Source organism: Vanellus vanellus (genome assembly GCF_965231255.1).
Source record: "Vanellus vanellus genome assembly, chromosome: 1".
Classification (NCBI taxonomy): Eukaryota; Metazoa; Chordata; class Aves; order Charadriiformes; family Charadriidae; genus Vanellus; species Vanellus vanellus.
The window spans coordinates 154,694,766-154,983,123 of record NC_138905.1 but is presented as its reverse complement, the minus strand read 5'-3'; the positions used below and the strand labels follow the sequence as shown (position 1 = coordinate 154,983,123).

At 41.3% G+C, this 288,358-nt stretch overlaps 7 protein-coding genes across 10 annotated transcripts; 5 read left to right on the top strand and 2 right to left on the bottom strand.

Annotated features, from left to right (window-relative positions):
* Positions 1-22,029: 22,029 nt before the first annotated feature.
* On the top strand, positions 22,030-82,788 carry MCF2L (MCF.2 cell line derived transforming sequence like). 2 transcript variants are annotated; one of them, XM_082498809.1, is made up of 31 exons: positions 22,030-22,734; positions 42,582-42,672; positions 53,018-53,137; positions 53,609-53,725; positions 54,237-54,386; positions 55,084-55,208; positions 56,935-57,049; positions 58,010-58,129; positions 58,951-59,142; positions 59,360-59,551; positions 60,283-60,442; positions 60,589-60,659; positions 61,699-61,775; positions 62,817-62,883; positions 66,466-66,581; positions 67,547-67,616; positions 68,796-68,888; positions 69,034-69,126; positions 70,493-70,618; positions 71,406-71,627; positions 72,169-72,261; positions 72,802-72,880; positions 73,037-73,103; positions 74,426-74,541; positions 75,182-75,268; positions 76,100-76,159; positions 76,514-76,588; positions 79,295-79,425; positions 80,052-80,164; positions 80,290-80,393; positions 80,521-82,788. In XM_082498809.1, the coding sequence occupies exons 1-31, from the start codon at positions 22,592-22,594 to the stop codon at positions 80,613-80,615; spliced, it is 3,480 nt and encodes a 1,159-aa protein (XP_082354935.1). In that variant the 5' UTR covers positions 22,030-22,591; the 3' UTR covers positions 80,616-82,788. The 2 variants fall into 2 exon arrangements, with proteins under 2 accessions (XP_082354935.1, XP_082354936.1); XM_082498810.1 differs by lacking the exons at positions 75,182-75,268; positions 76,100-76,159; positions 76,514-76,588.
* Positions 82,789-92,546: 9,758 nt separating this feature from the next.
* Positions 92,547-116,752, top strand: LOC309680414 (coagulation factor X-like; the record flags this gene model as incomplete). Its single annotated transcript, XM_082494009.1, has 16 exons — positions 92,547-92,616; positions 94,845-95,005; positions 95,577-95,601; positions 95,695-95,808; positions 96,661-96,801; positions 98,975-99,081; positions 99,595-99,715; positions 99,928-100,456; positions 103,482-103,576; positions 105,955-106,115; positions 107,759-107,783; positions 110,493-110,606; positions 111,680-111,820; positions 112,613-112,863; positions 113,643-113,760; positions 115,401-116,752. The coding sequence occupies 16 exons, from the start codon at positions 92,547-92,549 to the stop codon at positions 115,946-115,948; spliced, it is 2,721 nt and encodes a 906-aa protein (XP_082350135.1). The 3' UTR covers positions 115,949-116,752.
* Positions 116,753-133,557: 16,805 nt separating this feature from the next.
* Positions 133,558-143,854, top strand: PROZ (protein Z, vitamin K dependent plasma glycoprotein; the record flags this gene model as incomplete). Its single annotated transcript, XM_082492987.1, has 8 exons — positions 133,558-133,707; positions 135,367-135,530; positions 136,600-136,624; positions 139,627-139,740; positions 141,173-141,304; positions 142,518-142,603; positions 142,684-142,807; positions 143,343-143,854. Exons 1-8 carry the CDS (start codon positions 133,641-133,643, stop codon positions 143,852-143,854), a joined length of 1,224 nt encoding a protein of 407 aa, XP_082349113.1. The 5' UTR covers positions 133,558-133,640.
* A 543-nt stretch (positions 143,855-144,397) lies between these two features.
* PCID2 (PCI domain containing 2) lies at positions 144,398-158,213 on the bottom strand. The gene is made up of 14 exons (XM_082498705.1): positions 158,122-158,213; positions 155,599-155,688; positions 154,983-155,056; positions 154,213-154,278; positions 153,633-153,674; positions 153,079-153,133; positions 151,276-151,379; positions 150,453-150,528; positions 150,188-150,329; positions 149,025-149,125; positions 146,949-147,022; positions 146,653-146,778; positions 146,325-146,448; positions 144,398-145,320 (listed from the first exon to the last, which is right to left on the bottom strand). Exons 1-14 carry the CDS (start codon positions 158,155-158,157, stop codon positions 145,231-145,233), a joined length of 1,200 nt encoding a protein of 399 aa, XP_082354831.1. The 5' UTR covers positions 158,158-158,213; the 3' UTR covers positions 144,398-145,230.
* Positions 158,214-159,781: 1,568 nt separating this feature from the next.
* Positions 159,782-200,401, top strand: CUL4A (cullin 4A). Of its 3 annotated transcripts, XM_082478972.1 has the most exons (20): positions 159,786-159,984; positions 160,554-160,669; positions 165,210-165,314; positions 167,475-167,543; positions 169,301-169,374; positions 170,811-170,973; positions 173,442-173,531; positions 174,462-174,544; positions 178,988-179,055; positions 179,864-179,982; positions 182,579-182,771; positions 184,184-184,288; positions 186,040-186,150; positions 186,950-187,035; positions 188,054-188,161; positions 189,371-189,484; positions 190,634-190,739; positions 197,268-197,440; positions 198,289-198,441; positions 198,739-200,401. In XM_082478972.1, the coding sequence occupies exons 1-20, from the start codon at positions 159,825-159,827 to the stop codon at positions 198,832-198,834; spliced, it is 2,292 nt and encodes a 763-aa protein (XP_082335098.1). In that variant the 5' UTR covers positions 159,786-159,824; the 3' UTR covers positions 198,835-200,401. The 3 variants fall into 3 exon arrangements, with proteins under 3 accessions (XP_082335099.1, XP_082335100.1, XP_082335098.1); XM_082478973.1 differs by lacking the exon at positions 198,739-200,401 and having other exon boundaries at positions 159,782-159,984; positions 197,268-197,381; positions 198,289-198,387; XM_082478974.1 differs by lacking the exons at positions 197,268-197,440; positions 198,739-200,401 and having other exon boundaries at positions 159,782-159,984; positions 198,289-198,413.
* A 5,233-nt stretch (positions 200,402-205,634) lies between these two features.
* Positions 205,635-225,904, top strand: LAMP1 (lysosomal associated membrane protein 1; the record flags this gene model as incomplete). Its single annotated transcript, XM_082498498.1, is given in 11 exon segments — positions 205,635-205,698; positions 205,701-205,765; positions 205,767-205,818; positions 215,221-215,336; positions 216,712-216,925; positions 217,031-217,192; positions 220,913-221,130; positions 222,799-222,921; positions 223,875-223,944; positions 224,108-224,278; positions 224,893-225,904. Coding segments are annotated over 11 exon segments (1,395 nt in total). The 3' UTR covers positions 225,033-225,904.
* A 1,746-nt stretch (positions 225,905-227,650) lies between these two features.
* On the bottom strand, positions 227,651-270,099 carry GRTP1 (growth hormone regulated TBC protein 1). Its single transcript, XM_082490897.1, has 8 exons — positions 269,982-270,099; positions 267,938-268,089; positions 261,644-261,802; positions 254,300-254,424; positions 248,141-248,237; positions 230,451-230,623; positions 230,150-230,335; positions 227,651-228,173 (listed from the first exon to the last, which is right to left on the bottom strand). Exons 1-8 carry the CDS (start codon positions 270,017-270,019, stop codon positions 228,084-228,086), a joined length of 1,020 nt encoding a protein of 339 aa, XP_082347023.1. The 5' UTR covers positions 270,020-270,099; the 3' UTR covers positions 227,651-228,083.
* Between the last annotated feature and the right edge of the window lie 18,259 nt (positions 270,100-288,358).

Sequence of the window (288,358 nt, the reverse complement as noted above, 5' to 3'; positions counted from 1 at the left end):
TCAGGATTCGCTCATGCAGTGATTATGGTGATCAGAACCACTGATAAAGCTTACAAGGAGAATTTGCTGTTGCAAAGAGCTGTCCTGCTATTCCTGAATTACCGGGGGGGGAGGGGGAGTTAATTTTCAATTAACTGCATTTTATGTAAATATCGGATACATAGTTTCTCCTAATCCCTATTTGAGGTAGGGGAAAAAACAGTTTCTTTCACTGGATGTGATTTGGCATCCCCTAGTTGTTAGTATAGGAGGGTTAATCTAAAATGCATTATTTCTTAAATTCCTTCAGTCAAAGCTTTCTATAGGAATCTTGTTTCTGTTAAGATATAATGAAACAGTGGAGATATTATTTGCTGTTAATAGTGCAGCTACAGTCCATTGCAAAACTGAAAGCATGTTTTGTGGAATAGGGACAAGCAAAAATTGCTTCCTTATTCTGGTGTTTGAATTCACATTTCCAGTTCTGTTTTCTGCTTCTGGTATGCGTGACTGTTGCAGAGGAGGACCAGAGAAAGAGCACTGAGTCAATGGGCTGGTGTCTAACCTTCCAACGTTGGTGCTTTTGAAATGTCAAATTTAAATGAAACAGGTATGTGAAGGTGGATCTTCTAACTGAAGGGTGGATCTTCTTACTAATCTTTAATTAGTATTACTAATTAAATTATCAACATGTGAGTCTGAGTGCTCTGCTTCTCAGTAGTACTCCATGCTACTAGGGGTAATGCCAAAAGGCATGCTGCTTAGGAGGAATGAATGAAAGATTTAAAAAAGGTGAGGCTAGCCAGGTGGAAAGGGTGGAGGGATTAATTAGCCTGAGTAACTTCTGGTCTTTAGGTGCATCCTGTCTGTGCTGAGAGAGGGGAAGGGCAGATTTAGGAAATGGATGATTATTGTATAAGAGAGGGGGTGACTGTTTAAACTGCAGAACCAGGGAGTGGGGATTTTTTTGTCAAATCATGATGGTGCATATGCAGCCAAGTTTAAAATAAGGGGTTTTAATCTGTATTTGATTACTGAGAAATGAGTGAGCATGGCTGCTTTTGTTAGCAACTACCAAGCCTACTTCTTGTAGGTGTGTTCAGTCTGCCAGAGATCGTTCCTTCCCAGAGATCTGTTGAAAAACTTTGTATTTGAAGTGGGCAGAGGGTTTGTCCCTTTCCCCAAGACTGTTCCTTCCTTTTCCTCCTGAGTGCTATACAGGAGTGAGAGGGTTTGTGTCAGCAGAGGGGAGGGAATGAAAGCAAAGGAGAGGTCTCAGATACCCATCTTTCTATACTCAACCCTGTGAAGATTTCCAAGGAAAACAATGTCTTCTTAGGGAATTCCTTTGTCAGTCCACGTCAGGGAGCAAGGGTAGGGAGATGAGGGAAAAAGGGTGGACAAACTGAAAAGAGAGGATTGGCTTAGGATATTGGTGCAGGACTTGTCTCTGTTCTGCTTAAAGACTATGCAGGTAGTTGCCAGCAACGCTGTTTCTGTTTTTCAGCATCCAAATGGGGGTGAAAGCACCTCCTGCCTTGTAGATACATTGCAAGACTGAAAAGTTTCTGGCACGATTTGGGTGTTGTAGTAGCGGGGTGTGGAGCCAGCACTGCCTGTCTGTGGCTGTGGATCCCCAGGAGTTAGCAGGCTTTCTCCAAGGGAAAGGATCCTATGGAGGTTCTCCTAGTTTTCTTTGCAGGTGAGGGAAATACGGAAAGAGGAGGACTGGAGTCCCGGTAGAGGTCTTCTGTGTGTGCTTGTAATTGAGGGGAGTGTCCTTAAAAATCTGTCTCAGCCTTACTTGCAATGAAGGTGGACTCCCTTCAGCTGCTGGAGTCAGGCACAGCACAGAGTCACATGTCGGGGAATGAATGGTATGGGGGATGAATTGCCACCATTTGCTGCGACTCCATGTTAAAAACATGCCAAAGCTTTGTCTGAAAGGAGGAAAGCAAGGCAAGTCAGTACCATGCTTGTTTGCTTACGAGCCAGGTATGATATGATCTTCTCAGAGCTGTAGTACTGCAGCGGGAAAGGGTCTGCTACTGGGTGATACTTTTGCATCCTGCGAAACTGTTGTTGACGTGGGACCCTTCTGGAAGGTTGTGAGTGGTTCTCATGAAACAAATTACTTGCTAGATCTTTTTAGAAAGCAGAGCTGCTTCATCATGACTCTGGGATATTCCCTCTTTCCCTGTTCTTTGGAAGAGCAAGTTTTCTTTTTTTGCTTTAGTTTTGTTTTCCGGAAGATTGATGTACCGTGTAATATATGGTGGTAGACAGATTTTATTAGACTGAGATACAGCAGGTGAGTTGACATAACTAAATTTTACCCTATTCTGTATTAATTTTTAAAGTCAAAATACTGAATTTAGTACACAGTTTAGTCTGTATGTGTTTATTTGTTGTACAGCAGTGAAATCTCTGTCAGAAGTTTCTTTTTTTTCCAGGATTGTGAAGTGGGCTTGGGGACTTTTCACCAGGGAATTACCTCAGAATTACAGAAAACTTAGGTTGGAAGGAACCCCTGGAGGCTGCCTAGTCCAGCCTCTTGTTCCAAGCAAGACTAAGTTTAAAGTTAAAGCAGCTTTCTTGGAAACTTGTCTGAGTTTTGTATCTTTCCAAGGGTGGAGATCACTCAGCCTTGGTGGGCAACCTGTTCCAGTGCTTGGCTTTTCTCATGGAGAATTTTTTCCCTTGCATTCAGCTGGAATTTCCCGTGCTGCAGTGTCTGACTGTTGCCTCTCATCCCTTTGCTGTGCAAAGTTTCAGTGAAGACATTCACTCCTTTCTAATAAGTGTTACTGTCCTTTAAAAACTAAAATAAACACTCCAGGCTTCTATAGAGCACCTCAGTGGTGTTATTGAAACCTGGTACTTGCTGGGACCTAGGGCCAGGTTTTAAAAGTAAATCCCCATCTTAACACCACTGATGTGACACTTTTTTTGTTCATTTGGCTCTTTGTTTGTTTTAACCTGCCTTCAGTCTCAAAGGAGCAGATTGTGCAGTGAGGTCAAATGGACTCCAGATGAGAATACCCACTACCAGGGAAGTTCAATGTCAGAGTTTGCTCTTTAGCCTCTTCACTGCGTATGACGTATGAGAGATTCTGCCTCCCATCTATACCGTGTTACCTTGATATGAAGGGAAACTTTTATGTTTCCTCAAATGCTTTTATATATGTTGTTTCTCTCACACTTCTCCAAGTATCAAATATTCAGAACTTTTTTCATTTACATGGCTTTTGTCTTCAAAACACAGCCCTACTGCATTTCTGTTTTGTGCAGAAGACCCAAGGCCTTTAAATAACCCCAATTGGGCCACATAACCCCATGCAGTGCTACAGGCTTGGGGAGGTGTGGCTGGAAAGCTGCCTGGCAGAAAGAGACCTGGGGGTTCTAATTGACAAGCTGCTGAATATGAGCCGTCAGTGTGCCCAGGTGGCCAAGAAAGCCAACGGCATCCTGGCTTGTATTAGAAATAGCGTGGCCAGCAGAAGTAGGGAGGTGATTGTGCCCCTGTACTCAGCACTGGTGAGGCCACACCTCGAGTATTGTGTCCAGTTTTGGGCACCTCAATACAAGAGAGATATCGAGGTGCTGGAGCGAGTGCAGAGGAGGGCAACGAAGCTGCTAGCTGGGCCTAGCAGACAAATCATATGAAGAGCAGTTGAAGGAGCTGGGACTGTTTAGTTTGAGGAGGAGGAGGCTGAGGGGAGACCTCATCACTCTCTACAACTATTTGAAAGGACACTGTAGAGAGGTTGGTGCTGGTCTCTTCTCACAGGTAATTAATGACAGAACAAGAGGGAATGGCTTCAAGCTCCAACAAGGCAGGTTTAGACTGAACATTAGGAAAGAATTTTTCACAGAAAGGGTGGTCGGGCATTGGAATAGACAGCCCAGGGAGGTGGTTGAGTCACCATCCCTGGATGTGTTTTAAGAGACGTTTAGATGTGGTGTTGGGGGATATGGTGTAGGGGAGAACTTTGTAGAATAGGGTAGATAGTTGGACTCGATGGAAGAGACCCTTGGGATCAACCTAGACAATTCTATGATTCTATGAAAAATCGAAGAGCAGTCACTCAAGGTGCTTTTTAAAGACCCTGGCTTTTATAAACCTTCATTCCACAGAGCCTGCGGAATCGTAACAAAGAAAATTCAGCTCTGCTGTGCTTAGTCTCCTTTTCTGTTTTCATGCTCACTTAGGTGAGAGAAATTGTGGAGGTCATCTAATTCAGAACAAGTGATGTATCTATTCACTTCTCAGTTTGAACAAGACGTGGTTTTGTTGTTTTTGAGTTCTAAGCAAGGATTTTGCATTTTACTTGATGATTTATGGACTGTGGCTTCTCTTAATATACAGCAAGTTTTAATAGGGATCTGCTTTGTACTTGATACTCAGAAAACAAGGATTTTTTTTTTTTTTCTTGTTCTAGGAAGCTTAAGTAATTTCCCTGTATGCCCAAAAGGGCAGATTTTTAAGAGATAGCTGTCAATCTTTGGACTTAAGGGTCTAGCAAAACAACCTCTCAAAATAGAGGTAACATCCACTTAGACTGTTGTACTTACCAAAACAGAATCTAATGGGGGCTTTTGCAGATGAGACACTGAAATAAATCCAAGACATTCCATCTTCACTGATTTGTTTTGCACAGTCAGTTTCCATCAAAAATAACTCCTTGCTTACTGGGCCAGACCTTGATTAGTCAGTACAACTATGTGCCAAATTCTCAGATTGGGTAATGAACGGATGCTTCATTTGAGACCTAAAAAAAGGTGAAAATGGGGATCTGTAAAGCAAAGGAGGGAAGGTTCTGCCCAACATCTAGCACGCTGCCTATAAAATGCTGGATGTGAGCAGCAGATCTGACTGTGATGCATTAAAGGACTCCTTAGCTGCCTGTGAGAGATGCCAAACCATGTCCTGCCTCTGTATTACCTGAAGGAGTTAATATTAGCAGTGCTTTAGAGAGATACATGATGGGTTTCATCTTTTTAATGGTATTGGGCAGTAAGCTGCAGTGCTTCAAGAGCTGCTTCGTTAACAACTCTGTTGTCTGTATAATAAGGTGGGGCAGGCAGTTTGGTTATGAACTCAGCAACCTCTTCTTTGTAAGTCATCTGTAGTCGGTCCCAAGAACTGGGAAGTTTACAAACACGCGCAAGTAAACGTGTCTTAGCTGAAAATTAGTACTCAGCTTCACATCCCCTTTCAAAACATTAGTTTATAGATGTACAGTTCTATGGAAAAATGTGTTTGTGTCAGAATACCATAAAATATATAATTTGTTACAAGCGATTCTAGCCATCTTCCATATAGTTGAAATGATAAAATTTGAGAAAGACTTTTTACCAGGGCCTGCAGTGACAGGATAAGGGTCAATGGTTTTAAATTGAAAGAGGGTAGATTTAAATTCAACATGAGGAAAAATTTTTTTTACAATGAGGGTGTTGAGACACTGGAACTGGTTGCCCAGGGAAATAGTGGATGCCCCATCTCTGGAATTGTTCCAGGTCAGGTTGGATGGGGCTTTGAACAACCTGATCTAGTGAAAGAAGTACCTGCCCGTGGCAGGGGCTTGCACTAGATGATCTTTGAAGGGCCCTTCCAACCAAACCATTCCGTGACAACCTCAAAATTGTTGGCACTGCTATAATTTCTCTCCGGAATAGATGTGTCCAATAAGCAATGAGGTTTTACCACTTTGTGATTTTTATAAAAGTGATTTTAATTTTCAGATCAAAAGTAAAATCACGCATTGTTTAAAATCTTCTCTTGCTTCCAAAATATCACACAAAAATAGCATTCCACTTAGCAGAATTGCCAAGTACTCGTGCAGCTGGTCGTGTGCATGTTGACTTTTCAGTTAAAGCTTTGGGACATGCTTTGAGATCTGTATTTTCCTGCACAGGGAGGGTTGAAAGCAGGTGGTTTCAGTGGACAGAGTCTTTGGTTTGGTTGCCTGAAAAGATGTCCACTTTAGCATATGTGTTTCAGCTGTGTGATTGCATCATTTGTTTTTAAGTCATGCTGAAGATGAGTCCTATAATTTGCATGCAGTTCTTCTATTCAGAGTTGATCTTTCTATTTTCCATATTTGTAGGACTCCCCTTTTTTTCAAGGCTTTAGTAGTTAGAAAGCAAAATTCCCGTAATAGTTTTCTCAGAGCATTAAATCTTATTAAATGCAGTTGGCAAAATCTAATATTTTTTTTGTTCCATGGAGACTTGCTTGCTTAAGTACTAAGTGAGACGCATCTGGGTCACTCACCTTCTTATCACTTCAGTGGAACTAGGGGAACATTCTGCTGCTCAGGCTGTATCTAGTATTTCTCCATTAAAAGAAAAAAATCTTTGCTTTTCGCAAAATCTGCTGCTTGTAGGTAATTAAGTACATCTAATACTTTTGAAATATTTTTGTACTATACACTCAGTATGATTTGTAGTATGAAGGAGTTAATGATGCTGCATTTTTGGCAATATTTTAACCCTGTTTCAGGGGTGTGGTTCCCAGCAGCCTGAGACTATCCTGCAAGAACAGAAAAGAGTTCACCAGCAGGCTTGGCTTTCTTCAGGATGTCCTGGAAAGAGGATGAGGGGAATATTATTGTTGCAATAGTAATAGCATGCCATAAGCACTGGGTTAATTTTTCCTTTTAGGTAGTAAGTACATGTGATGGTGTTGCTGCCCTTTATTTTTAAGTCCTCATTGTGGCTAATAAAATCCATGAATCATGCCACACAGCCATATTATAGCAAAGTTCCCCTTCCTTCTCAGTTTGGGAAGGGAGTAATTATTATGACTTGAAATAGCATGAAGATCTCTTTCTCACCAAAACAAACTGGGTGCACTTAAACACTGTATGAAGCAAAAGCATGGCAAAACAGATTAGATGCTATAACTGGTAACACTTTCAGATTTCTTGCAGAAACTGCAACATCATCTTCTCCCCGCCCCCCCATCTTGTTTTAGATTTTCATTTTCTTCAAGTACAGATAAATACTAGGTCATCTAAGGTTGATCCTTAGATTGACTTCCTAATTATTACATCATTTTCTTCTAGTTACAGATTAGCTAATATTTGATCACTCTTGTAAGCCATATCCAAACTTAAAGCTGATCACTGAGAAGCTGTGGGCCTACAGAGTACGTGTGTCAAGTAGGTGTGACTGATGAAGCAGAAGAGGAAGAAGCTGTAATATTTAGCACTTGTAGCACGTAGTATCCTGTGAGTACATCTACTATGTATGGAAGAGAGAGGATTATATTTCCACTGATCGCGTTTTGAGGTGATATTATTTAAGCAAATTAAGACAAAGAATTTTGTTGCCTTTTTCAAAAGGGGAGGTGGAAGAGAACAAAAACAAATACATCCTTTGACGTGCATAATAAGTGGTCAAATCCAAAAATTTTAGGGAAGAGTTTGAAAGAACCCAAAATGTCGGTTGCTTTCAAAGTGTGCTTTTGAGCAGGTATTTCATAATTTGAGTCAAGAAAATGGGGCCTGTTACACCTCTTGTCATCTTGTGCTAGCCTAGCAGCACTGCATTTGCTGTATATCTCATTTTTTTTAAGAAAGATCAGTAATTATTCTCCCTACCTGAAACTGAACCATCATCCTTGTAGCTTTGTAGATAGTCCTGTGCCAAATCTCCAACTCTGTGATCTCAACAAAGAAACAGGTGGACATTTTTTTTTTCTTTAATTGTGATTACAGGAAACAGGAATTACCTGGGTAAAGCAGGTGATTCAGTAGGCATCTATATAATACAGAGATTTTTTCTACGTATTTCACCCATGAACAAGTTCTTGCCTCTTGTATTTAAATTCTGGAATTGCAGCCTTTAGGGATTAATTTATGTGTCTTCTAAGTGGGTGTGGTTTTCTTCAGGTATGATTAAACTAGCAGAGTTACCAAGTTACGTTTCAATGGAATAATTTAAATATTACCAAAAACTTAGGGATTATGAAAAGTGCTGCAGAAATATCATAGCCTCTGTGAAAGGTCTGAATGGCCAGGGCTTCTGATGCATGAGGCATTAAAAACACCACTCAAACAATAAGTGCCTCTGTCTGCTGTGCATGGGCTTATAATAGAGGGAACATCGCTCCGAAGGTTTTAGATTTTCTTTGGCAGTACTGCTCAACTGGATCCTTATTTAACACTGAAAATACATGGGATTCCAATCTAGCCTATTGTAGCAGTGGGCTATGTGGTCATGCTATTCTGTGCGTATTGTAGCAACAGGCTATACAGTCCTAAAAAATGTACTGATGTTAGTAAAGACACAGAAGAGGAACTTATCTAAAACATGATTTTCTGAAAAGTAAAAGTATTTCAACTTGAGTATCTCTTTTATGCACCAGGGTTCTTGAAAGGAAACTGTCTTTTCTGAGTAGGATAGGAAATGGGAGATGTAGCCTGACTGTACGCTGTTAAGCTTTTACAAGTAAAATTCTTGCATGCCTGTATCATTCAAAATATTTTTGGACACTCAGTGACATACAAAGCTGTTTGGGGCACTAGGCAGCTTTATTTCTCTTTGTGCTTGCAACTGGGATGCTGGTGGAGGTGAAGAATTCATATTTCCTGCTTATGGGGGATATTTTAGCTCACCCAAAACAAACAAATTGCGAGAGTGATGTTTTGCTGGGGTGATAATTTCGTTCCTAACTACACATTAGCAGACAGCTACCTTTTACATGAAAATTCCAGAGGCTTAATCACTTGCTTTCCCAGGCCCCTTGTTTTGATGGCAATGTAGTCAAATCAAATAGATGTGAACTATTCCTGAAGATATTTTGGACTGGTGAGGTTTTAATACTTAGTTTATGGATACTTGGATGAACACCTATCATCAGCCCAGTGTGGCTACAAAATAGTGCATGGACCTGAGGAGCTCAGTCTGCAGCTCTTGTATATGAGCACACCCAGCACAGAGCTTGCAGGCATCATCAGTATTCAGCAACAATTTTAAAAATTCAATTTTAAAGCTGGAGAGTTCCCCTGCCGTCTTGACTGGCTAATTAGTTTTACATGGCTTAGTGTGGAAGAGGGCTATCTTCACCAGCGCAGCTGCTCTGGCCCTTCCTCTTATGGGGGCTACACAAAGGAGCTGACTGTTAGTGATGGTGGTCGGGGCGCGAAGAAGAGGGAAGAATGAGGAAATGAAAGGTTTGCCTTGGGGCTGAGAGAGATGAAGGGACTGTTCTGAAAGTCATTATCTTGCATTTATAATTACCAGATGGAAGGGTGATTCACATGAAGACCCCCTTCATAAAAGGCATTCAACTCTTTGGGTGGGTAGGCTGTTCCACAGGAGAAGCAAAACAAAACTGGTTGAGAAAAAGATATTATTTCTTCAATTTAAGGTATGAATTTCATGAAGAAGCCATCAACATGTTTTCAAGAAAATCTTGCTGACTCAGAAAGAAAGAGGAGAAGGAAAAATGATTTGTAGTTTGCTTTATGGTGTGCTACTGGGATCTATGCTGAAAGGCATAATTGTGTCCATACCTGTACAAACAGGTTGGCTTTCAAGTTGGTATAAAGTAATGGCTATAGGATTTCACGCAGACCTACTTAAAGTGTGATGTGATTCCAGCTGGCTCGGTGGGAACTGAATTAAACCCATTACAAGAGGCTCATGAGTCATGTTGGGAGACTTCCTTCCATGTAATGTAGGTATGGGCCGTTCAGACTCCCCTCCACTGTTGTCTTCTGTGAAAATGGTTTTGCCTCAGCGTGTCAGGGGAACTCCTAATGATGATGAGTTTGGGTTTGATAAAAGAAAGAGAAGCCTTTTACCAATAAGTGAAAATCTTTACTTGAGTGACATTGATCGTTTTCTCAGATCCAGGTTTCTTCAGGGCTTACTGGCACCAGGTAATTCAAGCACCAGTTGTCTTTGTGCCCTTGTGCTTAAATCTGTCATCCTGCTTCATTTGAAATCCAGTCAGGGGCCTTGGGTGGGATGGGGTCAGGCCCCCCTAAGCCATCTTTCTCTGTCATAGAGACAGTACTATCAAAGTAAGATTTAAAATTGAATTAGATTATATATCCACAAGACTGTGGTTCGCATCTTTAAAGAGAACGGCTTTTTTTTAAATGAGAACCACGTATTCAACTGATTCCTTTATGTTAGCAAGGTGACAGTTCTGTCCTGTCTTACACTCGTAATTTAAACACTAGATAACGTGGTTTTTAAAGAACCTTCAGTTGTTGGCTTAGGAAAAAAAAATATCTTTTGCATTCCCAGCTATTATGTGTGCTCAGTTTTAAAAAATAATAATAAAAAAGCCGTAATGACTTTACAGAACCTTATTTTACTGTTTGTTAGCACCCACAATAGCAGGTGAATTATAAATCCCACGGGCTTTATTTTAGGCAGACTGCTCTGTAAAACTCTTTAAATGAGCTCTTCAGGAAAAACTGGATATTCTAGCATGTTTTGGTGTGAGCATCTGTTTTCAGCCATGAATTTTGGATACAGTAAACCAGCCGAACTCTTAGGTCTCTGTTTTGAAAATGCTATGTAAAGCAGTCAAGGTAGAACAGGGGAAAAGCATGGGCTGTGTAAATGTTAATACATGTAAATGGAACTAGAGTTTGAACCTATAAAAATTCCTTAGAAAACAGTGAACAGATTTTCAGTAATTCTGTATTTTAATGTGCACTTAATTAGTTTTACTAAAATGGAAATTGTTCCTAAAGACTCTAGCAGGTGGCAGGTTCTCTATTTAAACAATATTTCCAAGAAATTATTTTCCCCAAAGTCCATGAGTGGAAGAAGTGTGTGCCCTCGCAGTCTGTTTAGTGTGGATGCCTTTCATTACCTTATCCTGCTAAGAACATAGCATATTCAAGTAACGATGGACAAACTTAAAGTGAAATCAGATTCAGTCCCAGACAAACTGTGATGAACTCCCCTTTCTAGAGGGATGATAAATATAAAGGAAATGATGCAGTGCAATGAGTTTTTACGATTGCATCTTCTCTGAAAAGAGACAGGGTATTGGAGAGGGACTTCTGGCTGAATCTGTGAGCACTGACACTGGGTTCAGGGATATCCTGTCAAGCTGCAGGATGCAAACTATTCAGCAGTTCCAACAGTTGCATTTTCTCACATTGTTTTCTACTGCTATTTGTTATCTAAGCTGTTTCAAATTATTGAAAATCAGCTCAATCTTAACACATATTCTGCTTCCTGAAGAGTGTGATGAAAGCAGATCAGCAAGACGAGAAGTGGGCTATGCCTTGCTGGAGGAGAGCACAGCAGAAAGGGCTTCTGGAGTTTTTCCATCTGTGAACAGGCACAGTGTGCAGCAGCTCCTCCAGTTGCGAACACTCTGACTGTTAAAACTGAGTTTAAAACCAGGGGGAGGAAAATACTATCTTTTCAGTGAAACAGTATTTGACCACAAGGTTGTGGGCTGCCAGGTGCTGATTGCAAAAGCTGCTGTTCCTATCGGAGAGAACACTGGGGCAGTCAAATCTAGACTTGCATCTTTACCTGGCAGAAGTCAGAACCACAATGGGATTGATCACATGGATACATGAGGAAATGGTGACCATTATGTATCTGTGAAACATAAAGAGTTTCCCTGACTTAGGAGCATCTTGCCTGCTTGACTGGTATGGGTCAGGTATTTACTTACGTGTGCAGAACACGCCTATTTTATTACATGCTTATGCTGCAATAATGAAAATTATTTCTGCCTGTGACTGTAGGCAGGATGGCATATTACAAAGTGTTTACATTCTTCTCCTTTTTCCCATCTCCCACCAAAAAATTAGGCCTTGATCCCATAATAGGTTATATTCAGGTAAACGGGTCCACCTGCAGGCATTGGTTTGCCTAGAATCAGGGGTGTTTAGTTTCTTAAACACTGCTGCAGGAGGATACCTTATATTAAAAAGTAGTGACAGCAAAAATAAATCCTTTTTCCCTTGGAGGGGGGTGGGGGTCCACTCTTCTGGAACTTACTTAGCCATCGGAGATTGGACTTTGGAAAGATGTGTGTTCAGTTTGCTCTTAAAAACATGAAGATGATGACATAACTGAAGGTCTGGGTGAAATATGACTTAACAGTTAAACGTATCCACTTAAGGATTTGACAGCATGGTATGCAGAGGTCTTCTGATCAAGCAGCGGTCACCGGATGCTGAAAAATAGCTCTAATCAGCGTGTGACCTTGACAGTGGTCATGCGTCTTCCTCTGCTAGACTGCCTGAAAAAGAACAAGAGAAGTTTTGTTTCCCAGTATAAGTTGTTGCGTATCTGGAAGAAGTAACTGAAAGTGGGGTGTTTTTTTTTTTTTTGCAGATCTCAAATAATTACAGTTCTGAAAATTTTGCACACATAAGACTCAATTATAAAAGTGAGCAGCTCTCCCCTCAAGATCTCGTATTTGAAAGATCTCAGTAATAGCAAGTCCCTCCCTTGAGGGTCAGAGCTCTACTTCTGTTTGATCAGCTGGTACTTAAGGCAGATGACGCTTATCCTTACATCACTTTTGGGTTTTTGCTTACTTTTCCTGTGAATGTTCACAGTTCTGAGTGTCAGAATTGAGTCTATCTTAATGGCATTTCAACATACATTAAAAGCAAAATGTCTTTATACAATGACAGATTAAAAGAAGTGTTCAAAACCGAATAATGAAATTGCTAGGTTATCCCTTCACTGTTTTTCAATGAGGCTAGAAATGGAGGATAATTGATTTTTAGAAATTGCGAAAGAGTAAAGATTTTTGTTTCCTTGTAAAAAAAAATGAGGTCATAGTTTAATGAATGAGGCAACTATGTCATGCAGTCTTTATTGTGGTCAGCAAAACTTAGGTTTCTGCTTGACCTCTGGAAAAACGCTGTGGGAAATGCCCCTGCTCAAACACCATGGCAGAAAATTAAGGCTTGGGAAAGCAGTATTTTTGTCATTAAGCTAAAGTTGAAGAACTGAGATAAAAGATTAAGCAGTGCTTTTCACATCTGAGCTGTGAATGTGTGTGTTTAGTGTGAGGATGTCCTTTCAAGCCTGTTCTACCTACCTTATTGAACACTGTTGCCTTGGAGTATTTGAACACTAGACAACAGGCTAGAGGGATCATAAGTTTCTCATCTTTGTGTGAGTTGAGAAGGTTTTAATAAAAATTGAATTTGATATGCAAAACCCCCACTATTTAACATCATTCCTGAGGGATATTAGTTCTACAGCATTTGGTTTAGTGATCTTGTACTGACTTCTAAGTGTCAGCAAATCCACATTGCTTTACTCTTTTATCAATACGCTGTTCAAAGAAAAGTTTGCCCTTGGCAGACACCTGAAAGACATTTTCATGTATTTTTCAAAACTTGGATAGTTTTCTGGGTGTTTGTGTTCTAGGCATGATTTTTTTGATGTCTGCTGTGAAATTTTACATAAAATGACTTTGCAATGCAAATTTTTTTTTGTTTCCTCCACAGATGAAATCATGCATCAGGATATCATTCCCCTCTATGCTGCAGATATTCAGGATCAGTTAAAGAAACAATTTGCTTACCTGTCAGGTAAGACTACAGGGTTCCCTTCTACAGACGTTGCTCAGGTGTGTGGTTGGGCCTGTTACGCTTTCGTAGTTTTTGAGGTCTGATAGAGGAGAAATTAATATTTTATGAGCAAATCAAAATACAGACTACTAAGACTTGGATTATGGATTAATGAAAAGAATTTATTTAAAAAAAAAAAGTATAATGGGAATTTTATATTATAGTTCATTTTCCGGTGTCTAGGGTAATGGGATGGAATTGAGGGTAGGATAAAAGAATAAATGGGCATAAATAAATAAGGAAGTGCTGATGAGCCTGGTACAGGAGCATGTAGTCTCCTGTTGTCAGTGATAAGGGAGCTGTGGGTACTTACGTTGAGCTCCCCAGTGCTTGGAGCTGAGGTAGTGCTCAAACACTGACCTAGAGCTCTCTGAGCTAACTGAGCCCTCGCTGAGAGCTGGAGAGAACTGTGTGGATGCGTTGGTGGTTGCTGTGGTCTCGCAGTCCTCAGCCAACATGCTACACTGCTGCTGGCTCTGCTGTCAGGTTCGATATTGAAGCCCAAGCTGACACCTTGGACTTGACCAAAGTAGTGTCCAAGCGACCACCACAGTACCACATTCCCCCAGCCTCAGCGTGAGGGGTCAGGCTTGTGTAGCACCAAGTTCTGGACAGGGTTTTCCGCTTGGCATCACTACCTGCCTTTTGCAAAGGAACCTGTTTTTAGGCATAAAGCCATCTCTAAAAGCAGCACAGCATGTTCACACAGCACAGAGTGTCTTTGCCCTTGGCTAACCTGTGCCAGGTAGGTGATGGAGGCCTGTGTTTACCTGCCATGCAGGTGTTGGTTGCTGGGCTTGGTCCATCTCGATGCTGGAACCACGGCTGGCTGCCAATGGGTAAAGTGAGATAGTGCCTTTGCTCACTGACCACCTGTATGGCAGGTGTCTGATAAGCTTCTGGGATTGTTTTCCTGTCCTCTTGCCTGTAAAGCTCTTGCAGGTGCACAGCAGTGAACTTGCTGGATTTACTGTCCTGGCCTCCCTCCAATACACAGAGAGGGAGAACATCAGTGTTTTTGCAGAGCTGCCCTGCCTCCTTCAGCATAAGGGAGATCTACCTCTCTAGGCTGAAGCTGAGCTTTATGTCTGTCCCCTCTTCCTTTCAATCTGTCCTTGCAACAGATCAAGAGACACTGGGGAATGAAGCAATGTGCTGCTTTGCTTGGCAAGAGCTCATTGAATCTTGGTGTACCCATAATTAACCATTAAATATGATTTATTCCTGCCACACAAGCCTTAAAGTAAGTGTGGGTCTGCGGTAGTGACTGGGTTTTCCATGGGGTGGTAGTAGCACTTGTCAATAAGATTATTTTGTTTATAAGGCTTGCTGTTCATGCTCCATTTGAGATGATGGTGTTTAATCTACAGTTCTTTTCTGGCAGTTTATGTTTTTGACTTTCCTTCTTATCCAGGGGCAGAAAATGGCTCATAAAAATGTTACGCAAGAATTAGCCTGTCTAGGAAACTGTAAGAAACATTTTGCCCATCTGAAGTGAGGGGAAAGCTGGTGACTACTGCAGATGAATAAAATCTCATTGAGTCCAAATGGAGGTGGTTCATGTCTTAAGATTGTTGAGTTCACACAGCCACAAGCATCTTCAGCACTCATTACATCCACTGTGCAGTGGAGCTTAGCAAGAGCATACGTTCATCATTCTATTTTCTTCTATTTATTCACTCTCATGTCTATTAAAAGTCTGTTTTGTTTGCTTGAAGTAGTAGGCCAGCCGCATTACTGTGACTGTATTCTCTGTTGTATTTCATTTTTCTTGGGCAGTCTGACTGTTAGGCATTTTCATGTCACTTTGGACTTCAGTTCTTTTATCCTAATAGCCTCCTGCAGGACACTGATGACTAATTTTCTGTGCTGCACCAAATAGTGGTGTTAGGACTTTTGTGAACAAACGAACAGACCAAATATTTTGATACTCAATTTATGTACAATTTGTTCTTGCAGTTGTGCTTACGAGTGGCTTTGCTGGAACGCCACTTAAGACATCCACAGTGTGTGTGAATGGGACTTTTTTGCTTATTACTAAGTTGCCTTGGAAATAGAATCTTAGGACATGGCATAAAACTCATTAAAATGAAAGTCCATAGACAATGAATACTTTTGGTAAATAGCATCTTTGTGGGTCTGATGAATTGTGTAATGTCTTAGATGCATTTCAGTTTTTAGGTTTTGGCTTTTTAACAGCAATGTGACATATGCTTGAGAATCGCTTTAGTTTCTTTAATAGGATGTATCTAGGTCTCGTTGGATGCTTGCTTGAATAGTGAATGAAACCTAGGCTGTTTATGTGGCTAAAGGCTGTAGCCCTTCCCAAGCTACTTCTGTGTTTTGGTCTAAATTGGGGTCACTTCTTTCTCTTGGTGTCTTGTCCTCTGCAGGTACAAAGTAATTTGTGTTCCTCATTCTTCTAGATTATAGTGGAAATGCTACAGGGACATCCAAATTAGGCTTGAGGTGAAACAAAATAAAGCAAAAACTTATATTAATGCTTCCATTTTTCAGTCAATATAGCAAAGTGCAATGAGCCCAAGGTGCTGGCTACTCCTACAAATGCTGAAGGCTCTAGCTCTTGCTCAGCAGTCAGACTGCAGTCGTGTGTTCAGCTTAAATCTAATGGAGGGACAAGCTGTGCATAAGGTTTTTAATCAATCATTCACATGACAAGTTTATAAACCTCGAAGTTAATATTTTACCTCATATCCGGCTGTTTACTTTTTCCCTTGAAGTTTGTTCTTTCTGTGGAACAAGGCCCTTATCTTTGCAATAGCTGTGGTTACTCTTTTTTGTTGTTGCTAAGCTGTATTAAATATCCTCTCTACATGTTTCACTGTTTCACCTGTCTTTTTTCTTCCTCTAGTTAGTATTTGTGCAACCACTCTGTCTTCTGCATTGCAAAGGATATCCTGCCTTTTTTTTTTTTTTTTTTAAATCCTCACAAAGGACATTGCAAGGTCCATTTAAAAATCTCTGGAAAATATGTTCCTTACAGTCTTTCATTCACGTTTTATATTTTCTTTCATAAGTATTCTCTTTTCTCTTTCCTTAATTGGAAAGTTGCTTGTGACTTTCATACCCAATTTTGCAACTATCTGCCATTGCTCTATGCAGATATGTTAAAATAAATTGAGGTGAAGAGCATAGACAGGTGTGTATGTTTATCCGCATCTTAAATTGTACAAGCTATGTGATGTGCAAATGAGACTCTTGGCCACTGTAAGTACTGAACCAATTATTTCAACTTGCTTTCCTTTGAATGCCTCTTTTTGTTTGAAGTTGTTCAATGCATAATATTTCCACTAAAGGAAATACAAATACGGGTTCATGCTACTTGCATTTTTTCCTATCGATACATAGTTGTTTTTCCTGCAGTTGAAAAAGTTAGCATTGGTACTAGCTTTCAAAATGTTTATATCTTTGGCCCTTTAAATTATCATTCTAAACAATAAGCTTCTCCTCACTTTCCGTAACTTTATTTCCTTGGCTGTCCTCTTGCTCTCCTCTGTGAAAATGATGTGGAAATACCTCGCTGGTTAAACTCTTCCCTTTGAAATATCCATAGGTGCTGAGTCTGGTTCTAAAATTGTGTTTGAGAACTTCTGAGTTGATCCTGTACAACATACATTGGATCAGTTAGTTAAAAATATCAACTTGATTTTTGTTGTCAGTATGACACGGTCAAATGTATATGTTGTGTATTGACAGTGGAAGAGATATTACCAGTTTCCGTCTTGCGCAGGTGTAGGCTTAAGTGCTGTTTTATATTCATTGTGCTAGACCCACAGTCTGTAGAGATACCCCCTTTTTTTTTTTTTTTTTTTAAAAAGGGGTATTAAAGAAAAAGAGAAAGGAAAAAAATGAATCCTTGGTTCAGATACATACAGGTACAAACTTAGTTATTGCAGTCTGATTTCTACGCCAGTATACTTGCTGCCTAGGCAAAATGCAGCCTGTGAAGTTATACAAGTAAAACTCTCTCATGTCAAGGAACAAATATTTTAATAAAATTCGTCTTGATTCTGTTTTTCTTTGCAAAGGATATGCAATGAAGCTTTTATCCACTACCTCATTGAAGCCTACACGTAATTTCAAATACTCTGAGTACTGCAGTTAAGTATATTATGCAAGTAGAAAGGAAAAATTCTTTATTAGACTCATACAAGCATAATAGCTGAACTACCACAACAGTAAAGCAAAATCTGTACTAAGCCTTTCTCTCATTCACACGAGGACCTCGCTTTTGACACGACTGCAAGCAAGTTTAATTTTACTTGAGCTAGGTTTTTTGAACCAGAGTTATAGGTCAGAGCTATTTAACAATGATGATGCTCTTGAATCTTGTGTGTGCATATTGAACAACATAGAGAACATATTTTTTTCTTATAGTCTGAATATAATTTCATTTGCATTATAGATTCAGGCTAGAAGACCCACCTCTTTGCTCTGTCATCATCTAATTATATCCAATTACCTTGCTTCCTTTTTTGTGGGGTTAGGCAGAGGGCTTTTGAGATTACCTTTTCTTATGTAAACAGGAGCAGAATAACTAGGGCAACATTACAAAATACTTTCCTGCTCTTTTTGCCTGGAAGTCTGAGCAATCTTTGTGGCTCCCCAATTTTGCTGGCTGTACCAAAAAACCTAGAATGTCTTTCACAGGGTTGTGGGGAATTATAGTTTTCTTTATGTGTGTGGGCACATGAACATGTGTTAGCAGCTGCAAATTTCATAAATTTCCCTGTCAATGCCATTTAAAATTGAAAATAATATTAATTATTTCTTATTTGAGGTCGGTTTTAGCTAGCAAGTCACTAATATGCCTCTTGATTAGAATTTGTATAAAACAGTGCTGCAATTTCTTTGTCGTGGCACTTCTCTATCACCCTACCTGCTTAATAAAAACAACCAAAACGGAACCCAAAAGAGATTTCAACTGTGATGGGAAAAGTTAGATGTAGCAGAATATAAAGAATACTTGTTAAATTACCTAGATTTAAGGTAAATTTTGCCAGTCCCATCTCACAGTAGCACAGCTAGTTTTTCAAGGATCATTTTTCCACTCGTTTCATACACGAGATCACAGTGCTCTGGGTCCATATAATTTTAATGGTTGCTGCTATTGTTTAAATAATTGTATACAGAAGTTAGGAACACAAAGTGCTATTTCCTAAGCACAGTTATGTCATTTTGCTACCTAACCTGTGGACCCAATGCAATTCAACAGTTTTTTTAAAATGCGTATTTCTCCATAACATAGGGCTGTTGCTGTTGTAAAAACTGGCCTTAAACTAAGGCATGTAGATCTGTTTAGAAGAGCTAGAATTGTAGAGATTTATCCACTGAAAAATTTCCATTTTAGAGAGGTAATTTGTGGGTTTTTTTGTTACTAAATCTGTTAAAGAAATTTCAGTTGAATAGGTTGCCAAGGTAAGAGATAAATGAGTTAATAACAAAGTTTTGTTTTAATGAAGGATCACAGAAATAGGGTGGAAGCACATCTACTTCATTTAAAGTGATGTGTTGGTTTTTTTTTTTTTAATTGCTGACATACAGTTCAGTGCTCTTTACTTATACCGTGTTTCCATTTTTAGACTGAAAAGTAATAATCCTCTCATCTGGAGAACAATCCTTACAGCTGCATGTTATGAGACAGGTCTCCAGTAATTCTTGGGAATCATTTTATCCCCTAGTCATGGGGTTGTTCAGCCTGGAGAAGAGAAGGCTCCAGGGATACCTCATTATGGCCTTTCAATACTTAAAGGGGTCTTACAAAAAAAGGTGGGGACAGACTTTTTAGTAGGATCTGTTGCGAAAGGACAAGGAGTAATGGTTTTAAATTAAAAGGGGCTAGATTCACACTAAATATAAGGAAAACATTTTTTTACAATGAGGGTGGTGACACACTGGAACAGGTTGCCCAGAGAGGTGGTAGATGCCCCATCCCTGGAAACATTCAAGGTCGGGTTGGATGGGACTCTGAGCAACCTGATCTAGTTGAAGACATTCCCACTCATTGCAGGGGGTTTCAACTAGATGACATTTAAAGGTCTCTTCCAACCCAAACTATTCTACAATTTCAGGTAAAATATGTCTGGACTGATTGCACTGGCTTAAGGACTGCTTTTAAAAAAAAAAAAAAAAAAAAAAAAAGACTAGGATTAGACTAAGGAAATGCTCTCAGTACTCTCAAAGAGATTCTTGGTTGTCTTAGGAAAACATAAAACTGTTAAATTACAATTGTGTAAGTCCGTGTTTAAGTGTAGGAGTAGAGAGAACTTGCCCAGCAAATCACTACTTTTTTGGATGGTGATTAAAATCCCAGTTGCTCGTTTTAAAAATTACTCTGTACAAATTGAATTATTTTCGTGAGTTGTAGTACTCATAGGGTTTGTCTAAGTTCTCATGTTTTTGGGTTTTGGGTTTTTTTTGCAATTGGGTGAATTGGTTTTAATAAGGTATTTTAAATTTTTGCCTTAAACCTGTGTTTCAAGAAGGATGAGGGAAGTAAAATTGTTCATTTTGTCACTCACATGCTTTCCTTCTCACTAAAAACAAAGCCAACAATGACAAATCCCAACCTAGCTTCCCAAACTCCGGTTTCTATTTTATCTCTTCCCCGTAAATTCTGTAGCTTGATTTACTTCTGGGAGAAGGGAAGAAAATCCCATTTTACACAGGTAATTCAGGAATACTGTGTAATGCTGCTTTTGCAGAGGTGAAGCAAGAAAAAGTGATTCTGAATAAAGGAAACAATCATTCCTTGCTGCATCAGGTTCATTATGAAATAAAGGACACTTAAAAAAGTGAACTCACCTACTACTTTTACTACTATTTAACACAACCGCAATTTAAACGTAGGATTTTGACTTTTGTCTATTTCCCATGCCCTTTTTGTAGATTGCAGTGACAAACACTCATTTGTAGGTAGCGACTGGTTTGCAGAGTGGCCTGTCTCCCATTGATGGCCATGTATGTAAAACTGTGGTACGGAAAGTAACTTGTATAGGATAGCAATGTTAAAGCTGGAATTTTATAGAATTTATTGTGTATAGCACTTCAGTTCACTCTGCCCTAGACTCTTTTTAGCAGCAAAGCCCTGGTAAGGAAAAGCACTTGAGCAGCGTTTGAAGGCACATGTGTGCTTTAGTGTTCCAGCAGGGAAATGCTGGAGAAAAAGATAATTAGCGAACAGCAATCTTCTAAGAGCACGTGGCAGGGCAGAGTTGTCTCCACCGGAGAGAATCAGGGATGAGTGTACTAGAAACTGAAAATTAATAGGCAGTGTCAAGGCAGGATGGCTCTATTTGCCCTTGACAATTGGTGGTGGTCTGGGAACTTCCTGAAGGTCATAGTCTGGGCTTCTGCTTTTAGGACTTCTCCTACAAGTGTATTGTTCTTCTTTTGTTTCATATGTCCTATTTATAGAATTTAAGTAGAACAAAGCAAGTAACTAAGCAGGATACTGCAAATAATGTATAATTGTACCTAAAAATAGATATTCTAGAGAGAGCAGCACACCTCGTGAGCAACAGAAATAATTATTATCATTCTTGAAAATTGTTTTTAATGGAGGAGGAAAATGTTTTGGTCCTTAGAGCCTGGGTAGAACAAAAAATAATAGAATCAAAATTGGTCTTAACTTATATTTGTGTTCTGAAAATTTATATAGCTAAAATTAACCTATTGACTTAACATTACAGTATTTGGATAAAGGTTATGTTTTCAGACTTGTGATATTTGCATAATAATTGCATTTTGTTGTTATTTAAGTGGATCCAGAGCACATTATTTTCTGATGTAGTTTGATTTCAAAAGCTACACAGTGGTAGCACCATACTGCCTGTAAGCGAGTAGATTGAAGTCAGATTCACCCCAGATTAACATAAGGATACTATTTGAGCTCTTCTAATTACATGCGGTTTTGGAGGGAGATGGTGGTTTCTTTTATCAAATGAATCTGAGCTCAAATATTTCTCTTCTCTTTCTCATGAGGTTAGATGTAAAGGCACTTGAAGTGGGTAATTGCACACTATAATTTTCACAAATCACTGTTGCTGTCACAATCAGACAGTGTTATTAATACAGTTTACAGCTCACTTCTGCACAGTTGTCAGATTTCAGGGCAGGAAAAAAATCATATTAATTTTGCCACAGTCATTTTTGGCTGTTTTTCTTCTCTTTTTGAACTGTAAAGCAAACATAACTTTCCAGCAATGTCTCCCTGCCACCCCAAACTGTTGACTTCATGCGGTTGCTAGGGCTCAACAAGTCCTTTGTCCAGCCTTTCTTTATGAAACTATTATTGCATAAGACATGAAATATTAACATTGCCTTTTAAAAAAAAATAAATTACATTTTCTATATAAGAATGTGTGTGGAGCACTTTAAAAAGTGTTGCATTTGTGAATTCTACCCAGTGGTGCAAATGCCAAAAAAGATACAGATGGTATCTAGCTCATCAGCAGCCATACTGCAGTGTAGGTGTTGGGCTCTGCTTTACCTTTTGTAGATAATCTGAGAAGTTGGACAGAAAATGTCATTTGAAACACCTTTCCCCAGTTCTTTTAGTGTTCTGCCACTTCTTTAGACTGTCCTGGAAGCAGAGCAGCTAGCTGAAGGGAGAGGGGTGCTGTAGCAATAAGTTCAGACTGCTAAGAACTTAAGTTCAGTTCAAGATTTGCCTACTTAATTCTGAATTAACTTTTTTTCTCTAAATCGATTCATTTCTTCAAATCAGTTATATTTTCATATTTGACATTTATCAAAAGAAAGATGCACTGCCATCTGGTGTCAAAACTGTTCACATGAGCAAAGACATTTGCACAGAAAAAAATCGAATGTGGTGTAACAAGTTTCTTCCTATAAAAATTCCTGAGCTCTGACGACTAGACTGTTCAGAATAAAGTGTCCACTCTAATGAGCCCTGCACCAAAATAAAAAAAAAAAAAAAAAAAAGCACAGTAGTTTAATTACTGGGAAATTGCAGGCTAGGTAAAGGGACTTACATGTAAATGTGTCTGCTGCATCTTTCTTATGTAGGTGGAAGAGGGGGAGATGGATGCCCTGTTATCACCTTTCCAGACTATCCAGCTTTCAGTGAGATCCCCGAGAAGGAGTTTCAGAATGTCCTGACCTACCTGACAAGCATCCCAAGGTGAGCACCTGTCGAGGAGAAAATACCTTTTTATCTGCTAAATGATTTTTCACAGTCAATTAAAGAAATTGGAAAATGCTGCTTATAGTGCAGTGTCAATAAGTGTTGATTAGTGACAGCTGCCTAACGTAGTTGTTAGATAAATTACATGGTGGTATTTATATTTCATCAGAAAATTTCTTCCTGGTATGTATAGATGCAGATTCTGTGATGGACATTGTCCTCATTTCTTATCTTTGCAGTATCTTAGAGTGCAATGTTCTGTGCTTTAATTGAAAACATGTATAATTTTGGCAGAATATGCTCGTTCCTGAATGCTACTCAAGATGTTGCTCAGTGTTAGAGGATACTCAATAGTACATACAGTGGTTTGTCCTAACTACTTGTGCTCTGTTTCCCTGGCTCAGATGAACGTACGGTCTTTGCAGCACTTACAAAACTTGGACTAAGGGTGCTAAGCTGGCCCAGCAATTAATTCTGGCTGTCTTAGAGGGGGGCTTATCAATGGGCTGCTTGATTAAAAGTTGTGATTTTGTTGAAGAACTGTTAGGGAATGAGGTAGTGGGGTTCAAGATCCTGATGGAGGTAAGGAAGGCAAGTTACAGAGCAAAGTACAGACTCTAGACTTCAAAAGACCAAACTTTGTACTTATTCAGGGAACTGGCAGGTGGGATTCAATGGAAGGCAACTCTGAAGAGTAAATCTGCTGAGGGAAGCTGGCAAGTTTTTAGGGACAGCATCCTCAAGAACAAGAACAGTATGTCCTGGAAAATTAATAGACACAACAGGAGACTGACCTGGCTTAACAGGGAACTTGTGACTGAGCTGCAGTACAAAGAGACCATACAGGAGGTAAAAGCAGGGACAGGCTACAAAGAAGAAATATGGAAACATTGCCCGAACATGTAAGGACAGTTTCAGGAAAGTCAAAGAACACCTGGAGCTGAGGGTCAAGGAGTAAGGAACGTCAGGGCCCTTCCAAAAAAACTTCTGTTGCTTTAGCAGTACAGGAATAAACAAGGAAAATGTGGACCTGTGCTGAATGGTCTGGGTAAATTAGTAGCAGCCAACACAGATGAGGCTGAGGCACTTGAATTCTTGGCTTCAGTTTTCCCTGACACTGTCCTGAGCCTATGTGTTTAAAGAGAGGGTTCAATAAGAAGAATAACTTGTAATCGGTGAGGATCAAGTCAAAGATCTCTTGAGAAATCTTGACCCAAATCTAATCTTTGGGATAAGATAAGCTACATCGAGAGTCGTGAGGAGGCTGGCCAATGTCATAGCAAGCCTGCTCTTCTTCATCTTTGAAAGGTTTCTGAGATCAGAGACGGTCAGTGATGACTGGAGAAAGACAAATACTGCATTCATCTTCAGAAAGGGCAAGAGTAATGATTTGGAGTGCTACAGGCTGGTCAGCCTCACTTAGGTCTCTGAGAATATCATGGAGTGAGTCCTCTTAAAACATGTTTGTGGGTACAAGAAAGAAGAAAGTGATGTGGAATAACTAGCATGGATTGAACAGTAAATTGTGCTGGGCCAACCTTTTTCTATGATGAAATTACTGGATGCGTGAATGAGAGGAAGCTGTGCATGTCTTTTACCTCACCTTAAGCAAGACTTTCAACAAAGTCTCCCCCAGCACCCTTGTATCCACTTTGAGTGGTTACGTCTTGACAGGTGTGCTGCTGGATGGGTGAGAAACTGCTTGGAGCATCAAGCTCAGAGTGATGGTTAATGGCTGATGCTCTACTTGGAGACAGAGTTCCCCAGGAAACCATACATATCTCTGCTGCCTGTCATCCTCGTGAGTGCACCCTCATCAAGTTTGTAGATAAGAAACTGGTGGACCAGTCACTACATTTGAGGGAAGGACTACCATTCGGAGGAACCTAGATGGGTAGGAGGTATGGGCTGACAGGAACGTCATGAAATGGCTTACAAAGCCATGAGCAACTTGATCTGAATGTGGAGTTGACTATGCTTTGAGCAGGAGGTTGGACTAGAAGCCTCCTGAGATCCCTTCAAACCTGAATGATTGTATGAATCGAGAGATCTCCTTTATGTCTTTCCCAAATTGGGCTATATGGCTCTCCCAGACTGAAAACTCATAGAAACACAGGTTGTGGAACACTGATGAAATGTTGATCTCAAGATGTATTTCATGTTCCTTTCACTGACGGCATTCAGTGCAACTCAGCATGGACCATGCTCAATTCATGTTTGGAACTAATTGGGGCAGATGTCCCTCATGCATATGTGTGCTTTTGTTTACTGTACGTGCCTTAAGAGAAACATCAATGTTCTTGTAAAGGGCTTTCCTCTTAATTATTTTGTAGGACCTACTCCCTGTGAGGGAATACTGGTTCTACACAGCACAGTACTGCGACATGTCCTTCTAGTTGTACTTGTTAATCCCTAGTTTATCAGGGAGAGGAACTGTGAAGCTGACAGACGGCTTTATTTTTTCATTTATCACTGTGTTGGTTAAACTGTGTGGTGCTAAGCCTCCCTTGATAGTATCTTTCTTGAATACTGTTATTACAAATAATTATGTTCTAAATTCACATCTGCTCCTCCTTTAGAAAGTCCTTGGTGGTGCGCTTCATGGTGGCCATTGAACTTCTGCACAGAGCAGGGTTATGTGGGAAATGCTGGTCAGAACAAACAGCATCTGGTGCTGGGGGGGGGGCACTGAGCACATCCCAGAGCACCAGTTTGGCAGGAGCACATTTTTACTGATTAAAAGTCGGGGACCAGATTTTCTGGAGATTTTTCTGTTTGTTTTCCCTACCCTAGGCTACGCGTATTGAGCCAGAAGTGGCCATTACTAAGTCTGTCTGTTCTTGTAGGATTTTCTGGTGTCTTTAATTTCTCGTCCTTTAGCAAGAGATCACTGTTCTGTGTAATCCAAGGAGACAGCCCAGCTAGCTAGATGTGAAAAGCAAGGTACTAACTATTGTGAATATAACAATATTTTAGATATTAGGGTGATAACATTTCATTTTCAACCTTGTAAAAATAATGCCACTCTTAAGATACTGATAAAACTGGGACCTTTTTGTCCCTGAGAATTGCTATAATCTCAAAGGGCTGAAGCCATCCCTGACATCTTCACTAGGGGTGTTATGAGCTTACTGTGTAAAATTGTGTTTATAAGCCCTTGTGCAGGTTTATATGAATAACAAACTGCAGAAGTGACACTGGCTGGACATCAGCATATGTTCCCTTATAAAATACGTTTTGCCAATGGGAAATTGTTGACTGTCTGTACCCCAGTGATGGGCACTATTGTAATTTTCTTTGAACTGTGATAGTCCTAGTGCTGTTAAAGGTGTTGTAAGATAGGATTTTTGCTGTTAACTTAGTTTTTGAAGGCTAAAATTTCAAAGGCTGTTTCGGATGCTTTGGAAACTGCTTTTGAGGGAAGTGAAGGCAGTTCATTATTTATTTATTTTGTAAGTTTATTAAAGAGGCCTAAGGAGTACAAATCTACAGGAAGGATAAAAATGCAGCCCGCAGCTTTTATGCATGGGCTGCCCTCCAGATTAGTGTCATTTACCTTATGAAATACATAACTTGTCTTTCAGCTATTCTGGCTGACTGAGGGGAGATGGACTTTTCTGTGAAAAGCCCTGTAGAAACGGACATGTCTGGGGCCACAACAGTTCCTCAGAAAACTACTCATGCTACTTGGCCCCATACAGGATTCCTGATCACAGCAAAGGGTTGGCAGCAATAACTCAAAACTCATTGTTTGACTGCCTGCAGTTGCATGTTAAGGGAAATGATATTTCATGGGAATGACAGTGAGGAGCTACAAAGAGCCTCATAAGAAAGGACCTTTCTGTGCTCTGCAGTAGGGTTTACCCAATAAAATATTTACTGGTATGGTAAATCTTAGCAGTGGCATCAGGTTTTCAAGATTTGTTCCCAAGTGAAAGAAGTTGTCTTCATAATAAGACTAGCTTAGGACTTTGTTGAAAGAAGAAAAACCTGAAACCTCTTAACCTACCTTTATTATTCCCTCTATTTTTATAGGTAAACATGACCTTGTCCCCTCTTATTGTATTCTTGTTCTATACTATCTAAACACTGGGTTTCATAAGCTTTTTCTGTGTAAACTCTCTTTTGTCTTTTTCATGGTGAACTTTAATCCTGAAGAGTTACATGTCTCATGGGGCACCTTGCATTTAGGAATGGAACTATTACAACTTGCATGTTACCAACTTAGATGACCATGGAGTAGAACAGTACAAATAGCAGAGCTATCAGCATGTGCTCAGATGTGTAAATGCCTGATAGATGAGGATGTTAAGAAAGGAGACAGTGGAAAGAGAATACCTCATCTCAATTTAAGATTCTCAGTTAACCCTGGTGCAACCATATATAATTAAGCAGAGAGCTAACCATCTTCTTCAGGTGGGTGTTGTTAATGTTGCAAGGTAAATTCGTGTTCTATATACAGCTGGATAAAATACAATGGCCAATGTATAGTTTGTAATAATCTCAAAATATTCAGTACAGGTTGTTGACATAAGTGTGTGACAGCAGTTGTGTACCCTGCGTACCTCAAGATTGCTGCTGTACCAGGAAAAAATGATGGGTTAAGGCTAAGTACTATAGATAATGGAAGATTATAGCTAATCCTTTTATAATTCTTATTTTGGTAATGAGATGTATCTTGTAAAGGTATACGTGTAATTCTTCTGAAAAAGGTTTTTCCTTTTAGCAGCTAGTATTTTTATTATTCTTATTATTGAAGTACAAGATAAAGTTTTATTAAAAAGGTGGGGATTGTCTTAGAAAGATTTTTCTTCTGTCAAGTGATTTTTGATTTTATACATATGGTACCCAAGATAAGATAAGAAGAATCCATGGCAGTATGTAATGTACTTAAAGCAATACTTCCTAGGAAGACTATTTTAACTAAAATGTTGAATCGGTACACATACTTTACATATAAGTATTGACCCACAGGAATAAAAAGTTCTTATCGATGGAGTTGCTGAATAAAGTCATATCTATAGCTAAGTGTCTGTAAGAGGTGAGTTCTTTAAATTCAACTGGGTTTCAGCATAGGACAGCAAGCCAAGTTTTGCATCTATTTGAGATGCTTTGAGGACATTTTATAATGTCCATGTAGCTTGTCTGATGCTGCTTCTGCAGAGAAGAATGTCTCCTAATACTTCACTGGGTGAGTCCTCTGGGGATTGCTGCTGAGCTGGGTAGGAAAAGGAAGTCATGCAGATCAAGGGGGTCTCACCTCTTAGCTGAGTAAAAAAATTATGACCTCCCTACACAGTATCCATCATTCTTATTGCAAAGTGGGAGAGGCACCTGTGGGATATACCTTTTACATGGAAGAATATTCCATTCAGGTTTGCAATAGGCTCCTGAAATTGCTGCCAACTATACCCTTAAGAAGTAATCTCAGGGCATTCAGTATTCTCTTCTTTTTTTCCTCTGTTTTGAAAGTATTCTGTCCTCTTTCTATTTATCCTAGTAAATACACTTTAAGATTTGCAATGTACCCTGATGGCAAGTGTTACTCATACTTACTTCTATCCATCACAGCTGTCACTCTAAACATATTTTATTAACTTAAGTGTGTATACATTCTTGGAATATGAATTTACCAAAGGTGGGGTGTAGCATGAGAACTTGGTCCAAAAGAAATTAATAGATAATTGCAGTGGTTAAAAAAAAAAAAAAAAGACGGATTTTTTCAACATATGGTTTTGCTTCTGGTTAATTAGCAGTTTCTACTGCAATCGGAAAACAATATGCTGTGCAAGAGAATGAAAGGATATAGAATCGTAGAATCATAGAATGGTTTAGGTTAGAAAGGACCTTGAAGATCATCAAGTTCTAAGCCCCCTGCCATAGGCAGGGACACATCTCACTAGACCAGGTTGCCCAAGGCCACGTCCAGCCTGGCCTTGAACACCTCCAGGGATGTGATCTTTGAACAAAGAAAGCAAGCTAGAGTTCTTGCAGTCACAAGAGATTGGAAAATTGATGTTTTAAATGTGTAACACTGAGTCTTAAATACAGAGTTCCTTTCAAGAGAAATAAGAAATCGTGTAGACTAGAAAATTCAGAACAGGTTTTGATGGGCAGTTTGAATCCCAATACCGCTGATTAAATAAAACACGCAGGCTTTTTTTACTTACTTACTCTCCGTTCAGAAAGAGCTTGTACAGCCTCTCTTTCGTAATGCCTTTCTGTCCTACTGCATGATCTTGAGCATATCTCAGGCTAACTTGTTGAGTTCGGCAATTTCCTGTTTTGAAAGCTGTTGCTGTCAGTTTCCTGCCCAAGAGAACGTCCCCTTCTTTGAGATCCCAATGGTTTACAAGTGCTTGAACACTATGTGGCCTTCTAAGAAATCCTGTTGTTTGTGCTACTCTCTGGTGTTGGAAACTAGGGAGCCATCCTGTCCAAGTAATGAAACGGAACAAGATGACCTCTGAAAGTGTCGGATGTCCGACAGTTTGGAATCTCAGTTGTTAGGGTTTGCTAAGCTTCAGGTAGACCCTTCCTTGTTAACTATGCTAGCTCCCCATTGTTTGGGGTAACACTGGAAAACTGAAAAAGAAATGTCTGTGCTAAGCCTTCCAGTGGGTTCAGATCCGAGAAGACTTCACTAGCACGGGCACAGCAAAGCGTGACAGGGTGGATTTAGGTAGGGACCAGAAGAACATGCCACAGTACGGCATGGGTGTTGCTGGAGCTAACAAACCTTCTCAACGTGAGGGACACTGGAGAGCACAGAGCTCACAGACCCTGAGTCTGGCCAGTCTCCTTGGTGTAGATCCACCACCATGCTCTGGAAGCAGGGGCAGCCGTGTTGGGGTAACTCTGTGTTTTGAGCTGGTAAGTCCCTTGGGGTCCAGGCTGACCTTGCAAAGAGCCAGTGTGGGAGGGTAACCACACGTGTTTCCTCATTTATCCGCAAACTAAACAAGCGGCCCACTACTAGCTAAGAGTTAACCACTTGTGTTTTGTACGGTGCCAGGGATGAATGTCACCACATAGTGGGTAAGAAGTGCCAAAAAACAGATGCCTTGACAGTTCACACTGACATGCTGAGCAACAACTTTGCAGCTTCAGAGTTTATTTCTGTCAGCTGTGCTTCATTTCTACGCTCTCCGCTTTGTCAGATTACAATCCAGGCTGAAGATGTGGAACCTGTACCCTGCTGTTACGTTGTCAGACCCTCAAATTCATCAGGGAGAACATCCCAGGACTTCCAGCAAAATCTGTCATGCTGTATGTGCCCTTCCTTTCTCAGAGCACAGCTGCCAAACAGTTGTAAGAGCCATATGTTCCTGTATGAAGAAAGGAAAGGTTTACGTTTGAAGTAAGAGCATTGCATCTTAAAGTTAATTAGTAGTTTGAAGCTTTTGTGTCAGATACCTAGTTTTACAAGATTAGGTCAAAGCTCAAGATATTACTTAAAGTCTGAATTTTTACTGGGTTTGGAACAATTTACACTTGTTTTGATGTCCACCTTGTGAATGTCTTAAACTTGTTTTGAAGCTCAGCCCCATTATAGGTAAAGCCTTTCTAGTCTTTAAATCCCACTTACACCTTCAAAGCTTAGAGGTTTTGGATAGTATATAGGCTCTATAAACATAACACATACTGTCCAGTGGTAAATGTAATCTGCTAAGGAGACAAGGTAAATTGAGCACTGTAAAATTGTGAAAGCTAATTACTAAAATGCTGGATCCCATGCAGGAGCTTTCATTAGTCTAAAGTTCAGAGTATTTAACACCCTATTTAAGTATAAACTCACCTTTCTAAGACAGAACACGCAGCATTCCAGGTAAGATTGTGCCAATGCATTGTGCAATGGCATTAATGGTTTTTGAAGTGTGCAGGAAACGTGTATAATTCCAATATCATAGTTCCGAATAGGTGTAAAAATGCTGACTTAATAGATCTAAAGAGAGGATCATGCAGGCCTTCATATTTGCTCGTTTTTACTCAAGCTTAACCAACACGGAGCCCTTTTGCCTTTATTGACCTATTTATCCTTAATTGTCCCTCAAGGATAATATGGCCTACTTCAGCCATCTGCAGTTAAGTCTAAATTAGTCCTCAAAGTTGTTGTCGTTCTTCAAACAGTCCTTCCAAAAGAAGCTGTGCATGACCTGAAGAAATTACACTTTTTTTCCATTTAGAAAATTAAAACTCTTCCTTAAAGAAACTTATTTTAATTAATTTCACACACTAAGAGAGGATCTGTTAAGCAATAACTTTGTCTTTTAATGATTATTTCCATTAACTGTGGAAACGCATCAAAGCCGCTCTGATTTTAGACTGTGGGGTTCCATTGTGGGGTAAACCTTGCTGAGTTACCATAAAAAAAAAAAAAAAAAGGCTGATGGGTACCACAGAAAGGAAATCGGTGCACGTGGTACAAGCAGATGTCCAGGCCCAGGCAGATGATGATGCTTGGACACTTTAGTTCTTATTTTTAACACTGGCTACATTCCCTCAGCTGCTTCCCAACAACAGAAGCTTTTTGGAGCAGAAAGAATGTCAGCATATATGATGGAATATAGCCAGCATTACTTTACTCCAATCGGTCGTGTTTATTTTAAGGAGGAATTGGCTTGAAAGTGGGAGAGAGGCTGGTTTGAAGACCTAGACAGGAGATAAAGAGGAGCTATAGGGACCAATCAAGGAAGATACTGATGCCCATATCTCTAAAGCTGAGTGGGGAGGGAAAAGAGAAATGTGACTGTGTATGCTATATAAATTGGTATAAATATTTTAAAATAAATAAAGTGTGTACCAAAGCTGCTTATTTGGCTGAGGCACACAAGCAGTGCTTGAGACAGAAGTGCCTCAAGTAAACACGTTTGGATTTGTATCTCTCAATTTCAAGGGATCTACTGCCGTGCAGGACCTTTGATTGCCTTTGGGACCAAGGCTCAAGAGCAGCTCTCCTGGTTGGCAGTGAGTTGTCACTCGCCTCATTGTCATTACATCTCTGATAGTAACCCATCTTCATTGCGGGTTCTTGCTTTGCGGGCATTTGCAGTGAGCTGTTGCAGTCCTGCGGTGAGTGAAGGATTTTCAGATCAGGGGTAGGGCTGCATGTAACCACGCATGGCTTTCTGGGTTACAGTTGTTGTGAAGTTTGGATGAAGTTTTGAATTATTTATCAGCCCCTTACACAAAGCTCTGAAACTGCTTTCATTATTTTGTGTCCTGTTTATAACTGGCCTTTAAGATCTCCTGTCACTGACACAACATCACATGTAATTATCTTGCCTATGCTTATAAAGTTTCAAAAGGCATTTTCATGGTGTTGTTTTTCCAGGCTGTATGATTCTGCATGCCTCTTCTGCCTCGTGAGCAAATTATAACTTGCCTATCATGGTTTTTATTTATGCCACCTCACAACCCAACATTCATCTAAATTCTTCTTTGCCTGTTTGCTCTGAGATCCTAAAATACAGTTTTGCATATCTGATGATTCCTCAATCCTGAGAAAGTTGAAATACAGTATGAGCGTTTTCAGACTTACGTGGGGCATGAACTATTAACAGCTGAGACCAAAAGTAAGCATAATAGGAAAGGGAAGAGATAAGGTTTTTGTCAGTCATACACTGGATAAGATTTAGGGAGAGTTAACTGGAATGTGGAGAAGAAATAAGAAAAAATGCATACTGGAGGGAGGGAAATGTATCAAATTTCTTATCTGAACCTTGCCTAATGATGAAACTCTAACAGGTTCAGCTCCAACACAAAGGCTCAGATTTTCTTAATTTCCTGTGCAGCTTCATCTGTTTCTCTGAAGGGAAGGCAGTAACTATCAAAATCAAAGTAAAGAGAAGGTACAAATGCTGTGTTTTGAATGTGCATTTAAAAATTCATCTATTCACAGAATTGCAGTGTAGAATGAAAAAGATAGTAGAATAGTATGCATGTTGTTGTACTGATAGTGATTTAGCTGTGGAGTTTTTTTGGGGGGGAGCAGTTTTTATTTTCAAAATCAGATTTTAAACATAAGAATCAATGAGAAATAGTGCCTTCTTGCTTACAGGTTATGATAATAATTTTTACTTGGCATTCAGTAATTTTGGATAGACCACTAGAGGCTGCACTTGTATAGCAGCACTTCTGACTGTCTCATTTTAAATTTCTTTTGCTGGAATTCCTTCCTTTTCCTATATTTCTTCATGAACAATGGTCAGCCTTAGTTTAAGTTGGCTAGGTTTTTCCTTCCATAGTTTAAGTTCATTGAGCTGACTATGAGAGAGCCCAATAATCAAATTTAGCAAATTCTTCTAGTTCGGTAGCCTTTTGTGGAAGCACACAATACAGGCACTCTCTAGTTAAACACAGTAAGCAGTAGATGGCAAGTTTTGTCCCTGATCCCAGAGATTTGGATACAGAGAGATAGGTGCTGTGCAGTGACTTCCACACCACCAAGGACCAGCTTTAATTTCAGCACCTCAGGAAGCTTGAGGTGAGCCTGTTCCTTGGGTCAATACTCTAGGGATGGTTTTCCAAGGAGGACAGAATCAATGGCATGTCCTCCCAACTGCACTTCCTGCACTAGCTGACTTCTGCAGTGTTTTCAGCTGAAGAGATATAGATTACAAAAATTAAAGATGAAACTATATTACTAATTTCATCTGAAATGATGCAGTTGTTCATCATTGCGTTCCCTTTTGTCCTGTATGCAGTGCCGTGTGCCAGATATGGAGCACGCTCATCATTTCTGGTTTTTCTCATAAATGTTGCTGGAATAAGAACCGATATCCGATAGACCGGTTACATATCTTAACTGGAAGTGATTGTTTCGGGAATCTGAACTGAGTTGTCAGGCCCACAGTTTGAGTCAGAGCCTAAAAGTTGTGCCAGTTTGCTTTAGGGACTCAGGAGGTCTGCTAGGTAGGCAGAGAGGTTCATCTAGGTGTTCATAAATGTTAGTTTGTAAATGTTACCTTTGTCAGGAACAATTCTATTCAGATGTGCACAATATTCTTTGACCTTGGTCATACATACACATACTGATGGGATGCACCCAGAGAGCTGAGGGAGCTGGCAGAAGTCATTGCTGGGCCACTTTGCATGATCTTTGAAAGGTCCTGGAGAACAGGCGAGGTGCCTGAGGACTGGAGGAAAGCCAATGTCACTCCAGTCTTCAAAAAGGGCAAGAAGGAGGACCCGGGGAACTAAAGGCCAGCCAGCCTCACCTCCATCCCAGGAAAGGTGATGGAACAGCTTGTTCTGGGCATCATCTCAAAGAATCTGGAGGAAAAGAGGGTTATCAGAAGTAGTCAACATGTATTCATCAAGGGGAAGTCATGTCTGACTAATCTGATAGCCTACTATGATAGCATGGCTGGATGGATAGATGAGAGGAAGGCAGTGGATGTGGTCTACCTTGACTTCAGCAAGGCTTTTGACACCGTCTCCCACGTCATCCTCGTGGGCAAGCTTAGGAAGTGTGGGTTAGATGAATGGACAGTGGGGTGGATTGAAAACTGGCTGACAGATAGAGCTCAAAGGATTGTGATTAGCAGTATAGAGTCTAGTTGGAGGTCAGTTACGAGTGGTGTTCTTCAGGGGTCAGTACTGGGTCCAGTGCTGTTCAATATATTCATCAATGTCCTGGACGAAGGGATAGAGTGTACCATCAGCAAGTTTGCTGATGACACAAAACTGGCGGGGGTTGCTGACACGCCGGAAGGCTGTGCCGCCATACAGCATGACCTGGACAGGCTGGAGAGTTGGGCAGAGAGGAACCTAATCAAATTCAACAAGGGCAAGTGTAGTGTACTGCATCTGGGGAGGAGTAACCCCATGGATCAGTACAGGTTGGGGGCTGACCTCCTGGAGAGCAGCTCTGTGGAAAGGGACCTGAGAGTCCTGGTGGACAACAGGATGACCATGAGCCAGCAATGTGCCCTGGTGGCCAAGAAGGCTAATGGCATACTAGGGTGCACCAAGAAGAGTGTGGCCAGCAGGTCAAGGGAGGTCATCCTCCCCCTCTCCTCTGCCCTGGTGAGGCTGCATCTGGAGTACTGTGTCCAGTTCAAGACTCCCCAGTTCAAAAAGGACAGGGAACTGCTGGAGAGGGTCCAGCAAAGCACTACGAAGATGATTAGAGGACTGGAGCATCTTTCTCATGAGGCAAGGCTGAGGGGTTTGGGTCTTTTTAGTCTAGAGAAAAGAAGATTGAGGGGAGATCTTATCAATGCTTATAAATACTTAAAGGGAGAGTACCAGGAGGATGAGACCAGTCTTTTTTTCAGTGGTGCTCAGTGATAGGACAAGAGGTAACAGGCACAAACTTGAGCAGAGGAAGTTCCATCTAAACATGAAGAGGAACTTCTTTACTTTGAGGGTGGCAGAACACTGGCACAGGCTGCCCAGAGAAGTTGTGGAATTTCCAACTCTGGAGACATTCAAAGCCTGCCTGGATGCCATCCTGTGCAACTTGCTGTAGGTGACCCTGCTCTGGCAGGGGGGTGTGGACTAGATGATCTCCAGAGGTCCCTTCCAACATCTGTCATTCTGTTATTCTGTGATCTGTGGCAGAACTTGGCTCCAAACTGCTATTTTCTGTCTAACCAATTAAATGTCATGACAGGGTCATGCAATTGTATATACAGCCATCTTTTGGGAATATGTATTCATTCTATTAATTTTTCTTGGCAGCTTGGGTTTTTGTCACTGATATCTCAATACCAATCCAAACCTCAAATTTTCTGTCATAAAAATAGGAAATAAATTTTAAAGTTTGCTAATTTAAAGCAAATGTAGTTAGTGGGAAGGTATTACTGTCCAGCTTTCAGAATACTTCCAACTTGTCTTAGGTGTGTAATCACTTTATGATTTGTACATTTACATTGCAAATTTGGAAATATAGTTTGTTACATTGCTGTTACAAAGGATTACAAGATTTTTTTATTTGCCAGACTGTTCTTCAGTTGAATCCTTTTAAGTACTAATTAAAGTGCAGGTTTCTAAAAAATACATAAGTAAGATCTGAAATAGCAGCAGCGTTACAAAGCAGTATTCAGCTTAGATACTGTGTTAAAGACTACAGGCTTACTTAGCAGTTGAAACTAGAAAGTTCATTGTCCAATGTAGAGCTCAAATAATGTCTGGTTTACAGTTCTTTTTCAGTTCCTGCTATCTCTAAATTGATTTAATCAGGCACTATCTACAGTGAGGTTGGGAACTATGTGCCATAAAACCCTGCAATATCTGAAGCTTTCAAACTGGAGCTTCAGGAGTATGATATATCCACTTTTTTCCATTGTTTGCTCAAGAAAGCACAAGGCTGCTTTCTTCTTAGAGACTGTGTTTTCCAACGTTAAGAAGTCCTTAATCTTAGTCTCACTTTGAACAATGAGAAAGAAGCTCTCATAGACCAAAATATTTAAAGAACAATCAAGTGCAAAAATATTCTAAAAATTAATAAGTAGAACATCTTTTAAAATGAGGGAAACATGCCAAATATAGTTTTTTGGCTTCTTTTTTAAAATACCCAGCTGGTGGATTTGTTTGGGAATTCAGTGTATAAGTTGGCCAGGTTTGAAACAAAGTAGGCTTTATGATAACAAGCAATCAAGAATTGTAAGAAAATGAAACTGCTGTAGGTCTAATTAATGTTTTGTGCCTGGGTACTAGATTTTGTATAATGTTACAATTGAACTTTAACTTTTTTTGTCAAATTCATAAACCATTAAATTCTGCTCTAGGAAAAACTGTATCCTCTAGGACTTACCTAGGGATGAAATAGGAGAAGTCTTGGTTATCCTACATTAGGGACACAAGGAGGGGAGATGTGGGGCAAGGCTATGCCAGGTGAATTGTTCCTGCCCTTTTACTTGCTGGGAAAGCAGCATAAAATTGGTAATGTGAAACGTCACCAGAGGGCTTAGCTGAATTTTTTTCTTTCATAGTTGCTGTACTGGAGATTTCTATGTTGATTTGTTAATACCATTAATACAATGTTCTTCACCGTATTATCTGACCATCTTCTAGAGCATATAAAGGCCACTAAGGAGATGACTCTTCTCTGCTTTCATTCATTGCCAGGCCGTTAGTGGTTTTATTTTTTTAATGTGTGAAACACTTATGGTTCAGTAAGAGTTCTTGTCTCCCCCTCACCCCTCAAGAATTCATTCCTAGCAGTAGCAGGAGAGATGGAGAAATGGTCTTCGAAGTGGCTCAGGTTCAATCAGTTGAAATGTCTCTGAAAATGTAGGATGCAAATATAAGGGAAACAATAATCTTGCTAGTTAGTGTCTCATTTCCAATAGCCTGTTCCTAAGCAAAGTAACAGAGAATGCTGTTCTTGATTACCCTAGCTTGTTTGCTGATGGCTGAATATAGGATGAATTCCGACTTCAAAGACTGATAGCTGCTGGAAGCATTTTTATGACTGGGGGCATGATGGGAATGCTTGGTGTCTGAAGTGTTCGTGACCCCTGTGCTCAGGCTACTGGACTGTTTCCTTGTATCTGCTGAACCTCTTTGAGCTTCAGGTTGTCTCTTTCTGCACTGGATACAATTCTACCTTTAAGACTTAATTTTTAATTTTTATTTTTTTTTTAAAGAGCTGGTCCACACAACCCTTGTGGCATGCTCGAGCATAAACCCAATTGCTGTATTGACAGGATGGGCAGTACTATTCCTAAGATAGACCTGTCACCATGTCTTGTATGTTTGCCCTTTTGTGGTACAGTACTATGGCCAATGATGGGTGGATGGGCCAGTTCCATGGTCCTTCCTACATAGGCTTATGTGTTGCATGCCAAAAAACATCAGGATTTGTGAGCAGCCTGAGGCTCTACATCTCTTCAAGAAGTGTGTGCATATCACTGATGGTCAGTGATGAGCTACAGAGGGTGAGTAAGCTTTAAGAACAGTTGTTACCAGGGACCTAAAAGACAGTTTCAGCTGCTTATAATGCAGATTGCTGCAGACATTGCCTTGGTGCTCTGCTCAGTGCAGTAGTTCTTCACCAAATATTACTGAAGTCCTACGATCAAAATAGCTGTTCAGCTGCTGAGAACAAGCATTTCTAGTCAGTATAGGCAGAGGTAGTCAAGGTATGGAACAATCCTGAGTGTAATGTAAGCCAACTGTTTAATAATAAGGTTTTAAGACTGAAATTCGCTTTTATTAAACTGGAATTATTTACCCTAAAATGCTGCACAGAATTTCAAACATGCAAAAGTTTGATATTATCAAGTCTCTGAGCTGAACCTGAAGATTTGCTTTGTTTTGTTTGTAGTAGAGAGCAATGTATACAAGCAGTTTTCATACAGCAGTGTAGAAGCAATAGGAACTTTTGTGTAGCAGTTGTCACCACCCATACCTTGGAGAAAAGCAAGGATCTTTCAGATGATGACTATGTAATTGCTTCCACACACCCCAGAGGGAAGTTTCTTTGTGCAGTCCTATGTACTATAAGCTTTCCCACCCTTTCCCCCAGGTGCATGAGCTCATAAGTCTTGCAAATGAGAGAGAGATGTCCCCATAATCTAAAGCTGAGGAGTCACTAAGTGGAAAATTCAGTTCCTCCTCTACCCTCTATGTGGAAAAGTCAGTGCTTGTTGGGCTGGTACTTCAACCTCACCCTCTCACCTGGTCCAAATGATGTTACACTGGCTCCCCAAGATGGAGGGAGAGGACCGAGCGGAAAGTCTACCTTCTGCTGCATTTCTCCTGTCCTCTGTGGCCTCTGCTTCTCTTCCCCTGCTTTCTACCTTTCTGACCTGGTCTTTGGGAGTTTGCTGGACATATTTCCTGCAGAGCAGGGGTGGTTTCTCTGGCTTTCTAAAATTGTTCTGTTCTTTGTGTTGGTGAATAAACAGAAGAACAGAGCTTATCTTGTGATGTATTTTTTCTGTGTGTGTGTTAGGAGGGAAACAAAGGAAGGAAATACTAAATTTGAATTACAAGCTTGTATAAATTATGGTTCAGAAAGTACACCGGATACAAGTTAACATATTAAAGAAAACTGAGGTTGTAAGGGAAATGTCAAGAAGCCTTAGTAGGCAGGTGCTTCTGCTGAGGTTGTCTGCTGTTTCTCACTGTAAGGATTGGTTTCCAGTCACTTACAACTCTTTCCATTTGTGAGGTCTCACCTGAATTTTTGGTTTAAAGTTTGGCCAAAATAGCTGAGTCGTTCCCCAAGAAGTGGGAACAAACCCACTGTGCTTTTCAAACATTGAAACAGCCTTTTGTTTAAGAAGATCAAGTGTCTCCATCCTTTGGTCAAGGACTCAGACTTGACACTTAGAAGAAGGATGGCCTTTTTGTCAAGGAAATACCTTGAGAAACATCTGCCTTGATCCTAGGTCACTGATACTCAGCAGCTACTTGAGTCTGTTGTCATCCTGGGGCTGAGCAGGGGCTTCTCCACTGCAGAATGAGCTGCCCAAGAGCCAGGTCTGCTGCCAGGGCTGAGAGCAGAAAGACTGTCTCGTGGGATGCGAGTGCCGCCTGTCGACAGGCGGGCAGTGCCCGCAAGCTGTCTCACTCGCCAGGCAGGACCACTGCCAAGGGAAGTGTCCACCTGAGGAAAGATACTGAAAAATTGAGTGGGACATAGGGTAAGGGAGGCTCAGGCTGGAAGATGAGGGGACTGTGATATTCAGGAAGGAGTGGGGTGAGAACCGATTTGGTCATTTGTCTTGGCAGTATAAAATAATGAAAAAAAAAAAAAAAAACTCCCAAGATTTTTTTAGCTGTTCTTGTGACAAGGCAGCAAGGAATGACAAGGGTTGAAGGGATGAATGGGAGAGACAAATGTGGGTGGTCGTGAGAAGTTTATTGGAGAGTGATACAGAGGCATGAGAAGACCTGGGCTAAGCTGATGAGTACAATGCAACTGGAGCAAGGCATAGGGTAAAGCTTGATAAGCTGGGCAGGCCGTGTCCATCAGAGCATGATTCTGCTGAGACACAGCGCAGAAGCCAAAATGCTTTAATCTCAAGCAAATGGGGGGCTGGGAGGAGAGGAAATCCATATTTGGATAGAACGTAATAAATATGACTGAGGGAAAGAAGGACAGCTGGCACTCACAGCACCATTCATCCTGTGGCTTAAAAGAGAGGGGGGGTCTTGCAAACTGTATTGTAACTATGTCCACAAGTGTGTGTGGCAGCAAGGAGAGGTCAGTAGAGCAAGGGTGCACTGGCAAACAGACCTGTTTCCAATATTTTTACTTTTCTTGAATACGTGACTTTGTTGTCTTCATAATGTTCTCAACTTTGTTGTACACAATGTCTTAGATTGGTTTGTTGCTTCCTGCCTATTGCTGGAGCTGGATCCCAGACTCAATAGCTAGCCCTTTGCAACAAGACACCGTTGTCAAGATAACAAATAATTTTCTCACTGTGATCTCAGAATAAAGCATTTAAATTTATTTAAGCAATCTATGTTAACAGTGTTAACCATTTGAAGTCAGGTGCTCAAGACTTTGTGCCTGGGTCTCTTCTAGCCAGCAGTGTGGAATCCTGACTTTTATGTCTGAGCCTGGAAGGGGGCCACATTCTAAATCATGCAAACACCCAACATATTTGATCCATCGATTTGATCCAGTGGAAAAAGAAGGCTGGCTAAAGACATCTTTTGGGCTATCATAGAGATGTGCTTTCCTTTGTCAACTCTTCAACTTCAACAAGACTTGTCTCTTTTTCTAGGAGAATATTAAGTTCTGCTTATAGCCAGGTGTTGAGGCAGATGATTAACTGTGTGGAGCTGCCATCTGGATCTTCTCTGGGATTCCAGTTGAGCCTGTCTTTCCCTGTGCTCCTGGAGAGAAATCTGATTGACACTCTGTCAGAGGCTTTAATTTTATTCCTATAAATGCAGAAATGTCAATACTTTCTTGAAATATGATACAGATGTTGCATTTAGGTACTCTGTGGGGTCTGAGATTATGCTTCTACTGAGGAAGTATGCAGAAATTTCAGGACTCTCAGGGACTTCTACTGAGCACGGGAAACAGCTCTTTAAGAGTCTTGAAACTCTTCAAAACCCACATGAACTGTTGTGGGAACAGCTGTAGCACCTTTTTGACTCCTTTCATCCATGTTAGGCAGTGTCACCCAAGGAGTTTGTTTTGCTACCTGATTATTGTGGAACATGGTTGCTATTAGCGTTTTATTTTGCTCAGTGACTAAAGGGTAAAATGGTGGGAACTTTAAATGGGGAACAGGAAGATGCTAAATCAATCTGGATCTCTCTTCTCCTCTCGCCCTTCAAATAAAGAGAGAGAAGGAAGAGGGGAAGCTTTAGTAAATCATGGAAACTTGCTGTAGTAGGAAGCATATTGTTAATATAAAGCCTTGTTTGTCTGCAAGGGTTATTCAGGCTTACAAGGCAAGTGCTCAGATGTTGTTTATCAGTGTTGTCCTAACCCAGAGGCAAGAGTTAAGTAACGTGCACTGAATGTGGGCAGTGAGGGGTTGTTTCTAATATTCTTCTATGTTAAAATGACTGCTTACCTTCTTTTGATAGAAAGCAAGTGTTCCCTTGCATTTCTTCTTATTATTCATGTTTCCCCCTAAATATTTAGTCTGTAAATTTGAGAGATATTACAGTTTGTAAAAGAGAAGGGATAGACTGTGAGTAATGTTTAAATTTGTAATTTTGAAGAATAGCTTAAGATGACACATCTGGGTACCTGTTTTCTTAATCTTCCTCAACATCCTCTCGTTATTATGCTACCAATATAATCTTATAAAGCAAAGCGGGTGTTTTCATGATTCAGCAATCTTGAATAAGGGATCCTGACATTCTGTTGCATTGTTTTTTATATTGTCTTCTAAGGTATGATGATAACAAATCAATGCACAGTATTTCTAAATGTCACACAGTGCAGACAGTAAGCCTTGCAGTATATTATTATCCGGACTAAAAATATAGCACATATTTTAAAAATGACCAAATATAGGAGAAAAAAACAAATCTGAGTCCATCTGCCTTGTATTTGCCTGTCGTTTCCATTTTGATTGCGATTGGCTGGCAAGGGCTGCTGCTGGCATTGCACAATTGGCTTAGATGGGGAATTACAAAACAGGAGCAGATCCCTTGATTGGGACTCGGTAGCACATGCAGCTGAGCACAGGCAAAAAAGAAAGGTCACCCGTACGCAAGGATTTGAGCGGGATTTCTCTCACAGATGTTTCCATTTTGGCGAAGTGCATCTGATCTCATTTTTCTCATCTATGACTTGAAGGGTTTAAATGCTGTAGGGATTTTCTGTTTTGGTGGATGTAAAAATGCACCGGGGAACAAGTTTGCAATCTGGAGGCATATGAGAATTTCAGATGCGCAGAGCAGTATCGTGGAATGATCTGAAGGACTTGCGTTTTTAAGGAGTTTTAAATATCAGTGAGGAGGAAGACAATTCAAACAGAAGGTTAAAAGCAGATGTAAAAGGAAACCAACTTTGTTTTGATTCTGAAATTATACTGAAAACAGCATGAAGGAGGGATTATATCAGTACCAAAATGATGGAGAATCAAAGGGGTTTATTTTCATCTGAAATGATCTCTGTAAAAGAACTGTAAAAACTCTTTCATTAAGAAGAAGAATTAATGATTTGAATATAGTTTGAAGCTCTGTGGAATGTATTTGGGACTGCTGCATCCTTCCAATGTTGTATAGCATAGTATATCTTTATCTAAAATGTTTGGATGAAGAAGATTCTGCACAAAAAGGTCAAGCAACTTTTATTTTTTTTAACTAGTTTTTAACTGCTTTTTTGAGTGAGAGAACCAGAGGAATTTCATTTGTATTTTTAACTAAACTTTCTCTTCTTTTCTTCTTTCTTCCTCCAAACTTAGTTTACGAGATGCTGGAATTGGATTTATACTTGTCATAGATCGCAGACAGGACAAATGGACCTCTGTGAAAGCTTCTATACTGCGGATAGCAGTGAGTACTGTTTTAAATTAACTCCTTAGAAAGATTTTCCATGTTGAACCTTCCTCTTATGAGTAGAAAAGCAGCAATGACTTTATTTCTTCAACAAAACGTTAGGTGATACATGACACAAAAAGTATCCAGTAGTGCTTTTGTATCTCAGATGACTGGGACTGAGCATCATGTGTCGATGACGTGCTTTTAATGCAGTTTGCAGGTCAGGACATCAGCCTGAGAAGGCACTTGGAGACCGTGTGTGTAGCATACAGCTCTCCCAAGTGGCAACTAATATTTCCATGGGCAGCCTGTGCATCTTGAGTGAGCTTCCTTTTTAGGAAGAATTGAAGATGAGGGTCATGATTTAGTTTACCACTTGTGAAAGGAGTTAAGGTATAAAAGTTGATCTTGTGGTGTTTGAATTAAAACAAAGCTTGCTTGTAAGCAAGAAAATCGCGTATCTGCTATGATCAGTCAACAGCACATGTGGTTACTTTCAGTCTCCTTTTGAATTAATAGTTTTTAAATCTGAAAACTAAGTTTATTAGAGGCTTTCTTTTTTTTTCTTACACAAGTAGGAAATGACAGGTTCAGGTTTATCATGTGCTTGTCATGCTGTTTGTTTACTTTTTGTTGTTTTTTTTCTTGTTATCCTTGCTTGAATTGTTATAAGTGTTTATAAACTTTTCAGTAAGTGCTGAAAAACACAGCTGTAAGCACCATGTTTAATTTTTCATGGCTGAAAATTTTAATCTCTGTAAAATAAAAGTGAAATCAAAACAGTAAATGTCATTTTTGTGTAGCACTATTTTGACCAAAGAACTGTTTGTTTATTGTAAATTAAAAGGTATTTATTTAAAGGTAATGCATCACTCCCATTATGAGTCTTTTTGTGAATGAATATATAATGATATAATATTCCCAAATACAACTTTTTCCACAATACGAATGTTTAGGAATGTTAAAATGTTAAAAACATACAAAAATATAGAAAACTTTGCTTTTTGCAGCTCACTTTGAAATTTTGAGATGCATCGTTGAACAGATTCCATTAATGGAAACTGAGAGCAGCACAAATTGGGCTGATTAAAGAAAAAGAACTATATTTCTGGGGTTTTTGAATGTCTTTCAAAATTCAACACTGTAATTTTTGTTTAAAGACAGTTAAGTATACAACATACGACACCCCTTTTATTCACGTAGTTGAGGTGGTAGGAGGTGGGGGGCAACTACATACATGTTGTTTATAGCCATAATATTAATATTTATGGTAAGGTTCCTCCAGAGAGCATTATTTTGCCTAGGAGCACAATATACAGAACCTGAGTATCTATTCCCTGTGATATGGGATCCATCATTGTAGAGATGGTGTTGGTGCCTAAGGGCTTTGCCCGGAGTGTTAAGGGCAGCAAGCTCTGTGTGTTGCAACTGTTGATGGTGGGTTAGTTTTGTTTTTTCCTTCCTTTTTCATTCTTTTGTGAAGTTTATTTAAAAGAGAAATCATGCCTCCCAGCTGAAGTCCAATCTGTTAGAGGCATGATCTTTTTTTATATTTGTTTCTTTCGTTGAACTGGCTCGGCTTTGGCTTTGTATTACATCCGTCAATGTATGTGGCGGTCCTCCTCTTGGGCTTCAGCAATAGTCGTGTCATCCCTGAACACTCAAAAATTTTATCTTTCTATTCCAAAAAAAGATATAGTTAAAAATTGTTCGCTGGTGTCCACTATTTGTTTACTATAATATTTGCCATAAATGAATTCGAAATACATTTCTGTTGTCTGTTCCTTAAAAAAACAAAGCCAGATACACACAATATGTATCTTGTACCAAAGTCATGAGGATTTCTGTGGGTCCTACCGATGGACAAAGATTTTTTAAATGGCTCAAGGGTAACTAGAGGCTCAACTTCCACTTTGGTTTTCCTAACTGTCAGAGTTTTCTTTTGATGGTGATCTAGCATCTGAGTGTCATTTGGGCTGTCTGGATTGAACCTTATATCTGAAAGCCTGGTATCTCTAGCAGTGTTGATTGCTTAAGCCTATTGCTGTGTGTGAGGATGAGAGTCTCGCATTCTTTGTAAAAAGACTTTTGGCTGCTGGCTCATTTGTACCAAGTCCTGCAGTGTCTTCCTGGCCATTTTTCCCAGTTTTTCTTTAATCACCCCAAGGGGGTTGACCCTTTTGATATGTGAAATCAGAGATGCCATCGCAGGGTGCTGTGGCTGGAGCACTGCCGAACAGGAGTATCCTGGCTGCAGCATCTGCCCATCACTAATATCCCAGAAACTGTAGGAAATATATTTGTAAGCACTGAGCAGCTGCTAACTAAAAACTCATACTAATGTGTATTTTTAAAAATTTTTTATTCTCAAGACTCTGCACATGAATGTTTGGTTTGTACGAGTAGGTGTTAGAAGTATGTTTTGAAACAAAACTTTTAGCTGTTGCAAATTGTTCACTCTTATGTTGTTTGAAGATACAAAAATTCTTTTTTGTCATATCAGCTGCTGAGATTATTCTTAATTTGTGTTATAATATCCTGTTTTCAGTTAAACATGGTATATAGAGATACACAAGACCTTGCTGAACTTTTTAGCTCCTGTGGCTGAGCAAGTGGGTAGGCTCATGAAAGAGGGTGCAAGGAGGAGCAGTCATATAGCTTGATAAAATGGCTGCATGTTGTCCCAACTGAAATCAGGTGAATGACAAACACCAGACAAATCGATCCCCTTTTCCTTTCTATGCAGTCAAAAGTTACTCTTTGTTTTTTCCTCTTTTTTCTTTTTTTTTTTCCCTTCTCTTCTAGTGTTATCATACCCAAACAAGCAATATTCAACCCACGCTTGTAGAAACAAGGCACATTACTAATCAATGTGTTCTGGGGTTTCACATTGCTCTATTCATAGTTTCAGTGTGTTTTCCTAAAAAAAAAAAAAAAAAAAAAAAAAAAAAAAAAAGGCAAAGCCTATGTCATTATGTCTTTGCCTCTGTTGTCCTGTCATCATTGTCTTCCATGATCTTGAGGGAAAAGTTGAAGTGTGAACTCAGCCTTTTAGACAAACAAAAGACTGCACTCAACATCATGAAAAGTTCCACCATAGCCATCCACCAGCCTCATGTTGAAAGTCCAGAGAAAATAAACTTCCTTAAACTTGGTGCTTAGGGAATAACACATGTGGGCAACTGTTCTTGAGGAAGCAGTTGGTATGGAGGTCACTCAGGTGATAGTGAGAAGGTTTTATCCAGTCACAAAACTTTTCAGCCCTTTCTAAATGTGACAAGAGTTGGGTTTTATCCAGCCTCCTGGGGAAGTTTGCTTCATGATTTGCCACCTTTGACTAAGGATGTGTTGCATGCAGGTTTCATGCCTTCTGTTCTGGACTGCATTGTCCAGAACACTGTTTTCCTTAGCTCTTCATAAATCAAAAAGCAGTCTTCACTGAAGCTTAGCCCATTCATTGCTTTGAAGAGTAAGGCCAAGACCACTAGCTAGCAGGAGAAGACCAAAAGCCAATGGAGAGACTGGAGTGCTAATACCAGCCTAAACCTTACAGGAGCCAGGCAGTCCCGTTTTTGTGCCATCTGGAGTCTTATCATTGGTTTTACTTCCAAGGTGAGAAACAGTGAACTACAGTAATCCGACCTTGAGTTCTCTGACCTTGTTTGTAGAGAGATGTTGAGTTTCGTAGTGAGTTGTTGATGGAGAAAAGATGCGTTTAGTAACTGATGCTCCATGAAAGGCACTGTTTTATGTTGTGGAAAGGCATTTCCTGCTAGCCCAGTTTCTAGCTAGCTCTTTGCATCATGTCCTGAAAACTGTAGTGACAGTTAACAATTTGTATGAATTAAGTTTGAAAAAACTGTTCTTTTTTCAGCCTGTAGTCACGTTTCTCATTTTTGCTTGGATTCAAAACAAGACCAAGAACTTTTGACAGTATGATGAACCATATTTGTATTGATTTTGTAGCTATGATTATGAATTATTTCAGTAAATGATAAGCTGAAAAGGTTATTTTGAGATACTGTACGGTTTTGTCTTATTGCTTTGGATGTTTTGAGACTATTACGTGTGCAGGCACTTTTGCAGTGTCAGACATTTTTCCTTTTTATTACATGTTTTTTTAATACATGAAAAGAGAGAAGCGAATCACTTAAATTCTGAAAACAGGATCATAACATCACAAGCATTAAACCCAGATCTAATGCAAAACAGCTCAATGTTTTTCAAACTACTCCTTTTATGAATTGATTTGATTCAAGATTCTTTCTTGACAAGAAGCCTGTGTAAGAGACTTAATTCTAGCCAGGAATAAACAGTCTTGCAAAAAAAAAAAAAAGTGGTTATTAGCTCCTTTATATACCAAGGTATTTTGGAAAGAAGTGCCCTGTGGCTTACGGCATACTAGTAACTGCAGAAGGGAAAACACCATCACAGAGTTTGGTAATGTGGTTATATTGAAGCTCTTCACAAAATGAAAAATAGCGTTGTTCCAAGTATTTTAAGACAGAACTACTAAAACTGAGCTAAGCGTTAGCTCTTTGATGGCTTGCATGGTTCAGATATTTCTCAAAGCTGGCTGTTTACTTGGGAAGCAGAAGAAAAGGGATTGTAGGTTCACTGTTTATCAGAAGAGCTTTCCTTTGCTGTGTAGGAGTATAAAAGACCTCTGAGCACCAGAGCAGCTGAGTGAATTGCTCTGTGGGATTGAACGGCAGGCTGCAACTGTATTTTAAATGCATCTCGGTCTAAAAGGTATAGATATCTATCTACATAATTCCTTTGTACACTAAATAAGCCCTAGGAGGAAATGGGAGATATGAAAACTCAAAAGTACTGGTTTTCTTTCCAAAAGCTCACCTTTGGGTATTCACTGCTGAAATCTGTAGTGACTGGCTTCTGGTTGTAGACCCCAGCCATCGCTCTGCTCCTGTGCTGCCTCTTCGGGGAGCGGCAGCCTGGCAGCACTGCATCCTGTCTCAGTGAATATTGTGACTGTTGTAAAGTATGTGATTTAATGAGACTTAGTCCTCCTTTGAAAATGCTATCTGCCTAATAGCCTATAGCACATATGTTTACAATTGCTGTCAGGCGGGAGCGTGTGGCATTGCTGCTCTGCTTGTCTGGGGCAGATAAAATTGTTGTGTGACTTAAATAACTCCCTGCTGGCACCAACATAGCAAGACCACGTTACACAGTGGAAAACAAAGACAGGAAGAATCTCAGTACCTGTCTTTGGGAAAATGCTATTGTTCCTTCCCTGCAAGTAAGGTATCCCTTACTGAGCATCAGGCAGGGGTTGTTTTCTTGCTCAGCTTTTGTGTTCCCTACCAGCCATTCAGCATCACGTTATCTTCATTCATGAGATGGCCTGCCTATCCTTACCTCCCCCTATTAGCAGCTGCCTAACTTTAGAGTCAATACTGGTGCCTCTCTGTCATTAATATTCTGTGAAGGAAAGTGATAATTAAGATTATATGCAACTAGCTTAATTTTACATTTTCCCCAAAACCCACCTGGGTTCAGTCTCTCTAAGATTCCCTCTTTCCAGAAGCCTGGAGCATGCAGTGGAAAGCTCCGCATCCCTGAGAAGTGGAGGCCTGAAAGCAGGCAGGTCAACCTGTTCCTGAATATTTATTAACTGATTTATCAGAGGATTTAAGGTAGCTCCTGTTTTGTCCAGCCAGCGAAAGTTCTTCCCTGTTCCAAGTTTGGGGTACTCACAGGGCAGCAAAGATCTCAGTGTATTGGAAAGCTTTGATTTAAGGGCTGTGCTGTATATAAATTCCTGGTTTGGTCAGATTTATTTCAAAGCTGATAACTACATGTGCGTCTACATCTCTTTCTGTATCTTTGGAATCAGCACTGGCCTGACTGGATAGGGAAGTGAAGGAGAAAAGTGGATAGAAAACTAATCCCAGGAGTGTCATGAAGCATCAAATAAGTGTCAGTGCTGATGCAAGTGAGATGAAGAAATATATGGGATGGGCTGCAACAGAATAGGGGCTACCCTAATTTTTCTTAGAGGATGCCAGAAATACGACAGTGTTTTTTTTTCCCCTGCTGGTCTCTTTTGCATAGGTATTAAATGAGGTGAAGTGCAATATTTGAGACAAGATGTTGAGGGAGCAGTCAATATTACTTAATCTAATAAAGAAAGACACTTCTGGAAAAAACAGTTCAAACACACAAACTCTTCTTCAAGTCACAATGATGTTCAGTGACTTCACTAAAACAGTCCTTGAAGGCACTTTATTTTATGATGCTACTAAGCATACAGGAATATTTATTTTGGCACAGCATTGTTGAGAAGTCATTGTTTGCTCTGCCTGCTTAGCATATAATGGCTTCAAACAAATATGCTGATGGACTGGAACAGAAATATGTTTTTGTTGTTCTCTCTTGTTCAGAGTGAAGTTGACTGGTTGATAAAGTTCAGAAGCATCTAAGGAGTGTCACTTGCATCATATCATTGTCTCTGCAAGTCACCAGGGCTTTAGAAAGAAAAAAAATTAGAAAATACTAATATTTGGGCAGTGAAGATATAAACTCAGAGAAACTGGAATAGCTGGCACTGGTCCAGCATTGTTTACTGTAGCAATCCTTTTTTGTTGTTGTTGTTTCACAAACGTCAATTTGCAGATTTGACTCCTAGCCATGACAAGTAGAGGCAGCATCATTTTTTGAGATGGGTTTTTTTTGTGGGTTTTTGGGGAGCTGGGATGACCAACAGAAAAAATGGAGAAGCATAGGACACAGTTTAGTGGAGACAAGAACAGTGTTATAGACAGGATAATCTAGAGTTTGAGCTGAGAGGCTGAGAAAACTTCTGGCAAGTCTTGAATTGGAATTAGTCTAGATGGAACAAGACTAGTGATTTCAACAGCATGGTTCTGGGTAGACACACTGAGATGCAGAAACACTGTAACGTGTTTTCTCTAGCTCTCTTTGAACTGAACAATAATGAGAGACCCTACTTAATTTGGTCATGCAATTAAACTCTGTTTCTCATAAGAGATACAGTTTATGGAAATTTCCTATTGCATTGCATTTGGCTATTACTGTTTGCTTCAGTAATAGTCTAAATATCATAGAATAACAGCCTGGGTTCATAGAATCATAGAATATCTTGAGTTGGAAGGGACCCATAAGAACCATCGAGTCCAGCTCCCTGCTTCTTGCAGGACTACCTAAAACTAAACCATATAGCTAAGAGCATCATCCAGATGCTCCTTGAACTCTGACAGGTTTGATGCCATCACCACTTCCCTGGGGAGCCTGTTCCAGTGACCCCCCCCCCCACCCTCTCTGTGAAGAGTCTTTTCCTAAAGTACAATCTGAACTTCCCCTGACGCAGCTTCATTCCATTTCTTTGTGTCCTATTGCTGGTCAGCAGAGAGGAGATCAGCATTTCCTTCTCAGCTGCCCCTCTTGGCAAAGTTGTAGACTGTGATGAGGTCACTCCTCAGCCTTCTCTTCTCCAAGCTGAACAAACCAAGTGACCTCAGCCAGACCTCATAAATCTTGCCCTTGAGGCCTTTCACCATCTTGATTGCCCTCCTCTGGACACTTAATAGTTTGATGTCCTTCTTATATGGAGGTACCCAAAACTGCACACAGTGCTCGAAGTGGGGCCACATCAGTGCAGCGTAGAGTGGGACAATCATCTCCCTGGGAGGGTTGGGAAGGACCTCAAAAGACCATCTGGCCCAACCTTTCATGGGTAAAGGGAGACTTGGTGAGACTATCTAGCACCCTTTGCATCTTGAAAACCTTCAGCAATAAGCACCCAACCTCAGCCCTGGGGAGATTGTTCCCACTGTAAAATAATTTCTTTCTTATATTGAAATGAAACCTCTTCTGGTGCAACTTCTACCCATTGCCCCTTGTCTTCTCTACATGGCTGCTTGTGAAGAGAGAACCCTGTCCTCTTTGTAGCCACCCTTGTAAGTGGCAGCTGGAATACTGTGATGAGGTCCCCCCTGAGCCTTCTTTTCTCCTTGGAGAAGAGATGTATGTAACTCCTTCAGCCTGTCCTCATAGGGCAGGTTCTCCAGCCCACTGATCATCTTTGTGGCCCTCCTTTGGACCCCCTCCAGTCTGCCCGCATTTTTCTTGAATTGTGGGCACCAAAACAGGACACAGTACTCCAGGTGTAGCTGGACAAGTGCTGAGTAGAGTGGGATGGTCACATCTCTATCTCTGCTAGTCAGGTCCCAGCGGATGTAGCCTGGGATCCAATTTGCCTTGGTTGTTGCAGTGGCACACTGCTGACTCGTGTTTAGCTTGTTGTCCACCAGGATCACAGAGATCCCTCTCAGGGTGTTTTCTCTAAAACTCTGGAGTAAAAATCTAGACTGTAGTCACAAAGTGTAAACCTGAGAATTTATAGTTAGAATGAAGAGACTTATTACTTATACATGTAACAAAATTTACTTTAACCATTCAGTGTCTTTCATGCTTCATCATTTCATGCTATTGTGTGTTTCTAATGTATCTACTCAACTTGAAGCTAACAGGACAGGCATTTCCCTGTATTCTGGGTAAGGCTAAATGGGTAACACATATGCCCTGTCAAAGACAGTGTGTCTGGATGTCATGTACTGGGGTGGATATCTCACATGAAGACTCATTATTTTTTTCAAAGTGTGTTATCTAAAAGATATTTCTTCTGGATGCTTTTTCGTCTGAACCATTGGCATTGCCATTAAACAAACTTCACGTTTAGGAAGATAATTTTTACCTTTGACAGCTCTGTCAGAGACCACACACTGCTGCTACAGGCACAAAATAAATTGATGCATGTCTAAATAAATACATTACATAGCTGTCATTCTAAAAATATTATTCAGGAGATTTAATTTCAAAAAATCTTTTGTCTATTCTTGCAATATTTATTTCTATGAGTTAAGTAATACTCTTAAATAAATTTGTGGCTGAATACTTCGAGAAAAGATGGTTAAAAATAATTTTTTCTTTACTTTTTCTTCTGACTTTTCTGTAAAAAGTTTTTTCCTCTGTTTCATAACTCTGCGTTTACTCCTTTTAATACACATAGAAAAATTGTTTACAGTGCAAGGATGAGGAGCCTAGTGTGGGCACTCAGAATTACCTGGATTCTGTTCCCAGCCCTGGGGCAGACCCTTTAGGACTGAACCACCATGCTTTCTAGAAAATTTGGATGTCACTGAAGTGGAGACAGATTGTGAAGCTCAAGTCTTTTAAGGTTCCTCAATCAATCGGAGTTCTCAGTTGTACGCTGAATATCTGGGGAACCACAATGAATCCATGAAGTCTTCCAGAGAAGATTTTAGCTGCTTTTCTCTTTTAAAAAGTATGTCATTTCCAATGCTAAATACCTGGAGCCCTTGGAAACCTTAAAACAAGTATTAAACCACTCTCCAACCTTCCAGATATTAATAGTTCCACAAGGTGTGGAAACAGAGCATAGCATAACATAACAGCTCCTTCAGTCAGTGTTTGGGGTTTGGTTGGCTTTTTTTTGTGGTAATTCAATTTGCTAGAAATGTGACATAATTTCCAACAGTATAACAAAGAAAATTGCATACTTAATCGTTATAATGATAATTTCTTTAGTGAACTTCGCTGCCTCACTACAGTGGAAATACTGAATAGGGGAGAAGACTTACATGACTTCAAGAATGGCTAAATGCCAAATATGCAAACCTCTGCCTCAGCTGAGGTTGATTTTTAGTAATGTATTGCTATTTCTTTGCTTTCCTTCTCTCTTCTGTTGTCCCACTATCACTTGTAGAACTGGGAAAGATCCATCAGACTACTAGTTGGAAGATGATGAGAAAAAAAAGCAGCTGAGAATTATTGAGTTTGATTTTTATTTTCCTCTGCAAAATTAAAGTTTATTTCTAAGCTACTGCCCAAGAAATTCAGTCTCAGTGGCAACTGTTTGTGTAGGCAACTGGCAAGGTAATATATGCACAAACTAGAAATGTGTTGTTAGGTGTTCAGACAATAATGGAGGTTTCTCTTGGCGCCCTCTATTCAACAGAAGATAAGGTAACCACGTAAGTACTGCTGTTGAAAAAGTACTGAGCCACCACTGTTTATTCGTTAGCCTCACTGGCTAGGATGTAATCTTAGCTGAAGAGCAGTACAAGCCAGTCCTGAAAAATTCGTTTCCAGGAGAATAGATCCTGTTCCCAAAGATGAGTAAATGTCTCTTTGAATGAAGCTCTCTGTGAAAGTCTTGCTAGGTTTATAATTGGTCGCCCTAATATGGGAGGCCTTTGATACAGTTTGTGGTTTTAACAGGAGCTTCTGCTTGTTCAGAAATATTTTTCTGGAGCTGAGACACAGAAAATAGTGGACTAAACTTGTTTTGCAGGCATCTTTCCCAGGAAACCTGCAACTAGTCCTCGTTCTGCGCCCAACAGGATTTTTTCATCGAGCTCTCTCAGACATTGCTTTCAAGTTCAACAAAGATGAGTTTAAAATGAAAGTACCTGTAAGTAATCCTTTGTTTTCACTTTATTATCAGGGATCTGTTAAAGTACTTAATCTAGCCAGCAAGGACCAAATAAAACCAAAAAAACCCCACCCCAAACCCAATAAAAAAAAACATGCTTAAAGGTAGTTTTTAAATCTTGACTTAAAGGTTCCTCTTAGAAAATATATTGATAAACCATATGTGGTTTATCTTGATAAAAAACCTTGATGCAGACATTTATGTTGTATAATTCATAAGCTTTATTTTAATATGCACTGTTAAGCGTGGTGCCCATGCATCACGCTTTTACATCATCTTCAACTGAAACAACTAAGTTTGTTTATTCTGTACCCAAAGGAAATAGTTCCATCACTTGCTTCTGTATTAAACTGAAGTTTCTCTATCAGATGCTGAAGGATAGGGCTTAGAATCCTTAATAAGGGACTTCTCACCACTGTTTGCATTTACTTTTTTTTATTGCTGCTGCAGATCATAATGCTGGGCTCTGTATCAGAACTGCAGGGTTATATTGATAAAACACAATTAACAGAAGATCTTGGTGGCACCCTGGATTACTGCCATAACAGATGGCTGTCCCGTCGCACTGTAAGTCTTAAGTTTTTGTTTTAACTTCTCAGCTTAACAAACCCTTCTGGTTTATACCCTGTCATTTATAAGACAGATTCCAAATGATGCAAGTTGACTTGCTGGGAGTGAGAAGATGTTCCCAACGGTACTTAGTCATCTTAGAGAAAAAAATATGAGTAATAATTTGGGAGTGGTTTTCTGAACACTTGGAGCAAAGGAACTACAGTGTATTATTGTGTTGAGGTTTATTGCTTTTGCTACGAGAAAGAAAAAGCTCAAGTTGTAGAGTAACTCCAGATTATAAAAAGATGAGGAAGATATACCTGATACGAGCCTAGGAAAAACATACAATTAAGGAATTAATGGTGACGGTATCTGTTGCTTGCAAAATTATACTTTGACCATTTTTCAGTCTCGTAATTCATCTGCTCGGGTTTGTTTTGTGAGTTATATTTTGTGTGTATGTGTCTGTTTGTACATATGCATGTGATGAGCATGAAACATCATTAATGGTTTTTATTCCTAAAAGGCTATAGAAGGTTTTGCCCAAAAGGTTAAGCAAACAGCTCAGATTCTTCAGTCCTTTGGGACTGAGCTGGCTGAAACAGAACTACCAAATGATGTGCAATCAACTAGCTCCCTGCTTGCAACACACACAGAAAAGAAGGACAAAATGAAGGTATGTAATTTTTGTAAAGGTGCTGTCTTCTAGTTAAACCATGTTTTTAATTTATAGCTGATAATGTTAATAGAAAATCTGGAGGATGTTAACAGACAATAATAATGGAAAACATTTAAATCTTATTGAACTTGGTTTGGTTTGATGTTAAAAGTCCTTCTCGCGTTCAACAGTGATGTTTCTTGAGGCTAAGTTTACTTATGTACAAATGTATAATGATTTGTATGTGGAAACAGAAATTTCTTTGGAAGTACTGGTGTGTTTAATTTGTAGTTTTGTTTGCAACAAGAAATTTTATTGTATTTGCATGCATATGAAAAATATATGACATTTTGAACAATGGACTAATGTTATTTCAAATCAACTTAAATGAAAACTATTTGGGAGTTTCAAAACTATACATCTAAAACTTTTGAGATATTTGTAGCCTAAGGAGACACTAGAAGGCAATCAATGTATGATGAAAATTCAACTCAGTTACAGTGGGGTCTTAAGTTGGTAAAGGCAGAAAAAGCTGATGTTTAGCTGTCTATATTTGTTGTCAAACACTGCTTTTAATCAAACTATGCTTGCTCTATTGCTATTAAAAAAAAATCCGTTTTCTAGTTTGGTGCCTTATGAAGTCTGCTTAAAAAAAAAAAACAAACAAACAACAACACACAACTACAGGGTGTGGGGTTTTTGTTTTGTTTTGTAGGAGGATATCAGGTTAGCAGTAGAACAGGGAGATGATATCCTTGGAAGTATTACAAAACCAGTTACTGAGAATCCTGAATACAAACTGAATCAAGATCAGCTAGACAATCAGACAACGGTAGAAAGGTGAGAGGAGCAAAATACTGAACATGCTGCTTTTCTTTTGACCCCTCCCCCTCTCTTTTACTTAATTCTATGTGCATGCTTAACAAATAAGCAAATGTTACAATGTGAACATATAAAAGGTACTTTCAGAAACAACTCCTCTGTTGTGGGATCTGTGCTGAGCAAAGTAATCTCCTATTGTTCATTACTGGGTCACCTGGATGTAAGGAAATAGGGGATGCTGTTTGAGTTCCAGAACCAACAAAGTAACGGTGTGCTATTTTTCCCTTTTTGTCAGATTAGGACTATATAGTTGAGCACCTTTTCCCGATTTTAAATAATATCGATGCTTTGCAATCCAAGGAAATTTTACTGCTGTAGGGAAAGCAGGAGGGAAAAACAGAAGTGATATATCCCTTCTTAAGTCCTTTTGAATTAAAATGGGAGGTTTCTTTTTCTTTAAACCTGCCTGAAGGAGCTTCTAACATTGCTGATATCTTATCAGTGTCATTAGTAGCCTTTAAAGGCTACTAGGGAGTACACCACTCTTGAAGTATCTATGCATAAACTTCCTATATGCTTCCTTTGAGCATATAAGTAATAGATGTTTTCCTTTGCTCCCCACTCACCACTCCTTTAATTACGGCCAATTTTGAAGACACTGTATCACCATAGCACAGATGTAAATTTGCACAAAGCTATGAAAGCATAGCTCATTTCCCCCAGGCAGTATTCTGCATTCTTTTTTTGTCCGTCATTCCATGTTTCTGTTACCCTCAGGCTGACTTTTCTTTCCAAATAACTGTCTATTCCAATCACAAAGCTTGGCAGAAGTCACTTTTTTTGGCCACTGTTGCTATCGGCTATCCGAAGGACAATCGGGGTGGAGATTGCTAATTTATCCAAAATGTTCCCACTCGATACAATATCTGACGGAAGTTGGAACAAATTCTCTGTGTGTGTGTCCCCACCTTTTCTCTAATCGGTTTTAACTTGGAAATTCAGGATTTGTTTCTGTGCTATTAAAGACAAAAACTCATTAAAATTCTGATATATGGCCTTCCCTGGATGTAGCCTAAGTACAGCGGAGCACACTGTTAAGATAAGTCCATAGGATACCATACTGTCAAGTGTGATACTGGAAGATAAGTTGAAAAGTAAAAGTCTTAAAGCATTGGCCAAAATTATAATTGAAGAAGATTATTCTCATCGCAGTACTGCTGTACACTTGCCTGTGATGTTTAAATAGTAACACTGATCAGAAGAGGAAGAGCAATGACCTTCAGGTTTATTATGAGCCTTGCTCCAAGGAATGAAATGTAAGGGCAGCTGGCTGGTCGCAGCAGTATGAACTTTTGCCTTCTTTTTTCCTTATAGCCCAAGGCTTGGGTTCCTGTGGGTCGTAGTCCATGCACATTTGCATATTTTATTTGTGTTTGCCAGCCCCATGTCCCCAGGCCGGAGCTGAGAAGTAGTATGTGCAACGGCTAGCTTCAAATCAACACTTGCCCAATTTTCAGAACTTAATGTTTGTGTTGGGGTTTAGGTTTACATCAGTGTTATTCTAGGAAACAATTCTGTGCAATACTTAAAAAAAGTTTCCTGTATCCAGTTTATTTTTTCTGGAAAATATTGCTTTGGGGAGGCTTTTTGTTTACTGTGGAAGATTGTATTGTCCCTTGAAGGTTGTACCCATCATTCTTACAGTATTTCTTTTCTTTTTTTTTTTTTTTTTTTTTTTTTTAAGGCTTCTGGCTCAATTACATGAAACAGAGACTGCCTTTGATGAGTTTTGGATTAAGCATCAGCAAAAACTTGAGCAGTGTCTGCTCCTTCGGAATTTTGAACAGAATTTTAGAGAGGTGAGAACTTCTTGGTCAATATTTGGTAATATAGATATGATTCAGAAGAAAATGCCCTTTTGTTTTTTGCAGCTCTTGTGAGTTCTTGAAAGCTTTCTCCAAGCATTTCTTGTACGTGTCCTTACTTGACATCCCGCTATCTTTACTACTTTGAATACTTGCCTATAGAGACATAATAGCTTCTCTTCTGCAGACTTATGATTTTTTTTCCATGAGCCCAGCAGTGTATAAGCTTTCAAAAACTCCTTTGAAACCCGTTCTCTACCACAGAAGCAAAATATGCTGGCTGCAAACCTTTCATCTTGCCAATAGGCCCTTTTATGGAACCAGGACTTACCTAAACCTTCTGGCTGAAATTTTATAAAACAGTCTCCAACACTGTGGGTGGGAAGTTGCAACCACACTGTTAGAAACTGGGTGGAGGCTGAACTAGAATTTTTACAGCCAGTTTCTGATCTCATGTTAGTTTAACTCATATGCTTGATGGCACCTACAGTCACTTTACGCTGGTGCAGCTGATCTCAGAGCACGGCCCCTGTGTCTCCATGGGAGCAATGCTCAGAAACCCTCTTAAAAGTGTGTGTATGTGTGTCTCTCTGTATGTCTGTCTCTCAACCGGTTGTTAGGGTGAGGACCTCTCCCTCATGTTTTTCTGTTCATGTTAAAGTCACTTTGTATTATTGTCATCTGGTAAAAGCAAGATCATAAACGTTTCCTGAGCATTAGTTTTCCTACACCTTTTTTTTCAGTACCAGGAAACAGGATTACTTCACTACCTTTTCTTTGTATTTGTTTTCATTTTGAATTGGGGGTAAAGGTAGACTGACAAAAAAGCGATTTGTCTCTGTGCCCCAGTAACCCCATAAAGTGAGTTACCTGACTAGCTATCACCAGTTTAACTGATGGGTCTCCAGAGATGTGGAGTCATCCTCATTGATACATAGCTGTGTCTCTCTTCAGGTCAAAGCAGCTTTGGATATTGTGTCCGAGAGACTGTCTGCTTTCACAGATGTGGGAAACAGCTGTTCGCATGTGGAGCACATTTTGAAAGATCTTGCCAACTTTGAAGAAAAATCATGTGTAAGATCTCTGCAAGTCCCCTTAATTTCTAGTATGACAATGCATATGTGGAGGGGAACAGTACTTGGTTATTGAGTATATCTTATGAGCAGAGCTTAAGCTGACAACAGGACAGAATTAGTGTCTCAAGTAATGTGCAGAAGGAATTTGAAATAAAGTCTTTAACCATTGGAGTGGCCTAATTCTCCAGCATCCCTCAATAAAGAGCAGAGTGACCAGTCACAAAGTTGGTGTGATCAATTCATGGAAAAATTGCATGAGGTGTCTACATAGCCAAGTTCTGCACTTAGTGATCAAGGGACCACTTCCATTCCTATTATTTCATTAAATCTAAGAAATGAGAAGGCTGTCTATTGAATGTACAATATGTTAAAAGATGACCAACAGAAACATACACTCTAAACAATGTAGAAGGGGAACCTTATCTAGCTCTATAAGTGAGGTCATTGCTCTTGAGACTGAGATGGGTTCAGATTTGGGTTTAGGTTGCTGCTGTACTCCAAATGGTATGCGTACGCACACAAACACACTGCTGAATAACTAAAGCATAGAAGGACTGGTAGCTGTTCCCTCACAGAGGCTGTATGATTAAACCCATTAATGTTTCTGAAGTATTCTGATAAGATAAAGAAGGAGGCATAAAAGTTCTTGGGCATCTGGGAAGATACTTTGATTTATTAAGCAAAGCAGCTGTTAAATAAAGATGTGTTCTATATCAACACGTGTATTTAACTGCAGAAAAACAAATGGTATGATTTTTAATTTTGTCATTGATGTTGATCCAAGGAAAGATGTACCTAAATCAATGTTTGCTTTCTTAGGAAACTATAGCAAAAGCCAGAATGTTAGCCTCAGAGGGTGATGCTTTTATTCAAAGCAACCATTATGCTGTGGACTCCATTATTCCAAAATGCAGTGAACTTCATCATCTCTGTGATGTCTTCGCTACTGAGACAGAACGGAGGAGGAATCTTCTTAACAAATCTCTAGAACTGCATGACTTACTAGAAAAGGTAAATTTTATATGGAACAGTTCCATTTCCCATCATATTTGCTAAAAGCTCAGTCAACCAGTTGTCATAATGGCAGGTAAAAATATCTTGGTGTGCTGGAAGTTTTCACCTGAAATAGATGAATACATCACAAGTAGAAGTATGAAATGGTTTAGATGTCTTAGTGTTTGATGCTGACATCGGTGCATTCTGAGCCTGTTCTTTTCTCTGTTTCTAGTCTATGAAGTGGTGCGATGAAGGAATTTATCTGCTGGCTTCACAGCCGGTAGATAAGTGTCAGTCCCAGGATGGTGCAGAATCAGCATTACAGGAAATTGAGAAATTCCTGGACACTGGTGCGGGCAATAAAATCAAGGAGTTGAATAAAATTTACAGAGAGTATGCACACATCCTCAACGAGGACCTAAAGGTACCAGAAGACCTTTATGTGTATCTGTGTCCATTTGTTAATTTTAGGGTTGCTCTCTTGCATGCCATTGATAAAACTAAATAATCAGTACTAGGAGTTACACGTGGGAACTAGAAAGCCAACACATTTCCCTACCTGAGGTGGTAGTCCTGTTGTATCTTTGGATAAGCATCAGGGGCTTCAGAGCCTTTTAATAACTACTGCAGTTTTTCAGATAGTAAGATTACTTTTAAAAAAATTATCCTGAGTAAGTATGTGAAATATTTTATTTTTTTTTATGTAGCAAAAACATGCCTGTCCTTGATATTTGTATTACTTGTGCTTTGTAACTGCCTTTTTTTTTTTTTTTTGGAACTTGAATATGTCCCTTTTCCTCTTGGTTGATCTCTTCATGTAACAGAACCATTAGACACTGTCAAGAAAACTTCCCTATTTTTGGTTGATTTTTTTTTTTCTTAAATTGTAACCTGAACCAGATTGGTTTCTCTACAGCAAGCACACAAAATGTTTTATGAAGTGATGTTCCAATTTTCAAGTGTACTAAATGACTGTAAATTATGCCTTGTTAAGAGTGAAGATTAAGGTAGTATTTTTATATGTGCTATAAAAGCAATCACAATTTCAAATCAATGTGCTGTAAATGGCAGTGTAGCTTGCTGATAGGTCTCTGACAGGGATATTTGGTTTTGTGTTTTGTTTTGTTTTTTTTTCAATTTCTGTGGCAACGGTAGGAGCATGTGCAAAAGGTTTTCCAGAAGCAAGAAAGTATGGAAGAAATGTTTCAAAAGAGACAAATAAGTCTTAAGAAACTGGCAGCTAAGCAGACACGTCCTGTTCAGCCAGTTGCACCAAGACCTGAAGCCTTTGTAAAATCTCCTTGTACCTCACCAGGTAAGTAACTGTAGTAGCCTTTCACTAATTTTTCTCTATGCTGAGAGACTTAAAGAAACTTTCAGCTGTAATTTGTGGTTGCACAAACATCTGTGTCAGATCTGCTCAAGTTCTAACTGCTGTTTGATTCTGGTTTACGTGCTTAGGTCTTCAAAGAGAATATGTATCCAACTCAGAAAGCAGTGTGCTTCGGAGGGTAAACTACAGAAGAGGAAAGGTAATCTTTTTCTTTGCGCCTTTCATGCACATACTGCTTAAGAGAGTCATAATAAAATGGAATATTCAGGAACTTCAAGAAGAATGAGGCAATTCCACTGAAAAAGTGATGGTGTTACCCCCATGAAGTAACTCTGGTGAAGCAGTCATGTGGTTTAAATAGAGCCTGCTTTGTTGCTAGGCTGAGTATGAGGGAAGGTAAAGTAAATAGCTGCCTATATTAGGAAAAATGTTAGGGGCAGCAAAATATAAAATCTATGAACAGGAAACATTTATTATTTGCCAGTAGTAATTGGCTACTCTTAAAACTGGCAAAAGTGAAGAGGTAGTTGTCGTTGGCTCCAAGACAGCTTCACCTGACCTAATGGGTTGCCATTCCCAAGTGGGGATGGTCTTCCTGCCCCGCCTCCGGCAAGGAAAGTAACCTGACGGCAGCAACAGAAACAAGTAGTTTCCCACTGGGTTAGTGTTGAATCAAATCAGTGAAGGTTCAGCAAGAGACAATGCAAGGAGGAAGGCAGGACCGCGTGACCAGTAGGGACAACAGTTAGAGAAAAGGGTTGGTTCAAGGTGGGATTGAAAGCCAAACCTCTCATTTTTTTTCAGCAAGCTGTAATTAGTTCAGCCATTACAGTAGAAGTTGTAAGAGTGAACTTCTGTGTCAAGTTAGGAAGTTACCAGAAACTTAGCACGGTACTTCATTTTTAGCTTGGAAAACAGATTAAGGCCAGTGTTGCCTCCAAGATTACGCTGATGCTCTGATGTTGTCTTCTTGGAAAGGGGCCTTGATCCATGGTCTTTTCTAAGCTGGCCTTTCATGGACAACTCCCTGTGTCTAAATGTTCTTGTGTGTTCAAAGACCGTCAGGTTGACTTGGATTTTTTTGCAGTGTTCTTGCAAATTGCCTTTGTTTTTAATGGAGTATGGTCTTCCCTGTGAAAATGCGTTCAAGTAGAGCTGAGTGCAAAGCTCTGTGTTTTGAAGTGTTTTACTGTGATGCTGTGATGATTTTTTTTTTGTTTGTTTGTTTCCTTCTTTAGAGTGAAATGACTGAACTCCATCAAAGCAGAGGAGGATCTACAATGGATGATGAAGAAAACCTAGCTGTGTTACGGCAGTAAGTATATTTTGATAAACAAAAAATGTTTTTTCTCTGATTTGGTTCCAGCAAGGCTGAGTTTGGCTAAGGATTTGATAAGTCAAATATGCTTCTCTGAATTTAGCCTCAGTGCTTTTTGAAATGCATTGGCTGTTCTTTGTACACAGAGGAAGATATTTCAGTCTGTCTGCAGCATTATTTATAGTTTATATAGTACCAGACTCTAGCTTTGCTGCAGCAAGGTGATACTATGGCAAGATAACGACATATTTTTTTCAGAGGTGACATAGTTTTGAGTAATAAGCCTCCTGTAAATCTATTGGAGGTTTTGGTCTCCATGCTTCAGAAGACATCATCTTTTTATTTGACTCTGTTTAGTCCCTGTTTTGATAAACGTTACTAAAAATCACTTTCTTATACAAAAACTAAAAAGCATCACTTATAGTCAAAAAATAACTTAGTACCACCTGAAATGTGTATAGCAGAGCTTGCATTTCTGCCTGGAAACTGGATACTTTTACTGTCTTTTCACTCTTACCACCATGTGTTAAATTGTACAAAATCACAAGGGGAGGGGGTTGGGGGGAAGCATGTTTGCTGGACCATTAGGGAAATTAAACTTCAAGCAGCATTGTGCTATTTAAAGTGTGCCCTAAATGCCTCTAATTTAAAATGACTGGTACAAATTTAAGTTTGTATTTGATAATCCTATGCAGCTCCTGTAATACTTGTGAACAGAGCATAACCAGATTTTGTATGTACAATGATGAAATGTTTCAGTGCTTCAATTCAATTACTACAGCACTTAAAATGCTAGATTTTACTTTTTTCCTGTTTAAACACATTTTCAAACATTTTAAAATGTTTTAAAAATACATGCTTCTCAATAAGGATGTATAAACTCTTGACTGAAATATCCATGAAACATCACATTTTCCATTACCTGGAAACGGCTCTTTTGTTGTCTGAAGTGAAGTAGAAACACAGACAAAGTTAATGTTGCCTCATTACTTTGCATAAGTAAATAGGCCTGCCTTAATTTTCATTCTTTGTCTACAGGCATGTAATTAATGAACTCATTGAGACTGAACGAGCATATGTGGAAGAACTTCTCTGTGTTCTTGAGGTAAAGATTAAATTTCACTGCAGCTATTAGTGAATCTATTTTTCTCTTCCATTTCATGTGTGCTCTTATGCTTTCCTTATCACTGCAATGCCTCTGCTTGTCCCAGCAAGCGATGTGATCGTTGCATCTCTCTTCTGTCATCTTTATTTTCAGAGAGGCAGGAACGTGCAATATTTTTCTAGAAATATTCATGCAACTAGGATCTTGTATTGGAAACCACAAATTGGGCAGAAAATAAGATATGCCTAACTATTTAGGTGGAACATAGTGAGGTTTGTAATGATCATTAATTCATGCAAAAGATCATTCCAGAGTCTTGAGTCAATTCCAGGAAGGTCATGTGTCACACAGGAATGTGAATCTGCATCAAGAGAATCTTGTGTCAGAGGAGAAAATTTGTTTCTTGCATCCCTCTTTGCATGTCTTTAATCTTCCAAATGTCTTGGGTACAACTGTGGCAACAGAGTGCCTTGTAATAATAATACCTTCATTTGAAATTGTAAAGGAAACAAAGATGTTCCCTTTGCTCCACAGCTGTGGATGCACAATTGCAGTACTGCTGAGCTCGTTGTAGAACTATGAAGCAGTATTCTGTGTTGTTCCTGAAGTTTGTTAAGTCTTCAGACATGGATGTGTCATTTTGTTGTAGTCCAATTTGACTGTAGAAGATGATGAAGTTGCAGATAATTGAGGATGAATTATTTTAATCAGGATGAACTGGAATTGAGCCAAGCAGGTACTCTTGGTGTCCATGCCAATGTTAAGCTCCTAAATAGGAGCTGTCTGAAGTTATGGACAGGGAGTGATAATTTCTGAGCACATACCTTCAAGTAAGAGTACTGTATGAGAGTTTTGAACTTTGGTCATGCTTTTGCCTAGTTTGTGCTCGGCTTCCCATAGCATTTATGCCCTGGGTCCGGTCCAAGTTTTGATGACAGTAGGATGGTTGCATCCGGCATGTGTTAAGAAACCAAGGCAGGGCTGGAGTGGACTTTAAGGATTACTTTATTCTCAGCTTTTGTATGCAATGCTATCTGTACAGTCATGTTAAAAAAAAAAAAAAAAAAAAAATATATATAATTAAGACTCAAATAGTTGGAGGATTTTTGGTCCTTACTGCTGCTACTGGACGGTTGCTACAGACTTTTTCTATTACTCTTGTTTTGCACAGAGTATAGTGCAACCTTGGTCTTGCTAGGCCAAGCTGTCTTGGTTTTCTGCCAATGTGATAGACTCTCCAGTAGTCTGATTGTGCCAGGCACACTTCTTTGTGGCAGTTTGGGATACATCTCTCAAACTCGGGTGATTGCAACTGCCAACAGTAATTCTGGATCCGATCCTTGCTGAGGTATGGTTCAATGGCAGTCTTCCAGCTTTTGGGTAATTCTAGTTATTAATCCGTAGTCCTGGCTATTCTCCCAATTCCTTTGTTTCTACTATTCTATTAATCTTCCAATTTTTCCTGTAAAAGAACCTGATACTCCTTTGTATGGATGGTGTCTCCTATTACTATGTCACATTTAATTGCAGTGCGTTTTCTCTCTGCCAAGGATTCTAGAAGAAAAAAACAAGGTAGTTTCTATGATTGATTATTGGGGAAACTGCTATAGCTGCTTTTATCCAAGCTTGATAGTTTTCCTTTCATTAATAACCATGGTCATCTCACTTTAGTCTGTGAAATCTAGTAATTTTTATTTGGAAAAAATACTGGTCTAGTCTATTTTTAGGTATTGTATTTGGCTCCTTTTTCCATTTACTTTGATGCTTTTAGAACAGCTTTCAAATGGAAGACTAAGCAAAGCCTTATGTATTCTTAAAGTAAGATTAAATGATCCCTGTGGCTGTATGGAGTAGCTGTGCTTCTCCTTTCTTGAAACACAAGTACTGCATAGGTAGTAAAACATGAAGGGTCTTTATATTAAATTTTTAAAATAAGTACTACATCAGCCTGAAGTGAAAAAAAAATAAATTGTCAAGTGTTTTGTCAATGTATGGATTTCATGCTTTTGTTCTTTCAGAATTCCAAAGTACTGAACTCAGTCAGGTTTTTTGGTTGGTTGTTTTTTTTTTTTTTTTTTCACATCAACTGGGTTAGGTACCCCTTCTTTGTGCCAAGGCTTTGCTGCTACGTTCACCATCATCTTTACTTCAAGTGGAATTTAATCATTCTCTTTGCATATCTCTTCACCTCATCTAAACTACATGGTGGATGCAGTTCTTCTTTCCCTGTTAATTTTTTTAAACTCCGTTTTATGTACATTATTTTTATCTTTTTTTAAGGCTGTACCACTCCCACCCCCCCTACCCTCCTTCAGACTCTGCAATTTCTATCTGGGGAGGAGAGATATGGGAGAAGAACCAATGGTTAGCTATCTATGAGCTCCAGCATCTTTGCCTATACTATTGGGGTTTCTTTGTGGTGTTTGATGGAAAAGCACTCAGATTTTAAAAGGAATGTTTCTGAATTAAAAAAAAAAATTAATCACTGTCCTATCCAAATACTTGAATTCTTCAGGCTAGCTGACTTTACCAGCTTGTTCTCCTACTTTTTGTAGTTTGGACATCACTTGGAAATTGAAGATCTTAGTTATAGGTGTGCTTTTGCTTATCCTATCATTTAATTTGTTGATTTGTTGTAATTCAGTGCATTTTATCATAATCGATGTCATTAATGCAGTGACCATCTTGTCCATGGTAACTCTGTTTAAAAATAAAAAAAAAAAAAGCCACAACCCCACAACAAACAAACAAAACCAACCCACCAAAAACCTGACAGAAAGAAAGTAGGTTGCATCATCTTTCTTCAGCCTGCACACTAAGAAATCTACTCACATTAAGAAATACGCTTACAGTACAGGTGCTAGAGCATTCTTGCAGTTTTTCTGTTTGGTTGGGGGTGTTTTGTTTGGTGTTGGGGGGGGTGTTTGTTGTTGGACTTTTTAGTGTTTTGAGAGATCACGGATTAGTGACCTCAGGATCAGAGAACAGTCCTGGGCTAAAGCCACCTGTGTGTTCTTTTCCTTATCTGTGCCAGACAAACAGACAAGAGAATATGGCCTTACATGAAAAATGGAAGATGTCAGAATCAGAAGTTACGATTTTTGGTGCCAAAGCCAATGAAAATGTCTTAAAGATAGTATTTGCAGCTTAATGGTTCCTATTACCTGCAGCAATGACTACAGTCAGCTTGTTCCCTCATACTAATAGCTAAGACTAGCATGAACGTTTGCATGTGCACTGGAATTGTGGCTTAAAACTCAGATGTGTAAAGTCTTAAGAGAAGAAGAATGAAGTATAACTTGTAAGCAATATGGGAATGCATAGCCTTTGCTTGGTGGTGATTGCAAACTTTGTTTCATCCTTGCTTAACTAAAACTGCAGTAATTTTTCAAGTGTCTTTCTAAAGACTGTAGGTGTGTCTTACTAGACTGATGGACAAGTAGAATTTGTATACTTTTTTCATGATTAATACTGACCTTTTTATTTGCTGTCTGTCAGCCTGCAGGCAGACTGCCTTCTCAGAGAGAGGTAAGTGCTGCAAGTACAGGGACATAATCAGTGTGCCTCTCTCCTGTGTTGCAGGGTTATGCTGCAGAGATGGACAACCCCTTAATGGCTCATCTCATTTCACCAGAACTCCAAAATAAGAAGGATATCTTGTTTGGGAATATGGAAGAAATTTATCACTTTCACAACAGGTGGGGATTTGCATTCAGATATAAAAATAGCATGTGGATGGGATTCTTCACTCTTTCTTTTAATCTGATTTAAATTGCAAAAAGATCCTTACTGAGTCCCACTTGACTATCTGGCATGTCAAAATTCATATTGCATAGGAGAGAAGAAGCAAAATATCTATAAAAGATTAGCAAAGCTGTGTGAAACTTTATTCAAATGTTTGCAGTACACAGGTAAAATTTTGAATTGTTGTCCTCTTCCTGAAGAAAGTTATTTGGATCTGGTTACAAGCTAATTAAAGCAAGGTTTGTTTGGTTTGGGTTTCTTTTATTTTTTATGAAATTTGCTATGGAACGTAAATTATTATTCTAAACCACAAATTCTCAACTCTTAGATGCAGTTGAGGCTGGTTAATTTTATACTTGAGTGACCTCTCTGAAGTTTGAATCCTTGCTGCTAGAGAGGTATTTCTTCACAGCATAATATTTAAATTGGTAGAAAAGAAGTATTTTCAAGAGAAGTTAAGCATATTGAAGAGTTGTTTCCTATTCAGGCAAAACTAGACCAGAATTTTTGCCACTGATTTTTTGGAGTGGGGTTTTTTTGGTTTGGGGAGGTGAGGTTTGGTTGGTTTGTTTGTTTGTTTAGTGGGTTTTGGTAGTATTTGGAAGGAAAAACCAAATACTTTAAACTGTAAAAATCCTGCTGCTGAATACATAAGGCAGGGAAACAAAATCCCCCTCCCCTCCCCAATCTTATATTTTATTTCAGTTGTAGCAACACAAGCTAGAAGAAACTGGTCAGAATGTTTGTTTATTTTAATTTGCTATCCCTTTTTAAGTACATGATTTAAAGAGTTTTGTTTAGTTTTGTAGTACAGAATTGCAACTCTGTTTCCAAAAGTTTAGAAAACGAATTGCAAGAATGCGAACATTTAGTACCGCTTTTTAAAATACGTGCTCTAAGAAAATCTTCTTCCTCACAGAATATTCTTGAGAGAACTAGAAAATTATGTAGAATACCCAGAACTAGTAGGACGGTGCTTTCTGGATCAGGTATGTGTCATCTTTTGATGGGATGTTGTTTGTAAGCCCCTCCAAGACTGTAACATATGAGAGTGATTTTCATGTAGTAGTTGCCACCACATCCCCTTTGTTTGTCTTGAACAGGTAACAAGTTGAGAACGTAGATGTTAATTGAGAATTGGGGATATTTTCCACTGTGTGGGGTAATTAATTTTGTTAGAAAGAGCTACTACCTTGTTGAAAGAAAACTGCTTTATTAAAGTGGCAGTTAGGAAAACATGAAGAGGAGTCATGCACTGCATCATTTCACATCACAATAAATGATTGGTTTACTTGGTTAGAATTCTTTACTGGATTTTTTTGTTGTTGTTCTTTTTTCTTTAAAGAGTACACCTCCAAAAATTTAATCCAAAATATTTTTATTAGGAAAATAGAAAGCTGTGACAGAATTAAAGTTTTTAATGAGTCTCATCCCTAGTATACCAAAGGCTAAATAGGAATCTGTTCACGGAAATCAGTCTTCTGTTGTTGCAACCTATTGATGCTCTAAAATTCCCGGGAGAAGCCATGTCTTCCCCTCCTATTTACTGGCTACATCCATGGAGATGCTGTTTTCTAAAACTGAGGGACAGAGGTACTTCTGTGCTTGCTGATTTCCTACCTAGTCTTTCCTTTATATCTACAGTTACTATGACATTTTCAACAGTCTTATTTCCTTTTGCTTTCAACAAGTGCTGAAGTCATGTTATTTAGTTGCTGAAGTTATGGGGTAACAAGCTGCTTGGTCTACCTTAGTGCAACTGCCAGTTGAAAACACATTCATAAAATGAAAATATAGAAAGAAAAAAGGGCGAAGACTTTTTAAAAAGTTGCACAGAGGGAGTCATGGTTGGGCATTCATAGAAGTATTTTTCATATTATAATAGAAACATATTTGTAAATGTATTTTATGCTGCTTAAGGTGCTTAACATTCAACTGGAGCAAAAATTGACAGGAGCATTTTATTCTGATGTTCCAAGTAAAAAATTTGTAGCCATTACAAAATAAATTATTTTGAATAATTGGGTTTTGCTTAGGATGCCTCAAGGAATTGCATTTTTGTTGTTGTTTTTGTTTTTTCTTAGCCTTACTGATTATGGAAAAAAAAAAATCTCATGAACTTTGTCCACAAGAATTTATTAACTTTTTGCTTGTCTCTGCAATCTCAGATGGAAGATTTCCAGATTTATGAAAAATACTGTCAAAATAAACCTCGATCTGAAAGTTTGTGGAGGCAGTTTTCAGATTCTGTATTCTTTCAGGTATGCTTTCTTGAGATTGAAAATACTTGGGGGGGGGGGGGATTGTTTGATTCGGTTGGGTTTTTTTTAAACTTCTTCATTTATGTCAAGAACAAGTAACAGAACTACTGATTAGTGTACTGATGAAATCTAACCCTGATTACAGGAATGTCAAAGAAAGCTCGATCACAAGCTCAGTTTGGACTCATACTTGCTGAAACCTGTTCAAAGAATAACCAAATACCAATTATTGCTAAAGGTATGTGTTACTAAACTATAACACTAAGTATGTTTTGTGCATTTGGTTTTTTAAATGCTCCTTCTCTCATCTTGCTGGAGAGAAACCTAAAAGTTACGGGACAGATATACAAATTGAAGCAGAGACAAATCCTAGTGTATCAACTTTCAGCTTGGTTCTTTTCTCTTTCAGCCAAAAAGCTGCTAGTAGACAGGCAGATGTTACACAGAGATACCTTGTGTAACTGCTTTTGTCTATATATCTCTGATGAAGAGAAGAATGAAAAGTTGATTAGGGGAAACAGAAGGACCAAGAAACCTTTGCAACAAAGAAAAGAGAGGATCTGAAGTACTTGTTACTTTCTAGTTCTAGTCACTTCATGCATATTACAGGAATTTGCCTTCCTTGGTTCTAGGAAATGTATTTAACTGAAAGCACTGTATGGTATTGTTAGGAAGGATGCCATTGTGATTCACTTAAACGTGCTATACTAAGAGAGCAAAATGAGATCAATATACTATTATAAATTTTAAAATTAATGTCTAAGTTTTTGCCATGTTTGAACCTGGCTTGTTTTAAGAAACATTTCTCACATAGACACACATTTCAATAATTTTATTTAAAAGTAGTTTAAAAAAATTACCTTGGACCAAATTTACTCTTGAGTTAAAACTGAGTTAAAGTTAACTGCTTTTAAAGAACTAATTACATTAAGCTGGTATGAAGAGAGGAGTATTTGAAAGGTTTTCAATTTAAAGTATCTTTAGTCCTGCAGTCTATGAACTTATTCTCATACTATGAAGTGTGGGGGATTCTACATGAACTCTCAGCTATGTTTATCTGCATTAAACTGGAAGATGCAGCTTCACCAACAAGCCCTTTGGAGAAGGGATGCCTTTTTAAATGTGCAGACAGTACTCAGTGCAGTAAGTTTGAGTCTGTTACTAGTATCCCAGGCCTCACCATAAATCAAATAATAAATGAAATTTGCCTAGGTTTTTACATTTGTTCACTTCTAAAAAGCAATGAGTATAAAAAGTAACAAAATTTTTTGGCTGGTGAGTTGGGGATTTCTTTTTTTAGCAATTGTGATGAAAAGTGTTTGTAAAGTTAGTCTTGTAAAATTCTTAGGTATAGTGCTTATAAGACATTTAGATGAATGAAATATATTTGGCTAATTAGCAGCAAAGATGAGAAGTAAAACTTTAGGGTCTTCTGAATTCCAGACAGTATTTAACCCACTAGATCACATGGTATAAAACTTTACTGGATGACTTTAAAAACTTTAAACATTAATTTAACAGTGTAAATTCCGTGTTCAAATTTAAACGTTCCTAGTTATTGCTGTTTCCAAAGCTAAGTATGTTGTCATTCCCTGCCTGCTCAGGAAATGCTGAAGTACAGTAAGAACTGTGAAGGTGCTGAAGATCTTCAGGAGGCATTAACTTCTATACTGGGTATACTTAAAGCAGTTAATGATTCTATGCACCAGATAGCCATTACAGGCTACGATGTGAGTAACAGTATTTTTACATATTTTTTTAATTCGTTTTCATTTATTTCTTAGATATATGTACAGTATACCCTATACTGTGTACTAATAATGAGAAGAATGTTTTACTAAAAGGTGCCTTTAAACTGAATTGTGTCATGAAAATTGTGGAAATGGATCTCTATATGCTCTTCTGAAGTTTTCCTGTTATGAATAACATATAAATATATATGTTATATATGTTATATATATAAATACCCAAGTTTTCTTTCTTTGATCTACCTGACACTGAGTTAGGACATTAGGACTGAAAATGGTCATGAAGATTCCAGTTTAGGCTACTGCCAAATGGGAGTTGCTACTAAGTTTTTATATCTATGTGTAAAACTACACACAAAACTTCCAGTTAAAAAAAAAAAAACAAAAACCCACCCCAAAAATAACCCCAAAACACAATGTAGGCAGCTTTGGAGTAGTTTGGGGAAAAAAAAAAAAAAAAAAAAAAAAAAACAAAACCAAACAACCAAATATATGCATTGTGCTTCCCCTTCTCTCTATGTGTAGATCTCTGTATCTCTGCTACTGGTACTCTTGGCTGTAAAATCCTGCCTGAACAGTGTTGGGGAGAGAGAAAATTATGTGTAAAAATCCAACACTGACTTTATTTTTATTACATTTCCAAACCCAACATAAACACTGATGTGAGAGATTACTTGGAATGACAGAACTTGTAAAGACCTGTTCAGAGTATGCGTTTCAGTCCAATGTTATGTCTTTGTAGTTATAAATATCGCTTTTTTTGTTCCAGGGAAATCTGAATGAGCTGGGCAAGCTTTTAATGCAGGGATCCTTCAATGTCTGGACTGATCATAAAAAGGGTCACTCAAAGGTTAAAGATTTGGCACGCTTCAAGCCAATGCAGCGACACCTCTTCCTCCACGAGAAAGCAGTGCTGTTCTGTAAAAAGCGAGAAGAAAACGGAGAGGGATATGAGAAAGCACCTTCTTACAGCTACAAACACTCCTTAAATGTAAGATACTGAGCAATCCAGTAAGGTCAAGGTACTGAGGGCTTAGCCTGCAGCAAAACAATATTCCAGTTTTTTTGTCAGCAAAGCTGTGTTATGGTTTTGTATTGAAAACTTCACCCTTTCAGGCAAACCTAACTGGTGCAACAGGTCCATGTCACTGAGAAAATCCAAACCATGCTAGTCTAGCTGAATGGCAGTTGCATTAATCACACAGAAAATGTATTAATGAGTAGAGCAGAGTAGTATAAAATAGATGTGAGATTTGGTGGTCTGGAGTTTGAGAGACATCTTGTGGATCAGTCTCAATTTAATATACCTAAACCTTTCTTCCCTCCGAAGTAGCCAAGCTGACATAAAGCACTAAATCTCTTACATCTAATGTGCAGATCATGTGTTACTAGTTATTCTTTTCCTTGGGAAAGAAGCCAAATGTGGCTTTGCATATCAGAAATAGGGTACCAAATAATACCAGTAGCTGCATGTTTCCATTGTTATCATAACTGCAATGTGGTAGGTGAGCCTCTGTTCTCTTTCCTTCCAGATGGCAGCAGTTGGAATAACAGAAAATGTCAAAGGGGATGCAAAAAAATTTGAAATCTGGTATAATGCAAGGGAAGAAGTTTACATCATACAGGTAACTAACATGCCACTTAAAAAAAAAAAAAAAAAAAAAAAAAAAAGAGAGAGAGAGAAAATCTGGGATGGGGCAGGGTCTAACTCTTAAGAACTGTTGTGATTTGGGTTTTTTTTTCCTCTGTGATATCACTAATAGACATTGATGAGGAAATGTAGGAAAAAAAAAAAAAAAAAAACCAAACCAAAAGACACCACATTAATTCATAAGGTAGTTTCTTAAACGATATATTTCAATTGCAGTCTCCTGGGTGAAAGGAAAAAAAAAATCACATTTTACAATATCCATGGGGGATATTGTATACAGCATTACTATTGCTCTCACTGGAGTAGTAGATGGTGTGGGAGCTGGGGTTTGACTGTAGCACATGCACAGCCTCTGCCTCAGTGTATTCCAGTTGTCATGACTCGTTTCCGTTCACTGGACTAGAGGGAACTGTGTCTGTCCCTCTTGAAGGATTCCTCTGAGGCTGTGCTTTGGCATGCAACTCTGTAATAAGCATTCTATGCCTGATGGTTGCTTGTATTTATTTTCGGGTAGGCACCAACCCCTGAAGTTAAAGCTACTTGGGTAAATGAAATAAGAAAAGTGCTGACGAGTCAACTGCAGGCATGCAGAGGTAAAATATTTTGGATATATATATGGGTTTCTTTAATCGCTTTTCTCTTTGAACTTCAAAACCTGACCTCTATATCTTCACTGTGTAGGACTGCAGAAATGAAAAGTTCAAAACACAAATCAGTTTTAATAGTTCATTTTCTTTCCTCCATTACAGAAGCTAGTCAGCACAGGACACTAGAACAAACACAGAGTTTACCTCTACCAGCATCATCTTGTACAAGGTAAGTAACTACGTTGTCAAATCAGCCTGGCTGTCTTGTAAATATACTAATATATCTAGTTTGCAGTTCTTCATTACTCCTATCCCTTAATATTGGCCCTTATTTTTTAGGGATTTTTTAGGTCTCTTTCTAATATAAAGCTGTAAAGCTTGGGGTTTATACATCTATAGAACTGTTAAATTAAGCAGCAGTGGCATAAGCTTTGCCAGTTGATAGAGAACAAACCAGAAAAGTCATTTTCTGCACCAGCTAAAGTCTTGGTGATATTAGGGGTTTGTTGTTTGAACAGCTAATTATATACACCCCAGATACGAGAGTTATGTGGAGCAGCCTTTTCCTTCTTTCTCTGTTCTCTTCCTTCACCTGGATTATTTTTTCCTTCCTTTTCCAATGTCATGTTATCTTCCTCTTTGCCTCTTCCAGGGCATTATCTTTTCTCTGTCCCTTGTTCTTTTCCTCCCATTTCCTTTTTTTTTTTTTTTTTTTTTTTTTAAGTGATGTGTTGATTCCTCCAGTGTCCCAACTTCTGAGTCAAGCTCTTCTATTCCTACTTTTTATCCTTCACCCTACCAAGCTGTATATTCTTCTGCTCCCACCTGCCTTTCTGCCCTTCTCTGACACCTCTTTTTAATCCTCTTCTACTTACTCTTTCTTTTCATTATATGTGTACATGTATATACCCATAAGCCTGTGTGCTCTTATCTTTAGTCATTCCTACATGGTGTGTGCTCGAAAACGTATCAGTAGCTCTCTGCAAGTTTTATGCATCTACTTATCACTCAGGTAGGGTTTCCTAGATGCGTAGTATTGGTGGGACGTCTTTCTCCATTCCATTCCCAATTGGAGGTTTGCTGGGAATCCAGCTGCAAGATCCAACCTATGTTCTTTGTTCATCCCTCATCTGTTCCTGCATTAAGAGCTTCTGAGGGGCAGAGTTTATTACTTTCTTTTTCTTTTTTTTTTTCTTTTTTCCCCTTAGTGTGTTCAGGAGGAAACCATCAGCACAGAATGTGTGCCTGTAGCTGAGAGTAACAGGAAGTTGTCCTGAGCTGTCTTTTCCATAGATCCCACTGCCACAGTACGTGCAGTTGCAGTCAGTTAGGGGAGCCTTTCTCCTCAGTATGTGCTCATGGTCTTTAAATGCACAATCACCAATGATTTTTTCAGACCCAGAAACTATGATCTGGGAAGTAGCTAATAGATGGTTTTCAGCCTGTATATCTGTATGTAAAAGTCAGCCCATGACCCCAGGTTGTCGACCCTTTTCAGACTCAAATTTGCTGGAGATAGATTGATTGTCTTAACTTTCTTCCAATAAACAGTCCTTCACGGAACAACATCAGAAACACCAAAAAAATGGAGGAGAGAAAAGCTGATCTCTCAAGTCTAGAAGGTTATGGAACCACAGTAGCACCAAAGTATCCTGAGAAAGGCAAAGGTGAGTTTATGCATGTCTTGTTATCATTAATTGTGAAGAGCATGCCTGCACTGCAGATGCACAGGCAGATCCACCAGCAGAGTAGCCACAGTAGTGCAGGGAAACGCAGCATTACACCTGAACAAGCAGGCTTTGCCGCTTTCAGCCCTAAGGCAGCCCACCCACAAAGTGCTGCCCATGTTGCACCAGCGTGCTGGTCCCATCTGCCCTTAGCTTGGGGTTTCTGCATTCCACTGTGTGGTGTGGACAGGCCCAAAGCCACCTCGAAGGAAGGGTAGCCAAAAGGAGGTGGGGACTGTGTGTTATGAGGTCTTTGCATAGAGCTGCCCAGCTTCTCAGGGTTCTCTTCCTCTGGATAAGTTTCTCAGCGTTACCTGTTCTGAAGACTTTGGGTTTGGTTTTGTTTTTCCTCTTGAATTTTGGTTCCCATCATGGAGATTATTTACTGAACCAGTGGCAGTACAAGCGCCCGCACAGAGAGAACAACTGACCGCTTGGGTTCTTCTGTTGCACGTGGACTTTCAGTTGTCCTTTCTCATCCTAACTCGCAGATTCCCTGGCAGGGCTGCAAATGATTTTTTGCCTTGATCTTTTCACGGCCTTCTCCCCTTTCTTTCTGTGTCTCTCTCTTCCTTTGTAGATGACACTAGCTCTACCTCAGAATGCTCTGTACTGTCAAAAAAGCGCTTTACGCTGCAGGGCTCTACTAACCTCAAAAGTCAGAAAGGTAATTTTTTTTTTAAAAAGCTAGATTGTTTTCTGTTTAAGGCTGTAATTGAAGCATCACTTTGTATTTGTGTATAGCGTAACAGGTTTTTGGTGTATGCACTAGCTTGTTCTCCTAAGTTCAAGCTAGGTTCCAGAGTCACTGACCCTGACAGGGAGATTTCAAGAGAAACTGGCTCCAGAGTGGGAGGGGGAGATGCAACCGGTGAGAAGTGGAGCTGTTGGAGATGCAAGGGAAGGAGTGCAGTTTCCAATGCCTCCAGTCTCACTACTGAGGCCAAGAACAGAGTTTATAGTGCCCCATTCTTGTAGGGAAACTAGAGGAATTAACTTGTCTTCAGATCAGACACCTGGCCTGCTTCTAGCTTCAGTGGATCTGCCCCAAATGCACCTGTACTTGGCAAAAAGGAATCAAGGTTTTGCTAGAGTATTTCTATCCTTTCTCCCAAAGCATGACTATAGCAGAATGTGTATGACGGTGTTGTTTTGCTGGATACCAAAATAAATAAGAATTTCTCTATGCTTCCAGAAATGGTCTTTTTTTGTAAAACAGGCAATAGGAGTCTGAGACCTTTCTTGCTTCCTCCTGCCAAGTAATCGCACTGGTACATTCACTTCTTGCTTTGAACAGCTGTCTTTGAACGGCCTGAATTGCATTAAGATGATGGCACTTGTTCAAGAGCATGATTTTTATTTTTTTTTATTTTTCCAAGCATCTTTTCAGAATGCCTTTTAAGACCTGATTACCTTTGAGTTCTTTCTGGAGAGACTCTAGGGTTGTGTATCAAATGCTAATGAGGTGAGCACTAATATCCCATGCTTGCCTTGACAGAAACTCCATCTCCTTCTGCTAAAAGCCAGACATTGCCAATGATCCTTCTTACAGGACCAGGTATTGCTGTAGCACTAGATTTATATAAAAATGATCGCTTAATTTGGTAATGTTTGTCTAAAATTGAAATTAAATGTATTCAGTTGATGTCTAGTTCATTTAGAAAAGTTTTAAATATACTTTCACCTATTACAGTAAAATAAATTTGTCAATTTATTTTCAAATAACTACATGTAAATAATTAAGTCCTCCTGCTGTAATTGACCAATGACAGCTAAAATTAGTGTGATTACAGAAATCCTCTTGTTTTCCAGTGTAAACTCAAAGGTATTTAGCATGCAATCCACCTATTCTCTTTTTTCCAGTTCTTCAATATCTCTCTTCTGTGTTTTTTGCCTATTCATCCTCCTGCAGCTTCTCCTACCAGTCCTGACAAAAAAGCTAAACGACATGAAGTAGTGAGTGACCCAACTCCTTTTGGTTTAAGAGGTATAGTGATACCACATCTTGTACTCCACACATATCCACACATCCCTCGTGTAATATGTTATAACAGAGCACTGGGGATACCTATATGATGCTGTTGCATGCAGCAGTATTGGTATCAGCTGAGTTTTTTCAAGTAGGTCTGTCAGCTCCTGTGTGTGCTGGTTTTGATAGCACGACTGGTTGAAGTTTTACCTTGGCATCAAATACAGTAGCGTCCGGCTAACTAGTTTTTTAGAAGAGAGCAGTGGAAAAGGGATCTTCTGCTAAAGAAATACCCAGAAGCTGGGTGTTTAGTGAAATTACAACGGCATCCAGTTGCTATGAGGCATGTGGTTTTCCAGGAAGCGTCCGCCTGTCACTGTGCCCCTTGTAGAGAGGGTTTAATTTTTTAAAGAGGAAAAAAAAAATAATCCAAAACTCAGGTACTCTAGTCAGAATGGGGATCATCAATGTCATGTGGAATTTCTATTTTAGATCTGCCTTCATTACTGCAGTCACAATCCTGTTGCATCTTTCTTTGGGTGATAGTAGGCAATTTTTACTACCCTGTGAACCCCAGATGATTTAACTGAGCCTCCTGTCCTCCCAACCCACAGCTAAGCAAAGAATAGAAAAGCATTTCAGTTAAATGACCCTTTTCTAACCAGCAAGGCTGTTGGTGAAGGCTCGAGTACAAATCCCTAGGCCTAATTAGAGAGTACAAGGAAAGCAGTCCCTCTCTTTGTGACTGCCTTTCCACCACCATCTCTTTTAGAAAATATTATTCTGAAGATGAAGCTGTCTCAAGCCTGACCATCATCCTCCTCTCCAGGTTTCCACAGCCTTTGTCTCGCTCGTGGAAACGATGCAGGTTCAGCTGCTGTGCTGGGGAAACTATGCAACACCATTCACCTTGTCTGAGCAGCAGGGAATGTAATCCCAGGCCACATGAATGCCATACCTCCCCAAGCATGGATATGGGAGTTACAAGGCTAATTTTCTGCAAACCTCTGAGATCTCCAGGTATCACAGAAATCCTGAGGGTCTGAAAATGCTATCAGAAAACAAAGAGTGTTTTGTGGCCTTTTCTATGGATGCTGGAATTTGATGGCAATTTTGGTGCCTGTAGCTAGCTAATATGAATATGACCATAGTGACCGCTTCCCTTCCCTGCCCAGGAGGAGCTGGGGTTTTACATGGACTTATATATGAAAGGAAAGGCTGATAAACAAGATCTGTGACCCAAAATGTTCCAGATGAGCAGGCCAGTGAGTATGATGCCACAGGCAGAGCAATTACAGTGATTTCACTTTCTTTTTCTTTTGTGCAACTCACGGGTTCTGTTTCTAATGAGAGCTTGGAACAATTAGGAGAAACCAAGTTGTCTTTTGTTGCATTGTTCTTAACTTGGAAATAATGGAAAGAGTTTCATGTGTGTCCCACGAGCCAACTATAAGGTGTGAGCTTCCAAGGAAATTTGCATGGAATACAGCAAGAATTTATTGCTTAGTTTTTTCACAGATGGAAGGTCATTCTTAACCCTGGACAGGGCCAAATGGGTCAGTACTTCTAACCTTGTGCAGGTCATCCAGCAGCGCAGGCGAGGTAAAAGTCCCACTCCGTTTGGTGTGCTCTGGGTGTGATTTCTTTCTGATTCTTAGGTGGCTCTGGCTTTACTCTGACAATGCTCAGGTTTTTTCCTAACGCACTGGTATGACCAGTCGTGTGACAAATGCCTCGGAAGCAGTGAAGAGCAAAAATGCTGGTGCTTTCTCAAATTAACTAATAGTTACATAAAAGTTGGGAGGTTTGTTCTTCCTTTCTTTCTTTTCATTGCATTTTATTGTTGTTACCCTTTGGCTTGAACCAAAATCTTACTTACAAATATTTATTTGTCTTTTATTATGACATTTTCTTCATTATAAGCTCAACGGGTTTATTACCAGCTACTAACCTCAGTGAAAAGCATCACACTAGTAAAACTTACTGTAGTTTTATTTGGAAAAGGCTTTTGTATGCTCTGGATGTGATTCAGCCTTGTAAGTAAATGAAGTGCTTCACCCTGAGAGAGAAAAAGGAACACTGGGCAATAAATGACAGGCAGGAGATTGTTCTTGTGGTGCTTGATGCAGTGATTTAACACCAAGATAATTCAGCCTGATTAAGTAATCCTTGTGCCCAAATACCCTTAAATAATAAGCTGCCTCATCAGGTGAAGTACAGAGTGCCTGTAGCTTGTGTTGAATTTCTTGGCAGCTCTAAGTGCTTAATAGTTTGAACAAAGCTACGTGCATCCATTCCTTGTTCCAGCAGGCTGGTTAGGTTGCTTTGCGTGACAACCCCCTGTGTTCATCCTCTTCTCATAGAGTGCACGCTCCTGTCTTCGGCCTCCTCCCAAGGAAGAGTATCTATCCATTGTTCATCTTTGTGTAAGGGAGAAATAGCTTCTTTTTAGTTGGGAATTTGCATTCTTTCTATCTGTTTCCCTCTGTATAAATCCAAAGAGCCAAATTCACGGCTGTGCATTGTCACAACTCGACTTACTCTGATGGAAACGGGCCAACTTTTGCCAGCTGTGAATTTCACCCAGTGCCTGTAATAACTTCCCCGTGTATGGTTTTCCTCCTATTTATGTTGATCACTTAAGAGCTTTTCAGTGGGAAGACCAATTCTCCCAGTAAGTGGCTCACTGCTGCAAAGTTAACCGGCGGCTGTTTGTTCCCCAAGGTTGGGCTAAAACATCTCATTCTCTTGATGCATCTGAAGAAAATGATGGCTGGTCTAGTGCTGAAGATCCGCTGAATTCATCGGATGCAGAGGAAGAAGGAGGAGGAGGAGCAGGAAGCGAGATGAAGCTGGTAACCAGAAATGTCGTCTTATTAAGCAAATGTTACTGACACATTGTGTGTGGCTGTATATAGGAATACCTTTGAAGCTTGCAGTAAGGATTGTGTCTGCCTTGAAATCCTCAGCTGGGCAAAATCCCCAGGGGAATGGAATATATCCCCTTCTTTTACATCAGCCCTGTGTTTGCACCTGGGGAAGGTCCATCTGTATCTTTATGTACCCGCAGACTAGTGAGACTATGACTGCTTATGCCATAGTACAGCAGTCACGCAATGACATGCTCAGCTACCATGTCAACAGGCTTCCATGCGTACATTGTGTCACTAGTTTGCCAGATTGTTTTTTTCGTTTTCTTTTTCCTTTTCTTTTTTTTTTTTGGTAGAGATTTGAATTAATTGTGGTAATGGAAACGTTTCACTGAATGTTTTTCAGGGTGTGAGAATTCATGTACTGAATTTGCATATAATCGAACAGCAAAGTTTTACTGCCTCTCAGTATGTATATTTACACTGTCTTCAGCATTTATGTGCATGACAAAGAAGGGGAAAGTACTATAATTTCATAACAAAAGCTGCAACATACCTTAAATTACTCAATAGAAATAATTTGTTTATGTTTTTCCTCTGTGTGCATTTAGACTCCTGGTAAATATACAGTTGTGACTGATTATGAGAAAGGAGTTTCTGAAGAATTTACAGTGAAAAGTGGAGATCTAGTTCAACTGATTCGTGAAGGGGAGGATGGACTTTGGTACGCAGATCTGTGTTTGGAAATTTTTATACGCAGAACTGTGTTTGAAAGGCAGATGTTTAGGGCAAAACTTTCAAAGGCATCAAATGAAGCAATCTGACTTTTTATTGTTTATATCTTTTTAGGTATGTAAAGAACCTGAGCACTGGTAGAGAAGGTTGGATCCCAGCAAACAATCTGCTGATGCTCATAGGCAATTCAAAATCGGCTCAATCTTTAAGCAGCTCTGGTAGGCTATTTATTTTAACTTATATGATTGTCTCTCTGAAGATTCCTATTATGAAAGTAAGTTGTGAAAACCAACAGCTATCTCATATTTTCTTGTGGGTTTTTTTTCTTTCCTTCCCCTTTCCCAGAATCAGGCACTGCCTCCAGCACTTTGAGCACATCATCAAGTTGCAGCGATAGCTGCAATGCCAGCAGCACCAGCTTCTCAGACATTAAGGGCTAATGTTAAATTTTCACCCCACCTCCATGGAAGGTAAATCCGGAGTTTGTCATTTTGTGCAGAGTTCCGGATGTTGGACTCAAACAGAGAACCACCAGTTCTGCGTTGCCACCTTTGAGTATTTCCACTGGTGATTTTTACAGGTTGTCCCAGAGGATCCCAATGAAAAGTGTATGGAATGTGAAGTTGTAAATAAAAGTTACGATTTGAAATAGGGTCTTGCAGAGGTTTCTGCTCTGAAGTCTGAAGCTGCAGACCTGTTTGCATAAAACACATTTTCTCCTTGATATACAATCTGGTTTCTGCAGAACTGTATTGTTTTGTAACAGCCAAGATCCAAATGTGAGCAAACAAAATGTGTTCAGTGCTAAATCCTTATTGTAAACTAATAACACAGCAATCACTGTACAGGGTAGGTATGAAGAAAATAAATCCGAGTTTACAATTTCTCCTTCCAAAAAAACCCTTTCTCCAAGGACGTACCTCTGTCAATGCAGTGAATGAGGACTCTTAGAGCAACCAGGAAGGAGGTTTGGTCTGGCTTTTCTCTTCTCTTGGGTCTTCAGGATATTTTTATGCTCCCTAGAGACTGGGATGCAGACATGACCAATTCACTGACCACAACAGCATCAAAAGAAACCGTTATTTTATCCTTTCCAACCTTTTAGTGATGTGTGCAATGGAATAGCTCTTTTCTGAGGTATTTTGGCCTCACAACCAAGTTCTTTACCAAGATCACTGTGTTTACATAGCCTTGGCAATTTAGTAGTATCTTTTTCCTTACACAGGTGCACAATGAAACACAGATGTTCTTATTCACTAAATGATTTCTTAATAAATAGTAATTGCATTGTTACCTTCAGCTCTCACAATCAACGTGCAGTTACAGGCAGAGGAAACTATTGTAGCTGCACTATAGGTCAGGAGCCTTCCTTCAGACAAACCGATGAGGGCTAGAAACCAGACGTGGTTTTAATCAATAGTATTTTGTTGCAGATTTATTCAAAGAGAAAAACACGACATAATTTTTCTATGAAAGTGGAGCACTGGAGGAAAAATAATCTTTATTAGCATAAATCTGCCTCTTCTCTACAGACAAGTGTTTTAAATTCTTTTTAAAGGAAGGGTAATGCTAAACTTGCAAATTTTCAAGGTGTGATGTAAGCCAATGTTGTAAATTTTCAACTTGTCAGGTGTTCTTTGCACTCCATCCTTACAAACAGTCCAGAACTGTGTGCATGTATGGAATATTGTATTCATTCCTTTCCATTTCTCAAATATTTTTACTTATATGAAAATAGGTTTTTAACTGATTCATGTATCATATTACTTAAAAAATAATGTGGACGTTAAGAGCGCAATTTTTCAGAAGCAATGGGAACTGCTGTTAATCATCAGACCCTCTGATGGCTGGGCCCTGAACTCTTATCTTTATGCCAGAATTTTAGAGGCTGCAGCTTAGGGAATGTAAAGGACAAATACTCTAAAGAATGAACTTACTCCTGAGTTGCAAAAGCAACCCCACCCCAGACGCAATCAAAATGCAGCTGACCATGGTCAGTACAAACTGAAACATATATATACACACACATATTTATGTACATATATATGTGCATGTATGTGCTTGTGTGTATATATATGTGTGTGTAGATATGTATATGTGTGTAGATATAATGTATCAATGTAAAAGATGTATTTATAGTCTTCATGCTGCTGAATGTGTCACTTTACAATTCATAAATACTTAGGTTTCTTGCAATATTGCAATATAAAGGCTGATCAGGGTTTTACTTCAGGCATCTTTTCCAATGCAGAAATCCTCTGATCTTTTTTTAATTATCCCATATAATACTAGGCTGACCGGGAATATTTAGTCTGATATTTAACAATGGAATGGCACCATGAGATTCAACTTATCTTCATCTATGTAAGTTATTTTGTAAATTATCTGTAACATAATTTACTTCTATATTGCTGTCATTGCTAAGATGAGACTGTCCTTTCGTTTCTCAGCCTCTTTTGTGTTATTTCAATGTCTTTTTCCACATCATTGCACTTTAATACAACCGATTTCACCATTTCGTTTTTTACTCCTGTTGTGAATTAGAAGTTCAAAGTCAGAGGTCTCTATTGTAATTAATTTGAATAAATTTCAGCACTTCTTGCTGAATGCCTTTATGTAGACATGCTCTGTGTTTTATTTTGTCTCACGGTCTTAAAAGCTTCTTATGGCTATCCTATAAAAACAGAGATGGGCTTAAGGATTTGGAACAGAAAACCAGATCTGTCTAGCTGTTGCTTGTTAGGTCTGTGCGTTCAAATCCTTTGCCTACTCATTCTGGACCATCTCAGAAAAACACCATTTTACACTTGTGAACCTGTCTCACTTACCTGGCACTGGGGAATTAAAGCATGTCTGCAGGCTGAGGATAAAAAATGAAAGCCAGTGCCAGGGGATCAGACTTATTCCCTTTCTCCCACACCCTCTTTTCTGAAAGATGGCGCATTGCTGTTGGGTTTTCCTAAGACAGCTGTGTATCCCGTGGTTCCCCTCCTCCTGTACATGCGCTCCTCTTGTGCTGCTAAGACCACAGGATCAAGTTGGAAGTCCATGTCTGGCAACGGCTGTGGCTGAGTGGGAAACAAGAAACCACATTCTCACTTGCAGCATCTGAAGAGGAACATGTTTGCATGTTCACTGATTAATGGCTTTAAGGACCATCACGCCATGGTAGGAGGTGAATTGCACACTAAACTGAAGTGATTTGGTCTGAGTTGGTGGCCATGTGCAATTACACAATCCAGTTAAGCTGTTATTGGGATTTGATTGCTTTTTATTTACTCTTGTTCTTGATATCGTAATACCTACCTGTGTAGTAGCTCTTCCTACTCTTCTGAGCAAAAGGAGGTCCAGCCTTTCTAAGCACAACCACATCATACTTGCAAAAGAATGAAAGAATTCCAGCCCAGATTTACCATAGTGGGAAGTAAGGAGTTTTCTATATAAAAGCCTAATAATGATTGATTTATTTTTAATTGTAATGAAGTTTATTTCCTATTGCAAACGTTGTGGACGCATCTTGGATTTCTTATATGCTAAATAACTGGCTCAAAGTTGGAGCACAGTCTTTCCTAGATACAGAGGCTGTTTGCTAGTTGGAATTCAAAACCCTTTCTCCATTCTGCACAGAAGTTGTCAGCAAAACTGAGGACTTTGGACCATTTACATCAGTTCTCTCAAAATGACCAGGATGCCCATTCGCCTTCTGTATCATACATCAGATGGTTACTATGAACTGCACTGTAAAGTTTTGAGTGTCCATACAAGTCCCCAGAATTAGTGGCCTCCCTGGATTTGTGTGGGTGTCAGATCAGTTTTGTACGAGAGAGCTACCCAGATTCAACTCCCTTTACTTAGGATGTAGGAATAGAAAAGCCAGATTCTGTTGTCCCTTAAGATTTGGTGTAAACTGTGTCTAGATACTGTATTATCAAAATAAGATGTTTAGATGTTGAAATATGTTCTCTGGGCTTTCATTTGAAAGGAGATGAACAGATAATATGTAAGCTGTGATGGACACATTAGCAATAAATACTGTTCATTTTAACAGTTGTTAAGGAAGATAAAGATGAGATATTCGGAGATTCCTAAGCAACTGGAAAGAAATGAATGGCCATGTAAAGACTCTAAGAGGGCAAGGTAGTTTTCTGACCTTTAATAGCAAAGCACTTGATAAATAGCTCCTCCTGCCCTTACAAACACCCTGACAGAGGAAGGCCAGCTGTGGCAGGAGGACAACCCAAGGCCTTTGGCAAAGGTATTAGATGTGCTCCACTTACTTTGTTCCAGGCAACTTCCAGAAACCCTCTTTAAATGCTGTCCCATTTATTTATAAAATTTCCCCTTCTTCACTTAATACATGCAGTAAAGAAATTTAAAGCCTTGTGCAACTTGGAGCTTGTCACTTTTGCAGTCCTTATGCAGGATGCTGTGCAGTAACACGCTCAAATAGCAACATGGGGACCAAAGCCCCTGTTCTCCTTAGCTGGTGAGCTGTTGCTTGAAAGGCAGCAGGAGGTGCTTCTGAGATAGAGCTCAGGCAGAGGGATGCCAGTTCCCTCACCAGCAAGATTTTATTGGATTTCTACTGGGTTTTTTTTTTTACTCTTTTTCCACATATTTCCAAGCTGCTGCACCTCAAGCTGGCATGTTCAGCTGTAGCACAATGGTCAGTCAGAGATCAGAAGGTTGAAAAGGGAGAGCACAGAGCAGGTGCATCATTTTGTGAGGTGAGCACATGGGGCACAAAGATGTTTTAACTTGAAAAAAAATGCTGCATGTCCTATGTCAAAGTAGCTGCTGCACGGGGCCGCTGCCAGTCCAGCAGCACGTTCCCCTCCTGCCTCCCAAATCCTGCACCATTACACCTGTGTTTCCTCCAGCTCCAAGGAGCAACTCGGTTATCAGCCCCCTTCTCCAGGCAGTTTTTGGCTGGATCAGCTCCCAGAGCAGGTGCACCGTTCCCCTCCCTTGCTCCTGTGGCTGCAGCCTCTGCAATGTCAGCGTGGTTCCCACCAGGGACAAACTCCAAAGGCAGCAGGGCAGGGGCACAGGGTGCTCAGGGTGGGGAGGCGCTGGAGGGCTCTGCTGGCATGTGGATAAGGCCAGTACAGCTCGTTTGGCATCTATTCCTTCCCTTGGCTGCTCACGTGCTGTTGTACATGGTTAGCTGAAAAGATCTTGTCATATGTAAATAAGTACACACACCCCCTGTCAGTGGGCTCCAAGTGTTTTGCTTGGGCCAAAGGGTGTTCACAGTGAAGCATCCTCACCCAAAGCTCAAGCCTTTTCTTGAAAAATCTGGGAGCAGTGTTACATCTAGACAAAGCCTTGAGAGAAGAGGGGAAGGAAAAAAAAAAAGCAGCATGGTGTACACAAAAAGCAGGCTGGAAGACAAGGTGGCAATGCTTCCTCATCCAACCTAGCAGTGCAGCAAGAAGATGAGTCCCTCAGACCTTCACAAGGAGAGGCCAAGTTGTGGCTGGGGCAAAGGCAAACCACGAGGAGCTCTGCCAGCTCCTCCGCAGCTCTGACCCTGCAGAGGGAGGCCAAAGTCACCCACAACATTAAGTCCCTATAGCAGTAAGAGAAGAAGAGATGATGTACTAAAATATACTTACTGGGCATCTTTGCACCTCTCCTAAGTACTGCGGTGGCCACCACCGCCTGTACCAGCAGCAGCCTAAAGATGGTGGTAGAAAATCAAGGATCAAGTTTTGCACTTTTAGTCTGAAAGTTTTTTACTCCGATTAGCCAGTTTGGTGCTGAAATACTCTCTTTGACAAATCGATTGAAGTGAGTCCATTTAATCACCTTTCAGGTTTTTATATTTATTCATTCCACATCAACTGACAAGACATCATGGTCCTCAGCTGCATTTAAAGGATTATGGACTTACTGGTGAGTGGTGCTGCAGCTGTGGTGGTCAGGGGGGACAGTCAAAGAAGGTCTGTAGTCGAGTTAATATCTCTCATTACCAACTAAGATAGCTGACTTTAAACTAGGTTTGAAGGGGGATGGGGATGAAACCAGGATTACAAAAGTGGTGCCTGGGAGAAGCGTACCAGTGCTTCTGGGTAAAAGTGTTAGCAAGGTCTTGCAGCCTGTCCCAGTGATGGTGGGGGATGGTGAATTGTGTGGCAGCAAAGACATGAGGGGTAGTGATAATTTGGTAACTACAGTAGTGTCCGAGCATGACCAGGTGTGAATTAGGGCTTGTCCCCCCAGGAAAGTGGCAGGACAATTAGCCCAGCTGAAGTGCATCTATACTAATGCACGCAGCATGGGAAATAAACAGGAGGAGCTGGAGGCCATTGTACAGCAAGGAAACTATGATATAGTCGCCATCACAGAAACGTGGTGGGAGGATACACACAAGTGGAGTGCTGTAACAATGGCTACCAACTTTTCAGAAGGGATAGGCGAGGAAGGAGAGGTGGTGGGGAGGCCCTCTATGTTAGGGGCAGTTTTGAATGTCTGGAACTTAACAGTGTGGATGACAGTGTTGAGTGTGTATGGATAAGAATTAAGGGGAAGGCCAATAAGGCAGACATCATGATGGGAGTTTGTTATAGACCTCCCAATCAGGATGTAGAAAATGATGAAGTATTCTATAAGCAGCTGGCAGAGGTCTCACAATCATCTGCCCTTGTTCTTGTGGGGGACTTCAACTTCCCAGATGTCTGCTGGAAATACTACACAGCAGAGAGGGAACAGTCATGGAGGTTCCTGGAGTGTGTGGAAGACAACTTCCTAACACAGCTGGTGAAGGAACCAACTAGGGGTAGTGCCCTACTGGACCTACTGTTTGTTAACAGAGAAGGTCTTGTGGGGGATGTAAAGGTTGGAGGTTGCTTTGGGCAGAGTGATCATGAAATGATAGAATTTTCAATTCTTGATCACGTAAGGCGGGGAGCCAGCAGAACTGCCACCTTGGACTTCCGAAGGGCAGACTTTAGCCTGTTTAGGAGCATGGTTGAGAGTGTCCCTTGGGAGGCAGTTTTGAAGAGCAAAGGTGCCCAGGAAGGCTGGGCATACTTCAAGCAGGTGCTCTTAAAAGCACAGGAGAAGGCCATCCCCATGTCTCGAAAAACGAGCAGACGGGGAAGACCAGCCTGGCTAAATAGAGAACTTTGGCTGGACCTCAGGAAAAAAAGGAAAGTTTACATTCTCTGGAAAAGGGGGTTGGCAACTTATGAGGACTATCAAGATATAACAAAGCTATGTAGGGGGAAAATGAGAAGGGTCAAAGCTCAATCAGAACTCAGCTTGGCCACTGCAGTTAAAGACAATAAGAAGAGATTCTTTGAGTATATCAATAGAAAAAGGAAGACTAGGGAAAATGTAGGCCCACTGGTGAATGAGATGGGTGCCCCAGTGGCGGAAGACACAGAGAAGGCAGAGTTACTGAATGCCTTCTTTTCTTCGGTCTTGACTGCTAAAGCTGTCCCTCACAAATCCCATACTCTGAAGGCAAAGGGGGAAGGTCTGGAGAGAGGAAGATTTTCCCTCAGTTGAGGAGGACCGTGTCAGAGACCACTTGGCCAAGCTGGACATTCACAAGTCCATGGGCCCTGATGGCATGCATCCGCGAGTGCTGAGAGAGCTGGCGGATGTTATTGCTAGACCACTCTCCATCGTCTTTGAACAGTCATGGAGAACAGGAGAGGTGCCTGAGGACTGGAGGAAGGCTGACATCACTCCAATCTTCAAAAAAGGCAGGAAGGAGGACCCAGGGAACTACAGACCAGTTAGTCTCACCTCTGTCCCTGGAAGCGACTCATTCTGGATGTCATCTCCAAACACATTGAGGAAGTTATTGTAAGTGGTAACATGGATTTACCAAGGGTAAATCATGCTTGACCAATCTGATAGCTTTCTATGATGTTATAACTGGTTGGCTGGATGAGGGGAGAGTCGTAGATGTCATCTACCTTGACTTTAGCAAGGCTTTTGACACTGTCTCCCATAACATCCTCATTAGGAAGCTGAGGAAGTATGGGCTAGATGAGGTGACAGCGAGGTGGATTGAGAGTTGTCTGCGGGACAGAACTCAGAGGGTTGTGATCAGCGGCACAGAGTCTAGTTGGAGGCCTGTAACCAGTGGTGTCCCCCAGGGGTCAATACTTGGTCCAATTTTGTTTAATATATTCATTAATGACCTGGATGAGGGGACAGAGTGTATCCTCAGCAAGTTTGCTGATGATACCAAACTGGGTGGGGTGGCTGACACCCCAGAGGGCCGTGCTGCCATCCAGCGTGACCTGGACAGGCTGGAGAGCTGGGCAGAGAAGAACCTAATGAGGTTCAACAAAAGCAAGTGCAAGGTCCTGCACCTGGGGAGGAAGAATGCTAGGCACCAGTACAGGTTAGGGGCGGACCTGCTGGGAAGTAGCTCTGAGGAGAAGGATCTGGGAGTCGTGGTAGACAGTAAATTATCCATGACCCAGCAATGTGCCCTTGTTGCCAAAAAGACCAATGGAATCCTGGGCTGCATAGGGAAGAGTGTGGCCAGTAGGTCGAGGGAGGTCATTCTCCCCCTCTACTCTGCACTGGTGAGGCCACAACTGGAATACTGTGTCCAGTTTTGGGCTCCCCAGTTCAAGAGGGACAGGGAACTGCTGGAGCGAGTCCAGCGAAGGGCAACTAAGATGATTGAGGGCTTGGAGCATCTGCCTTATGAGGAAAGGCTGACAGAGCTGGGACTCTTTAGCCTGGAGAAGGCTGAGGGGAGACCTTATTATGGCATAAAGTATCTAAAGGGTGGGTTGAAGGAGGATGGAGCCGGGCTCTTTTCAATGGTAACAGGACGAGGGGCAATGGGCACAAGTTAGAACATAGGAAGTTCCGTTCAAATACATGGAAAAACTTCTTTACGGTGAGGGTGACAGAGCACTGGAACAGGCTGCCCAGGGAGGTTGTGGAGTCCCCTTCCCTGGAGATTTTCAAGACCCGCCTGGATGCAGTCCTGAGTAATGTGCTCTGGGCAATCCTGCTTTAGCAGGGGAGTTGGACTAGGTGATCTCTAGAGGTCCCTTCCAACTCTGAAAACTCCGTGATTCCGTGACATTAAACAAACTTCGGGGCATACTGCATTTATTGTAAATTTATTTTATACTGCCTTTTCTATGTCTTTCGCTTCCTTTCTTATCTAGGTATCTTCAGGCATCCTTCTCAGGCAGCAAAAGAAGAGAAAGAAATAACCCACATCAAGATTAAAAAATAAAATAAAATGTTAAGCACTTATATTCAGAGATGGTAAAAAAAAATCACCAAAAATATTATCTCCCCATCTTCTGCTTCCTCTTTATGAGAATAATTGCTGTATGGGGATACAGAACTCAGTCAAGCAGGCAAGTGATTTTCTCCTGGAAAGAAATAGTTCTCTTTCGAGGTCTAAAATCCAAATAATTTGCTTTAAAGCTAAGCAGCGTGATATTCATATATTTATAGATTAGTACAACAGAAACAGGAAATTATTAACTTTATCACAGACTTGGCTTGCTTTTAATTAGTCTGATAAATGAATGATGGCAAGTTACTATTGTTATTGGAGATTTAAATTGAATTTTCCATGAATTTATGAGGCAGCTTGTTCCTAAACCTTTCTTACCCAGACACAGTCTTGTCAGCTCGCTCAAATGATCTCTTACGGCCTCTTTGAAATAGAAATCATTGATTTATTTTTTTTTAATTGTTCCTGAGTGCTGACTAGAAAACTCATGTTTAAATGACAAGTGACCTGCTGGATCAGATCAAGTCGCACAGTTCCCAATAGTTCCCATATCTGTCTTCTTTTCAACCCAAAATATGAATCTAAAACCAGCAAAATTGTAAGAGTCTTTCTTTGAAAAATGTCAGTAGGAAACAAAGCAAAAATAAAGAATAGTATGTTCTGAGACATCAGTTCATCATGTCTTCCAGGCTAATGTTTATGCTTTAGATTTTTTTTTATTTCACATTGTTAACATTTTTCATGTTTGTTTTTTTTTAACGTGGGGTGGGGTTTTTTGAAAATAAGGCAACTTTGGCACATCCAAAGCATACACTAAAAAATAAATCATATTTTCTGAACAGCTGTCTCCAAACTTATTCTAGGAGCACCCGTGAGCAGCAGGGGTGCATGTTTGCATTAGTACTTATTCACTTTTAATTGAATGGCAGATTATTTTTCTTGGAATTGCTCAGAAAACATAAGCCAGGGCTGAAGCCTGCACTGGCAAGGAAATTTATAGAGCAGAATACCAGGGCAATTCTCATGAACTGCAGCAAGACCGCACAAGAAGAAAAACGAAGTAAGACTTAGGGGTCTTCTGGGGAAGAAAAGCTAACGAACTGATGTTTGCTCCTCCGGCTGGGGTCAAAGTGCAGAAGGGGAGCTCTGCTTTAAAAACACAGCTCTTGAACCAAAGAACTGGCCTGGCTGAAGTTAGTAGGAAACAGCTTTGAGATGAGATCTGTGAAGACGAAATTCATGAGCGACGAGGTGTAATGAAGTCCTGGGACTGCTGAATCCCCAGGTGACCCTCCTCATGGGCATGACCATCCCTGTCATCCCTGATGAAACCTAATCGCATGAATTTTTCTTGGAAGAAGGTCTGTCCCTGTATGAACTGACTGTTGTTCCCACCACTTGGTCTTCTCCCTGGGCTCTAAAAATAATAACTGAGTGCTTGGCTGTATTCCCAAGCAATAAAAGCAAAATCTTTCATGCTTAAGGGATGCCAACAGAGGAAGGAAGAAAGAAGGAAAATACTGCATCAGTCCTAAAGGACATACAGGGTCTGCAAACTAGATGAGAAAGCCATGGAGTGCCGTGGCACAGAGGTGCTGTGATGCTGCTGTGGAGTGGCAGCCACCCCACCGTCCCTGGCAGGGAGATACCCAGCCTAAGCTGAGGGGGGGCGATAGGTGCAGAGCCAGGCTGGCCTCAGGTGTGGGAGGCGCAGCCTCCTGCTCTCATCTGCCTGACTCATTCAAATAGACGGGGATAGATCTTTCCTGGAGGAGATGAGAGAAAGACTAGTTTCGAGCAGCTCCAACAAGCTTAGCTTTGGTCTTGCTAAACTGAACAGGCCCTTGCTATTTTCAACTCAGGCAAGCAAACAAGGAATGAGGATCATGTTGGCAGGCTATGAGATGTTGAGAAGGTTCCCAAAAAGCAGCGATGGTCACGGCGTGGGCTGCTGTAACTCCTTCTGTATTCCTGTAACTGCCCTCCTTCCTCAGCCCAGGGACAGGACCTGCCACCCGTCCCCAGGAACCAGGCTGCTGGGAATGAGCCAGGCTGCGATCCAGAGAGGTGCCTGGATGCCCCCTCTTGGGAAAGCGCAGTTTCAAAGCAGGACATCCGGTGCCGGGAGCCCGCCCGGCTTTGCTGAGCCGTCACGACCTCTGCAGGGAGCTACGCTGAGCCTTGGGCAGCAAAGGGAAAATCCTGCTCTTGCTCTTCTTTGCTGTAGCGTTCAGAGGCAGAGCCGACCCTCCTTCCTTTCCAGGCAGGGAGGGGAGAACGGCCTGGAAAATACTCCGTCCCTCAGGCAACTCTTCACTTCCCATAGGCAAACATGCTCTTTACCTCGCTGCTATCTTAAGCAAATATTTCCGCAAGAACGTTGTCAGCTCTCTACTCTGATGCCATTAATTGATTTCCATTAAATCAGAGGACTGCCTGTGTTCCAGATAAGTCTGTCTGCAGATTACCCCCTCAAACCTCTATCGCTGCTAATGAAATACACCGTGGATCAGCTCAGCGCCTCTTCCAGACGGTACAACTCGTGCAGGCCACAGGCGGCTTGCAATAAAGACAGAGAAAAAGAGTGTAGGGTGTTTCTTCCTAGTTAATCAGTGCCTCCAAGCAAATTCAGCCAGAAGGGCAGAGTTTCAGCCGGTGACAGAGAAAAGGGAAATGACAGTTGTCAGCGGTTTGACCATACCCCAAAGCCCTGAAAGGCCATATCTTGACTGCCGATTGAAGATAAATATCATGGCACTGCTCTCCGCACACAGTGCTATGCGGCCAAGTTGGTGCCATCATACAGACGCAGGGTCCTGGCATTTATGTTTCCCATGAAAAAGGGGTGTTAGATGGAAGCTGACGGCCTGGGGTAGCAGCCTGTGTAATCAGCACAGCCTTTGCACAGGTCAGGAGAGCGCGCTTCAAAGCCAAGCTCCCCGCTTGGGCGAAAAGGGCACATTGCAGGATTTGCATGTGCCCTTCCGCTCAGCTCGCCGGGCTGTCGTGGATCTTTTTCTGTTTCCATGACTCGCCGGCCCCTCCTCTGGCTCGGAGCATTTGAAGCGGAGCTCTTTGGCCAAACAGTCCTTGCTGAAATGTCAATACACCACCGGGACACAGGCTCGCGGGGTTCATCATGGTTTCCAGGCAGCGCGTGGCTTTGTTCCTCTGCTTTCCACTACTGATTCCTCTTTCTCTGGATGCAGGTATGTCGTAGGATGTGGCTATAATGATGTTTACTGGCAGCGGACCTCCCTCCTGGTACTCAGATGTAATTTGCTTTGCAATTTTTGAGCACTGTGGCATGCTTGTCCTGCCTCCGTTTGTGCCTGTGAGGGATTCTAAGGCTCTTGTTTGCTTTCAGTGATGGCATCCACACGCTTATTTTACCAACTAAGGAAAAGCACCTCTAGACTGCTAAATTAATCTATTATCGCACTGCACAGAGAGCAGGCAAACAGGCAAACCATCAACTGTCTGCCCACTACGTGAAAAAGGGGAACTCGGCTTTATTGTTATTTCATATTGAAGCGTGGTATTTTTCAAAGCAAAGAATCAATAGTCTGTCATTCAGCTGATGAGAAATTAAAGAGGTGAGGATCCACCCTGTTTCAGCAGCAGTAGAAGGCAGTGAGATGGTAGCTCTTCGGTTGGCTCCATTACATGTCTGAAAATCAGCTCCCAAATTAATAAAGCAGCCCCACCCAGTGCTTTCATATTCCCAGTTAGGCATTGACTGGGTCTCCTGCATTGCAGTGAACAAAGCTGGAAAAATACATAGCAAAGTCAAGTGTTCCAATGTAGATAAGTGGAGAACGCCGAAATAAAAGCGGGAAGATGTCCCCAGCCAGGCACCCAGGCACGCTCCTCTGTCAGTCTGTGCCCGTGCACAGATACATGTGTCATGAATCTGCAGTCTAAGGTTATTTAAAAGCCTTTAAAGAAAGCCATATTAAAATGCATACAGCCTGACTTTGAAATCATGGCAGGAAAAACACGGCTGAAATTCCTACAGTGGGCAAATGTTTATGAAGCACCATGGGATAAATTCAATGGACACCACACAATATTTTATTCCTTCAAGTAACTTTGAAATATAGGGAAAATTACCTATTTTGCATGTAATGCAGCAAATGCTCTAATTAGACACAAATGTTTACAGACACCTCACCAGACTGGAATAAACCCTCTCGGGATTTATGGTTGTGTGAATGTCGGTGAGGACACACACGAGTCTTATCCTTCAGCACCCACCTCAGGGCCTTTCCAGCAAGTCGGACGTAACTCCTGCTCTCTCAGGGGTCAAGTAGTGGAGAGCGTCCAGGGGAAAGGCAGGTGATATACATCAGCCTTAATTTCCAAATGCACCCACAATCCCAGGTGAAATAGTTAAAAGCACTGCAATGTAAGTTGTTGTCATGAAGCTCCAGAATCCCCTACTAACACGGAGGAGAAAAAAAAAGTGAAATTAATTATTTCAAGACTTGTTCTTTGTAGTACGTGGAGCAAAAGTACACGGCAGCACTGGGACCTCTTGTTCGTTATCCTGAACTATACTGGGGGCATAGTCGTGTGATATGCTTGTATCCCGAAGCTGAGGACCAGGTCAGCGCGGTGACAATGCCATCAGCACTTTCAGTGCACACTTCTGTCAGCTGGAAGTTGGTGTAGTGGTATGATGTGAGCGCTGCTCGTCTCTGCTATTGAACCTGCGTACCCAATGTCTTTCCAAAGCAGGGCAGAGATGCACAGGGAGAAGACCCCCGTGGCTGTGGTCGATGGTGCTGGCAGGAGCTAGGAGCCATCCACCAGTTCCACTAGGAAACATAAACAGCATTGCCCAGCCTTGCTATGTACCTTTACAATGCCTTTTTTACAGAAGAAAACTAAAGATAAATATATTAAAGCAGTGTTTTTTTAAATTGTGGTCTGCTAGTGACGGGGTAAGTCTCTTCTGCAGGGTCAAAGAGTGAAGGGGTGTGAGATAACATGTGACTGTAGGTGAAGGGGTGACTGTGGTCCACCTGTCACCAAGTGAATTATAGTAACAAGTACAGGAATATCAGGTGTTACCATGTACCTCAGTGCTAAGGCAACACATGCTTTTCAGCTGCTAGAATTGAGAGAAACTGTGCTGTCCATGTTGAGACCTACTATGTGACATGCGATGGTACCTTAGGAGTCGCTGACGTACAACACTGGTGTAACACGTCATCTTCTCTTAAGCTCTGGGGTCTGTAATCACGTGCTGCCACTTTATCGGGGAGGCAGGCCAGAGAAAGGAGGCTCTCTCACATTTGCCTGTTTCTTTTCTAAAGCATCTCAGAAAGAGCCTGGGAAGGAGAAAAGCTTTCAGGGGAAATCGTCCCCCCTGTCCTCACTCTGTCTGGAGAGCGCAGCTGTACGACAAACAGCACATGCCACTGTTTTTCAGTCTTTCTAAAGCAGGAGGAGGCAAGCAGCGTTTTCCGAAGGCAAAGACGAGCCAACAGCTTCTTTGAAGAGATAAAACTGGGGTCACTAGAGCGAGAATGCATGGAAGAAAAGTGCTCCTTTGAAGAAGCAAGAGAGATTTACCATGATGATGAAAGGACAGTAAGTACCATGGGGCCGGGGGAGCACTCACTGCCAGATGGACTCCCCCTACTCAGGGGGTGTGCTGTGACACTTTAAACCATGAGAGCAAAAAAAAAGTACTTTGTGTCCTTCTGTTTGCATCTTTCTCTTACATTTATAGGGGGATAGGCAGCAGCAGTGAGTTGCAGAGGGCATACTGCATGGGCTGCCCCAGGCAGTACCTATCTGGGGGATGGCGGGAAAATGGATGCTCTCTATGTCATCTTCTCAGACCCCCATTCATTCCTGGCCTGACAGTAACTTAAATTATTATATTGTGCAACATCTCTTTCAGTCAATCCCACCTCAGCTATATGAAGGTTATTGATGCATAACCCAGTTGTGTGTGTTACACAGTGCCCTTCTCTATTGATACATAAAAATAATGTAGAATGTAGGAAATAATCTAGACTATTTTATGGATATCAACTGTCATAAGTTATAAAGGCAAAAAGTGCATCACTGTGGCTGTCTGTAACCCACCCTGTGCTACAAGGGCTTAACCTGAGTTAATTTTTCTTTAATTAAATCTCGCATCTTTTTCTTCCAGAAAGAGTTCTGGCACATCTATTCCGGTACGATTATTCAGGATGTTCTAGCAGCTGTGAAAATGCTCCCGCTGCTGCAGCGCTTCACGTGAGCTGGACTGACACTGAATGTTTTTACAGACCCTAACCAGTGTGACTCCAACCCCTGTCAGAATGGCGGGAGTTGTGACGACCAGTTTCAGGATTACGTTTGCCGCTGTCCCGTCAACTATGAGGGCAAAAGCTGTGAAAAAGGTCAGCTCTGGCATGGCTTAACAAAATAAAAATGCCATTATTAATTCAAATGCAGGGCATTGAGGTAAACACTAGCAATCGTTATCATTCTGCATCATTCTAGCTGTGACAGCTACTGTTCACACTGCCTGCGGTGTTGCGTGATGGATCTAACCAGCTGGCAGTCAGGCAAGGCAGCAAGATAATTATTACCCTATGATGACTTTGGAAAACAAAAATAGAATTGCCTTTTGTGCACCATCTGAGAGAAAAGGAGGAATTTTTTTTCCTACCCAAGTGCTTGTTACTTTGACTTAGAAGCTCAGTGTGGTATGTGAATAAGAACAACGCTGCATATGCATAGTAAAAAGCCCGAGGGGACAGATCCAGCAGTTAATGAAGTCCTTCCATTGATTTCAGTGGGCATTGCATACTGGGTGTTACGCTTATACCCTCAGAACACGCTGAGCCCAAACGAGGACTAGGCACTCATTAAGTCTACTGGACAGTCTCAGCGGTCATCCTTCTGCCAAATGGCAAAATACAAAATAGTTATAATTTTTCAGTCATATATCGCGATGGTTACTACACAGTTGCAACACCTCCAGACAGCTCAGATACTGTATAAGTGCAGACTGATTTAATTTTAGGTGTATGTTTCTTAGGCATAGACTTTTCTTCCCCAATCCCTGGAAATCCAGGTCTACCTTGCTTTCGCCAAATGGAAGGTGTTTTTCATGCAGTCACTGTAGACAAATCACAGAAATCTGCTTTGCTGCCTTTCTTCCCTGTCAACATTTCAAGCTACAATTGATCCATGTTAAGCACCAAAATCCACATTCGGAAACCTAAATACTCTTTCTCTGGCTTTAGCGATGGCTGACAAACTGAAGTGCATTTATGACAATGGTGGCTGTGAACAGTACTGTACTGACGAGCAGTCTGAAAAACGAGTGTGCTTCTGTGCAGACGACTACACTTTAGCAAGTGATGGCGTGTCCTGCGTTCCCCAAGGTAAGATACTACAACCCTGATGCTAAGTCCAAGCCAGCTCTGGAAGAAAAGTTTTCAACAGGTACACATCAGGAGGTGCGAGGTATCACCCTGAGCCACCAGCTCCTCACCTCTTCTTCAAGGGCAGAGTCCAGAGGAGTAGCTTTGGGCTAGCGGAAGTTAGACACCCCAGAAAAGCCATCAGGGAAGTGTGCACAGCGAGCAGGGAGCCTTTTGGACCTCTCCTTCCTGGCCCCAGCAGTAAAATATGTTGGGAAAATATTTTTGGGGCAGCACTGTTTTACTGTTGGATCTCCAATCTGAATTTGTGACTATGGATTTTATTATCATTTTTATTTCAGCACAGGAGGCAAGAGAGGAAGAAGCCTATTAAAACCAGATAAAATCAGTTATTCTTTTTTTTTTCTCCCTTTTTTTTTTTTTTATTTGGTATGACCAATACACTTTTGGTATTCCTCTAGACACTACGGCTAGATATTTCTCTTACTCATCTAACAAGGTAAATTTCAACTGCGACTAGGATAGCACAAGTTAATTATTTTTCCAATACATAAGCTGGCACCTTACTCTATCGCAGATGCTTACTTCAATTACTTGTTAGAGGGGAAAAAGAGACCCCTGGGGATATGAAAATAATGGACAGAGCTGCAGGGAGCATGCAAAGTAATTCTGAGGGGCAATGCCCCCCTACACGCACCTCAACGGAGCACTCATGCAGAGAACTGATAATGACAACCTCGCTCTCAACAACTGCAATTTCATTAGAAAACAATGTCTAGTAATGTGCTTATCCCTTATTAGCAGATTCTGCAATATCACACGATGGGAAAGCTGCTTTTGTTAAAAGCTGACAACAACGAATTAGATATTTCCCACAGGCTTTTCAGCGTGTCTTTCCCTGCGTGGAAGATGTATTTGTTGCTGCTTGCTTCTTGAGGACCAAAATACCTGTAGCACTGACTGTGCGTTGCAAGGAGACAAAACCGTGTAACTGCCAGACTGCCAGTCCCTTCACTGTCCTTCTGTCATCTCTCACAATGTCCCTTCCGAACACCCACACTTGGGTTGCCCTGCATACAGCGTTAGAGGGTATGGGTTTGTGGTATGTCTCTGCTGACGTTCCACCAGCTGCCACCAAAGACAGAGTCCTGTTTCTCCATACCTCGCCTGTTCCTCTAATAGCTTAACGCTGTCTTTGCAACAGGTGAAGTAATTGGCACATTCAGGCTCTTACAGATCCGTGGGGATGTCAGATTCAGCTCAGCATAGACTACAGGGCCCTGGCTCCCAAAGTGATAGCGGGTGAGCACTCGTCCTCACAGTGTCATCGCAGAGTGATGGCTGGATGTGAGGGATGGTGTGTTCGGTTACAGCACAGCCACACGGCACACAAAAACCCCCAACGTTAGACCTTCTTCTTCTTGAAAGGAAAACTCTGTTGGGTGAAGGATTTACTGAAAACAGCGAGGCTTCCTCTGCAATGCAGCTCAGTCGCAGGTTTAGTCCTCAAGATTTGATTCTCTTATTGCCAATCTTCACTTGCTCAGGCTGAAAACGGACCTTAGACTGAGATGTGCAGTCCAGAAGAATCAAGGATGCTCTGGACCCAAGCAAACTAGGCACAGTCTGCTGGGAGGCATAGCAGAAGACATAGTGTCTACTCTTTGGAGATCTTTGGGTCCATCCACACAAGGGATGATAGCAAGCTGCACGTCGCATGCTTAAGCCTGTGTCTCACCATGCCATGGATGCTGTTCACTTAGTACAACTGAGTTAAAGTCAGCAAGGTCACTGAAAACATGTAGACGACAAAGCTTGACAGAGTCACTTCTGCTCTCCAGCCTGCAGCCTACCTCATTGTATTGACATATAACTTAAGCAGGTATATTGTTTGCAAACTCGTGTGGTAAGTCAATATATGTCGATGATACTGTATGGTCCTGCACTCCATTTGTAAAAGTGTTTCTGGCTGTTTCCAAACAAAAAGACTACCTACCTACTGAGCTGCTTTAAATTACTTTTGAGAACCCATGGTCCCAGACTAGAAACCAGTTTTTCAGCTAACATAACTTCACTGAAGGCCTTGCACATTTTGCTGTGAATTCAGCACAATAAAATGACACTTGCTAGCCTTTGGTTTGTTTTGTTTTTTTTTTTTCTTTTTTTTTTTCAGTGAAATACCCATGTGGAAAAATACCAGTGCTGGAAAAAAAAAATGCCACTGCACGAGGGAGAATAGTAGGTGGTTTAATCTGTCCTCCAGGTGAATGTCCATGGCAAGTGAGTCTTCTGAAATCTTTCATTGCCTTTTTTTTTTTTCCTTATGAAACCACTATCTTAAATTCATTGTTTTAAATCTACTACATTAAAAATCCATTAAAAGTGCAGATCTGGGTACCCGAATTCCCTCTTCATCCATAGCCAGCAGATCCACCTGTTTCAATCATGCATCTTAGCCATGTTCTGGAGTGGCTGCTTTCATAGGAGTCAAGTAATACAGCCTTCTCTGGCTCCTGACCCCTTAGTCCTTAAACCTTACTGCCAGCAAGAATTTTAGCTGGAGCTTGGAAGGATATGCTCTTGGCCATAATAGGCAGCGTCCATACTACAAAATGGAGAAAATGTCAATGGAAAGACTCCCCCCTCCTAAATTCCCCAGACAATCAGCACCGTAGTCTCAAACACAGTTGCATACAGTGAGATACAGAAGCAATATAAAACCTGACTACAACTACTGAGATTCAGGTCAAGTGCATATTTGATGTAAGACATAAATTTGTTTTGCGTTGGCAGGCCCTTATAATACAGAATCAGAAAGAAAAGTGTGGCGGTACACTGCTTTCCCCAGAGTGGGTGGTCACTGCAGCTCACTGTTTGGAGTATACTCATCCTAAACAGCTTCGGGTGAGACTGGGTATGTATCTTCCCCTCCTCTTGTTATCAAGCTGTGGTTGTGGTGGCAACTTCTCATCCTGACAAATCAGAGTGGAAGACAAAAAGTGCAGGCTTTGGTAGAATAAGGTAATTGTCCTTAAGAAGCATCAGAATAGAAACCCCATTATCTCCACAAACTTCTGAGGAATCAAGGAGCTGCCTGACATGACCTGTGATTAATAACTTTTCCAGGTGAACACTCGACAAATTACGATGAGAAAACCGAGCAAGAAAGTGGAGTTTCCAGAATAATTGTTCATGAAGGATACATAAATGGACAAGTCAATAATGATATTGCCCTTCTGAGCCTGGAAACACCTGTGAATCTCACTGATTACGTGGTGCCGATATGTTTGCCTGAAAAACGGTTTGCAGTGTATGAACTGTCCTCCATCAAGTTCTCCACAGTGAGTGGATGGGGACGCCTACTAGATGGAGGTGCCACCTCTTCTGTTCTGATGAGAGTTGATTTGCCACGCGTAAAGACACAAGAATGTGAAAAGGAGACCGATTTAAATCTTACAGAGAATATGTTCTGTGCAGGAGATCTAACTGGCGTTAAAGACTCCTGTAAAGGAGACAGTGGTGGACCTCATGCTACAAAGTACAAGAACACTTGGTTTCTGACTGGGATAGTCAGCTGGGGAAAGGGCTGCGCTGTTAAAGGCAGCTATGGGGTTTACACAAGGGTATCCAAATACATTGACTGGTTGAAGAAACACATGGATTAATGATGTTGAACCAGAGCATTTCCAGATTGTATTGTTGCCCCTCAATCTCTCTGTGCCATTTTCCTATTGAAGCATTCCTTCATTATCTTAGATATGTGATGCATGTGATACCCACACCACTATCAATAATTTGAAATGAGCCTAATGCCTACTTGAATATATAAAATAACTTCCCTATCGGTATTATTTGTAAACTTGTGTGTCTTGTCAAAAGGGCACAGAACAGCTATAACAAATCAGACTCAGAGTCCCTCTCATTCTGCATCCATTTTCTGCTAAGGGACAGAGCTAGATGCTGAGAAAAAGACTGTCAGCAACACATCAAGCATACCAGCTACCCTTTCAACTTCTGGTAATCAGTGATGTACAGACCTCCTGAACCAGAAGTTGCATTGCGTTGAATAGTCATGAATGAACCTGTTGTCCAAAAACGTGTGCAATCTCTTCGGAACACATTTATGCTTCTGGCGTTCACAACTTCCTATGCTGATGGGTCCTGTAATGTAACGATGCAATAGCAGGAGAAATAGAAAAAGTGCTTCTTTTAGCTCATGTTAAAGTAGCTTTCTCCAACAGTTGCAGTGCCAACAGGTAGATTGGAGGGGGAGAGTTTCCAGGACAAGAAAGCTGGGAAAAAGTTAACTCCACATTTACAGATCTGCTATGAAAATTTGATTTTAGTCTTCTTGCACAAAGCATTATTGCAGTAAGGCTATTAAATTTAATATTTAACCCATAAGCGGTGAAGAACACCACTGATTGCATCTTATCTTTGCCTTGGTATTATGCTTGTTGATATAGAAGAGGGCAAATGAAAGGAATGTTTGTTTAATTTGCTGTCTAGTATAATCTAAATTGTACTCTCTGTCCTGAGATCTAAAGCCAGAATAGGAGAATTGTATGACCATCTGCAAAACACTGGCCAAAGACCATTCTCTAAAGCCTTAATGCATAAATGGTAGAGCCTGAAGAAGTCTGAAAATACCACTAAAAAACGTACCTCCTAATCTAAGCATGAAAACAGTGAAAAGGTGAGGGACATCATAGATACAACTGATTAGAAAACAGTTTAAGTATGTTATGCAAAACTTACACTTTGGATTCATTCAAATCATACTGAATATCAGCTCAATCACCAAAGCTTATCAGCAAGCAGGACACTTATAATTGAGCATACTCTATTATTAGGGGTAAACATTGACATTATATGGTACCTATACCACGCAATACTGAACATCCTACAGCCTGCTTTACTGACATAGGAGAATGGTATACTCTTCATTTAAATAGTGAACTGAACTGTGAAAAGCAGCAAATTCCGGAGACCTGAGAAACAAGAGGTCTTACAGTATACATACCACAAAGGTTCTCGTTAGTCCTAAAAGGAAAGCATATATATGTCAGCAGAATACATTCCCAGAGAGGAAGGCAACTAGGAGCAGAAACCAACAAAGAAAATCTCATTTTCACCAAGACGAGGCACTCAGCATTGCAAAACTCCAGACCCCTCAAGCTTGAATAGTTTTGGGTTTTGCACCCTGGACTGCATCAAAAGAAGCGTGACCAGCAGGTCGAGGGAAGTGATTCTGCCCCTCTGCTCTGATGAGACCCCACCTGGAGTACTGCATCCAGCTCTGGGGCCCCCAACATAAGAAGGACATGGACCTGTTGGAGGGGGTCCAGAGGAGGGCCACAAAGATGATCAGAGGGCTGGAGCACCTGTCCTGTGAGGACAGGCTGAGAGAGTTGGGGTTGTGCAGCCTGGAGAAGACTCTGTGGAGGCCTTATAGCAGCTTTCCAGTATCTGAAGGGCGCCTACAAGGAAGCTGGAGAGGGACTTTTTACAAGGGCCTGTAGTGATTGGACGAGGGGGAGTGGCTTCAAACTGGAAGAGGGGAGATTTAGAATAGATATTTGGAAGAAATTTTTCACTATGAGGGTAGTGAGGCACTGGAACAGGTTGCCCAGAGAAGTTGTGGATGCCCCATCCCTGGAGGCGTTCAGGGCCAGCTTGGATGGGGCTTTGAGCAACCTATTCTAGTGGGAGGTGTCCCTGCCCATGGCAGGGGGGTTGGAACTGTATGATCTTTAAGGTCCCTTCCAACCCAAACCATTCTATGACTTTATGATTTTCCATGCTCCATAGGATGATTTCTTCCCTGTAACATTGCAGTGTAAACACTGACATTTATGAACAAATCATCATCTTGGAGAAAAAGGGTAAAATGCTGAAAGAAAACAACTGATACTAATGGCTGCACAGAGTGACTTTTTTTTTTTTTTTTTTAAATGGCTTTTAGGTACATTTTCAATACAACAGCCTGTTTAAACAAGCCAAGAAGATGAAGGCAACCCGACGGCGGGCTCTGGAAACACCCAAGACGTGGCCTCCACAGACACCTCAGCAGGCACAACTGAGGGAACCCCCCCCAAAAAGGTGGCTGCCAGCTGCCAGCAGGCCAAGGCCACCAGGCTCCCCTGGGCATTGAAAGGGCAGAGCCCGCGGGTTATGGTGTTGGGACGTGGGAGAGGCAGGTGGGAGCTGCCCAGGGCAGGTTTTGGGCTTGGCAGCCTGGCTTCGCCCCAGCTCGGCCCCACATCTGCCCACACTGGGCCGAGCCTCGATTATTAAAGTGAGAGATCATTTCCCTTCCCCAGCAAATAAAAGGTACAATTTAAAAAAAAAAATAAAAATAAAGCCGGCTTCCTTGAGTTTACAAAAAAAAAAAAAAAAAAAGGAAAGAAGAACGAAGAAGAGCCTTATCATCAGGATCAGGCTGTCCCGTCCTCCCCTCACCCCCGCCCCCCCCGGGGGCTGAGACATCCCGCGGCGGCTTTTCCCCCTTCCCCGGCGCTTCCGCTATTTCTGGGCAGGGTGAAGCAACGCCGCTTCAGTCTCTCCCCGCCCGGGGGGGGTGAAGGCTTCGGCTCCCGTCCCGTCCCGTCCCGTCCCGTCCCGTCCCGTCCCGTCGCGTCCCGCCGGGCGGCGGCGCGGCCCGGCCGGGCCGGTAGCAGGGTGGTGTGGGGGCTCCGCGCCACCATGTCCGGCCGCCTGCTGCTCCTCCTGCTCTGCGCGGCGCTGGCGGGCGAGTTGCGGGCTGAAGGAGGCGGTAAGGCGGCACCTTTTTTATTTTGGAGGGGTGTCCCCCTCCTCACAGACTTTTTGGGGGGGCGGGCTGCCGGGGTAACGCGTGAAGCGGTGGCGGGTCGGCGCTGCGGGCCGGGGACTCGCGGTGCCTGAGGGGGGACACAGCCCTCCGGGGAGCCGCCGCCGTTAGGCAGCGGCGGGGGACGGGAGCGGGCAACCCGAAGCTCGCCTTCCCCGGGGGCTCGCCTTCCCCGGGGGCTCGGTTTCCAAAACGGCCGAGGGATTGCCTGCACCTGTGCCGCCCCCTCACCCCCGCCGAAAGGCGGGTGAGCTCTGCCTCGGGGGCCGGGAGCTGCCAGGGGGTACCTGGGGGTGTCTCACTATGGGCCCCCACTGCTTTTCCCAGGCTCCTGCCCCCTTCCCTTTTCCCTGACCCCCCCCTTGTAAAATGGGTCTGCTTGGCCCTCCCTGCCGCTCATGCCATGGGGACAACTGCCCCAGCGGCCTGAGGTGCTCGCAAGGTCCCTGAGGGGAAGGAAGCCTGGCTGAGGCTGGGTTGGGTGGACTTGGCCATGGAGGGGCCATGGCAAGGGAAATGCGACCCGCTGTTTGTGCCGCTCCGGTCAACACCAAAGTCCAGAGCAGCATCAGCAAGTGGCTTTCCAAAAGTCATTAACTCTTCCTTCATTGAGTCAGCCCGCTTAGGCTTTAAATTGAGGTCCTCCGCATGTTTCTGGAATGTCTTCCTTCAGTTGACCCAACGCCTATTGCTCCTTGATGTCTCTGAAGAAGGAAGCATGACAGAAAGCTTGGGAAAGAGAATGACCAGCCTCAGAAGACTAATGGGCTCGTTCAAGTTTACAAAAACATCCTCTTAAGCGGATGATGTGGAGGCAAAGGAATATAGAGGCGATAACCCCACCGGCTGCGTCCTGTCGCTTTCCTGTCACTGCAGAGAGGGATTTAAGGGCAAATAAGATAGCGGGTGAATGAACTAACAGTTGCTGAGCTACAAGTTACAAGCACTTTCTTTAAGCCTTCCTTGCAAGGAGCCTTTTCACAATAAGTGGGGTTTCAAAGTACTCGGGCGCTCCATGGGATTGATTAATATAAATAGCACTGGCAGAATTTGGCACCCTGTTGCTGATCCACCCATTTCAGTGAAAGCAGAGTAAGTCCCCTCTGTGTTTGCTTAGAGGATATTAAGAGTTATGATTGCTAATCAGCTAGTTTATTTATTGCTCAACTGAGCTCCATGAAGAATGCACAGGAAGGTGTGTTCAAGCTGCCCACTGAGCACGAGCCATTGGCCTTGAAGTCCCATCTGCAGCACTGTCTTCCACACTCCAGTCTGTGATTGGAAAGTATATTTTCCCTTTCAATTCCAGGTGTTCAGAACATAATTAAATGATAGCTTCCAGACTCTGCAAACTTTCCTAGAGTGTATGCTTTTTACAGGGTACTTGGCAATTTATTTACTCCAGTGTTGTTTCTGTTTTTCCTATCTAGTAATGTGTGCCCAAGTCACTGGAGAGTAACACTACTGTTCATGCAGCCAAGTGCCTGAGCTGAGTTTAATTCCTCTGATCCTTCAGTTTAAATCAGCAGCTACCTGCATCTTGAACTTGAAGGCAGAAGCTCTCAAGCCTCTGTGACACCAAGCTTTTAAAAAATAAAACAACCCAGCAAACTTGCCTCAGGCTGTACTTTCCTGCTAAAGCTGACATTCATTTGCTTCTACTCTCAGTTAAATCTTAGAACACAGCTGCCTTAGGTCTACTTGCACACATATCAGTAAGGCAGTAACATTACTATAGGCAATTGGGAAGTGTTGTTAAGAGGGAAGGAAAACCCCAGGGCAGTGCAGCGGTATTTGTGGTGGTGAAAGATAGTAGAACTCATACATGGTCTGGACCACAAAACAGCTTTTCCCATCTGTCAGTAGATAAGTTACTGCATCTTGAGTTAATGTGGCATTTAGTTTCTGCACCACAAGCCCCTGGTGTAGGTGGTGTTACCTGGTTGTCAGGTTTAAAACCAAATCAAGGAATGCAGTCTCCCTGGCTTTCAGGAAGAGTCATTCTGATTAAGGCTGTAGTCTTCAGCAGGAGCAACAGAAATATAAACCCTCAGCAGCAACCTGCATGTTCTTATTTTCAAGACTAAAAACAGTAGGAGAGAGTTTTGGGTGCCTATGGTTTGTCCTGGAGTCACTGATTCTCAGAGAGAGGCTGTTCTGAGAGATTCTGAGATATATCAGTCTGCGTGAGTACTGACCTTACAGGTAGAGTGGCGAGAGGGTCTCTGTTGGTTTTCCTTCCACTTCACTTATTTCTAATGACTCTCTACCACCACCACCAAATGTTACCTGCCATCTGTGTAACTTTCTCAATTGTCTAGTATTCATCAAGAAAGAAAACGCTGACAAGTTCTTGGAAAGAACAAAACGTGCTAACTCTTTTTTGGAGGAACTGAAGAAAGGGAATATTGAAAGAGAATGCAATGAGGAGCGCTGCTCAAAAGAAGAAGCAAGAGAAGCCTTTGAAGACCAGGAGAAAACTGTAAGGATGAACTAATATGAGACATAGATCTATATATTTCATGTTTACAAAATAGTATTAAGGTCTTTTGAACTGGCCATCAGAACTTGCAAGTTGCTCTCAGTCATTTAACACAAAGAATAAACAGTCGTTTTGACTGGATGGAATTGCTAAGGCATAAACATACAATAACAGTCTTTATTTAGCTCTTGCAAGGCGAGCCCGTGTTAAAGCCTCCTTTCTTTTACCTGTTCTGATCTCTTTAATTGCTGTTGCGAGGTATTTGACCTTTAAATGATTTGATACTACCCATGTTAGAAATATGTTTACCCTATCTGGGTGGCATAGCTGAGTGTCATGACTGTCTTCAAGAATTCTTAGGTGAAGAGTCCACGGGAAGGTTGAGAAGGCAAATGCTGACATGGAACTTCATGTGAGAATTTCGCCAAACTTCTGTCAAGCAGCTTTGCTGTGCTTATCATTTTGTGGCTCTCTTCACTATCTGAATTGACAGAATGTGTACTGTGGACAGTTCTTATATGCCTTAATGTTAAATTGCCCACATGGAATGAAATGTATGTGTAACTCTTCTGTCACCTTCCCTACCCTGATGGCTGCTTAAGTTTAGACAGAAATACTGCCTGTTCCCAAGCTCAAGGGAGAGTTAAAGAGATGGGGCAACTGGGGTGAGTAGAAAAGGTGATGTTTGAAAACTTGAAGTGACTTGGTGTTGGAGGGGAATTGGGAACATCGGCTGTAGTTACATGGCTGTTAAGAACAGCCCTGAAATGGGAGTTAAGGCCAGATTCATTTCACTTTAGCTTTACTTGATGGCCAGAACGAGGGTGACAGAGCACTGGAACAGGCTTCCCAGAGAGGTTGTGGAATCTCCTTCTCGGGAAGGAGAAGGACCATTCAAAACCCACCTGGACATGATTCTGTGCAACGTGCTGTAGGTGAACCTGATGATCTCTAGAGGTCCCTTCCAACCCCTACCATTCTGTGGTTCTGATTCTTGGAGTGACCCTGAGATGACCTGGGTGAGGAGTCATGGGTGCATTGCCAGGGTACTTCAGAGCATAAATGTTGGTTGATCTATAGCAGAACCAGCACAGCCTGTTCTGCCTGTTGATCAGATGTAATTGAAAAGGACTGTCTTGGACAGACAGCATACCTGGAGTCCTCAGTGCAGAGGGAAAGAAGCACACAAATCAGACAAAATATTTTAAAATCTCAGGATTTCTGAGGTCCTGATTGATGAGGGCATGGAGGGGGATGGAGACTGAGAATTTGGCATTACAGGAATGTAAGTAAATTCAGTCAAAACTGATGGAAGGATACAGTTATGCAAGAAATCAAATGCCTAATGGTGAGTGAGTCACATTAGGAAATCTCTAAGGAGTTTTAGATATTTCTGATAAACGCATGAGACTTGTTTCTGTAGAGCTGGGCACTATAGGTGGATCATATGGTTTTAATTTATTAAATCGTAATAGCAGGCTGCAAGGCACTGTATGGGCCTGTAACTTAAATATGTGTTTTAACAATTGTTAGCTGCAAGTATCATCTGTATGAAAGCTCTAATATTCTTCTGAGGAATTCAGTAATTCTCATCTGACTTTTTTTGTCTCCTTTTATTCCCCTTTTCCCACACTTACCTGTAGGAGGAATTCTGGAACGTCTATGTAGGTAAGAAACACTCTGTGTTTGTTTAGAGAATTAAGCTTCCTTATTGCAAGGTTAAAAAGGATGCACCTCTTAAGTAACCACTTCCTGCTCCCTTGCTTCCTCTCTTTCCACCGTAGGACACCCTCACTTTGTATTTTCTTTAAAGAAGGAGTCTGATTTACTGCCTTGCTGTTGCTTGAACCCAGTCACTTCATTTGAAGGCAAGGTTCAGCTGCCTCCAATTGTTGGGATGATCTTTGTCCTCTCAAAAAAAAAAATAGTGGCCCTTTGCACACAAAGGACAGTGAGAAGCAGAAACTGGGTGTGTGACTCTGACGGTGAGTTGTCCTCCAGAGTGGCAGCCCCTGATGGAGGAATTTAAGATGCAGAGAGTCATGGATGAGGATGGCACTTAATTAAATGCCATGGCCAACACAAAGTTATTAAACTGTATTGCACAGTCGCTTGCCAGTTTGGTGTCACCTTCCATGCCACAGTGTTGTTGATTTCTGTATTTTGTGGGATGTGTTTTCTACAGACCTGTTTGACATTCAAGGAAGTCGTGCCAGTAGATTAGCAGATACTACCCATCAGCCTTTTCTGGTTTTTTTTTTTGTTGTTTGTTTTTTCTAAAGGTCTGAGATGTATTTATTAGGGTTCTAATGTTCGTAATCACTATGGAGGGGCAGATTTTTAATACATTAGTGTTTGGTAATGTGTTCTTCGGAAAGTATGTGTCCAGCTTGCATGTTAGGAGGAGTACCTCAAAAATGTTAACCAAAGACAGCTCAGCTTTGTCTTTTAGAGTCTGCAGAAAATTGAAGACAGTTGCCATGAAGAAGATGCAGACTTTCACAATCCTCTAAGCGGGGGATGAACTCTGCAACCTACAGGCTGAAATTTCAAGCAAAGCCTGCGTCAGTGTTGCAGTGAACAGGAGTGGAAAATTTCAGACCATTTCCTCATGAGAATACAAGTAGCAGAACTTCAATGCCAGTGCTCTTACAGAAATACCAATTTCATACATTTTAAACCGCAGTCCGTGAATGCTTTATTGCTGTTCAGAAGTACTGAAAACCACAGCTACCCTCAGCCAAGTTACTAGAACAATTCATTCTTGCTTCCTTTTTTAGTAGGGGATTCTGCAATGCTTTTGTGCAATATTGATATAAAACTCATTTCCACAGTGCCAACTACAGTGTAGGGAAAAACTGAACAAGTACAATTTCTAACAGTAGGATGCTGCTTAGCTAGCGCCACTACAGAATGGAGTGCTCTGGCACTGCAGAGGAAGCAAAAACCAGGAGCTGTGCTGCAGGCCTCAAGTCCATCTTTTGGTAAATGGTGGTCCCTCCTTCCCTCGGTTGAGGATGGACATCGGTCTTCACTGCCTCTGTGGTGGACCACAGAGATGCAGCATCTGGAGCGCTTTTGGTTTTGGCCAGTGAAGGTACAGAAGCTGTGGGGGCAGTGGGGGCAGTACACAAAGCCCAGCAAACGTTCCTTGTGATAAATAAAGCTGCAGCAGATGAGGTCACACACCAGAGCCGCCTTGCAGGTGGCAAGCTGGATCCTTAGGATGAGTGGCTTCTTGGATCTTGCCTCCTCTGTTGGCATTGGCATTCTTCCAGCTACTCCAAACAGGGGCAAAACAGGTGGTAAAACACAGAAGTTTGAAGAGCATGTATCTAAAGCAACAAATTATTAAGCAAGTGCCACCTCTCTGGATATTCCGCTTTTCTTATCAAACAGCACAGAAGAGCCCAGCAAGGTCATGTGACGGGGAAATGATTTGTTACAACAGGTCACTAGATGCAAGAGACCATGGCAGCAAGCATCAGTGCAGGGGTGAGATACCTTTGTGGGTGCAGGAGAAAGGGCTGCTACGTGGAACATGTCTCCAAACGCAGTGCAGCCTCACTGTCCTACGTGTAACTGGGTTTGTGAGATAGATGTGGCTGGAGTCAGGTCAGCCAGTTGTGCCCAGGTTGCGGAAAGGAAGAAAGGCTGCAGAACTACCTTTCGAACGTGGGAGATCCCAGCGTAGGTGTGAGGAGCGTGAGGTAACAGCTAGTTTTTTGAAGCTTAAGCTCATACCTCAATCGATACAATGGGACAATTTTCGTACTGTTAACAGCACAAAACAGGAATTTGGCCTGCACATGCAGATTTAGCAGGGCTTTTAAAGCATTTTATTTGGTTGGGGTTTTTTTTTAATCTTCTGATTAATATGCTGGTGTCTGTTTCTTTAAATGAATTGCACTGCAGGCAAAAGACATGCACAAGGGATGAGATGACCTTTAAGGGAATAAAAGTTGAGTTGTCATTGTGTGAATACTGTAGGGAAATGCAAGAGGCCAAAAGGTTAATATCTTCAGGCAGCAGTTGCAATGTGGAAATATCCTGTCTGCTTTTACAGCCTTCACTGTAAATGATGTATATACTCCGATCATGAAGTATTACTTTATCTTCCTACAAGAAAAGGCTTGCATATGTGCTGTCATACAGTAGCCACCAAAAACAGATTGCAAAACTGAGGATATATATATGAATCATTGCTGATATGGAATGAGTGCATTTATACTCCTTGTTCCGTCTGGAATGTGGCAACTCAAAGGACGTGCATTTTAAAAGGAAAGATGAAAGATTGCTTTTTAAACTAAAACCCTTCAAAGTTCACTGAAAAATGCTTGCACTCTTATAATAATGTTTGTTTGTTTGTTTTTGTAGATGGGAACCAGTGCAGCTCAAATCCTTGTCACTATGGTGGACAATGTAAAGATGGAATTGGTTCCTACACTTGCTCATGCTTGGATGGTTATCAAGGAAAGAACTGTGAATTTGGTAGGTTTCTTCTTTAGTGAGCTGTGGCAGTGAATTTCCCAGGGAGCTGAAACATAGAGGGTTAATGCTTTCTTAATGGGCATTATTTGCCTCTTGGAAAAATACATAGAATAGGATGGCAGTCAACAACAAGTTGGAAAACAGTGCCAGAAACACAAAGGCCTGGTGGCTCTAGAGCTGGGTAGAATCATATAATGGTTTGGGTTGGAAGAGACCTTTAAAGGTCATCTAGTCCTACCACCCTGCAATGAGCTGGGACATCTTTGACTAGATCAGGTTGCGCAGAGCCCCATCCAACCATGAATGCTCCGGAGTTACATTCACTCCGAAGAAAGCCCTCTTAATTATGATAGTGCCTCTTTACATAAGCTTAAATTCCCAAAATGTGATGATAAGACTAAGAAGCATAGGATTCTTTTAACTGACATCAAAGAGCCTTTACTCCAAGTACAGAAGTAGAGCCTCCCTTCTCAGCTCGCAGCATATTTCAGTAGACAATGCAGATTTCAGTAGACAATGCAGACTTTTTCAGCCTTGCAGGGAATCATTTTTTGCATGTAAATCCTTCCCGATTCTCACCTCTGTGACATACAGCTACTACTCTGATGATGTCATTCAAGCATGTATCGGTAGCCCAGAAGTAAGAGTGGAGAGCCCAGAGTTAAGAGAGTGTGGAACTGAAGTTCAGACACAGGACTGAGGGGAGTGATGAGGAGCTGAGTCTTTTAAGGCAGGAGGGAGGAACTGTGGGAGAATTTACCAATATCTGGACTTCTTTGTTAGTGTTTTGTCCATTCTTCCCCTGTCATTTTGTCTCTGCTTTTTTAAGCTCACCGTGACATGGCCACTGGGCCCACTTGGACTTGGCAAGCATGTTTCATGCAGTGGATGTGACTGCTTTGTAAGGCATAAGCTAATGTTAGCTGCTCATGTTACTAAGATGCACTTCCAGTGTTTTACAGGTGGAGATCCAGATCCTGTTGAAAGAGTGCAGTTTAATGTGGTGAACTTCAGGATCTTCTGTGAAGTCAGTGTTTATTTACATTTTTTCTCCAAACTTATCTCTTTTGTAGTCATACCAAAGTACTGCAAAATAAACAATGGTGACTGTGAGCAGTTCTGCAGTGTCAAAAAAAGCGTACAGAAGGATGTTTTGTGTTCCTGTGCAAAAGGGTATGTTCTAGCAGAGGACGGCAAACGCTGTGTTTCAACAGGTACGAAGCCACGAAAGAAAGTAATAGCAATGGTGGAGAGACCTGTTTCCCTGTTAAAGAATGTCTTTTGAACTATCATTGTTCTAGATGACATAGATTTAACACTGAGGCCAGCTGATTTATATTTCAAAAGCCTTCCATGTGTGAGGTGATGTGATGGACTTATCAAAATCTAGCTGAATTGGAACCCTTTGCAAGCTGCCTCACACAGAATTACATGAGTAAACTCTGCTGTTGACAGGAAAGAAGTGACTGCAGTTGTGTCTCATTTGCTTAAACCTACACTCCATATAAAACAGCAGCTGCCAAAAACTTTTCTACTTTAGATTTCAGTTAACCTTGGGGGAGAAATAAGTCACCCATATCCTCATGAGGTCGGGTTTTGTATCCTTTGTAACTCATAATAAATTGCTGTCATGGGCCATATTATTCCTAAAATAAAACACTTCACTCAGTTTCCTAATTAAGATGGTTTTAGTAAGAGCAAGTACATTAATATAGTAATGTAAACAATTGAAGATGATGTTTTAAATTTTAAGTACTTTGAAAGCACTGTCCAGAGACTGAACCTAGGGATGAGTTTTAGGACCCTCTGGTCTTCCTTCTTTGTTGCATCTGCCAAGGTTTTGCTAGTGTTTTGAAAACAGGATAGCTACATTAACTGATTTACTGTAAGATGGTGTTGTCAAAGAGTTTCATCTTGTGCTGGTGTTTCTGTCTCTAATTTTAACTTAATTTTAACTTAATTTTAACTTAATTTTATCTCTAATTTTAACATTCTTGTCTTTACAGTAAAGTATCCTTGTGGAAAAGTTCTTGTGAAAAGAAAAAAAAGGTCGGTTATTTTACCCGCTGATAATAGCAATTTAACTAGTGATCAAGATGGCCCTCCCACAAATGGAACAAGTTTGGAGGAGGACATTGTTACTACCATAGAAAGTCCAACCGTCCGTCCTGGCAATGAAACAAGTGGCAAGACTCCATATGTTGATACCAGGATAGTAGGTGGTGATGAGTGTCGTCTTGGCGAATGTCCATGGCAGGTAAATCTGGTGTTTGTGTTCTGCGTGTAAGCAGAACGTGTTTCTGAGGGAAAATGTGCAATTGTCCATTTAACCTGGTTGCCTTCTGAACGTTACCCATGTAGTACTCTGGAGGTACCTAGGCACTTAGATGTGCTGTTCTGCAAAGTGCAGCCTTAAAATGTCAAAATGAAAGGCTTTGTGCAATTTTAGATAGTGCTGCTTAACCTGTCACCAGACAGGGCTTTTGAGTCATGCTGGCCTACCAGTGTCATTTTTGCAGATTATAGTCCAGTTGTCTGTCCATATAGGTAGGACACCCGAGAGCATGTCAGATAAAGCATGCATTTGCTTCACAGATAAGATATCATGTCTAAGTTTTTCTCTTGAGTTTGGACTAGCCAAAATGAGTTTCTGTATTCAGGACATTAAGGGAGGAGTCAAACGGGAACAGAACTTCTTTGGGGTGGTAAGTCCAAGGGGTGAGGTGATTTGGGGGTTGCGCTCTTCCTGCTCAGTCAGGCAGTGTTGTGTTCCTAAAAGACATTACTAAGCACTGTGAGTGAGGTGACATGGAAGTCAAACATCTACATCACGTAAAGACAATTGAGACTGTATAGCAGTATGTGCCAATCTGTAGCATACACATATGTGTATGCAATATTAGGAGACACCCGCAGAGTAGTACATGTTACAGTAATAGGCACATATGTAATGTGTTGAGAAATCAATTACCTGTTTATAGCTCATTGAAGTTAAACAGCTGTTCTTGATTCTGCACTTATTTTTTTCTTTTGCAGGCTGTTCTGTTAAATGAGGCAGGGGAAGAGTTTTGTGGTGGAACTATTTTGAATGAAAACTTTATACTTACTGCAGCTCATTGCATGAACCAGTCTAAAGAAATCAAAGTTGTTGTTGGTAAGTGGTTATTTATTTTACTGTGATGTTTAAGCATGTGTTGCAGACTAATCCTCTGTGCTCTAAATCTTGTGTGAGATGTACTCATATTACTTTATTTGTTATGGTTTGTTACTTTTTTGGGTTTGCTTTGCTTTTTATAATTTCTTGTTATTGTCGGAATCCTGCTTTGTAATAGCAGGGGCAGCTGATGTGGAAGGTGATAGTGGTGCATCCCTTTCTTCTTTGCCAGCTAGTTGGAAGTGATTAAGAGCAAATGTTCGAGAAGTGTTGGCTAGCATTGTGTTCATCAGAGTAGTGCTCCTCCAGAAAGCTTATCGTTCCTGGCACATCCGAAGCCTGCAGATTTGTTTCTGCAGGAACACTCAGGAAAGCTACAACACATTGACTAGAGGAAGAAGAAATGAGCTCAAATTATGACTGCTTCACTTCTGAGGCATGACGCTAGATCAACACAACTTTATATTTGCACTGTTTTAGTCTTGGTGCAGACTGGTGACCTGGACAGGCTGGAGAGCTGGGCAGAGAAGAACCTAATGAGGTTCAACAAAAGCAAGTGCAAGGTCCTGCACCTGGGGAGGAAGAATGCTAGGCACCAGTACAGGTTAGGGGCTTACCTGCTGGGAGATAGCTTGGAGGAGAAGGATCTGGGGGTTGTGGTAGACAGTAAATTATCCATGGCCCAGCAATGTGCCCTTGTCGCCAAAAAGGCCAATGGAATCCTGGGCTGCATAGGGAAGAGTGTGGCCAGTAGGTCGAGGGAGGTCATTCTCCCCCTCTACTCGGCACTGGTGAGGCCACAACTGGAATACTGTGTCCAGTTTTGGGCTCCCCAGTTCAAGAGGGACAGGGAACTGCTGGAGCGAGTCCAGCGAAGGGCAACTAAGATGATTAAGGGCTTGGAGCACCTCCCTTATGAGGAAAGGCTGAGAGAGCTGGGACTCTTTAGCCTGGAGAAGAGAAGGCTGAGGGGAGACCTGATTATGGCATACAAGTATCTAAAGGGTGGGTTGAAGAAGGATGGAGCCAGGCTCTTTTCATTGGTTCCAAGTGACAGGACGAGGGGCAATGGGCACAAGTTAGAACACAGGAAGTTCCGTTCAAATACACGGAAACAGTTCTTTACGGTTCGGGTGACAGAGCACTGGAACAGGCTGCCCAGGGAGGTTGTGGAGTCCCCTTCCCTGGAGATTTTCAAGACCCGCCTGGATGCAGTCCTGAGAAATGTGCTCTAGGCAATCCTGCTTTAGCAGGAGAGTTGGACTAGATGATCTCTAGAGGTCCCTTCCAACTCTGATAATTCTGTGATTCTGTGATTCTGTGGTTTCTCTTCCCTGATACAAGCCAGCCTCGAGCTCCTGTAAGAGCTTTCACCCAAAGTTGCATTAGTTTAGCTCAATCGGTTTATGCCTTTATGTAAACTGGTTGTACAAAAAATCTCCGTAGACAAGAGCTCGGAACTGAAACTGATCCAGATGCTGCTAACAAATGTTGCAATACGTTTTTACAGTTTACCAGTATGGTATAAAGGCTTAGGCAAAGTGTTAGGAATGGGTATACTACTCTCCTCCTCTATCAAGGTTCTTCTTAATTTCTTATACTATCTCCATATTAATGACCCTTTTAATAATCTTTTACAGGTGAAGTGGACAGAGAAAAGAAAGAACAGTCTGAAACGATGCATGAAGTGGACAAAATACTTGTTCACACTAGATACGTTGCTGAGACTTACGATAATGACATAGCCTTAATAAAGCTGAAGGAACCTATAGTGTTTTCTGAGTACGTTGTCGCAGCATGCCTCCCCGAAGCAGACTTTGCTAACGAAGTTCTGATGAACCAAAAATCTGGGATGGTTAGTGGCTTTGGGCGTGAATTTGAAGGTGGACGACTATCCAAAAAACTGAAAGTGCTTGAAGTCCCCTACGTTGATAGGAATACTTGCAAGCAATCCACTAACTTTGCAGTAACGGAAAACATGTTCTGTGCTGGTTATGAAACAGAGCAAAAAGATGCTTGTCAAGGAGACAGTGGAGGTCCCCATGTAACCAGATATAGGGATACTTATTTTGTTACTGGAATTGTTAGCTGGGGAGAAGGATGTGCAAGGAAAGGCAAATATGGTATCTATACCAAACTGTCCAGGTTCTTACGCTGGGTAAGAACAGCCATGAGACAAAATTTATAGTGCCGTGGCTCTTGATCCTTCTGTTAGCTAACAAGGTGCAGTTTCTGTAATGGAAACTTTCCTCTTTTTTTTTAGCCACATCTGCTAAACTTGTTTTAAGAGTTGATCCCTTAAAGTTACGGTGCTGCTTCTTTTTGTTCTAGTCCTGGCTTTAAGCATGTATATGCGGACTGCTGGTGAATTTGTACAATGAGGGGCTTTCCCCAAACAAAATGGCTGCTCAGTGGCATCTTTTGTTTGCTTGTTTGGTTATTTTTTTTTGCCATTTTGATTCCTGTCTGTTTGCCCAACTGCTTCCACCAGAGGCTCCTGGACATAATATGAGCCTCCACTAATCATGATGAAAGCAGGAAGGACAGGACTTCAGTTAATCCTCATATTGCATCAGCTGGCGCAGTAGGGAGTGTGTTATTACTCGAGCTGTTCAGCTTCTACCTGCAGATGTATTTAGATGAAGGGAGCAGGAAAGCTTGCATGGTAAAAGCTGAGACACAAGTAAGTATTCAACTTGTGATGCTAAATAACTACATGTTCCACAAAATTGCCTGCTTAGGTCACAGCAGCTAATTAAAATGGGGGTTTGCTTTATATGGTTTGTACTTCACTTTAATTTGAATGCTTCTGTTCTGTTCATCAGAAAAAAGAATATATGCATGTTTACTGTTTTCTGTATCATGTTCTGGATTGTGTATGGCTGAGGACTGGAAAGCTCCTTGCATGTGTACTTGTTCAGATGTTTCTTCTTTAAGGTGCAATATTGATGTACACCAGCATTTGAAATAAAATATTCTTTCTTTTTTGTTCTATTTTTTTTATTTATTCCCTCCAGTCAGCTTACAAATATATGAAGACAAAACCTTATTTGAGAGTGAAAAAAGAGTGAATGTCCCTAAACAAATACGTGTAACAAATTTCGTCTACCTTGTGTCAAGGCTGATGAGGAGGTAGAGAATGGAGAGGGGTAATTAAAATTGACTTTCACTGGCCTAGATGTTGATAAATGGCAAGTTAGATGTCAAGATACCAATTTTCTTAGAAAGAGGCAAACTTAGCCAATGATTTCCCACACATAGTCTGTTCAGGTGCTATGATCTGATCTGTGCTGTAAGGTTTCCAGGCAGAAGGTCCACACTCTGTTGGGGTTTTGTATGTGGAGTAGTGTTCCTCTGTATATTCTTTAAATGTTCTCAGTTTCAGTCCTAGTTACAGAAATCATGGGAAAATTTACAATGGAAGGAACAGATTAAAGTCATCTGGTCCACTCCCATGCTCAAAGCAGATCTGGTATCAAAGTTAGAGCAGGTTGTGCAGGGTCTGGTCCAGTCAAGTTTTGAAAAATTTTAGAGGCAGAGATTTTGTTACCCTTTGGGCAACCTGTTCCTGTGCTTTAGCGTTCTCGTGGATAAAATTTCTCATGTCCAATCAGAATTTTCCTTGTTTCAACCTCTGACTGCTGCCTTGTCTTCTTTCGGTGGATACCTCTGGGAAATGGTTGGCCCTGTCTTCACTGTAATCCCCATTTAGGCAGTGGAAGACTTGATTTAGACCCCTCAGCTCTCCATGGCTGAACAAACCCAGACCCCTCAGCCTTTTATTGTACATCATGTGCTCTAGGCCCATAACTGTCCTGGTGGCCTTTCCAAGGCTCCGCCAATCTATAATGCTCCCCTGTTGTCTAAGGTACACTGAACTTCACCTGCTACTTATCTCTTAGGGTTTGAGCTGGTACTGGCTAGTTTCATATAGCGGGTGCTGTGAGCAAACCAGGTTGAAAAATTAGAAATACAGCTCTGCAGAGCAGCAAGGTAATGCTGCAGTCAGCAGTAAGTGCAGGCAGGAAGGACTGCAGGGCAGTATAAACCTGTATAAACCCTCAGGGGGCTTACTTCAATAAGCGATATTTGTTCCCTGACTACTTCTGTCCACTAGATTCCTGTTCTAATCCCTTGTCGTGCTGGTAGCCTGGCCCTGTGCTCCATCAGGGTGAAACATCCCTCTTCAAAGGGACAACCTCATGCCTAGGTGCTACCCAAATTCTATTTATGTATTTGTGCAAAGGGCATTCTTCTACTTCGATGAAGCCGGAGGACTGAAGTGAAACTCAGACTGGACTATATAAGGTGTTGAGGTGGCTGAGGGGAGGACCTCCCGTGGGCAATGGTGGCAGTAGCTGGGTTTTACTAGCTGGTGTGTATATACGTCCTTGTCAAGCCAGGTAGCACCTTGAAGAGCAGGCACAGAGCTGGTTTAACAGATAAGCGCCTAAGAGGGTGGTGAAAGTCCGTGCTTGTGTGCAACATGACTGTGTTTAGAAGTGTCATTATTCTGCAGAGTATGAGAGGCTTTGTCCTTGGGCTTTGCAATTGGAGTATGTCTTTTACAAATGAAACTGGTCCCTAGAGAGCCTTTCGTCCTGTGCCGTGGCGCCTACAGTGCCTGAGGCTCAAGGGCCTTATATTCATTCCTCATTCTGTAAGCGTCCCTGCCACACTGAGAGGACATGAGTGAAACATCTGCTTGCCTCTTGGCCTCCCACCGAAACCTATAACCAGCTGTAGGGCCTGCAAGAAAAGAAAGAATTAAAGCACGCTTTTTTATGTAGATTAATTGTTTGGGGGTAATTTCACATAGCAAAATTTGAACGGATTGTAAAATCCAGGCAAGAGGTACAGCACACAGCTGCTGTGTAAACTGGTAGTTTTTAAAATACCAGAACTCCTCGTGGTAAGCAAACACTGCTGGTTTAGGCAAGAGCTGACATTTACCAAGGATGGTGGAAGGAAAAGCTCTAATCTAACCCCTAGTGCTCAGGCTTCCTCAGGGTTCAAGGAAAAGCCAGTCCTGAGAAGGAAAGGGAAGAAAGGGAGGATGGTAAGTAAAGAGTGCAATCAGTTTGAGGCTTTGGAAAGGACCGATGTGAAGAATAGAAAAGGACATATTGCTAGAAATAGAAATAGACATTGCTCAGGCGTAGTCCAAGATGAGGTACCTGGGCAAGAGACTCTGTGCATTAGGCATTGGCCTTTGAAAAAATTAGGGTTCTTTGGACGAAAATAGACAAAGCCTGAGGAGAAACATTGCAACGGCCTTCACACGTGCAAAAGGCTGCTGCAGAGATGTAGGTACTAATCAGATCTTCACGTCTGCGGTGAAGATAAAAAGACAGCACATGTCAATTGCAGCAAGAAAGGATCAGGGACATCTCAGAGAAAACCTTCTAAAGCTGTGACTAGAAAAGCCTTCTAATAGATTTTGTCTCAGGGGCACTGAAGTCTCCAGTGTAAGTAATCTTTCAAAGCAGGAGAGGTAAGTCGCTGTCAGAAGTGCAGCATGATGGGTGCTGCCCTAGGGAAGGAAGGTGGACAAGTTGGCCTTTGTTATGGTATCCTACGGTATGGCAGGAAAACACACTTATGCAGGTGCAGTGTCCAACTAGAACCAATTTCCCAGGAGGATCCTTTGCTGGAGCCTTGGCCAACATGCCAAGAATAACAGAGATAAACTTGATCCCTTGTTGGCTCAGTGAGCTGGGCTGGGTTATCCTGGAGGTCTTGCCAGCCCCTGTTTTCTGTGCTTCCAGGTGAGCAACACAAGCAAAGGGTCGCTGTTACAGTCATGCAGTTGTGACCTGTGTAAGCGCAATAGTAACAAGCAAGGTTTTCCTTCCTCTTTACTGCTCCTTGACACAGGTGACTCACCTGGCAGGATTCTCTTCTGTAAGCACAGACCACAGACTGCAAGGTCCTGTCAACAGCTGTCCCCATGGAGTGGTGGGAACCAAAAAAAAAAAAACAAACCACCAACAAAAAACCCAACAACAACCAACAAAGCCCCATCCAGAGTAAGGTGGAAATTGATGATTTTGTGAAAGTATGGTCTGGTCTGGTGCTTGGGACAGAGACTGGATTCTGTGTGTCCCAGAGGTCCCATCCAACTTGCAGCATCTGTAGAGGTTACCTGCTTACCAGCTCCACCTGTGAGCATGACCGTCAGTTTCACCCTACTTAAAGCACTTCAAACCACAGTGGTTTGGAATAAAAGACACCAAAACCTTGTGCAATACCTTATAGGCCTAACCCAGAAACAAGCCCGAGTTTTCCCTCTTAGGTTTTGGGGTTTTTTTGCTGCTGTTGTTCTGATTAGCTCCATGCTTATACTTGCTTTCTAAGGCACTACCAGAGCTGGGAGACATCTCTGCAACATGCTTACTGAGCTCTGCAGATGTAGTGCCCTGAGCTACTTTTCATTTCTGAGCCACTTTCCTGCTTCTGTCCAGCCTGCAGGAGGCACAAAGCTCTGGCTTTGGTTGTTCTGCCTTCCTTGGAGCATGGGCAACAGCCAGATCACTTACTCTAGGTCCTTGCTGCCTAGCTAGTAAAGCTCTTTTAAGGAAGCTTCGTCCATATTTCCTGAAGATGTAGAGCCACCCACAGCAGACAGGGAAAAAGGGACTAACTGTAGACCATGGTCCTGCAGAGGAAATCACCAAGTGGCAGCTGGTATCTGGAGTTTTGGTAGCATAGAATCATTTAGGTTGGAAAAGACCTTCGAGATCATGGGAGTCCAACCGTTAACCCAGCACTGCCAAGTCCACCACTAAACCATGTCCCTAAATGCCACATCTACGTCTTTCAAATACCTCCAGGGACAGTGACTCAACCACTTCCCTGAGCAGCCTGTTCCAATGCTTGACAACCCTTTGGGTGAAGAAGGCATAACCAAGTTTAACCATGCAACCACACGTTATTCTGCTGAGGCAGAACCAGCTCCTGGTTTATGGACTCTCCTCTTCCTGAGGAGTCAGAAATACACAGGTGTCACAGCCTCAGTGGCAAACCCAGCTCCACGCTGCCCATGCAGGAGAGAGGGGCTTTGCCAACATGAGGCGCCTGCAGGCTGTCAAGGTGGCAGTACTGCAGCACAGTGGCTTTTTTTCTATTTTAACATTGCCCCATGCTGACAGTGAGCCCGGGCTTTGCTCTTAGAGGTTTTGTTTTCTCATGAGTTAACAACCTTTGCACCGTAGTGTTTCTCATTTAGCAGCTGCCACAGAGCCCTGCAGAGAAACTGGTGGGAGACACACCATGAGCAGGTCATCATGGGACAATGTGGCTTCTTCCCATTGTTCTCCTTTTCCTTCAGACGGTGCAGACAGGTACAGCCTTTGCTTGGCTTTGTGCTGCTTTGCCTAAACCACACAGGTAATTATTTGCCATTATTTGTGCTTTGTGGACCGGGGTGACATGAGGCAAAACCTGGTTGCTTTGCTTTCTCACCCACCTTGCTCCCATTTATCTGCTGCAGTGCAATAATATCCGAGGCTGAGTCACCAGGGGAATACCATTTTGGACTGAAACAATTGTGTCGGTGTAAAATACGGAGTTAATACGTCGATATGCAGGGCTTTCAAACTGACAGCACAAATGACTTGCTGTTCTTCATGTCCTCAAAAGATGTGATAATTAAATAATCCTTACTATCCATGCATAAGCTATTGGGTGACAAAATGAACCCCACAAGGTTTGACAATGCAGAGGAGAACGAGAACCCCGCACCGTCACCCACTAGGCATGTCTAAGCCTCAGCACAAACATCGCATCTCCACTTGAGGAAGCGTCCCACCTGTCTTTGATGTTGGAGCCTGAGCTGCTTCTCTGCAGAGTAAGTGTGTGAATCACGCTGCGGACATGATGCACGCTTGGTTGTTTACTTTTGCTGTAAAAGTCATTTGGTGATTACAGAGGACTGGTTGGACACAACTGCACAAACACCTGAGTCACCAACATTACAAGAGCAGGGAGTAAGAGGGAGATTTTGACACCCCAGAGATGAGGTGGGAAAGGTACTTAGTGGGACATACAGTACTCTGAGAGTCTTCAGGGTGTTTCAAGGAAAATTTTCTCATACAGACATGTATGAGAATTTTGAGTGCAAATGTAGCAATTTTGAGTGCACTCATCTACATTTGATTTTAATCAACAGACTAGAAGTGGCTGACAATACAAAACCAGAAGATTACTTTAATAAAAGTAGCTGTAAAATGACAGAGCTCATGAAGGAAGTAAAGAAAAAGGAGAAGAGAATAAAATGAATGTATCTTTTAAAAGAGAGAAAGATCTGGCTACTTCTAAAAAAACCCACAAAACCCCAAAGTGTTTAAGGCACGTGTCCAAACTATCCCAAGGTCAAGAACGGACAGGAGGATTCATTAAAATCATGAACTCCTTCATGACCTGACCTCCAGAAGGAAGTATAGAAAAATCTATATCTGTGTAAAAGAATTGCAAACATCCTGGCATAAAACCAGAAAAGCTAAAGAGTAAATACAATAAGGTAAACATGATGTGAAAATCAAGAGCTGAGCTAAGTATATGGATGTTGGAAGAGAGACCAGGAAAGGTGTTAGTCTGTTCCCAATGGAGAAGAAAACCTTTATGCCGTAAGGTACCAGGTTGTTTGCGTCCAACAATGAGAAGAGAAACTGCTGAGTTGCACTAGTTAGGAACAAATCACATCAGTCCCCTCCGAGGACAGAATAACAGGCTGGGTGGCTGCAAAAGGTGCAGTAATGTCAGGTTTAGGGAGGCTTCTAACATCATTTTATGTAACACTTTTATTGTAACGGAAAGAGAAACACTGCCCGGACTAAACTACTGTAAGATTGGTGCATATCTGATTGAGAAACTGTGCTAATTGGATGAAAGATTATATGGAGTGCAGGGCTCCACACAGGTGAGCCTGAGGACCTCGGATACTTGGTATTTTCCACAGTGACACGCAAGACAGAAGAGAGTGTTTACTCACTGAATTTATAGCTCGTTCCAGACTGGAAGGACTGCCATAAGTCAAGATGAGAGTTCAAGACAATCTTGTGAAACTGGAACAGTGGTTCAACATAAATAAAAGGCAATTCAGTAAAAACAAAAGCAAAATTTCACCCTCGGCCCCACACTACACAACCAAGGACACTTGTAAAACGTACTAACGCCAAGCGGTCTCCATTTTCCCGAGGCTGAGCAGCTAGGACAAGAAGCAGTGGGATCACACCACACTGAGGGACACTCAGGTTAGATATTAGGAAACAGTTTTTAGACATTATAAGGCTATCTAAAGAGCAGGTGAGGCTGCGTGGGTGAGCTGTGGAACCTCATCACGAATCCGTAGGAACAGGTTAAACAGCATCTGTTTGGGCTGGTTCACGTCTCCTTGCTCTCACGCTGTTAGTGGCAGGCAGAGCTCTCCCATTCTGCCTGGTGTCTTGCAGTGCCAGGGACCGACCTAAGGTGAGTAGTACCAGCCACATACAGATGGAAAAGGAACGTTGCAAGGGTCCACCGGAAGTCCAGTACTTCATCTATTACCGGTTCTTTAGCTGTTGCTAGTTTTAGCCTCTTACCCCCGCCCGTGTTCCTCTTTGCCTTAGTACGATGGCTGTTCCGGTGAGTAGAGATTATCCCTTCCTTTGACCTGTTAGTTATAGCTGGGAAACACGGCATAGGATGTAAAATAATAGTGGTCTGCCTAATGTTGACAGCTTACTATTTTTTAAATAATGATAGTTGCAACTGTTGTTATTACTAAGGCCTTTGGCAGGAACTGCACAGAATTTCCCAAAATGGTGGGGGATTGACTAATGCTGGCAGGCGAGGTTTTATGAGCTGCTTGTGTTTTTATGAAATCGCCACGAATCTGTAACCTGCCTATAAATTTGTCTCCTTTCCAGTCATACCAAATGCATGCGAGGTCAACAACGGGAACTGCGAAGAGTGCTGCAAAGCTGAAGATGACCGAGGCGTATGTTCCTGTGCTGCTGGCTATAACCTGGGCAATGGCAACAAAACCTGTGTTCCTGTAGGTATGAAGCCACACTTAAAGTTCCTTCTCTGGGACACACATCACATCTTGACCAAATTTGGGAAGTGCTGGGGTGTTGCGGTCCTGCTGTAGCATAAGGAATAATGTTAACTGTTCCTGCCTTTCACATCGCTTGCTTGAGGTGTTGCCAACAAAGTTAATAAGATCTTAGCCAAAGGTCAAAATTTAAGTAACACCAAGTTGTGCAACTGTGAGTGATGTGCAGTGGCAAAAATAACGCATGGAAGTATTCTGTGTAAGTGGGTGCGTTCTCAGAGCAGACTGCAAAATCTATGTCCCAGCAGGTACAAAGCCATATGAAAAACTGGTGGTGGCGATGGGGCTGTGATTTCTCTTCTCTCATGGACTGAAACAGGCCTCACACGCTTCAGGAGCTTTTGTGAGAAAGGAACGGGTTAGATTTCTCACTGGTGAGAATTGGTGTCTGTTCTCAAGGCCTCCAGTTTGTGCTGGACACCTACAGATCCAAATGAGTAGGAGCCCAAGAAACTTCTCCCTTTACAATATACAGTTCACAAGGACTCTGTAATTTCAGTGGTAATGACGTAATGTGATTGCAGTTATATCTCATATGTTTCCCCTCAAATATGACCTGTTCCATTTAAAAGGGTTACAACGTGCCTTTCTATTTTCTTCTAAAAGCAGGGGGTTTTGCAGTTGACATATAGTAACATGAATAACTACTGACACTGAATTTAAATCCATGTTTTGCCTGCATTCAAATTGAAGATTAGTAATTATTAGTCTATTCTTCTGTCTGATGAAATTTGTTATAATGTCCTTTGTCATTTAATCCCAAATTGCTGTGGTGAGTTTATAGTTCCATACACAGAATACTTTGCTCAGTTTCCCCATTACAAAAGATTTAATAGCAGCAGGTATACAAAAATAATGATGACAATAATGGAAGATGTTTTACCTTGAAATACTTTGAAAATGCTGAACCCATTTGCCCGCTTGCTCAAAAGGGGCAAGTTTTAGAAGTGGAAAATGATTTTCATTTTTCAACCATTCTGGTCCTTTTGCATTTGCAAAGTTTTTCTTAGTGTCTCGAAAAATCTAGCAGAGCCACCCCTGATAAGCACACCTTCATATCTAATTTGATTGCAAAATGCTACTGTTGAGGAGTTTTTCTTGAACTGTTAAGTGAGTTTTCTTTCATTTTCATCAAGAGTTGATTCCCTGAAAGTGACCTGTTTCCCTGCAAACCATTTTCCGTCACTGTAGGTACCTGTCTATAACTCTAAAGGCTGCTTTTGACTGCAAAACCCATGTTCTAGTGGGTTTGAATAGTTTCTTGCGATGACGAACTGCACGAGGTGCACTGGAAGCTAGATTTACTTTTCTGACCATGAAACTGTTCCTTATACCGAGGGCTCTGTCAGACAAGCTCTGTTCAATGGCACTTTGCTGACAGAAATTGTTTTCAACAGTAACTGTCTGTCCGTCTGCTCTGCTGGAGGTTACTGTTCCTTGCATGTCACTTGGCTTAGTGCCTGAGGGACAGCACAGGCACCGTCCCCCACAGAGACGGAAGACCGTGGTCCTCCGCATCCCATGTGTTGGCTTAAATCAGCAAAAGAGGTAGCTCTGAGCTAAAGGGAAGGCTGGTAACAGCAGCTGAGCCTTCCCAGCTGGTTGCTCAGTGCTATGGACGCAAACACCTTGCTCTCAGCATGCGACATGTGCCTCAGAGTCCTGGTTCCATTCAGACATCAAGGATTAGCGTCTTGGTTTTGCCTTTGCAGTCAAGTTCCCGTGTGGTAAGCTTCAGAGAAATCATGGAGCCAGTCAAGAGAAAGTCACAGATACCCAAGAATTTCAATCCAGAAGGAAAAAAAGTCTTGTTTTTCAGCCAGGTCAGTGGTACATAAAAACAGTGAACTAGATATCAAGATGTTCAAGTCTCTACATAAAAATTAAGTACTCTGTGATGTACTCTAAAAAGTGTGTTGGTACATATTTTGCAAGAGAGGGAAAAGAGGGATGTTACAAATTATATTCTGGCATAAAATGTGCAATATTTTTCTTGTTCCCTGACTTCACAATATCCAGTTTGCAAGTGCTGAAGTCACCATTTTGGGGTAATTTTTAATATGGATTGTATTGATCAGTTTGAAAGGAATAGGGTGGTTAAATTTGTCCTGCGATGACCACTGTCCTGCTCCCCTACAAAAAACTCAGAAAAATCACACTGGAGTCTGTTCCATTTGTGTTATTTCCCCACCTTTTTCTCTGACACATCTCCTAAACTTCAGGACTGCTCAATGAACTCAGTGCTGGAGTTACAGCACACCACAGGTCATGGCATTCAAGCCACAGAAAGAAGTTTAGCCCCCAATGGCCGCATATGTGACTCCCTGACATGAGTGCTCCAAAGGATTTACCCCTGCTTGACTTCCCATAGGACCTCCACTGAAAGCCCTGATTATAGTTCAGCCCTAAACTATATATTGAGAGGGCCGAACCTGATATATGGAACCATGAGCCACGCGCATATGTGTCCCAGGGACTATGGGGAGACCATTGCACCGGGCTTGCACTTGCTCATCCATTCATTCCCGCATTGCCATCCACCTCTCCTCCTACTCAGCACTGTATTACGGCTTGCCCCTGTTCTGCATCACTCCTAGTTTATTCACAATTGGTTACAAAAGGCACAGAAACCTTCAAAGGGCTTTGATCGCTGTCTTTAGCTCAACATGCATTCAGAGGAATCAGTTTTCTGAGCTTCTCCTTCCTCACCTCCCAGTTTGCATTGCCAGGCATGAAACACCATCATCAACCTACTCAGATGTTCAGTACCAGGTAAGAACAAATTCTGTCTGCAGGGACACTTATCCCAGCTGCTTAATTGCACAGAGGATTGCAATTCTCACTCGAGACACGTACCAAGGCACACATCATGTCATCCGTGCTCTGCCTAAATGCTATGAGTCCTCACAGAGAAGACAGAGTTTTAACTCAAGCCGTCCTTGAAGATTTACTCTGAAACTTGAATAAGATTTTTTGCCATCATATTTCAATATGGATGGATTGTTTCCCCCCTGTCATAAATGCAAAGTCAACTTCCAAATGTAATCTAGCAGTGTAGCAGTTGCACAAGTCCACAGAGTCCATATCTCCCACGGCTTGGGAGTCAGGTTTATGGCAGGAGCCACGTCCACCACCCAGTTACGTCTGTCTGGGCTGTGAGTGAATCTCTCGGGCACTGACTTTGCACTGGCACTGCTGAGGTCAGGCCAGGGCTTCCCTCCTGCTGAATCTGTTGCTGAGGAAGTGACTGGCTGGTCACAGGAACACCTTAAATCCCAACCTCTGGACATAGCGGCACAGCTGCTGCTGCCCCACGACGTCCGGGGAGAGAATCAGGCAGAAAGAGAGAGGAACAGGAAGCAGCATTAAAAAGTCTGAATTCCAGGTAAAACTCCAAACACTTTCTTATCTCATTGCCCACCTCAGACTGTGTCAGTGTTCCAGGAGTTTGCCTGCAAATCCTCCGTTTAGGTTTCTCTGTGAGTTCTCCCTGACAGTTTTTATCCTGAATTCCAGGTTAGGACAATGGGAAGATGATAGAGAAAATGGGAGAAAAAACATAAAATCCTCATCCAAATGGCACAGACTCCAAAGTATTTTTTCTGCATTTTTCACAAGGGATCAGGATATGGCTCATCTCAGGGCAAAATTAACCACCTTACCGAACCCCTCATCCATCACTGAAGCTGCATCTAGGAGCTTAAGTGATATGGCGTTGTCTGCGCATGGCATCTGCCATCGTCTGGATGTTTCATACCCAGTTTTATTTGTTGCAATTTTAGTAGGGAAAAGGATATTAAGATAAAAGTGGGAAAAAAAGGTAAAAACCCACAAAGGTGGAAGTAAAGAAAAAATGTATTTTAACAAATGAAATATTAACAACAATTGCTACAATTGCAACAATTGCAACAATTGCACTGCTTCTGTGCAGTGTATGCACAGAAATAAAAAATGTCAGAGTTTGCATCTACAGAGATCACAGAACCATAGAAGAGTCTGGGTTGGAAGGGACCTTCAAAGATCATCTAGTGCAACCCCCCCTTCTGTGGGCAGGGACATCTTCCACTAGATCAGGTTGCTCAAAGCCCCATCCAACCTGACCTTGAATAAGTCCAGGGATGGGGTAGATGTCAGAGTAGTTCCAAGGTGACTTTTGTTTCTGCTGCCAGGGTGTCAGGAGACTTACAAAACCTTGTGGCTAGGCTCAAGTCCTTGTTGTGGGTGCAGCACCCACGGGAGAGAATCAGAGTTCCGCAGAGTTGCATTCCTCCCCCCTGCCCGCTTCCCCAGGATTTCCTGCAATCTGTAACCACACCAGGAAGGGCAGTGCTGACACTCAAAAACGGCTGCAAGTTCCTCCAGCTTTCAGAAATGGTGATGTACTTTGGATTTGGCAATAAAACCTTTTTTTTTTCTGCAGGTGGTGAACAGAACTGGATGATGACAGTCAACTGAATTATAACCCATTTTAACTGCACCAAAGAATAACCCTTTGTGGAGTATGTGCTTCCTCTCTGCTGGCCGGGCAAAGTTCAGCTGCCATTTTTGTAGCTTAGAATCATTGAATGGTTTAGGTTGGAATGGACCTTAAAGATGACCTAGATCCAGCCCCCCTGCCATGGGCAGGGACACCTCCTACTAGACCAGGTTGCTCAAAGCTCCATCCAGCCTGGTCTTGAACACTTCCAGGGATGGGGCATCCACAACTTCTCCGGGCAACCTGTTCCAGTGTCTCGCCACCCTCAAAGTAAAGAATTTCTTCCTAATATCTAATCTAAATCTACCCTCTTTCAGTTTAAAACCATTGTCCCTTGTCCTATCACTACATTCCCTGATAAAGAGTTCCTCTCCACCTTTCCTGTAGGCCCCCTTTAGGCACTGGAAGGCCGCAATAAGGTCCCCTGGAGCCTTCTCTTCTCCAGGCTGAACAACGTCAAGTCTCTCAGCCTGTCTTCATAGGAGAAATGCTCCAGCCCTCTGATCAGCTTCTGTACACACAAAGACCTGTGCTGCTTATAAACATGGATGCTGACAAGGGTGCTTCACATGAGCAGAGCGTACATCGGCACGTAAATGGGATTAGCTTGTATCACTCATTGCTAGCTCTTGACCAAGACTACACATGACCACAGTCATCTGTTTTGGACCAGCTGGTGTCTAGTCAGGGCTGAGGTATGCACTCCCATTTTGTTGTTCCTTAACAGTTGTTGGCAACGGAGTGTTTCTTCTTTAATTTGAAAAAGCTCTCCCTCATTCCTGAATCTGCTGTTTTCATTTCCATATTCTCTATGCAAAGAACAGCCTAAAATGCCACAATATACCATCCCTCTGACAGAGGATTTGCTATGTTCAGCCACAGTAAAATCTGGTCTCTGGTCTCTCCATCTCTTTGGAGCTGGCAGTGATTGCTGTGATTTACCTGCAGCTTTTTCAGGGCTCTTACCTATGGGAAGGGTGAGACCAGCCAGGCAGGGGGCAGCTGGTCACAGTCCTCTCCTCTGCCTCAGGTGAAGGGATGGTGCTTTGGGGAGCCACCGATACTCAGGGCATGGGGCAGTTTTTGTCTTCAGTTTGCTGGGCAGGAGGTGGGAGATGAGTGACCTGCATGGAAAGTGATGACACGGAGGAGAAGGAGGTGGCTTGCTGTAGCCATGGGGAGTTAGCAAAAGCAGTGACAGGGCTGTAGGGTTCAGCAGCTCTTTGTCTGCTGCCCTGTGCCACCTGGCAGTGGACAGGTGTTGCCCAGGGTGGGCTGCAGTGGGGTTGCAAGTATGTCGGTTGTTCATGTCTGGTCCTACCTCCTCGCCTTGCCAGCCAGGGCACTGGGTAACTGTTCTGGTTTCAGCTGGGATAGAGTTAATTTTCTTCCTAGTAGCTGCTGTGTTCTGGGTTTAGTATGAGAATAATGTTGATAACACAGATCGGTTTAGTTGTTGCTAAATAATGTTTATACTAAGTCAAGGACTTTTCCAACTTCCCATAGAAGCTAAGAGGGAGCATAGACAGGACAGCCAACAGAATATTCCATACCATAGATGTCATGCTCAGTATATAAATGGGGGTTGGCTGGGGTGCAGGGATCCACGATCTCTGCTTGGGATGGGCTGGGCAACCTATTATCCGGTGGTGAGAGCAATTGTGTTGCATCACTTTATTTTGTATATTATTTTATCACTATTACTATTTTTTTTTTTCTCTTCCATTACTGTTCTATTAAACTGTCCTTATCTCAGCCCACGGGGTATTTTTCCTCCCTCTTCTCCCTACCTTACCGTGGTGATGGGGGAGTGAGTGAATGGCTGTATGGTCCTAGTTGCCAGCTGGGGTTAAACCACACCAGCAACCTGGAGCAAGCAGAGAGCACAGAGGAAGCCAGCAGGGTTTTGAGGACTGTGCCAGGGGCAAAATGGGTCAGGAGAGGAGGCAGAGGTAAGAAACTCACCCGGCCCACCTGCAGCACAGATGGCTCAGAGCAGAGGGGCTTCGAGGGGCCCCTGCTATATATATCCAGTGAGGCGAGCATTGCTGGCTCGCTGACCACCAACTTACACATTTCTAAGCACATCAGAGAAAACACATCCTCCCCTTTTCTTCTGCCCCTGCGCTCCCAGAGCCGCGGTCTGACCACAGGCATGCAGGACCAGGCTGGGGTGCATGGCACAAAATGACACTGGAGGGGTCTGCTCCTCTTGGACCCTGTCCCCATCCCTCCTCCTCCTCCCTGCCCTGCAGCAGCAAGCAGCTGTGGGCTTTCCCTCATCCCAGGGCCCCCAGATCCCTGTCGAGGGCTGACGCAAAGATGAGAGGCTGCAGAGAGATGAGGCGGAGGAGAGGGGAGGCTGGAGCTGCTGCTGTGAGCGTGGACCCCCTGCCACGGGGCAGGCGCACCACGGTCCCCTTCACCTTGAACCATCTTCAATGTCCACGACACGCAACTAACCGCAGTGCCCACATCCTGCTGGTCAGGACGACCCCCCCCGGGAGGAACGTGGCTGCAAGCCCAACCATCAGCTTTTGTTATTTGCTTAGTGCGGGGGTGAGGTTTTCTGGAAAATAATCGCTGTCCCCTTTCGCGAGCTGAGGTGTGCGTTTCCCAAAAGCATATGACAGTGACATAGTTATTTAGGACGGCTGCCCCCACTGCAGCAGGGCTGACAGTCAGCCGGGGACCGCAGCATGATGGGGGGTGGCATAGGCATGTCCCCATCACTGCCCAAACAGTTGATCTGCAAACCAGCTTCCCCAGCTTGTTGCACTGCTGGGGGAGGGAGGGACGGGGTGGGGAACAGGGACACACAACTTCCATGGGAACCAGTTGCTAAAGCAGGACCAGCTAACGCAGCTACTCTGTCCTGAGGAACCGCTGTTTTCATATCTGACACTGCGCGCAGGCTTCACGCTGGAAAGAGTGACCCTTCAAGCAGGAGGCGATCCTTAACTGGGGCTATGGGAAACAGCGTGCGGGACTCCTTAATGAAAGACATCTCCATGTGCTCACTACGATAATTAAAGGAATGGAAAAAGAAATCCCAGTAACTCTTCATGAAGAAAGGTGTGAGGAAAGGACTGCCCTTTTAAAACCCTCTCCTTATGCAATTTTCTGCAGTAATATGACAATTAAAATGTAAAGCCTGTTGCAATAATATTGATATAACAAAAGCCAGTTCAGTGCCATAATGTTCTGAGTACACTGTGGCCCATCCCCAAGGACACAGCTGCTCAATCAAGGAAAACTTTGTTTAAAACAAACACAGTAAGAAAAAAAAACTGTGTAAACTAAGGTCTGAGATGCAGCTTCTGAAGCTCTGTGTTGTTATTACTAACCTAATTTGAATAATTATCTTATACCTACAAGGGTTCCTTAATTGACATATGTCTGCAACCTGTAAACAGCTTGTTAAAAAAAAAAAATAATAATCTGCAGATCCGCGTTTTTGTGCTGGGTTCTGCAAAGTCCTGTGCTGACATCAAGTGGTGACATATTTTTCATGCCAAAGGGAGCCAGACTTGCCGTACTGCGTATGCACGGGGCGATATTCGTTATAACGGGAAGGTAAAGGCAAGTAGAGCGGGGCTATGGCAGGGGGGGCTACGGCAGCAGCCTCACCGCCAAGTGCTCCCATGGGGATGGTTGGCCAGAGGAGTATGGAAAAACAACACAGCCGCCACGCTGCAAGGCAAGGAGGGCGAGGTGAGCCTCCCCAGAGTCTCCTGGGCACACGAGGTGCTGGCCGAGCCCCCCAGCACCCACCAGATGTGACCACTGGCAGCAGCCCCCCCGACACACACACTTCCTCAGCCAAGAAACCCTCCACTGGGACAAGAACGGTGGGGTTTGGTGGCCTTAGGGCACTGAAGAGAGCATGGAGAACTCATTTACTAATGAAAGCTTGACACAGAGTTAACCAAAGAGGATGGGAGGCTATATTAATTAGTTCTGCAGAAATACCAAAGAGGGAAAAATAAATAGGTAAGGTTATGAACTGGCTGTAAATAAAATCAAGCTTGTTATTAAAAGAGTTTTAACCCCGAGTGAACTTCTGGAACAACATCCTGGCCGAGATTGTGCAGGAAAAACAGTTTTAATGCGGAGGTTAATTATTTGCTGAAGGCATTAGGGTCTGTGACGTGGGCTGCAACATCAGCCCTGGGTTGGCAGGGACTGGCCTTGGCGAGGCACGTTGTCTGCTTCAGCCCTGCTCATCTGCCTCGCCACTCACTGACGCCGGTTTGAAAAACTGCCGTTGACGTAAAGTGAAGTTTTATTTGGGGATTTAGCCATGAATGCTCAGATCAATTACACTTTGTTACAAGAACCGCGTACTCAAATAATACCTGGGAATTTATGACATGAAAATACAGAATGGTCTCTGTGTTTCTAACTCAGCTTAAAAAAAAAACCAAAACAACACTTTTCCTCTCATGGGTTGTTGCTCTGACTGTAGAAATGGTTCCCTGCTCTTCCCAGGCCCCTGCCTGTGCTGGGAGCCAAACAAGTCCCTGCGGCGCCATTGCTGTGGCAGAGCCCAGCCTGTGCACGCCAACGCTTGGACCCTTCCTCTCATCCTGGGCCCGGCGGGAGCTGCCCCGGCTGCTGGGTGCGTGGCACAGCAGCCCAGGGAGGTGCTCCGGTCCACTTACACCTCCTTTCACCTCCTCTGTGTCTGCGTGACCGGGATCCTGAAATCAGGAAGAGTTCCCCATGCTTCCCTTCGTGGCTGGGCAGTGCAAACCTAACGGTCAAAAAGAAAAATGCCGTATCCGTTCCCATACATCCCTGCAGGGGAAATCCCATGCTTGGTTGCTCCAAAAGCCGATGGGATTTGACCAGTGCGGCTAAGCCTTGGCAAGTGTTTTGCGGGGACAGTGTATGAAAGAGCCATGCCATAAAACTGATCCCTGTAGTCATCGTCCAGCTTGTGCTTTGATATGGTACAAAGAAATGTTCATAGTGTTCACGTGTCCCCATTTTGTGTCACAACAAGTGAAGGCTGTGGAGTGGGAGGAATACCCAAATCTTGGAGCAGCTCCCAGAGCCAGCGAACCCACTCCGCCTTCAACCAGAGCACTAAGAGAAGGGGCACTGCTGCCTCACTAAGCAGGTTGGTTTTGAGTTTGGTTTTTTTTTTACCATGTGTTGACATTGAGGCCAGGCTTTGCCCTTGGAGGTTTTGTTTTCTCATCAGCCGCTGGACTTTAAACTTCAACATCTCGGCTGTAGCCATTTCCCTCAAGAGCGGCAGGAATGCAGGCAGGCGGCCACTAGGCTCAGAGGGTAACGATGGCAAGGTGCTCTTGGACAATATTGTTTCTTCTCTCTGCCCTTTTCCTTCAGACAGAGCAGACAGGTATGGCCTTCGCTTTGTTGCGGCTTTAATTCTGGTCTGTGCTACGGCTCTTCTAAACACACCAGTACTTCTGCACCTTGTATCGTGCTTACTTTGTAGCACAGGGTGACACCACTGAAAACTGTCTGTTCCTTATTTTCCTTACATTTCTCCTGCGGGTTTTTTTTTATATATATATATATATATAAATAAGTAAAAACTGCAGTAGGTTACTAAGGCAATGTATTTCTGAATTACCATCATTTACACCAGGGTGATATTCTGTCTTTTCTTATCATTCTTAAACAGCACCCCAGATATTAAAGAGAATTTTGTATTATATTTCTAGTTGCTGATGAAATAAAAATAAGTCTTATGAAAAAGGCTGAGATGCATGATTGTTACAGCTGGAAGAAATTTATGTTTCTGTTTTAACCCTCCACAGTTTGCCAATATTAAGGAGGAGCTGGGCAAGGAAGAAAAAGGTGGTGACCGCTTAAGAAGGTCAAACCACCCCTGGCAGCAGCAGAAGTGCGCTGCCAGTTATGCTGGGTGCGTCGGAAACACTGCACAGCACAAATGCGCACTGCGGTGTCAGATATAACTTTTTAAATTGCAAAACACCAACATTAAGCTTTTTTTTTGTTTTTAATATCACATGGAAGCCTGTTGCTTATCAGATATCCTTCAAAAGCATAACTAAGCATTTGTATGCGGTTTCAGAATAATTTTGTTATTGCTGTCACTTTTTCCAATTCTAATATTATTTATTATATCAACCTTTGTGCCTAGCACTGCTGGGACCCCAAACACCGTATAAAATACCAAAAAAAAAACCCAAACCCAGTCCCTGCCCCAGCAGGTTTATTTTCCAAGCACAGGAGAACTGACAAACCCACGCTGACACACACAGCCACACACTGCTTGATGCCAAAGGCAACAGGCTCCAGTCCGGCACCGGCCATCTGGCTGGCACGCAGTTTTTGTTGCGGGCATCATTGCAAAGAGGAGTTGTAAGATCCGATAGTTCTCGTGTCTTTGATATCTCCTCCTCTTTACTCAAAAAGATTATGGTGTCTTCCACATAAAGGATGTTGTATGATACAGCCCTTGTAGCTTTTTTGAGCATTGCTGAGGGGTAGCTTTTATTTATTCTGCGTAAGAGAGATTTGATTGAGAGCTCAGCCATGTCACAGTTTTGCTTCTCAGCAAAAAAGCCCCATGAAGTCAGACCGAAGGGCGTCAGTTTGGATCCATCGTCATAAATTAATACAAATCATTTCCACTTCTACTGATGAGTCTGGAAGCCCCACGCAGTCTTACAAAACAGCCTCTGCCTTTATGATAATACCTTTCCCCTTTCCCTGGCCATGCCACAGCAATGCTCTGCTGTGTGTCTGGTGCAGGAAAAAGGGCGTCAGGAAGGGCTTCAAATTCCCCCTGCCTGGGAGCAAGTCAGGCTCTCCCCAAAACAAAAAGGTCATGACTCCTCAGCTGAGGTTGGGCTAAGAAAGTAGGGCTCTTCCAGCATGTAAGTTCAATGTTGCTGAAACCCTGAATCAGCCTAAAGATTTCTCTTCATGGTTAAAATTGGCTGCTTAATAAGATCTTTAAAAAAAATGGGGAAAATGGCGAAATATATAAGTACTGAAGTTGACATTTTGTCATACAATGTTTCAGTGTTTATATCAGCTGATGATGCAAACAACGTTATCAAGAGACAGAGGCGTGCCAGTTCCCTACTTTTGGAGGAGGTTCTCCAAGGCAGCCTGGAGAGGGAATGCCTCGAAGAGAGATGTACGCAAGAAGAAGCAAGAGAAGTATTTGAAAACGATGAAATGCTCGTAAGTATTTTGTTTTCTTGTGTGCCTTGGTCTTTTACTATCAAATTTAGCCCTGCAGCCTGCTTCCTTTGTTTGGGTTTCTCTCCATGTGAAATCTTCCCACCAGAAAGCACGTGTCTTCAGTGGTCAGAATGGAAATGCGGAGGTCAGCTCTGACACTTTTGAAGTCCTCTCCTGAAAATGATGTGTCCTGCGCCTCATGTTGTGAAAGTATACAGCTGTTGTCCCATCCCGACCATGCGCAGAGATTCAGCTTCAGCATCCCTTAGGGACCAGGAGGGGCAAAGGGGGTGTTGGGACGGAGGGAAGCACCAGCAAGTGGTGGGACCTATAGAAAGAGGCTCACTTGGTCAGCGGCTGCAAGTCCCCTGGTACAAGAGGCTGTGCTGACACGTACAGCCGGACGCTGTGCTCTTTAATGGGAATCTGGCCGGAGACGGTGTTTGCAGGGAAATCAGAGGAAGCAGCCATCGGGCTGGCCATGGGCGGTCCCGGTGCTTTGGGGGAGGTTGTCGGGGGGGAGGTACAGGGAGTGGGGAGAGATGTCCCCTCGGGGAAAGCAGCGGCGGGGCCAGCTGCAGTACCCAGGGAAAAGCGGGGCACATGGTGCTGGTGACCAGTGTTGGTGACCTGCAGCTCTGGTCTGGGCTGTCCCCTCTGCCTCCAGCAGCACCTGCTGGGGGCCAAGTGGGACAGGATGGGACAGGACGGGACGGGGTCACTTCCCAGGCTGCTCAGGCACGCCAGAGAGACAATGGCCAGACAGTTTTTCCAGGAAGCTGTGTTGCTAAAGGACTCAGCTGTTCCTCTCTTGCCTGTAAAGTGCTGCTTTTCCTTTATGGCTTCTTAAGAAACAATAAAATAAGCAGGATGCAGACCCCCTCCCATCTCATTCAAATTTTGCCGGCAGGGCAGAATTTTTAGTTGTGCAAATGTGTAAATGTTAAACCATAGTATATATTCTCTCAGGCGATGCTTTTTTTTTTTTTTACACCAAAATAATTATGGAAGGTCGTATTATTTGAGAATTAAAATCTCATTTCCCTTTTTTTTTTTTTTTTTTCCCCAGAAAATGTTTTGGGATGCCTACTACGGTGAGCTGACCTCTTGAGTTCTCTCCTTCACAGCAGTGTCACATTCTGAACATTATGATTCAGGCCAATGCTGGTTTTCTGAGAGTTTTTAGCAGTTTATCCTACAAGAAACACCCAGTTGCTATTTGTCATGTCTCTAGTAAAGCAGGAGGAAAAGTGTTGATGTGAAAGGTTTAAAAAAGTAATAAATAGGAAAAAAACCCATTAACTGCAAAGCGAATAAAAGTTGAAGGTAAGTAGATGTTATCATAGTAAATGGGCTATTTCTTTTCCTGAACTTAAGGCTGTTCTGAAACAGCCCGGGACCTGAGAAATTCTGCTTTGCTCAGACAACAAAACAGCACAACATTACCAGCGAAACCTCCCGAATGCCAACATAGCACTTAAACCTGAGTGAGATAAAAAGGTGTTAAAAGCTCCTGGGCTGTTTGCAAATTCTGGACGCTGGCACTGCGTCATCCCCTGGCAGCTGGCAAGGCAAGAAACGAATCTGTAAAAGCTGAGGGACTGATGTAGCTAGATGCCACCTGAACAAGGAGCCTGGGGCACCAGCTGGTGGCCACTTTGCCTTATTCCCTCCTTTTCTGCATGCCGCATCCTAAGATTTTTTGTTGTTCTTTTTTTTTTTTTTTTCACTTAGCTTTTATTAATTTCTAATATTAGTTTTAGACACTGGATAAGGAGGTGGCAACACCAGCAGTTAGAATTCATTTTCTGCAGAAGCCACTGAAAAGCTGAGTCAGGGAACTGTTAGACAGAAGAATCCCATCAATGATATAGAAGTTATGAAGAACGATACTAAATATCTGGCGTTTGCTATGTGTTTCATTACTTCTCTGAGGGTGGGATTAACTTCTAATTTCAGTCATAGGATATTTGTACCAAGCATGTCGTGCAGGCTTCCTCTGTAGTCTGTGAAGAGAGAAGGGCAACCGATTGAGAATGGTCCATCTGAACAACCTTAGCCACAGCCAGGACGTGTTACTAGCTTTGGCCTCAGGGGTGACTTCCTCGCAGTAATTAAAAGCCATTATATCCTGTCTTCTTTCTACAGAACACCAGTGTGCGTTTCCTTCTTTGTGATACCTTTTCTAACATTTTGAAGAGTGTTGCTGTGCATCTCCATGGCTTCTTTTCCCCTCACTAAGCAAACCCATTTTTTCATCCTGTCTTCCAAAAATCTAGTTTTCTAGACCTCTGGTATCCCTGTTGCTTTCCTTCCATAGTCCAGGACACAGTGGGTAAATCTGCACTGTGAATCAAAGAGGGCTGGGGAGAAAGGCTGAGCACCCTCCCAACTGCTGGCTCACCTTTTGGCTCTGTTTTGTACTGCTCCACTTCGGTCTCTTTAAGTCAAATGGCATCTTACACCTAGTGTGGATGTATGCTGTCAGGGCACTTGGCCTGAGGTCACACTTGTCCCTGACCCTTTTATTAAAAGTATAAACTTAGCTATTGATAACCTCTCTTTAAACATCATTTTCCAAACAGTTTTGTGCACGTCTTACAGTAGTCTGTGTTTTCCTGGCTCACTTAACGACAATGTCATCTGAGAAATTTCTATCCTTTGATGTTCACTGATTCCCCACTAGGTCCCTTAGCCTATAATACAATTAGATTTAGTTGGTTTGGATTATTTGATCTTGAAAAACGCATGTTGGTTGTTACTTACTACCTTCTTGTTTTGCTGAGTGCTTACAAACAGTTTAATCATTCCAGTAGCTTTCCAGTAATGGAAATTGCGTGTTTTTCTCTATCATTCCTTGAATCTTCTCTTTCCTCCTTTAATAAAGCTTGGCGCTAGGTTTACTTTTTCCCCAGTCTTACAGAACCTCACCTGACTGCAGGTATTTTTTGAGACTTCCTCACCTATATTTGAGCATGCATTTCAGAGGTTCGAAACCACCTAACTTGCTTCAGGCTGGAGGTGCAGCCTTCCCTGTCTCCAGCTACCCACCACTGTGGCTGGAGGTCCTCACTCCTCAGCTCTACCTGCTCAGCTGTGCTGATGAGACCCCCCCCTAACCCACCCTGAAACCCTCCCAGGAGACTTAAATTTTGCTGGGGTCTGCTGGTAGCATCTGACTGCAAGTGGGCTGAAGGTGGTAACCGCTTTAAGCCAGTATTTTAGTACAGCTAATATTCAAAGGTACATGTGCCCGTAGCTTGAGCAGACGCTGGTTAGTGCTTTGGTCCCAGTACGAGGCAGAGTTTTCACCTTTCTGTCCCTGATATTAATTACAGCAGCTCGCTGACTGAAGTTAACCTCTCTGATGAAGTTTTGAGTTTTAGAACGGTTGGAGAGCACGTCCCAGGTTAGGCTTTTCTGGCTTGCTCCCTGATCACTCATGTCTACAATAAGCAGTTATTTGGAGAACATTTCCAAACTCTTTTGGAGTCTTTCCAGTGGGCAGCTTCAAGGGAAATTGGCAGCTCTGCCTTATGCTCCACCTGTAGTGAGGCATCCTCTGGTTTCAGTGTTTGGTCTGTCAGAAAGACTAAGCTTGCTTGGGTCTGAGCTGCTGTAGAATAATTATACAGATGTGTGAAAGCCAGATTTCTCCCTAGTTTAATGTTGCTTGCTGTATAACTTTGATGCCAGTTTGGTTTTTTTTAATCCGTATACGCATACAATAATTTATTTATCCATGTGCATATCAACCTAACATGGGAGACCTAAAACGTGTGTCTCATGTTACATTCGTAACGAGCACGTGAACTGGTAAGTCAGTGCTTTTCCCTGAAGCAGAGCATCTGTCCTGCAGAAGCGGGCTCTGCCTCTGGGCACCTTCCAGCATCCCTGCCAGGGGCTGCGGGAGCACCTCTGGAAGCGGAGACTCGGGCTGAAATTACTCCTGAGGAGTAGTTTGGTGAGACACAGCCTGTTTCCTCCCAAACCTTTTTGCAATGCTTCTCCGAGCGGCTCGTGTGCCGGGAAGGGGGCTGCGTAACTCTGGTCAGCAGCGGTGGTGACTCGTCCCTCTCCTGTGGCATTCCTTCAGGTGGCAGGAGGTGTTCGTCGAGCCCCTGCCAGCACAACGGCGTGTGCGAGGACAGCATTCGTGGCTACACCTGCACCTGCGCCGAGGGCTACGAGGGAGAGGACTGTGCTTTCGGTAAGGCATCACCCCCTCTTCTGAGACGCCCTATCTCCTCCTGCCATAGGGGGTCCCCAGGAAACCATACACAGCTCTCCCGTTACAGCCAATTACCACATTGTAGCTTAAAACACACAGTTCTTGGCAGAGCAGGGGTGATGGGTGCTGCCTGTCTACCAAAATGTTGTGGCATCCCGAGGTTACACAGGCTGCCTCTTCCCCTGGAGCCTCCCTTCTCTGGGGACGCAGCAGAAGGGCTGAAGCGAGTTCCCCCCTCATGGGTGGGCTCCAAAGGCAGTCCTGTCCTCTGCCACCAGCACTCCCCGGCTGCTTGTCCTGCTGCGGTCCCAGGCAGCACATGGCCTGAAGAACCAGGGCTGGAGTGCTGGGGTGGCTTCCCTGAGGCCACACGCACCCACAAGACAGTCCCTCAGGACAGAGGGACTCCAGAAAACAAACCATTTTCAGTGGAAGTGTAAAAAGGCAGAAAGCAAAATGGATGCTTTCTGGCACGTAAAACACCCTGGGCCGGGTCCTACATTTTTACATCTGCCAGGTTCTACTTTCCAGCCCTTACATCAGTATTTCTGCTGGCTCGGAGGTCCCCCGGGGTGGGAGACGCCCCGGCTGCCGCAGGGCAGGGTCATTTTCCGTATAAGGGGTGTGACTGTGACCAGTTTCTGGGGGAGCAGAGACAGTGACACAGCTTGGACCAGTGCTGGGAACTGGATCTGCTCAGCAGGAGCCTTAGAGAGACACACTATGTGAGGTTTTTTACTACTTCTTCACCTGTGAGCTAGATCCACCACAAGATGGCTGCTCCTCCTGTTGCTTTGTGCTGAAGCCGAAGTGTTTACTCAGCTATGGAAAGTTGACTGAGCATGGTTCAAAGGTGATCAATAGTCCCGTTCTTTTTTTTTTTCTTACCTTTGGCTGTTGTTAATTTTAAGTTTCTTAGCACAAGCGTGAGAAATATGAGCTATGCATTTGTTTTTGCCGAAAACCAGAAAACTTTAGCCGCCTTCTTCCTCAAGCAATACCTGCCTTCTCAACATGTGCAACAGTTCCCCTCGCTGCAGACACGTAGTGTTTTGTTCAAGAGTGCAGAAAGAAAGCCCATGGCATCCTTCCATACGAACCCACGTTTGGCGTAGTTTAACCTTTGGCTAGCGCTCCCCGAAACTCAGAGTTGCAGATGGTCTGGTGCAGGGAGGTGCTGGGTGGGCACAGTTTGCAACGAGTCTGTGGATGCTGCAGAGACTCAGCTGTCTCCAATTTCTGCTTAACAAGGGGGAAAAGAATGTGGTGGGAAATACCGCCAAGCCAGAGTCCCTGCCTACCTCCACACAAAGCAGGTAAAAATAAAATGCTGACTAAAAAGGACTTGAGCTATGCAAGAAAACTCCAGCTGAACTGTTCCCGATGCTTTTCTTCTGCTTGTTCTGTTTAGCTAAAAATGAATGTCACCACCAAGCAAAGGAAGGATGTCACCACTTCTGCTACCCGGGAAGTAATTCCTACCGTTGCTCCTGTGCTGATGGCTATGAGCTCGGGAAGGACAAAAAACAGTGCATCGCGTTAGGTAGGTGTGAGCATGGAAGTGAAGGGGGCACATGCTCAGCGCTGGGGTGGGCAGGCCACCATCTGACATCCAGGTGAGATCCGCCTGATCGGAGACTCAAGCGGTGAGGATATTATTGACCTTCCAACCTGGGCAGAAAAAGGAGGAATCTAGGGAGCACCACCCAAGATGCCTGAGCAGTGGTAAAGGGAGAAATATTTGATCTGAATGTTTAAACACTGGTCTGCAGAGAGAACTTACATCATCCTGCATATCACTCAGTGGGCCAGGTTTCCCACTCCTATGCTCGGTAAAGAGTAACTCTGCTGAAGACCTGATTGTTTGGGATCAAGGTTCAATTAATTCTGATCAGACACTTGATGGTCTGATGAATAAAGGGCAACATTTGCTGCCATATTAATTAGTTTGAAGCAGTAGCCCTCTTCATCTTTTCAATCTCATACCAGGTATGCCATTCCATCCCATCCCCTTGTAAACTAGATCTACTAAAACCACAGTAGTATACTTAGCTCCTGTCTGTATTAGCAAGTAGGAGCAAGCCAAATAGGAGCTGAGCTCCAGAGCCACAGTTTTGGTGACAAAGGCTTGATGTCCACTCGTAATGCACATTTCAGGTGGGCTTTACTTCAGACTAGCTCTAGTTTGGTCCTGTGGACTAAGCACCCATTCGCGATGAGAGTACGTTAAGTGCGCTCCTGGACCATGCCACAAGGTGAACAGAAAGCGTAATAAATGCAGATAATGGGGGGGGCCATTTGAAAAGCACACTTGCTGTCTGAACCAGAACATGAAGTCATGCGCATCCCTAGAGTAATAGTAAAAATCCCAGGATTTACCTTGTCCAGATCGGGCCACAGCTATCAGGTATTTGGTGCAATTCGGATACAGGATACAAAGATGAGGAAGCAAGCTGTGCTCATGGTTGGCTGGAGAGGAAGCCTCATTTCATTCGTTACAGACACAGTGAAATCTGGTCACCATGAGCCTAAGCAATGACCCAAAACTTTCAGCGCCATCACTAAGCTATTAGACTACAGATGCCAAGCAAATTATTCCAATTCTCACCAGCTGAGAAATTTTCCTTCTCCTTTTCCTTGCTGCAAAAACAAACCTCCGAAGTCCAGGTGGAAGCAATAAGATATTTGCAGGTAGTAGTTGCCTTGAAATGATACAGCATGAGGTTTTGATTTATTTTTTCTAATTCATCTACTAGATCAATGTGCATGTGGCAGACTTCAAGACAGCAATAATCTGATAAGCAAAACCAGGAAGAAACGTGATGAGGGATTTCCTTGGCAGGTATTTCTAGCAATTCATGAAACCCATCACTCAACCTCATCACATGGACAATGCTATCATTATCTATCACATTTTCTTAGGTCCTGCTGCTAAACTCAGAAGGGAAGGGCTTCTGTGGAGGAGTGCTGCTAAAAAGTAACTTCGTACTGACTACAGCAGAGTGCGCCCTTCTGCACAGCCATTTTGAAATCAGGGTTGGTGCTGGTAGGTGATCAAACCCATTTTCTCTTGTTGCAGCACGTTTTAGTATTGACAAGCTGATAAAAAAAAAAAAAAACAACTTACTAAACCTTTTGCTGCATAAAAATATTGCTAAAGGAAACAAATCTGCTGTCATTTAAGCACCTCAGTTAAGTACCTTGAGCTAGAACTACAGCTGCCCGTAACCCCCTACAAGCCAAGCAGAGAGAAAACTGCCTCTTGAATGTAATTCTGAACTCAGCACCTAGGGATAAGCTAATCCAAGGGCATTTAGAGGTGGCTTTCATTTCATGCCAAAATTCCCTTCTCTTGTTGGGTGTTTGTCCTTCCCTCTGAAATGATGCACGCTTCTACACAGTATTAAAAAGCTGTCAATGTAGCATAACTAGTTTACCCTTACTGCAGTATTTTTAAGAAAGAGCACGTTTAGTTTCTCTACTGCACACGTTTCTCAGCATGACCAGGCAGCTGGTGCTAGTCTGCATGCAGTTTTCAGGTCTCTTATTCCTAAAGGCAGTGAAATGTCATTGCTTCACAGGGCCTAATGGAACTGGTGGAACTGAGAAGACACTGCAAGTTAGTGAGAAACACATTCACATCCGGTATGACGAAGACACTGCTGAGAACAACATCGCATTACTACAACTCCAAGAGCACGTCGAATGCAATGACCACCAGCTTCCTGTCTGCACCCCTGAAAGAGACTTTGCAGAACACATTTTAATTCCAAAACTGGCTGGCACAGTCCGTGGCTGGAGAATGGAAGGTGATGAACTCCAAGGTGAAGAGTTGCAGGTTTCATACCTTCCTGCTGAGGACTGCAGACAAATACTCAACATAAGCCTCACAAACAGGCAGTTTTGCGGACACCTCCAGGAGGCTGTAGACAAACGACTGGCTGGAGGAAGCTTTTTAGCTACCGAGTATAAGGGCACTTGGTTTCTGACTGGGATCCTGGGATCCTGGCCACTAGAAGACACTGACTGGGAAACGTTTCTATTCACTAACACCGCGAGGTATATGATATGGTTTAAACAAAAAATGAAATGAGACACAAACAAAACCAACCTTCCAGCACCGAACCCCCAGTACACCCATTTGACTCTCTATCATGATTTGCAGCAAGAAAGTTGCAATGATGATATGTATATAACTCCAATTCACACAGAAAAGTCCCGTTGTCTTTCCTTCTTCTGCTGATGTACAGTACTGTGAAAGTCATGATGCGGTAAACCTACTTATTTTACTACAAACTGACTGAAGTTTCCCAGAACTGTTCATCCTAAAACTCAAAAAGCATTGATGTTTTTCTGGGATTTTAAATGTTGCTAGAAGGATAATTCTTGTTACTAATTCTTGTTACCCTGAGGTTTGATTCAGCAAATTAATATTCTTGTTTCAGCATCCATATAAGTAAAACTTATGAGGACCAGGGGAGCTCCAAGCCTTTAAATGCCTATGTTGATGTAGGACTTGACACTCTCATCACACTGAAAATGCTTCCCCTCATACACGGTACCTGTGTTTTCCCTTATGAATCTTGATCGCATCAGTCAGTAGGTAAAATAAAACCCAACTCTCAAAGAGGGGGAAAAAATGTTTTATTTTCTTTAAAAATCATTATAAAAACTCAAAACTACCATCCCATCACTACCGACAAAGTTATGTTGTACCAGCCCCAAACAATCAAACAAAACCCCCAAAGTAGAAACACTTAGAATAACGGATCCAGTAGCAGTGTTTTCCCCGGAAGCAGAATAAAACAGAGTATGTATAAATTACTTAGATAAGCTTTTGTTCATCATAACAAAAATGAAACAAAATATTACAGAATTAAAAAAAAAAAAAAACAAAAAACAACCCTCTGTGGGCACCTACAGACAAAAATCCCACGTTTACTGGAACCCGTAAGCATCACTGACACAGTAAAGCTTTTGCTGTCAAGCACTTCTCTAGTTTTTAGAGAAGGCTTGAAGAGAGTATTTAATACCAACGAGATTATTAAAGAGACTTAAAAAAAATGGGAAACATAATTTCCACTCTGAAGAATGGATTAACACAAGTAACAAAGGATGATACTCCTCCTTTATGAAAGATAAATGCAAAAATAGTAACGCAAAGTACTTTATAAAAGCTTTAAAGTACTTTGGAAGGAATTTGGAATGCTTTGCTTTATTTCCTCATGAGATACTTTGAATGCTCTAGAAAGCCCGCGGAAACTGTCATTGAAAAGTTAGCATTTCATTCCAACGCACTTTGTAACACTGGCAGCCTTGGTCATTCTGGGAAAGGAGCCACAAACAGTTCTTGGTATTCCAGTCCTGGACATGAACCAGGTCATTTACAGTGTTCTCAGGGTGATTAGGAGCAGCCCCACTGGGCAAGCTGAGTATCTGAAAAGTACTTGTATGGATAAGACACAATACTCAACAGACTGTTGACAGCGGAGGAAATGGGTTCTGCTTACTGACCACAAGCTTTTGATGCTGATGAGATATATAGCCTTTAATGTGACCCTGGCAGAAGGAGAAAAAGACAGCGTTAGGACTGGAAGCTGGTAAGACAATGCTTCACACTCCATCAAGCAAAGATGTGTGTCTATACTCAATCACCACTGCGCTACTATACTTAATATCTATAAGGATCCAATTTATTTAAGTGTGTCAACTCACAGAGTTAGCAGAAAGTTGGAACCATAACCATGTTTGCATACAAACGCGTGCTGTCAGACTGACAGACTGTTGCCAGGGCCCCCCCTACTGGTCTGCGTACATTTCCTTGAAGAGACAGAGCTGTACCAAAGAGTTCCTAAATTCACTCTTGCTTACTTTTAAAGTGAGGATTTTAATTAATCATTATTCCAAACCTAACAAATTAAACAACATACTACCTCCTTTTCAGACATGTAGTGTTGTAACACTGAAAGAAACCTTCCCGATACCTAATCCCACCCTCTGTTACTCCAAGAGCACACCAAATAATGTTTCAGAAACAGAGAAGCAGTTCATTTTCTTGCTGACACTGCAATGCTGCTCCAAACCCTCCAATTTATTAGAAATCTCTTGATTTCAAGCCTTTATCTGTTCATGCGTAGTTTAGACCCATTTAGAGTAAAAGACAAAATGCGAAACAAAACCAAAGAAATCTGGTTTTAATTTTTTTGAATGTTAGAATATCAAGAGTCACTGACTTGAAAGACAGAAGAACAAATCCCTTTTGGTCCCAGTTACAACTTTTGTATTTTTAAATCAGTATTTATACATATATAGAAATGTCAGTACTGGATTTGTAATGTAAAATTCAATTTCAGTTTTAACCGATTCCTGCAAAAGAGGCAGGAACTAGAGGAGCCCTCAGGGCAAATGAAAATGTTTCACTTTGGGCACAGGTGAATCAACTTGTTTACACAAGAAAACTTGGGATTACTGATATGTGTTTTGTAATAAACTTTTATTCTCTACGTAATATTTTTTACCGTCTTAAGTCTGAAAGGACCAAACAACAAGTGGTCAGCACATACCATATATATAAGGTTAGCTAAAATGCACTGGACTTCATCAATATCAACATCGTCTACTTGCATGAATTTCAGGGCAAACAGAAAGGCATCTAGAGACAGCTGATGGGTTTTGAGTAGTAAATATCTGAAAGAAACAACAGAAAAAAAAATCTGTTCTTGAGAAACAACCACTTAAAAATTCTGGATCTTAGGAAAATGGCCTTTCTACAATAAATTCACTTTAATGGGAATTCAGCTCTCTCGGGGAGACCTAAGGAGCATACTATCTCAGTCCAAGGTGAAACCATATTAGATGTTTTTGCAAAAATGTAGTTTTTGTTATACTTACACTTTCTTAAAGAGATTTCTGTACGTGATGATTTTCAGCTTCTCAAGGATAAGAAAGATTCCACATCGAATAAAGAAGGTCTCATGCTTTGTTAGAGCATCATTCAGTAGGAGAAGATTGCCTTCACTGTGAAGATGAAGAAATGAAAACATGAGAAGGTCTCACCCAAATGAGAAAACAAACTGTTTGATTTGGTAGGAATATCTCTCCCATGCCTTCCTCAACCATCCCAAATGAATACCTTTTACTTAATACTTTTTGAACTAACACACAATGCAATAAAATAATCATCATACCTCACAGCCTTTGTTACTTCAGCAAACTGCATAAGGTCATACTTTTTTAAGAGCTGAACTGTTGGCATGTGGCCCTGAAAAACAAACAGGTTTCAAGTTTTCCAGGATAAAGTCAAATGCATTTCAAATGTAATCTAGTAAGCGATAAAAACGTTTTTTAGAGAAAAAGACAAACGTTTAACCACTTTTTTTTTTTTTTGCTAAAGAACAAGAAGTGAATAAAAGTATTTGTAAGACAGCCCCCTTGGCCCCACCAAACACCTTGTATCTCAACTCACAATAACTACCTACTTATCATGGTTTAAGGAGTCTTAATATTTCTTAATGTTGGGGTACAGTTACCAAACTTTTAAAATCAAGATCCTGTCATGGGACACCCAGACAGATTCAAATTTTATGTCATGGCAAACAGAAGAACTGCAGGAATCCCAAGCATTACTAATAATACAAGCAGTGCTTCAGCACTGGCAAGTGCTAGCTCAGTCTGTACCAAATTTCTTCTTCGCTATGCCTCTGTGCAGAAATAAAATAAAAATAATCAAAAAGCAAGACAACAGAGCGAGAAAGTTTAAATTTAAAAAAGCAAAATTAATTCTCATTGCTAGATCAGGTAAGACTGAACCACCTACACTATCAAAAAGGAAACTTTTTCTTTTCCCCTTGCACAGCAGAGATCAGATTGCACATTGACTTGGGTCAGACTTTAAATTTAGTTACCATCACGCTATGCTATTGGTAACTCCTTTTCTGGTTGGAGGATTAGCTGAGAGCAGAACTCAGCTGCATGTTTACTGAGAGCTGCTAGGAATAAAAAAAAACAACATCCAAGCTATTTTAGTATGGTTTAAGATTAGTGTTAATGTTTGGGCTCTGATTAAAAAAAGCAACTGTAAAAACAATGACCTTTATCTAGTTTATTTAGTGCCTCTTGTACACTAGAACTGCTCTAGAAAAGCCACAGTAATTCTAGGCACTAACTAACCCACCAGTTTAAGGCACCCAGTCAGGACTGGAACAAAGTTTTTAGCAAGGCTGTTAGTGTTCCTTTATCAGCCCTACCACTGATTGATCTGAAAACAACCAGCAAGAAAGTCAATAAATAAAAGATGAAAATCAGAAGCCAATTATCATACCCATTACACTTCCCCATTACCCACTTGTCACTGCACGGGACTGAAAAGAGAACATTGAATGGAAAAGGGAGGATGGTCATAAACAGGTTGGGGCGAAGGTGGAAGATGGCAATTCACAGAAGCAGATAACAACATTCTCCATGGGTAACTTTGGCAATAGGGCCAGGAAAATGAAACTCTTAAAATCTTGTTCTTTTGCCCTCAGTTACACTGAATGAATTGTTAGCATAATCCCACTAACTCAGGGATATATAAATGCCAGCACGGCACATGGGAAAGGACAGGCACAAGAAGCAGAGATATGCTTAATTCTTTAATAGAAAGATGAAATGATCAAACAGTAACCAGTCTTCACTGATTTGTTCAAAACCAAAATGCTCTACTTCATGACCTTTCTGATATGCCTCGAATGAGCAGATGTACAAGGTGCAAATAGAAAACCCAAAGACAGGAATCCTTTCTCTCCTGCGGCAAACTCCTCTCAACAGTCTTCTACCATCTGTTTGCACGTCCTCCTTCCCTTCACCAGGTGAAAGAAGCAGACAGATTTGTACTAGAGAATCCACACATCCCCTAGCCTATCTGTGCAGTTGATCACCAGACAGGCACTCTGCTACAAACTGTTAAGTGCTTCTCCAAAGAGCTCAGAATTATCTTCATTACAGAAGTAGCCTCAGGTAGCACTTTTAGGAGGGGTAGGAGGAAGGTAAGGGGAAAGGCAGGTCAGCTTTCTGTTTGGTGGGGTTTTTTTTCCCCCTGTCTCCTTTCCTGTGTTGCTATGGCAATTCAACAGTTTTTGTCCTCACGCAACAAAGTGTACATATGCTGACTCTTATGGTGGTGAGGCACAGATAGCCTCTGAATTCCAATAAGGGAAAAACAAAAACCATACTGAGCATATTTAACCTCCAAGAAATTACTTAGAAGAGTAACATCTACTCACCAACAACATTTTTACTGGCAGCAGGTAGATCAAAATCATTCTTTTGTTCTTCTGGCTTGAGCGGTGACAGTGCTCAAAGGCAAATGACAGATATTCTTCAGCTGCAGACACAAATAAAAGTGCTAGTAACATGAGTGAACAACAAAACCGGATTAAAACTGTAATCCAAATTCTGTGCTCAATGTCCATCTCTAGCTTGAACATGTGATATTTGAAATGATATAAAAAAGAATCACACCAATCAAAATAAAATGCTGTGAGAATTATTGGAAAGTCCCAAAAAATACAAAGTATTACTGGAAAAATAACTCCTCCTTCAGAAAGTCAAAGAAAACTTGTCAAGGTCTAGATGTCAGAGGTAACAGTTACAAGCAACACTGGAATTTTCAGCTCATTTTATTAACATAGTGTTACTACTACAGGAGGGGAGAATCTCAAGAAGCGCTGATGAAACAGGACTCAATTTTCTAAATTGACAGATTAGGTTCTTCAGTGGATGTAAGCTGCATGCCATGCACACATCTGCTGAGCTGTGGAAACGTGCCAGTGAGATCACACAGCATGACAACATGAAAATCTTTCATCAGGTTTCACTTAGAGATAAAAATGACAAGCCTGACAGGCAGAAGACACTGTTTAGAGTAACAAAACCGGCTCCAGAATAGATTTTGGTCAGGGGCTTCAGTTAGCAATGAAAATTGTACACCTGAGCTCTAGAAACTTTTCTACTAGTGAGGAAAATCTCAGAAATGCAGTTTCTACATCTTCCAAAAATCAATGCACTGAGAAACTAATTCTACAGTACAGTTTGCTGAAGATTTCCCACATGGCATACAGCAACTTGAAGAGGACAAGAGTCGCAAAGCTTCCTTTGTGAAACCTTTTACAAACCTTTTCTTCTGGATGCTCATACATTTCATTATGCATGCATACAATGTGTAAGACTACGAAGAACATCACTGACACAGGTATTTTAAAACTGGGCATACGCTACAATTAGAAGTGTCACGTAATGTCATCTCTGACCTGACTTAGCCTGTGGGCCTTGGATCAATGCAAACACAACTGCACCTTCTACACGCATTTTGAGTTACACACACACAACATCAGCCAGATTTCGCACCAAGCAGCAAGACTTTAAATCTCTTATTGGCACACAGTACCTTGCTTAAAGTCACTGTCAAACATGGCTTTGCGTCCAACATAATATCTGTATGTAACTCGCTGTGCCATACTATACTCATCCTTCAGATTTGAGCTGTCAATTGCTCTAATTAAGGGCTTACATAGATGGAGCTTGTTGATCTGTTAAAAAGAAATTAATTGCATTTTACTCAGAGAGTGTAGACACATAACATCATGTAAAAAAGGGTGGGTTTGACTTAGAATATCAAATACAAAACACAGCTTACCAGACTTGAACCCTACCTTAAAATAAATTTTAAACAGCTGATTCACAAGAAACAGCATGCCCCACTTTTTGGAATCTTCAATGCCTGCTCGGCTGTCATAAGAAAAGAAAGAAATAAAAAACCTACTAGTACTGAAAGTTGTAAGAAAATAATGACTTTGTCCTTATGGTAAATTCCCCCCACAGGTATTTTATGGATTTTTAGGGTAAAAATAGGAGTTTGTAAATAAAAGTCAAGGCCAAACTCCTTGTCTTAAACCATACCAGCACTGTCAAAACAGAACATGTGTTCCCATCTTAAATTTACACAGCTCTGCTACATTTATTCTTAACATAATGAAAAGATGTCATGCAAAATATTATTCGTCTGCATCAGGGTCCTTACTCCAGTATACAGGTAACACATACACTGGCATATCAGTTGCTTACCATATTCAAAGTGAAAGAAAGATGGGAAAAAAATACAACCGTATTCTCCACTTCGGAAGTGTTAAAACTGCTAAGACTGGAAACCAAAGAGTCACCTTTTTTCCATCTAATCATAATGAAGCAAAGTTTACAGCTGAACAGGGCACAAAAGTGTTAATGATCTTTCCTGAGAAACAGGGACATAATCAGTCCCTTCCAACAACATCTGCTAGGAATGTTAAACCTGAAGGGAGGCTTCTCCAGCTGTAGTTAATAGCCAAGAGAGAACAGACTACAAATGAGAGGAAATGAGCCTTAGAAGTGTTTGTTCTTACCCAGATATGATCTTAGTAAGTGGAAAAATCTCATGTAAAGATGATTAAGTTCTTAACAATTTAATAGTGCAAGTTCTATAGAGAATCTTTCACTTACGTATCACTGGCACAGACTCGAAAACAGCTCATCAGCAGTTCTGCTGCTTTTTCCAACATGTCACCAACTTTGCTTTTACCTTTCTTCACTAGCTGTTGATCTGCCTGTCATTACACAGCAAGAAACAATGTGTAATTCTACAACCCACTGAACCGGGATGTAAACAGTTTAGTTCTTTAATATAGGATTTTATAAAGTCTCATAGCAATAGATTTGCCACGCCTACTGTCCCTCAAATCTAGAAGGTAGTCAAGCTCACAGAATAAAAGCACTCAGAGAGGCTCCTGAACATGTACCAAACCTAATGCACAGGAGGACAGTCCTTTGAAAATAGCACTGACTGCTATTCCCTTTAGCACCACTAAACTTAGTGCAGCTCTCAGAAACCTGTATCAGAAACATCTGATAGCTGAATTGGAGCATTAACACTTCAACTCAAGTTTTCAAAGACCAAGAGTCTGGCAAAAAAAAAGTCTTTTGAACAAAAGCAAACTAAAATGACTCCCCAGTTACAGAGTTTGAGGTTTAGAATTTATAATTAAGCTTCTCTCCACAGCCATGAGGGCTAGATTTTATTTCTAAACCCTATTCAACATTTTCTAGTAGTAACACATACTGCTAGGACGTGGGATTTTCAGAAGAAATGGAAAACATATGTTACATTTGCAAGAGAAAAAAAGAAGAGCTGCCAACTTATGGGATAGATCCATGCACTGATTAATGCAGAACTTAAACAACAAAGAAGACTGGAGGGGGGGGGAAATAGCAAGTAGATATTTACTATGTGCTTTTTAAAAAGTTTTATTATAAGGCTTGCATTCTCACTAGCTGAAATGTAACGAAGTGAAATGGAAATGCATCCTTTGCTGCAGAAGTCTTCGCTGTATCTGCATCCTTTGAATATACTCAGGTTCGAAGACACAGTTCAAACACTTCCAGCATGACTGATCCCACTTTCCCCTTTCTCACACATCTCAAATGTACGAATTTGCCTCATTCAGACTGAGAATCGAGACTCGTTACAGAGCAGGCACACATGTGCACACACACTCGCTGTGTAAGCACGCCAAATGTGTTGTTTTGTGGGTGGGTGGGCACAAGACGTGCTGAGGGGACAAACACTGAAAATACTGGATATTGTAAAACTCTAACCTAACTTGAATTCCAGCTTCACTTCTTTAGGTGAAGTGACTAGGAGCAAGATCCCTGCCACTTACCTTGGTCTAGCAGTTCTCATTAGATCCCTAGACAAGCTACTGCAATTCACTAGCCTGAGAAAAGTAATGAAAATTTGGGGTTTTTTTGCTTGACAGCAGTTGTATGGGCTCAGCAAGGGCCTCAATGAGCATCAAAAGCAGTACACACAACTGGAAGAGTGAAAAGGAGGCAGAAACTTCCCTCTCCAGATGTGGTAAGTGGTTAGATTAGTTCAGTTGTCAGGGATATCTCCACCCTTATAAAAAGTCCACCAAATCCCAAGGATAACATGTGGAAATAGTGAGTTGTGCCACCGTGCTACTCTATGAGGACAGTACTTAATCACTTCATATGCTCTAAGTAATTGCTGTGAGTTGCATGCAGGTTCTCAGAACATCTTTAGTTCAAGCTGCAAATGTGAGGTGGGCAGACTGAACAATCTAGTTTTTCAATAGGACTGGATGAATTTAGTGTGTCAACAAAATCCTAAACAATGAGATAAACAGTATTGAGCAAAATTAGGCTATGTAATAAAGTCTAAAATATTTCCACCATGGAAAGTCCTAAAAGATAAAAGTAATGAGGCTGTTAATCAGATCTACTTACATTATTAGCAAAAATTCGAAGATCAAGGGCTACAGCATACATAATAGGTAAAGCCCTGGAAAAGTAAAACAGTATACTTAGTATGTGCAAATCATGCAACAAGTAAGGCAGGAGAAACAAGCTTTTTTTTTTTTTTTTGCTAGTTGGTCATAAAACTAGAAAAGTATACATTAATATTTAAATAAAGAAGGATGCACTTTTTAAAATGAAAGGTCTTCAAAATCTCACCATTTCAAAAATCCTACAGTGGAGGAATAATTAATTCAGACATTTTTTACAGTAGCTTTAATAAAATACCATCTCACCTTGAACAAATTCTTCACATGCTTACTTATGGACCATTCTACAAAATCATTTATCAAAATCAAGCTTAGATGTTTAGCTTTCACACTTTTAGATCTAAAACCTCAAACAGGCAGCAAAAACAATTAGGCTGCATTTAAGTATCGCTGGAGATAAATAAAAACTATAGGCATAATTTTAGTTAGACTACTATCATATTATGCTAGTGAAAGATGAGTCTAGTTTCTAGCAGCTCTCTGTGGTGTACTCACCAGTTTTCCTCCTTATGTGCCTGAAATGCTCGCAGGAAAGATGTATTGTGTTTAGGAGAATTTAAAACAGTATTAAATGAAGCACAGATATAAAACCCAGCAGTTGTATGGTACTACATATTACTATATGAAAGGGCAGAAACCAACAAAGCAGCAAGTAGATGAGGAGTCAGGATACAGACGTGGTAGGGAATAACCCGAGCACAGCCACACACTCCTTGGTGTGGCAGTAGCTGTGGCAAACATTGGTCACTTAGAGATAAGATAGCACCTTTCTTTATCAGTATCTTCCCCTCTAGTCAAGAACAAACTGGGAGGTATATTAATGATTTGAGGGTCTCCTATACTGTGAGAAATCAATTTTCTATTTTAGAGCCAAGTGACAGATTCCTTCTTAGTCTGACAGAGAATTGAAAGAAGAGTGTATCTGGATTTCCTTGCTTAAGAACCTAAATAGCTGAAGTGTATTTGGAAGCAGAACACATTCTACTAGATTTGAAAAGGTGTAAAGATAACTTATTCTACAAAAAGACATATAGTTAATCTGAAAACAATATACAAGATTTAGGGAAAAGGATATTGAACGATAACTGTTTGGCATTTGTATGCTTCTATAAAGTCGTGGTTTCCAACAGCGTAAGTACACCTGGGAAAGAAAAAGTGCATTAGTGCATCAGAAAATGTCATATACACAAGACAAACATTTCTTTTTGCCCCTTAGCAGGCATAGAGCTTTACAGTTTATTAAAAAAAAAAAAAAAAAAGACACAGAAATATGACTAGAAATGTTCCTAACAAAAAGGCACAATTATTTTAATGCAGCACTAAGCCTGGTAATTGTAGAAAACTGATCCAAGAGACAAATAGGGATTTGTTTCTATAATATGTACGGTATCAACTGTAATATGCTAATGCTATTGAAACTGTCGCCAAGATTAGCACTGATAAAAAAATGCCAAGACTGTGGAAAGTGAACTAAAGACTGTGTTAGTACAGATTTTTTTTTTTAAAGTAAAAGCCTCACAGAATTACTAGGGTCCTAAAGCTGTCTTAAAAATACTTTTATGACTAAAATTCCCTTTTAAAAATATTTATTTCCTTTACTTACTTCACCCTAAATTCTTGTGTATCTACTATATGTAGATGACTGCCATGTACATAAAGCAAACTTTACATGGAGAGGAAAAAGGAGGTCTTTATTTCCTGCAGTTCTAGCATTATTTATAAGAGTAATAAATACCAAATTTTCAGATATAAGCCCTTTAAAAAAACTAAGTAAACTTTAGGATATCTTTCCCCATCCCTGTTGGATGCCTCACAATTAACTTTACATTCCTGGTCCATCTTTACCTTAAGTGGGCTGCAAACATTTCATCATATGGTGGTTCCAAAACCTGTTGACACTTCTCCTCTGGAGATGGAAGCTAAGTATAGAATAAATCAATGAAACATTAAAGGAACATCCTATGCATCAGAAACAGAACATTATATGGATATTTTGTCATGGCAATTTTAGGCACACATGCCTTTGCGATCTATCAGAACTTTAAGTTATATTAATAATCATATCAGGTGTAATGAATTGCTAGTGTGCATTCTGTCTCCAGAACCTGATTAGAGCTAGACTTAAATAAAAGCATCCAAAATGCATATAAGCACAAACACTGGACCCTTGCTACCCACTGGTTTTCTCTTTATAGTTATTTCCACTATGCCATGTTACACCTGGCCAGAAGGGACTTTCAAGACTGTATCTATCCAGAAAACAATTCAAATTGGAACACAAAAAAACATCCCCAAAAATTGAAATATATAATATCCTTGTAAGAAGAAAACGGAAACAAACCTACAAGTGAATCTGTTCTGGCCTGTAAAACAGATTTCTGAGGTTTATCTGCAATGGAAAGGAACCCATATAGAGAGCTAGAACTGAAAGCAAAACAAAAGGCCAAAACCAGATTCTCACCTGTAGCCTCGGGTTTGCAACATGTGGATGTTTAAATGATACCAATTCTGCACAAAATTGTCCATCTCTGCTGTCAATGGCTTCTTGTACCTACCAAAGAAAACAGGCACATTACAGAATAAAATCCAGCCACAGCCATGCAACATATTTACATGACTACAGAAGCCACCTTCTTGTTACCACTGTTCATCCACATCAATACCAACCCAACTGTGAGTTTTTAAAGGTTTAAAACTGAGTGAATTAATATTGTACTTTCAATACACCTGTTTTTCAAACACATATCAGGGAAAAGGTGGGGCGAACACTACTTTGGTTTTTTTCCTTATTTGTAGGATATGAGCAAACCAGAAAATCTCCAAACAACTTGCATGAGTTTAGCATTGTAAAAGAGCCGTTGCGAACCAAATTTGGTTAAGCTTTTTAAAATTCCAGTTGGACTTATGGGCATCAGACATATGTGAGAAGGCATAAACAATCTTTGTGTATTATTATTTGCAATGCTGCAGATGGAATTTGCATGTCATGACTCAGTACTCGCAAATATATTTCATATGAATTTAATATTTAGTAAGAAAAACTACTTCCAAAACACAAAATTATCTCTCCCTTACTTAAATCAAACAAACAAACAAAAAAACCCAACACCAATCTCTGAAAGAGTTTAAGCAGTTGGTTTTCCCTGTTTTGCTGCTTCCTTTGCTAATTTAGTCTATGATTTTTCCCATTTGGTATGGGCTTTCCATACAGCAAATTATTTTTTTTTTTTCCTATCAGGACACAAAAATATGACAAATAAAGCACTAACAGTGGGAAAAGCACTTTTAAGAAGTAATATCTAAAACTATTTCCACAATTGAAGAAATTTCTAGCTTGATGTCACAATAAGCTGCTCAGACAGACTTTTTTTTTTTTTTTTTTTTTTTACAAGGAGTTCTCTTCAGCAGGAAGCAGAATTAAACCATTCTCCCATAGAATATAACATTTACAGCCTTGACAGGTTTCAAAAGTATTCTATACAGATGCTAGTTTAACATCAGACATTGCCTTTGGAATGATGCCTACATGTTTAATCTACCTGTCTTCATTTTTAAGCGTCATGCATGCTGCTATACGTCACTTCCCTACCCATTGCTTCAGATTTCCAGCCTCACCTAGTCAGCATACATTCCATCAGTAAAGTGTCCAAGTTTGACACAGAGCAAAATGTTTTTCCATAAGAGATAAGGGATTGGTGAGAGATGTGCACAAGCTTAAGAAAACGCAAACACAGTTTAAACACAGAAACACAGTTTTTATGATAGGGAGGGTGGAGACAGAGGGTCATGAGGACTCTCAACTGGAGAAGACACCGGCTTTTCAGAGCAGATCGCTGTCTTGAGAGCTCAGCTGCTCCATTTTTGAGAATAAAAAACAATTACTCTCTTTTTGTGCCCTTCACTTGATTGACTTGACTGATCTTGACTGAAGAGAGTATGATGGTAACAATGATGAAAATGTGATGGTTCAGAAAGAAACAGTAGGAGTGGTCACACTAAAAACTTGACGCTGTGTTTTGGTTTCAGCTTGGATGGACTTAACTTTTTTACTAGCAGCTGGCATAGTGCTACATTTTGGATTTGGGATGGGAATAGTATGGTAGTGCAATGGTGCTTTTGACTGTTGCTAAGCAGTCAAGGCCTTTTCTGGTCCTTGTAATGCCCTACCAGTGAGCAGGCCAGGGGGCACGATAAGTTGGGAGGAGACACAGCCAGGACAGCTGACCCCAACTGACCAAATATTCCATGTCATATGACGTCATGCTCACTATACAAAGCTGAGGGAGAAGAAGGAAGGGGGGAATGTTCAGAGTGATGGCGTTTGTCTTCCCAAGTAACTATTATGCTCAGTGGAGACCTGCTTTCCTGGAGATGGCTGAACACCTGCCTGTCAATGGGAACCAGTGAACAAATGTCTTGTTTTGCTTTGCTTGTGTGGCTTTTGCTCTACCTATCAAACTGTCTTTTTCTCAACCCACGAGTTTTTCCTCACTTCTACTGTTCTGATTCTCTTCCCCATCCCAGCTGGGGGAGTGAGCGAGCAGCTGCATGGTCCTAGTTGCCAGCTGTGATTAAACACACCGAAAGCTCAGTCCAGCTAATATCCTTGTGACCCTGCTCCTGTCTCTCCATCCTCCATGCCATACACACTATGTCTCTGCATTTCCGTACTTCTTAAATCCCTGTATTTCTTGAATCCCTGAGCTGCATTTGTTACTGCATGCACATACCATCCCACCATGTTAGTTCTTAGGGAAAAATGACTTCACTATCCATTATATCAGTAACCATCACACTTTCAGAAATTCCAGGTATACAATCTTGGCACACAGCTGGTATACTTAATACTGACTTGAGAAGTATTTTTCTTTACCACATCACACATGCTAGGTTAGTTTCTTTCTTAAACAAGGTAACATATTTCCAGCAAAGAAAAACACATCCACATACTCTAACAGTGCCCACAAATAAAAAACTTGCTTACTTGCTGCAAATACTGATTAATGGTGATGTGCGCCATTAAAACGCAAGTAGAAGAAGCAGGAGTCCCAAATAAAAGGCAGTTCTATCACATTCTGCAAAACGAACATGCGTTTATGAGAACAGTAAAGCGGCAGCATCGCACACAGATCCCCTCGTTGCCCTCTGGACACCCGGGATGACTTTACCAAATCTCCCGCTGGCCAAGCAGCTGCTGCCAGCGGAGAAGCCCTGGCACCGAGGCCCTGAAGAGGGGAGAGGCCCTGGCAGCCCGCGGGAGCCGAAAGCAGAGGTCAGACTTTAGAAGAAGCGGGAGGGCGATGGCGGGAGGCGGCTTCGCTCGCACACGATTGCGCACAGCGACGCTGGCCCGCGCCTCCCCCGCACCCACAGCATGGCACGCGGCGACCCCTCTCCCGCCCCTCACCCCCGGCAGCCCCAGCCACAGCCCCATGGCATGCCCACCCTCAAGCCACGGCGCGGCACTTCCGGCAGTCGCTGCGGCACTTCCGGCAACTTACATGGCACTTCCGGTACCTACCTGCGAGGGACAGTGGGAACGACCCGGAGAGTCACGTGATGCCCTCCAGGCTCCGGCTTACCTGCCCCCTGTCCCCCCGCGCGCCTCTTCTCCGCCCACAGCGGCGACCGGGAGGCGCGGCTTTGCCCCGGTAGCCAATAGGAAAGCGCGCTGGGCGGGGACCCAGGGGGTGCGTCAGCGAGAAACCTCGTGCTGCACGTTGGTGGGTGTCCGTCCGTTGTAGCCGTTTGCGGCAGTTCCTGTTCGTCCTAACCCCCCTCCCCCGCAAGGGAGGCGGGCGGTAGTCTCCGCGGGCTCTGCGCTACTGTGTGGCGCAAGCTCCGTGTCGCTTCCCCGGGGGAGCGCCTGGGCTTGAGCGCCCGCCTCCCCTCCCTCCCTCCCCGCCGGCTGCGGCCGTCGCTTTCGGTGCGCGGGCGCAGCGCTGTGGAGGAGGGGAGTGTCTCTGAACTTGTGTCCGAAAAGTTAAAGCGAGTGTTTTAAGCCTTGAAACCGTTGCTCTTTAAGGCACTAATGTGTGTAGAACGGGCGCGCTCCGTGCCCCGGCGGGCTGCGCTCGGACGAGTGTGAGGCCCGGGCGTGCCCCGGCTGGGCTGGGGGCCGACGGTGACCGGGAGGCGGGTGGGCAAGCGGCCGTTCGGAGCTGGGGCCTCTCAGGTGCGAGAGGCCGAGGTCCGTGTGGGAAAGGTGACTGCTCCTCGGCTCCCGCTCTGGTCGCCCCTTGTTGTGGTGCCGCTTGGCGCCGGGTGCCAACAAATGGAGCCAGGCGGAGCAAGGGGGAGCGCAGGGGCTGCGCGGCGATGGCGGGGAGCCGCTGCCCCGGCCCCCCGTGGGCGCGGGAGCCATCTTGTGAGCGGGGCTGGCGCTGCCCGCGCGCCCCAGCGCCGGGGACGGCCCGGAGCCGGGCACAGATCCGGACTAGGCGGCGCGGACACCCCAGGCGGCCGCCGGGGCGCCCCAGGGAGGGTGGAGGCGGGCGGCTGCCGGTGACTCCCGGCCCGGCGGCACTTGGCAGCCACCCGCGGGCAGGGCCGGGAAGCCGGCGCGGTGGGGGAGGGCGGCTGGGTGGTGGCGGTGGAGGAGGAGGGGAGCGGAGGCGGGGACCAGCCGGCCCCGGCCCAGCCCAGCCCAGCGCCTTGCCCCGGCCGGACACGGCGCCCGGGGCGGAGATGGCGGACGAGCCCCAGAAGAAACCGCACTTGTCGGCCTTGGTGGGGCACACCAACGGGCTCACCAAGCCCGCCTCGCTGGCCGCCGCCACCCGCGCCGGGGGAGGAGGAGGAGGCGCGACCGCCTCCTCCAAGAAACTCGTGATCAAGAACTTCAGAGGTGGGTGCGGGGCGGGCCGGGCCCTCCGCCCCGGCAGGTGCGGCCGGCCCCGCCGCCCGGCTCCTCCCGACCTTTGTTTACCGCCGGCCCGGCCGTTCCCCGCGGCGGTGGGGCCCCCCGGCCCAGCCCGGCTCGGCCCCGCCGCTGTCACCCGCCCCGCCGCCTTATCTGGGCGAGGGGAAGCTGCCGCCGGGCTGATAACCCTCCCCGCTGCCGTCAGCCACCCCGGCGTAAGGCTTTGCGGGAACACGCGTGGGGCTCCGTGCGTGGGGGCAGCGGGAGGAGCGGCACAGCGACGGCTTGTGCCCCGTAGGAAGCGGGCAGAAAGCCACCTTAGTGTCAGAACTAATTACAGCTCGGCGAGGGGTTACCTTGCCACAAGTAACGCGGGGGGTGAAGCGCAGCCGCCCGGGTTTCCTCGCCCGGGGTGCTGTTAGTTGTCCTCTCCGTGTGCCAAACTGAAGCGACCAAGCAGCGACACGGCTTGGCTCGATGAAGCAGGGGGAGAAAGGTTGCTACAGGCTCCCCACGGGCTGCTGGTTCTCAGCTACTTGTGTCTTCCTTCACAGAAAGACCCAAATTACCAGATAATTATACTCAGGACACCTGGCAAAAACTCCATGAAGCTGTGGGAGCGATACAGAGTAGCATTTCTATTAAATACAACCTTGAAGAGCTCTACCAGGTAAGGCGTGTAGGTTTTTTTTTCGATTTAACGGAAGGAAAATTGACTGCTGTCTTTCACAGAGATACACATTTAACATAATGCGTTTTGATTTGTTAAAAGCTGATTGTGTTTTTTGAACTGTTCACTCCATACTCTGTTTCTAGTCAGTTTGCAGTTTTATATGTCAGTTCCTTGGAGAGCTACCAGGACCTGGGCCCATGAAAAAGCAGTTTATGTTGGGAGACATGGAAAGCTGTGCCTGGGCAGGGCTGAGATTTAAGTCTTGGTCTCTTCAACAAAGTGGCTACCCAAAATGCTGAAAATGGGATGTCACTCTTGCTGGGTTATGTGGATACATATTTTATGATGATTTCTCATTTGTACATGCTATGGTCTCTTGTGAATAGTAATGTTGAAATATTTGTTATTATTAGATAATAACAATTAGACCTCAATGTCAATGCCCTTTGGGGAATTAAAAAAGAACCTTGATTGAGCAGGCAACAAACTGTCAAGTTTACTTGTGTTTCAGATTGCTGTTACATTTTCGTAACAATCAGGATCTTATTTTTTTCATGAAAATGGTGAAAAAGTATTTCTGGAACATCTGGACTACTGGAATAGGGGTTAGGGAGGGTAAAAGAGAGGTACTCATGAGCCATTTCTTTCTACTTTCTCCATTTATATATGGTTTAGTACTATATTATTTTAAATACACATGCTTTGAGCTATTTAACTGAAGTAGTAATATTCACAGTGATCTTGTTATAGAAAATTACTGATGTGCTAAGTTGTGCTACATAGCTTAAGTTGTGAGGTTTCTGTAGGTGCAGGTGTTTGATCTGCAGATGTGGATGTCATTACAAGATCAAGACTTAAGACATTATAATGCTCATCTAAAATTTTCGAAATGTTCAGTTGAGGTAGGTTGATGTTGCTGGCTAAGTGCGGACTGGAGGGAGGAGAAAGCCAGCAGTCTGCATTGGGTCCATGCTCAAGAAAATCAGGATGAATTTGAGAGCTGACTATACTTGTCTCTGTGATTAGTTAAGGTGTATAATATATGGTTCTAAAATGGCTGATTATGTAAATGCATATTGTCCCAATATAATTTATTCCCTTTAAATAGATAACTTGACCACGATACATTAATCTATTAATACTTGCAGGTTTGCAGAGTTTGAATTACATAACACATTTTACGGTTTTAAACTCAGCATTTGAAAAATCCTGCTTTTTCATGCCCAGCTAAAAAAAAAAAACAACAACCCACAGATGCTTTGAGCATTACCTAACTTGTTTTCAGAGGCTCAGAAATGAGATTATAGAAATATGGCTATGAAATCGCCGGGGTACAGACTTGAGTTTTGGCAGAAGAGGAGGAGGGAGATTTCAGATAAACTATGAAGGGAAAACTGTACTTCTTGCTTTTTCTGTTTGCCTGCTTATTTGTAGAAACTGCACAAGGCCAGTCCAATAATCTGTAAGGCAGCGGTGCAAATCAGCAAGATTTCTGCACAGTGGGTGGTGGCAGTCAGTGTGCCTTTGCATAGATAGGTACTTACTCTCCTGCCAAAGGAATAAAAGATGAAGTTCAGCATCCATCGGAAACCTGATCTGTACTTACAGATCGTTTTAACTGCCTGTTGGTGAGCACCAAGTCATCCACAGGGGAAAATTTCTGCGTGTGCATCTGTGCATCAGTTCTTACTCTCAGGGTGGTTTTGGGGTTGATTTTTTTGTGTGTGTCTTTATCTGATGTTATGGGAGGAAGTGAAAGGCCTGCTAGAGTTCAGTGAGGTGAGTGGGCTGGTGTACCAGCCTGCCTTTGAACTTTCTGATTTATTTATTTAATTTGGCACAGTGGCTGAGGAAAAACTGAAGAACAATGACAAAGCTTTGTGAGAAGCCTAAAGGATACTTCTTTTGAGGCGTTAGAGGCAGCATGGGATCAGGCATGAAGGTGCTTGGCAGAGACATAGTCAGTGAGCAATGGGAGGGTGGCAGCCAATTTTTTGCGACTAAAATAGAAATGATGTCTGGGATTGGTGGTAGATTGCACAGATTTTGATAGAAGTAGCTTACACTTGATGGGATAGAGAAAGTGGGGCAGTGCAAAGAATTGCCAAGTGAGGAATGAGTGATAAAAATAATGGAAAAAGAAAATTCGCTTTGCAACAAGGTCCTAAATAACCTGAAATGGGGCAGCACTGCCCTTCTGGAGGACATAGAGTAGGATGGTGTAGTAGTGAAGGAAAAAAAAAATGAGTCTTGACCAGACTATTTGGATGGATAGGAAGGGCTATGTCTTAGAAAACATAAAAAACTGTCTGCAAAATGATTATGTGTGAATACTGTTTGTTGCAGACATCATTTTACTTACCTGTTTTAAGACCAGATAAAAAACATAACATAGGCGCTGTGTAATGGTTTTGTTTGTTTGCTTTCTTTAATATTGTATCAAAATTGAGGAAGCCATAGTTGATGTGCATTGAAATAAAATGACATCAGGTACGTTAGAATTACCCCATGGGGATATCTCTGGGAAGTAGATTCATTTTGTGTTTTGGAAGACAAACTCTTCAGGTTCTTAGAACCTATAGAGGAAATAATACAAGAAGTAGCAATAGTTTGCATGCTAAATGATAAAACAGAAGACTCTGCTCAAAACAAGCTATTAAAAGGTTGATTTGAAACAGAAATTTTACTAGATTTGTGTAGGTGAAGTGTCTAAAAGTGTTGTCTTTCTCATATCCTTGTAGATGTGGTAATTACTGTAGCTTTCTTTCAAACTAATTGTGTGCAAGAAGAATAAAAGTCAAATCAATTTTCTTCAGAAAGACAGGCAACCAAAACTCTGAATGAAACAAAAGGTGGAGGAGGAAATTACTGGAATTCATGAACCCCCCATCAAAAAAAAAAGCAAAAACAGCTAGTAGAGGCAGCACTGAGGTGATAGAGCTGCAGTTTGAAATACACTTTAAGCCAGCACTGTTGCCCAAAGAAGCAGCCCTGCTTTCCCCCTCACCTCTTTCTCAGCCCATGCACTTGTTAGCGTGTTTGGGTGGTCTTAAACTGAAACAGAGTGAAGAACACTTGCTAATGCTTGGACAAAAAGTTACATGCTGGCATTAGGCACCATAACATTTCATATTACAATGAAGAAAGACACACCAGAAAAAGCTAAATTTGGGGAAAACTAAAGGCCAAGCCCTGGGAAAATACTGAAGCTTTGCCCAAGTTTATTGATGCTATCAGAAAATTACTTCATAAAATTTGACGCTATAAATCCTCTGGAGTAAAGGAAAAAATTCTTGGGTCAATCTTAGTTGCCCAGGTGAAATAGTGCTTTAAATCTTAGGCAGTATTCTCTGCAGTATCCCCTCATAGCATAAAGGCAGTTGAGGTGAAGCTAAAGGAAAAGACAGCTGGATTTTCAGTTCTGAGAATCATCTCCAACTCTTTTGGATAATTTTGTATGAAGCACTGAATGGCCAAAAATACTTACTGTAAACTTTACAGTTCTCACAGAACATTTGGCTGTCTTCATTGTGATTCATTTCAGATGGTGTGGTCTATTAATAAAATAATTTATTGAAACACAGCACACAAGTTAAAATAAAGTGTGCCTGGAACAAAGTCTAAATATAGGCAGTGGTATCAACCAAGGCTATGTTTTCTCTTTGGCATTCTCATTGAGTTTCTTGGGAGGAAAAAATGTTGGTGTAAGACAACGCAGTTACTGAATAGCTGAACAGCAGTATTCTAGAGGTGGCCAGAGCTGTCTCAGCACAGTCTAGGTCAGCTGCATAACAACTTGATTTACATTAATGTGCTGACCACAAGAATGTTTGGGTTTGGGCAGAATTGGTGGTCTTAGTCAACTACGGATAAATATTCAACTAAATCTCATGAAGTCCCAATAAATCAATTCAAGTGTTTATTTAATGGTTAATGTGAGGGGTTTGTTGTTTGGTTGGGTTTTTCTCATCCTTTCCCCTTAGTTTACATACCTTAGCGTGAGTGTGTGATTCAGAAAGAAATATTCAGAAAGAAATAAGTTAATAAAATGACAGGAAAGCAGCTGTATTCATTTACCATTTAGAGAGAGTGGTTGAAATGTCTACCTTAAAATTAGCAATAAATGAAAATATTTGGTATGATTGTGTTCCCACCGAAAAAGTGCATGTGTGCGTGTGCTGGAGCATGTACAAAATGGACCTACAGAAGAGTTCTGCTGCTGAGCAGAGTATTTGGGGGGTGGAAATTCTAGTAATTGTTAACAGCACATCTGAAATATGACCCAAATGGTGACGGTGAATGGAATCTAGCAGTATAAGAAGGGACCAAAATCAGAAAGGAATAATGAAGTCTTAATTTTTCTACATAGTTTAGATAATTGTATTTTGATATTTTGTTTTTGTGCACAGCCTGGACAGATAATCTGTTTTGTTTTTTTTTTTTCTTTGTTGCTTTGCCTTGATTGCACAGGCACAAAAATTTTGAGGGTGTTTTTTTTTTTTGGTCTCATTTGTAATCTTTTTTTTTTGTTTTTTAGGCTGTTGAAAATCTCTGTTCGTACAAAGTCTCTGCTACACTGTACAAACAACTGCGACAAGTCTGTGAAGATCATGTGAAAGCACAAATCCTTCAATTTAGAGAATATCCTTTTCTCGTGCACAGAAATGGTTAGAGTAATTATTTTTTAAAACAACACTTTGTAAAAATTACACCTGTAGTTGCCAATGTGTTAAAGAGGTTCTTCATTGACCACTTACATATTTTCAAATCAGGCATAAGCAACTTTAGTCATCTGGGTGAATAATTTTTGTGTACTGATAAGTAGCATACTAATAACAATTTGCTTATTTTAATAGCAATGCAAATGTTACACCCAATCTAGAAAATTTCAATAGCATTATGAGATTTAACAGCAGGTATGGGTTGTTATGGCAGATGAGTAGTGGAGATGCTTACAGTAGCAATAGTTTAAATCACCACAATAATTTGCAACAGTGTCTTCTGTAAAAGAATTCTCAAACATAAAGTACACTGTTTGAGCAACAATAACTACTGATTAGCAGTGATGTGTCGTGAAGGCATTCAGCAAGCTCTTTAGGTATCTCACATGTACTTTGGGAGGTTCTTGGGAGAGAGCCCTAAGTTCAAGAGATCACTTGGCTGTCTTGGGACGCACAGTAACCTGAAGTTTTATGGTAAATTGTCAGGCTTTTCTTCTGACTGAACTGGTCACAGAAGTGACTGTAAACCTTCTCTGGACACCTGGGTGCAGCCGGCCCTGTTTTCTGAGTCCCATTGTGTTTTGCATGCTGAGACTGCTTTACGTGATAGCTGTCTTTTGTGTAATAGCCTAGAGGTTGCACTTGCTCAGGCAGTAGGATAAATAGAGTCTAAGCCCCCCTCCCCGGCTGTCCCTGTGTTCCTGGAGAGTGACATACTGACCAGAAACTACAGTACTAGTAGTGCTAGTAGTGTTTTCCAGGTCTCTGTATGTATTTTATTAGCAGAAAATGATAGGTTAAGGTAGAAAGAAGCAAAGGACTGGGGCCCAGAAAGAACCTTCTTTCCAGGTGATCGCCTTAACTGTGCTTTGGGTTGTGACACAGTTTCTCAGTTCACTGCATTCCCCAGGGAGGTGCCTACACTCAGAAAGAGAATTTTTTTCTTCCCCTCTCCCTCCTCCCCCCCCCCCCCCCCCCCCCCCCCCCGATATCTGGCTAAGTCCCAAAATGGTTTTGTGTGTGTTTTGGGGTGGGGTTTTTTTTGAGTCCCAGTTAAGGAGTCAGGCTTCTACACAGCATGTAAGCATAGCTTCATAAATCAGCACTGTGAATTCACCTCTTATATGGCAGTTGATTTCTTAATTATGTTTACTTTGATGCATTTAAAATCACATCTAACTAAAAAGTACATTATTCAGTACAGTAGTCTATTAAATGTAACTAATCTCTGAGGACCAAACCTTACAGTCTGCTTTAAAGCAGTGTACAGTCAAACATTTTTTGCATCCCTGCCTTTTCAGACTTCAGATGATCTTCTGAAGAAATGTTTGAAAACTGGTGGTTTAAAACTTTGTGTTCTCCCTGCCCTCTGACAAAGATGATGGTTTGGAGAGTTCAGAATTTTATATTTTACAGGTATACCACTTTATATCCCAAGGGCATGAGATCACATTAATCAGATTTGGCCAGAGGGGGTTGGAGATGATATTGTGCAGGAGAGGAAGGTAAAGTCACATTTGGATTTACTCATACCACACATAAAAAAATTTGTTATTTGTAAATAACTGTTGAATCTGTTGTGTAATGAAGAAAACTCTATAGTTTACTTAAGGAGACCTGGAGATGTATATGAAAAGAGCGGTATTTGGATTTGTTGAGGATTATTTAGAACTGTAACTGCTTTTAAGAGATTAGGGTCACTCCGGTTGTGCACAGTGTGAACTCATTAAACAAACAAAATAAACCTTTCTTTCCCTCTCACCTCAGTTGGTGACAAGGTTGTTTTTGACACTGGTGAGACTTCTTGTTTAAATCTATATCAAAGTTATACAGTACAGCCACTAGATGGTATTGCTGAAGAGCGGTGAGTGTTATTCCTTGAAAACATAGGGAGGCCTTTTGGAGAACTGCCAGCCCCTCTGCTGGGCAGAAGCTCTGCAATTAATGGTTTATCCCTGGGCAGTCCTAGTAACATCAGAATATCCATGGAGCAGCTTTGCTTAATGGCTGACAAAGATCATCTCCAGAATCTGGCCTCAAAAGACACAGGCAAGCTAGTTTTCCTTAATAGGTGCTGTACAGATTCTCTGGATAGTCTTTTATTTTTAAAGAAGATAAATAAATGCTGGCAAGATCATTGCAGACAAATGGTAAGTTGAATGTTCAGAATACATATCCTTGAGGTGTGAAATCTGGTAAAAAGGATTTTGTCATGGTTTTAACACTGTGGACTGTGTTGCACTTCCTCCACCAAGTTTCAGCATTGCTTTTCACTTTCCCCTTTGCTAGCTGGGGGTGGTTTTGCTGTTGAAAACTTATGTTCTGTTGTGTTAACTCTGACTTTCATAGGTTTCAGATGAAGTTGGAATGTCACTCAGAAATATATTGACACCTGTTTTCTATGGGTGAAAAGAAAAACTAACCAGGTTATGCTGACATTGTTTTCAGTTTGTAATTTTAAGTAATAGGAGAATCCAAAATCTTTGCTTTCAGACAGCTCCAAAAGCTGGGTTAATTTGTGACTTCCCCCCCTGCCCCAGCCCCAAGGCAGAGATTATTATCCTGATTATAGGGCTAAGAAAGAGGAAGAGTAAAGAACTGAAACTCTCTCTCTTTTTTTCTGCTCTTCTTGTCCTGTACCTCCATGATGAATTAAGTTACAGGAAAAAATCCTCTCTCAAAGACACTCCATGTGAATTGTCCCTTTAAGAATGCTTCATTATAATTCTAAACCAGGATTTTACCATAAGTTTTCATTGCATTGTTGCTTAGCCTTGGCTACAGATGCCCCAAATGGTTTAATTTCTATTTTCATTTCTTGAATCCCCTCCTGTGTGGGGGATGGGCAGAGGTATGTGGTTTTTATCTGAAATAAGAATGGAAAGTGTTATGGAAACTATTCAAAACAAATTCAACAGTGTGATGAAAATAGAGTTGAAGTTTATTGCCTTGAAAATGTAATTAAACTAGACCTGTGTTTTTATAAAAAGGCTTTTACTATGAACACTGTTCACTTTAATTACTTTTGAGCGGTTTTTTCCCCTCCTGAAAGCATCAACCTGTAGCAAGTGGCTTTCTTGCCTATGTGCTGAGTTAGCATTTGTAGTATTTAAGAAAAAAAAATCGGCCTCGCTACTATTTTACTTTAATATGCTTGGCCAGAAACTGTGTCTGCTTGAGAATTGCTTCAGAAGCAATGAACCTTTTAGGGGAGAAGTAGGTGGGCAGCTGGGGATAGAAATCTCTGTAGCTGGCCTGGGGGCAAGTTAGTTACTGGCACCCTGAGTTAAGTTATGCTAACTTGAAAACTGGGCAGCCTTTTTGTGAGCAAAGGTAAAAATGGATTTTGAATGTGAAAGAGTAATAAGCTAAAAACCACCTCCTCCCACTTTTGTAGTTAATAAAAAAATAATATATTTTTATACCTTCTTTCCCTGTTAGAATTAATGTATCTCTATTTTTCTCATGAATTTTGGCAGTTAACTTTTATTATTAAAAGATCTGTTGCATGGTTTATTACTGTCTCTGCTTAAAGCTTCTCTTTTTAAAAAAGCAAAAACTATGGCAGCATGCTATTTCAGGGTGTTTGCTGAGTGTCTTGGTGGTAGAGCTTGAACAGCTTATGTATCTCAGTAGGACGAAAACTTATAGCAGGCGAATAAAACTAATTCGTTTATGTTTATGAATTTGAAAACTATCTTGGATGTACTTGGTAATACTGCTTAGTAATAGTATTAACATCAATAAATTAAATACAGGTGGCTGTAAAAGTTGCCACAAAAGTTAAAAATACATGCATCAGCAATTAAGGGGCATGTCTATGTGATGTAGTTTTTCAGAAGTTGCTTTATAATTTAAAATGCCACATGTTGGTGAAGCGAAAAACACTTCCTTTACATGTTTTCAGATCATGATCAGAAGCATTTTCTTATTTTTGGATCGTACATATGTACTTCAAAATTCAATGCTTCCTTCTATATGGTAGGTATCCATGTAAGTATTCCTTGAATCTTTAGAGTTTGAACATGCTGTTATATTTGTAAAGGTTGAAATTTTTTCCCATTATATTTGATCGGTGTAATAGGTCTTTAAAATTTTGTGTTAATTATGGAAATACACATGTCAGCATATGCACGTGTCATTTCCTTCTTCCCCAGGAATATTTGTTGTAAAGTGAGGGTAGAAGAAGAAAAAGATCTGGGAACATATGCCTAAAAGTCAAGGCATATATATATAGCTGTAGTTGTCGCATCCTGGGTGAGGCTGGCTGTGTGGGAAACCTCCTTGGGCTGCTGCCTCTGCACCTTAACCCTGGGCCAAGTGTTACTTTAGTGCTTCTGGTTTTGAAAAATTCAACGCTCAACTTCTTCCTCTGTTTTTTAAATAAGTCAGATACATTGACAAGGTGCAGATCATCTTTCCAGCGCTGGCCTCTTTAGAATCAAGACCTACGGCTCAGGGCGTTGAGATGAAAGCCAGCTCCCCTAGATGCTGCTGTACTTTCAGCACACTGTGGTCACAGCTTGGGGCATTTAGTTTTTCACCATCCCTCCTGAGGGGCATTTTATATCATTACCTAAGCAAACAAACCCAGGCTTTGCTGAAAATTTCTGGTACCACTACTCTCGAAAGCAAAAAAAGATATGGAGTAAGAGCGTGCCTTTTCCCTGCCTGGCTGGCTTGTGTGCTCTCAGGAGTTCCTCAGGCTGCCTGAGGAACCTGGCATCCTTGCTTGTCCTGTGGGTGTCTTTCTTCCTGACCTCTGTGGTAGTTTTCCTCCAAGTCTTTGTGTTAGGCTTCCCTTTACTGAATGTTATTGAAGAGGTCTGTTCATACATTGTGTCTTTTTTTTCTCATATGAGAAAAATTTCCTTTAATGAAATGCTGATATATGTGAAGATGTTGGGGATAACAAGTTTTATCTATTATTCTGTTTTCCTTGGCCAAGACAATGTTTAGTGGCTTAGTGGCACCATTCCTTATCATCTTGGTGTGAAACAAGAACCTGATACAGGTGATCATAAGGTCCTAAACACATACAGGATTTATGCTTTCAACCAAAATTTATAAATTACACGTAGATTGACTGATCCAGGGAATCTTATGTTAAGGCGGATGTTCAGATTTTCTATTATTTTTATGATAGTAATTTTCTTAGTAGATATAAAATTCTTGTTTATTATGTGAATTATGTACAGGGTGGTCACAGTTCTCAGCTGAAGTGTATGCTTGTGATTTGGTATTTTTATGGTAATTCTTGTTACAGTTTTCTTAGTAGGTAACATCAAAGAGAGTATACACACCCTCAATATATTCTTTCTATAATATGTATATACTGTATATATTTTTCTCAAACTGAGATACAGACTTTTGAAAAGAATCAACAGTGTGATTATTAATTTTCAATATTCACACAGGGATATGGGGCTAGAGTTATTCAGAAATCATGTTATTAGTGACAAGCAAGTTCAAAACAAGACTATTGATGGAATCCTCCTGCTGATTGAACGAGAACGGAATGGTGAAGCTGTGGACAGAAGTTTGCTCCGGAGTTTGTTGAGCATGCTGTCTGATCTGCAGGTGAGTACAGCAAACTTTACTAATAATGGCGACGTTTAGAAGCAGAGTTTGGACTTTTCTAATTTGTGTGTTGCGCAGAAATAATTCTATTCTAGTAAATGTGCTTCAAAAATCCAACTATTAGACTGGTAATGTTGCCTTTTCTTTACCCAATGCACAATCTTTCATTCTCTGTAAATGAGACCTCTTTGCCTGTTTTTAAGTGACATAGTGACCTACAGATTCTTAAATAATATGTTTGTAAGTCTTTTAGTGCGCGTAATATTTTGTCTGTCTTAATCACTGGTTTTCTAATCCTAGGCTGGTTAAATATAGCAACCAAAAAAGACCACCTCTGTCCAGATCCTGAGTCTGTATCACAAAAACATCACTGCATTGGCAACTTCTTAGCAGAAATACCAAGGACAGAATGAAATGCAAAGTTGAGGCAAACATTTTCAAATAGATCAGGTTAATCTTGTAACTTACTGGAACTTCCTATTAGCGTAGATACTAAGTAACCAAATAGAATAAAAATGTTGTGCTTCTGACTGGTGTATGTTGTTCTCAGGTCAACATTGCAGCTTTGTGTGATGTGCAGTAAAACTAACGAGCTGTCTTTCATTGTTACAAACCGTTGAGGCTGCTCCGTTCCCAAGTGGTGCACAGTGTTACAAAGCTAGCTGAAGGTTTAAAAAAAAGAGTTTGAAGAGGAAGACTGCATAAATCCTTTTTCGTCAGGCAGCTTACCTGCTTTTCTGCCTTTCATGTTATTGCTCCTGACTTTCATCCATAACTTTCTGTAGTGTACCAGAAAAAGTTAACAACTTCTTATTCAGCTCAAGAGAGAAGGCAAACTTCTGTCAATGATTTTTCAGATCACATAACCTGGAGGTGCGGATCTGATTTGTGTGCTTTTTCCTGTATTTTTTCCCATTGTTGTTTGCCAGGTTTCTCTAACTGCGTCAGCTTTTTGTAGGTGTTGACTTTTTAACATTTATTACTTTTTAGCAAAGAAATCTGCTAACTAAATATAAACATTCCCGTTTATTGGATCCTTCTTACAGAATTGGTTTAAGTCTGCATTCTCCTTCGTTGGCTTAAAAGTGTAGTTTTCTTTTTTCACTAGTGAAACTAACGTAGTCCAATGTGTTCTTTTATAATATCTGTCACTTCACTGAGATAGAGATGTACTCATAATACTGTAATTATACGCCAGGATCTCTACTTCTCCTGCTTTCAACAGAAGTTAGCTTCTGGAGAAAGATTAATTAATTAAGCAAACCTTATATTTCATTTGAAAACAATTAATCTCCTACTCATGCCTGATTTTTAGGCAGTTATGCAATTGAGGCCCAGCTGCTGAAAGCTGATTCCTGCTTGCATAAATCCCGTTCTGTAGCTGCTTCCTATTGCAGAGCTTTACACACGTTTTATACAGAAAATAGTTCCATATACTGTTATGTTAATGTTTTTCCAGTTATCCCGAAGGAAAGGAAGGTAAGAAATGAAATCTAGTATTTGATTCTGTTGAACATGGAGCTGGTGTAAAGAGAAGGCTGAAATAATGACTTCATGTCTACTTGTGATGCTGAATTAGTGACCTATTATGTTCTGAATGCTTGTCAAGCCAGAGGTTTCATATTTTGTTTGCATCGGGGGGGGAGGAAGCTTTAAAAAGTCCTTAAGAGAAAAAAAAAAAAAAGTCAGGATGTAGTGAGTTTTACAGCTCTGCTATATATTTTGGAAGAAATATTTTCTTCTATTCTTCCACCACACTGCAGGAATCTTTCCTTTTTCTTTTCACTAACTGTCCCTCTGTTTACATGTTAATGCCTAGCTACCTTCTGCAGACTGTTTTAACTATTTTCTGTAGTTGTCCTTTCTAACTTACCTCCTTTCTATACCAAACTGTTAATCATTAGGCAGAAATTTTTCAATGTCTGTGATTGCTGTTGCTGCCCTTTTTTACACACTTTATTCCTTGATTGGGGAAAGAGAGTTCACCTTATGTGGTATAATCTGTTTTTCTGGGCCACTGAGATAAACCTGGCAGATTTGAAGATGCATTACTGAGTATATTGGTATTTTACTGATTGGAATGTTTCACTAGTTGGGAGTATTTTTTTTTTTTTTTTTGCCACAGAAATATCAGTGAGAATCTTGAGCTCAGGTGGATTGGATGTCATTGCTGTGCTGTGAGGTTGGGTACTGGTGTTGATCTGTGTGCTTTAAAGAGAAGCCTGTCAATTTAGATTATTTGAGTACTGATGACTGAAACATGCTATTGCTGCACTGGGAAGTCTGCTCTGATCTCAGTCTTTCTAAAACCAGGAGACAAACAGAGAACTTCTGTGTTAATGTAATGTTATCTGACGTGTCTCATAATTGTGTGCATTATTGAGATTTTACTTGCCCTCTATGCCTGACAACAAAAATATGCTACCTTTACTGGCAGCTTAATATAAGTAAATTAATTTCTTGAGCAGGTTTACAAGGAATCATTTGAGCAGAGGTTTCTGGAAGAGACAAATTGCTTGTATGCTGCAGAAGGCCAAAGATTAATGCAAGAAAGAGAGGTAGGTGCATGCCGTAGGTGATTGCTTTAATGTTAGTTTTATCTGCTATGGGATTACATGAGAACTTCTGGTAGTGCCATGGTGTATTAATGTTCAATCCAATTCACTGGTACCCAGGTACACATGTACACATTCAGGTGTTTTGATTGCGACCCTACAGTGTTGTGTCAAAGGGAAGAGCAGACTCCAGGTTGCTTTGGTGCCTGAACTATGTAACTGAGGGTGGAGAAACGCAGTGACATTTTGTGTAAAGTCGCACTACCAGAAAGTAATTTCCATGTAAAGTTTAAAGGTGTGCCATCAATATTATTTTTGCCTAAGAGCTGTAAAATATCCACTGGCATCATTTTGCTATGTGGTTAATACCTAAGTAAACTGTTTACTTTTCTACTATTTTGTTGCATTTAGTTTGCTGTTTTGTTTCTTTTTCTTATTAACTTAACTGACTTAAGACATTTTTGTTTTCTGTTCTCTTGAGATAAAATTATGCTGTGCCGTAGACAGCCTGCAAATGTATTTATCTCTGAAAATCTATGTTTATTATATATGTCTAAAATACAGAAGACTACCTTTATTAATTCCATTTTAACGTTGAGTCACTACAAACATTTTGAAAACGCCTGTTTACATTGCACTGAGGTGAATCCTTGCATCTAATCCTGCTCCATTCACCTCATCCCCTGGTGTTCCACTGGGACCTGAGGTGAAATGCTTTGACACAGATTTTTGAGGCCAAGAGTCTTACAGCTTTTATATACCTAGTGGAAAGCTGTGGGAAAACACAAAAGGAGTAAGGCGCTAACTTATACAGTACATACTTACGCATATGCACATAATGCATACACATATAAGCATCCACATGCATAAAGTGTACATGCATGTACTGTATAAGTACTTGAACATGAACTTGACATTCTCTTATCTTGTTAGGTCCCAGAATATCTTCACCATGTTAATAAACGTTTGGAAGAAGAAGGAGACAGAGTAATAACATATTTAGACCACAGCACACAGTGAGTACAAATTTTGTCATTCTTAGCATAAGTCAAGCATCCTTTATGAAACAGTGTGATTATCCATGGTTGTAGAGACACAGAGATTATTTTTGCGTTATCTTAAAGATACTATCTTGTTGACAGCACTTGTGATACAACTTGTTTTTGATAAGACTTTGTTTTTATCCCAACCAATTTCTTTAAAATCAAAATATACTTTGAGTAAGAGAGGAGAAATTTGTCCAGAAAGATTTATCAGTGTATGCTGACGTTAACAAAACTTTACATAAGAACTCAAATTTGCATTATCAAACAAGCAGCTGATTTTAGCCATTCATGTACTGATAACCACAAATCCCTTGAGGGAAAGACAGACTCATTAGGCAAGAAAAGAAAATGTTAAATTATAGCATAGGGTAGAGGACTTTAATATCACTCATGAGCAGTCCAGGATGCGAACTTAATTGTAGATCAGCTTTGGTGCAGCTGATGCCAACGTATTGTGCAAGGTAGCTTGTCCTTGTTTCACTTAGATGTTGAGTAATAATGTGTGTTTTGCTGGGATAAGAATGTGCATTCAGGAAGTACTACAGAGTCACTGACACACTGTAAATCCATGTATAGTTTGTCCTGCAGTAAGCTGTTGCTTTCTTTTTTTTTTTTAATAAAGAACATAATAGCTGATAACATAACATTTTATTTTATTTTTTAGTTTTTCTGGATGCCATATTGGCATTTCTTTGGGTGTTAAAAGGCTAAATGAATAAAATTTATCTTTTTAACTTATTATTTTCTTCAGATGTATTCTGTATGTATGTATATATATGTACTCACACACGTGTTGGATGTCATGCTACATATTTGAACTTGAATCTTCTTGTAAATGCTGATTGCAGGGTCACTAGCTTTTTCTGGCAAAATCACTCACATTAAAATATATGGAACTATTTTAAAGTTATAGCATATATATATTTATTTACTGTTTAAGTTAAAGAATAGGTTGATATTGTATTTTCAGTCTAGATATACATCAAGTCCTTGCTTTGAATCTCATCCTTAGTTAAAGGCTTAGAAACCTACTTTTAGAAGGCTTCGCACTAATTTACTCTCTTTGCATTAAGAAACAGAAGTTCTTAAAATCAGTGGCCTTGAATTGTCCTCAGGTCATATTGTCTCTCCAAGTGTGCATGAAAAGAGCAGAAAGCATGTTAAATTTAGTTACTAGGTTTGATCTTGAGATGGAAATGATACTCCCAGGACAAAATGGTCATGGGAAACACCATTCAAAATACTTCGAACAAGATTTATGCAACACATGGAGCGTGTGGTGTTGCAGCCTATAGAGAGATTTATTCAGCCCATCAGTACATGGCTCTTTCTGGACAGCTGACCAGAATAAGCATGTCTCCTGGTTAGTCAGTGGATGACGGAGACAGATGACTTTGAGGCTGCACAGAAGTTGCCTTCAGGCTCATTCATCAGCTAGCAGTCAAGATAAATACTCACTTTGTCTGCTTGTTAGGAAATAGTGCCCTGCCTCTCAGTCTCAAGCAGACGAATTGTCCTTACTTTCCTTGTAGGCAGAATAGGTATTCCAGGGCAAAAGATGGTATTGTATCACAGTATGCTAGGGATTGGAAGGGACCTCAAAAGATCATCTAGTCCAATCCCCCTGTTGGAGCAGGAACACCTAGATGAGGTTGCACAGGAAGGCGTCCAGGCGAGTTTTGAATGTCTCCAGAGAAGGAGACTCCACAACCTCCCTGGGCAGCCTGTTCCAGTGCTCTGTCACCCTCACTGAGAAGAAGTTTCTTCTCAAATTTAAGTGGAACCTCTTGTGTTCCAGCTTGAATCCATTACCCCTTGTCCTATCATTGGTTGCTACTGAGAAGAGCCTGGCTCCATCCTCATGACATTCCCCCTTTATATATTTATAAACGCTAATAAGATCACCCCTCAGTCTCCTCTTCTCCAAACTAAAGAGACCCAGCTCCCTCAGTCTTTCCTCATAAGGGAGATGCTCCACTCCCTTCATCATCTTAGTTGCCCTACGCTGGACTCTCTCCAGCAGCTCTCTGTCCTTCTTGAACCGAGGGGCCCAGAACTGGACACAATATTCCAGATGCGGTCTCACCAGAGCAGAGTAGAGGGGAAGGAGGACCTCTCTCGATCTACTAACCACCCCCCTTCTAATACAGCCCAGGATGCCATTGGCCTTCTTGGCCACAAGGGCACAGTGCTGGCTCATGGTCATCCTGCTGTCCACCAGGACCCCCAGGTCTCTTTCCTCTACACTGCTCTCTAACAGGTAGCTCCCCATCCTATACTGGAACCTGGGGTTGTTTCTGCCCAGATGTAGGACCCTACACTTTCCCTTGTTGTATTTCATTAAGTTATTCCCTGCCCAAATCCCCAGCCTGTCCAAGTCTCTCTGGATGGCAGCACAGCCCTCTGGCATGTCAGCCACTCCTCCTAGCTTAGTGTCATCAGCAAACTTGCTGATAGTACACTCAATTCCCTCATCTAAATCATTGATGAATATATTGAATAATATGGGCCCCAGTACCGACCCTTGAGGCACTCCACTGGTTACCGGCCTCCAACTGGACTCTGCCCCATTGACTATGACTCTCTGGCTTCTCTCCTTCAGCCAGTTCGCAGTCCACCTAACTATCCGATCATCCAGTCCACACTTCCTCAGTTTAGCCATGAGGATGCTGTGGGAGACCGTGTCAAATGCTTTACTGAAGTCAAGGTAGACCACATCTACCACTCTGCCATCATCCATCCACTTCGTTATTTCCTCATAAAAGGCTATGAGGTTGGTCAAGCATGACTTCCCCTTGGAAAAGCCATGGTGACTGCCCCTAATAACCCTCTTATCCTTGATATGCCTTGAGAGGGCACCAAGGATAAGCTGTTCCATCATTTTATACAACCTTGACTCCTTCTACTGTTGGAGACAGTCAGCAGCCATAAATAGCAGTAGCTGGAAATTTCAGGGAACATGGAAGTAACCATAAAAGTGGCCATAGGTGTTAAGACCAAGGATCTGTCTTAACTGGTATTTCATGTTCGCTTACAACCACTGAAGGGAAAGAATAGAGTAAGCATACGTGATGCCCTGATACTCTCCTCGTATCTGCCTGTTTTCAGCTTAGGATATTTGCTGAACCTGATGTGGTTTGTCTGTTTGGATGTCTTTCAAATACTTGTACTGTTTCACTGGTATTCACATAAGCTTTTCCATCTGTGCCAGCCTTTGGCAAAGCATTCCGCCAGTGCACTAGCCACCACATGATAAATTGCCTCCTTTTGTTTAAGTCAGGCTCCCAATACCATCATTGACGATCCTAGCTCTTGCATTGGAAGGGCAAATGATCAGTCAGTTCCCTTCCACCTTTTCCCTGCTTGTCAATGCACCGTATCCCTGCTAAGTCATCTCTTTCTCAGAAAGAAGAGCCCTAATACGTGCAGTTATTTTTCTTGTAGCCGCTGCTGTATACTTTGGTCATCCGTGTTCCCCTCCCTGAACATTTCCAAACTCTAATTTAACCTTTTGACACTAAGGGACTAAAACTGTATTGTATGGAAGGTCAGGCAAATCATTGGTGGGGTGTTTCAGGAAAGGTGGTGCTTTAGCAAAGGCAGGGACATAAAGTAAGGGAACTTTTACTGCTATGTAAATGGCTTCCATCAGTCTGAGTCGAGCACCTCTCTTCTAGAAAACCTAAATTAAGAGTCTGAGAAGTAGTTTTTATAAATTTTTTTTTCTTTTATTGTTGTATGGTAGACAATGGAGGAAGTTTGTGTTGGAATTAGTTATCCCTTTCCACTTCTTTCTTCTTTTAGGCTATAAAGGATGGAAAGGAAAACTTGATGTTATTTCTCAGTCCTGTTTAAAGTGAATGTATCAAACAATTATTTTAGTAATAGTAAAAAGTAGGAAAAATTCAAGGGCAAATTTAAAATGTTTTGCAAATTTGAGTCTTGTGGTTCTAGCTCAATTTATGATTATGTAGGTGTATAACACAATTAGATGAAAAGTTTGAGTTTTGAACATCACCAGCATGTATTAAGTGGTTTTGGAGTTCACACCCTTGGAGGTTTTTGTTTTGTTTGTTTGCTTGTTTGTTTCCAAGAAAATGTCAATTTTACTTTTTTTCCAGAAATGTTTTTGTATTGATTTTTGGTATCTAAGCTTCTCTCTTCTACTGTCTAAGAACTTGCTTTTTAGTATTCAAACCTGAATTTCTTTTTTAATTACGTACGTGTTTTATTGCTTCTTTCTTATATCATGTGACATTTTTGTCTTAATTTGTAGCCTCTGTTTTAAGTAGAAAATTGTTGTGGTTTTTTTTTTTTTTGTATTATAATGTAAGTGTTTTGCAAGTACGTTATGACAGGAGAAAATTGCCCCATACTCTAATACTTCTAATATATTCTTCTTGCCTTGTTTAGGAAACCACTGATTGCTTGTGTGGAGAAACAGCTACTAGGAGAACACTTATCAGCTATTTTGCAAAAAGGTATTTTTTTTTTTTAAATTAATGTAATTGCCGATAACCGACAGATTCTTTTACCCTGCAATAACTATAGACTCTGCAGATTTTATTTAAGGAGGTATATTAGCCGTGGAAAAAACTTCCACAGATACATAAAACCAACCCTATAACTCTGTTATACCCACTTTGATAAGTAAATTGTATGTGGGGAAACAAATATCTACAATATAACTCCATATTTGTAAAGGTTGCTAAACCCCATAATCTCCTTTGACTTGCTGTAGTGGGCTTAGGAATTAAACCTTTGGAAGTTGCTTGGAAGGAATTTGTAGCCTTGTGTTATTTCATTGGTATCAGTGTGTACAATTCATAGCACATTCTTAATCTAAAAACATGGGTCACTACGCTCCACAGAAAAAATCTGTTTATCTTTACTTTAAATTTGGGACTGTTTACTTAGCTTACTGTTTTCTGACAATCTTTAGAGGCTCTATGACATCTTTTGATAAAACTGTGCCCTTCCAATCAAGCACTATACGTAAATGTTCTGCAAAAGTCTTACAGTCAACACCTTGTTGGGAAAGTACTTCAGTTGAAATAGTTTTAAAATATTATGCCATAAATCATTTCAGTCAGTTTAAAGATGGGGACATGTTAACCCTGAGCTTATCACTTTGCTTTCAGGAATTTAGTCTTAAAAAGTTCATACTTTTTAAGCACGCTGGAGGGTCTTTTCTTTTGATGTATTTCATAGAGATTTTTCCAACGTATTTCTAACTGTATTTATTCAACTGTATTCAAGTTCCCTCTTTCTTCAATTTCTTTTTTTCAGGACTTGATAACCTGCTCGATGAAAATAGAATATCAGATTTGACCCAGATGTACCAGCTGTTCAGCCGGGTAAAAGGTGGGCAGCAGATCCTTTTACAACACTGGAGCGAATACATCAAGGTATTTCAAAGACCTCTTACTAATGTAAAAATTTTATGCTGTTATCATATATTTCTTCTATCAAAACCAAGAATAATATGTAGGTGTATGCATCAAAATCCTGTTTTAAGCAAATATGGGGAGGCATGTCAGTGTTTTCCCCTCCATTAAAAGTCACACAATGAGAAACAGCAACACTTAAGTTTTGGCTTTAAATTTCTTCTTGGAAATTGCTTTCCTTGTAGGTTTCAACATTATACAAGAAGGTATTTTGGTTTGATTTGCTTTTAAATAGAGCCACATGCACATGTGTTTAGATTATGCTGGTTTGTACCAAGTGATGTGTTTTCCTGCAAATACACTCAACTGTTTACATATCTGCAAAATCAGTAGAACATCAGAATGTAGCTATTCTACTGCAGGTTAGCAGGGCTAGGTGTAACCAGCCTACAGCAATGCTGATGAATGTTTAACCTATTTTGAATGGAATACTGCTCTTGAAAATAAACCATCATCAAAGTCCTATTTAGATGCTTCAGGTTTTTTTTGCAAGGCATAATATGCATGTGGTACGCCGCCCCAGAGAATGTCACCCTGGTGCTCTTGCAAGATGAAAGCAGCAAAGCTTGACAGAAGGTATTTCTCTCTAGAGCTGATAATTCCCAAAGTGGTAGTTCTCCCTGAATCACCCGTGTGTTCATCAACCTTGAGGACTAAGCGCACAACATTGGTTAGTTTCAGAGGTGCATTTCCTGCACGCCCATGTCTGGAGCTCTGCATGGCAAACCAGTGCACAGCCCACATGAGTAGGACATAGTCTCCACTCCACCCCCAGAACCAAGGCGGAGTTTGCTCCGTAGGGTGTCATCCAGTGTCCCCATGTGCAGCCTGTGGCACAGGCAGCTAGGCCAATTGAACAGCTTGCTGTGGCAGAGAAGGAATAATCTTTCATTTTCCTTGCTCCTAGATCCTGACTTAACCCTTGCATTGCCTGCCACTCCATAGACTCTTTTGTGATCTGTTTAACACAGTACCTGGGCAAGGTCAGTTTTAGGCCAGGTTTAGTGAGATAAAGAGGCTCACAGAAAAGTCCTGGTGCTGGCCCAAGGAAAGAAGCAGTTCAGGACAGGTAGGAAAATAAGGGAGGGAGGACCAGAACCTCACCTCTCACAGCAGCAAGTTGTTAAATTGGCTTATCATACCTTATGTATCACAGAATCAGACCTTGTATGGCTTTGTTTATAATAATTTTTTTACAGACTCAAAAAGCTAGAAACCATTTTCTGTAGTGTCGGTAAATCTCCTTTCAAACATTCTGTATGACAGAATGCATTAAAATGAGGCTTCAAGAACTTTTATCTTGTGAGGCAGTGTAAGAAAAAGCGCAGATAGCGTGTCGAGTTACTGGAGTAAAGGTCTGTGCTCTACTGTAGTCACCTTTTTATGATTTCAGAGGTGCCACTTTGCTTTCTATATCTCAGTTTGCCATTTGTAGAATGGGGGAATGCCCTGCAATTTATGAACGTAACTGATGGAGACTGTGAGATGTCCAAATGCTGTTAATGAAGGGGAAATTGTGCTAAGTGTAAGATATGATGGACTAGATGATCTTCAGAGGTTCCTTCCAGCCCAAACCATTCTGTGATAGACACGTTGAATATAAGGACCTTGGGCAGCCTTGTGTTTGTCTTGCTTCACTCTGAAATGTTACTTGAGAAGGTTCACAGTGGATAATTAGATATTGAAGTGGAAGTTCTGAGGTTTGGGAGGGATTTCCCTGTCTCTCTTTGACTGTTGCTGTGGCTAACGTACTTTATTTGATGAAAACACACCAGTTGAATACTATTCTGCTGTTACTGTGCAGATGTTCCTCTTTCTCACCTTGGAAAACTGGTCATTCTGTCTAGGGCACTGATCTGTGTTACTAAGCAATTGTAAGTTGTCCGATAGGTTAAAATCCTCCCTTACAGGATATTTTGGCTCACTAGAGAAATGGTATTGTGTCTCTGACTTTAAGATAATAGATGAAGGAACAAGAAAAGCAAGTCAAGTCTGTGGCTGCTTCTTGCAAATGGGAAAGTTTTGTTTTATTGCAAGTCAGATAGGTTCTTTTGCTTTTAAGCCCTTGCTGAAAGAGAAATCTTGTAGTGATGAGCAGCAGTTGAATTTTCACCACCTGTTCCATCAATAGAGCTCTTCAGTGGATTTAAGGAAGAGTGCAAATTTTTCCATTACACTTAACATTTCTGAGACAGTATCCATATAATTTCTTTTACATGAATCATGTAGTACTATATCTAACTGTAAACTTGCACATCATACAGTCATGTCTACTGTGGTTTTTTTTTTAGCTTTTGTCTTAAATGTATATAATCTTTAAATCAAACACTAATGTTTGAAATCCATTAATGTGTGTCTGGGTTTTTATTTTAAATTTCAATGCATCTCACTTTTTGAAAACTTGAAGTCACATAAGTAGCCCTGTAAAAAAAAAAAAAAAAAAAAAAAAAAAAAAAAATTCTTTCTAATGATAAATTTTTATAAGGGTACCTGTGTCTGTTGGGGGAGATAGTTAGCACTCTAAAGTATTTTATTATCAAAAGTGTTTGTTTTACAGAACTTTGGGACAACAATAGTGGTTAATCCTGAAAAAGACAAGGATATGGTGCAAGAGCTACTAGATTTTAAGGATAAAGTGGACCATATCATAGAAGTGTGCTTTCAGAAAAATGAAAAATTTATAAACTTGATGAAGGAGTCCTTTGAAACATTTATCAACAAGAGACCAAATAAGCCTGCAGAATTGATAGGTACACAAATATTTTTCTGTAAAATATTTCAAAAATCTATAGAAAGCATGATAAGATAACGCTGCTGAGTGTGCTAGTGCAATAGTGATGCAGTACGCATTCTGCTTTAGGAGGCTTGTTTTTGGGATATGAGGCAAAAGTGAATCTGGGAGCATTGCTGGATCAAAAAGCTTGGGTGTGCTGTTAGGTGTGTGCGTGGTGTTCTGACGGAGCATGCCAACTTCTGCTGTCCCTGTGCTCTGCTTCCTGCACGGTGCCTGGTTCTAACAACTGCTCAGAGAGCATAATGCTAATGCTACGAGTATAGTAACTGGTTAGGGGGAAGAGTAGTTGTGGCAAAAAAAGGGAACTGTTTTTAATTGTGGTAGTAGAGGAGTTCTTTGGATGTTACAGATATCTCAGAAAGGAGTAATTACAGTCCATCTGCCTTGAAGGCTGTAGTTGGGAGAACAATTTTAAAGCCTTCAGATTCAAGGAGCTTTAACAGAGGGGAAAAAACGTCATTAGCTTGAAGGGGGAACTAGTGCTTATTAAGAGGAGAAATAATGAAAACATCTTAAAAAATACTGTTACTGGGTTTATTCCTGGTCTGGCAAAAACTGTTCTGACTCTGTTTTGCCTGCAGCCACTGGAGCTGTGGCATTTTACACCAGGAGAGGATCCCACTCCTAGGTTGTTGTTTGGTTTTTTTTTTAACTCTGTTAGTTCTTTTGCCTTCATTCAACTTATTTTGTGGCTTCCTTCTAAAACTAACTTTATATAGGACAAATTGCACAACCTAGTTATAGAGGTTAAAGCCATGATACGGGCTGGTGTCGTTTGTGGATTGTGGCGTTTCAGCTACTGCAAGGGTTTCCTTGAAGGTTGTATAAGGATACTAATGTCGCTTAATAAATACTTAGATAAACTCATGGCTTAACCTTATCTCTGGCATTCTGAAGCTACTAACTTGAAAGCATTGCTTCTGTTTAAATTTTGGTATACTTCTAACAAGGAGAGTGAGGGACATGGTAAAGGTCTACAAAAATATAGTCCTCTGTTGTTTGTTTCTGTTTCTCATAAAATACATTCATATGCATTGTACACTTCCAAAACATTGTCTTTCAACAAGTAATGTGCTTGCTATGGCTATAACGCAAAATGTGAGAACTTTTAATGCATTAATTATAATAATTTTACAGTGTTTTTTTTTTTTTTCTTGGATGGTTCCTTTTTGTGATATTTTTCCATTATGGCACTAGTATAGTAGGGCTTTGTCATTCCACTGAACATAGGGATGGGAAAACAGAAAATAGAAATTTTAGCACTTATCCTATATTTTAATGTATAGTAATATTTCAAGTGGGAGGTGCTTAAGTTGGTGATTTTAGATTTTTTTTTTTAAGCTGTTAAACTGTTTTATTTGTTTGTAGCAAAATATGTGGATTCCAAGTTAAGAGCTGGTAATAAAGAAGCAACAGATGAAGAGCTGGAAAGAATCCTTGACAAAATCATGATCATATTTAGATTCATTCATGGTAAGAAATATCTGTTGACAGTCGATGCAATTATAAATGTTTTCCTGCTACTAGCAGAACTGTATTCCTCTGAATGTAAGAGATCTTTTTTAGCACGAGTTTCTGCTAGACTTGGTCTTAAATTCAGGTTGCCTTACATCTGAAGGAGCACAATAAAATAAAGCACAGCAGGGAGGACAAACTTGTTCTGTGGAGACTGGCAAATTACAGGTCTTGTACAGTCTGAGTGGAGACATAAGAGTTAGAGCTGTTGGTGGAAGGTTTTTTTCCACATAAATTAACTGTATCTGTAACCACAACCTCTTCTCTGACAACAGAAAGGTTAGTTCAGATTTTTCTCTTCCTTGTCCACCTCAGTGTGTTGTAGTTGCAAAGTACTCGAAAACCCAGCAACTAATGACTTGTCTTTTCTCGTTATGACTGAGAATGAACACAGAGGCAGGCTCAGAATGATGTAATAAAATGTTATTGCTGTGTTACTGCCTTTGAAATGCACTTCCCTTATGTATGCACTCCCTATCTGAGTGAAACCCTTGAATGTGTTAGGAGAATTTTTTGCTAGGTTGATTATCAGAAAAAAAAAAAAAGTGGTTGAGTCTAATAGAGATGCATGGTCACTGCTTTGAGGGAAGTGGGATGAGTATCCTGGGCGGCAGTGGAATAAGCAGGAACTACCCAATTCTGTATTAATTTGTTCTGAGATCTGTGGTGTTCTTTCCTCATAAAAACCAAACCAAGTACAATATAGTAGAAAAGCAGACAAGAAATCAGTTATAAAGTAATACAATTTGCATCATGATTTTTGTCAAATGCAAAGGGCATTGTATGGAGACGGTGAATGAAAACAGTATCACTGGCGACTTGTTGGCCTAAGAGATTAATTTCTGTTAATCTGAAACTTCGTCTTTCTCTAGTACTGAGCTAAAAGTATAAATTTATTTTGAGCTATCTAGTGCGTAAGAGTCCTTTTAAGAGCAGATGATAATTAGTAGTTAGTTTCTGGGCGTTGGACTTTTCAATAGTATCTTGACACTGCTTCATGAAACAGCATTTTACCAGAGTGCAGGATGAAGGAGGAAGAGGACTGTCAGAGGAATCGCTATACTGGAAGGTGTTCACAAGGAATTAGGAGGGGCTACTGTAGGCAGTACAAATAGTGCCTTGAGTTACAGTGAATTTTTTCCTCTTAAAACTGAAACAACTTGCCAGTATCTTTTCACTATCAATAGAAAAGATTTGTGGAAGCTCTGGTTTAAGATGTGAAAGCTTGTGGGTGCCTGTATGATTTCTTTGTTTCAAAAGGCTATTGGCAAACAATGTGAGAAGACTTCTGTCAATTTTTCTTCACCTTAGGCTTTTAAAGGCAATTTCTTTAATACATAGGACCCCCTTTTCTTTTCTTTTTTAAATTTTAATAAATCAGACCACTGGAGGGAGAAAGTTCTTCTGGACCCCAGAATAATTTCATGTGATTTGCAGCTGATCCAATGGGAAATACAAGGCAGCCCATGTTCCTAAGGAAGAAAAAAGAAAGAAAGAAAAGTAAAAATTTTGCAAAATATGTGAAGGAAATAATTAAAATATAAAAAGAACAAGTTGTCTACATGTTTTTCTTCACTGTTGTTCAGTGAATATTGTTTTGCTGATCTACATGTCGTGAGAAAGGCTTGTGTCACAAACCTGAAGTGCAATGATGCAAATAGAATGTATGATTTCAGTTGTACTTTATTTTTGTTTCAATTTCCATACAGGTAAAGATGTGTTTGAGGCATTTTATAAGAAAGACTTGGCCAAAAGACTGCTGGTTGGAAAAAGTGCATCAGTAGATGCTGAGAAGTCCATGTTGTCAAAGCTTAAACATGGTAGGCATCTTCAGATGTGTTAAATTTTTATTACTTTTTGGCATGTAAATTGGAATCCTTATTTTCTCATGCTTTAAGAAGTGACAAGCCAGATATTAAGTAACAGCTGAGCATATCATAGAATCATAGAATGGTTTAGGTTGGAAAGAACCTTAAAGATCACCGAGTTCCAACCCCCCTGCCATAGGCAGGTACACCTCTCACTAGACCAGGCTGCCCAAGGCCACGTCCAGCCTGGCCTTGAACATCTCCAGGGATGCGGCCTCAACAACCTCTCTGGGCAACCTGTGCCAGTGCCTTACCACCCTTAAAATGAAAAACTTCTTCCTAATGTTCAATCTGAACCTGCCCTCTTCTAGTTTAAAGCTATTCGCCCTCATCCTATCACTACATGCCCTAGTAAAAAGTCCTTCCTCAGCTCTCCTGTAGGCCCCCTTTAGGTACTGGAAGGCCGCAATAAGATCTCCCCGGAGCCTTCTCTTCTCCAGGCTGAACAGCTCCAAGTCTTTCAGCCTCTCCTCATAGGGGAGGTGCTCCAGCCCTCGGATCATCCTCATGGCTCTCCTGTGGACACTGTCCAGCAACTTTCATTGTGCTCAGCGAGAACCATTGGGCTGACCTCTTAGATATGTGATTGGTTCATTTAATGTACCTAGAGGAACAAAACCCTTAAAACATGTACCTAGTTGTGGGTGCTCTGAACCCTGGCAAATCTGGTTCAATGTCTCAGGTTAAACCTCTATTGCTTGTTCCGTGCTTCTTTGTAATCGTGGGATCTTTGCTTTAATTCGTGTGACAGAATGTGGCGCTGCTTTTACCAGCAAACTGGAGGGCATGTTCAAGGACATGGAACTGTCAAAAGATGTCATGGTTCAGTTTAAGCAGGTACATTTAGCTTCTGTTTGTGTGCTAAATTTTCAGTAGTGATGGGGAAGCACTTAATAGTGTTATACCTTCAATTAAGCTAAAATAAAATTAAACAGCTTTTGAGCAGGTCCCAATCATAGTAACAGTCTATTTATAGTTCTATTTATAGAACAGAATTTATTTATTGCATAACTTTTCAGAGATAATCTTAGTTTACAGTTTTATTTGATTCCTTTTTAAGTAAATTACAGTCTAAATAACACATAGTAATTTAGTTGTCTGACATCCTTTAAAGTCCATACTGTAAATTGTTGCTGCTCTGATGAACTCCTTGTGAATGACCTGCACTAGAGAAACTCCCTGAAGGCTGTTAAGTGCTCGGAAACCATGTATCTCAGCTCCAAAGCTTCCAACCTGTTGGTAACCAAGGGAATGCTTGGAGGAAATACTGTATGTGCTTACCCTGCTGTAGCACTTCTCCCTAAGTACCTGTTTTGGGGCCTTATTGAAGACCGGATACCAGGGTAGAGATCTGACCCAGGACTCTTGCTCCTGTAATAAAATACTGTAGTAACTTTTCTGACCCAGACTTTGCAGCCTGGCTTGGCTGGCTCAAAGTGTAAGAAAATGTGTTGTCTAACAGACATGGAAGTCCCAGGGGATCCTTTTGATCTTACAGTTCTTGCCCTGGCTTCCGATCAAAAGCTTTTCTTTTGCTTTATTTGTGTGTGATTGAAGCTCCTTTGACCTTAATACCCTGTAAAGACAGTGGTCTAGGATACTTCAAGGCATGTTGTATTTTTCTTTTTACTTCCAATCGCTTGCCATATTTTGAAATTGGGGATGGGAGCAATAAATACTCATGAAATTCAAAATCTTGGTAGACTATGTCTAACCTAGGATGTGGCCTGTAGAATTTTTTTTGTTATTCTAAAAACTTTAAACTTCTGATTTAAGTATATATATTTTCTAATGTAGCATGCAAACAGTATACTTGAATTTTTTTTTTTTTTTTTTTTGGTCTCTTGTGTTTTAGTATATGCAGAACCAAAGTGACCCAGGAAATATAGACTTGACAGTAAATATATTAACTATGGGATATTGGCCAACTTATACACCTATGGAAGTCCACTTGAATTCAGAGGTTAGTGTTTGAATTCTCCTTCTAAATGTGCTTTATAGAGTGGAATCATAATCACTATCGTAGGGTGAACTAATGCCTTCATTTAATGTTTTTTCTGTGAGATATTTTAGAGGTTGATCTCATTTTAAATATTCAAAAATTGCAAAAAATGAAATGTAGTAGATAAAATCCACTCTTTTGTGGTATTTGTTTAATATTTTTTTACCTTAATAATAATAATACTAATCTAAAATTAGTATTAAAATAAAATCAGTGTTCTATTTAACTTTGCAGTCAAGCACTTAAAAGTTTAAAATGGAACAGTTCACCTTAATTTAGTCAATCTTTAACTACATTGGTTAGGCATTTTGATCTAGCAAATAGTTATGTTACTAAATATTGTTTTTTTTCTGTAAGATCCTTCTTCTGTTCCCTGCAATGTGTCTCACAAAACTCGCCCCTGAATTTAAATGGCATTTGCCTGAAAAAAGATTGCTTCCAAGTTAAGAGATTTTTGCAAAGCTCCTATCAGTAGTGATTTAAGTTGAAATATGTATTTAGAGTCCTATTTCCTGCAATACCTTGCTTGATCTGAAGTGTGGGAAGCATTTCAGAGGCCAAAGGTAGTAGCGAGGTTCCCATTCAGTTCAGAAGACGTGGAAGCTTTTGTGCTTTTGCTCCTGTGGCATCTTTTCCTCAGTAGCAGACTACTTCAGATGGATCCAACCTGAGCAACGTGTCATGAAAATGGAGAGTTAAAAACATCTTACTTGGAAATAAGAGGGTATAAAGTACTGGAATCAGACTTGAATCTGTATAGGACGAACTAAAGGGAAAACTTTGGAACAGATGGTAATAGTCAGTGTATAGGTGGGAGTTGTATGCTTTTTGTCCTGTGGTTTCTTGGACAGATTCAAAGTCCAAGACAAAACCGGTATTTATTTCTGAAGTTTAAAATCCTTTACAGGGGGTTTATTTTACTTTTATTTAAAGCAAACAAAAAAAAAAAAAAGGAGGGGGGAGGAAATAAAAAGTTATACTTGAATTGAGGCTTTCTTTTGTGCATAATAGTACCAGTGTACTTGAGCAGAATTTTGGTCTTTGGATTTACGTTTTCACACAAAAACACTTATTATGAAACACTGTTGAGGAGGACTTAAGAAATTACATGTGTGAAGTCATCTGGCAACACTGCACTGGTCTAACACTTTTTCTCCCTTTGCTTTACAGATGATAAAGCTTCAAGAGGTATTTAAAACCTTTTACCTGGGAAAACACAGTGGTCGAAAGCTTCAGTGGCAGACCACTTTAGGGCATGCTGTCCTAAAGGCAGAATTTAAGGAAGTAAGTTTGTTTCATGCCTAGCCTGTTGGGATAAAATTTAAGTCAATTATTTGGAAACTAGTAATGTATTTTTTATAAAGGTAGTAACATTTTTGTGGAGAAACAATCACAATTCAATACTGTTATTTTGTATAGAAAGTAGGCTTTTGATAATTAAACTGAAATACTACCTAGCTAACAGAAGACAACAATGTGATGCCTTTAGGTAACGTTTGTGTTTGTTTGGGAATTGTTGCTCATTCAAACAAAGAAAATTGTAATAAAGCAGGAAATTATTGAAAGGAAAAAAAATGCACCATCTTTTCATTTTTAGTATGGGATTATTTTTATCATGGAAATGCTGGTGACACTTTTAGAATGCTTTGCTGATGCAAAAAGAGTCTGAAGGGTGTTAGTGGTTAAAATTTAAATGCTTGTTGGATTATTTAAGTCTTAAATACCACATTGTTTCTTAATGTGGTTTTGGTTTGTCTCATGGAATATCTTGCTAATAATGCAGCTTAATTGAGCCAGAGCAGAGACCCCAACAAAACAAAAATCTAGTTCTTTTACTACCTCATAATGAATATGAAACTTAGAGGTTTAGGCATTACATAACAGTAAGATGGGTAAGTTTGTGGTTTTTGATTGACAGAATTGTTTACAGCTGTCTGAAGAGTTGGAGTTCTTTATTTCCTTTTCCTTTCCTGTTTGTACAAACATTCTGCTACCGATAATACTGTCACTATATTATAGTAAACCAGAATTATCTTTTGTTTCTTTCATATTTGTTCCAATGCCAAGAATTCTTTTGTATTAGTTTGCTCATCTCTATAAAATGAAACTTGGATGAAGTATGAAAAGATTTGTTATTGATTGGTGCCAAAGCCACAATTAAATATATTGTAATGAAAATGAAGTAAATGATATGAAGTAAATACAAACCCATTCTAATGAGCTTCTGCTGTGTGCTGCATTGCTACTGAGGAGCAAAAAAAGGAGGTTTTAAAAATATCCTGTTTCCTCGATACTGCATTCAGGCAGATTCTTCTGTGTGCTAGGCATTCTAAAATGCACATTTCTTCTAGAAGCAGAAAAAAAAATGTATAGCTTCTGTAACTTGTCAGATTTGCAGGATACAATTCTAATTATTTGATATTTCTTTTTTAGGGAAAGAAAGAATTTCAAGTTTCACTCTTTCAGACATTAGTGTTGCTTATGTTTAATGAAGGAGATGAATTCAGTTTTGAAGAAATTAAAATGGCCACTGGTGTAGGTAGGAAGAATACTTTTTGATTCTAAATTTATTCATCAAGTGATTGCTAATTATAATTTGTTTTGTAAAGCCCTGATTTTAAGAAATTTGCCACGATCATTAGGACAAACTCTATGAGTCAATAGTATATAGACACCAAAAGAGGTGAGGAAAACACACTGCTGATACTTCCTAGTGTAGCTATGAACAACCTATTAGATTTACAAAATGTGTCGTTGCAATTCTTAAAATTCAAGTGGTGATAGACTGTTGTGTGTACAGATTATTTTTCCATTACAGTTTCAGATACTCTATTTTGAAAATAATCTGTTGTAGAATGCTCTCATTTTGGGGTGATGCTAGAGAGTATTTTCAGTTGAACTGTTCTGAGAACTTGCCCACCTGTTTTCCACTACTGTTGCTGGAGTGCCCTATTTACCATAGGTCTGATTTGTTAGGAAGAGCAGTGTCCTGTAGGGTGCATACTTTGTAGCTGTCTCCCTCTGCACTTGAAACCTGAAGGCAGAAAGGACAAAGCAAACTGAGGAAAAGTGTAGTTTTCTTTTTAACCACGTGCGGTATCTGCCTTCTGTGTTCTTATGCTCTTGGGTGATTTCTTTTGAATTTTTTCACTTCCTTGAAATAGTTGCAGCCACTGGCATTAAGAAGGATAATGGTATCATCTCTTTACTCTCTGGAACTTCTGCATCAACCAGCACGTCATACCCAGTAGCCCTTCACATGTTCAATCTTAAGATCAACCCAATACAGCAACTGCTGCAAAAGTATTTGTGTATAAACATGCACAAGTACTAAAATATTGTAAATATATTTACTAAAGTACTGTAAAACGAGCATATCAAGAACCCCTGTGGCAGAATGATGTGTTGCAGAAGGCAGTGCGGCCCAGGTGCTCCAACTTTTCAGCCTCAAAGCTTCAGGTTGCTTAGTCATCTGCTCTATTAATGCTAAGGGAGCTGAAGAAAACTCATGCCCGTGTGAATGATAAGCATCAGAATAGTCCAGAGAGGCTCATAGATCAGAGTACAATGGTTACAGATCAAACATAAGTTCATGCAAGCCTGATCCAGATGCTGCTTTCTCGTCTTGTATCGCTGTACCTCGGAGCTGGCATTCTGACTGCCTGACAGCAACAGATAATATCTGCTGCACAGAAATCCATTCCATTATAGCACAATAGAAAGGATTTCGGTAGAATGTTTTTAAGGCAGCTGGATAGAACTGATTGATAGTTGGGAGCTATCTATATTATGTTATGTAATTGCACTGAGCGCCACGTCTGTGTTTCTCTCCCCTATGGGGAAATAGTGCAGGAATGCAGGTAATAAGGACAGTTCATGGTCTATGGGGTTCTGTGGGGCCAGAATGGATAACAAAATCTGTCTTCCCAGGCTCTACTGACATGAGGCACTTGGAGCTGCTTTAGAGAGGTTCCATTCCCATGTAGCAGTCTCCCTACTTCTAAAGGAGAGAAAACTCTTATGGCCTGAAATTATCTTGGAAATAGGTCCCACAGTGCGCCCTTCCTGCCTCCTGCTATGGATGATCCTTTCACTCAGCAGTACCCTGCTGAAGGGTGGTATCCTGGCTAGTTGGAAAGGAACAGAGATTCAGTTATTAGAAAAAGTAGCTGAATTTGTGATGCAGCTGCTTGGTGAATTGACCGCTAAGGGCAGAGGTGCTGACAGCCAGGTTCTCAGAGAGCGACCTGGATGAACCAGAGGTCCTAGCTCATGGATACAAATAATATTGGACATGGTAGAAACCCTGGAGGGCAAAACTTGGCTGTTAGGGTTGCCATAGAAACTGTTTCTAAATGTTCTAAACACCATGTGCAGGGCTAGACAGACAAGGAGAATTCCAGTGTATGCTTGAAAAATGATGTATGGAAGAGGGTCTAGATTTATTAGGAAGTAGGAAAGCCTTTGGAATAGAGGGAACCTGGACAAGATGGATGGGCTCCATTTAAATTCAAAGGGAGAGAAGTTGCTGGAACGCTAAAATGTTTTAGAAAGTCTGTCAGGTTTATCAAACTTCTCCCTCCACCATCTAAAAATAATACAGTAGATCCAAGAAGAGTTCAGAGAATGGGAATAAAGATGGAAGATGTGGGACAGTTCTTTATGAAGACAGCTAAGTGTGCTAGGACTAAACTGAATAGACCATAAGGTAAACAGAAATCGGTGAGTAGGGATTTGTTTTCTTACTCAAAAAAACGCTAGAGGGCATAAAATGAAATGAGCACACAGTGAAAACTAAACAGCTTGTTGTAAAAGCTGGAAGTTTACAGAAATCAAGGAGACAGGTTCAGGGAAGAGCAAAACACTGAAGGTTTCTCAATGCATAGAAACCACTTCTGGCTAAGGAAGTCCCTGAGCCCTAAATTATTGGAGATTTAAAGGGCAGTAGGATGAGGAGAGGAGGAAGAGCAAGGAAATGTAGAGCTAATATATAGCTTTGTTCTTATATGCTGCCCTGTGCTCACCTCCTCGTGGCCACTGCCAGAGACAGGATGCTCAGGTAGATGGACGTGCTGACCCAGGGTGCCTGTTCTTCAGTTCTAAATTAACACTGAAAAGGATACTGAACCTCCCAACTCGGAGGGATTGCTTTACTTTGGTGTTCATGTGTGCCAGCTCGTTCTGGGTGGTGGTGGAAGCCTTGTGCAGTTTTTATTTAACTAACATGTATTTATGTTGAGACCTTATTATGAGGTGTTACCCAGTCTATGCACATTGGTGTTTAATGCAGAAAAGTGCAGACAACCATGCCTATGCCATAGGGCAGAATAAAATATTGCAAGTTGAAGTGTCAGTAAAGGGTTTAGAATAAGTCAGTAAATCAGACGGTAAATTACACCACCAACAACTAGTAGTATTCACCCAGAAGCTTTACAGGTGCTTTCTAATATAAATACTGAATTAGTCTGTTTAGTTTATAATTTAAGTGAGCCTTGGTGCAATAAGAATGGCCAGTGACAAGAGCAATGCTATTATTTTAATTTTTTTTCATGGAGTAATTCTGCAGATTACTGCAGGATAGCAGGACTGAAGAACAGAACTGGTAGGCTTATGGCTGAGTGTATATTAGGGAAGAGCCAGCATGATTTATGCCATGCATAATTGCCCTTTCAAGGCCTTTGAGGGAGTTGGCAAGCATATGCACCATCATAATCGTGCACTTGGGTTTTAGAAAGTTCTTGATAAGGGCTCCTCACAAGCTTTAAAATAAAATAAGTTTTCATGGCTTTGAGAGGGAGGTTCCTCCTAGGGGTGAATAATGGTTAAAAGGCAGAAAACAACAGGCAGAAATTAATGGGTAGATTTCATAGTGAAAGGAAGCTTGTATTTGTGATCCCCAGGTATTATTTAACATAGTCATTAAAGACCTGAAGAAGGTGAATACTGATGTGACAGAATTTGATGCTGGTTCATTAGGACGGTCAAATCTGAAACTCCTGAAAAGGTTTAAAAAGAATCTCACACTGTTGAACAATTAAGAGATCAAATTGCATCCGGTCTTGAATGTAAGGATGTCTGTAGTGGGGAAATAACCTTAACCACACATCAGAGATTGGCTTTATTAGACATCTGCTCAGGAATGAAGTTGTGCAGTCATTGTGTCCTTTGAAAACATCAACTGAAAGTTCATCAGTGATCAGTGGTAAATTCTGGAGAAGTTATTGAGAAGAAAGCAGAAAACACCATCATGCTTTGGTGTGCTTGTGTTTGGATACTTCATAAATTGCAGGTTGTGCCATCTCTAAAGGTATATAGTAGAATTAGATAAGGAAAAAGAAACATGAAGAAGAAATATGGGCATTATCAAACGGTTCCCATGCAGAGGATGGAGAGTTAATCTCTTAAACCTGGGGCATGATAGTTTGGAGAGAGGTGAAAAGGAGGAAATACAATAGTCTGCAGAATTATGACTGGCTTCGAGACAGTGAATAGTGAATTCACTAGCTCTCATAGCACAAGAATTCAGGCACCTTTTGCCTTCTTCATCTGTTAACTAGCCAAGTCAACGAACCTGTGTTGGGTGAGGCAGACATTTTGATCCAATCCATATAACATATAATGTAGTTGTTCTCGACTGAAACAGAGTAAACTGCCTAAAATTAATGGCAGGCCTTAAAGCGCTAATTCTCAAGCATCAAATCAACTCAAATTGAGTCAGCCCCCAATTTCTTGCATGTACATTGATTTTTAATTGAGAATACCATAAGGGTGATCATAAGTTATATTCTGCTTATTTAACGTGTTCCTGTGGACCTCTTACTATAATAAACATGATAAATAATGCACTGGAATGATATGTGAAGCATTTGGGATTTTCCAGTGTAATAAAAATCTGTTTGGCAAGTTTGATACTCTTCTTTCTCCTGTTGAAGCAGCTTTAGCAGTGCTTCCACGGCGCTTCCTCAGGTCTACCGGTCGTGTCTCCTCAGTTCCCTTGCTGACTACAGGGGAAGATAGAGGCAGTCAGATAAATACTTGTTTGTGTCACTCAAGAATTACACTGATGGTATCATAAAGAAATGACCAATCAGTATGGCAGAAACTAGTACGATAGTATGACTTAAACTTTCAGTTGCTAAAGCAAGCGCTTTCACAAAATACAACCTGTGTTCGGTGTTGCGCTTGGCAGGGATAGGACAGCAACAGCCAGAGTTCCAGTTCTTTAATATTTCTTTCATACATTCATTATCTACTCTCTATTTTTACAGAGGCAAATATGATATATTCTGTGGTTCTGCTGTCCAGACATTTATTCATTTATGCAGCTTCAGTATTAGCTACATTGCTGTGTTCACGGTATTACAAGTTAGTTTTGTAAATGTCTTTCACTTAAAGTAAGTGGGTATCTGGATATCAAAACCCCTGGGTATTGAAACAGGTTGGGCAACTGGTCTCTATGTGTATTTCAGACTTTTTCTGTTGTATCTGTATATTCCATTGTTATCTAACACAAAATACATACAGTTTTGGGAGTAAAAAAGTCACACTCACATAAATTTTCTTCGTGCTAAGTAGAAGAGTACTTCATAGGCAATTACCACATTACTGAAAAAACCCAATCAAAATATCACGTGGATTTCTGCCCTTTTAGGATATCATTGTCTTCATCTGTATTAATTGGCCATGGTTGGAACTTGTGTTTTCCAGTCACCGTAACAATAAATTATCACCAGTCTGTTTAAAGAGATGAGATTGTCCTTGGTACATTACTACATTTAGAAAATGTATAAACTGTTACTCGGAGAAATAATGGTTGCCTTCTCTTTGGTAACCATCATGTGTTCAACCTTCATGTGCGGTGCAATTATACTCTGTAGTTTTACCTGCCTTTCTTATTATCAAGAAAGCCTCTAGGAGCTCTAGTTTTTGCTTTTACTTCAGTGATTGATAGCTAATTGCAGATTCCTTCCCTTTGGCATACTGTAACCTGCAAATTAGCATGCAGGGCAGAAGCAAAGCTTCAAAGTATATTGAGTGTTTTTAACAGCATCCTTTGTTTGGACAAAAACACAATTCAACAATCTGCATTTACTGAAGGTGAAACACCCAAAAAGTGTGAAACATCATAAATGCCTGTTTAGTCCATGTGGTTTGAAGGTGTGTTTTTTTTTTTTTTTTTTTTTTTTAGTAATCGTAAAACAGATGGAAGTTTAACTTTCACACAGAGTGACCTGTTCCTTTTTTGTTAAAGTATTTTAGAAATAATAATAGCGTTAATCTCTTACTCAGCTAGACTGCACTTCAGCACTAGATTGCAAAACCTTTCAATTTTTAGACTGAAACTCTGTTCAGCAGATCTGACACATTTGGTGGTAACTTTATATTGTGAATAAAAGTATTCTAGAGACTGCGGAGGCTGTTTTAATGCAAAATCTTGATACAAGACTTTGCAACATAATTATTATAATGTTTTAGACCTCATTTTGTCTACTTGTCCAAATGCTTTTAGCTTTAAATCTTACTAGAGATTTTCCTCACCCACTTGTTTCTACTACTTTCCTCTTGAGGGGGAAGTTTGTGACTCTAATAGCTGTCAGCACTGCCTTCTCACAAAACATCTTCCTATCAGTTTAGACTTCTGGGTTTTTGTGTTGTTGGTTTTTTTTTACTTTATTATATATTTTCTGGTGTCTGTTAAAAATAGCGATGAATTTTTTTTCCTTCTAAAGTCCTTTTACTACCAAACAAAACTAAAACAATAAAACCAGACTCATGTTAATGTGAAATCTTTTCTGAAACTACTTGTGGATAGAAAGCTCGCTGAGATAAGCCTGAGTCCATCTGTCTTCCTGACATGCACAATTCTGTGTATGCTCTCAGCGCTTACCTGTGAAAGATGTGAGACCAAGTTTGAAGGCTGTAAGTTATTACCTAACTAGAACTTAGCTGGAAGAAGGTATTAACATAAACCCAGTAACTTTTCTATTGTCTTTCTAGATTAATCACATAAAACTCTTTGTGTTAATGTTTTGTTCTGCTTTCTCCCATACTTTGAACTTCTTCACAGAGGACAGTGAATTAAGAAGAACCTTGCAGTCTTTAGCTTGTGGAAAAGCACGAGTATTGATTAAAAATCCAAAAGGCAAGGATGTAGAAGATGGAGATAAATTCATCTTTAATGGTGATTTCAAGCATAAATTATTTAGAATAAAGATCAACCAAATCCAAATGAAAGAAACAGTATGTATTTACTTTTTGCATTCATCCTGTTTATGTTAACTGTTTATCCACACATCCCACGTGGAGAGAGAGAATCTCTGCATTTCCTCTCATAATTTTTGCATATGGACAAAGGAAACAGGTGTTTAATTTTTTTTTTTTGTAGTCATGATGACTCACAGAGGCAATGAAGAGGTTTCAAACTCACTGAAATTGAAAAACAACTCAGGTTCCTTCCTGTGCTTGCAAATTTAAATGCCTATATGTTAAATGGATAGGATCTTGTACATGTTTCAGTCCATCTTAGAAGTTTTCATGGTATGGCTGAATCAAACGTCGCCATGTCACTTCTTTTCTTTATTTAGTGCGTAAGAGACTTACTAAAGTCAGGTTTGTCCCTGGTTTTGCAGTGGATGTCTCTGTTGTACTTGAATCCCAATTCTTGACACAAGGTGATGTGTTTTAATTAACAGAGTTGTTTCCTTTTTGCCTTTGCATATTAAAATTCCTGAAAGTAAAATTGGAGTTGAGCAATTTGATACAGAAGACTACTGTATTTGTCAAACTGTTATGTGTTCTCTCAAAAATCTGAAGTTATTTTTTAAGATTTAGTTTAATTTATCAAAGCTTTAAAATAAGATATGCGTTATGTTTTTCTTTACATGATCCTTAATTTTATCTTTGGCTTGCTTTAGCAATACACTTCAGGATCACTTAGTTTTTAGCATGCAGTACTGCATGCATCTGTCTTAAAGATGAATAAGGCTATATGAGTTTCATTTTGTTGGAAAGATTAACTATAGAAATATAATTGATAAAATAATAGCAATAAAAGGTGATATGATTTGTGGTGTTGTATTGTTCTTCAGGTTGAGGAGCAGGTCAGCACAACTGAAAGAGTATTTCAAGACAGGCAATATCAGATTGATGCGGCTATTGTACGAATAATGAAGATGAGAAAGACTCTTGGTCATAATCTTCTTGTTTCTGAATTGTATAATCAACTGAAATTTCCCGTAAAGGTAACTGATTTTGTTTTTCAAACCATCCTAGGATTATCTAAAAATATGTAATATATTTTTCCATTCAGCTGCTCCATAAGAGTAAGAAATGTGAAATATGTCTGAATCAAATACAAAGATTAAGGTATTAAAATGAGTGTGTGAACAGAAATAAGACAGAGTATCAGTAGGAAATTATATTTAGAAATTTACTATGGCACATTTTCTTATGTAGCTGTTAGTCCTATTTTTTCAAAATGTAATATAAATGCAAATATATTTTTTTAACTGCTTTACTAATCTCATCTTTTCTTGTAGCCTGGAGACTTGAAAAAAAGGATCGAATCTCTCATTGACAGAGACTATATGGAGAGAGACAAAGATAACCCCAATCAGTACCACTATGTTGCATAATGGGGATGAAATACTTTTACTTATTAAAAAAAAAAAAAAAAAAAAAGAACACCAAACACAAACCAAAATCATCCACATATATCTTCAGGACACCGAATACCTGTGCTGTTCCAGACTTTCCTTTTAGCAGATTTCAGGTTGATGTATATTATTCAACCAGCTGCATGCACTGCTGTGGAAGAGAAGCAAAATGACATGTTAATTGATCATCCTTGTCAAGACTCCTTAAAAATTTTAAATGTCATGTTTTTATTTCTTTTAGTTACTCTTTAGTTCTTTTAAGTTCTTCAAAATGTAGTTTTACAGTTGTGTTTAACGCTGTCATTGAAGTTGGATGGAAAGGTAAAATTACCTGTGTGAGAAATACTTCTGTGATGGATGCAAGTCTGGTTTCTTTGTTTATGTGTTCCTAACAGCATCCATAAAGACCCTATATGCTGCATTCTTTAGCTACAATGACAACTTGGGTAATTTTTTAAAACCCCTTAATTGATGAACGCTTATGTATAAGCAGTGTTGTTGAAATACACTGAATTTTTGAAATTATACACCATGAAAACCCTTAAACTTGTGTTTAATTAATTTTCTTTCAAATGATTATAAACTTCAGTCTGGTTTGGATAAATCAGGTTTCGAAGTGGGATCCTTGAAGTGCCAAGAGGACAACTGCATTCATGTGTGTAGTGAGTTGTTGGGTTATTTAGCTAAGAGATGGATTATTATTTTATTACTACTTCGGCTGACTTGGGTGGCAAAGATTAGATCTGAGTCAAAGAGGCCCTACCTCATTTTGGGGCAAATGGTGTTTATCACCATTGATGTAATTGCCGTAACATTTAGTTTTGCCTTGAAAATAATATGCAGGGAACCTACTGTACAGCGTGCTCCACTTAAAAAAAAAAAAAAAAAAACCAAAAAAAAAAACCCAAAAAAAAAACCCAACAAACAAAACCTTTTTTAAAAAAAAGACTTTTATGGTCTTGATATTGTGAAAGCATAGTTTTTTGTCTTGAAAGACTAAGGATTTTGTGAGTACTTTGTTACGTATTGTATATATGTAAGTTGATTTGAATTAAAGAATGAAAGACACTGTAGATTGTTAGATAATTGTAACTATAAGGAAGACACCTTTTGTGGTAATACTTACAAGACTGTTTATTTTCCGGATTTGCATACTGGTGTTTTTCATTCTGAAAAAGAGCTACCAAAGGAGTTTTGATCATGGCATAAATGAGAATTTAACTGAGCAATATTTTCTTGAGAGATACCTTACTAAGTTTATGTAACATGGGTTTTGTGCATCAATTAAAAGGCTACCACCTCTTCTTAAAGTAAACATTGCTAAGAGTTGACATCTTGTGGATTTACTTATTAAAGTCCTTGTTCTGTCATCTGGTGTCATTAATTGTATTGCATTCTTCTGAATTATTTTTGTTCCCTTTGTGTTTAGAAACTAAACACATTTAGTTTATTGTATTTAAAACATATTTAATATTGTAATTTAATGTAGACTTATTTTAATATTTGAATCTTCAGTTAATGCAAATAAAATATTTGATGCTTATTAGTTTCTTAGCCTTTGTGAGAATGTGGCACTTCAGTTTATTTGTGCAGTTTGTTCTTTAGTGCTAATTACACCATTCACCTTGTAATTAATTCACTTTCTATGCATATGGAAGCTGATCAGATCCATCTTATTAGACTTTTAAAACAAAAAGTAATACGTGCCTCATAGAAGTGTAATAGCCAGAGGCTACATCCACCCAGAAAGTTGGCAGTAGTATGCAATAACTGATACCAAGCAGTGAATGTGTACCACCTTCCCTTTCTGAACCTAAATTGCCTGGTTCAATGGCTTTAAACAATAGATTAAAAGCAGTGTTGTTATAGTGAAGATGACTGAAATGGTTCTGCCTTATGAAGCGATATTAATTGATTAAAAGTGCCAAGACGTGCAGTCTTTCTTAATTGCCGTAGAGTAGAACTCTTTGGCTAAATTACGCTGGTATGGCCATTAAAAATGAGTTGTTCCATGAGCAGTGGAAATAATGAAGCCTGTCTTTTTGTGATGCATGACCTTGGTCCTCTACTCATCATCCCCCCGCAAATAACCTCAAGCAGCACTATGGCAGAGGGGTTTTCTGCTTAGTTATGGCTTTCTGCTCGTGGGAGCATTGGAAGCTCAGCCTTTATCTAGCTGCTGATCTCCACCCATCCTCTTACCCCCAAACCTACAAAGAATGTCATGACCTCTGAAGATTTTTACTCTCCCAAATGGGTCTGAAAATGGCTTCAGAGGATCAAAAGCTATGGGAGAGATTGACAAGCCAGATGATTGTGACTCTCTTTTTCTCAGGTCCTCATTTTTAATTTTATTTACTCAAATTTTTCTTCCTGAGATTTGGTATGTGCTGAACCAAACAGGTAAGCACTTAGTTTATTAGTCAGCATAGTAATCACTTCTTCATAGCAAAATAGCTGCTTTTGATAGCTGGTCATAGAATTTGGCTGAGCATCCAGTCTCAACCAGCTGTTGGTTTGATGCAGGCTGTTTGGTTCGTATCGCCCCCTTCCCTGAGTGTGATTGTGCCCGCAGGGCACAAATTGCTAAACGTTTCTTCCGGGAAGATCACCCAGTGTTGAAGACTTCAAGCTGTAGCAAAGTAACAGATTTCTTCTGTAATGCATCTACATTCAGAAGATGTCTTGAAAACCGGGATCTTGGCAATTCAGTGTCCTTGGAACAAATTGTGTGGCAGCTTCTACGAAATGACAAAAATAACAGCAGGAACCTGGGATACAGGTAGGGGCTCTCCAATCTTACCGAAACCTTCCAATTGAACTTCAAACTTTCCAATTTTACTCAGTTTAACTTAAACATTCAGATAACTCATCCAGACAAATGTTACATGTATTTAAAAAGCAATCTTCCTAAATCTGATGTCCTGTCATCTAGCTCAATGTTTCCTGAGGGAAAGCAAATGTGAGAATTCAGGCTGATGGCTGAGTTGCAGGTGCTCCCCAACTCCGGCAATTACAGCTCTCCTTACCAGCCTCCTTCCTGCCTGCTCCTTGTGTCCTGTTTTCTTAGTTCTGTATTTTAGCTTCCTCTGTATTCCTTCACCCGAACCTGGGTTTATCATGTAACTCCCTTGGTCTGCTGCACCTTCTTTCTTTCTTTCTTTGTGCTATACATCTTTGAAAAAAAAAAAATATTACACACCTTTCAAGCAACTCTAGTGCATTGATTTGTTATGTAGACAGGCCTATTTGTAGGTTTATGATCTTTGGCAGGTGCATCGCAGAGAGTGGACTCTGTACTATAACCTCGGTTATCTATTCCTAGCAAGTCTCTTCAGAAAGAAAATAACCCAGTGAAGTCATATAATATGCAGCAAAAGGCTACAGGAAAAAATGAAGTCATGTTTCATGGAAAGTCTTTCCTTATAAAAATTCCCAGCCTGTACTCTGTCTTCCATGCTAATATTCTGCCTTTGCAGAACAGTACTAAGAGCTCCTGAATATTGTGGGTATTTCCTATGTTCTTCCCCATAAGCAGCCATTCTGTATCCATGGCTCTTCAGGGCCAGGAGGTGTACCGTGGTCAATCTGGAACTGTGTGCACTTTGGTTGGGCAGCAGCTCTGCCAAACAAAACACGTATGGGCTGGGTATGGACTACATTTCCCTTGGTGATGGCACTTACTTGGATCTCTGGGATGTCCATATACCAGCTTTTACAGAAGCTGTAACTTTATGTTTGTTTATGTCTTACCCTGCTATCAAGTTTGATTGATGTTGGCCAACAAGTTATTGAACTGTGAGGCTGATGGCCAACATGGTTGCATAAGACTTGTTTCATTAGGAAAACAGGCTAACAGACACCCTGGTAATATCTCTGCTGACAATGACACAGAGATTGGGTTTTGTACAGTCTCCACACCACCATAAAGGCTTAGTAAGCTAATCATCCACAGCATGTAAGATCAACATATGCTGATAACCTTACGTGCTTTACTTACCAGTTTTCTGCCACAATATTGTTGCTTGATGCAATTTCTCTATTAATTGGTAGTTATCCAAGCATATGTTACTTTTCAATTTATAGACACCAGTTTTCCAGTAGAGGGGGGAGACTACTGCACAGCAAGTTTAAACCTGACATTGGGCCTCCCTCTCTCTTTTGTTTTCTGGCAGACTTCAATTTGTTCGCAGACCTCCTTCCACTCCTGGTGCAGGTTCCAAAAACAGGGATCAGAAAATGAGAACAGACGATGTCCCACCTCCATTAACCTCAACTCCTCTGCAGATGACTCATTCAAACACTTGACCAGAAATGTTCCTTATGTCCTTTTTCAAGCTGACTAACTTCTGCTTTTGGCAATACATGGCAAGAACAAAGATTGGTAGAAGTGCTGGAGGTAAAAGCAAACAAACCGAAACATTTGTGTCTCTAAAAATGCACAGATAAAAAGGCAGCATTAAGAAAGAAATTTCTGTTTGTAGCAGCAACATTGAAAAAGGCAGATCCCCAAACTACCCTGAAGAGCAAATAAACTTCTCTAGGATGTTTTTGGGAAATAGGAAGTGCAAGAGAACTGAAAGAAATGTCAGGGAAAGGTCATCATGTTTAGAGCAACAGGACTAGACTTCAGCAGTTGGTAGTAGCTAAATTGCATTTCAAATTGGTTCTAAGTAAAAATGTATGAAGGCAGCTTGGGAGCATAAATGATTCTGTCATAGAGCTGATTAATCTGGCATACACTGTAATGAGAGGGATGACATAGCAATCATTTTCAGAAAGCAGAAGCACCCTGCTATTGGCACACTCTCCAATAGTACTAGAAATAGGATTTCAGTAGCAAAATGAGTACTTCTGAGGTTTCAGATGAAGAAAGTATATCCTTAGCAGCTTAGATAAGAAAGAGCATTGAATTACAAAGCAATCAAATGGCCTGAACTCCTTATCTTCATTACTATGCTAACATCTGAGAATGTTGATAGACTAACTTCACCTCTTTTTTTCTAGTTTTCTCAAAAAAAAAAGGATTTCTGAAAACTCTTGATTATAAAAACATCTGACAATATCAGAAACTATGTGAAAGTGCAATTAATTTTACCCATGCAACCACAAGTCATTAGCAGTCCCTGTTTTGGCTTGGAGAAGACACATGGATTTTATGTATACGCAGGTATACATAGATGCGTCACTTCAGAGATAATAGATCATTAACTTCCAGTGCTTTTATACAGCTGGGACTGGATTAATTCTAGGCAAGATGACTGCATTTACCTTACACTGCCTCTACACTCAGTGGCAAGAAATAGATCCTGGAGGCAATACAGTACTTAGGTGGGTTAGTTGCTCACTGAAGCTGTTTCTGATGCTTCTCTACCACCTCCCTGTCCTGGTTTGAGGTAAAACAGAACCAATTTTGTTCAGTAACTTCGTTTCTTAGCTAGGCCTCTCTAACTACTGAAATTAACAGCATATTTTGCAGACAATGTTCACTCTCTCAGAGTGATAAGACCAATTGTTTATAGCTGATGCCCAGGCATGGGATGCAGAGAGGCTCCTGCTTATACTTATCGCTATAACACCCAAGGCTAACCAACTTTGTTATTTGCCACGTTGGAGGGTCGGAAGCGGAAAAGCATAGTGGGGTCCCACCTGCAGGGAGGAGCGGACAGGACAGGTGACCCAAAACTGACCAACAGGGTATTCCATCCCATCTGCCTCATGCTCAGTATAAAAGCTGAGGGATCAAAGGGTCAGGGCTCTTCCTTCAATGGCCAACATCTGAGGAGGACTGTTTGTCTGCCTGTGATCCCAACCCTGAATGCAGATCCGGAATCCAGTTCCCGTCCATCACTGAGTCCAGCCTGGGACTGCCCCAGTGCCAGCTGGTGACGTGATTGTCATCTCGGGAGCTTGATACGGTTTTGTATATATTTCATTATTTCTTTTTATTTTATTCTTAATATTTCATTAAAGTAGTTTAGTTCCTTCTAAACTCATAAGTCTCTTTTTCCTCCTCTGCCTCTCTCTTTGAAGAGGGGTAGAGGGGAGCATCTGTCGGTCCCGTCTGGGGTTCCTTAGGTCCCCAGTAGCCGATTTGGCCTAAACCATGACACTCCCCTTTAACACAGGGGTGCCAGTGCTGCATTCCCCACTGGGAACCAAAGTTAAATGCCGAGAGCTGGTAAGGCTGACCTGGGCCCTGATGTTCCCTGCAGCTCTCATTGGACGTGTGTGACAGTTTGCAGAGCCCCCAAACGTGCTGGTGCCCATTGCCAAATGCACCTACGGCAGGTGAGGGCTGGGCAGGTGGCCTGTGCCAGGGCGGCAGTGCCCCAGGGCCACGCCATGGCTGTCTTCAGCGCACGGTGGGCCCCGACCGTTAGGAACAGGGCCCTGATAAGCCCCAGGTCCGGGGGTTCGGGCCTGGGGCTGAACCGCAGCACGCTGGAGCGATGGTGCGGTGCTGACAGGCAGTACGCCCGTCTGCCCCCGCCTCCCCACCGGCCCCCGCACGCTTCCACGCGTGAAAACCGCCCAACCGCCTTCGCACAGCTGCGTTCGCACACACCTATGCACCCCCTCACGCGACCGACCGACCGCCGCCGCGCCCCCGGGCCCGCCCCGCCTCAGGGGCGGCCGTTGGAGTGCGAGCGAGCCCCGCCCCGCCCCGCTCCTCCCCCTGCGAGACCCCTCCCACCTCCCCCGCCGGGACGCCCCCTGCGCTGCGCGCCTGGGTCACGTGACGGCGCCCGGGCGGGCCTGGTGACGTCAGAGGCCATATGACCAGCCGGGGCCGTCGCCAGTCTCCCGAGCGCGGTGCGCTGCCGCCGCTGTCCCCGCCGCCCCCCGCCGCCCGCGCCCCCTCTCCGTGCTCCCGCCGGTGCCGCCTCGCCCCGTCCCCGTTCCCCGCCATGGCTCGGGCCCCCGGCGCGCGGGGGCTGCTCGCGGCGGCCGCCCTGCTGGGTAAGGAGGGGGGTGGGGCGGCCGCGGCCTGTGGCGCCCGGCGGGGGAGCGGAGCGGGGGTGGTGGTGGTGGTGGTGGTGGGTGTCGTGGGGGCCTGGGGCGGCCCCGGGGGCGGCGGCGCTGGACGCGGCACCTGTGCGCCGGCTGTCGCTGGAAGCCCGCCCGCGGGTTCCCACCTGCTGTTGCCATTCTGGGGCGGTAGCGGTGACCGGAGGGGCTGGGGTGGGGGTGGTCGCGGCGGCGGTGGCGCCGTCGCAGCATTTGGCTGGGCCGCGGCCTACCCTGGCCGGGGTCGCGGGGGGCAGGTCCGGCCGCAGGCGGCGGGTCCTCTGGGGCGGCCATCCTTCCCTTTCCCTGCAGTGGGAACCTCCGACGGCCGCGGGAGGTGCGAGGGGGAGGATAGTGGGAGGGCGGCGGCCGAGCTTGCCGGGGCGGGGGTGGGGTGAGCAGGGGAACCGTACAGCGACCGGGAACGCTCGTGGGAGCATCTGCACTGGGTGTCGGGGCAGCGCTGCGGGAGGAATCTGGAAATAACGCCTTTGCCTCTCACGAGGCATGGAAACGCAGGAGCTACTGATGTCATTGCTGGGAAGTTGCTCCTTTCTGTAAGGCCTGTCATGCTCCCTTACTTAACGGCTTTCACCCTGCTGTATTTTGAGTGAAATCTGAAATGTTACTGAAATAAGGAGATTTTGGTGCCTTGATGAGGAGGTTTGTTAGTGCGGCAAGACTGTTTTATGAGGAAGTGTGTCTGGCTTGTTTACTGATAACTACCTTGCTTTAGGTTTCTTGCTTTGAAAAGCCACATCACGTGACACTATCAAATTTCTGAAATGTGGCTTTGGCAGCTTCTTCAGCAGCTAGCAAAAATGTTTCCTGAATAGAGCAGCAGTTGAGAACGGTTATCTGCTGTCATTTTGGAGATGATGACAGCCTTTGAAACTCTTCTAACATTTATTTGGTAGTAAATATCTGTATCATTGTTGATGGTACTTCAGTTTCACTGACCCTGAATGGTGTCACTCACAAGAGGCACTGAGCAGTTCAAATATCCAGCTCTTGCGAGCCAGTCTAGCAAGCACAGTGACTTACGGTGCTATCAGACTTGCTTTTTAGGACTGCCAACTTCAGCGCATTGAGCTGGTGTTGTAGTGGGAATTCTTTGTATAGCTTGTTTAATAGAGTTATGGCTTAAATGAGGAATTGCTTTTGTTTGCCTTCTAATCAGTCTGCATGGTTTTTAAGTGGTACCACAGCTAATATTTTCTGGGACTGTAGTAGTCTTCCCCTGCTTAATTAGCAGTTACAGACATAATTTTGTGCATCAACTTTGTCACTTTCTGGCATGTAAAATGTGTTGGGTTTCTGCAGCTGGGGCAACAGACTAGTTTATTTTACTACAGAGTAACTGTTTACTGACAGCCAGGGCTTTGTACCAGTGTCTCTTAGCTGTGTGTTTCTACATAACTTTATCCTACAGTGTCACGGGAAAGCTTTGTGGTGCAAATAGAGACCCCACCTTGGAGTACAGATAGCCTCTGCCGTCTTCTGCCAGAGTGTGGGGCTTGGGCTGTAGTGAGGGAGGGGGGAAGAATATGAGATAGTGAGAAGATAGAGCTGAGTTCTGATCTTTTTAGCTCATTTGCAGCTGTTTAGTCATCTGAGTGAACACTGATGAGGGTAAGGTAATGATCACAGGAGGCTGAAGGATTAGCATGGGTGGGTCAGACCTGAAAGCTTGTTTGGCAATGCCTTGACTTTGGGACAATAGAAATTATTTTTTTTCCTTCCAGAATATCTCACTACACCTCACTTACTGTTTCAGTTTTCCATTCACATTGAGCAGCAAGCACTAAGCTGAATATTTCATATGTCAGCATTAAGTGTTTTGTGATGAATTTTCTCATGAATATCAAACTTGTGTGTAGAAAGAAGAAGGATTTAGGTAATACAGTGATAAATACAGGGAAGGGGGCTATGGGAAATGAAGTACCTCCCCTCAAATTTAGCTGCTGCTTTTCCAATTATGGAGGAAAATGGTGGTTGTCTGCTGTTTAGCACCATGGGTCAGTTGGGTTGTGTGTCAAGGCCAACAGAGCTGCTTGTGTGCTTTGAGTCCTACAGCACCTGTAGTTCTCTTCCTTACTGAAGCACAGACACATTGGAGAAGAGACTTCTAAAAATCTGAGTTTAGAGTCAGACGTGGATTCAGTGAGTAAATAATGAAGTGGCTGAGATTTGGGGAAGGAAAAATGAGTTTGAGAAGGCAGCGTGTTGCTATTGCAAAGTTATTGACACATAATCCACGTGTTTCTATTGCACAACTCTAGTCTGAAGGGGAATTTCAAACCTTGCTACCGGTGTAGGGGTAGCTGAGAGAAACTTGAATAAATTCCAGCCAGTGAGAAACTTGGTATTGTATTGTTTTCCTCAGTTTTGGCATTGCTAGCTGTATGGAACTGAGACCAAGTATGAAGTAGTTTTTGTGAAATACAACCACTTACATTGTGTGACTTTCAAAACATTGTTTTACCAAATGCTGCCCTTGACATAGTGTTTGCTTGATAGCTTCTTTGTGTTGACACAGTCTTTAAGGATCTGAATGTCTGTGCTAGTCCCAAGCCTGTTGTCATGTGATAGGGTACTCAGCTTTGGCTTCGGCAGCTTTTCTGACTTGTAGAGTAACTTCTCACTTGCTGAGTAAGAACTCCGCAGGTTCCCTGACATGCTGCTGTTGAGATATGCTCCCAAGATTCCTGTTCGGGCTAGCTTAGAAGTTTCATTTTGGGGGCAACCTGCTTCTAGATTGTTCTGTAGTGAATAGGATGATTTCTAATCGGCAGCAGATGATAAACTGAAGAATTATCTTTAGGTACAGAGGAACCCTACTCAAAGAAAAGATTGATATTTTATTGAGAAGTCAACTGCTGTTATCTCTCTTAAGCCTTTCTATGTCTTAAAGATAACTTACTTCTAGCACTAAGAAGGCACGCCTTGCTGCCTTTGCTTGTTGCAGCTTAACTGCAACAGCTTGTCTGTCCTCTCAAGTCAGACGTGATTATTTGGAAATTCTTTGAGGAAACTTGGTACCATAATGGATTTCTTGGTATTTATTCTCTTTAACTTGACAGGAGAACCTTTTGGGTGTGTGAGTGGCACTAGTTACAACAGCTATTTGAATGCTTCATTATGTTATCTTAATTCTAAATTATGAGCCTACTATTTTAAAATGTATCTGAAGTTTTGGTACATCAGGCTTCCATGGTTTTTGTACATCTTACTTCAAGATGGACTGGTATCCCTTGCCATCTAAGGGTAGCAGCTTCTTAACCTTCTCTGTCACTTGACAGCACCACTGGCTGTCGGTACTACTTTTTTTATTGTAATTCGAAGTGTGAGAGTATTAGTAGTGCCTTGGCAGTAGAGTTTCAAATGTGGTTCAGCTCTGAGCGGTGGGCACTTGTCTAGCTGTTCCCTCTCCAGTGTTCAGGCTTGAGCACAGTAGTCCACACAATACATTGAGTTTTCTTGTATTAAACTTCAGTGGCTTCTGATTTCTTAGCAAGGCCAAATTCAGTCTGTGTAATATGAGAGCACCATTATATCTTTCAATTGACGGGGTGAGATCTACTCTTTTCAATAGGACTAGGAGAATGGTTTTACTCAGGCAGTCAGTTTAGTATCTTTTTACCAATATCCTCTACTCTGCGGGGGGGGGGGCTTTCTCTTTAAATAGTCAGCACAGTGCTCCTTCCTCCAAAACGTTGTTTGGGGCTGCCAGCTACCTTGAAGGATGTGTTAGTTGTGTGGTTTGATACAGCAGAGCAAGTGCAAAATGAACTTGTTTGAATGCTGAAAAAGGTCTAGCCACGGGAATTCAGACCTCCCGGTGGACTCCTGTAATCAGCTGCTGTAGAGCTACCCCAGGATTTCCTTCCTCTAGATAGGAAACCATAAAGAAGCTTCATGTGACTAGATTCAATTGTGCAATTCTCTGGCCAAATGGCAAGTGTACAGCTTCTAAATAGTCTTTCCTTTATAATGCTATTGTACTTTTATATTTTTTTATAAACACAGAGGTTGTCCATCTGCAAACTTCAATTGAGAAACAAAATGTTTACTGCCTTAATGGAAGTCAACAATATCAAAAACATAGTCTGAGACTGCATGAATTTGTCCCTATTAGTTGATAAGGATGCATCTTCTAGAGTTGGATCAGGAACAGGTGCTGCATCTGCACAAGTGAAGCTGATTTGCTTCTCCCCTAAAGTACTCACATCTACCCTTAAATTAAGTGTTGTTCCCCCTTTCTGCCACTGTGTTTGTGTTCAGGTGTGTCTAACAGCAGTTGAAGAGAGTTCAGCCTTGTCTTTCCCTGCTATGCTTTCTAGATATCTAGTGTTTAGTCTTCTGAGTCCATTAGTGACAGGTAAATGTAACTCATAATTTTATGAAGACCATCTTGTCTCATGTCAAGTGATTCATATATCAAGTCTGTCAAGGGATTTTCCTGCTTTCAGTTGTTCCCCAGAAATGTTAGGGTTGGTAAATAGTGTGATCTTTCAAAAAATATATTCTTTTTTTAAGCTCTTCTTTTTTCTGTACGATCCCAAGGTAGTATAGATCCTGGATCCTAAGCAAGGGGTCTTGACTCGGTCTTCTGAGAAGGGGCTTGTACCATGTGTCCCTCTGAGAGTGGTGCTTCCATTGGAAGACAAGCAATTAGACAAGGGCATAACTCCTCAGATTTTTTCATTCCTTTCTCTGGCATAGACTTAGCAGTCTGAAGTTGTTCACAAAATGGCACTGAGATGACAGGCTCCTTCTGAACCATCGGAATGAGTAAATTACTGGGCACTGCTGTTCACATATACAATGGAAAATAAGCCTTCTTTAGATAAGAACCAGCGTTTCTTATCTAGAACCCTAGAACATCTGGGCAAAGGTGCAGAGCAACACAGCAGTACTGTAGCTTAGGTACTGGATGACTGTGTATCGCCAGCATCAGCCAGCAAGCATCCCTTACCTTCAGAGTACTGCCCTGCAGTAATTACAGGGTAGGCTGTAGCTGAGGAGAGTCTTTGATGTGTGTGACCAGGCTGTGGGTGTGATACTCAGAACCACTGTTGTGGCACTTGTGGGGAGCAGTTAGCTGGGCTACGCTGCAACTGTGGTTTTCCTCCCTAATGCCATAGTCACTCACTGGAACTACAAACAGTCCCATCCCCTAGATACCTGTATCGCTTAAACTACTGATGATGTGGAATATGTGCCCAGGTGGATTTGGATGGTTTGCTGTCCTTTCTTCCAAGAGGAAGGCAGAAAAATACTAAAAAGGCTTTTACTTATGTGAGAAACATTAATATAGCAACAAACCCCAAATTATATAAAAGTAGTTTTTGTGTTTGAGATCCTTGTTGTCAATGTTCCATGTTTCTAATAAAAACTGGAGACAAAGTAAATCATTAACTATAGTAACTGAAGTCCTCTTTGCAAGCAGACAGTGTAAACAATTGCCATTAATATATGCTTGCTTTTTTTAGAGCACAACAACCATTAGTCTTTGTCCCTTAGTAGCTTTCCATTATATGGGAGAGTAACCCAAGGGTAGCTGTGCTTGGCTAACAGGATTTTGATTATGAAAAGGTTGAAACCTGAAAGCATCTTTGTGTGGCCAAGAGGTGGGGAATCCTGCCATTCTGAGAGCCATATTCAAAAGGGCTCAGATTTAGATTGTTCAAATGTACTAGATTGTTTTGTTAGCTTTGTAATTTTCTGTTTAAAACAACTTTTTGTGGTAGGTTTCTTTAAGACAAATTGTTATATAACCAAGAAAGTCTTAGTTTTGGTTGACTTGCTTATTTATCGCAGAGCATTAATCCACTCTGCTTGTTTTTTTTTAGTGTAAGTGTGTTAGATAAGTAAGGATGCTGGATTTAATTCAAGCAAAATATCTAGCCTTGCTTCAACAGTTTTACCTTCAGTGTTTTATTGCATGAGACTATAATTTCAGAAATAAGGTCTAAAGGGAGAGATTATCTTGCAATTTTCAATTGAAAATATGCAGCTAGAATAAATAAGTAAGCATATTGGAATACAAAGGAAGCACCTGAACTAAGTGAAACTTCTTTGATGCTAGTACGTTTTTGATAATTCCTCTACTAGATATCCATAACGTAATATTTCCAGCCAAATGAAAAATGAACTTCACAAAACTTAACTTTTTGCTGTTGAAAAGTCTAGGAGCTGTTCAGCTGTGTAAATCTGAAGCGCTGCACTTGGCTGTACCACAGATAGTTGTCACATAGGGGGGTGCTGCAGTTTATTAAGAGCATTTAAAGTATGAAGTTAAACTGGAGGCAGTATCAGTTTTTGTGTTAAATAGCAAATAATATTGTTATGAGAAGTACAAGCAATATTCTCAACTTGTGGATATGCCATGATAAAATTGAGCAATACTTTATGTAACTTAGAAATATTCCCAGGACAGATTGATTCAACATCAGTTTGCTTTTCTGTATTCTTGACATTTTGACTGTAGGCTCTTACTATTTGTGGGCTGGTGATGATTCATGCATTAATCACTAGTCGACACTGAAACTGCCTTCACAAACTCAACAGCTGCTTTTCTGCCAAACCCAGCGAGCTGTTCCTCTGCCTTAAGCTGGCTGGAGTGAAGAGTAGGCAGGTCTTTCTTTCCTTCAGTGTCTTTGTTCTTCAGTGGTTTTTGCTGATTTTTCTTTGCCCCCGTGTCCCTTGTTTCACTCCATTTCATATGCGTTCCTCCAAGACTGCGGGAGCAGATGATGCTGCAGCACAGGGTGCTCTCTGATTGCCATCCTTCTGTGTGTCGGCTCACTTGCAGTGAAACAGCCCTCTTGCCATTTCATCGAGGACAGCTCAGTGTCTCGTGCTGGATGCGTCTGTCTCATCACTGACACTGCAAATCTAGCAGCTGCTGAACATGTCTTAAGGAGGAACGGGGTTTTCTAGTGTTTGTTCCACACTAACAAAATCGGGATTCATATAGTAGTGTGGACTTAACTACTATATTTTTGCAAGGTTATGCAGGTTGTGTTTTTTACTGTTTGTTCACACCCCATATTCTCTATTACTTAAACTTGCTGAGGGTGATTTGCCAGCTCTTAATTCTGAGAATCTGTCTTCCGTTTGGTGCTTTCTGGTACCTCTCCATTGTCTTTTGTTGTTCTCTGAATCATCTAAAATGGGCAGGTCTGTCACATTTTCCTTTAGGTCAGCAACATTTTTCTTAATTTTTTCAGTCTTTTCTTTCCCCTGCATTGCTTTTTAAAACTGATCTTTTTTTCCTTTCATTGTTTTCTTGCCTATTGTTTGTTTCTTTTTAGCTCTAAAATTGCCAAGATTTTTAATAGCTATCAAACCAGAGAGTTGGCATGCACATGGAAGGCTTTCATTCTAGCATATTTTCCATTGGTAGTGTTAGTTCAAGTAGCTGTGGACTCCCACTCCCTGCCTTTACTCTGTTTTCTAAGCCGTACTAGAAATCTTCAAGAAAGTGTAAGCAGCTTGCTCTTGAGAAAACAAGTGCTTGGGTAAAATGTAAACAAGTTCCAGATGTAAATTCAAATTGAAGGAAACTTTGTAAATTGAAACTTCCATGTGGAGGAGCATCAACTGTTTCTGGTACTGCTCTGAACTGCAGTAAGTAACATTTTCTTTGTGAATATATGTTCCTTAATGAACATTGAGCTGGACGTAAAGGCAAAGGTAGGACAGTTTTCCTTTGAAATATCAGTTTTCTACACTATCCGTTCTTAGCAATTTCTTTCTTCTGCTATCTCTACTTTTAAGTCTAGACTCTTTAAATAACCGGGTGAAGTGTATGAACTCCAGCCAAAGTTTTGACCCCCTTTGGTGCTGGGGGAGGGTATATTGTTGTGAAGGGGAAGGCAACAAGGGAAAATGCTTGCTGAGTGCCAGAGAAATTGTTTCCAATGCATTCCTACAACTGAAGGGCCTTCTACCAAAGTCCAGCTGACAAAAGTCCAATTTTTCCTAATAATTCTCCTAATACAATTTTATGCACCATAGTTGTGTAGTGAAAAGTTTTAAAATTAGGATCTGCTTTTTGAAAACTTCCTGGAGAGGGGAAGCTAGCTAATGGATAATTCGTCAGCTGGATCTTTTTGTTATAGCAGCAGTTGAATGGATTAGCATGTTTGACTCTTTAAAGCTTTAATTTGCTTGAGATAGTGGTTTATGTCTTGCAGCTTTTTTTTTTTATCAGGTTTTCTGCAAGAGTGAAGTTGTTGCAAATGTGAGCTGATAAAGTGCTAGCATGAATATGGTGCGGGCGTTTTGCAGTGAGGTTTGCTTGGGATGTGTGCATGGTGACAAATTGAGAACCAGAAAAATAAAATGCTCAACAATTAAGAACTGGGAACACCTTGGTGTGATTTCGGTTACAGGAGCACTGTCCAGTTAACCCTTACTGCAAATGAAGTATGAGATAACCAGCTTTCTGGCTCTATCCAACCTGCTGCAACGTGTCCCCTAGGTGAAGCTTCATTGTCAGTGGATGCTAGTCTAAGTCCACGCTGCTGTCAGAAAGGATGATCCCGTGCTTATCTCGCCACATGTTCTTACTCGGTCAAGTCAGTACTAGTGTGGTCAGTTGAACTAGTGCTCTGAGCACTTAGGGCTGGAGGGGAGCAAGTGTGTGTGGGGGGGAAACATGCTTTTGCCTTTTGCCAGCAGCTTAGTGTAAGGTTAGCTTAAACCAGTCAGAAAAACATAACCTCAGTCTTTGTCAAGGTCTTGGCCCCCATCCTCCTCTCAAGTGCAGAGAGCGTGATGACAGTAAGGAGAAGTTCTCCTGGCAAGGGTGGCACGCTCTATCGTGCTATTTTTGGCAGTCCCTCTAAAACGTTTGCAGTCAATCCAAGCTTTCTAAATGCTGTATTCAGTGCATGTACAGCTGAGTGTCCTGGTACAGTGGGAGTGAAGGCTGCGTGGTGTGCTGCGGGGGGATGGCTGAGCACTATAGGCATGCAGGATCAAATATGCTAAGTCAATTCTGGCTGAAGCTTGCAAAATAGTTGCTGTGTAGGGTGAACACTGAGCAGCTGCCTTGAACAGTATGGCTGGTGTTTGTTTCAAGTTTTTCTTACCCTCTGAGGACCCAGCGTGTCAACAGTTCTGATTTGGGTGGCTTTGTCTTTTAATGAATGGGGTGTTAAATTTGTCCTCTGTGTGTTAGTCATGTTGAAGCTAGTATGGAGACTGTTAACGCCTGAGTTTCCAAACTCAACTGCTGTTTAGGATGTATTCCTAAAATGTACAGTTGTATGTATTTGTCTCTTTGGGATCAAAAATGAAAACTTACGTGATGCTAAGTTAACCACTTGTCATTCCTAACAGGCTTTTTACAGGTTTCCTCTTCATTTGAGGTGAAAGATTCAAGTGGTAAGGTCTGCATAATTGCTGATATGACAGTAGCCTTCTCAGTGGAATACAAAAGCAATGGGCAAAAAGAGGTAAGGGGATTATCTCGCTGCTTGTTTCTAACTTGTCTTTATAAACTGTATGGTATTTCTGCATGTGTGCAGTAGTTAAAATTTTAACAAATATTTAACCATGAAAAACTGCTTCAGCAAAGATTTTTTTCTTTTCCCCCCTCCCAGTCATGTTGCATCAACTCTTCTTTATTGCTGATGCTTATTCTAATTAAACAGGGTTAAGGCTGCCTGAAACCACCACAAACAACACATGTGTGAAATTACTTTTGTGACTGAAATTCCCCACTAATCCTATTGGTCACTACAATGGCTTTCATGGGAACTGTAAAGGCAAAAATGCTACCAGTCATCTTTTGGTGAACTTGGTTATACTTACATTGACTAAATCTAAATTGAAATGGCTGTTGGCACATACCTTTTAAACTTCCCTGGAATCTGCAATCTTCTTACTGAGAAAATTTCTAGCTTTCAGTGTGTCTACAGACTAGTGCAATGCCTAAGAGTTGTTCCATATTAACAGCAAAAGCCTGTTAAGGAAAGTTAAGAATTTTTATTCACAAATACTCTGCTGTTCAGTTTACTTTTTTGGTATCTTTACTACTGACCAGGAATTGTGGATTATTTATCTCATAGCAGTTGCATGTTTTGAGGCAGTCTTGTTGAAGTTGACTTTTTCCTAGCCATCACTGTAATGTGACATTAAAAAATCCTACTACTTTGCTAGTGGTGCACTTGCTGTATGTGATTTGAGCTGAGAGTTACATTGCATAGTCTACTTTTTCAGTGGTGCTGATGGTCTGAAATAGTGCTGATACTGGTATGCAAGTTTGCATTCAGAGGTGACTGCTTTCATAACATGCTTTTGGCTCTTTCTTCTTGTAAGCAGTAAGCTCAAAACTTTCCAGTAATCATTGTATTTGTCTTCAGGTACCAAATTACTTCTCAATATGTAATAAACTCAAAGTATTATAGCCAAACTATATAGGCTGTACTATTTGCTTTTCTTCTTACTGAATTGTACTACAAGAAACAAAGCTTAAATTCTCTTGTTTTTCACATATTCGGAGTTTGTCAGATCTGATTTACCTAGTACAGAAGTACCTGCAAATTCAGAGTGCTAGTTTAAGGGGAAAAAAGTCTAAGAGGTGCTGTGAGTGTGTACTGTTTTGTCCTCAAATTTCAGAGAACGATGTTCTTAGAAATCCAAGTGTCAGTAACATGCTACTTGCTATATACAGGTATATAAGTAGACATCTTATAGCATATATGAATGTCAGCTGTATGTGTATGAATGTCAACTGTATGTTTTATCACAGTTTCATAGGATATTTAAAAAGTAAGGAAAAGCTGTTCCATCATCTCATTTACATGTGTTTCATTTTCTACCCCACAGTTCGTACACTTCTCTCTTCCACAAAATGCTACAGTAGAGCCACAGAGCTCATGTGGTAATGGTAACACATCTCATCCAATTCTGGTATTGGGTTTTGGAGCAGGACATTCATTAAGCCTGAATTTCTCAGAAATTGCAAACAAGTACCAAGTTGAAGAGTTAGTTTTCCACTACAATCTGTCAGATGCAACTTTATTCCATAATTCAACTACAGGTAAAATGAAAACTTCCTGTTCTCATTGTGTCACCCTTCCAGATGTAATACTGATTTGTTTCTGTAAATACTGTAACATACTAATGCAATGTAATCTTTTTACAGGAGAAGTGAAGAAAGTATCACATAAAAATATTCTTCAAGCATATATGGGCACAAAATACAGATGCATCAACTCCAAGCAAGTCAATATGAAGAATGTGAACGTCACTTTTAGCAATGTTACTTTGGAAGCATATCTCACAAATGGCACTTTCAGTATGAACAGTAGGTATCTTGTAGCAGAAAACGTACTTGGTGAGCTAATATTTCTAGAAATAGATCATTTCTTTTTAAGTCCTGACTAATCATATTTAGGCAGGTACAAATTGGATCTAAGGCTCCGATAGCAGCATCTTCTGAAAAGAATAACCTGCTTCAGGTTTTCTCTGTAAGGGTGTCAACATCCACGACTAGAAGATACTGCGCTGTGTTCCCATGGGTTTTGTACATGAGTATTTATGGGTGTAAACATGTGTTGCAGTAGGTCGACTGGGCGCGTGGCCAAAATCCTAGTTTAAGAAGTACCTTATAACTTCCAAGTGTTATGCCTCTACCAAAGTAGTTTGAACTAGTTACTGTGTGCTCTGGGGAAAATTAGTGCTATGATGGCAGACAATAGAGAACTGGTCTGTAGGGAGCAGATACGTACATCTTCCTGCAGGAGGCCTTATATGAGCTGTAACAGTGGTGGTCTTTCTCTGTCAGGCTCAGTCACAAAACGACTTTTTGTCCTCATTGCTTGCATTGAAAAGCATTTTTTAATTTCACTGCTATACTGACTAGAAGACAAACTACTTTATGGTGTGTTTGCGTCCTTTGCTTTTGTGGCAACACTTCAGTTTACATGGCTGTTGATGTTTGATCACCTGTGGTATCTTAGGGAGTAACAAATCTTTGCCTTACTTAAGGGCAAGTAAGAAGTCTGATCTTCTCTGGGAAATGTAGAACTCTTCTTTCTTATGCTGTTAATCCCATTTATGCACCTGTTGAACCTTAAAAACCAGCGTAGTCAGTGCTGGCATGCAATGGATACATTGAAAAATTGCCTTCTACAAGAGTATCTATATCTTGTCCTGTGTCTCTGAAAAATACCTTGCCTGATGCATGATAATACCGGAGTTGACTTCTTTTATGGCTGCCTCAATGACTGGGTGTTGTAGTTTAGGCCAGATTTCAGTGTGTATCATTCTCTTAATGAGTCTGTTCTAGTCAGTGAACTAGTTTGCAGCAAAGATGTGGACCTACATTTGTAACTTCAAAAAAAACCCAAACCTGATTTCTGTTACTCCAGTCTTCAGAACGATCAAATGTTTTAAATATGATATCTTGATCCAGTTATTATACTGGATAAGTATAAGTGATCAGTTGTCAGCAGGCTTGAACGTAAGCCATGATATTGGGGAAAAGCTGGTTTTTAAACTTCCATAAAACTTCAATAAAGTCTCCCTACTGTGTGATAATTTTCCTTCTAACACCTCCTATTATCTGTTCTTACATGGTCCTTTGGTTAAAAAAAAAAAATTTGCATTGTTTTGGGAGGGTGCTCCTTATGCAACACAAGTTTGTCAGCATTTGTTTTCTTTTCTAAACCACTTCTCTTCTTTTTTTAGATTAATATACACACTTTAATTGCTATGATCGCTTCCCCAGAGTTGCTTTTCCCTATCCTGTGATATTGCTGTCTTGATGAAACTATTGATCCTCAGAAAAAACGTGTGATTTCGTATGATTCTGGGGTAGACATTGTTTGGTCTGAGTTCAATGTTTTGGGGTTTTTTATTTGTTTTTCTTGTTTGTTTGTTTCCACATTCCTGTTGTTCATACTGCCATACTCAGTTGTTTCTTTAAATCATTATCATCCCTAAGTGTGTACTACTGTCTTGGGACTGCACCCAGATAATTTTTTTTTCCTATTCCTACTGCACAATGAGTTATCTCTTTCTTGTGTGTTTTTTTTTTTTAATTCAGATGGTTAAAGAATTCTCACTTTATCTTTTTTTTTTTTTTTTTTTTTATGGACTCTGAAATCACCTTGTTCTTTCCAGATCAGTTCCTCCTTTCCACTCTTGTAGGCTTGAGACTTCCCCTGCCCTTTTGGCAGCTAGTTATTGATAAACTTTAGATCTGGAATTCTCCCTTAACCTTTTTTCCCTGCAGCACCTTCATTAGTGGATATTTCTGCTGGTGATCTGGGCAAGGCTCACTGAAGGGAAGAAGGGTCAGTATTCAGTGCATCTGTGCATCACTAGTAATGGTAACTAGTCAGTGTACCTATAAGTTAGTGACTGAAGTGTTATGGTAGTGATTATCTGCAGCTCTGAAGAAAAGGAGCCTTTAATTTTATGTTGGTAGTTTTGTCAGCTGCTTTCCTATCACTGTCAGAAAGATGTAAGAATTTGTCTCATGTCTAGGTCTGTCTTGAAGAGTTACTAGAAGCTATGCTGTAAATTAGTTCAGTAAAAATATAAAGACTCCACCTAGGATGAACTTCCACTTGAAGTGATTTGGTTGTTTCCATCTCTGCTAACTTGAGTAAGAGGCTGTATGTGTTGGGGTCTTACAGATGGAGGGAAATTCTCCATTGAAGTACCAAGTAAAGCTGATGCTTGGTTTATTTGTTAGGAAATTAACACATTTTGGGACCTGACCAGTATCTATTAAGCCTACAAAAAATAGGGTCACTCCTTCATTCATCCACCTTCCCTCTGCTCTTTGACTTTCCAGAAATGGAGTAGAAATAGGAAAGTGTGCTATGTTGGAGTCTCTGAGTTCAGAAGGTGTGATTAGAGTTCCTCTTTCTGAGCTATAATTGAAAGTTAAGTTGCTGTTTAGGTTCAGAGGCAATTTATTAGCTATCTAGTATCTGCAAGATACATATGAATTAAGCTTCAGAAGTAGGCCCTTTGAGTCAGAATTGACTGCTGCTGCAGTTGCTGTCATCCTTATAAAGTTGCAAGCTGTTATCCCTGACACGTGGAGATGACCTTGGCTTGGAACTTGAAAGCCTCTACTGTGGTAATGTCTTTGCTGTGACCTTTGGTTTTGGCTTAGATGTTCAATGCAGGAACCTTCTTGGTTTCCAGATCAAGTTAAGATCTTACTGCCAGGTGTTTCTGAGTACTCTGGCAAATAAATCAGAGTCACTGTTCTTTCTCTGTCCTTTTGCCTTCCAAGTTGTTGCTAAACTGGATGAAAAGAGAAAGCAGCTTTACACATCTTCACTGAGCCTTGTACCCCCCCGGTGGTGGGTGGCTACTAATGCAGGACTAAAGGAAGTGATGGACACGAGACCCAAAGGGAGAGCATAGAGCAAAACATTTGCCATCTGAAGCAATGTCTTAGAATCCCTTTGTTAAGGGTAGAAGAGCTGCAGCACTGTTGTGAGGACTTGAGAGATCCAGTAGTGTTTTAATGTTACTGTGGGTATTGCCAAAATAATGACACAGGGTCCACACAAGGTGGTGATGGTGTAACTGAAGGAGGGACAGGAAGGAGAACAGCTCATCTCCTGGGAGACAACTTTTAACAGCAGGCAGGAGAACTGTTCCTCTGTTTTTAGCACAAAAGTGCCCAGAGCGTTGAGGGGTAGTCAGCTCAGCCTTGCTGTGAACATACAGCAGGAACGCTGGCTCTGTCAGCATAGCAGTATCTTATTTATCCTGACTTGATAGTGAAATGACAGACATGAATAAAAGCAGATGTGGTCACCATGAACTTCTGTAAATAACAGCAGAGGGGTCACTTTCACATGCAAGGCTTTAAAAGTATCTCAAACTTTGCAACAAGAGTTTAGGTAATGCTTTGCCATCACAGCTTTTATTATCCTTTTTTTTTAATTAGGAAAAGCTACTTGAAATTGTGTCCTTGTTTCCCTTGAGGATTAAAAAGGTAAAGCACCCCACAGCTTCATTTTGTTTGATAATGACTGCTTTCCTTTCTCTCCAGAGACAGAATGTGCTGAAGATATGGTCTCTACTACTGCTGTAGCGCCTACAACTCCTAAACAGACTACTAGCCAGGTTCCAACAACTAGCCCAGCACCCACTGCATCGCCCCCAAGTCCTGCAGTTGGTAAATACAATGTGACTGGTCCAAATGGAACCTGTATACTTGCCTACATGGGGTTACAGCTTAATATCACCTACCTGAAAAAAGATGAAAAGGTATGTTTTTTTCTTCAAACCCTTCAGATTCCTTTTTTGGGGGGAAAACTTGGTAAATTATTATAGGCTAACTTTTTTCTTTAAAAATCATGGTTCTTTGTAGTGTTCATCCATGATTGTCCTCTATTTGAATTGCTTAACTTGGACTAGATTAGTGATGATTCAAACAGTTCTCTTCTACCAAAAGTGGGCCTTAAAGATTTTTCCATTCAGTAAGAGTATGAAACTTGTCTGTCAAATCCAGTAAGTGTATATGGCCATTCCGCAGAAGCAGTAAAAATTATCAAGATATGAGCAGGGGGGATCCTATTACCAGAGATGCCATCTAAACAAGATTTTTAAACTGTTAAATAAGATGCAGGAATTTGGCCTGGGGCACCTGAATGAACACAGGGAATGACTAATAGAAGGGAAAATTATTACTACTGTAAAACTGGACAGGCTTGTGACTTAACTTCCAGGCAACACCAGAGAGGCTTGGGTTTTACTTTAATGCTTAAGAGCTACTCAATGGCTGATTTTAACAGCAAAAATGCTACATGGTTTATGTAAGATCCAGCCCTGGCACAGCTTCTTTCCCTCCATTGTTGATGCAAGCGCAGCCTGCCAGCCCCATGGACAAACCCTTTACCCGCTAACTGGTAAGGCAAAGCTCTGAGTGGAACCCTGAAGGGATTGCTGAAGGCCCTCAGTAGGAAACAATGACCAAGGGTCAGCAGATGTTTAGGTTCAGTAAAGCTTTGTTATAAGGACGTTTGAGCACAAGCTGCTTTTTCCTATCCTGTGGCTTAATCTGAGGTAATGAGGACAAGTGCAGGCAAACAAATTATGGCTGCTTTTAAATATTTTAAGTTGGATCTTGGTGATAAAGGACCTAGTGTGAGGAGGGTGGTGTCTGTATGGGACTTAGCTGCTTAATCTGTATGTGGTGGTGCAAAGGAATCTATTGCATTTATTTATGATGATGATGACTGAGAGGTAAAATAGTGAGTGCTGATAGCTGGTGTGTGGCTGTACCAGTAGCTGGTTATGATGGACTGTGTTTTTAGGCACCTTAATTGCATGAAATTCCCTAAGCTGTGTCCTATAGCGTGGCATTATAGCTCTGCAGGAACAGCTGACTTCTAGGGTAATGATGAGTGAGGAGGTGGCAAATAAGTTTTCCAAAGTTAAATGTGGGTCAACTAAGAGCTACTAAAGGTTTCTATTGGATTGTTTAGCAAGTGCATTTAACCCACAGCAGATACAGTATAAAATCATGTACTATGGGCAAAGACAAAGCATTTTGAAGTGATGTGCAAGATGATCGTGCTTACAGGCAGTTCCCTTGATTATGTCAAAGCAGTATTTTATAGCATGTTGTCCCCTGCGTAGCGGTGGTCACTGATGTTTTTCCTTATGCTGCTAGGACCAAAGAAATTTAGTGTAGAGAAAGCAGCAGATTATTGGCCGCAGCCAGCCAGGGCTGCAGAAAGCTTAGGCATGCAGAGATGCCCTTTGTTCTCTGTACCAGCCTGGTAACTCGGGTAACTTGCACGTATCTGCCCAGTTGTCTGCAAAATGTGTTGGCAAACACATTGTATGCATGTGAGTACAAGCAAGCTAGAAGTTGACTGAACATATGGCGATGTCTCTTCAAATGTCATAATTGATCCTCTTCTCTCATAGATGGGATTGGATTTGCTGAATTTCATACCACGCAATACAACTTCTTCTGGGATGTGCGACAATACATCTGCCTTCTTGAGTCTGACTTTCGACAAAACAAGGGTTATCTTCCGCTTTGCTTTGGTAAGGATCTCTAGACAAACCATGTAGGGTCTGCAGGATTTCTCATGTACTAACTAATTGGGGCAAGTACAAGAGAAAAAAGATGCAGCTACAGGAAGGGGAGCAATTCCTTTGTTTTTAATACTGGGATTTAGAGGGTTTAATCCTTGGTAACTCCTGTGAGGAAAGAATATATACATGTATGTACACTCACGTATGTATAGACAGACATCTATTTTGTTTGTAATGGGCATTTCTTTTAAGATTATATTGCCTACTCTCTAAAGCTTCTTGCCCAAACTGGGAACAGTTCTGCTGTAGCAGGGGAATAGCCTGTGACAAATAGGCATCTCATCTAATCATAAAAGTCTGGAACTGAATTTAAGTACTCATTAATATTGTGTACAGCCCAAGAGCCATGTGTGCTTGTCTTCTGGACTCCTATGGTGGTTGGAAATCCTGTTTCCTGCAGCCCTGCCCCAGTGCTGTGTTAGAGCTGTGTACCCTTGAGGACTGAATCCACTGTGTGTGTCAGCTTCATGCCACTTCTAATAATGCAATCACCTAGACCTGTTGCTTTTAAATGACTGTCCACATCTCTGTGGGGTACCGAGCTCCTTTAAAGCTTTATCTGTAGCACAGGTGAGATTGTTGTTCTAGCCTGGTTAAGGCATGGCCAACTTTAGTGGCCTAAAGACTATATCTTCAATGTGGAGGTCAAGTCAGCAGTCTGAGGGGTGGCAGTCCCTCTTTCTCTGTCTCCCCTTCCCTCCCCAAAGTAATTTTCCCCAAGGTGTGTACCTCCTGTAGCTTTTTCCTCTAAAAGTGCAACTAAGCACTTCCTTTGGATGCTAATCCCAATTGTGGACTACCCTTTGAAAACCTTTGAAATGCATGCAGAATTGAACTGGAAACGTTAACAGCTTATGTTGTACATCATTAGCTTAAAAAACTACTGGTTTCTTTTTTAAAAGAATGCAAGTACTGAAAAATTCTTCCTGCAAGGTGTGAATGTAAGCACGACTCTGCCTTCTGAAGCAAAAGGTAGGGACTTTTAAGAAGTCTACTTTCAGTGACTACTACTAAAGGGTTGCCTGCATTAAATAACATGTTAGAAATGTTGGGGATGAATGCATGGAATTCAAGCTCTTTGAGCTTATAACTCCTGCTCTTCAGGATTCTGTAGTAAGACTTTCTCTTTACGCAGTTCCAAAGTTTGAAGCATCGAACAACAGCATGAGTGAGCTGAGAGCTACAGTAGGGAACTCCTACAAGTGCAGTGCAGAGGAGAATCTCCAGGTCACAGACAAAGCCCTTGTCAATGTATTTAATGTTCAGATCCAGGTTTTCAAGATTGATGGAGACAAATTTGGGGCAGGTAAGAAGTTTACATTTGGGGAGGGGGGAACCTAAGATCTGTGAAGTGCACTTTGATATAAACATGTAATATTCTGCAGTCAAATGCCAGGTTGTGGGTGCTGTGTTTAGTCTCTGCATGCCTTATTACAGATGGTGTGGGGGCTAGTGAGAGGAGTACATAAAAAGCTTTGAAGTACCTAAGGCTTCTTCCTTGTGGTCCAGAGAAGAGTTCTAACTCTTCAACTGTGCAGACGGTTGTAGAAAAGGGGTAAAGTTCTGGGAAGTTCATTACTTTTTTATTTAATGCTGTCCTTTGTGACTGTGGTTAAAGCAAAATGGCTAAGGGAGTTGCATAGACGTATTATTATTGCTGAGCTTGTGCATAACAGTAGTGGCTCTTGAAGGAAACCTTTATTATAAATCTCTCTATTATGCATGCAACTAGTACTGAAAGGCTTCATCCTGAATGATCATAGTTAGTGGACTTGGCTTTGTTTTGGTTGGGGGCAAGCTAAGCTAGGAGTTAACTGGAGCCAGTTTTATCTATGTGCTGAGAGCAGAAGCTTGAGTTCTGGATATAGCCAGCTGTTGGTGTGCTAGTGCCTAACATGGGTCTCTTTTCTTTCTCTTCAGTGGAAGAATGTCAACTGGATGAAAATAACATGCTGATCCCTATAATAGTCGGTGCAGCCCTTGCTGGTCTTGTTCTAATTGTCTTGATTGCTTACTTGATTGGCAGAAAGAGGAGCCATGCTGGATATCAAACAATTTAATGACTTGCACTAAAACCCAGTGTAGATGAAAAGCAATTGCAAGAAGCTGGGAAAAAAACGCCCCACACATTTCCCCTGAGCTAAGATTGATATTGTAAGGGAACACCTTTTCTTGCGAATTGCTTCTTAAAGTCTGCTTTATTAAATGTGAAATCATCTTGCAGCATTTAACTATGCACAAAAATAACTTCTGAAAGTTCTGGTGTTTAATTTTGCTAACTAGTTTAAATATTTACCCACTTAGAAACAAGCTAAAAGGTTTTTAAGGGTGCTTTTTTGGAATTGGCATAAGGTAATGTCAGCTAAAGAGTCCAGAGAGGGATGTTGCTAATTCACACTGACTCTATTTCAGAACTCTTAACAAAGGGAAAAGGTTCATTCTTCATACTGCTGCCATCCAGCAATGACGATAATTATACTGATGATGCATTTAAATAAATTTAGTAACAACTGACAAAATTGAAATTTGAAATCTAAACTCCACCTTGTCTCTTAGGTGTGTATTTTTTACTAAGCTTTAAATTCAATGCCTGGCATATGCAGGGTGTGAAAAACGCAATACTCAAACCTTACAGGAACTCTTTATGATTGGACAACTCCCCTGTTTGATATTTTTGATGCTCTGCCAGCTCGTTAGGAGCTGGTACTTTTTTAAAATGGGTGTTATTTTTATTTACCTTTTTTTGTAAAGTGATTTCTGTCTCTTCTGTTGGAAGGTCCAGAGAGATCCTGTTACTGCACATGTGTACAATAGATCTCAATCTGCTGATTCTCTTGCTTTAAACTTGGCTGGGGGGTTGTACACTTTAAGGATCAGTTCTTATGTATGCATTGCCTGTAACAATGCTAATAAAGACACTTTTTTTTCTGTATACCTTGGTGTTGCTGATCACTCTTAAAAACATTTGACTGTTTGGTAAGTAATAAAGTCTTGGTTGGGGTCTACTTTGGAAGCTTGAAACAATCCTTAGTGTGGCGTTGTGTTAAACAAACAAGTGTTTTTCTCTGTGGCACAAAGGTGAGGCTTAACTATGTATGTGTCTTCAAAACAGCCCCTTGTTTTGGACTTTGTGTTTGGAAACAGGTAAAACTTCTGTGTATCAGTAACCTGAACTCTGGAGAAGTTAACTCTTCTGTTACATTGCTGCTTGCTGAAAAATGTCATGGTATTGGTCTGCCCTGCTAAGCATAGCTTTCTGAAAGTGCTGCTAAGATAGTTGGTATAAGGACTGTGGAAATTACATGTTAGGTTTTATTCTGAAGTTGGATTCTTACCACAGAGTAGGAAGTGCATGTCTGCTGAGGTCTGTGTGTTGTAATGTGCTTGGAAACGAATCTTTGTGTTTAAAGCTTCCCTGACTCTTTCCTGCAGTAATGTTTTGGTGTTACCAGTACTGTGTGGAACACTATTCTCCTGACAGGGAGAACTGAACATGTGGCAGTAAGGCTGGTATACTTTGGACCATTTGCCCTGTTACCTTGAAGGCACCTGGAAACTATGCGTTTTGCCAGTGGTGAATAAACTAGTATTTCCTAATACCTGGTGACATGTAAGAACTATGGTACTGCTAATGTACTTACAATTCAGTACTCAAGAAAAAAGGATGTCTGTCTGGTACCATAAATGATGGGATAGCTTGGAATCATACTGTTTAGTAGCTGTCTTTACTTGTCTAGAGGAGTACTCATCTACTTCCTCTGAGAAGTTGTGGGATTCTCTTCCCTGCTGAGGAATGAAAGAAACTCAGTCTGCAGGACGTAAAAAAGAGATAAGCCTTCCTTGACAAGGAATGAAGGGAGCTTGGAGTAGAGTCTGAAAAGGAGCATGGTGTTAGGTGAGGCTTTCCACAGTAGCTGTTCCACAGGGAGAATAAAAAGCACAAATTGCTGGCCTCCCTTCAGTCATTCTTCCCCAGCAGGAAGGAGAGGGACAGGATTTGGCCACGAGAGGGCTCTGCAAGGACAGGAAAGGAATTCACAGGCACCTGGCTCCAGCAGGGCTGGAAGGGGCCTAAGTGCCAGGGCTACTGGTTTGCTTGTTTCTGCCAGGGGGTAGGGTATTTAGACTTGCATTAAGGTACAGCTTTGGAACTGCCCGATGTCTCCCCCTGTCAAGGAAGAAGTCTGTTTGCTTACCTTTACAAGTGTTTCTCCCCAAATTTTTAGGGACACAGGTACATGAGGATATAGCACCTGTAGTGCAACCTCTGTACACCAGCACAAAGTAGAAGTATAGCATCTACTTTCAGCATCCCTTACAACAAAGTGAGAAATGCTGCTTCCAGATTTGAGTCAAATTACTTGTTTACCTACTGTGCTAGAGCTCGAAAATCCTGAATGAGCCTATAAAAATATTAAGAGCGGTTATAGAAGTTTTGCTGCTGCTTTCTGTAGCCTGGGCTTGCACATGTTCCTTGCTGCCTTTACCTGAAAAAGCTATTATACAGTAACTGTTAGTGAAGATAAAGATCACCTTCCTCATTGCTGTCTTGCCCTGCACTTTGCCTTATTTACTGAGTTCCTTAAGTGACAGCAGCAAGGAAAAAGGAAGCCAACTACTGGCAGTCAGGAAAGAGATCAGCTAGTTTGCTCTCTTCACACCAAGAAACAGGTTCTGACAAATTAAATAAATTTATTTTATACAAATGATAGTGGTGTCACAGTTAATACAGTAGGAAGGATATGTAATTTTATACACCTGGGTTTTAACATTACAAAATGCCCTGAAAAGACAAGGATGGTGACTGCTTTTTTTAAAAGGAGTGTCCTGAAACTGATCACATTCTACTCTGAAAACACTTTAATCTTTTTAAAAAAAAAAACCCCAACAAAACACACAACCAAAGAAAACCAAACACAAAACAGAACCACTGATTCCAGTTATGAAGTCTGACATACAGTACAAGGTGTTAACAACACTTACTTGAAAGGCAGGAAAATTGGTCAAGTGTCAGTTAACTCATGGAAAGCTTAAAAGTGTGCTTTAGTCAGTGCAAATAGAGGAATGTGTCAACTGCTGTAGTATCTGACCACCTGGTTAAATCTAGTGAGTTATCCCTGAGAAAGCAACTTCTCTCTGCAAGTCTCTCGGAGTTTGTTGATTGTTGTCATGGACAAGCTTCCAGGGTCTGTGAATATTTGCTGGGGGCAAAAGGAGAAAATTCTTAGTTAAAATCCTGTCTTTGGACAACATGCTGGAATTCTCGTGTGATTCTCTATAGTGTGAAATCCCTGCTTTGATATCCATACAGCGACAAAGCTTATTGCTGTTTGGCATTCTTGTAACAGGGCAGCATCTTCATCTACTCTGCTGTAAAGACATGGCAAACCTGCAGCTCATAACAAGTGCTGTAAGTTATACAAAAGCTAGCTTGAATATAAGTGTCCTGTTAAAATAATTTTAGAAGGCATTTGTGGTGGTGGATGGCAGGCATATTTAAAACATAAGAAGCTATCCTGGGTAATACTACAAAGCACCAGTGCATTTCTCATGTGGTACTAGCATAGGTTGTTCAGGCTCTGGAACATGCACATGCCTACAACAATATGTTCCTACTGCAAAAAATCAGTCTTAATCCCTTGCTATATTACCTTTGTTCTTCTCTACTGAGCTTATTTGAGGCATTACAAATGCTGTCACACATCTGTAATATTTTTTTTTTTGCTTTGGCTTGTTCCTCAAGAACAATACATTTGTTTTCACTGCTTCATCTAAAACTTCTGACTGAACAAAACTATGAAGCAAGCTGCAAATTTATGCACTTTATTCTACAGTTGCGTGGGCCCCTCAGTTCTCAGTAGTTGTAACTGACAACTCTGGAGATGAGATTATAATTGAACCAGTTTTGAACAGTGTTCTGGTAAAGAAGTCTGCATTTGCATTAAACTAAAAACTTAACATTTTGTTTAGGGGGAACAGAGGCATACAATATTCAACTGTCATCACCTCCATTATCTGTACTTCTGGAAAGAAAAAAAACAAACCCAAAAGTATGTGTTTGAGATAGATAAGAACCTAACCTAAATTGTTTATTTAAGTGCCTTGAAAGCCCCCTCACTACAGTAACTAACAGTTAAAATCATAGTAACTGCAAGAAAAAGATAGTTGATTTTTCTAAAAACAGCTGCTGTAAATGTAATGTAATTAAGGGGGAGGAGGAGGGGAAGTCCTTCAAGGTCAAGCAGTTGTATCAGCCTCTGAACTGGTATTCTCACTGCAGTTAACATTTAACAAAATTCTTATTCTAAACCCTTTATGGAATGGGAAAATCCTCAACCATCTCCCCTCTAAATTAAGCTGTACCTGTGACTTATTTTTCCCTTGCTCCCTTAATTAAAGGGCTCAGAAACACTAGTAAGTTAACTTTTTTTTCTTCTCTGACCAGCTCTGACATGATCTGTCTTGGGATGTAGTTTTTTGCACACTTAGCAGACAATGATAGTCAAGTGATTAATGACAGATGTGCTTCTGTGTTATTTTTTGCAATTAACATCATTTACATTTCAGTCTTCTGAGTTGAGCTCTGAACCTAATGTTCTATACAGATTTGGCATCCAGTCTATTAATAGTTAACCTGCAAACTAAGAATTATTCTTGTAATCATGAGACTTGAGCACAACTTCATGGATTTTGTCTGGGAAAAAGAACTTGGTGCTACCTTTTTGTTCTTTGACTAAACATAATGCTTTATATTCTGGCACTATGAAGATTTATCAATGGAAGTTTAAAATTCACTTTGTGTCTATTCTACAATATTCCATTACAATTCACCTGAAAAAAAAAAAAAGCACAGGAACACAATGCATAGTTCACTGAAAGAATGCACTAAAGTTATTTTCTGGTCAGACTTCCTGCCTTAACTGGTAAAAAGGGCAAAAAATTTTTTTCCCTGTAAGACAGATAAAGTGAATGTCTTGCTATATATGGATTTAGATGATAATTCTTTAACAAAATCTTTAAAAGGTTTACATTTCTTATATAAAAACATTCTTCATCCCTTTGATAGTTACTTACAGATACATTTCTCATAACTGTATCTACCTTTTTGACGGAGCAAAACATTTCTAAGTCAGTCTTGTTTTCAGTTTGTAACAACTAAAAGCTGCAGAGGATTTACCTGCATGAAGCTGTGACACTCGGTTACAAATGTTCCTTTGGTGATCTGCTTAAATTTATCACAAATGTCAGGGAAATTTGTGGCTTCCAGGATAAAAGCTTGGTGTTGCTTAATTAATGTTAAGGCCACACGGAAGATGATCTTTGACCCTTCATAGAATAAACAATCCCATATTCGAAGTACAGTCTGCAGGAAAGGAGATAATTCAGATTATAGTTTCTTGATTTGCAGTAGGTAATTATTACTGAAGCACTACAAATAGTGATCATGAGTGTATATTGAGAACTTTGTTATTAATTACCTCTACTGGAAGAATGTCAATGAACAAGCATATAAACCAGCGTGATACCACTAGGGTCCACATGACTCCATGTCTTTCCATCAGCTCTGCCACAGCTGGAACTTTCATTTTCACAAGTTCTCCAAGGACTTCCTGATCAGTTTTCAGGCCCAACATTGCAGGACTGTAGTAATCTTGGAGAGAAAACACCAAAATTCAGGAATCTGTGGACATGATTTTTTCACAAAATTGAAGAGAATGTCCTGTACAGCTCAGTATATTAAGGCATGTTGAGCCTATGAATCCTAAGTTGGAGTAAATTAAACCATGCAATAAAGATGTCTGTGTTGTGGTGATAGAGCACTTCTCTTTCAGCTAAGGCTGAGCCTTCTACACAAACACTTCAGTCATGCCTACCAAACTATCTTCTTTCTGATGTTTTGTGGCAATTCATTCTTCCTTCCCAAGGAAGGATAACCTAAGGAGTTTTTAACTACTAGCTTAAACTGCAAACATCTTACTAATATTTGAACAGTTCAGTACAACACCACCTCCTTCCCATGTGTCAGGGCTGTATGCCTCCCAGTCCACACAATACCCAGACAGGTAACAAAAAAAACCAAAACCAACCCATAAACTGTAGACTGGGTCCAAGTCACATGGGAAACGTGAATTTCTGAGTGTCAACTGTGCAGGGGTGCTGGAGCCCAGATACCACTTCTAGGGTATGACCTAGCCATTAAGAGTTTTTCTCTTTTTTCTGAGCCAAGGAAATCCCATTTTTCATAGAATAATTCCAAAAGGACGTAAATGACAGCTCCCCCAGGCAACCTCTCTTCCTACTTAATTTATCTGCGAGACAGTGGTTGGAGTTAGACCTACATCTCCTACACTGCTGGTCACTGCACTGAAGCATTAAACGCAAAATTAAGAAAAAATCGAGCATGCTACAGCTGTTACTCCACAGCCTGTTTGACAGGATAAGCATTTTCATAACCAAGGTGCAGGATGCGTAACAAGCATCTCTGTTCTATAAACAAGTAGTTCTGGGTATACTTAAGGAAAAAAAAAGATTATTTTATTTCATAAGAATTCAGGTGGCCCGGCACAGGACAAGAGTTACACAGATGTTTAAGTAATTTGTATTCTGGGTTTAGATGTTGACAGAAACATTTAAGCTGGACTTGATGGCTCCACCCCAAGGAAGCAATCATTGATTGTTCATTACTGCTTTGCTGACAAGACCTATGTTATTAACATTATTTACTGAAAGAAATAACTGCTAACACAAGCACCTTTCCCCTTGTTTCTTCCCTTCACTGACTCTGGACAGCTGCAATTCTCGCTAACTTAACTGGTTTCTGCCAAGGTTCCTGGACACACATAGCATAGACTGATGGTTCACATAAGGGTGAAAGAATCAGAAAGAGCAAAGTCTATTTGTCTGAAGTAATTTTAATGAAACCTCCCAATGCATCAAATAAGTTTAGGATGATGTCCAAATTATACAGTACATTTATAACCACTTCAGTTTCTCTAATGAAATCACAACAGCAGTTTAATATTCTACTCTTTGTCAATTGTTTTCTTGAACAGACTTTCCACCCCAGGAGCTATTTGCTCTCCATTTGTCCTGTTCAAACTGCAGAACATATACCGGCATTTTTGTGGTTCTAAGGAGCATCGCATTCAACCTTTAGGAATATCACTTTTTGTCTGTGATTCTTATTTTCTTTGTTCCCATTGAAGAATGATAGGTAAAACTCCTCTACAGACTTAAGAATCACTGCCACTATATACATTCCTTTAACCATTTGTCTTTCCATTGCTTGTAGGGAAAGCTCTGAGAGCTAAAGCACAAGTAACTCTGTGAAAAAGTGTACTAAACCCAAACAGAATCACATCATGACCTCAAAGTCAATACAAAACCTTCTCTTTCTCCATATTTTGTGGTAGTGTTATGCTCATTTGTGAATTGGCATGTAGGTAAAGTAACGTTAACTGGCTGAGTAATCCTTTTTTTAAATGCTGCTTCAATGTAAGTGAAAAACAAAGAATCACATTTCACATAACACAACAAGCCTTCTCTTTCCTACCCTTCCTCCTCATACATCCACAAACCATTTTTTTTTTCCTTTTGTGCTGAGACATGCAAGTACTTAAAACTTCAAGTTACCACCAGCAAGTGTCCTCAGGAGGAAGGACAGCAGCCCACACGCTCTTTACTCTGCACTGCTGCAATCATCCGATATGCTGAAATCAACAGCAGCTGCTATTTTTAATTTGTACAGCAAAGTAAATGTCAGGATCTCAGTGAGAACACAACCGGACACCCACCCGGCTTTTTGAGAGCTGGCAAGTAAAAAGTTAATAGCCAGGCAACTTGGATACATCACTCCTTGAATTACTGAAGCAGCAAGCAGCCAGGAAGCCTTGGCGTAAATTAAGATTTTGTTCAAGTTTGTTAGATTGTACTGCTGGACAGATAGGAAAAAGGAACTATTCATTTATCTGGGGCAGCCTCCTGCTGTTCCTTGTGGAGCAGGAGCAGCTCCCATGTGCCCTGGTACACAGCTCTGCAACGTTCAGCCCAGCGCTGCTGCACAAGCAGGAGTTATTAACGATTTTATGCAAGTGCCAATAACTGACAAGCATTTTTTTTCTAGGATATTAGCTGCCAGTACACAACAGAAAGAAGTTACATTAGAACAGTCTGCATCAAAGACATTTTTATATGTAATTATTAACCATTAATTATACTTAATGTATTATTATTACACATAATTAATATGTAATTATAATTTAACATATAATTTTAATATATACACTTTTATACATAAATGTATGTATATAAAATTAGCTCCTCAAATTAGGAAAGCCGCGTTTCCAATCCTCCAGAAACATTCCTACAGGACCCCGTATATGTGCAAAAAAATTTACCCACAGATCATTTACAAGGAACATAACAGCACTGCAGTAGCCCGGGGGGTAGCACATCTAACCTTACAGCTCTAACATCGATCTTCTGGGGGCAGCGTTACCCCTGGAGGGGTGCCAGGCCTCCAGGCACAGCTGCCCCACAGCACATCCAGCAGCACCCTCACCTGCCCTCTGCCCAAGGGACCAGCACCAAGTCATCAGGGCTACACAGAGTTAGCCAGAACTATGCAGGCGAGACAGAAGAGGATCCAGCGTCATGCTTGAGCTACCTTTTATGATCCATGTCTGGTCTGACTAGTGAAAATGATTTTGTAACTTGTTTCAGTGCCTAAGTGCTTGGTAACATTTAGCCTGCATGGTTCTGTTCTTGTTTGCTACGGATGCCCAGTCCCTAAGCCTTCTGGAAATGTCCCCTCAGCAAAAATCCTGCTGCTCTCCCTTACTGCAAATGTTTTACTGTGTGCCCTATTTTCCTAATCTTTTATAATTGGCTGCTCTGCCCAGAATCTCTCCCTGAAGTCAAGATATCCTTGTTTATAAAAGTCTACACAAGCCTAACCCTCTCCCACACTACAAAGCTGCTTTTCACAAGATACTGTGCAGCAAATTATTTTTACTCACCTACCATCAAAATATGTTAGCTTGATGTTCCTTCCATCATACAAATTATTTGAAGTTTCTAGATTTGCATGATCCACATTTAATTAGCATATTAGTTATTTTTCCTCTCTCAATAATCTGGCAAAATAGTTAGCAGCTGATGACCCAGAACAGACCTGAGTCAGTAAACACTCCTAATCTGCCACTTACTAATTAAAAAAAAAAAAAAAAAAAAAAAAAATCAAATGTAGGCTAATTATATTGTGTATCTATTGATCTAGGTTGGTTTATACATCATCCCCCTGAAAAAAGACATGGCCAGATTGCTTCCTTTTAGTCCTCAAATTGTCAAACAGAAGTGATAAATGTTAACATTTAGGTGATCACACAATACATTACTTTTCATTGCATCTTCTTCTGGAAGGCAACAAATAAAATATTGTCTTATAAATTATTATTATATTCTATTATTAAATTATTATTACTGAATTCCAGTAAAAAGTTCTAGATGAAAATTAAGTTTTCCAGTATGAAACTACTTGTTTCCAAGGTTTTTTCTAAACTGGTCCTAGGAGTTTCCTTACTTTCCACTGGTTCTAGGCTTTCCTTTGTTTGTTGCTTACCCGCATGCACCAGCTTTGCCTAGTCTGTTGTTCCTGGTGCCTGCCTATGGATTTTGGATGCCTTGTTAAGTTTAGGAGTGCCCAAGAGCATAGCAGAGGGCAATGCAGGCAGCACCCCATGTGAAATTCACCCCACCGACTGCCCCTTCCTCATCAAATTCCTGACCCTGAAGAGCAGCACAGCCCCATGTCTCTGCAGGGATCGCCAGCTTCTCTTCCTTTTGGAGCTGAGCAGCAAAAAGGAAAAGCCAGTTTCACCAACTGCCAGGTATTTTATTGCTACTGTACAGCATGGGTGACTAGATGAAGGGACTTTTTTTCCTTGTTTAAAAGGCTTTTTGTTACTAACACTGCACTGACTGTGGCATGCTGTCACTTAGCTTGAAACCCGTTCTACTTCAGCATCTGGCAGATATTCCTTAAACTACATTTCACTGTCTCCCTATCACAATAATTATTAACACCTCTCTGAGTCCTACCAGGATGTCTGGGACTAAGACATAACTGTCTGCTTGTGCTCCAGAGCAGTAATGGGATTTGCAGGAAATAAGGATAAAGCTTGTAGGGACTGTATGACCTTGTTCTCCGTTACAAATAGATTAAGAGGTTCCAAAAATAAAAGTTTAAGAAGCAGTACTCTTATATCCTTAAATTATCTCTACAAGTCAGAGCTGCAGAAGTTAAAAAAGAATCCTTAAGTCTGTTGTGCATATGTCAGGTTAAATATAAATACTCCTACTGGAACTAACATGATATGAATTCTTAGTGTTATAGAAATACCCAAGACAAGACCTCAAACTCTGCTGCTTATCTTCCAGCATTTCTAATTATTATTTCAAGAGCCTATATAACCCAGCCTGGGACAAACTGAGTGATTTGTCTTGACAATCCAATTTATTTAACCAAGTTGAAAAATTAAAAATTAGCTGGTTTAAATTTTCTCACAGTCATAAGCAATGTAAAATATTATAAATATATTATTGTGGATAAAATGTCCATAGGAGCGATAGAGGGGGATTAAAGTTCTCTCTCCTCCCCCAAACAACCCCAAATGGCTCATTTGTTATACCAATATGTAACATTCCAAAATGCCTTCTTGCTGTAGCACGTTACCGTTTGCTACCACACTTCACTGGAATCCAGAAGAGACAAATGGAGCAGGCGTCAATGCTGGCAGGCAAAAGCAGAGGTTGCCATGAACAGAACTGGCCAACTTCATGAAATGCACTCAGTTCTACATTTCAAGTCAAAACAGAAACAGATTCCACCACGTGCTTTTGTGGGAAAAAATCCTTTCCGGTAATCCTTCACTATAAAAACTTAGCTGTTTCCATGTCAGTGAATACAGGGGTTATTTTAAATAACCTTGGCAGTACAAAGTTTTCCTTTCCAAAAAGATATGCTATCATAGCTGACTTTATGAACTTCATGCAACACAAATGGAATGAGTTTCATCACTTCAGTTACAGAGAGGTCAAACTAGATTATGAAAGCAGTCCCATCTCACCTTAAGAGCATCTAAATGCCATTTATGCTATTCCTACACAATCTACCGACTCAGTCATTCTCCCTGTTGGCAACTCTCGCCTGCTTTCTCCAAGAAGGCAGGGCAATGTTCTGCTATTTTATTTCTACCATGGGATAGTCCAAAAAGGTGCAATAGGTCTTCTAAGAATCTACATGATAAGCCTGGCATGAAGAGTTCGACAACCTATGTGACTTTCTGATTTCCTCCCAAACAACAGGAAGAGGAGGAAAACCAAGAGTACTGCCAATTCTTTTTGCAATATCAGGCCAAAATGACCCCCTGCAGATGTCCTGGCCAAAGTGATATCCTGCAGATATGTGGTTAAATGGCAAGCTGAACTCTTAACTATGTTATTTTTAAAACATAAGCTCCTAATCCTCCAGGCAACTGAAAAACAAAAATCCAATAAACCAAGCAACCCAAAACAGGCTTAAACTGTATTCTATTTTTCCTTCATCAAACCAAATTGAACCAGAACTTCTGTCCTGAGGTACTGAACTCACATCAGAACCAGCGGTAGCTGTATCATTCACAATTGAACATTAGCTTTAAAAAACCATAAGCAAGCCCAATTAATTTGGATAGCAGAACTACCTTAATAATAATAATAAAAAAGAGAATAGAAGCTTTTTATTGATGCTTATTGGTTGTGATACTGGAATTACACAAAATTTAGAATAATAGCATTTTGAGAAATAATTTGCTATTAACAACTTTTCAGTGAGCACAAAAAGGCAGTGTTTGATTGTTTCTACATAATCCCATCTGCCTGTATTCCCCTCTTGCTTCTGATCCCAAACTCAGAAAATGGATCCTGTGGAGCAATAAGAGCCCTTTGGTCTCCTATTTGCATTTCACACAGCACAGTGGGATTCTGAGCAGACGTAGTAGCTACCCTTTGGAAATCAATGAAGGATGCTTGTTAATTATAAAGACAACAAAAGAAAGGCAAACATTATATTCTTCCAGACATTACAAAAGGCAGAGATGAAATACAAAGAAACAAAGACTCCATGTGTAACCTCTCAGAGAAACAAATTGAAGCATGTTAGAAAGCACAAATGCAACTTTCAGACGGTCTAGTTACAGAAAATGAAACTGGCTAATGTTTTTGGTTTATTTTTTTAAATACTAACTCTCTGTTTTGTGCTGCTCAGTAGAGACATTTGCATCATTAAAGACTAGTCTAGATTAAAGTCATAGCTAGCAAAGTGCTCTTGTACATATTACATATAACTGAGCAAAATGCTGTTGGCCAATTCCCCTTTCTCGCCTCTCCCCCCTCTTTGTATCTACTACCATTGGCATTGCTCCTTTTGTGGATAGTGTTTTCATAGTATCATCGAGCTGACAGACAGCAATGGACACGGGTTATTCACCACTCGGCTGTTTCCAAACGGCCTGGCTTGACTCCAGTCACTGCGCTCTGTGAATTTTGCCAGTCTAAAGAGTTGCAACGCTTTGGAGAAGGCTGCAGTTTACTGGGTTGATGATGGCCCCAGGAGCCAAGGCTTTTAATTCACAAAAACACTTTGACAGACTTTTAACACCAATTTCCTCAAATGGAGGGGAAATTCATGAACAAGCATTGAAGACTACCACAACTGCTTATCATGCCTGTAGAGGAAACAAACATTTAAAAAAAAAAAGTTTACAATTATACAGTGAGTCTTAAGGATTGATGACTTCAGATCCAGGAATCCTTATTCAGCTGTAGCTTTTTTTTTTTTTTTTTTTTTTTTTTTAATTTCTCTATGGGATTAGGAAGAATAGCTATTTTATCAGTTCACTGCACTGACAAGATTATTCCTAAGACCTCAGCACAAAACAGCATTTATATTCTCTCACACTTAAGAAGAGTCCCAGTGTTACGTTTTCTCCAACTCTTTACAAAAATACTACAGTCACGCCATGGGAACTACTGAGCACATTACTTAAAAGACTGATAGAAGCAGGGGGCTTAAAATAGAAAGCTGGACTGACACATATGGTTCTAGCCTGATATTTGGAGAGGGGAACCAATCCAACCCTTCAGTCTGAAAGGAGTGAAGGCTACAGTCCTCTTGCTTGAAGAAGCTAACAAGAATTAATTTTAATCTTGAAGCAATAGGTTTTAAAGGTAGAAGAGGAATAAATGAGACTTCTCTACGAACCATAAATTGAAAGCTTAGTAAAGCATGCAAGTGTTCTGAACATAAAACACATGAATCAACCAAGGTTGTATTTCCCAAGCATCTCTCAAACTAAATAGAGTCACTTCTTGTGCGTTTAGGTAAACAAGAGTTGCCACTGTGCACTGCACACAATTTTCTTCATATAATTTCCTTTACTCCCAAAGCACATCTCCTTCCACAAACACATTCTTTACGTAGCCACCTACGATGCATACGCATGATACTGTATTTTGAAATACTATCAAAGCCTGCTGTCAGTGCTTCTTCATACAATGCCATATTAAAAAAAAAAAAAAAAAAAAAAACAACAAAAAACCACAAAACCACAACAAACAAAAACCAACTTGACAATACAGTTGAGCAATTTAAAATAAACCATTTTGCAGTATCTTAAGTTGCAAATATGATAAATCCAGAGTAAGCACGTCTTAGCTCAGGAAAAGCCAAAGTAATCCTTGGATATATTTACTACAGGAGGAGAGAGTACGTCATCTCTGTATATGACATTAGCAAAACTGAGGTTAGAAAACTGCATCCAGCTCTGATATTCACATTTAAGGCAGGAAATTGAAGAACTGGAAAGGATGTGAAAGAAAGGGTAATAAACACTACTTACAAAAATTGAGCTCCGTAAGGAACTTCTCTACTTGTAGAATTTATGCAAGGAAAATGAAAAGCAAACTTGACCACTTCATACAGTAAACGCTTTAGGCATTATGGTATTTTCAATATAGTAAAAGACAGTCTTAAAAAGAAGCAGTGGCTACATTTGAACAAGACAAATTCCAATAAAAAATACAGCAAACATTTTTAGTAAGGGATTTGTAGTTTGCATACATTACTAGGAGTGGTGGTAGGGTCTCAAGTTATGGACTTTTCACAAAGACAAGCTCTTGCCAAATGAGTCTGCTACAGAGGGAATGGGAGGAAATACTAGTGTTTCCTCAGCTGGCTTCTTGTACAGCAAATCCAGTTACATTTCCAGTTTTATGAGTCTTGGTATTTAACACATGGATTACTTCAAGGACCTGAATACATCTTACAGAGATTTACAAGTTAAAATACAAAACTGTGTATTAGGATCTGCATTGAGCACCAATAAACCCGGTTACACATTTGTCAGCAATTATATTATGCTTCTTGGTGTCAAAGTCACATATTCAGGAAGGTTGCGTTACTAAAATTATAACTGAACACGCAAAGCCCTGGCTGACCATTAGAAGGTCCAAAAAAATAATGCTATGAGGAATGAAATAAGCTACTGACTTTGGCTTTGCACCTCTGCTGCTTTAATTCGCAGTTAAAACAGCACAATCCCTTTAACATGGGGACAGCTCTGTCAACACTATTGTTTCAATAGCACACATGCACATTAGTGCTTTCACACCTTGAGCCATTCGCTAAAACAAAAACAAAGCAAAAAACCCCCATCCCTCCAAGGTGGCTATTCTGATAAAATATGAAGCACAAACTAAGTAAGCTTCATGCTGCATGCTAAGGCTTGGCCGCTAATTGGTTTTTACCTATTCAAAAAAAAAAAAAAAAAAAAAGGACCTCTTCCCCCAAACCCACACTTTTGTGTTTCCATGACTCTACCTACCTTCCTCCTTTGTGTGCAGCCAGGGAATTCGACCTTTGATCAGTCCTAACTGAACTAAGATTTCATTTGAAAAATTTATTTTGCTGGTGGCTTTTGAAAAGGATGAAACTTTGATTTACTGGGGATATGGACAAATACCACTGCCTGCACAGATAGCCAAAGGCTGCAGTCCCATCCAGAATAGTAACACAGAAGGCCTATTGAAGATACCTCAAGTCCAACATAATGAAATTATATAAATACAAGGCTTGCTTGCCAGAAGGGAAGAGGCATACTTGACTTTTTTGGGTGGAATAAGTCATTTAGGTCCTGGTTCCAGTGTAAATACAGCCATATCAATGAACACAATATTCTTCAGCATTTTTAAGCACTATTGGTCCTTTTGCTGCATAGCTGAAACTTGGCCTGTTTCCTCAGAAAAGTAAGGCTGACATGATGTGTATTCTTGTCATATACAGGAAACTTGTGTTTTAGACAAATCTGTAAGATTTCTACCCAGCTACCTAAACCACACCCACTAAATATTGAGATTGTTTTCTTATTGGTGAGGCTTGTGATTTGAGGGAGGGGGCGTACAATACAGACAGGAAATTTATTCCAAAAGCATAAATATATATATATCATTTTAAAGAACAAAAAGTCATTGTTTTTCAAGAAAAACTTGTTGTCGTGTTACTACTTTCCTCCTTGCTCAAGTCTCCCAAATGCCCTAGCAGTTCAGATTTGTAAGTAATAAGCATTTCAGGCTTATCATGGTTTCTAAATACAGGCACATGATGACTCCTGTGTTCCACCTTCAGCTTAACAGGACACTGCATGCTTAATTCCTAGGTAAATACAACTGACCTCTAACGTTCAAAGATGAATGCTTTCATCATGGCTGCTAGTTAACAGTAAAACATGTCAGAATCACCTATTTCAAAACTCATAATTATTCAGCCTACCAGCCAAATGTTCCTCTCTCTTTGTGGTAGACATGATGTCATACTTCAGAGGTGTGCACTGCTACGGCTTCACACATGATCACAGAGGAACTCTCTAAGGATGAGCGAGAACTCTGCCAGCTCATGGCCCTGCAGCTGAGTGCTACCAGAGGAGGAAGACAGCAAACAGCCCAGAACTGATTGATCTGCTGAAACTTCCTGGGTTGATGGTATTACAAAAAAGCTTGGTTATCAAAAACTACTCTGCAAACATGAGATCATACATGTTATGCATAACCTTGCATGGAGCTTTCCACACCAAAGGCACATGCCTGTGGTGCTCAAGTCTCCTCTGTGAAAGGACATGCTTTTCATCATGACGGTCTCCTTCACAGGCTGCAAATTCAGCTCAACATTACTATTATTCAGGCCTACCAAGTCTCTTTTATCTGCACAGCTTCATGTGGCATGCTTCACCTGAAACAAAGTTCCACTCCCCTTTGGAGAAGCGGGTCTTAAAAGACCCAACTGCCTAGCCAGTTCTGCATTCAGAGGTTGCCTGGCAATACCCAGTCAGGGTATTAAAATAATTCAGCCATAAGAACAAAATAAGTGCCTGCTTAGCTGCAACTAAAAGCAAGCAGCACAAACAGAAATACTGTAAAGGTAGTACAGCATTCTGCATTTCTCAACTGGCTCTTCCCTTCAAACCTGGGAAGTTTGTACAATGGGACTTTAAAGAATGTTGTAACATGAATCACTCGAAAGAGGAGGATATACAAGTGTTTGATACATAACTATGTTATTGTTCAGTTCAAATATCCTTTTCTTACTATGCCCAGTCTCTTATGCAACAGTACCTGCAAGTCTATAGCTGATACAACCAAGAACTACAGAAAGCTCAAAGCAGAAATGTGTTAGATTATCTATTATCTCAACACACAGACATTTGCCTTAACTGGCAGTCGCTAAGCTACCCACCAAAGTGGTATCTTGCGTTGCAGCTTGTGTCATTGCAGATAATGCAAGTTAGTTCAGTGTAGTCTGCCACTTTTGTGACTATTTCATAATTAAAAACTCTGTTCTTATTATTAATTATTGAGAAACAACCAGGCAGTACACATGGGTAAAAAATTTTTTTAAAAAACAAAAGGCTAAAAAGTACCAGGCTGAAAGAAGGTTTGTAGACTGATCCTTGAAGAATGTTTGTAGGCTACACCTAATGTAAGGTTTTAATTAACAACATTGGAGAAAAAGAAAAAGCTTCTATTTGTTAACAACCCTAAAGTGAGAAATACTGTCCCATGTCAATACACAAGGCACAACGGAGTAAAAGAGTGAAGATATTTAAAATAGCAAGGACTAGAATGTGCAAATAAAGGTCAGCAAAAAGGTGTTATGAATTCCTACAAGCTGCAGAAAAAACATCTGTTGACAATGAGAGAGGCAAAATAGCACATGCATTATTACTGAGATCACAAATCAAAACCTGAGTGCCACAAGGAGAAAAGGGCAAGTGAGATCCTACAGTTTTCTCTCTCAAATAAAACATTTTCAGCTGTGAAAAGAGAGAAATAATGCCACTGCACAAGGCACTAGCAAATTTCCCACTGGAAAAAAAAAAAAGAGTGCCATTGTGATCAAGTTAAAAAAAAAAAAAAATCAGTTAGAACTGGAACAAGCACACAAAATAATTATTATTAGGCTAAAATGGGAAAAGAGAAAAGCTTCATGCAATAGAAGACTGACTGAAGCAGCTTAGTAATTCAAAAGAACTGTGAAATGAATTGCCTGTAAGGTACAAATATGTGAAAGGTGCACAGGAGAGACTTTTTTTACCCCCGAAAGTCAGCATTGGCACAAGAATAAAAGGATATAAAACTGTCCATGAACAGGTTAGTGCAGAAATCACAAGACTTCTCTTAACCATGGGAGGAGTCATTCTACAACTGGTTTTCAGTAAGAGTAAATAACTCCAGTATAATAGTCTAGTAGACTAATTAGAGTATCATAGAATCATAGGGTTGGAAGGGACCTCTGGAGATCATCTAGTCCAACCCCCCTGCCAGAGCAGGGCCACCTTAGAGCAGGTTGCACAGGAACGTGTCCAGGCGGGTTTTGAATGTCTCCAGAGATGGAGACTTTACCACCTCCCTGGGCAGCCTGTTCCAGTGCTCTACCACCCTCAAGGTAAAGAAGTTCCTCCTCATGTTTAGGTGGAACTTCCTATACTCAAGTTTGTGCCCGTTACCTCTTGTCCTGTCACTGGGCACCACCGAAAAGAGCCTGGCCCCATCCTCCTGGCACCCACCCTTTAAGTATTTATAAGCATGGATCAGGTCCCCCCTCAACTGTCTTTTTTCCAGACTAAAGAGACCCAATTCCCTCAGTCTTTCTTCATAAGAGAGGTGTTCCAGTCCCCCAATCATCTTGGTAGCCCTATGCTGCACCCTCTCCAGCAGTTCCCTGTCCTTCTTGAGCTGGGGAGCCCAGAACTGGACACAGTACTCCAGGTGCGGCCTCACCAAGGCAGAGTAGAGGGGGAGGATGACCTCCCTTGACCTGCTGGCCACACTCTTCTTGATGCACCCCAGGATGCCATTGGCCTTCTTGGCCACAAGGGCACATTGCGGCTCATGGTCATCCTGTTGTCCACCAGGACTCCCAGGTCTCTTTCTACAGAGCTGCTCTCCAGCAGGTCAGCCCCCAACCTGTACTGCTGCATGGGGTTATTCCTCCCCAGGTGCAGCACCCTACACTTCCCCTTATTGAATTTCATAAGATTCCTCTCCGCCCAACTCTCCAGCCTGTCCAGGTCTCTCTGTATGGCGGCACAGCCTTCTGGTGTGTCAGCCACCCCTCCCAGCTTTGTGTCATCAGCAAACTTGCTGAGGGTGCACTCTATCCCCTCATCCAAGTCATTGATGAATATATTGAACAGGACTGGACCCAGTACTGACCCCTGGGGAACACCACTACTCACTGACCTCCAACTAGACTCTGCGCCCCTAACCACAACCCTCTGAGCTCTGTCTTGCAACCAGTTTTCTATCCACCTTACTGTCCACTCATCTAACCCACTCTTCCTAAGCTTCCCTATGAGGATGCTGTGGGAGACCGTGTCGAACACCTTGCTGAAGTCAAGGTAGACCACATCTACCGCTCCTCCCTCATCTATCCATCCAGTCACACCATCATAGAAGGCTATCAGATTAGTCAGGCATGATTTCCCCTTGGTGAATCCATGCTGAGTACTTCTGATAGCCTTCTCTTCCTCCACGTGCCTTGAGATGACGCCTAGGACAAGCTGTTCCATCATCTTTCCAGGGATGGAGGTGAGGCTGACCGGCCTGTAGTTCCCCGGGTCCTCCTTCTTGCCCTTTTTGAAGGCTGGAGTGACATTGGCTTTCCTCCAGTCCTCAGGCACCTCGCCTGTTCTCCAGGACCTTTCAAAGATGGTGGAGAGTGGCCCAGCAACGACCTCTGCCAGCTCCCTCAGCACTCTCGGGTGCATCCCATCAGGGCCCATGGACTTGTGAATATCTAATTGACCTAACTGGTCCCTCACTTGATCCTCCCCAACCTTTGATAAACACCACTGCTTTCAGACTGAGAACCACTGGAGGGAAAAAAAAAAAAAAAATTGTTCTGCTATATATAAGCAGAACCTTCATGCTAAAGTGAGTTCAAATTGTCAAATTTTTCTTCTCTAACTCACCATTTAATCATAAATATATAAAGCATGATAAATATGCTCCTTAAATTACATATCAAATTACCAGAGTTAAAACTTCCTACCTACCTGATGCTTTCTAAAGCAACCTCCCCAATATTTCCACAACTGAACAAAAAAATTTCTCAACAAGAACCAGAGCTATGGACAGAACAGAAACACTAGAGCTATGCTGAATAGAAATTGCAGACACACCCACTCGGAGCTCAAATCGAATCCATACTGCTTCTTGTGGGCAATACTGTCTCCTCCAGCCATCTGTTTTGAATGAACCTGGGAATAAAAGATCTTGGTAACACCCAAAACTTCAGTTAAACAAATAATTCTCTTCCCCCTTGCTGTGTTTAAATGAGATATGCTCCTAATCCCTCCAGAACCCTGGTTGAGCAGCTGACAGACAACAGGCAGTAGACTACACGCTTGCCTTCAGCAGAAGCAGAATCTTTCTGGCCTCACCCAGCTGCACCCAGCAGTGCTACGTTCAGCCAGATGAACAGCATGCACATAACTCCACATACCAACAAACCAAACAGTAATATTTGCTGGCTCTCTCTTCCAGCTGTGCTAACTCCATTTGGGTGTAACAGAGCAATTCAGCCAGAAAACGTCTAGTGATGGGGTCCCATTCCCAAGCTGTACCCTCCTGTCAGTGGGTGGGGCAGTCACACCTTCATCATATCCTGTCATACATATGTCCACTACCCAGAACTAAAAAGCAATGGAAGTGGGGAGGTGAGCCATAGCTTCGGGAGCCCTTCTCTGTCACTTCCCCAGAAAGCTGCCACTAATGCTCCCATCTGTCACATTTGACATTTTTCCATCAATGACATTGATCTGTGGCTGGCTCAGTTCATCTGCTGACCAAAAAAATGCTCTCAGCATCAAGGTACTGGAGCAGCTATTTAATGTAATTAAATGCCTGTGGGCAAGGGGAATGAAGTATTCACAGGGACACTGCAGAGGGCAGAGAAGGGATTTCTAAATTGTCCTAAATCACCACCAACTTAACTGGCAGTGACAGGACACACTCAAAAATGAGGACATGACCTGGAGGCATATCTGTTGTGATGAAAGGGGAAAACATGTAGGTTATAATGCAAACAGATCAAGAAAAGGGCATCAGCAACAAAACAAAAGGAAAAATATTGTCTAATCAAGCTGTTGGCATCTAACAAAAAATGATTGCTACTTTTCCCTTTGAAGATCTGGAGAATATACAATGTTTCTCTGCTTCCCCAACAAATAATTATAGGGCTTTAAACCGAAATGTGCTGGATCTTGCACTGTTAACAGAAGGGCAGTACTTAACTTACCCGAGTAGGTTTCTTTATGGATACAGTGCTTGTCTGATTCTCTCTCTTACATATACACATGATATTTCACTGAAATTATGTCATTATTATTTGGGGAAAAAAACATCAGCAAGTTTTCTGACTATAAAGCCTGCATGACTTCTGACTATAAAGCACAACTCAATATTTTTACTACATAAAAGATTCATACTACTTAACTTGGGCTCTCGTTGAAGCACCCAAGCTGGAAGGGACACCTCAAGCTCTCTTACAACTGAATGCGGAGGGGAAAGGGGCTCACTCAGATCAGCCTTTCTGATCAGATATCCCCTTCCCCACTGACGAGCAAAGAAACGTAAGCACACATTTCTAGCTTCAGCATCTCAGATGGATGCCCGTAGTGGATGCGCGCTGAACACAGGCTAAAGTCTGTAACAAGACTCTTGTTACAGGGTAGTAAAAATATATCTGTAAATATAACTTAAGTAAACGTACATCTTTATACACAGTAACTGGCCTTTCACATTAGGAGTTTCTTCTCATCACCAATGCTACTGGTGTAAGATAAATTCAATAACTAAGAGGGGAAAATGAGAGCAACTTTGGTCATTTAGGTATCAAAGTGTAGAAGGACATCCAAGAAGAACTAAAGGTTTTATGACAAACTAAAGTTCCATGCCAAAAACAATGAATAAAAAATTCTGAAGCTATTTCCTTGCCCTAAATAAAAACATATAAGACTATCAAAGAGATTAACAGCAAAAGTTGCCACACATCACTTTGCAATGAAACTTGCCTTGTACTGTGGGTCTTACCCCTCAACACGGTGATGTCAATGGAAAGACATCCACCCATGTCAGCCAGCGGCAGGTCACGTGGCAGACAGCAGCCCTCAAGTCTCCTACCTGTTTGCACAGCTTATAGCTCTCAAGGCTGAACAAAAGCAACAGACAGTTGATTTCTTTAGACTATTTTTATAGCTTGAAAGTAAACTTCAAGGCTGCAAAACCTCAAATATTTGCAGATTGATTCAACAAGTCACGGGGCTCCCTGGTCTTTCAACCTGCAAAGTCCAACCACTCTGCTCATATGCAAGGAAAACCTGAGTTCCTACATGCTGTATTCAGCATAAAAGGTAATTTCTTACAGTTGTTCAAAAGCATTAAAAGACTCTCTGAGCCTTTTTCCTTCTTTCTCAAAGTCTTTGTTCAATAAGGAACCAAAAATTATATATTTTTCTGTTCTTGTTTAAGATTAAACAAACAAATAAAAAAACGAAACAGAAATAAAAGTATCAACTTTGACATCCTTGACCAGCACTTAGTTGACACTGTAATATTCAATTCAGCCTCCAACCATTCGTGATAAAGATCTGTTCAAAAGCAAAACTGGGCCAACAGGGAATTTCAAAACCTCCTTATAGAAAAATTAGTCTTCCATTTTGAGTATGGATTTACGTTAAGGGTGTAGCTGTAGTGAGTCCTGTGCAATGCTAATGGAAATTCACAATGAAACCATTTTTCCTCTATAATTAAATCCCAAGAAAGAACATTCCCAAATGTATTTCATAGGAGTACAAAACATACTTGTGCCCAATATCTGCTTCTGGTTTTAAACTACTTCACACATGTGGTGGGATTCAGTTTATATAGGAGGCTACATTAATTGTGTAAACACATCCTGCAATCCCAAAGATCCAGGCAAGGGAACCTAGACAGCCACTGAAATGACCAGATGTAGATATTGTCTCTAACTTAGGGTGTACTGAATTTCCTTCTACATTCTTTTGACCAGCCTGGCTAGATCACCATTAATTATAACAGAGCTTTGACAAGAAATCCCCATACAGATACAGACAGGGATTTTGGCATTTGTTTGCTTTGTTGCAAAATCAAGATGCATAAAGTGCCCAAGGTATCCCTGCACAGAAGCAGGGGACAGCAGAAATGACTGTTCCTAGCAGAAACTATCACCACCTTGCCAAATACCTCTGAAGAAAGCTCATGCTGCCTCTTGCCAAGGCACTGGGAATTCCTACTTTAAGCTCAATGCTCAAACTGTGCCCATCTCCCTTCTTCACCCTGCTCTGCAATCACTGCTTCATCTGTGTCCTGTAACCAGTACTGCCAAATCCCAGACACCTTCGCTAAGTCCTGTTCCCCGGCATCATACTGATATAGACCTTAGAAAATCTTCAGTCCATGCAAGTCCATTTTAACATCTAAAACCTCTAAAAATGGAGAAGAAAGCAAAGATAAAATAAAAGCGAAGCTTCAACTATGTGTGTTTTTAGCATACCAGGCAATATTCTTCCAATAAGAGCATCTAGCAACCAAAAGGACTCCTCTTCATTCTTTGTAATAAGAATCAGATATCCAGCTATGAAGTTCATGCCCTGAAACAGAAAAAAGGGTTTTAAGATGCATACACTTATCATAAGAGTTTACTTCTTTTGACTAAGGGCTAAATCACTACAGTTCTACAAAGTGGACATATTAAGTAAAATCTAGTAATAAAGGCCACAAGTTGAATAAGATGTTAAACCTGCATTACGACAGCTAACAAGAATTATTAACAAAGATCAAGGAGAGGAAAATTAGAAGATAAATATTAGTAATCTATAATTTACCTTCAATTTTTCCTTTTTTCTTTTTTAATCCCAAAGCCCTGTCCCAACATAACTGAAGACTGCTTTGACCAGAACCAAAACACAGTTGTCTTAGATGTGCAGTACAACCACAACACAAGGCAGAATGCCTGACCCAAACACACTTTAGTAAAAAGTTCCAGCTCCAGCAGCTTTTACAAGCTGTTGCTATATAACTCAAATGACTGCATACACGTCATTTGCTTCCATAATACTTCTAGTACTCCACATGCTAGTCAACGACTGGCTGCTATTGCTCCTGCCTTTCAACATGCAAACAGAAGGTAAACACCCATGGGTGGGGGGATTGGAAGAGCTACTAGAAAATTTGTGAAAAGTAGTCAAGTCATGACTGGTCAAATTCCAACTGCGCGCTTTTCATGACCATTACTGACACTCTCTGACTAGACAAGTGACATATAGAACACAGGTCACAAACTGCTATTCCCTGTAAACACATTGCCTCTGCCTCAGGCATGTTTTTCTTGTATCTAGCATAACTGCTAAGTTATGGCAATATTACCCGTTTACATGCACAGTAGTCCACTATCTTAACCATTTTCAAGTATGTCTTTTCCGTCATAAACAGCTGACAACTGTAATAACATAGACAGCACATCAGTATGACAATACACAAGAGCTACCTCTGAGGTGAAAGCCCCCTCAACGTCTTCCTAAGCTAACAGAAAATTATCTTTAAATATTTACAGGCCATGAAGGCTGGTGTTGGTTACATTGCTTCTTAGGTTTCATCCCTTTCTTTGGCCTTTTCCCTGCTTGCTCTGCCTCTGAGCTGGACTTCTCCAGCACGTCTATCGCCACAGGCAGCACCACTATCTCTGAGTATCCTGCAATGCTGCCAGTTATGGCCGCAAGCCAGAGGACAGCTACCGAAAACAACACCCCTCACAGCCTCTGGAAGCCACAACTTCCTCTCTGAACTGAGATCTCATTTCTTGCATTCAACAGATTTGACTCACCTGTCCCATCTCAGAAGGCCTTGCAACACTCCCAGAACATGGAAATATTAAGACATTTCATCTTCTCCAATGTTTCATTTTCAAGCTTTGAGTCACTACAGCAGCTGTTATACAAACGGCTTGGATAGACCTTGCATGGCCTTACACGGTGCTTGGCCTTCTAGTTAGGAAGGCAACTATTTGTTTCCACGCTGACAGTTAGCTTAGTAACTGCATCTGTGGTGACAAGAGACCGTTTGGCATTTAACATGGCACGCACAAAAAGCTACTCTGGAGCATATGCTCACAGGACACTGAATTTCCCTGGTCATACCAGGCAACGCTGTACCACTGTTGCATGACAATGCAAAGCCTAATACTCTCCCAGATGGGAGACTTAAATGCCAGTAAATACCACAAATGCACCAGCATTATGGAAACATCCCTTGCAGAGCCTTCAGTCAGTAAAACCTCTGCAAAGCACTTTAAATCCATTATTCACTCTGAATTTTCTAGTGGTTACAAGGTCTCTCCTATCATACAGTAGGTATCACTATATCTATCTTTACGAAGTCTGCTGTTTCCCTAGCAGAAAAGGTGATTTCCTGAAACTTTGCTTAATTTATGACATGCCTTGGAAAGCAGATGCTGCCCTTTGGTTTATGTTCTAATTATTTAGACAGAATAGACAATATTCATTCTGTGCAGAGACCAAAGGTGAAAAGGAATCACATAAGGCTATTTAAGTCTTCTTTTATCTCTAGTGTTCCTAATGCCAAGTTAAAATGAAAAAGAGGAGCCCACTGATTAAACAGTTAATGTACCAAAATGTTTTAGTAACAATAAGACATATATTTTGGGCAGAAGCTAGCACGGTTTAGAAGTTGTACATGCTTGTGGGTATAAATACCTCTATATAGGAGCCTGACACTTGCAAAAGAGAATCATAGAATCACAGGGTTGGAAGGGACCTCTGGAGATCATCTAGTCCAACCCCCCTGCCAGAGCAGGGCCACCTTAGAGCAGGTTGCACAGGAACGTGTCCAGGCGGGTTTTGAATGTCTCCAGAGATGGAGACTTTACCACCTCCCTGGGCAGCCTGTTCCAGTGCTCTGCCACCCTCAAGGTAAAGAAGTTCCTCCTCATGTTTAGGTGGAACTTCCTATACTCAAGTTTGTGCCCGTTACCTCTTGTCCTGTCACTGGGCACCACCGAAAAGAGCCTGGCCCCATCCTCCTGGCACCCACCCTTTAAGTATTTATAAGCATGGATCAGGTCCCCCCTCAACCATCTTTTTTCCAAACTAAAGAGACCCAATTCCCTCAGTCTTTCTTCATAAGAGAGGTGTTCCAGTCCCCCAATCATCTTGGTAGCCCTATGCTGCACCCTCTCCAGCAGTTCCCTGTCCTTCTTGAGCTGGGGAGCCCAGAACTGGACACAGTACTCCAGGTGCGGCCTCACCAAGGCAGAGTAGAGGGGGAGGATGACCTCCCTTGACCTGCTGGCCACACTCTTCTTGATGCACCCCAGGATGCCATTGGCCTTCTTGGCCACAAGGGCACATTGCTGGCTCATGGTCATCCTGTTGTCCACCAGGACTCCCAGGTCTCTTTCTACAGAGCTGCTCTCCAGCAGGTCAGCCCCCAACCTGTACTGCTGCATGGGGTTATTCCTCCCCAGGTGCAGCACCCTACACTTCCCCTTATTGAATTTCATAAGATTCCTCTCCGCCCAACTCTCCAGCCTGTCCAGGTCTCTCTGTATGGCGGCACAGCCTTCTGGTGTGTCAGCCACCCCTCCCAGCTTTGTGTCATCAGCAAACTTGCTGAGGGTGCACTCTATCCCCTCATCCAAGTCATTGATGAATATATTGAACAGGACTGGACCCAGTACTGACCCCTGGGGAACACCACTACTCACTGACCTCCAACTAGACTCTGCGCCCCTAACCACAACCCTCTGAGCTCTGTCTTGCAACCAGTTTTCTATCCACCTTACTGTCCACTCATCTAACCCACTCTTCCTAAGCTTCCCTATGAGGATGCTGTGGGAGACCGTGTCGAACACCTTGCTGAAGTCAAGGTAGACCACATCTACCGCTCCTCCCTCATCTATCCATCCAGTCACACCATCATAGAAGGCTATCAGATTAGTCAGGCATGATTTCCCCTTGGTGAATCCATGCTGAGTACTTCTGATAGCCTTCTCTTCCTCCACGTGCCTTGAGATGACGCCTAGGACAAGCTGTTCCATCATCTTTCCAGGGATGGAGGTGAGGCTGACCGGCCTGTAGTTCCCCGGGTCCTCCTTCTTGCCCTTTTTGAAGGCTGGAGTGACATTGGCTTTCCTCCAGTCCTCAGGCACCTCGCCTGTTCTCCAGGACCTTTCAAAGATGGTGGAGAGTGGCCCAGCAACGACCTCTGCCAGCTCCCTCAGCACTCTCGGGTGCATCCCATCAGGGCCCATGGACTTGTGAATATCTAATTGACCTAACTGGTCCCTCACTTGATCCTCCTCAACCCAGGGGAAGTCTTCCTCTTTCCCTGTTACTTTCTCCAAGGCCTGGGACTCCTGAGGGCTCAGCCGGGTAGTAAAGACCAACTCAAAGAAGGCATTCAATAACTCCGCCTTCTCCACATCCTCTGTCACCATGGCTCCTGTCTCATTCAACAGTGGGCCTACAGCTTCTCTGGTCATCCTTTTGCCTCCAATATACCTGAAGAAGCCCCTCCTGTTGAGCTTGACATCCCTTGCCAGGTTTAGTTCCAAGGCGGCCTTGGCTTTCCTTGTTTCATCCCTGCACACTCTGGCAGCATTCTTGTAATCTTCCCAAGGGGTTAGGCCATTCTTCCACTGAGTGTAAACTTCCTTCTTCCACTTGAGCTTGTTCAGAAGCTCCCTGCTCAACCAGGCAGGCCTCCTGAGTCCCTTGGCTGATTTCTTGCTCTTCGGGATGCATTGATCCTGAGCTTGGAGGAAGTGGTCTTTGAATACCAACCAGCTTTCTTGAGGCCCTTTGCCTTCCAGAGCTCTAGTCCACGGGATCTCCCCAAGCGGTTTCTTGAAGAGATCAAAGTTAGCCCTCCTGAAATCCAAGGTTGTGATTTTGCTTCTTGTTGTTTTGTGTGTAGTGCCCATGATCCTGAACTCTATCTTTTCATGATCGCTACAGCCTAGGGTGCCCCCAACCTTAATGTCCTCCACCAGTCCCTCTGTGTTGGTTAATACTAGGTCCAGGAGTGCTCCTCTCCTTGTTGGCTCTTGCACCACCTGTGTTAAAAAGTTATCATCAATACACTGGAGGAGCCTCCTGGACTGTGTGTGACAGGCCATGTGGTCTACCCAGCAGATATCTGGGTGATTGAAGTCCCCCATAAGAACCAAGGCCTGAGACTGGGAGGCTATCTTTAGCTGTCTGTAGAAAGCCTCGTCAGCTACCTCATCCTGATCAGGTGGTCTGTAATAAACTCCCACAACAGTGTCCCTCATATTTACCTTGCCCTTGACCCTTACCCATAAGCTTTCAACCCTCTCTACATCCACTCCCAGTGAGAGCTCGATGCATTCCATTTGCTCTCTCACATAGAGCGCAACTCCACCACCACGTCTTTGGCCTGTCTTTCCTGAAAAGGACATAGCCATCCATGACAGTATTCCAGTCATGAGAGCTGTCCCACCACATCTCAGTAATTGCAATGAGATCATGGCCTTGCGATCGTGCACAGATCTCCAGCTCCTCCTGCTTATTCCCCGTGCTGCGTGCATTGGTGTATAAGCATTTCAGAGCGGGAGTCATGTGTGTGGTTTGGACCCTTGATATGACCCTTCACAATTCTACCCCTTCTGTTACTCTCAAAATATTAAACATTCTTTTTTTAATAAATACATAATACTGAACATAATAAAGTTAATTCATCTTTTACTCCCATTTTTCAAATATTTTCTGTACTATAAAACAGGTTGGGATGCACAAAAAGAATCTGTTTTAGTGACATCAGTCTAGGTTTAAGTCCCTCTAAGTCTAGATTTCAAAAAAATATAATTCATATTCTTTTAACTTTGAAACAGTTGTATTTACTGGACTAACCTCCTCAACTAACAAGAAGTACAGATTAGCACATGTATCCTTGGTGAGGAAAGGGAGGAGAGACTTAATAAGTGAACTGCAAACACATTTTGCACATGACAGTTCCTGTTTCTTTATGATCCTTAATGATGGACTCTTTGTTCTTGACTGTCATGAATCAACTTTTATCTTATTTGTGTCCCACAGGAAACCTTACAGTACTTGGCAGTGACACAGGAGCTTTTTTGAGCTGCCATTTACCCAGCATCAGGTTGAATTTCAAACAATTTTTCTTCCTACTTGTCTGTCTATACTGGGAGAGGGCACCAAACAAATGCTACTACCCCCTCAACTATGTTATGTCGCATGAACACTGGTCTTTCTGTATTTTGAAAAACGTGACAGTGAAAAGAAATTGAGATCCCACATGCCTAGTACATACTGAGGACTGTTTTGGGAAAGATGGCAAGAGGAGGAGGGAAAGGCAAGCTTGCTTTCTCTTCCTCTCCAAAGCAACTAATCTTGATACAACCATGTGTGATAAAACATTTATTTTGCAGCTAACAAATGGAATCAAACATGGTTGAGTAATCTACAAAAAAAAGGCCATGGAGAAACTCACAAGAACATTTGAACTTGCCTGAAGCAATTCATTTTTTCCATCCCCAGCACCATTTTAAAAAAAGAAAGTTTGTGGATCTGCTTCTAAAAACACACATTCAAATGGACAAGAACAATTGCCATTGGTGAAATTCAGCATTGTTTAAAAACTAGTAATTACATACCTGACAATATCCTACTGCTTTATTATGATGCCCATATGCTACCAATACGTTGTAGAGTGGATGCTGCAAACAGGGATCAGCAGTTTTGCGGAATTTTACATTATCTGGAAATGTTCTGTTCATGTCTAGACAAAAGAGGAAAAAAAAGATCAAAATTAAGAGCTGTTCCCTCCTTCACTTTCCAAACAGTTTTCTGAGGTACAGATTTTCTGAAGTACAACTGAAACTTCATATGGCTTACTAAAACTAGTTTTGGTGGATGAATTTTAAGAAAGAGCTTTACCTCCATTTTGGCTAAAAGGCCATCTGCATTCAAGGATAATCTATTCCTAGAAAGATTAATCCTATTACTGTACAGAAATCAATTTCAAGCAGGACTAAAGAAATTCTCCTGCAGACTGGACTCTCTCAACCTCTGACTGCAAAGGCTTAAATGAAAGCAAACCAGACATTTAGACTGACAGAAACAACATGTACCAAATTTACCTAACGAAGTGACATGAAATGAGCTGTGCCTCTAGGAAAGCATATTCTCATAACAAATCAGACGTGCCTTCAACTGACTTAGTGAACTTCTACCAAACAGGCCCAAACAGCTAGGGGAAAAAAAAAAAAAGGTCCCGTTCCTGCAACTGGTGGCTTCCACTTAAAAATCACAGTATTTTTAAAGATTTAAGTTTCTCCATGATGTGACCATGAGAAAAGTTGTTTCTTCATTGGTGCAAGATCATCAAGAAGGAGAGTTATTTTTGATATCCAAGCAGCAGAGCACATCCCACGTGCTTCAAGCTCAATCCTAAACCAAGTAAGGACTATGCAATTACTGATAATTCAAAACATTCATTTCTTCCAGACCAAGCATGAATAGTAGGACTCATCTTTCCTTACAAAGGTCTAAAAATTAGACATGCAAGTTTGAGCTAGTCACTCAAAACTCTCCTTTAGTTGTTGGATAGAAACAAGCAGAATTAATTTTTGGCTTGCTTCACTCTATAAAGAAGGAACCCAAGGTCACTAGTCCAGACTTGGCCATCTGATTTTTAGAAGTTTAAGTTAGGGAGAAAAATCCTATTCAAAAGTAACTTTGAAGATTTTCAAAATCCAAGACTTATTAATAAAATACAAACAATTGTTTTGGTTATATTTAACAACAACAACAACAAAATGGGTTAAATTAAAAAAAAAAAATTAAAAAAAAAAAATCAGTAACAGCACTACCGTACAGTTACTTATGTCCTAAGAGTTATCATTTCTTATCAGTTTTCCCTGCACAAAGGGAGAAGTCTGTTACAGCTTTGTCACAAAGTTGAGCTGTAAGCAACCAAAGGAAGAAAGCCTCTCAAAATCAATTGTGTCATGGAAGTCACAAGCATTGAAGTTATCACACTAATCACTATTTCTTCCTTTTAAAAGTTAGCAAATCATTTACAGAAATGGGAGGGTAGGAAAATATTTTCAGTCACATGAGAGGTGAAGTGAAAGAAAAACACAAGGAAAAAGACAACTTTTAAGAGGACTTGAGCAACAGCCAGACAGTTATAGGATAAATAAATTTGTTTTGTTTCTTCTTGGTAGGGAGAGTAGCATAGTATTTGCATGATCAGAATTTGTTGTTTATTAAAGTATATGCCGGATGTTAGAGAACAGATTAATGCTGTTTCAGCTATGGCTCTTCTGATCAGCTATTTAGAATAAATGTCAGGGAGGAGTAGGAAAAGTCCATCAAATACAGAGCAGAGACTACTCAAACTGAACTCTAATTTCACAACGTGAGGAAGGCCTGCAGTTGAGAGAATCGGCTCCAATTTGCGTTCTGAGTGCAGAGCATGTTTTTTCCCCCACAAGGATTGGGAGAAGTCTTCCCTAATTTTATGAAGGATTTAAATCTTCTCTTTAGTAACAGTTTTTTAGGTTGGGGGGGGGGGGGGGGGGAGGCATAGAACAAAAACAAGATACAAAACCTAGAAGTCTTTACCCTTTATAAAAGACACAGGGCATGGTTTTACAGGACTCCTTACGTCAGACTATTATCTTGAGGACACCAAGAGCAGGGTGTCCTACATCCTCTCCTTTCTACTCCCTTTGCATGCTCTCCCTCTTCCTCCAGCTCTGAGGCTCCTCTGAATGCAAAGTGAGGGAAATCAACCCACTCCCCAAGCGCACACAAACTCATACGTTTTACCATACTACAAGACAACTGCCAGAGATGACTTAAGGCAAACAGCAGGAGCAGGTGAGAGCTGTTCATTTGACTTGAGCACTTATCCCCACTTACTACACCTGTTCCAGAGGAAATGTCTGAACACCTTCTCCTCCCCCTCCACAGAACCCACCCTCTGACCTGCTATCCATTAACCTACTTCATTCTCCACAGACGTTAGCATCCAAAAGAACATAACCTCAGACTAGTCCAGTTTGAGGAAAAAACATCACAGTTGTTTTCAAGCAGGGAAACGAATATTAGAGCTTTATATTGCTAGATAAACCTCAAAACGGTAACCATCTTGTGGTTGTGTGCAGATCTGCTGGCTATAACCAAACTAGGTAGAGGAATGTGGGACCAGGAAGAAGGCCACAAAGAAAAGACTAGCTACTCCTTTGCAGTAAATGAAGATTAAATCCCAATAGTGTGTGGAGTATTTTTTAGAGGATCTTTCAGGGCTGTGAGGTCGTAGCGGTATGTTGCTGTGAAACAAAAACAACAGCTTTCCTTTTCTGTTGATTTATCTCTGTGCAGCAACCATGAGAAGACCATTGGCTTGTTTCTGCAGTATTTCTACCTCTCATTCATTAATACAAACATAGGCAGAAAGCCACATTAACCTCAGTTTATAAAACAGACATCTATTTTGGTACCTGGAATCACAATTGTTGATGCTCTTTTGGAGCAGAGAGATTTAAATGTGCAGTCCAGAAAACTAATGCTTTTGTACCAGTCTTGTTCCTTTCATATTTAGGGTACTTCAAAAGTCAAGACACCTAACAAGTCAACTTTGCTATCCCATCCTTTCTGTTTTAACCTTCATATCCAGGTGCTGCCCACTCCCAGACACAGTACCCAGTAAACTGCACAAGTATTTTTATAACTAACATCTTCTCCACTTTCAGTCACTCGTTTGCTACTGCTACAACTAACTTCTATCTGCTTTGAATAGTTCCCAGGCAGGTAATTTTAATTTATTTTTTTTTTTTTACTTAGTAAAGAGCAGAACAAAAATTCACCTCAGCTGCCAACTACAGCATTCAAAAACTCCATTGCAAACCTCCAGAATAATGAGGTTAGGTAATCAGTTACAACTTATAAAACTAATATACTTAAAGGATATTTCAAATTCATTATAACTGAATAATTAGGACTCATTTTCAAGCTTTTCCCTCCCAACACCTGGAACTAGAAATTGGGGATTTTGTTTGGTTGGGTTTTTTTAAGTTAAGGTCAAGTTTTTTTATCAAACAAAACTAGAGAAACCAAGCCTGACACCCACTACCACCAGCACCAAGTAACGGTTTAATAGCTTGCAGCAATCAAGAAAGCAAACAGGGTTAGGATTTCCTACAAAAGAACAGTAATGCCACCGTATAAATCTGAGAAGCACCCACATAAATTCCAGTCCCCTTCATCTCCAAGAAATGGTATCGGAACCGGAGAAACTGCAGAAGAGAATGGAAACAACGAAGATCATGGGAATGAAATGACTACCCTACGTAGCATAAACCAAGGTGGTTTACAGCTCCTTAATTTGGAAGGAAATGCTCATGAGCAAAACAGCACAAATCTGCAAGCTCATGAGCAAGGTGAAGGACATAAAAAAGAAGCAACCAGGGGTTTTTTTTTGTGATTTTTTTCCCCATCCAGTGTTACTAATTACAAACATGCAGCACATGACTCAGGAACTCCCCAAACCACAGATAACTGGAGACTAGGAAAGACATTCCGAGGAAGTATCACCATACACTTTACTCCTCCAGTTCTTCCTTTAGCTGTTCTGGTAGACAGAAGAGCAGATAAGGAAGCCATTTGGATATGACCTGATACAGCTTCTCTTACAGAGAGCCAGAAGAGCCGACACTGCTGTTCCCCTTGCTCTTGCATGATTAAATGCACTAAACTCACATAAGAATTCCCAACCTTCACTAATAGTTTAACCCTATTCAGAGAAACTTATTAGTGCTTTGACAGCAAAACATTCACTGTCTCCAGTGAAGTGGCAATGGCTACTGTGTGAATTACTTTTCTGAACCCATCGTAAATTAAACTAAGATCTTACAACTACCATCCAACCCACACAGCCAGATCATTATGCCAGCAGTCACAAGGTGCACCACAGGCTTAGGGGACTGACTGATAAATATCAGACCCCAGATTTCACAGCACCTACAACTCTTCTTCATGAAATGTGGATATTAGCTACACGTGCACACAAGGGGACTTGCAGACACAGACATACTTACTCAGAAATTTCAATGGCCCAGCCTAAGAGGGGCTTACTGCAAGGAAGATATGTCAACATACACCACAGCCTTTTTGTAACCAGCACATAGCCTTTGCATTAGGAGGACAGCCACATTTTATTCTGCCAACATCACTTGCCCTACTAAACTTTACTATAATAGGGCATGAACAACAAAGCTCAGTAGGAATGCATGCCCTTCTAAATGTGTATGTAAACTAAACCATGAAGTTTTCCACCAAAATTTAGAGACCTGCATTCTTTAAGCTCTTACTTTAATGGGTAGAGCAAGAAGTCTTCTCTCTTACTTTTCTCTTCAAAAAAAAAAAAAAGTAGGTCTAAACAGCAAGTGTCATATAAAACATCAGCAATAAAGCCCATCATCAGTTAAGAATCAGCAAATTAAAGGCCAAAAACAGTGAAAGGACAGTTTAGATTTATTTAGCTGAAAGACTTTTATTGCTATTACTAATCAGATTTTTCTTTAAAGATTATACCATTTCTCTACCTGCACTTTTTAACCTGATTATATCCCATTAAAGACATTCCCATATTGAAAATAAGTTCCAAACATACGTGAAAATTGTTTGGAGCTTCTGGGCATGTAAAAGAATCAGGACACATTGGCTCTTAACATGTTTTAAATTGAATTTGAAATAAAGTCTTTGGTTGGCGTTGTCCTTATGCCCCTCCCCCTGCAAAAAAAAGAAAGCATGGTTGCTGTTCTTTTGTTTTTAAACCCCTGCATTGTCCTGGGCTATAATTTTACAGTTAGACTGCAGGAGTAAATACAGCACAACTGCCTGAAAATTTTGGAAATTGCAAACGGCAGCAAGATTCCACATCTTACTTTACTTTACTGTTAAAAACAACCGCAGTGGTGGGAAAACAACACTGGCAGAAACAAACCGAATGTCACACAACAATTCACACTAAGTCAGTCCTCAGCTAAAGCCCATTATAAAATTTGCACAGTCAATGGGAGCACAAAGTTTATTAAACACAAAGTTTCCATTCACCTTAAGTATTTCACTCCTTCCACCCCTCACATATTCACATTGTTTCTTCCTTTCTGAAGCAAAATCTATTACTCTGGAGTCTAAGGTCCTCTTTTTATTTTTTTCCTCCAATAACACCCTCGAACCCATTTTTCTTTATCCCTTCCCTCACTTGCTCCTTGTTAGTTTTCTCTTCTGAGGTTTTCCAATTGATGCAGTAGCTCTTCCAAAACTGTATTTCCTCCATAATTCATGAATAGATCTTTATCTTCTTCCATTTCTTTTCTTCCCCACAGAAATATTTTTATTTCGTGGTATAACCTGTATGAAAAGCCACCTACTGTCGTGTTATGACCCTTCATGTCATTGTCTAGTACTGGAAAAAAAATTGTTTGCAACTCCCTCCTGCAGCAATTGTACCTGAGCCAAGTACAGTTTGATCCCTCTCCAGGCTCTTACCAAGGCTGACTTTGGAAAATCATCTTAGTAGATCCCTCTGTGTTCATAGTTCACGGAATCACGGCATTTTCAGAGTTGGAAGGGACCTCTAGAGATCATCTAGTCCAACTCTCCTGCTAAAGCAGGAAGTTAGAGCTCTACTGTTTCTAGTTCTGAGCAGGATATCAGCCTGAAAATTTCTGGCTGGTCTTCATATTCATAGGAACATGAAAGTTTATGCTCCAAATGCCTTACTAAGGTGTGTGGTCCCAAAAGCCAATAGCGCTGCTGCTGTTTTGGGAGGGAGAAGCAAAGGGGAAACTCAGCATAAACCAAAAAGTGTTCAGATGGTTATGCAACTCAAATAAAAATCTATAAAGCCCCAACTTGAATTACCTGGCCTTTTCAAGAGGAAAAAGATAACTGCACCTGCCATTTTAACAAAACCACCTCAGCATTGTGCTTGTCCAGAGAACAGCCCAACCTCTTGACTCAGTAATTAGGCAATTCAGCCAGCATTGACTTCTCTACAAAAACTCTGCTGCAGCAGGATGAAAAGTTTCAAGGCATATATCCCTTACATCAAAATTCTACTTGCTTTTCCTCCCCTGTTGCCTCTTTTAAACACGCAGTGGGCCAGCCAAAGGTCTGGTTGCCCTAATACCCTGTCACCAATAATGGTCACCCATCAATGTTCACAGACAGCACATATGAAACTGGATTAGCAGAGGAGATGCATTTCTCCTCCTGTGCTTCCATTCTTTCAGGGATTCATGTTTAGTGTTTAGGATTTCATGCATCAAGTGGATTTCCCCACCCCTCAGTTTGTCAAATTCCTTTTTAAACCTGTTCATATTTTTGGCCTCAGCAGCACCCTGTTGTAATAAGCGCCACAATTCCATGATGTGCTCTTCTAAACCTGCAGCATGGCAAATTTATTTCAGTGACCTTAGTTCTTAATGTTACATGAAACATATAACAATTGCTCCCCATTCACCCTCTCTACATAATTTATAATTCAAATAGTTCTATCAGCAGCTTTTTCCTCCAGCTGAAATCCTAGCATACTTCATCTGCCTCATACAGGCATTGTACCAGATCTTCAACCATCTTTGTTGCTCTTCTAGTGCCCTATTGGGACAGAAGTAAGGAGAAACAGACCCAGAGGCAGGTCTCATGGTACGAAGTTATAAATCATCCACTTAGAAGACGACAAAATCCTGTTTTCTGGTTTGTTCTCTGTTCCTTCCCAAATAATTTCTAATCTTCCTTAATGCTTTTGACCACATGATGAACCTGGAAAGATCTGTGGTGTTAAAGAGCTTATGGCTAATCTAATTTACATGTTAATTCAGCACTTAAACCACTACTACAGAAACGCAAGTTTTCCATGACATAACTTGATCTCTAACATTTAAGGACCTAAGACATATAATCAGTGCTATCGAGACAATAACCTGTTTTGATTGCTTCAACCAGCTTGTCATTCTTCTCTCCTTCAAGCAGTCTGTGGTAATATCCAGGGTTTTGTTCCATGTTGGTTTGGGCCCCACTCACAATCATCCAGATCAATGCCCGGTGTTCATTGGGGATGCCTTTCCTGATATATCTCTTCACTGCAAAACAACAAGTTTGGTGTTTTTTAACAAAAATAATAGAATCCAGCTGTATTTTTCTTTTGGAAACAAGCAACAGAAAGTTGAGAAGTCATAGGCTCCTGGCTAGAGACTATTATGCTTTCTCTCCTATGCTACCATTCAGGATAAGCATTTCCTTCTCAGCTACATAGCATATTTTAGATTCACTTGTAAATTCTTGACTCCCCACACAGATCTCCAGGCCCAGGCTTTCCTGCCTTCTCTATTTACCCCATTAGGATTTTGAATCCTTTCCTCATCTTCCCACCTTTCCAGATAGAGATATGAACAGCAAAGTTTCCCCTTGATCTTTGTCCTTTTTCATTCAGAAAAACAAACACTGACTTTTTCTTTCCCTAGATTACTAATAGCCTCTGACATGATAGCCCTTTCCATTTGCTTAGTTACGCTCTAGCACAAATGGCTATGTTAACATAACCCTAGGATTTAAGCTTAGCACCAAACCACTGAAATCCTTGCAGAAACTGAGAAGTATGTGGCTACTGTCTAAATGAGTCTCTGGAAGAATTGGAGATGTGAGTGAGCAGCAGATGATTTTTCCTAGCATAACTGGGGGAGTCTTCTCAAAACTGAAATAACTCTTATCTCTTGCATCATATTTATCACCAGGGTGTGCTCTGGGTTTTTTTTTTAAGCAGATGATTCAGTGTAAATAACTAGGATGCAAGATTGCAGGAAGAAGCATTAGGCTAATGACAGCCAAAGCAGCTTCCTCCTGGGAATGGTATGAAAAATATTAATAAGGAGCCAATGCTGCTCATTGGTACAGAATCCTAAATCAGCATTACCCCTTCTGACCCAAAAAGACAGCTGAATGTTTGAGATCCTTCTCCTTTTTTCCAGGGAGAAGAAACTAAGAAAGGAATCAGATATTTCTTACTAAATGAATGAGATGATACTCTAATTGATACTAAGTTCTCATCCCTAAATTCTACAGGGCTCAAATGAGAGTGGGGATTTTTATTCTGCACACACAGAGACACACAAAATATCACTACCTAATCTGGTTTTATCCAATCACAGAGATCTGTAACTCAAGATAAATGCTGCCTGAATTAAAGGCCTGAAAAACAGCAGGGTGAAGCAAGGTTTTACAACTCAGCCAACTTCTAAATACATTCCACCTAATTGCAGCTGCCTTTCCTTTAGGAGCTAAAGCTACTTTCCCAATGTCAACAGAGAGATACATGCATCTCTAATAGGGATTTCACTCACCTAAAGTCTGGTACTTTCTTTCAGAGAAACACTCCTACCCTTCACGTTTGCAATAAATACCTGGACTTTCGGGTACAGTTTTTGTTGAGCTTTTCAATGAGGATTTATACTATGGGTTACAGTCTCTATTGTTTAGATGTAAAGTAACTTTAACTACAACCATCTTTTAGACAGGTTGGAAATAATTTACTTGTTTCCATGGTTGTTTAATAATGTCCGCTTCTTCTTTACAACATTTTGAACTCTAATGTTCAAGAAATCCTATAGATGGACATAGCAAATGCAGGAATGAGTATGATGAACCAGTCCCATTTAGGTCAACAAGAGGCATTCAGATTAGCCTGCGAAAGCCTCTAGAAGCGTATTTACTAGTTAAATTACTAGATTATCATATTCTAACCTATAATTCCAATGGTATTTTTTTCTGGAACAACTGTCAATTCTGAAAGCATAGCCGACATCCACATCCAAAACCACACATTAAATTCAAGAGAAGCAGGGACAAGCCTTTGACATTGGCACAAGGGGGAAGTGGCCCTGCAGCAGAGCATACACTCATTATTCCTCTGTGTCATTGTTCTCATGGTAATAGGCAGCCAGAGGCTTGGATTGCCCCAAGTGACTACCTACCCCAGCTCTCCCACTCCCTGAGGAATGGAAAAGCCCTTTACATGGTGTTTTTCTTCTTCACACCATTATCATACTTGCCAGGACCTGCAAACTGGCATACAGAAGCAGGAAAGTAGTTTTGAAAACAAGGACAGTTGCAATTAAATATGGGTTTTATATATACATATATAATATGACATATGTATATAAAATGATATTGGTTTATACAAATATGTATTTATTTTGTGTTCTATAGGCCCTTTTCCACATTATCCTCAGGAACTTTTAAAAAGCCCACAAAAACAGTCCACACTGCAGAATATCCTCCTACTGTAACATTTAAGAAGCTTTCACAGATGAAGCCAGATTGTGCATGTGTCTCCAATCACATATTCGACTCCAACTGTAAACCAAGGGCTTGATCTCAAAAGTGGCACTGCTAAATACCACCAAGCCCTGAGTATCTGCACTCAGAATCACACCCAGCAGAACAGCAGCGTACACAACACTCTAAGCTTTAAAATGTGTAATAAATATCTTTATGTACAATTTTTGCCTCTTCGTTAATGAAATATGAAACATCACCAGTTCTTTTTAAGCAAAAAAAAAAAAAAAATAGCCTCAGTAATTCTATTACCTCTGATATCCAGTGCCAATTTACACAGGATTAGAGTCACACTTTTTAATATGTTTTTCTAGTTACCAGAAAAAGCAGCTACATGATAGGGAAGTAGTCTAGAAGTGGTGAAAGATATGCAGAAAATAACATTTCCCAATATCAGGCACTACTTATCATAAGAAGATTTAAAAATAAGTAAATCACTTTAAACCTGTCTGTCCTTGTTTAATAGTGGCATATGAGCATTTTTGGAGGTTTTTGCCTCTACGTGAAGTTGTATTTATATTTTCCTCCCATTAACGTTGTTTCACTCTACACCACAGGTGGACTAAGTACATGTAAGAAAACCCTATTTAAAACCAAAAATTATCTCATATAAAATATCAGAAGAGTGAGATTTTGAAAGATATCTGCACTTTTTGGTTTAGTTACTAACAATTACTGTTGAACACTGAGGAAACTAACTTGGATCCTAGAGAAAAAATTCTACTGGAAGTTTTATTTTATCACTGCATCGCAGAAGAAACAAAGTAGATCTGTGCTGTAAACATTCGAGTTACAGTCAAACACAAAACCTGACTTTCTAAGATGCTCCAACCTTCTCCAACCCCTGGGCTGAAGCAGAAGCGCTCCTGTTATAAACACTGTTTAGTACCATTACATTCACCTTTCACTGTGTTTTATCAGCCTCAAAGACCAGAAAGCGCCTTCTGCTACCAGTTAGTTTTGACTAATCCACTTACAGTCAAATTTTTTTATGCAGCACGCATTTGGTTAGAATTAAGCTACTTTTCATAATTGTGTCAGTTTGTTGCCCACCTGTAAACAAGCCAGAGCAGAAAGCTGTCTTTTGGTCCCATAAAGATAGCAGCTGAATGAAGAAAAGTAAAAATCAAGAGTATCTCAGTAGCATCAGAAAGAGAGAAGAGTCAAATATCTGAACACTGTCTGAAAATTCACATGTGCAGAGGAGACAGTGAAGATAACAAAGGTAGAGGGGGATACAAAATATCACAAAATAACCAAAAGGAAGAGACTGGAGAACAAGCAAAAGGAACTGTCAGCCAAAATTCCCATGACCTGCTCTGCTGGAAGGCTGTAATCAAGAACAACAGGATATACTGCTTAATTACCATTGTTAAAATGTAGTCTAATTATTTTTCTTTACAGTAGAACAGAATTATATGCATACATACCACCCTGGATGTGAGGCAAACACAGCAGCATGCGAACGTGCCACATTTCCAAACTGGAAAATTAACACAAGTCATCACTTCTTCCTGTTCACCCAGACAGGAATTGTGAGCTTCTCTATGTGTAAAGACAAATGGGCGTGGAGCTACTGAGATACCACATGCAAAATGCCACTTTCACAGCTACTCACAGCAGGATGCATTTTGAAAAGGCCCCAGTAGAACTCAAAATAAGGATATGGGTTCACAGATTCAGCTATTGCATGCAGGGGGAAAGCAGCAAATCAAATATTCTTTTCAGTTCTATCTTACGGCCAACTCGCAGCAGAGGGGAAGTTAATCAGAACCAGCAGCTCCTGAGCAAAGCTTCAGAGCAATTAAGTCAGGTCCTGAAGGAGTGAAATTCAGCATATCAACAGGCAGACCTTCTGCTCTCTGCCTCCAAGTAAATCACTGCAGGATGATCTCACAGGATAAAGCACATGCCTAAACAACTGCTTACATAATTCTAGGTGCTTATGCCACAGACTTCAATCTTAATACTGATATAAGAAGGCAGGTACTTAAAAATCTGTAGTTGTACAGGCTAACTTGTTGCTCTCCTCTTCTGAGGTATCAGCTGATGATAATGAGGGAGGCTTATTGTAACAACTTTGAATTTGCACTCTGACTACATTTCCTCAACATTATTTATTCCCAATCACTTTCCTTAGACTTACGTATTACATATATACTTGAATTTGTAGACGATGTATTCTCATGTATCTTTAGCAAAAGTTAGTAACGGCAATGATGATGCACTAGCCCACAAGGGCTTGCAACAGTCAAGAGCCATTGCTTGTGTTGACTTGGTGGATTTATGGTACCCCATTTTTCACAAACAGTAGCCTACTAGAGACGATTAAAACCACATTAATGGTTATTGCCATAACACGCTTAGTGGGGCACAATGACCATCGGTACTGAAGGCTGGCGGACAAGTTGAGAGATTTGGTCAAAGTTTTGGCCCCAAAATAAGACCAAAGGCATTCACACTGTATCACAGCAGCATTCTGTGTCTACATTTCTCTTCCCTTGTGTGGCCTGTTCCAGCATCGTAAAGAACTCGCACAAATTGCTAAAAGCTGCCACTGTCACAGTTTGCGCATTTTGAAAGAAGGAGATTAATCAAAACCTGAGATTATTTTTCCACAACAACTAGAAGACTAAGTTCCACAGAATCTCAAAATCCCCACTAATTCAAAATACTGCACAGCTATCGCTGTATTCAAACTTGACACCCTAAACAAAAGCTTCTTTACATATGGAAGAAAAAGAAGAGAGTAGAAGTAGCTACTTACTAGTTTAGCAGCATACGATCTAGCAGCTATAGCTCAAACCTATGTTTTCTGGGATTCCTCAGCCTTAAAATGGATATCCGTACACTAAATACAGTGTTATACTTGAAATGTCTCACTAGTTATCACCCCATTCATGATTCCAAGACAAAAACCCACCCCAAAACAACAAAACCACCAGAATTAGCAGTCTGCACCTGAAGCACAGCTTAAATATTCAGCTGTGTTATAGTCAGTGCCTGATGAACTTTTGCTTAGTTTTACTCACTTTTTCTTTAACAGTACTTATAGACAACTGTGCCCAATTCCAAAAGACTCCCCAGAGAAAGCAAGCTGAAGAGCATCATTAAGAGCAGAGAGGAAAATTTAGATGCTTATATGAAATAACCCTAAGACAGAGCAGGAGGAAAAAAAATTCACCCTTTAGTCTCAAAGGATTCCCTGCCACCTTCTGACTCCCTCCATTTATTTCTCCCTGTCTCTCTTGCAGGATAAAATATTACTAGAGGTTTTATTGCTTTTTGAAGCAGCTATTAACAGTTCCATCAGCATTTAATCTAATATTGCATTAGCTCCTGAATTAATTTTACTTTCTTCACTTCATAAGGCATTTAGCATCAGTTCTTACTACATACCTTTTTATCTGTGAGGTAAATGTCATTGTACAAAAGAAGGGTAAGGAGAGCTAGAAAATCTCAGCAATCTGAAAAATGGTCAAAGAGTCAGCAACTGAGAGTCCTAACATCCTGATCCCTGACGTTCAAGACAATGTCTTCTCCATAATCTCGTGTCTTTTTAAAGAGCACAGAGCAGAGTACAATATATCAAACAGCTGTAAAACAGCATCTTGAAGAGCCAGTGGCCATAATCTCTGGGTTACAGATGTAATAAGATATTATAGTGTATGACAAAGAAGGATTACTCCTTTGCAAGCTTTAAATCAAATCAATGATCCCCCTAACAGCGGCATACTTGCTTATGTATTATTACTGTCTATACACTGTTTTTTATTTGAAGACAAAAAATAGTATTTAACATTCAAAAATGCAAACAAATTTGATACAATTTCTGTTGGTTCCAACATAATTCACTTTTACTTATAAATAGACATACAGCTCACCTTTTAAACTCTTCTGTATACTGTTATTTCCCTTTAGGAGCTTGGACCATTTTATTGCTCTTCTAGTGAGTACCACTAGATATCTGGAAAAGAATGCTTCATAGGACGCATAATCAAAGTCTTCTGGCCTTTCAAACCCATACGGATCAACCCTACAAAATAAAAAAGAATTATTGTACAAATGTTTCTACATACCTACAGCTGAAAAAAAAAATACATGGAAGTATGCTTTAAATAACTTCCAGTTGCTATTTCTAGAAGCAGCTCAAAACTCCCTCCTCCCAACAAAAACCTACTTTACACAAACTGTTACACTCCGTTTAGCGTATCAAAGCTCTTTTAGGAAATTAATTTAAATATGCACTGTTCTGTCAGTTTTATAGATTTCACTACTTTTAGAAATAAGGAGTTTTTAAAGTAAAGGATCCATTGTGTGCAAAATTGACCCAAATTATGGCTACACCGCAGTCTGGGAGGTAACTTTCTTTGCAATACAAACAGTAGAAAAGTATGAAGGTACAGCACAACAGCTCACATGTGGCCTGAACTCACTTTCCACACAGTTCTGCACAAAAAAATGACAACAGAAAGAAAAAGTTACAAAGATTATTTTTTAGAAGGGCTGATTTCTGAAATTATCTTCATGACACTACAGGGTTTGGGAAAAAAAAAAAAAACCAAACACAAATCCTTCTGTCAACCTCCTTCATATGTAGTACCAAACCTGCTTATTTTATTATCTTTAACAATTTTTCAGTGTTACATCACATTATCTCAGGCAGCACGGCACTGATGGAGTTTCAGAACTGCAAGTCTGATTCTGTTCTAGCTTGATATATCAAGTCACCTCGCTAAACCAGATTTATGGCAACTTCTCAGGACGCTTTATACCTGCCAATTTTCACTCAAGTACAGAGCTGTAATAGGCTCCATAGAAATTTAATGGGCAGAAGGGTCTGTCCACACAGAAAAGTTTGCAAGACAGACGTTGAGGCTTAACTTCCAAAATCACTGCCCATTTCATTCATGGAGAAGGAGTTTAGTTTGCCCATGGAGCGGCACCGGCACGGCCTTGGGTAAACTCCAACTCATGGGATCGTCACGGGTAGTAAAGCGTGAATCAGAAGAGGAACATTTTAATATTCAGACCTCAAATTGGTATTACCTAAGCAGCAGTTAGAAGAGTCACCTTTGTATTCATGTACTCCCCAAATTTGACACAAAGTCATGGGTGTAAAAAACACTGAACCCCCCGGAACGCGTTTCTCTGAAGACTTGGAACGCGAGAAAGCTCAAAAAAATCCTAACACCTCCGAGAAAACACATCTCCCATACTGCGACCGCGCAGGCAGCAAGTACCGAATTATTTCATGCTGAACTCCATTCCTGAGGTAGAAAGGGGGAAATAAAAGAGTCAGGAAGCACGGTTTTGAGGAAGTTACCTTCCCTAACCTGCCGGCAGGCACTGACGGTTATCATCACCCTCAGGTACGTTAACGGCCGCACCGGTTGCCCCCGCACCCCCTCCCGGCGCCCCCGCCGCCATTTCCCGCCCGCCTCCTGCCGCCCCCTCACAGCCCCAAGCGCTCTGGGGGTGAACGCCTCGCTCTCCCCGGCTCCGAATCCACCCGCCAGCACGGCTCCTCTCTGCCCCAGCCCTTGGGGCTTCTCGGCAAGACACCAGCGGTGGGAAAGGCTTTTGTAAGAGACCACCGAACTCCCCCCCCCCCCCCAAAAAAAAAAAAAACCAACAACAAAAACCAACCCTCCCTACGCGACGCTGCGAGTCACCGCTCCGGCTAGCTCCCTCCCAGGGCTGCGGATTCACAGGAAAGTTGTAAAAGCGGTATTTTTAAACGTGACACACACCCGCCTCGGGAGAGCCCGGGTGGGAGCAGGCAGGCGGCCGTGGTCGGTGGCGGCAGGGGTGCGGGCACGCCGGACCCTCCCGGGACCCGTTTGCCAAGGCACCCGCCTCAGCGCCGGCGCCCGCCACACGGGCCCGGGGTGGGGGAAGCGAAGCGAAGCGAAGCAGCAGTCCTACCTGTACGCCCAGTCCCGCCCGTCCTCTCGCCTCTCCATCGGCCGTCTGCGCCTCGGTCTCCCCCCGGACAGGGAGCGCGGCGCCTCAGCCGCGGAATGGGCTCTCCTCAGGCCAAGCAGCGCCGCGGCTCCATAGGGAGCGGCTTCCCAAGTTCAACTCTCCTGCCGCCCTGCGAGGGGCGGGGGCGGCCGCCGGGTCCCGCCTCCCATGCCAGGGGCCGATCGCCGGGCAGGGCAGCTCCGCGCCCGCGGGGCCCGGCGGCGGAGAGGCGGCCTTCCCCGCTCTCCCCCCCCCGGTATCCCCTCCTCTCCGCCGGGGCTCGGTCGAACCTGCGCGGCGCCCGTTCCGCTCCGCTCCTCCCTGCCGGGCGGGGGGTGGGCCTGGGGGCGGGGGGGAGAGGAACAGAGGTTGATCTGCTCTGGTACTGCTTTAGATTTGTGTTATTTCACCTATCTGTCACGTCTTGGAAAAAAAAGCCAAGTATTTCAGTGCGAGGGAAATGTCTCACTAACTAATAGGGTGAGAGTAGTTTCAGGTATGGCCCTTCAAAGCGAAGGAATTTCCCCATAACCAACGAGAAGAGGCGGTTGTGTCAGTATTTAAGTTCACTTGGTTGGTTTGGGCTCCCCCACCCCAAATCTTCACACTCTTCCCTTTAATTTTTCCAAATAATTCATTAAAGTCAATGTTTTGTAACACTGAAGTATTACCAGCTTTAGCTTCTGCTGACTTAGATTCCACCATAAACTAACAATCATTTAAATATGATTTAAATGATAAATGGCAGGTTGTCAAAAACGTGGAGTACTAATACCCAAAATAATACCCAAAAAAGGCTTCCCCATTTCTGGAACCCACCTCTAAGATCAGTGCATGGTTCATGGTCTTCAGACATGTCAAACAATCCCCCAAACCCACATGGACTCTGCCCTACCTGACTGCCAGCAGCCTAATTTGTAACACACTGCGTAACAGAAGGGAGAGAGCAAAATTATATCCCTGCTTGTCCTTTTTGAATCAAGTTCTGACTTTGCACCCAGCAAAGTGCTTGGAAAATTACAGCTACTGCTGGAGAAACATTATCTCGTTCAGCCAGCGAGTAAGAGTTGCTGAAGACAACAGATGGGATTTCATAAGGGAGATCAACAGTTGTTCCCTCCCAGCACACTCCTCGAGAAAGCTACCTCCCCTCTGAGGGATCAAAGGCAATCACCCACACAGAAATGTGGAAGTAGTTTGGCTCCAAAGGCAGGGAAAAAATACAGAGATTTGTACTTGGTTTAACTGCCATCACGGGGTTGTAAAAGTTCGTGATTGTATAATGTATTATTTTTGTGGGAAAATTCTGTGCTTTAGCAGGCTTCTCTTGCAGGAGGGTGGTCCTGCTCAAATTACTGTGCGGCGTCACGAACACGCTCGGGTACTGGCAGGACTGGAACCTGATTACAAACCACCCCAGGGAGAGCCAGCGGGTGCCTGTGCCAAGCCTGTGCTTTGACATCCCGCCAGCGTTGCCTTGGCAGAGCGTAGGCAGAGGCACGCTCTGCAAACAGCTCTGCCCTGGTGACTTGGTCAAAGTCGCACAGAAAATCCTTGGCAGAGCTGTGAATAGAAGGAGGTGATGCTGTTTCACGGAAGAGAAGAAGGGAGCCTCATTTAGGCAGAATATCCCCTTTTCCCCCAAATCCTGAAGCTGCAGGCTTGTTTGGTAATAGGTTTTTACTTCACCTGACAAGGTCAGGCTCTTTGGTGGATGTTCCTTTTAAAATGGATCTGTCAAAAGTTCCCTGCAAACAGCAGATTGTTTCTGTGATTAATTAAGGGTACATCTGCAGTGCATCAAGGGTAGCATTGTGTATACCACGGTGCATTTTTACTGTCAGAAAGCCTTAAATGTTATATACAGTTTCTGTTGCTGCAATATAAGCATAATGACTTTGTGGTTCACTCAGATTTATGCCTGTTTCACACAAGGGCTCCTATGAAGAAACTTGACGTAACTCCTGTTAAGGAAGCTACTTAGAATGTTAATCAATTAATAGAAATAATTCCTAAATTTCAGTGCTAATGTATAACAATAATTGCATCGCTGTATCGTGGCTGACAATATGAACCAGCCTACTGTCTGGCAATAGATAATACCTTGGTTGTCCTTCACGGTGTCAATGCTGCTCCCTTCTGGACAGATTATATCATGCTGCTTTTAAAGGCTTTAAAAGAAACGAATGCATAAATCCTTGAATCTGAAAAGTGCATGTGCTTGGTATTGCAATCAGCAGAAAAGTACACTATTTACTTTTGACTCTTCTAAAAGCGTTGGCAGTGGCAGTGTGCAGGAGGGCAGACTTAGGTGATGTTCAGACTGGTGAAGCTCACAGCCTTCCTACCTACCACCTGGCACAAAGGAAATGTACCTGATGTATCTTCCCCTCCATGCCCCTCCCTTCTGCATCTGAACCTTATCCCTGAATTTTTTACATTATGGTGAACGTGTTTGGTAGAAATTCCCATCCTGCTGCTGCCAGAGTAAGTCCTTAAAATAGTGACTTCCCTTTAAGGGTAGGCATTTAGATGTGTTCCCTGCAAAGGCAGATGAAGACAGCAGACAAGTGTTTCACTGGCTGAGGCATTCAAAGCTCCGCTTGTCTTATACCCTGTATTTTACCGAGGAAGGCCTCCCTGCTTATGTTTGCAGAGCAGTTGTTGTTAAATAACAATACCAGCAAAATTTTCAGCCTTATCAGGAATTAGTCTGGGATGGCTTTACGCTTCCCAGACCTGTGACATTTGCACTATGCCACGTGTGCTTGGTGTATCAACAGTGCTGAAACGTGGTCCGGCTCTTAACATACCACCCCCAAGCCTGTTGTTACTCTTAGGCCAAAACTGGGGAAGGAGCATCAGGAGAAAGCCTTTGATAATATTTGTGCCTGAAAGTATTTCCTCGGCTGCCTGTGGGGGCCATAAGTATTCTTTATACGTCAGAGAATAGAAGAAATATCTTTATTATTTTGTATATCATAAATTTGTCAGTTTTCTTGCCCAAGGCTCTTTTCACTGGCTGCAGTGAGGTCAATGAAAATAAATTGTTAGGGGGAAGCAAAGCACAATAGGACCAAGAAAGAGATAAGGTGTGTGTGGATATAGTGTGCCTTCTATTTCTAAGATGGCATAGGTGAGTCTGCTTATTGAGAAACAGCAGTGGGAAACACCAATCCCAGCAAAGCTAGCAGCTCTGCTTTTCCAGATCCAGACAATAAGTTTTAAAAAAAACCTGACTGTCCACAAAATGGTTAATAGCCCCTGTTCATAAAATGTGCATGCAGCAGCACTGGAGAAGAGATAAAAAGATAATTCTTGCTAGCAACTGGGTGCTGTAGTATCCCAAGCAAGCGATGAAATTCCTGGAGCATACGGAGCTTCCCTAGCTTGTGTGGTTTGTCATACAGCCACTCATCTTTGTGTCTGTATTTAGTAAATCACTCCACAGAAATGCACCCTGCTTTGTTGGAACTCTACTCTGCATCCATTTGTCTTGAGCTACTTTCCCACGACCTGAAAAAAAATCTGCTACTCCATACTTGGGCAAAACAGTTTAGATTAAGGAGATTTGGCAGTATAGAAATATCCAGTAAGAAGTAAACACACATATATAGAAATCACTGCAAATGTATATTCTAACCTTGGCACAATGTGCTCCAGGACTAGACAACTCATCCAGCTAACAAAGGTGAAGGAGTGCTGCCATCACAACCAGATGCGTTTAGTTCCTGTTACAACCAGCTACCTACCAAGTTTAGTCAACCTTCACCTATGTATGGATTGAGACTCCTGATGGGTAATGAAATGCTGAACTTGCTCCATATTTCTGTCCCAGAAAATTGTGTCATGCTTACATAATTGTAGTCTGCAGGCCTGATTAAACCTGTTCACGTGAATTGTTCCAACAGCAGTCACTGAACTTTAGATCAGACTGCAAAGCAAGGATAAAAACATATTAAAAAAAATAATTTTCTCTATTCCCTGAAGGCTTCACAGCTTCGCGTCTATGACGGTTACTAGCTGGTAGGACAAGTTACAAATCCACATGTAGTCTGGGAAGTGCCAGTGTTTTGATTATTCTCAGTATGACTGTGGCCCCAGGAGTCAAAGCATACTGATATGAGCAACTATAAAAAGGAGCTCTAAAGCTTGCTGCATACTACCTCAGCCGCCTGGAGAATCAACATTACCCATGGAAGTCTCTGCAGAAAGATTTTTGCACTCAGCTGCCATCCTCCAGCTGCGTCAGAAAAGAAGGCTCAAGGCTTTAAGTGACAATGCTGGAAACAGCAGGGAAAGAGAAATGATACGGTAGTGCCCTCGGTGTGAAAAACACAGCAAAATTGTATGTCAAAAGTGATGTGGAAAAAATACTCGAACATTATTAGCAGGAAGGGTTCCTAAGGCAGGGACAAGGATGTCCTTAGAAAAAGGTCAGTAGCTATCACAGACCAGTAATCCAACAGTGTGGAACTGAGTAAACAAAAAGAGTGGTCATAGTGGCTAATTACTTGATGAATCTAGCTTAGGTCAGGCTGCAACTCTGTAAAACATATTTGTTATTTCATATATATATATAATGAAGTATTTTCTAGATGGCATTTTTTCTGTTTGTTTTGTTTTTCTTTGTCTACTTGAATGATCATGAGAGTTATGCTGAAAGCGCTTTAAATTCATGCAGATGATGTTTACTTTCCTGGCTGCAAGAGTACAAGGCTTGGAGCTGAACTTTGAAATTTCACAGGAAGACATGACAGACAAGATCAGAGATTATTAACTCCTGCTTGCTTCTCCCATTCTCTTTTTGCTTCTCGTCCCTGTTTGTGAAGGTATCATGCCTAGCAAATTCAGCAGCTCCAAGATCTACTGATTAGGGGCAAGATTTAACCTGCATGTTCTCTGGCTGTCTACTATGACTTTACATTTGGTCCTAGTTGGGAAATGTAAAGGCAAACCTTCTCCTGGCCTTCAGTTGCCTCTGCATTAGGACTCCTGCAAGGACTCTCATTTCAATCATCTCAAGCTATGTCCTATTCCATAAGAAGCAGGCAGAGTTATCATCACAGGTATTTAAATACAATAATTACATGTAAATACATAGTGGTAGCTGTGAATAACATTATCTATTTCACTTTGTTGTCCCTGCGCAGTTAAGGGTTTATCTAAAAACCACACATTAAGGAAAAAAATCCTTAAAGTAATGACATAGTTTGGTGTAAACAGAAGAAGGTATAACAATCCATTCAGGAAGAGACATCAATTCCTTAAGTGGAATAAGGCAGGAGTTTTCTAGGAGCACAGATAATCTTAGGTTTCTGTATTTCTATCCCATAATGCATGGGCACAAGGGCACCGTGTTTAGGTTAGATCAGCAAATTCCCTTTCTGCAAGTTCTCAACTTTGTAGTGTTGAACTCTGCAAAATTAACATGCTCCAAAGGAGGTTGTTCTTCACTGTACCTTTCTGCATGTTTATTCCTTACACATTTTTCAAACTCACAGGCTGAAATAAAAATAAGGGTTGTGAAAGCCCAAACTTGGGTTTGACAGCAAGAGCAGCCGAAGATTCTATCAACTGCAGGGTTATAGCAACAGCCATCTGTACAGATATGCATCAGTATTTACATGCAATTGAGGTATCGGCTGAAGTAATAGGTTATTTTTAAATTCCTTTGAAAGGTAAGAAACTTTGATTGCAACATCTAGGATCAAATTATGACTTCTCTCTGGCTTACTTTGTCAGGTTACAGATTGTATCACATGACTAATACTGGAGCAAAAATTCAGTTCTCATTTTGTGTTAATTTGCAGATAAATGTCCCCCAAACACTAGTGTTATCACTAGCTGATACATTGTCAAAATAAAAATTATTTAATTTCAATTTCCTTTTTATATTTCAGGTATTTCTGACACTGTTCTTTCCTGTCTTAAAATAATCAAATTGAGGAGGAACGTCTAGCACTGAAAACTATCAGCAACATTTTGGTATTCCCATGGTTTGCTGCATAAGTGGTTACAAAAATAATATTTTCTCAGCCAGATGTTTGATTCTTTTTTCTATTGAAAGTGCGGCTCACATGTCAACAATACAACAGATTTTTTTTTGACAGAGAAATATTGTTTTAGCTATATGTGAACTTAATGAAAATTACACAACTTAATTAGCTGTCATTGTCCAGTGTGCCATAGCAATCATTGCATATGACCATGCTGCACATTTGTATTACTTCTGCAACAGGTACCTTGTATTTCTGTATTTTCATATTTCTCAACAACATATTTTTCAAGTATTTTCTTCTCAGAAACTCCGATAGTATTATTTTTATAATAATTTCTTTTGCATGACATTGTGTCACCACCATTCCTGCATAAGCAATTGATAAACTCCTGAACACAGTGAAGTAAGCTTTTTGTTAATTATCTTTCCTGACATATGCAGAGTTGTTTTTTGCAAAAGTGCAAGCGTCTTCTTATTAGATGTTGATGGAAAACTGTTGATGGAAAATTGAACATATTCATAATCCGTATGTAGATGCAAATCAACCCACCAAAATCCATAAGTAATACTTAGAATTGACATTAGACCATTACGGTTTTGCGTGCTGTGGACATGCCTTGTACGGGCCCTGATGCTCTGCCCCACTCAGTTACACTTTAGCCCATGATATCTACATGTGATGAAACCGTTAAGCATTCCAAAGAAGGAGTCTATAAGTAATCCCAGCTGCAATTCTCCTAACTACCCTGTTCTGGAAATAGCTCTCAGACACAGCTTTTTGCATTTCCATGGCAGCATAAATGCCCTGTATAATTTGCTGAGAATTACACACTGAGAGTATTTAATGGTTCTTTATATGTGTGTAACATGTTAGTTTGCATAAATGAAACAACTTTCAGCAGAGAAAGATCAGATTCAATCCCACAGAAGTTACTGGGATGGGGAGGGAGGGGGCTGAGTGTTCATCATGCCTTTCAATCATTTTCAGTTCTTTGTTTCAGCCTGTCCCAGTCTCCGATGTTCAAACAGCTGTGGCAGTGCAGGACCAGAGAGTGTGCAAATCACTCAAGAAGAGGGCATGATTCTCCTACAGCATGAAAAACACTCACTCAGGCTTTCACCTGAGCAAAAAAAAGGTGATTTCTCTCTCCAGCTCCAGTGCCCAGCTCCGAAGCCCACCCAAGGCATGGAGCCTGCCAAGGCTCAACATGGGGTTGCTGAGCCAGGAGGAACGCCACTGGGAAGCTCAGCAGTCCTTCTAGCTAGAAATATCTGGTCCCTGTCTGAAAGAACCTGGCTCTCATGAAATATATGACATGTGTCTGTTCTTTGTGTCACATGACATGTCTTTTGATTGTGTCACCAAAACATAGAGGCTGGGGGCTATACATTAAAGCAGGCCAAGTCTTAAATGTGAAGGTACAGCTGCAATTTTACTCTGCCTTTGAGTAGTCAGTGAAAGCAAACATGAAGGAGCTGCAGGCAGAGAGAAAGCAAGTTCAGCCTTCCGTCCAGTAGAGAAAATACTGCTGCATTGGATATTGTGCTGAACACCACAGAGTATTTCCGCTGCACATCACAGGATCAAACATAGCTCACAGCAAACTTGCAAGTCTAGCACCTATATGGAAGCTGAGAATGGATCAGTTAGATACCAGGAAGAGGTCAACTGCCTGAGAATGTCCTCAGGCCCACCCGGTGCTTCAGAAAAGAAAAAAAAAGAGAGAACATTTCACCAAAAAGGACTCTTGGAAGTCCTCTTCTAGGGAGGACTCAGCCTCTCAAAGTGCGCCATCAGTACTTGACAGCGTGACTGGGAGCAGCTGAGGGAACTGTTGCTGTTTAGCCTGGAGGAAAGGAGGCTGAGGGGAACCTTATCGCTCTTTACAACTACCTGAAAGGAGGTTGTAGTGAGGTGGGGGTCAGTCTCTTCTCCCAAGCAACAGGAGATAGGACAAGAGGAAATGGCCTCAAGTTGTGCCAGGGGAGGTTTAGATTGATACTAGGAAACACTTTTTTACAGAAGAGGTTGTCAAGCATTGGAACAGGCTGCCCACGGAAGTGGTTGAGTCACCATCCCTGGAGGTATTTAAAACGTGTGCTGACGTGGAACTTAGGGACATGGTTTAGTGGTGGACTTGGTAATGTCAGGTTTATGGTTGGACTCAATGATCTTAAGGGCCTTTTCCAACCTAAATAATTCTGTGATTCTATGATTCTATTCTACTCTCTGTGGAAAAACAGTGGTGGCTCTTCTGATTGCAGCGGCTGCATTTTAGAGCACTGCTGTGTGGTTACTACAAGGGATGGCTAGCGTTTGCAGTGTAGTTTCTTGTATGAAACAAATACCAGATTAGCAAGGTGTTGTATTTCCCACAGCAATGATAGTGTGTCCCTGGCAATACCATTCATATTCCCAGGGGAGAAAGCTAACACTGATCCTTGCAGTCAAGCTTATGTGGTGATAATAAACAGTACTTAAAAACCTCACAGTTGTGTCAAGGGTCCTCACAAAGGGGATGCTTGTAATGAAATGAGAGACAGCTCTGATGGACTGTTTTCTGGGAAGAAATAATGATTAGGCAACACTTACACAAGAATCAATGGCTGGTTTTAGCTTTTCAGTGGTCTGTTTTTCTGCTTCAACACCCTTTAGTATCTTTTGTAAATACATCCTCCTGTGCATAACTGGCTTTTGTGACTTGCACTTCCTTGACTCACAGAGCTATCTTCAAATGTTCAGGTGCAGACTGCATTTAACATTTCTCACTAAACACTTTTGAAAACCAGTGGAATAACATCAAATAATATTTGAGAAATTTGCAACAGATGCTTGCGAAGAGCAAAGCTGCAAATGCTGAACTGTTGATAATAAGGACATGCGAGATGCATAGCTTGCCACTTCTGTTTTAGCACTTACCTTTAATTAAACTAAAAACCTATGCTGACCAAAGGCATCTGGGCTCTCCTCCCTGAACGTATGTAATTCACAACTGTGTTCAACACAGTAATTGAGTTAATGGTCTGTGCTATTAAAGACAGGTAAAAATAGTTTAGAAGTGAGGCAAAATCCCTCTTTGATGAGTGTGAGAAGAGACAAGGCAGGACACCACAGAGAATCACTGCATCAGGGTTTCTGCAGCTCTAATTTGAACATGGCTATTTTTAGAGGACCTGTTGTACATATCAACAACACCAATGACTGCCAGCAGAGACAACCATGTTCCTCGAGCCAGCGACATCGTGTGCAGCTCTCAGGATTTAGCTAAAGCATGTTTTTGCCAGGCAGACATTAAGTAATTGATTCTTTTTATTTCCATCAAATTGAATTATGCTTCTCTTTTACCTCTCCTTCCCTTTGGGTTGCCATTTTTAAAAGTAAAACTGTGTGGAACAAAGGACTTACAAAGTAGGGCCTGAGAGGTTTCCACGGGCAAAATTAGCTTGAGATAAATGAGTGATGTAGAGCCAACCCAAGAACAAGCATGTGTAGAGTGCAAGGGGAAGGGTGGCTCAGGGAGCATTAGGCTGGGCCAGTTCGACTGGATACATGATCTGACTGCCCAGAATGGGTGAGAAATTACAACCATTAATGTTTAAATCTGATAGAGAAGGTTAAGAAGGTATATCACAATGATACCACTCAGAGCACCAATTCCCTGTGAGTGTTCCCTTATGCAATATTCAAAGGCAGTCCTGGGTGGTGAGTTTGTGCTTGAAAGTGTGGAGTGAAAGCATTTTAATTACCTGAATTCTGATCAGCTACCTTTTACCTCTGTAACTTTACAGCTTTTTGTTCTCACTGTTGTCATGGTTTAACCCCAGCTGGCAGCTAGGACCATGCAGCCGCTCGTGCGGTTCTCCCCCTTTCACCCCAGAAGGGCAGCAAGAAGAGGGAGAAAAGGAGGGGAAAGGGAAAGGAAAAAGGACTCATGGGTTGAGATAGACAGTTTAATAGGACATAACAGAAAAGGAAAATAACGATAATAACAATGACACAAGTCTCTCACCACCAATTGGTACATTACCAAGCAGCAATCCCAGATTCCTCTCCCCGGCCAACCCCCATTTATATACTGAGCATGATGTCTATGGTATGGAATATTCCACTGGTCATTCCTTTGTTCTGTCTATGCTCCTTCACAGCTTCAATGGGAAGCTGAAAAGAGTCCTTGAAAAGTATAAACATTGTCTATCAACAACTAAAACAATATGCATTATTGATATTTCTGTCACAGTGATCACTAGAAAGAAAATTAACTCTTTCTCAGCTGAAACCAGGACAACTATTTAATAGAGTGAATGGCTTTTCTACAAAACTTTGGGGTTTTTTGTGTTATGAATGGCTACTGTGTTTTTCTATTGCCTTCCTTTTATTACTATTCTGTGGTGCTTTTAATATTTTCGGAAACAAGACAATACCTACCAAGAAACTTGTCTCCTTCAATCCTCAGAACAGCAGAGAGCAAGACTCCTGTAAACCCTAGCAGGGGACACACAAACACATTTGCCATATAAACCCACATTCAGCTGTCAGAGGGGCGTCCTGGGCTGGCCCAGAATAAAGGAGCCATAGCAGGGCAATATTCTTTCTGTCTTTGCCAAGGGCAGCTTTCTTATCACCATTTATTACTAGCAAGCTCTTTGCTCACAGATCTACCCGCAGTGCTGAATGATGATATTCATAGGTGATAGAACAGCCTCATTAAAAAAGCTTCCCACGAGCTGTGGTCACTGGGGAATGCAAGCTGAATGGCAAGTGGTGGGGGGTCAGAGAGAGCACTTTGATCGACGCCTGCAGCAGGAAAACAGCCAAAGAAATCTCTGTGAAAACACTATCAGGGAATGTCGAAAGGGCCTTGAAGCAAATTGTGTAGGATTTGATTGTTGATCTCAGCAAAACACCCTCCAAATCTTTTTAAGTCTGGAAAATAGAAAGAGAGACCCAGATCCTACAAAGAACAGGGGCTCCAGCAGAGACATTTCGTTGTTGGTTTGTGCTCAGAGCAGCTACTGAGCCCACTGCAGACATGACATCAAAACCCTTTGCCCTGAAGTGGCAGGACTTTCCAGAGATCTGGGTAGAGGCCCTCCAAAATTACTTGTCTGGGGTGGAGGGAGCTGGTGCTCTCGCTGGAGAGGGTTTGCCAGGGGTGCAGTCTTCCTCTCAGGCCTGCACCATCACGTCATCTAAGTGACAGCGAACCCTGGGATTATTTTTGTCAGCAGTAATCCGTGGCAGCAGTCAAACAATTATCAATCCTATAAAATAGGAAAGTACATTCTGTGCCAAGTGGTAACGGGGCTTTAAGGCCCCAGTGCTTCAGTTCTGCTAAGACCCTGTAGCAACTTCACCCTCAGCTGAGCCTGGAAGCCCAGTGTGCATTGGGAAAGGCAGTGGTAATGGCTTAGAGAGTCTTGCAGCAGGGCAAAGAGGTTTAGTCAGTCAAAAATGCTGGGAGTTTTCAGCCAAAAAAAGCTGTGGCGAATTTCAGCCAAAAAATGTGCAAAGGGAATGCCCCCAGGCTAGTGAAATACGCCAGTGATGTATTGCCCCTGCCTCCCTTAGCTCTACCCACATGGCCCACAAAACTGTTGTGAGGTCAAAGACAAGCTATTAAGACCTAGAAATGACGTAGAGTCTCTGGCTTGCTGGAGGGCTGAGGTACTAAGTGCTGCTCTTTACCAGCAACATGCTCTTCTAAGCATAAATCAAAACGTTTTCCTGTTTATTACCACTCAGCCTTTACTGTGCATTTCACCTTTCCTGATACTGTAGTAAACCTCCATCTTCTTCTGCGCTCCACAGCCGCTTTCTGGCTCAGAGAGCATCCCTGCAGCAGAACTGAAACAGCTCCAGTCACGGCAGCAGCCCTGCAGCGCTGGGTGCTGGGTGTGCAGAGGAAAAGCCACAGCCAAATACATTTACATATGTGTCCAGGCTCTTGCAAAACCCACCCATTCCCTGTCTGCAAGTAGGGGATGGTGGTGGTGGTGGCAGAGCAAGGGGAGGCTGGTGTTTACAGAAGTTCTCAAATCAGGGCTGCACTACAGCACACAGCTCATCTGGTCTTGCGGCTTGTAGAGATGAACACGATGGCAGAGCTCAGCCCTGGTGCAAATGTAACAGGCTTGGCCTGTTTGCTGTGCATTTATGGTCCGATAGCTGAGATATAGCATCCTTCTGCAATGCTAGAAATGTTGGAGGGGCTGCTGCTACCTGCTTTGTAGCAATACTGGCAGCAGCAGCAGCTGCCTGTCCCTAGTCCTGCCCAGGGCTCCAAGATGCAGAGGACCCTGCCTTCCTCTCCATCAGGGCTGCTTCTGCATCCTGGGGTGGTAGCAGAGCAAAAATCTCAAGTTATCCAGGGAGGAGTGGGTACCGGATTGGAGAACAGGAGTGGTGGAAAAATCCCTGTCCCCCTGCCATGTTTTAGTTATTTGGACACTAAATTGTCACCAAATTTGAGATTTGCAGCCAGAACATAGTATGTGTGTGCATTTGTGTAGCTGACCATAAAAGCGCATTGAAAATGTTGGGTTTTTTTTGAATGGCTGTGAGTGCTTTCTTTAACAAAATACCAGTGAAGCTTCAGAATTGAAAGATTAGTACATTACTAAAAACTCTGTTTGTTTTAGGGGTTTTCCCAGGAATTAATGAGCAGCTGCATGTTGGAAAGACATTCCTACTCATGCGGCTCTCTGGAGGGATCAGAAATCTTTATTGAAAAATAAATGGAAAATTTGACCCACAGAGCAAGTTCTCTATGTTTCTTGGAAATACATGATTCACATTTCAGCCTCATTTTATTACTCTTGGACAAGACAGAAATGTAAGGGGAAAGGTAGGAAAGTGGAAAGGAAGAGAGGGAAGCCAGCGATAGGAAATGCTTGTGTTACAGGATGAGCTTAGTGGAGTTTCCATGTGGGCAGTCAGGGAAAAACATGTATTCTTGCGTCTATTAGAAGTACTCTTTTCATGTCACATTTTTAATTTTGTGAAGTATTCACGTTTTTGCTTTTGTGAATTTGTGAAGGAGTCCAGATGAGTTTAAAACACAGATATGGATTTTGAAAAACTGGTACGGAAAACATATTTTCCTAAAAGTATGTGATGATTCAGTGGGGCCCAGACTAAAAATTTTTTACCCTCTCAGAGAATTTAGCTCAGAGATTGGTAATGCTGCGAGTCATTGCTTGAGTCTTAGTCTTGGACTTTGCTGTAGGACCTTTGGAGTCACAGAATCACAGAATCACAGAATTTTCAGAGTTAGAAGGGACCTCTAGAGATCACCTAGTCCAACTCCCCTGCTAAAGCAGGATTGCCTAGAGCACATTACTCAGGACTGCATCCAGACAGGTCTTGAAAGTCTCCAGAGAAGGGGACTCCGCAACCTCCCTGAGCAGACTGTGCCAGTGCTCTGTCACCCTCACTGTAAAGAAGTTTTTCCGTGTATTTGAACGGAACTTCCTGTGTTCTAACTTGTGCCCATTACCCCTCGTCCTGTTACTGGGAACCACTGGAAAGAGCCTGGCTCCATCCTCCTTCAACCCACCCTTCAGATACTTGTACGCCATAATAAGGTCTCCCCTCAGCCTTCTCTTCTCCAGGCTAAAGAGTCCCAGCTCTCTCAGCCTTTCCTCATAAGGCAGATGCTCCAAGCCCTTAATCATCTTAGTTGCCCTTCGCTGGACTCGCTCCAGCAGTTCCCTGTCCCTCTTGAACTGGGGAGCCCAAAACTGGACACAGGATTCCAGTTGTGGCCTCACCAGTGCAGAGTAGAGGGGGAGAATGACCTCCCTCGACCTACTGGCCACACTCTTCCCTATGCAGCCCAGGATTCCATTGGTCTTTTTGGCAACAAGGGCACATTGCTGGGCCATGGATAATTTACTGTCTACCACGACTCCCAGATCCTTCTCCTCAGAGCTACTTCCCAGCAGGTCCGCCCCTAACCTATACTGGTGCTTTGCATTCTTCCTCCCCAGGTGCAGGACCTTGCACTTGCTTTTGTTGAACCTGATTAGGTTCTTCTCTGCCCAGCTCTCCAGCCTGTCCAGGTCACGCTGGATGGCAGCATGGCCCTCTGGGGTGTCAGCCACCCCACCCAGTTTGGTATCATCAGCAAATTTGCTGAGTCAATCAGTCAATATGGGTATCTCTTAATTCATGCCTGTGTACTACTAAAGACCGTGGCAGGGACAAGAAAATTATAGCGTGATCATCATATACCTCTACTTCACCTCCTGGAAGAGCAGTCCCCAACATTTTGTGCTGTGGACTGTGGCTTGCTGCTGAAGTGGGTGGGGAAGTTCCCTATTTCCATTGCAAATAATAATGTTTAATGATCAGCCAAAGTACTGATATTACCATCTTTCAGGGCAATATCCTCGTGCCTAGCAAACAGCTGGCCATGCACACAAAATTAAATATTGTGAGAGAGGCGCTGGGGAGGGTGAAGAATTAACCCATAGTTGTCATCTTCAGGCAGTATTCGTTTTTTAGATTCCCTTAAGGATGCAAGACTGTTCCCCATCTGCAGGCCAGCAAACAGCCATGTCTCCAAAAGGCAAACTCGCCATCTGCAGGCCAGCAAGACCACTCACACGGGCCGGGGAATGAAACAGCCCCTCAAGCTCGGGGACACCTTGCTTACCGTGGTTTTAGGATTTTATTTTATGCACCAGTTAGCAAAAGGCAATTGCCCTTTGGATGTTATCCCGAATAAGTTTGGAGTATCTGCCTCTGGAGCTTAATCCTATCCCAGTGGATTGTTTAAAAAATGTAAAATAGAAAATAGACTTGATGTTCTTCTGCAGCGGGCTCCTTCTACCCTTGCTGGTGGTCTCCTCAAGCCTAGTCTGCATCTCAGCTGCAAGGCGAGAGCACGCTGCAGGGCTCCTGCCCCCTTCACCTTCCCACCCCAGCCCTTAACACCCTCCCTCTGCTACAAGAAATCAGCAATGGTTTTCCCATGAAACATGGTTTTGATTGGAACATGCTGTTTCGTAAGCATATTTTTTTTCCATGAGAACATGTATTATTTTTGAAAGACACCAAAACACAGTATTTCAGGAAGTTTGAGCTTTTTTTAGTCAGGCTAGAGGAACATTATTGGAATGCATTTTTCTATTTGAAATAAATTTTAAGGGAAAAAGTTAATTTATTTCAGTGGCTGACTTGTAGTGCTCACAGTTGCCTCCAATTAACAGTAAAAAGTCAAAATGAAAAGAAAATGTTTCATTTTTGTAATATTGTTTCCATTCAGCCCTTTAAAAAAAACTGCAGAGGAAACTGAGGCAACTTCAGTTTCACCCCATTTTGAATAAAAGCTGTCTCAAAGCTGCCAAAAGGAAAACACACATAGCCCAGCTCCCCCAGCAACAGAAGGGTTTGTAGGCACCACAGAGGAACCAGAGAATCTGCAGCCCTGCATTTGCCAGCCCTGTAAACCGTGTCCTAAACACCATCATGCAGCACACCAATGAGAAACAGCAGCGCCTTATTACTGCTATGCCTCCTGTCCATAATTCACATTTGGCCCCACTGGTCATAGCAACTGTGGACGAGACCCAAGCCTGTCTGCCATGGCCTCCTCTGGGTCTTGTTGGAGGTTTGGTGGTGGTCTTGTCCCACCTGGAAGTTCTGCTGTGGAGAGAGCTGCTCTGCTGCTGTAAGGTTACAAGGAAGGCAAGCACAAGGCGAGGGTCTGCCCAGTGAACCTGGTAAATCTTCAGGGTCCTGTCATTGCTGGTTGACTTAATGTGCTCTGATGATCCTTCATCAGTCACAGGGCACTCAAAGAGGAATTTTAATGATCTTCACAGAGTCTGTCGTGATCTTACGGCCTTCAGAAGTGAAGCTGCACTGTTCTTCAGCCCCTAGGAAGTGGAAGCTTATCTCATTGTAGTTTAGCCCCTGAGATTTGCAAACAGCTGATTTTTCATTTAAACCTGGGGTTCTAAAGGAGAAAGCATAAAGAAAGACCTGATTTTTCATGTCTGTTTGCCTAGACTTGGGTGCTAGTGGTGTACATTGCAGAACAGTGGCCACTTATTTTAAAAAGTCGTTGAGCCAATTTTTTAATACAAAACTAAGCCTCAGTGTTAGCCTGTTTGAAAGGGAACACCCAGAGTTTGTGCCTGTGCCACATTTCTGTGGCTTCCAGATGAATTCTGAACAGGAGGGACTGAAGTTAGTAGAAAATAATAAATTTAATCTTCAATCTGAGTTTTCACATTGCCTGGAAACTTCAGGCGAGCTCTTGGTGCAGTCAGATAGGCGGTACATCCACGTACATATACTTGTTGCAGACTTCCATGGCCCAAAGAACTTATACATCATGTACACAAAGACAGGCACCAAGGCAAGGGAAAAAATCGTTCATTCCCATTACGCAAATGGAGAAGGAAGGCATAGAAAGAAGTTGATTCTTTTGATGTCAGAAAGACTTACTGTGTTTTGTTGTTACTGTATTTTCTTAGGAACATCTGGTGCTTCAATGCTTGCTTCCATGTGTACAAGTCTGTTTCTTCTAATTCTTAGTGACATTCAGCTTCATACTTGCTCCTGCCGGGAATCGTGCTCCCACACACTTTACATGTGCCCTTTGTGAGTTTTTCAAACATGGGTTTTATGAGATGGTGAAGAGAAACACCAGAGGAACACCAGAATTCCCCAGCAACTGCTAGCAGCAGTTTGAGTAATGACAGGGGAGTTGCAACTTGTCTAAATGTAGAGCTGAAAAAGCATCGCTTGTGTACAGGATCACTCCGATAACCTGCTCGCGTGGGTCGTCTCCCATCGCAGCTCTGCCCACTCCACGCTGTACTTCTCCCCACTCAGTGGCCATCCTACCTACACAGGTCCCCTGGAGAATTAACACTGGAAGACCTGAAGGGGAGGTGAGGATCAGCAGTGGTGATTTTGGAGGAAGAGTCAGATGCACAAGACAACGGTGAACGTGGGTGGGCAGCCTCTGTCTTGGTTTCCCTGTGTTGCTGGGCTGGAGAGCTTTTGGGTCACCCAGAACAGCTCTGTGTGTAACTGTATTTCCACGTTTAAGGGTTAAATTTTACCCAAGTTCATGTTCTGGAGGGGAGAGCATCCAGCAACCTCGACAGTAATGCTGTTTTGCTTAAAGGTTATATATGAAGGAGGAGAGCTGCCTGAGGCCTTTCTGCAGCTCTGAAGCACTAATGTGGTCACCAGGATACTGGCTTCTCCTGCCAGCCTTGAATCACGGATAGCCAAACCTGACCCAGCCCTGCTGCAGCGCCAGGTTTGTTTCAGTTGTGTGTTTAATCACTTCCGTCGCCCAGCAAAAGCAAGATAGGAAGTCATGTCAGGTCACTCAGCCCTGGCCGGCCACCCTCCACTCTGTGGGCAGCGTGGGAGGAGGAGGCTGTCCCAACAACCTGCTCCTTAGCCTGCCACTGCTCCTATTTTGGTGGCTGGAGTCACCTCCTTGGTACGCAGCCTGCTCTTTGCCTGGGTTCGAGGAGCAGGGGGGGGACACGACAGCCAGGAGCGAGCTGCAGAAAATGCAGCTTGTCGTGCTCTTTTCAAAGCCACGAAATTTGCATAATTAATGCTCCGTGTTTTCTACCTATTCCCAGCTCTCCCATGAAACCCAGCATGTGTCAGCTCTCTTGGGCATAAGGAAAACAGTTTGCATACTGATGAGATACTTAAAGGCGCTGTTTGTCTTTGTTTCTCATGCTCCTTCCTTGATAATGACAGAATGATTACAAGATTGTTATTTTGTATGCTTTTATTATTTTCATCCTCTCGACACACAAGTAAGACTCAGTGGTACAAATAAGTAAACCCATCTAGAAAGGAACATCGTTTTATTAAGAAATCTGTGTGCTATGACAATGGTACAGACTCTCTTGTTACATGATGGGTGTAATTTAAATGAGTTAGTAAAGAAGATGTCTTTTGGGGATTTCTGTTCTTCTGCGATAAGTCTCCCAGAGCCTAGAGGTAGTGAGAGCTGAGATACATCTGGTGGGGCCTTGTTTGGACGCTTGGATCACTGCTGCCCGCACTGTTCCCACTCTTCAGAAGAATGAAAGATCTCAGTAACCAGGGCTAGCAATCCAGAGCTGCCTTTGGGTAGTCCATCGTATTGGTACAAATCCCAAGGGACACAAGCATCTCGCTCTGATGGTGTAACTCCATTAGACACAGTTGTTTCTTGGTAAGGGTGGACTGGCTCTGCAGTGTCCAAGAGCTTGCTTTCTTTGATTCCTCCCAGAAGCCTTGGGGACCACAGCGATGGGAAGCATTTACCTTCTTTTTAGGCTGCATCCCAACCATATAAAATCTCTT

Bases quoted from the DNA above. Each gene is read 5' to 3' on its own strand.
- MCF2L (XM_082498809.1), top strand. From the start codon at position 22,592: ATGTGTCTGCTGCATCTTTCTTATGTAGGTGGAAGAGGGGGAGATGGA. The intron at 67,617-68,795 runs GTATGTGTCATC...CTGCAATCTCAG, and splicing joins GACGGTGCTTTCTGGATCAG to ATGGAAGATTTCCAGATTTA. The intron at 74,542-75,181 runs GTGAGTTTATGC...CTTCCTTTGTAG, and splicing joins GTATCCTGAGAAAGGCAAAG to ATGACACTAGCTCTACCTCA.
- PCID2 (XM_082498705.1), bottom strand. From the start codon at position 158,157: ATGGCGCACATCACCATTAATCAGTATTTGCAGCAA. The intron at 155,057-155,598 runs GTGAGAATCTGG...TTCTATACTTAG, and splicing joins TTGCAAACCCGAGGCTACAG to CTTCCATCTCCAGAGGAGAA. The intron at 146,449-146,652 runs GTAAGTATAACA...TGTTTCTTTCAG, and splicing joins AGAAATCTCTTTAAGAAAGT to ATATTTACTACTCAAAACCC.
- CUL4A (XM_082478972.1), top strand. From the start codon at position 159,825: ATGGCGGACGAGCCCCAGAAGAAACCGCACTTGTCGGCCTTGGTGGGG. The intron at 173,532-174,461 runs GTAGGTGCATGC...TTATCTTGTTAG, and splicing joins GATTAATGCAAGAAAGAGAG to GTCCCAGAATATCTTCACCA. The intron at 197,441-198,288 runs GTATGTATTTAC...ATTGTTCTTCAG, and splicing joins AAATCCAAATGAAAGAAACA to GTTGAGGAGCAGGTCAGCAC.
- GRTP1 (XM_082490897.1), bottom strand. From the start codon at position 270,019: ATGGAGAGGCGAGAGGACGGGCGGGACTGGGCGTACAG. The intron at 254,425-261,643 runs GTTATTGTCTCG...TCTTTTGTCTAG, and splicing joins GGTTGAAGCAATCAAAACAG to ACATGAACAGAACATTTCCA. The intron at 230,336-230,450 runs GTAATTAATAAC...CCTTTCCTGCAG, and splicing joins TTGACATTCTTCCAGTAGAG to ACTGTACTTCGAATATGGGA.